The 204,836-nt window shown below is 32.9% G+C and overlaps 16 protein-coding genes, 1 long non-coding RNA gene, 1 other non-coding gene and 2 pseudogenes across 30 annotated transcripts in view; 11 read left to right on the top strand and 9 right to left on the bottom strand.

Annotated features, from left to right (window-relative positions):
- Positions 1-1,643: 1,643 nt before the first annotated feature.
- LOC114384953 (protein DETOXIFICATION 9-like) lies at positions 1,644-5,112 on the top strand. Of its 5 annotated transcripts, XM_028344818.1 has the most exons (8): positions 1,644-2,008; positions 2,960-3,504; positions 3,588-3,674; positions 3,943-3,999; positions 4,099-4,148; positions 4,314-4,337; positions 4,430-4,635; positions 4,828-5,112. In XM_028344818.1, exons 1-8 carry the CDS (start codon positions 1,757-1,759, stop codon positions 4,888-4,890), a joined length of 1,284 nt encoding a protein of 427 aa, XP_028200619.1. In that variant the 5' UTR covers positions 1,644-1,756; the 3' UTR covers positions 4,891-5,112. The 5 variants fall into 5 exon arrangements, with proteins under 5 accessions (XP_028200619.1, XP_028200646.1, XP_028200628.1 ...); XM_028344845.1 differs by having other exon boundaries at positions 1,645-2,008; positions 2,960-3,236; positions 3,933-3,999; positions 4,099-4,337; XM_028344827.1 differs by lacking the exon at positions 4,314-4,337 and having other exon boundaries at positions 1,645-2,008.
- An 11,821-nt stretch (positions 5,113-16,933) lies between these two features.
- LOC114384946 (protein DETOXIFICATION 3-like) lies at positions 16,934-21,441 on the top strand. Its single transcript, XM_028344802.1, has 7 exons — positions 16,934-17,314; positions 18,245-18,789; positions 19,080-19,166; positions 19,259-19,315; positions 19,785-20,023; positions 20,395-20,600; positions 21,210-21,441. The coding sequence occupies exons 1-7, from the start codon at positions 17,069-17,071 to the stop codon at positions 21,258-21,260; spliced, it is 1,431 nt and encodes a 476-aa protein (XP_028200603.1). The 5' UTR covers positions 16,934-17,068; the 3' UTR covers positions 21,261-21,441.
- A 23,168-nt stretch (positions 21,442-44,609) lies between these two features.
- On the bottom strand, positions 44,610-45,431 carry LOC114370711. The gene is made up of 2 exons (XM_028328109.1): positions 44,897-45,431; positions 44,610-44,813 (listed from the first exon to the last, which is right to left on the bottom strand). Exons 1-2 carry the CDS (start codon positions 45,116-45,118, stop codon positions 44,634-44,636), a joined length of 402 nt encoding a protein of 133 aa, XP_028183910.1. The 5' UTR covers positions 45,119-45,431; the 3' UTR covers positions 44,610-44,633.
- Positions 45,432-54,009: 8,578 nt separating this feature from the next.
- LOC114370705 lies at positions 54,010-54,800 on the bottom strand. The gene is made up of 3 exons (XR_003657908.1): positions 54,673-54,800; positions 54,383-54,478; positions 54,010-54,251 (listed from the first exon to the last, which is right to left on the bottom strand). It is a non-coding gene; the product is annotated as an uncharacterized LOC114370705 (long non-coding RNA).
- Positions 54,801-56,519: 1,719 nt separating this feature from the next.
- LOC114370134 (nuclear transcription factor Y subunit C-2-like) lies at positions 56,520-58,572 on the bottom strand. Its single transcript, XM_028327424.1, has 4 exons — positions 58,525-58,572; positions 58,118-58,175; positions 57,600-57,670; positions 56,520-56,878 (listed from the first exon to the last, which is right to left on the bottom strand). Exons 1-4 carry the CDS (start codon positions 58,570-58,572, stop codon positions 56,579-56,581), a joined length of 477 nt encoding a protein of 158 aa, XP_028183225.1. The 3' UTR covers positions 56,520-56,578.
- Positions 58,573-62,634: 4,062 nt separating this feature from the next.
- LOC114384940 lies at positions 62,635-63,321 on the bottom strand. Its single transcript, XM_028344789.1, has one exon. The coding sequence runs from the start codon at positions 63,215-63,217 to the stop codon at positions 62,795-62,797; it is 423 nt and encodes a 140-aa protein (XP_028200590.1). The 5' UTR covers positions 63,218-63,321; the 3' UTR covers positions 62,635-62,794.
- A 5,385-nt stretch (positions 63,322-68,706) lies between these two features.
- On the top strand, positions 68,707-69,249 carry LOC114384931. The gene has a single exon (XM_028344777.1). It carries the CDS (start codon positions 68,776-68,778, stop codon positions 69,187-69,189), a length of 414 nt encoding a protein of 137 aa, XP_028200578.1. The 5' UTR covers positions 68,707-68,775; the 3' UTR covers positions 69,190-69,249.
- Positions 69,250-70,709: 1,460 nt separating this feature from the next.
- LOC114370126 (keratin-associated protein 21-1-like) lies at positions 70,710-71,090 on the top strand. Its single transcript, XM_028327413.1, has one exon. It carries the CDS (start codon positions 70,710-70,712, stop codon positions 71,088-71,090), a length of 381 nt encoding a protein of 126 aa, XP_028183214.1.
- A 482-nt stretch (positions 71,091-71,572) lies between these two features.
- On the bottom strand, positions 71,573-80,592 carry LOC114384896 (lipid phosphate phosphatase 2-like). 6 transcript variants are annotated; one of them, XM_028344741.1, is made up of 10 exons: positions 80,431-80,592; positions 80,146-80,217; positions 78,311-80,032; positions 73,272-73,496; positions 73,088-73,175; positions 72,871-72,980; positions 72,692-72,782; positions 72,310-72,528; positions 72,187-72,214; positions 71,573-72,042 (listed from the first exon to the last, which is right to left on the bottom strand). In XM_028344741.1, the coding sequence occupies exons 2-9, from the start codon at positions 80,215-80,217 to the stop codon at positions 72,189-72,191; spliced, it is 2,553 nt and encodes an 850-aa protein (XP_028200542.1). In that variant the 5' UTR covers positions 80,431-80,592; the 3' UTR covers positions 71,573-72,042; positions 72,187-72,188. The 6 variants fall into 6 exon arrangements, with proteins under 6 accessions (XP_028200542.1, XP_028200526.1, XP_028200551.1 ...); XM_028344725.1 differs by having other exon boundaries at positions 72,187-72,246; positions 72,340-72,528; XM_028344750.1 differs by having other exon boundaries at positions 72,187-72,246; positions 72,340-72,528; positions 80,146-80,204; positions 80,431-80,571.
- Positions 80,593-82,865: 2,273 nt separating this feature from the next.
- Positions 82,866-91,934, top strand: LOC114384880 (RAB11-binding protein RELCH). Of its 2 annotated transcripts, XM_028344715.1 has the most exons (20): positions 82,867-83,191; positions 83,686-83,835; positions 84,521-84,702; positions 85,309-85,416; positions 86,257-86,427; positions 86,509-87,075; positions 87,421-87,495; positions 87,569-87,697; positions 87,776-87,850; positions 87,939-88,148; positions 88,350-88,502; positions 88,604-88,818; positions 89,020-89,137; positions 89,237-89,369; positions 89,439-89,640; positions 89,728-89,833; positions 89,910-90,050; positions 90,148-90,271; positions 90,418-90,534; positions 91,173-91,934. In XM_028344715.1, exons 1-20 carry the CDS (start codon positions 82,993-82,995, stop codon positions 91,550-91,552), a joined length of 3,555 nt encoding a protein of 1,184 aa, XP_028200516.1. In that variant the 5' UTR covers positions 82,867-82,992; the 3' UTR covers positions 91,553-91,934. The 2 variants fall into 2 exon arrangements, with proteins under 2 accessions (XP_028200508.1, XP_028200516.1); XM_028344707.1 differs by having other exon boundaries at positions 82,866-83,191; positions 89,237-89,640.
- A 5,655-nt stretch (positions 91,935-97,589) lies between these two features.
- On the top strand, positions 97,590-98,389 carry LOC114384873 (probable non-specific lipid-transfer protein AKCS9). The gene has a single exon (XM_028344695.1). The coding sequence runs from the start codon at positions 97,647-97,649 to the stop codon at positions 97,932-97,934; it is 288 nt and encodes a 95-aa protein (XP_028200496.1). The 5' UTR covers positions 97,590-97,646; the 3' UTR covers positions 97,935-98,389.
- A 7,177-nt stretch (positions 98,390-105,566) lies between these two features.
- On the top strand, positions 105,567-105,640 carry TRNAV-CAC. The gene has a single exon. It is a non-coding gene; the product is annotated as a tRNA-Val (tRNA).
- A 3,815-nt stretch (positions 105,641-109,455) lies between these two features.
- LOC114384863 (putative glutamine amidotransferase GAT1_2.1) lies at positions 109,456-112,166 on the top strand. The gene is made up of 4 exons (XM_028344684.1): positions 109,456-109,824; positions 110,155-110,885; positions 110,984-111,190; positions 111,637-112,166. Exons 1-4 carry the CDS (start codon positions 109,737-109,739, stop codon positions 111,886-111,888), a joined length of 1,278 nt encoding a protein of 425 aa, XP_028200485.1. The 5' UTR covers positions 109,456-109,736; the 3' UTR covers positions 111,889-112,166.
- A 7,696-nt stretch (positions 112,167-119,862) lies between these two features.
- LOC114384858 (LEAF RUST 10 DISEASE-RESISTANCE LOCUS RECEPTOR-LIKE PROTEIN KINASE-like 1.4) lies at positions 119,863-123,023 on the top strand. Its single transcript, XM_028344672.1, has 4 exons — positions 119,863-120,871; positions 121,312-121,338; positions 121,433-121,759; positions 121,858-123,023. The coding sequence occupies exons 1-4, from the start codon at positions 120,106-120,108 to the stop codon at positions 122,784-122,786; spliced, it is 2,049 nt and encodes a 682-aa protein (XP_028200473.1). The 5' UTR covers positions 119,863-120,105; the 3' UTR covers positions 122,787-123,023.
- A 3,407-nt stretch (positions 123,024-126,430) lies between these two features.
- Positions 126,431-127,436, top strand: LOC114384851. Its single transcript, XM_028344669.1, has 2 exons — positions 126,431-127,051; positions 127,164-127,436. Exon 1 carries the CDS (start codon positions 126,563-126,565, stop codon positions 127,022-127,024), a length of 462 nt encoding a protein of 153 aa, XP_028200470.1. The 5' UTR covers positions 126,431-126,562; the 3' UTR covers positions 127,025-127,051; positions 127,164-127,436.
- Positions 127,437-134,746: 7,310 nt separating this feature from the next.
- Positions 134,747-142,668, bottom strand: LOC114370115 (annotated as a pseudogene).
- Positions 142,669-146,476: 3,808 nt separating this feature from the next.
- On the bottom strand, positions 146,477-149,309 carry LOC114370694 (annotated as a pseudogene).
- Positions 149,310-161,978: 12,669 nt separating this feature from the next.
- Positions 161,979-163,856, top strand: LOC114370685 (bidirectional sugar transporter SWEET9-like). The gene is made up of 6 exons (XM_028328081.1): positions 161,979-162,124; positions 162,447-162,483; positions 162,592-162,802; positions 162,981-163,142; positions 163,234-163,353; positions 163,445-163,856. Exons 1-6 carry the CDS (start codon positions 162,076-162,078, stop codon positions 163,652-163,654), a joined length of 789 nt encoding a protein of 262 aa, XP_028183882.1. The 5' UTR covers positions 161,979-162,075; the 3' UTR covers positions 163,655-163,856.
- Positions 163,857-187,100: 23,244 nt separating this feature from the next.
- Positions 187,101-188,881, bottom strand: LOC114384844 (protein GPR107-like). Its single transcript, XM_028344656.1, has one exon. The coding sequence runs from the start codon at positions 188,711-188,713 to the stop codon at positions 187,388-187,390; it is 1,326 nt and encodes a 441-aa protein (XP_028200457.1). The 5' UTR covers positions 188,714-188,881; the 3' UTR covers positions 187,101-187,387.
- Positions 188,882-199,968: 11,087 nt separating this feature from the next.
- Positions 199,969-204,836, bottom strand: part of LOC114384826 (beta-carotene isomerase D27, chloroplastic-like) — a 7,978-nt gene continuing 3,110 nt past the window's right edge. The window contains exons 2-7 of one of the 3 annotated variants that reach the window (XM_028344628.1): positions 202,059-202,492; positions 201,784-201,876; positions 200,983-201,044; positions 200,580-200,686; positions 200,323-200,418; positions 199,969-200,247 (exon numbers count right to left, since the gene is read on the bottom strand). In XM_028344628.1, coding sequence (XP_028200429.1) covers positions 200,198-200,247; positions 200,323-200,418; positions 200,580-200,686; positions 200,983-201,044; positions 201,784-201,876; positions 202,059-202,463 — 813 coding nt within the window. In that variant the 5' untranslated portion in view covers positions 202,464-202,492 and the 3' untranslated portion in view covers positions 199,969-200,197. Of the gene's footprint in view, positions 200,248-200,322; positions 200,419-200,544; positions 200,687-200,982; positions 201,045-201,783; positions 201,877-202,058; positions 202,493-204,836 lie in introns of those variants that run through there. The other 2 variants (XM_028344635.1, XM_028344645.1) reach the window with 2 other exon arrangements.

Below are 204,836 nucleotides of genomic sequence, written 5' to 3'. Positions count from 1 at the left end.
TGAGTTGTCGCGGAAAGCAGATAAGAGTTGAAATCCTAAGTAAAATAATTTGTTGTGTTTTTTTCATGTCTTGCATGCGTGCAAATCGGTTCACTAAATTATATCACACACAACTGATATGCGTGGTTACATTTGTTAACTATATTAGTTAGGTAGTCCGCATCTTTACTATAATCTTAATTAATACCTCGCTGTTAAAGAATTCATCTGAAACTATATGTCGATTAAAGGTATATATTTTTTGTGAAAAGAAATCTCTCATTGATTTAACAAATATATTTTATTTAAAAAAAGGAAAGATAATCCTCTTTAAAGAAGTGATTGCTCGATCGGTACATCGGAGGCATGCATAACAGCGACATTGACCATTTGACCTCATATCAGGAGCTTAATTTTGATTGCTATGCATGCAGCTAAAGAAGCTATAAGATGTAGGCTGGGTTGTTTTTGCCAACCTTTTTCTAACATGACAAAGTGACAAGAAAACAGAAATCACAGCATGCACCACATGACATGTAAAATTAATGTAAATATTTTGCTAATGTCAAAAGGTCTAGAGTGCAATGCCGCTCCATCTCTCCGTGAATAAAACAGACGATTTCAATTCCAGAAGAGTCACGAACTTGTTTTTGTTTATTTCACAACCAAGGGAATATGGTAAGAAATATATATATATATATATATATATATATATATATATATATATATATATATATATATAAGGTTTAGTTAATTATTTTATTGTAAAAATTATAATTTTATCATATAGGTTGTAGATTTTAGTCATTACTAAAGTAAATGTAAGTGTTTTTTAAGTTAGAGGTTTCGCTTGTTTTAAAGTGAGATGTCATCCTTTTTTTTTTATATAATTTTGCTAAAAAAATTACTTTATTTTGCTTTGTTTTCTATATTTTTATTAAAAAAAAATTGGAACAGGCAATGGAATAAAATAAGGAATCCTATAACCATGATTAATTAATACTTAAAACAAAGGAAAAGACTAGCCAACAACCTTCTAATCTTTGTTTTGCATTCTATGGTCTGGCATGTGATTCTCACATGTCATCATCCTAGCTAGCAATAAACTATAAATTGCCGCACTCCATTTTTTCTTTGCCGTTACATTGTTCATTTTGTTATTAACCTTTTTAATTATTTTATTAGAATTTTCCATCTTCACTTCTGCCTAACCTATATATATATATATATATATATATATATATATATATATATTGAGTCATTTTCAGTAGAATTTTATTATTTATATATATATTTTTATAATATTTTCCTCTTTATATATTATTAATTTTTATCTTGTTAATCATCTTATTTACATTTATATTCATTTATTTTCTGTTTATTTTAAAAAAATTATGTAGATACAATTTTTACCAAGTCAAACTAGAGTTTAACTAGCTAGAATCAGCAGTATGTATTCTCAATTTAAAGAGATTTAAACATTATTCTATCCAATGATGGTTGCGGAAAAATTAAGAAATACATAAATTTTGTTAAAACTAATTAAAATTACGTGACAAAAATAAAGAAATAAGCAGAAATGTACGTGCAAGGGTAGTTGTCGTCAATTTCTATTTGGATTTGTCTTATGATTTGTTTATTTATGGTGGAAAACTTTACTGCTCCTATAGGAAGAACTTTTTCTTGTGATCTTGTTCTATATAACTCGTGTTGTTGATCATCTTGTTGTCTAACATCTGTTTCATGAACGTTGCTTTGCATAGAAAAACTGAGAGAGATGATGGGTAAGGAGGAAGCAACACCGCTTCTAAGAAAGAGTGAGGTGGCACCATTAGAGGATGATGATGCATTTTGTGTAGAGCTTAAAAGGGTAGGCTCCATGGCAGCTCCAATGGTGGCTGCGAATATGTGTCAGTACCTTCTACAAGTTGTGTCACTGATGATGGTGGGACATCTTGGTGTACTTGTCTCCTTCTCTGGGGTTGCAATTGCCACTTCTTTTGCTGAAGTTACAGGCTTTTGTGTTCTTGTAAAGTCTTCTTTCATCTCCTCACTTTTTTTGTTCCATGCACCTGCCTGTATTTGCTTTAGTCCACTTTCTGGTTCTTTAATTAGGAAACTTTCTCTGATTGATTCGGTTATTTAGTTAGTACATAGCACTAACATTCCTGAAGCCAAATATGACTTGCGAAAATTATGATAAAAGACCGTATATTTTGATCGTTAGTTGGTTCACTTTGATTTATCTATTAATGTTGTTAGTTAGTATGCATAAAGTTTCACTTGGAATTAGTACATGGACACTTCATGAAAGCCTTTCAAAGCATATTAAAAGAAAATTTTGATACTTCTTAGTTAACAGGTGCAGGTGATCATGTGATTACTGAGATGATCTAGGATATTGTTTTCCTTGTTTTGAAGATAGGATCCTTTATTCTTCTTCTTCTTTTTTTTTTTTTGAAACAAGTAAATAGTCTATGTGTGTAAAGGATTTTTAAATTGTGATTCAATCACAAGCCGCCATGGTAAATTTGTTAACTTTACAATAAATATCTTAAAAGTCAATCCATAGGATTGAGACACTGGTGTAAGGTTCCAGTGCTGTATTCATGAAACGATCTATTTAGCAAAAGAACCAATGTTCAATTCAATTCCTTCCGTGTGTAAAATTTCCTTAAGCCAACAGTAACCATGCACTAAAGGTGTGATTAATCTTTGGCTCAGAAGGTTAGGGGACATCCCGCCATCTATGATCTAGCACAAAAAAAAAATATTTTTGTTTGGTTTAGCTGATGAAACTTCCTCTTAGTCCAATGTCAAACTTTTGATACAGGATATGCACTAAAGAGTTGAATTGAAAGTACCTTTTATTTAAATTTTTAGTTTAGCTTAAATCACTTTAAATTTGCTTGTACAGTTCTAAATTAATCTCCACCCTGAATTCTTGTTGACTCTGAGTAGATTGCTAAATGGCTTGCAGATGGGAATGGCTGGTGCATTGGAAACTTTATGTGGCCAAACCTATGGTGCAGAAGAATTTTCAGAGATTGGAAACTACACTTTTTGTGCAATTGTGACTTTGCTTTTGGTTTGTCTCCCCATATCTATGCTGTGGATATTCGTGGATAAAATACTATTGTTGTTTGGTCAAGACCCTGAAATTTCTCATGTAGCTCATGAGTACTGCATATACTCCATCCCTGCATTGTATGGCTTTGCTGTTCTTCAATGTCAGATTCGCTACTTCCAGACTCAGAGTATGATCTTTCCCATGGTTTTCAGCTCAATTGCGGTTCTGTGTTTGCATGTTCCTATTTGTTGGGCTTTGGTATTCAAATTAGCCCTAGGACATGTTGGAGCAGCATATGCTATTGGAATTTCATATTGGTTAAATGTCATTGGGCTTGGAATTTATATGAATTTTTCTCCAGCATGTGAGAAAACCAAAATTGTGTTTTCTTTTAATGCTTTATTAAGCATTCCAGAGTTCTGCCAATTTGCTATTCCTTCTGGACTGATGTTTTGGTAATGTATTATGACATTGCACAATTGTTTTTTCAGTTTAGTCATCTCCTAATTGATTTTCTTAATTGTTTCATTGTTCATAGTTTTGAAATGTGGTCGTTTGAGCTACTTACATTATTTGCTGGGCTTTTACCTAATCCACAACTTCAAACCTCAGTTCTTTCTGTCTGGTGAGAGGATTAATTTTTATTAATTATTGAAGAGTAGGGCTGACAACACACTTTATACTATTTGATTAAAATTTATTAGAAATTATAAAATCATGAATGAAAGCTCATTACATAAGTAGTGGGACCTATATAAATTTATGATTTTTAATAAATTTTGACCAATAATAAAGACTATGTTTAAAATAATGTTAGAAAGTATGTTGCTAGCATTTCTCATTATTGAAATAATTTGTGAGGGGTTTTTCTAACATGTTTCAGACTTTTTCAGCCTTAACACAACCACATTGCACTACATCATTCCATATGCTGTTGGAGCTTCTGCAAGGTTTGGTCCAAATTTGTTTCTTCATTTCTATACACAGGATCAATGGCACTGTAGAATTGTCTACTGATAAATCATGATCTTATGAATTTCGCTTTGCAGTACTCGCATTTCGAATGAATTAGGAGCAGGGAATCCAAAGGCAGCTCAAGGTATTGTTCGTGTTATTGTGATTATTGGAATTGTTGATGGGGTTATTGTCAGCATTTTCTTCGTTTGTTGTAGGCATATATTAGGATATGCTTATAGCAACGACAAGGAAGTTGTAGATTATGTTTCAGATATTGTTCCCATTCTTTGTGGGTCTTTTACTGCAGATAGTCTAATAGGAGCTCTTTCTGGTGAGTTTTTATTTGCTGAAATAGTCTATGTTATTCTAGCATCATTAATTGAGCACAAATATTAGCAATAAAATGGATATTCATATGTGCAGGGATTGCAAGAGGTGGAGGATTTCAGCAAATAGGAGCTTATGTGAACCTTGGAGCCTATTATCTTGTGGGAGTTCCTTTAGCATTCTTATTGGGTTTTGTCCTACATTTCAATGCCAAGGGACTATGGATGGGAAGTCTTACAGGATCTGTTCTACAAGTGATTATTCTGACTGTTGTAACAGTGTTAACAGATTGGCAGAAAGAGGTTGGTTTTTACTTTTTTAACAGTGTAACAGTTTTAACTTCTCCATTGTTAATAATTGCACGTGTCATTTGTTTTTTTGCTTTCCTTCTAGTTTTGAGCCCTTTTTGTTGCCTTTGCTTGATGAATCCAATGGATAACAATTGACTGTTAATTAAAGTGGCTCTAAATGATTGTATTTTGTGGTTACTGCAGGCAACAAAAGCAAGGGTGAGAATAGTTGAGAAGTCAATTAAAGCTCATAATGGTTCAGTCTGAAATTTTAAATTTTGCAATTATAGTAGAAGAATAAAAGAGTGGAAGAAAAAGGAAGTAATGACTAATTTTCTGTCAGATTCTGGTTTTGCTATTATTTCTATTTTGGTGAAGTAAACAGATAAAAGTTATTATGTCTATGTATAATGTTGTGGAATGCAAAGTGGTGGGAGCCTCTATGGTTTTGCAGATTCAATGCAATTTAATAGTATCGAGGTGGAAGAAGATGCATGTTTTATAGTCTTGAGTTACAACTTACAACCAAATAAGCTTTGGAAGTAAACGTCTAGGGTGGAGAAGTGACTTAAGTAGTTCATGATGGTCAAATTAACGTGCGTCGTTAGATATAATATTATATAATTCAATGGTTATGATGATTGACTTCTTACCATCTGTATATAATGCAGGATAATTTCTACTATAATTTGTAATTAAATTGCAAATTAGTTGATAATAAGAACCTGAGGGAGTTAGTTAGTAGTGTCACGTGTCATTAGGTAGTTAATAATTCTGTTAGGTTTCCCAATTGGGAAGTTTGTTAGGAGGTAGTTAGTAACAACTTGCTATATATATAGCAAGTAGTAAGTTGTTGTGAAGACTCATTCTTATGTTTGGAAAATCACAATATCCTTGTAATCCTCTGCATTCTTCATCAATAATATCATAATCTTCTTGGTTAGGATTCTCTTCTTCATTTCATTTCTAGTTCTTCAATTTGATCCAAAATCCTAGTATTATATCAATTGGTATCAGCTTGGCACCTTCCAGATTCATCTCGAAATGGTAGAAAACACCAGAAACCAGTCTCTTCTTTGTGAAGCAGAAGAACGTTTGAGCTCGAAGCTGGATGAGAGGTTCTTGCAGCTTGCGGGTTCGTTATGGCAAACGCTATGTGAAGACATGGATGAACTTCTACAACAACAGGCAATGGGGCATTCTCCTTCTTCCAGCGCGGGAATTGCGGCACCCGGGTGAGAAATCTTCTACCTATTCTTGTTATAAATGTCTTGCAAGACTGGATTTCCCTAGGTTTAACGATGGGATTAAGAATTGGTTGGTTCAGTGTGAGACTTTTTTTTGGTGGATAATACTCTAGAAGATTTCAAAGTTAAGTTGGTTGTGGTACATTTTGAGGGAAAAGCATTGCAATGGCACAGTGCTTATGTAAGAACAGTGAGATTCAGAAATTTGCCTTCTTGGAAGGATTATTTCCAAATTTGATTGGATAGATTTGGTGAAGTCTATGAGGATCCTATGGGTGAGCTGATGAGGTTAAGGCAGAAAGGATCCGTGATTAAATTTCATGAACAATTTGATGCAATTGTATCAAGAGTTGAGCTGGCACATCAATTGAGTTGTTTCTTGGGAGGTCTCAAACAGGATGTGCAAATGATGGTGAGGATGTTCCAGCCATATTCAATTCGGAAGGCTTTTTCTTTAGCCAAAATGTATGAATCTGCTATTACTGCTAACCCCCAACAAAAATTATTTTCTAAATCAGCTAAGACCAGTCACTTCTCGAAACCACCCTTGTTGCCTACACCCCCTAACCTTGCTGAAACAGCCCAAAACACAAAGTACAAGAAATCTTATCTCTACCTATATGAGTGAAAGAAGAGCAAAGGGGTTGTGCTATTTCTGTGATGAGCCCTTTACACCAGAGCATAGTTTGACACATAAGAAATTGCATATACATGTTATGGAGGTTGATGATAATTCAGATTCAGAAGGGAAAGATGTTGTGAGTGAGGAGTTGGTTGTCTCTTCAGCTAGTGAACCACTATTATCAGTAAATGCTCTAACTGGAACTACTAGTTTCAGAACAATTCGAGTCACTGGTTATTACAGAAAAAAAACCCCTTCATATCCTCATTGATAGTGGTAGTACACATAACTTCTTGGATGCACATGTGGCCATGAAATTAGGATGTAGAACTGAGGTGATTCCCTCTTTAAATGTAGTTGTGGCTGATGGAAATAAGGTACAGATTTCGAATGTGGTTAAGAGTTTTACATGGGTGATTTAGAATACCAATTTCTCATCTGATATAATGTTGCTGCCCCTAGGCTATTGTGATTTGGTGCTTGGGGTGAAGTGGTTGGTAACTTTGGGTGACATTACTTGGAACTTTGATAAGCTGACTATGGAGTTTGTTACGCAAGGAAGGAGACATGTGCTGAGAGGGGCTTCTAATGCTAAGCTGAAAATAGTGAAGAAGCAATAATTGCATAAGACACTTTCTTTTGGTGTGCATATTTCTATGCTGCAGTTGTGTGAGGGAGAATAAGACTTATTGTTGAATTCACTTACTACTCATGCACCTGCATCTGCCATGCCTACTAGTGTTGCAAAATTGCTATGCAGTTTTGATGATATTTTCCAGGAACCTACCAATCTACCTCCTGTTAGGCCTGTGATCACAATATTCCTCTAGTCTCAGGCGTTGTTCCTGTAAATAAAAGACCATATCGATATGCTAAACACCAAAAAGACATCATTGATGGTCTGCTTAAGGAGTATCTACACTCAGGCATAATACAAAACAATAGTAGTCCCTATTCTAGCCCAGTTGTATTGGTGGGGGAAAAAGATGGCAGCTGGAGGCTTTGTGTGGATTATAGGGAGTTGAATAAGGCTACAATGAAGAATAGATTCCCAATCCCTCTTGTGGATGATCTTCTAGATGCGTTGCATGGTTCCAAGTGGTTCTCTAAGATCTGGCTACAATCAGGTGAGAATGGATGAAAATGATGTGCACAAAACAACATTTAAGACTCATGCAAGTCACTTTGAATACTTGGTTATGCCCTTTGGTTTAACAAATGCACCAGCTACATTTCAAGGTCTTATGAATGTTGTGTTTCAAGAATATTTGAGGAAGTTTCTACTAGTATTTTTTTATGATATTCTGATCTATAGTAAGTCATTAGAAGACCATGTGTCTCACTTACATACTGTCTTTTCTATAATGAGGTCTAATTCATTGTTTGCAAAAAGGTCTAAATGCTACTTTGCTGTAGCTAGAGTGGAATATTTTGGTCATTTCATTTCAGGTGAGGGTGTTGCCACTGATCCAGCAAAAGTTGAAGCAGTTAAAGAGTGGCCTCTGCCCCAATATCTTTGAAGGAGCTAAGGGGATTTCTTGGGCTTGCAGGGTTCTATAAAAGTTTGTGTTTCGATATGGGAGTGTGGCAAAGCCCCTTAATGACATGCTTAAGAAGGATAACTTCTGCTGGACTCAAGAAGCTAAGTTAGCCTTCCAGAAATTGAAGGATCTATTAGTCTCAACACATGTCCTTGCTCTACCTAATTTTGATAAGGAATTTGTAGTAGAAGCAGATGCCTCAAGTACAGGTATTGGAGCTGTCTTGATGCAGGACAATCATCCCATAGCCTTCATCAGTAGGAGCTTGAATGTGCAGCAATGGTCCTTATCCACTTATGAGAAGGGGTTGCTAGCTGTTGTATTTGCAGTGCAAAAGTGGAGACATTATTTGTTACCTAAGAAGTTTGTAATCAAAACCGATCATAGGAGCCTAAAGTATATTTTGGATCAAAGGTTAGCTACAACATTCCAGTAGAAATGGTTAGTAAAACTCATGGAATTTGATTTTTGCATAGAATACAAGCAGGGTCAAGAAAATTTGGTGGTTGATGCATTGTCGCGAGGAAGTTTAGTTGAGTGTAATGTTGTTTTTGTGGTTCAACTTGAATCAGATATGCTCACTAGAATTAAAGCTTCTTGGAAATCTGATCTAGATGTTCAAAAGCTAATTTCTGAGTTGCAAAGTGATTCCAACTCCCATAAACACTTCTCCTGGGTAAGGGGGAATTGAGGAGGAAATGAAGGTTAGTAAGTTGGTAAAGATTTGGAATTAAGGAAAGATATTTTGAAGTGGTTACATTCTTCAGCTTGTGGAGGCCACTCTAGTAGAGATGCAACCTTGAAAAGGGTCAAGGCAGTTGTCTTTTGGAAAGGAATATCCATGGATGTTAAGTTGTTCATTCATCAGTGCATTACTTGTCAAAGGTGCAAATATGACTCTGCTGCATATCCTGGACTGCTGCAACCTTTACCTATACCTGAGCATGTATGGCAACACATTACAATGGATTTCATTGAGGTACTTCCTGACTTAAGGGGTAAACAAGTTATTTTTGTGGTGGTGGATAGACTTAGTAAGGTTGTACACTTCATGGCTCTCCATCATCCTTATTCTGTTGCTGATGTAGTTCAATGTTTCATGGACAATGTCTTTAAACTGCATGGGTTTCCTGACTCTATTACAAGTGACCGGGATCCTATCTTTGTTAGTCGGTTTTGGCAAGAGTTTATGGCTTACCAAGGCATGCAAGTCCAGCTGTCTACTGCCTATCACCCACAAACAGATAGGCAGTCTGAAGTGGTTAATAGGTGCTTGGAAACTTACTTGAGATGTATGTGTTATGACAATCCTAAACAATGGTCTAAGTGGCTTCCCTTAGCTGAGTGGTGGTACAACACAGCCTACCACAGTTCAATTAAAGCCAACCCCTATGAAATAGTGTATGGACAAGCTCCACCTGCCTACCTTCCCTATCTGCCTGGTGAATCTAAGGTTGAATTGGTTGATAGAAGTTTGTAGAAGAGGGAGGAGATGCTTAAATTGGTGAAGTTTCACATGAGAAGGGCTCAAGATAGGATGAAACAACTAGCATATAAGCATAGATCTGACCGGAAGTTGCAGATTGGAGATTTGGTTTATGTAAAGCTACATCCCTATAGACAGGTCTCTATAGCTTTCAGAAGCAATGCTAAATTGACCCCTAAATACTATGGTCCTTATCCTGTTTTGGATCAGATTGGTGTAGTGGCTTACAAAGTTCAACTTTCGCCTAATTCTTTGATCCACAATGTGTTCCATATCTCCCAACTCAAGAAGTTTATAGGGGAGACATCAACATTTGTTAATTGTCCAAATACTGATGAAGAAATCAGTCACAAGGAGCCTGAGGTTATACTCGATAGGATGACAGTAAAAAGAGGCACCAAGGCGGTGACAAAAGGTACTCATCAAGTGGAAACATCAGCTTCCAGAGGATGCCACATGGAAATTTTACTATGATCTAAAGAAAAAGTTTTTAGAATTCAATCCTTGAGGTCAAGGATTTGCTTGAGAGGGAGGAATTGATGCAGGATCATTACTATAATCTATAATTAGATTGCAGATTAGTTGATAATAGGAGGCTGAGGGAGTTAGTTAGTAGTGCCACATGTCATTAGGTAGCTAATTCTGTTAGGTTTTCCAATTGGGAAGTTTGTTAGGAGGTAGTTAGTAACAATTTGCTATATATATAGTAAGTTGTTGTGAAGGCTCATTTTTACGTTTGGAAAATCCCAATATTCTTGTAATCCTCTGCATTCTTCGTCAATAATATCAGAATCTCTTCTTGTTTGGGATTCTCTTCTTCATTTCTAGTTCTTCGATTTGATCCAAAATTCTAGTACTATGTCAGTATATCTTTTTTATAATTAATATTTTATTAAATTGATAAAATTATTTTCCTGTTTTATTCCATGGTGTTGGGGTGTTCCTGTTTCGATTGAAGTTGCGACAACAACTTTGACCTTGTTACACCTCGGCTTCCACGAATTGACAACCGTTTCACCTTCTCCTTCCCTTGATCCACCACCTCCAATGGTGGCACATCATATGAGACAACAAAAACATAAGTTCTCTCGCTGGTTTAAGACAATTAACCAAAATAATTTGTGTGGGATTGAGAACTATGGGTTTGGGTTTGGGTTTGTTGTTCACATAATTGATTTCAAAGGTGTCCCAAAGTGGGAGAAGGAATCAGAGGTCTTTTCTAATGTCAATTTCAATATTTCGTTATAGCAATACCCTTTCAACCATTACGGTAGTTCACTAATAATCATGACTAAAAAGTTGTTACAAAATATTGGCAAAAACACCAAATGGGGGCACTTTTACAAATTATTTACCAAATATGGGCTCTTTTGCAATTATTTACCTGGAGGGTCTATTTTTTTTATTACAAAGCGCCCCCAGACAGGCGCCTCCGCTGTGCACGCGACACGTGGCACAGCAGGTAGCGCCCCTGACGCGGGCGCGTCTGGTAACGCCCAGGGGTCTGGCGCCACTGCTGCAGGCGCTACAGCTAGCGCAGGGCAGCCAGGTGCCTGCCCCCCACACCCCCCAGCCTCTTCCCATACCCCCCAGTCTCTTCTTGTCACACCCCCATTCTCTTCTTCTCACACCCCCAGCCTCTTCCCACACCCCCCACCCCAAAATTGTATATTTTTTAATTTGTTTATCAAAAATTTAAATTTTGTTTCATTTTTGTTATTAGTATTATTTGTTATTTTTTTATATTCCCACACCCCCCACCCCAAAATTTCAATAAGATTATTTTTATACACTCTAAATTGTATATTTTTTAATTTTTTTATAAAAAATTAAATTTTTTTTTATTTTTATTATTAGTATTATTTGTTATTTTTTTATATTCCCACATCCTCCACCCCAAAATTTCAATAAGATTATTTTTTATACACTCTAAATTGTATATTTTTTAATTTGTTTATTATTTGTTTATCAAAAATTAAAATTTTTTTCATTTTTATTATTAGTATTATTTGTTATTTTTTTATATTTTATTATTATCTCTTTTTGAAGTATATATAAGTAAATTTTCAATAAAATACGTTTTCACCTAAAATACATTTTGAAATCCTAAAATGTTTTAAAATGCTTTTTGATTTTGTCATTAAATTACGTTAGAGATCACTTTTGGTTTATGTGTCATTAACATTATGGTTATTTATTTTTATTTATTTTAAAAGCATTGCACAATAATATTGAAATGTTGAAGTGACAATAATATAAATTAACATGAAAAAAAATCATACAAAGTACATGACAATATGAAACACATGGAAAAAAATAATACAAAGTACATGAAAATGTTAAACCATGCGGAAAAAATGTAAACTCATTATTAATCAATCATCACTATGTCTGTGATGCCGCGACGAAGTCCCACATGGCCGGTCCCAATTTCTAGCTACCCTATTAGGATTTCTTCTTCTACGATTAGCCCTTTCATCCACTTGGTCAGCCTCGGCAGAGAAATCATGACGTAAATCGACCCCTAATAAGTCGTCCATGTCGGGTATATCTCCAGGTACATTCCATGGACCAGCAAGTGGGGCATTTGGGGTCGATACTTGACCACTTTGGGTAAATGAAGGAGTTCCCGTTGAAGGAGGAGAGGACCCAAATATGCCTGCAAAACTATACCCTGGTTGAAAATCATGTGAGTATGAATACATCGGCGACATCTGAGATGGTTCTTGGGTGAATGCCGGCGGTGTGTAATACATTCCATGTTGTCGTTCTGGCATCGGAGGCAAACTATACGTTGCTGCATCAACAGTTTCCTGATGTCGCGCTAAGCCTCGAGTCTCCACACTTTGCTGTAGTATATTAAACTGTTGATGTTCAAATTGTGGCTAAGAAGGGGGAGCATCTTCATGTGCCAAGTATCCTATCCTCTTCCTCAGACAAAAGAGTGATCTTCTCGATACATGGCAGTAAATTGTCAAAAGTACAAACCCTTCTCTCAACCAGCGACACCATAAAATGTAGTGTTTCAGCGATTTGACCCTGCATAGAAAATAAATGAATAGTTATTAAAATAATCTTCAATAAGCGCAACATTCTTTTCAAAATTATAATGGACAATGTATACCAATAGTCCTCTTCTTGCATGTTTTGGGTCAACATAAACTTTTGTTTTACGCCTGTACCACCTCATATATTCAGAGTTCAGACTAAGGGTCCCTGTTTGTGGCGGCGTTTGCTCTACTCTCCTTTCATAGCGACTATTCCATTCATTAAGCGCGCGTTGCATTAGTCGCATCCAATTTTTTCCTTCCTTTCCCTTTAATGTCAAGTCATGTATGTTGTTGGGTTGCATTACTGGTCTCGGAATAGGTTGTTGCATTCTAAATTGTCTCATGACTCTATCCGGCTGGTGCCATTCCACTTTTTGAAAACAAATAAGTGGTATGATACATGTCCATAATACAAACCCAAAAAAACAAACTTGACTCAAATTCATTTCCACATGTCCAGCATAAGGAACCCATACAAACTGCATATAAAAGTTAAATTTAATAAATTAATTAAGAAATACAACATCATTTAATAAACAAACATCAAAATTGTTACCTCGTCGCGTTTCATGACATCTAATTTACGACGAAACTCAATTAAATTGTCATTGCCTATGTGATGTAATTCACCTCCCAACCATCTTCACAAAAAATTAAATAACAAAATAAAATGTTACATAGAATAATGATTAACATCAACCAAACATGTTTATTAATAATGAATTCAAAATAGTAAAGGAAAGTATACCTGTAACCAAGTGGCGCGTTTTGTTGTTGTGGAGGAATAACTGAGGGGGCTAACGTTGGGCATCGTTCGCATGCCCATAATTGAAAGAGAGTGAAACTGCCTATTGATTTAGTATTATAGTCTGTTGTGATGCACATCTCTCTATAAAGGTTACCCAAAACAGCAACTCCCCATGCATAACTGCTGCATTCTCTAAGGTCTCTCAGAAACTGCAAATATTTCAAATGCACCCGTTTGCTACTTTTGTCAACAAACATTACCCCTCCTATGAATCGTAAGATCCAAGCACGAACAAATCTTTCAAGGCCTTCTTGGTTACCTGTAAAATCATGAATATTTGCAAAATGAGAAGACAACCAACTCAATTTAATTGAGTTCCCATCAATTGCAGCATCGTCAGGCATGACACCCAATAATTCATGAAACAACTCAAACCAGTCAATATTTGTATTTCCAATTAAAGGTCTTCCATCCACAGGAATACCAAGTAGCACAGAAACATCTTGAAGTGTAATAGTTGCCTCCCCATACTTCAAATGAAATGTATGCGTTTCTGGCCTCCACCTTTCAATAAAAGCATTAACCAATGCTCCATTCACTTTCAACTGCGCCAATTTCATTATCGGGTACAAACCCGAAATTTGTAATAAAGGAATAATTTCTTCGGGCGGTGCTTCTCTATGATTGTACAGTGGTGTGGCTCGTTAGATTTTTAACGTCCTATCATTAGCACCATTCCAAATATGTTGGGATATATGATTTTTTTGCATCCACAATAAATCATCTTCTAATGGTCCAGATGTCACGTCATAATGATGAGAAGATGACGAACTAGCCATATTAAAACTCCTGTATAGAAAGAAAAAAAAATTAATAGTCACACATATCATAAATAATAAATAAAGTCAAGTACGTACGCGTAATTTAAATTTTAGAAACGAACACGTAATTTAAATTTTAGAAACAAACACGTAATTTAAATTTTCTTCACATTGAGGAATTTTTTTACTTAATTTTCAGAAAATATATATATATTTTTTCTCCATTTCAGCAATTTCAAAAAAACACACACACACACACACACACACACACACACACACACACACACACACACACACACACACACACACACACACACACACACACACACACACACACACACACACACACACACACACACACACACACACACACACACACACACACACACACACACACACACACACACACACACACACACACACACACATATATATATATATATATATATATATATATATATATATATATATATATATAATAAAAAATAATTTCTACACATTGAGGAATTTTTTTTCTTCATTTTCAGAAAATATATATATATTTTTTGTCAATTTCAACAATTTCAATAAACATATATATATATATATATATATATATATATATATATAATAAAAAATAATTTCTTCACATTGAGGAATTTTTTTTCTTCATTTTCAGAAAATATATATATATTTTTTGTCAATTTCAGTAATTTCAATAAACATATATATTTATATATATATATATAATAATAATAATAATAAATAATTTCTTCACGTTGAGGAATTTTTTTTCTCAACTTTCAAAAAATATACATATTTTTTTTGTCAATTTCAGCAATTTCAATAAACATATATATATATATATATATATATATATATATATATATATATATATATATAATAAAAAATAATTTCTTCACATTGAGGAATTTTTTTTCTCAACTTTCAAAAAAAATATATATTTTTTCCTCAATTTCACCAATTTCAGAATATATATATATATATATATGTGTGTGTGTGTATATATATATATATATATATATATATATATATATATATATATATATATATATATATATATCTTTCTTTTTTAAATACGTCTAATAACAATATTACAGTAATATTATTATGAATCTTAATTAAATTTATATTCTAAAAATTAAACAACCGTAACAAAAATAAACAATTTGTTATATAATTAAAAAAAAATAACTAAAATAATAAACAAATTAAACTAATAGCAAAAATATATAAAGATAAAGAAAATAAACTTGTTGTGTTGTGAGTTAATACAATTTTCTTGTACACAAGATGACTACCTGCAAAAAAAACATACAAAGGGAGCTTGGGGGAGAAGGAGGGAGTGGGGTGAAGGGGGGGACCAGGAGAGAGTGGGGTGGGGGTGGGGGGGACCGCCCTTTAATGGGCTGGAGGGGGTGGGGGAGAGGGACGCGCCTGGTCCCTAGGCGCCTAGGGTTGCGCCTGCAGCAGGGGCGCCACCAGTCGCGTCCAATCCCAGGGTGCTAGCAGACGCGCCCACGTCAGGGGCACTACCTGCTGCTCTCTCGTGTGCCGTGCCAGCGCCATGTATTGCGTGCACAGCGGAGACGTCTGTCAGGGGGGCGCTTTGTAATAAAATAACAGACCCCCAGATAAATAATTGCAAAAGAGCGCATATTTGATAAATAATTTGTAAAAGTGTCCTCATTTGATGTTTTTACCCAAAATATTAGTTTATTTTAATTAAGTAAGTTTTCAATGAAGCAACTTTGGAATTGACATGGAGGGGAGGTTAGAGTCTCTTTAAGGAAGGTGAGAGAGAGCAAAAGATAAAGACAAAAGGAAAAAGGAAAAGAGAGGAAAAAAAAGGAAGAGACGTTGCCTCGGAAATCACTTCCAACAATGACATGCGTCAAAGATCGATGGCATGAGATGGAACATGGAGGCATGCGTGATAGAGGGCCTATAAAATAATTTTAATAAGTAAAAATTAGATAATAGATTCTAGGTAATGCAACAAAAACTATTGTTTCGGAGTTAACATTGAGGGCATAAAGGTCACAATACAATTTTTTATTAAAGTTATATTCGTCAACATATGTATTTTTTTTTTTAAAATAGGTGACTGGTTAAAAAATTAAAAAACACAAAAACCTATTATAACAGGTTGCAAAACACTAAGTCACTTCTCCACTCTAGAAGTCGTCTTGGAAGTAATGGTAACTATAATGAGGCATTCAATGCGTTGGGCGTATGTTTTATGTTTGACAGAGGGTGGGTGAACTATTGTTTTGCATTTTTTTTTTAGCTTTGGTTATTACAAATACAAATCTTTGTGACATATTTGGAGTGATCACATAAAAAAACAATGGATAACATTTTAAACTACAAGATAAATATCTACACTTAGATTGGAAAAAAAATTTAGAATAAATACTCATTTGTCCCTAAATATACATAATATTGGCGTTACAGAAATTATAATTTGATAATATAGTTGTTATTCTTTTTATATTTTCAGAATTAAAATTTGAATTTTAACCTGTTGAGAATAAATGTATTAATACTTTATCCATTCATAAATAAAAATAATTATTTATAAAAAAAAGTATTATGTAAAGTAAATTCCCTTTTTCTATGATATATTATTATAAAGAAGTGTATTTTTTAATTCTGAGATGAGAAAGAGTCAGAAAACACTCATAAATAAATAGACAGGAATGAATAGCCTCGAATCTGAGCATTGTCAGTTCTGTGTTGCACCAATCCTCTTGTTTAAATGCACATCGGTGCAGAGAAAAAAAAAATGGAAAGAAAATGCCCACGTTGTACACGAAACATCAGTCTCACTAGTGTTATCTTACCACCTTTCTTCACCTTCTCGTATATCCTTGATTTGGCTTTAACCACAGACACACGTGGGAACTCCGAAAGAAAGAAAGAAAGAAATGGAGGAGACATTGTTGCCAAAAGAAAACAAGAGGGTGACCTTAACAAACTCAAAGAGTAGTAGTGGCTTTGTCCAAGAGTTGAAGAATGTGAGTTTGATGGCAGCACCAATGGTGGTGGTCTCAGTGTCACAGTTTTTGCTGCAAGTGGTGTCATTGATGATGGCTGGTCATCTTGGTGAACTCTCCCTTGCAGGGGTTGCATTGGCTACTTCCTTTGCTGATGTCACTGGCTTTAGCATACTTGTATGTTCCCTCCTTTCCCTTCTTATTTTCACATACAACTTACAGACCATTCAAATGCATTTTCCTTCTCTTTTAGCAAATCAACTTTTAGCCATTTTTTTGGTACAGGATATCAACAGATTTACTATAACTAATCTCTGTAAAAAAAATATTTTTTTTAATTATGTTTTTTTCATGATTCAAATAAATAGACTAAGAAAAGAAAATAAATTACATTTTTTATAGGCTAAAATTAATTTTTATATTATTTAATGTTTATAGAAATTTTTTCCTTTAACTTTTCTAAAAACTGAAGGTATAAACCGATTTTTTTTAGTTCATGAAAGAATTTTTTTTTACAAATACTTAATAAAATATTTACCTAAAAATAGTATAAGCCAAGCTCACTTATGAAACATCATCTACGTAGTCTTAAATTATCATCTAAGTAGTTGAGAAAACTCGGTCTCTTAAATAAATTTATGTAATTTGAAGGATTAGTGTTTGACTATCTGCCGAATAATATTCTTAAATCAAAGTAGACAAGCAGTCAAAACTCACTAGTTTCCACTAATTCATGTGATGGATAAAGATTATTTTTTTGCTCGGACTCTGTGATCTATATATATGCTGAAAGAATAAATTAACATCAGCCTCGTGCGTAATTTTATATATTTATAATTTTTTTTGACGAAATACTTTCTTTTATTAAAATTATAAATTTATTACTTTGAAATAGTTATATGTTTTTTTACTAGCTGTATAGCTTATATCTTGATCCGACATATTTTCTAGCTGTCAATGCAATACTGCAATCACACATATTGGAACTTGAGTGTGTTTGTTTGCTTACGATTTGTGGTATTTGGTATGAACTGGGATGCTTAGACAAGTTAGACCATCTCCAATACTGCCTTGGTATTAGTTGATTGAACATGAAATGTAATGCAGATGGGAATGGCTGGTGCTTTGGAAACTCAATGTGGCCAATCATTTGGAGCAGAGCAATTTCATAAGCTTGGAAACTATGTCTTCTGTGCAATACTCTCTCTCATTTTAAGTAGTGTCCCAATATCTATCATATGGATTTTCATGGATAAACTGCTTATTCTTTTGGGGCAAGACCATGCTATTTCACTAATAGCAGGAAACTACTGCATTTGGCTCATTCCTGCACTCTTTGGTTATGCTGTTCTTCAAGCTTTGGTTCGTTATTTTCAGACTCAGAGCTTGATCTTTCCAATGTTGGTAACCTCAGTTGTTGTTTTAGTTTTGCACATACCTATTTGTTGGGTACTAGTGTTTGGACTGGGACTTGGACAAAATGGAGCAGCAATATCCATTGGAATTTCATATTGGCTCAGTGTCATGTTACTTTTAATTTACACAAAGTATTATCCATCATGTCAGAAAACTAAGATAGCCTTAGGTAGCAATGCTTTAAGAAGCATCAAGGAGTTCTTCTTCTTAGCCATCCCATCTGCACTTATGATTTGGTAAGTTTCTAGTTTTACACCTGTATGATTAGAGAAATTATTACATGGTTTAGGACTACCATGGTCCAAGACCACCATATGACATGCAACCGAGTTTTATTAACTCTTTTTTGTTAATTGAAAATCTTGATTATATATCATGTAAAGATTGTCGAGGCCATGAACATGTGGTGGTTCCAAAGTCCAACCCATGTAATAATTTCTTGTATGATTGGGGAGGTCAGTGACTCAATGCTGCTTCTCTTTACTTTTTGTTTGTAACATTTTTCTATCTTAATGGATACATACAGTTTTGAGTGGTGGTCATTTGAGCTGGTAGTAATACTTGCTGGACTTTTACCAAATCCCAAACTTGAAACTTCCGTTCTATCAATCTGGTGTGTTTCTCCGTGATCCAGTTATGTAAATATTTAAAAGTTCATTACCTGATAACTCAGGGATTCATCTGGCTTATGTTTTCCTTGAGCAGCCTTAACATTTGCACCTTGCACTATTTCATTCCATATGGAACCGGTGCTGCAGTAAGGTAAGCTCTATATACACACATTGATGTATTATGTGGGGCTTATGTTGTCGTATGAGGAGTTAATTTTGATCATATCGCTGTATTGGATGGTCCAGATTAGATTTAAGAAAAACAATCTTAACCAAGCATATAATATTATATGGTCAGGATTAAAGTTTTTCATGTTCTCACTAAATACTCCTCATGTTATGTATCTTACTTTTGTGTTTCTTATCTCACCAGGTATCGGTCCAACAACCAACCATAAGTTAGATTTAAAATAAATTTTAAGAGAAATATTTTAATGATAAAATTATATATTAGACGTTTTTATCAACATATATTTCATTTTTTTAATAAATGTGACATTTTTGCTTTATAAAATTAAAAGAAAAAATATTTTTATTGGTGAGCCTAAAGTTTATACTTTAGTTGTTTTACCCGTGAAAAAATCAACCACATTACAAAGCATACTTCTATAATTTTGTAGTACCCGGGTTTCGAATGAATTAGGGGCACGAAGACCACAGGCAGCGCGAGAGGCTGTTTTTGCTGTAATTGTTCTAGCATTCACGGATGCAGTTGTCTTTAGCTCTGTTCTCTTTTGCTTCCGTCATGTGTTGGGATTTGCATTTAGCAATGAGATGGAAGTTGTACATTATGTTGCAAAGATAGTTCCTGTGCTTTGTCTCTCTTTCATGGTGGATGGCTTTCTAGGAGTTTTGTGTGGTAAGCTTTCCACATTGAACGTTATAAATGCCCTATTTGAATGAACTTCTCATTAAGAACTTATAGGATAAAAAAAATTAAAAAGTAAAACAGGTTGAGTTTCTTTTATAAGTTAAAATCAACTTATACTTCTCACCTTTTGAAGAGATATATTAAAAGAGAGTTTCTATCATAGTTAAGTGCATAAATTGATTTAACTTATGAAAAAAGCTAAACTCATTTCTTCTTCTTCTTCTTCGAAAATACATTTTTAAAAGGGAATGACAATCACTTCACTCAATGATAACAACAGCTCTATGGTGAAAGCTAGTAGATATGGTGGCAAATAAACATTAGGTTTGTGGCTCTCAGTTGTGTGTTCAATGAATCAGGAATTGTCAGAGGCAGTGGATGGCAGAAGATAGGGGCAATTACCAATCTTGTAGCATATTATGCCGTGGGAATCCCTGTGTCTCTCTTGTTTGGTTTTGGTCTTAACTTCAATGGTAAAGGCCTTTGGATTGGAATATTAACCGGATCTACACTACAAACAATAATACTGGCTTTGCTGACAGCATTTACAAACTGGGAAAAACAGGTTCTTAATTCTGTGCTTTACCTGTTGTTTTATGTTCTGACTTACTCAAAAAATCAGTAAATAATAATAAGAATTAACATAGAAAAATAATGAATTGATGGAATGAAATGATATCAATTGTCCTTAATTTTTTGTTTTGTTTGAAATGAGATGATCATGAAATGAAATGGAATTCAAACTTATTGGAATGCATGTCACTAATACCCCTTATTTTCTTCTCCTGTTTTGGAGGTATGAGATGAAATAGAATGAAACTAACTTATTGTTAACTAGTTTCTTTACCATTCGGTATATTTCCTAAATAATGAAAAAAAAAATTATTTCATTTCATCATAAAATATTTTTAAACAACATTATTATAATTTTGTTATATTTCATTTCCTAAGTACACTACATCCAATGATCCATTGCATTCCATTTTGTACTACCAATAGACATCAAAACATAGTCTACATTAACTTCTAGGTTTAATGTACAGTTGCAGTATCCTTTATTTTTTCTGCTTCATGGATATTTAGGGAAGATAGCAATAAATCTTATGGAAAGTGTGAGCAGTTCTTATGTTACTAGAAGATTTACAAAGTTTGTTAAACTTGCTATAATTTGCAGGCATCTTTGGCAATTGAGAGATTATCCGAGCCTGATGAGACTGTTTTTTAAGGTCATAACGGGTTAGTTTGCGCTTGAAAATGAAGGAAGAACAAAGGTTTTGTAACCCTGTTAGTGAAATATTTACTGCTTATGAAACCTTGTTTATTTTATTTTGTTATGCGTAAAAATTAAAAACAGATACAACAATTCACGTATTCCTGTTGAAGTAATTAAGCTAGACTCTTTATTGAAACCTTATTTATTAATTGTAGCTTTTCATTTTCATCGGTGTTGTATGTTCGACGCATGCAAAAAAGTGCACCCAGTTAAAATATGATAACAATGTGCTTTTACCAATCAGAGAACAAATAGTTTTTTAGGCTTTTTAATTTCTATTTTTTTTTTCCTAAAAGAGATTGCCAGTAGTAGCTTTTTGGCAGACTACATATAGTTGTGAGTTAATTATATTAGATACCGATGATTTTGTAAAATTACTCATTTTTTCTGCTTTTATTTACTCTTATACTAATTCCTCGACATCTCTTATATATTACATTAATATTCCCCTTAATTTGAAAAAATTACAGCGCCCTCTCTTATAAGAAAAAAACAGAAAGAATTTATATAATTTCATAAAACTTCAAAGAAGATTAGGATAATTTACTCTATAGTTTCTTTTCTGCATTTTTGGTCTGGTACGCAGTTTAAGATCTGGATGGATGGAGATTATACAGTTATGGCTATATATATATATATAGGGGCAACACAGGGTAAAAGTATTAGTCTGAATTGGTGATTGTATATGTGCGACAATATGAGTTATATATGCTATACATTCACACGAAAATTTATATATAAATATAGTCTTAGATTGGGGATTTGAGTATAATTTATTTATGCTTAACTTGTGAATATTAATAATATGGTAGGTAACAAAATTGATCGTAAAATGACTAATGAATGTTTAAAATTTAAAACAATCTATTAACAACATTCCTGTAATAATTTGGTCGCAAAATCATTGTTGACACTGTTGAGTGGGTACGTACAAGAGCAAAATATATGGGTCATTTTATTAGAATAATACTACGTACTGGGGACATGAACTGTGTATGTAGCCATCTTAACAGATGTTCTAGATCGACTAAAGTGAGTCTCCTGACCATAAACAAACCAGCTAGCTGCCTAGCTAGCTTCATACCTGCGACAATTACATATGTATTAAGCTACAAGTGACATTTGGTATACCGAATTAATATTTGAAAATCACCTTGAAGCTAGTCAATGCATACAAAGACCAGTTACAGCATCACCACACCGAAAGCAACAACGAGAACAAGCTAGAACAAGGAAAATCACAACCTCAATCTACATATCTTCTATTTTAATGAGCATGCACCGATCTGCTAACAAATTAAAATTGTAATATTGAATTTCTGCAACAAATTGAAGTACATTATCAAATTACAATATTTAATGGCTAAATAGATTCAATTAAACCTTTTCATTGGTAATGGTAGGCATGATCTTCTTTAAATGCATATGTGATCCCTTTTGTGGTATGAGGTGACAAATATCTTCATCTGAAATATAATTTTATTTGAATTAGATAGAATAATTATATAAATAAAAAAGTTCTTATTTTGATCATATTTAACATAACCGATATGCATGTGGTTCTGTGTACACTTATAAATTAAGCTACAACTATGTGACTAATTACTTGTATAAACAAGGAAAAATAATGAAAGTAATAAAGTAATCAAATTGCAGCAAAGAGATAAATCACATCAACTAATTAATTATACCCCTAGATCGACGATGCTAGCTAGAAACAAAAACAAACAATATAGATGTAAAACTGAATAAGGTTTATTTTTACATGATAATGCTAATGGAGGCATAAGAGAGGGGAGGCAAAATGATGATGACAAGAAGACTAGAGAGCACAAAAGAGTAAGATGCCATTTCCTTTCTTGCATTTCATCATCTGTGCTCTCTATCTTCTGTCAACAGCATCACCAACACTTTCCTCCTCACGAGATATTGATGTAAAACGAAGGATAGATACCATCAAATTAAAATATTAAAAAATGACCCAGAAAACCAATTAAGATGAAAACTCGGAATATGATTGTTTTTGAACTTGAGAGAGGGAAGAAGAGATATAGGTTGTTTTCCTTCTTGCTTGTCTAAAAGGAGGAAGAGACCTCAGAGCTATTTGACACGGAAATATATGTCTCAAATGGCTCTATTTATAGGGGGAAATTAATGCTTATAATGCCTATCCCCTACAAGAATTTATATGTGTGTGTGTGTGTAATGCTATATGAGAAATAATGTGCTGTATATCAGTGTGTTAGCTTGATACGTAAAGAAAGGACAAATGCTATATGAGAAATAATGTTATCCTTGTGGAATGTACTCATCGAGACGTACCGCGCATGCAAGAACAAAGTGTTAAGATCTTACATCCAATGGGAATATGGCCAAAGTAATTTTTATAAGATTTGAGCAACTTTCTTTTTCGACTTATCTTTTGTCATTGAGTTATTAGGTTTGATCCATTTTTAATATAATGTATCAGACTCTTTCTAATTTCAATATTGGGCTAGCTACTTCCACAGTCCGGTTCTACAACACCCATGACTCATTTCTAATATATATAAGGAGTTTTAATTTTGATTTATATGTTTTTGTAAATAGCATGTGGCATATTACTGCAATATTTTCGCATTGTTTCTTTTTTATATATATTATTACTTAGTTAATTTGTAGAACATTAATCAAATAATTTCTTTAAAATATTCGGATCGCAAAATAAAACTCTGGTCAATCTATACGCGTTATAAAGCTTTCCAGAGCCATTGCAAGTTTATTGGAAGACAGGATGTGGATGACGACATAGCACGGGGGAATTTATTTATTGATTTTATTCACTCTCGATCCTTGAGATTAGTGGTACAAGCATCAAAGAATATAGTCCACTTGTACTTTAGTTTAAGTCGTTGCGAAAATTAATTCTCAGCTAAAGTTTTAAATAATTAATAATTGCTTGGAAGAATAAAGAATTATCTTGGTCTCTCCGGATATCTGTCATCTGTCACTCAATTATTACCATCAAATTATACTATATAAGTTGGAGATGTACCTCAAATAGGTCAGATCAATTTGAACCGTAAAATGTTATAGCTATTGATGTATATATAGCAGCGGTTGGCATTATCAGACACAGTTACACACGATCCAAATCTGGCTAATTCAAATAATTTTACGTTTTTAACTAGGTAAGCCAAAAAAATATAATTTTTTAAAGATATTTGATATTATTATTGAATAATGATTATTACGTTGTATAATTACTATTAAAAAATAGTCTTTTAACGACACACCTTTGACGAAGGTTCTAAAAAAACAATCGTCGTATCTAAGACGGTGACAATTTCATAAATATATGATTTTTAAACGAAAATAGTTTTTGTAAAACTATCTTAGAAACTATACCATTCTATGATGGTTTTTCAAAAATCGTCTTAGAATAGTTGTGATTCTAGACGGTTTTGTAAAAACCGTCATAGAAGTGAGTGTTTTTAAATTTTATCTCTTCCTCTACTCTCTTGTTTTTGTCACTCTCCCTCTCTACCTTTTCACTTCGTCTTCCACTTCATCGCCGCCGCCTCCATGGTCATGCCGCTCGTCCCCTCCCCTAGTTTGTAGTGGGTTACTCGCTCGGCCACTCCAACCCGGGAGCCTAGCTCATAATCTGTCTCGATGGAGATGACACCTGGAAGCCATGGGGCCACCTTGAAGCTTGGTGCAAGCCCAACAACTCTAATGCCATCGGCTACCGTTTTGAAGTCCTTCCCGACACCGTTGACCCCGTCACCCTCACCGCCTCCACCATTAGCTCCTAGCACGGCGAAAAATTCACCATCGATGCTACCTCTAGTGTTACTCCTCGAGGTTTGTGATGTTGGTGACACTGGACGGTGAAGGGAAGTGTACACTACTAGAAAATAAGATTTTTACATTGGTTATTTAAGACTTTCAACATCGGTTATTTACTAATGTTGAAAGTACCAATGTTGAAAGTAATATCGTTAACATTGGTTTTTCAAAACCAATATTAACTAATAAATACAATATCGGTTATTTAAATAGCCGATGTTATATGATAAGAATTTTGAAAAAAGAAAATTATAAATTTACATATCAACATCGGTTTTTTAAAAAACCGATGTTAACTGCCACTAACAACATCGGTTATTTAAAAAACCGATGTTGTTAGTTCCAGTTAACATCGGTTATTTAAAAAATCAATGTTGCTAGTTCCAGCTAACATCAGTTTTTTAAATAATCGATGTTGTTAGTGCCAGTTAACATCGGTTTTTTAAATAACCGATGTTGATATGTAAATTTATAATGAGCATCTTTAGCTGCATTATATGTTTATTGTTGTAACTCTAACAACATAACAATTAAGTTATTACTTACAAAGATGGATCAATTTATTATAGTATAATGCATTCAATTTAAAGAGTCATTAGACTTGTAGCTAAGCCTTAACATTTAAAACTAAAGCATAAAACTGATAAAAGAATATAAACTTGAAGGGCAATCAAAGATCTAATTATTCAAACCACTAGGGTCGGCCAAACAGTGGGAGTTATAGTAGTTTGCATGGAATCTTAAGTACAAGCCCCATTACCACCATTATACACCCAAAAATAAAATCTCATATGCATGCAGATAGTCAAATAAACTAGCATTCTATCCAACATGACAATGAGCTTACAAACACATTCATAACAAAATTTTAGTGAACTTACAATTTCTCTTTCATGTGTTCCTTCTGGTGGCATAATATCTTGTATCCATTCAACCTCTGCAACATGATACCTGCATAAAACATTTAAAGAATAAAGCCATATTTCCATGAAAGAAAAACAGTCAGATCAACACCTAGAGAATTCATGAAACACCCAGAGACAACTCACCCATCTTGATCCCAGGAACGGATGATATGAAATCTCCTACGACTTTCAATCTGCATGTAACAACACTTTCTTAAACATTAAATCAAGCTATTATAGATAAAAGAATGCAAATGTTTTAACATAAATTACATTTGAACAAATTAATAAACTGAGAAATTAAGTGTTTCATTGGATTTGTTTCATGATATAAAACTTCACAGCCACTCCAATGAAAGTAATTTATCCAGCCAATGTTTCCTCAAAACCATGTCGTGAATAAATAACATTCTCTTTACACGCAATACATTGTAACATTTCATCAAAAACCAAAACCAGATTCCATGACCATAAAGCATTCCACTTATTCCAGTACTGGGACAAGATTCATCTTGATTAGTGCTTATGCAATAGGGGCCATCTAACTTAACCTTCTGCAATATTCATCTTCAAAAGTATAAATGCAACTCTTCTATTGCATCACCCCTTGACAAACAAACTTTTAGAGAAAGAACCAAAGAAGGAGAAAGCAAAAAAAGAGGATTTGCAATTCCCATCACTTAAGAGAGTAAATGACCAAAAAAGACAAAGTCATCACTTAAGAGAATGAAGCAATTCCCATAATACACTAACCAAAACGAAATCTATTTAGAAAACCACTTAAGAGGATTTGTAGATTCAAACTTAGGGGCTGTCTTAAAAAAAGGGGTATATAACCACTATGTCGCATGTCAACAAACACTGCATATTCTAGATAGACCTAGCCAACAACTCAAGCATGTTAGTCCTTAATCTCTATAATGGTGCGCAGTGAGCAGAATCCTAAAAAAATTACATTAAAATTTTAAAATAAAAAAAAATCAGGGCAAACAAAAATTAAATTAAAGAATAAGCTGAAAAGCTATAAAAAAACAATGCGTAGGCTACATCATAGTTGATGTTAGGAACAAGCCAAATTGCATGATCCAAAATGCAATGAAACAAAAAAAAAAGCTTTAAGGCTTAATAATGATGAAAAAAGTTGGTGTGTGTACAATTTACTTGTTGGTGGCTTGCATCGCTGCATCGTTTCGTGAATCAGACGTTGCGTCTGTCATAGTCATTCTTTCACCAACGCTATTCTCTGTGGTTAGGTTTTGCGTGAATGAAAATGGATAGAAAATTAAATAAATAAATAAATAATTTATTTACGCTCGGCTCCACAGTCCACACTTAAAATATAGATAAATAATGAACCAAATAAAACAACAATGTGTAATACTTTCGATGAGATATTAAAAAACCTTTTTATAATAACAATTGGGGCAATTTTTTGTAAGCACTTTAAAAAAAAACATTTTTTAATAAGAAGATAAAATTTGTTTCTTAAAATAAAGAGGAATTAGAAAAACACAAAAAAATATAAACTAAATTAGTTCAATCAAAATACGAAGAAACTCTAAGCATACAAGACCTATAATCAATAACTACAATTCCTCCAATCCTTTGCTTCCTCTTTTTATTTCCCATGTAATCGCTAAAGTCAAACTAAATCCACAAATGATAACTTAGAAGGTAGTAGTATAAGAATAGCGAACCTAATGATGCCAGTAAATTTTTCTCGAACAGACTTTGGTCCAACACACATAATATCAGCTGAAGCGGACCTAGCCATCACTTTGGTGACCTATCAAAGCAAAATGCAGCAGTTGAAAACAAAGAGCATAATGAAAAGTGTATTAGATGACACGTGGGCATAGCCATAGACATAGATATTATACACGAGCAATGACTACAGATCCAGGCTGTGGAACAGGTCCATGGGCCTTGTGACCAGTTACTTCAACAGTCAGTCTCTGCATATAGTCACTATGATTTCAGTTCAGCTTGCCTCAAATTAAAAAAAAAACAAATAAAGCAGATACGTTGTTCGGTCTCTTTACGTATTGTGTGTGTTGTTTGACTCTTAATCTGTGCAGTGTTGTGTGTATAATTGAGTTGTATTATTTTATTCAATGCATGGAGCAAACTAAAACTTACACGTCGCTCTCTGTGAGTGTGTCCACGTCAGCCCGACATTCCCTCCCTACTTCCTGCAATAAAATAATGCAAAAATGAAAGGATGAAATCACGAGATCAATAATAAGCCGTCTAAAGACTTGGTATGTTTAGATCACAATGTAATTGTTGTTTCAATTTAAACACTGCAATGTAATGTAGCCATGAAGGCCATCATCTTATTCTTAGTGTCCTCCGTCTGTGTCATCTCAAGCATTGCTTCAATCGCTCCTCATTCATACATATTATATTCCTTTCACTTTCTTTCTTCTCAGAACTTCGTTTTCCACTCACTTCCTACTTCAATTCATCTTTAGCCTATCCTAGTTTCCGTGTCTGCCTTGTAAGTCCTAATGGATTCTCATCTTGATGTCAATCATCATACACCCTCACTCATTAATTTATTTTTTAAACGTTAACGGAAAAAAATAAACCATGAATCAAATGAAGCCAATTTTAAAGAAACATGGCTGGTGTACATGTGGTGGATATTTCATACTAATAACATGATAATTCAAAAAATAAATAAATTACTACAATGACTAAACAAGTATATTAAGTGCAGTCTAGTAATTTGTGTGAGAAATGTAGGAAAAAGCTAGTGCTAGCTCTTATAAATATGCTACTGTTAAGGATATTTCTTCCAATTATAGGTCATGTGTACAATACTTTATATGCTTTAAAACTCATTGAACGAGGCATTATACATATTGACTACTTATGCATATGTCCAAGAAATTTTCTATAAGGAGTCAATATGTGCAATTTGGTAAGTTATAAGCACAAGGTTTTCATTATACGAGTTATATGCCATATAGAGGGATGATCTCTTAAATTTAATTAAGCAGCATGGGCAGCAGCAATAACAACAAGAAGAACAAGCTAGCCAAACAACACAATCATATTGCAAGCATTATATATGAAATAAACTCAACTTCTTATCACAATATTATTCCAATAAAGAAATGTCTAACGTGGCTTAAGGGAACTAGAAGGTACTGAAACAAATAAAATTACAAGTAACTCTTCCAATTTGTTAATTGATTAGTACTTACATGCATGTGCTTGCAGGTCCAGTAATGGTTGTCGTCAAGACACAACGCCTCTACCATAGCTGAAAGTTAACTATGATAAACATACAGTACTAGCTAGTAAAAGAAGAAAGAGATTATATAAAGAGCCTGCAATTAATTTGTGATTAGGGCTTACCTTTTTTACTATCTCATCCAACTTGTTTTTGCTCTCTGGTTAAGTTGTATATGTGTCAATATAATTTATAGAAATTAAAGAAATTTTTGAAATCTACATATCACTCAACTTCTCAACATAGCAGCCAAATTTAGAGAAATCAAATTCGTGCCAATTTATGCAACGGGTGTGGTCATGTTCTTCTGCGACTGCTGGTGAACCGTAGCACCAGTCTTGATGCTCCATAGTGTGACGTTCTTCTCCTATAGCGCCAAAGGCTTCTTAAAGGTTTGAAAGTAAGTTCCATTGGGCGACAAAGCCACGACGATGGCTATGGGGACTTCAAAAGCCCAAATCTCTTTGGCGGTTCTGCAATCATAGACGCTAATCAACAAGTTCAATTTTGTCGCCATGAGCTTGGATCCATCGTCACTGAACTTCGCGTTGATGCATTTCACTTTCTGGATGGTCTAGAGAGACAAATCTTCTAGTCCTCGAACTGAGAGAACAAAAATGGAAATCAAAAGTTAGAGAGAAAGAAATTGAATCGAAATATGTTGTGCTGTGGTAGTGAATACCTAATATCTCGAGAGGTGGTGAGTGGTTATTTGATGCCATTGGAAGCGGAAGGACGAAGAAATTGAAAAGCCACAAAGAGAATCTAATAGCAAACCTGGTTCGAGAGACATGGTGACGCGGTGGCGGTGATCAACAAGAGAGTGGCAACAACGGAGAAGTGAAGTTCGAGAGAATGACAGGGTTTCAAAGTGAGCCAACTTCATAGGTTTAGAAATATTAAAAACCAACTAATAGCGGTTTTTAAATAAAATATCTACTCATTTTCTTATTTAATTTTTTATAATTGGTAAAATCATAGATGATAAATTTAATACTACATGTGTGTTCAATGGCCACTTTAAGGTTAATATTCTATCTATATATTTTTTTAATTTCTAACAATTGTTTATTGTTACAATTGATACACTTTATTTTATTTTTATTATTATGTATTATATTTTTATATTTTATAGTATAATAATAATAATCTCTATTTTTAATTTTAGTTTATAGTGATTAAAAATATTTTATTAACTTGTTATATAAAAATCAACTATTTTAATAATTTTTAATTTTTTATATTTTAAAAAATAATTAGCCAATTTGCCAACTTGAGAGAGAGAGAGAGAACCAATTGATACCGAGTATCATACTTAAAGAGACCAACTATATGCACAGAGAACCAATTGGTACCGAGTGTCATACAAATAAAACCATTTTTTTTTTATTTTTGAATGAACTAATATGAAATAATTAATATAAATGTGTGTTATATTTAAATGATAATCATGAAATAATAAAATTAAAATTACAAAATTTATTTTAAAAATTTAGTTTAATTTTTAAATGCTTACCTTTTGAATTTGTTATTGTTTATTAATTATTATATTTTTTAATTAAAATATAATTAATAACTCAATATATGATTTTTAAAAAAATATATAAATAATTAAAGAAAAAGAGTTTATATTAACATTGGTTATTTTAAAACCGATGTTGTAAGTGTCTGGCGACATCGATTTTAAAATAACCAATGTTAAAATCGCACTAAATTGAGTTGTTAACATCGTTATTTTAAAATCGATGTCGTCGAGTACTTACAACATCGGTTTTAAAATAATCAATATTAAAATCGCACTAAATCGAGCTGTTAACATCGGTTATATGAAAACCGATATTGTAAGTGCTTAACGACATCGGTTGTAAAATAACCGATGTTAATAAGACGATGTTAAAACTTATTTTTTTAGTAGTGGTAGCAAGCCAAAAGTGGAGGTTGTGGTGCAACACGGGACTTGCATAGAGGATATTGTGGCTTTCATTGCTCTTGCCACGACCATGGATTTTGAGCATTGATGCTTGCAAGTTGTTCTCTCAGAAGCTTCGAAAGGCAGTACATTCCTCCCTCCCTTTGCTCTCCATAAGGACTGTGTAAATGATTTTAGGATGACCAATGGATCTGAAGCATATCGTTGATGGCTTCAAAGTTCCCCTTTTTTATATCATATTTCATTTATGCACTTCTTAATGTTTAGAAAATGGATCAGTCTAGCTTTGTAAAGTATCACTTTTCCATTTTGCTGACTGCCAACTTGAGTTTGATCATTGAGTAAATTGCTATGTACATACAACAGTTTTAATGTAACTGCCTAATTGGTTATTAATTTCTTATTTTGTACTTGTTTGGAAGGACTTCTAGATTCAATAAACCAAGGTACTCATCTCTTCTACTTGTCTAATTCACAAGACTCTGTAATTGCATGTGATTTTACAGGTCTAAGAAAGCAATGTCATTTCTTGTTGAGTGTACATTTACAGGTTGGTAGTATTAATAGAATTCCCAAGCCCAAACCTATGGTTTAGAAGCCTGTAAAAAATGAAACCAAAAGCAATGGGCAGAATACAGAGAATTCTAATTCTAACTTAGCTGATAGTTCCTCTTCAAGTGATTCATCCGTTAACAGTTTAGAAGGCAAGAGTGAAGAGATGGTAACTGAGCGAAATTTCATTAAATATTGTTATGGATAGTTTCTTATTGTACTCGTGGATATGTGGAAGATGTTTAGAATTTCTATAAAAGGTTGAAAAGATATGTCAGAGATTTGATTGTAATAGAAAACTAGGAACATTATTTAAGGGTGGTTACTTATGAGAAAGAGTGCAAGAGAGATTGTTTTGTAAGGAAGCGTATATGATTGATTGTGTTCTACAGCAAATTTGGCAGTTCCCACCCACGGATGTAAGCTTATTGTTAAATTGTGTGTAATTTGTTTGAGAGTTCTGAATTGTGATGCTTTTTCCTGTTACTAATATTTATGTATGCATGTGCTGAAGAGAATGTGGTATTTTCCAATTAGATTGAAGGGGATGTGGTATTTTCTTCTTTCATTGGTTGCCATGTGATTGTGTGTTTTGGATGACCCATGTGCTAAATCCCTATTATAGTTATGCTTTGTGTATTCTATGGTTTCCTAGTTGTAAGGTATGCAAGCAAGAAAGGATTTTGGAAGAGAAGAGACCCTTATTTAATTTAGTGGTACGTAGTGGAAAGAGTGGTGTTGAACATTCCTTGAGGAGGGTTATCAAGTCTTCTTAGGCCCACAGTTTTAATGAATGTTGACTCTTATACCAAGGTACTTTTACTTCAAGGGATAGATTTGACTCTGAGGATCCTTTTTTATCATCAACTGCTAGATCAATCTTCATTTAATAAAGAACTTGTAGTCTCTAGATTGTGCCTGCCTCATGAAAGGTATAAATATAAATCCTATTATTCTATTATATATATGTGATTGGGTAGAATTTTAAGGTTCACTTGTTCTTTTTGTGTAAGTCTTGAAATTGCAGTCTCAAGATCAAAGGGCCAGGAAACTATGTCACGAAAGCCTTCTCAAAGCCTCAAGGCATGTTTTTTTTTTATTGTTTTGTGTTAATATAAGTGATCTTTGTTGATAATTAAAATGTTATTATGCATGTGATTAATGTGCAAAAGATATTTGTGTCCCATGGACTATATTGTACTACACTGAACTATTATTGGCTTAATGCACTTAACATACATAAACCTACACCCACAAAGGGTAAAATTTCCCAAACATATATTTTCCTAACAATTTTACAATTTTAAATTCAGGCCCTTTTTTTCTTAGTTTGATTTTGTTCATATGAATATTGTAACAAAACCTTGCAAACGATGAGTTTGAGAGCAATTTCATTTTAGCTGTAGTGCCTCTTGGTGAAATTGGGGTGAAGTTTGATGACATAGGTGCTCTTGAAGATGTGAAAAAGTCACTTAATGAACTCATTATTCTTCCAATGAGAAGGCCAGAGCTTTTCTCTCGTGCAAATTTGTTACGCGTAATGTTTTTTGTTTCTCGTATGCATTCTCACTATATCCAAATAGGTTTTGTTTTTTTTCCTTGTTTGTAACCAATTTGAAGAAACTTTTTCGAGCCCTATAAAGGAATATTAATTTTTGGTCCTCCTGACACTGGGAAAATCCTTCTAGCCAAGGCACTTGCAATTGAAGTCAGTGTAAATTTTATCAGCATAGCTGGTTCTCTTCTTGTATACATTGTTTCAGTCATTTAAAGGTATATTGGTTTTTTCTTTTGCATGTGATATCTTATATATATTTGTTTTTTTTTTCTTGATACAGTGGTTTGAAGATTTTGAAAAACTAACCAAAGCACTTTTCTCATTTGCCAACAAGCTTTCTCCTGTCATTGTATTTGTTGATGAAGTGAGCGTTTGAATGCATAAACTTGTTGACATTAATTTTGCTTTTCAAAACATTCATGGTATACTTAAAAAATAATGTATTTTTATTTCTGGTACATTGGAATTTGCAATCTTTTTTATTATATATTTTGAATTTTTAGTATTGTATGTTAAAATGTTAAGTTGTTAGTGTAACAAAAAATTTCAAAATAGGAAGTTCAATAACTACTTCTAGTGGACCTTTAAGGACTAACCTTGTCTCTTCTCTGTGACAAGTGTGACACCCTCTACCCTCACAAATAACGAATAAAAGGAAATAAAATCATGCAGATTTTTTTTAACACATTGACTTTAAATTAATTTCAAAAGATAAAGGGTTCACATTCACTTAATGAAAACATAGTAGAAATTGTTCGAATAAAAACAAAGTTATCCTGGCTCAAAACAAGGTCGTCCATGCTGAATAAATAAAAAAAACTAAAACAAAAAATATAACACAATTATATCATTTACGGAAATTATAACATGCGAAGTAAAATCCTATGCCCCAATGTCACACTTATCAGAGCATGTCTCTATCACAGACTAAGTCTCTCAGTCTCTATCATGGAACTCACCATATGATGGCTCACCTAAAACAAAATGGCAATCTGTCCAAACACAAACACACACCGAGAGTGAGTTATCACATTCATATATAATAAAATATTAGAGCATGTGAAACATATAATACTTAAAGCTGAATTTATATAAATAACATCACTTCACAAAATCACACACATTATTCACACTCATTCGAGTTCACACACTCCGGACAATAACATCAAACCACAATTGTTAACTCAATGAAAGTCAAACACAAGTGTTATGCGACAAATACACTAGACTAGCCTACATGCAATGTGGTACCATTTTTCAGTGAAAAACCTCGTCGGGCGCCTAGGAGCACATGATAGGACATGCCTCACAATGGATAAGTCAGGTCACCCTCACTAAGTGAAATCATAGGGAGACCAGTCAGCGTCACGCTATTTTGTGAGAATGCTCCAACCATGTGGGATCGGCATAGGCTTAAAGGAACACTCAAACCGGATGACCCCCAAGGCCTATACTCCGAAGAGTCCGTCAGGGTCTCTCCCTCCTAATTTAGTCCAACCCAAAAAACATTTGAACACACAGACTCTACCTATGAATTATGCAATGCACACAACTACTCAATTGTTTTCAAAATCTCAACTATATATATATTTTTTAAAAAATATATTAAAACTCACCGCACCTCAAGTAATTAAACTCATCAGGTTCCCACAGTGGATCCCATCACAACTCATCATGCATTAACTCGTCGCCCTTAAAGGGTCTTACAGTTGTGTGATTACATAATTCGTGACTCACAACTCAAAACATACAACATCTCAACAATCATGTAATTCACAATCCATTACGTACCAAATGATTATCACTTACACACAATCTCAATCATAATTTCATAATAAAATAATTTATTGTATCCCATGCATCCTACACATATCATTCAATAGTAACAATTACTTGACAAAACAAAAAAAATATAAATTAAACCGAAATATATTAATTCAACAAAATAAATTAAAAAAAACTTCTACAACAATTAATTTATGAAGTAACAAAAATAATCACTATGAAACAATAATTTCTATAACCTTATTTTGTTTATTCCTATTATTATTATTATTATTATTATTATTATTATTATTATTATTATTATTATTATTATTATTATTATTACACATCACAGTGAAGATGCATACTTGAAATACACTAAGACAAAATAAACACCGTACCAAATCCCTTTTTTATGTTTCTTAATGCTCCAATATATATGTTAAACTATAAGAAATCTCAAACAGCAAAGCAAAAGAGTGCCGCAAGAAATCACGTACAGGGCACTTTCACCAAAAAGCTTAATATCTACTTTATATATATATATATATATATATATATATATATATATATATATATATATATATATATATATATATTAGAAAAATTTATGAAGATTTAAAATTTACACAAAATTAAAATTAGTTTTTATATTAAATAATGATAACCTTAATTATTATTATAATAACAACAAACATACAATTAGTTCTATACTGGATATCACTTAAATTATTGTAATAAAACAATAAACATAATTAATTTTACACAATTTTATACTAATTAATATTAATCATTATTGTAAACCAACAAATAAAATTAATTTTATATAATTTTATACTAAATAACTTTATATATATATATATATATATATATATATATATATATATATATATATGAAAATACCAAAAAAATAAAGGCTCAAGCCCCTGTTGCCCCTGCATCCCTCCCTTATTAGGAAAGACATTCTATTTTAATCTTTTATCAATCATTCAAAGTTCTAACAAAAACCTTTACAAAAGTTGGAGAATTTTGAAGAGTATTATAGTCTCCTAGCTCCTCGGCTTTCTTCCCAAATATGGAATGCATAAAAGCTATTCTCCAAAATGGGATAAATCTAGGTATTGCCTGCCATGTTGCTGACATATAATGTTGCATGCACCATACCAATTATTCCCAAAGCCAAAGGCATGTATGCCCTCAGAGAATTCCAGCTGTATATTATTTAATTTCCCCATTTTCCACAAGAATAAGACAACTTGAGTCCATTACTTTTTGGTCCCATCTTTTTTCCCAGGGTTCTCTTGAATTCTAAATTAATCGCCGGTGCTGCTAGAACATTGCATAAAAAGGGCAGGAATGTTACAACTGGACACTATAAGATATAAGATTTTATCTTAAGTTTATTGATTTTTTTAAAAAACAAAATAGAATGTAAAATTGGAAATAATAAATCTTAATTTCATAAAAAACTTAAAAGTTAGAAGAAAAAAGATTTTCCTATTTTATTTGGTTTTAATTATTTCAATCGGACAAAGAAAATTAAAAGAACACAATTTGTTGGATCTATATTATGACTATCATCCTTACCAGCACTTCTGACAAGTCCACCTACTATGAGCTCAATAATTGAGAGAGATGGAGAGGAAGATTATGATTGAGGTAATGTATACGGTAAACCCATTAAATAAGTGATTTATTGGTAAGTCATAATTTTATCACCATTAGATATAATATAAAATAATGAACAACTTAGATTGTTTACCTATAATTTGAATATCTAGCTTTGGAAAAAGAAACAAAAATAACAAGTTGAAATATTTAATATATTATTAATGATTAATATTAATATTGATTATTCTTCTCAGATATTAAAAAAAATATCATTTTTCTCATATCCTCTACCTCTTTCAAATTGACATCTCACATCCCAATTATTTTTTATATGTTATTTTTCTTTTTTTCACTTTTATTCGATGTAAAACTAAGCTTGTACTCCAATACAATGCACTTCACTTGAAGGTTTAGAAGAGGGTTAAATAATATTGTGGCAGATCCCTTTTCGTTTTTGTTATATTCAGGCTTTCCCTTTGTGGTCGATAATGTGATTGGGAAGCCGAAAATTGGAAAATTGTAGCGTATGTTATTGAGGGATGACAGAAAAATTCCAAATCACACTCTTTTAAAGATACTTACATTTTGTAATTCATCATGCCTAACGGGAGTCTAGAATTAGACCCTGGCAGATAATGGGCATAAACGATGTTTACATTCAAGTTAAATTGTCGAGGGTGTGGCAAGGGAACGAAGAAATGTAATTTGTTTTGGATGTTAGTTGACGAGTTGTTCAATTTTTAAACCAATTTAACATTTTCGAAATTCTTGAACATCTTTTTAAGTGAGATTATGAGAGGTGTTCTTGTCAAAGAAAAGTTCAAAGTAACTGTGTTTATTTGTTCTGTTAAATGAACATGCTAATGATGAAAGGGAGTTGCTACGTTCACCCAATATTATTGTTGGAGCACCTAGCAAATAGTGAAGTGGCGAAACTGCCCTTCAGCAATTCTTCTTTCGGAAGAAGATTTTTTCCAGAAAATTTCCGGAAAGCCTCTTTCCGGAAATTTTCCGGAAGAACCTTCTTCCGGAAGAAGTATTTGTGATTTCCGGAATTACTCAGAAACTACTTCTGGAAGAACGTCATCCGGAATGTTTCCGGAAGAAGCTTCTTCCGGAAGATTTCCATTTTCTTCTGGAAATTTGTTCTTCTTGAAGTAAGTTTTTTTTAAAAAAAATATTTTATTTTGTAATAATTTACTTTTAATGGATAAACTAAATTATAAAATAATTAATATTATTATACATAAATAATTAAATAATTAGTGAACGTAATTATGACTAATATTTATAATTTTTTTTACGCGCATGTAAAATATTAATTTGTGTGACAATTTAGTATAATTTAAACCATAAAAATTAATTAATTCGTAAATTTTATTAAAAATATAAATTATTTATTATGATAACATTTAATTTCTATTACAAAAGTTAATATATAATAAAAAAATGATTATTATTTTATAAAAAAATGAAGAAAAAAGAATTTTCATTTTATAATAATAAGTAAAAATAAAATAATATTTAATGCATATATAATGACGATTTTGCTCTTGTGTAATTTTCTTTAAATTAACGCGTTCACGCTTCTTTTTACTGCGCTTTCTTCTCTGCTTTGTTTCTTCCGTTTTGGTTGCTTGCTGTTGTTTCGGTGGTGGTCCCTTTTGCAGTTTCCATTGGTGGTCCCGTGAAGTACTTGAAGATTTGGTGGTCCCGTGTTCCGTATTTGAAGTTTTGTTAGTGGTTGTTCTTCCTATTTCGTCAGAGGTACGCATTTATGAGTATTTTTTTCGTTTTCCGACTAGTTTTTAGAGAAGAAAAACAGTAGAAACTGTATCCGGAAGAAATTTTAGGCACAGCAGGAGGAAGGTCCGGAATGAGCACTTCCGGAAGACCTTCTTCCGGAAGTTACTAAGGCCTATTCCGGAAGAAGTGCTTCCAGAAGACCTTCTTCCGGAATAGTCCTTAGTAACTTTCGGAAGAACTTTTTCCGGAGGTTACTAAGACCCATTCCGGAAGAAGGTCTTTCGGAAGTGTTTTCCAGAAGCACTTCTTCAAGAATAGGTCTTAGTCACTTCCGGAAGAAGGTCTTTCGGAATGTTAAATTAGCAATTTTTTTTATTTCTGTTTTATAATTATATATATATATATATATATATATATATATATATATATATATATATATATATGTTGTGGATTATTGTTTTAATTAGGTATAATGGTATAATATTAAATGATTTAGGTAACTTAATTGTATAATGGTACAAAAATGTTTTATTAGTTGTTTATTATAGTGATAAGTTTAGTTTAAGTAAATAATGTAGTTATAAATTTAGAATATATTTGTATTAGTTGTTAGTTAATAAGTAGTCAATTTATGGATGTGGTTATATGATAATTTGAATATAGTTGTGTATGATGCATATGTGCTGTTAATATGTTTGTTATTTAAGGTGTAGTAAATTTTTGGATGTGGTTATATGATAATTTGAATGTACATGTGTATGATGCATATGTCCTTAAGATGGACGAAGATCAATGGAGGTATGACTTTGCGATGTCACAAGAAGTTCATATGGATTATGATTATGATAATCAAGAAGAATGTGGGGTGAATGAACCACATGTGGATTGTTCAAATGCTTTTAATACGTCTCAGGTAATCATAGATAATTTGAGTCATTTGGTTGAATTGATGGTTTGTATGAAAATTAATATGTTAGGGTTGCATTGTAGGTATTCGCTACTCGAGATGATGTTTTGCAATGGGCTCGAACAGTTGCCCATGAAAATGGATTTGTTGCAGTGATTATGAGGTCTGACACAGAGACCAATAGCAGAGGAAGAAGTTCATTTGTCTTAATTGGGTGTGAAAGGAGTAGTATGTACAAGTGTAGAAATAAAGAATTTGTTAGAAAAGACACCGGGAGTAGGAAATGTGGTTGTCCCTTCAGGCTTCGTGGGAAACCAGTGCATGGAGGGGAAGGTTGGATGGTGAAGTTGATCTGTGGGATTCACAATCATGAATTGGCGAAGTCCTTAGTTGGACATCCATACGTCGGGCGATTGACTAAGGAAGAAAAGAAAATTATTGCTGATATGACAAAGTCGATGGTGAAACCGAAAAACATCTTGCTAACGTTGAAGGAACACAATGCCGACAGTTGCACCACGATAAACCAAATTTACAATGCAAGAAGTGCATGTCGTTCTTAAATAAGAGGAGCTGATACCGAAATGCAGTATCTGATAAAGCTTCTCGAACGTGATCAATACATTCATTGGCATAGATTGAAGGATGAAGTTGTGGTGCGTGATCTGTTTTGGTGTCACCCAGATGCAGTAAAGTTATGCAATGCATGTCATCTGGTGTTTTTTATAGACAGTACCTACAAAACAAACAGGTACAGACTCTCACTACTTGACTTTGTTGGAGTGACACCAACGGCGATGACATTCTCTGCTGGGTTTGCATATCTGGAGCCTGAGCGTGTTAATAATATTGTATGGGCTTTGGAACGATTTTGAGGCCTATTTTTAAGACACGATCGCCTCCCTCTTGTTATTGTCACTGACAGAGACCTAGCACTGATGAATGCAATGAAAACTGTGTTTCCCGAGTCTACTAATTTGTTGTCCAGGTTTCATATCGATAAGAATGTGAAGACGAAGTGCAAATCTTTAATCGGGGAAAAAAATGCGTGGGACTATGTAATGGATAGCTGGGGTACTTTGGTTGATTGTTCGTCTGAACACGAGTTCCATGAGTCACATCAGAAGTTTCAAGTTGCTTGTTCGCCTTGGCCGATGTTCATTGACTATGTTAACGACACATGGATTATCCCCTACAAGGAAAAATTTATTACAGCATGGACGAATAAGCTCATGCACCTAGGCAACACAACAACAAACAGGTATTAAGAACTGATTTTATTTGTTAGTAACGATTAGTATTAAATGGTATTTAATTGTTGTATATTTTCATGTTTGTTGTGTATTTTAAATGTAGGGTTGAATCAGCTCATTGGGCTCTCAAAAGAGTACTACAAAATAGCGTTGGAGACCTACGTAGTGTTTGGGATGCCATGAACAACATAATCACGCTACAACACGTCGAAATTAAAGCATCCTTTGAAACCAGTACGCATGTGATTGGCCATGTATATAAAAAAACCTTATACAAGAGGTTTCTTGGGATGGTTTCAAGGGATGCTTTAAATCAGATTGCTTCTGCGGTTGACCGTCTACGTTATCTCGGCGACAATCTCTCTTCTTGTGGTTGTGTGATGAGAAGCACGCACGGTCTTTCTTGTGCATGTGAGCTTTCTAGGTATACTGCTGGAATCATCCCATTGGAGTCAGTCCATCTTTTTTGGAGGAGACTTTACTTTTCAGATCGAGGGTTATGTGAGACGAAAGTCACCATCAAGGAAGAGATAGAGATCATATCTAAAAGGTTTGATGAACTTGATGTGGCTGGCAAAGTCACTCTGAAGAGAAAACTTCGAGAAATTGCATACCCTGATCATAACTCTATGTGCCCTCCTCCGTCAAAGGTCAACACTAAAGGTGCACCGAAGAAACCAATGAAAAGAAGTCAAAGATCCACAAAGCGTGATCCGTCTTACTGGGAGTATGTTGATGCTTTTCATTCTGTTCAAAGCAGCAACTCTCCAGTGAAACGAAGTGCATCATGTTCTCAACCGCCTCAGCCAACAAGGATCATCCTGATGTTGGATCAATTTGCGTCATTCTTTCAAGGTTTCATTCGTGACGTTGTGGATGTGAAAGCGGACGGTAACTGTCGATATCGGTCCATTGCCGCTTTATTAGGTATGGGGGAAGATTCGTGGCCGTTAGTGCGTAATGAATTGATTAAAGAACTTGGCAGGTGGTCGCATGAGTACATGAACCTCTTTGGTGGCACAGAGAGATTTGAACAATTAAAGTTGTCTCTACTTGTTGATGGCTTTTCAAAGGTATGTTTTTAGGTTAATTTTTTTTAATAACAATGTTTAAATTACTTACATGTGTATGTTTGGTTCATTCAGGTTAGTGTGGACAAGTGGATGGATATAACGGACATGGGATATGTGATTGCTTCACGGTATAACGTAATCCTTGTATCGTTGTCCCAACAACAAAGCATGACATTTTTCCCTCTTAGAAGTCAACCACCACCTGACTCTTCTGGCCACCGCATCATATGTGTCGGTCACGTGTTTGAAAATCATTTTGTTCAGGTACATTGAATATAGTTAGTATAACAATTATGCAATGACTTCGCTGGTTCGTTTGGCACGGTCAGCGCATGATATAATATTTGTTCATGTACAACAGGTTTATTTGAAAGACCATTGTCCCTTGCCGCCTCCAGCACTGTTGTGGTCAAGCAATTGTTATTCTCAGGCAAAGCAGTGGGCAATTTCATATATTAGTAGAATGCAGCAATACACAAGCTTGATGTCATTCAAAACACACTATGTAGACCTAAATGAAGACTAAACATGCATTGTTTATGTAATTGTATTCATTATGCGATATAATTTGTTGTAACCCGTTACTAACCAATTAATATTATCAAGTACTCGTTTGGTTAAGCAAGGAAATTGTTGGTCCAACAAAAATCATTTACGCGTGCCGCAAACATCATTATGATAATTGACAACACATAATGACATGCATGCGTATTACAGTTTGAGCGCGACAACACATTGGCTGACTTAAGTACACATTGCCGACAACACATTGGCTGACTTGACTACACATTTACGCGTGTCTATTTTTTTGTAAACAAAGTTAAACAATGGCTCGGTCACAACCATCTATATATATGGTATACTAGGCTACTAAATCACACATTATCTTGCTTTCAAATAGTCTCCCAACTGATACACAAACTATGGCATTTTTAGGAGAAACTAGCAGTCAGACGATTGTCAACTCAAGGTTGGCTTTCATTTATCCAAATGGATCGATTATTCACAATGATACTGGGGTTTACTTCCAAACTTCAACTCCGGTGCCCATTCGAGTACCAAATAGGTGTGATTTTGCAAGCCTAATAACCAGAATACACAATACCCTTTAGCTACCCGACAAACAATTTTTGGATGAAATTCACTACCGGAAGCCATTCACCGATACAGGTAACCAAATTCGCTTTGAGTGTATCAAATTGATAAATGATGACGATGTCAACACAATGTTAATGTGCAATGATCAATTTTCTTGTGTTGGTCCGATTGAGTTATTATGCACCATTGGAAGAACACCAGATGGAATAATAAACTTACTTGAACGCACTATGCCTCGTACTCATGACGCGATCCTGTATTACAACGGGAAATGGAACATGCCACCACAGAACAAATTTGTTGGATGCGCGTTCACAGGAAAAAATCCTAAGAAATTTCAAATTCCTTCAACATGTATCATCGATGAACTGAAGAATTTAATCAAGCAAGTTGCACCTAAAGGGATTCCCCCTCTTGGAATTCATGAATCACAAACGGTAAGACGATTGTTTTTCCGCCAACCAGCTCGCTTTGAGTATTCAGATACGGTTATAAAATATGAAATAAATGAGATGATCACCAACGAAGAACTGCTAAAGATGTTAGTACAATCTAACTACTGGAAAAAATATGGACCAATAGAAATTTTAGCTGTCTTTACTAAATATGTTGTGAAAATCGAAGACGAGGTCACTGGGACGTCGCTAAACAAGTGAATGTGATGTTTAATTTTTTGTTTTTTCGTTGATGTAACCTTTATCTGTTTATGGCGTGTTTAATTCCCATAATAAAGTTGAATGTGTTGTTTCAGTGGTCCAAAAAATTAATTGTTAAAAGGGTTGATTTCCTATTTTTTTGGATTTTCAGGCTTTGTTTTGACGTGTTATTTGACGGAACCGGGGAATGGGACTATTTTTTTTGGGTTCTTTGATGTCCAAACATGAGAAATGGCTGCCCTCCATTGTCTCACGGCAATGACACACCCACGCAAAAAAATTCCGAACATGGGTACTTGAACATGAAAAAGGGTCGATTTCCTATTTTTTTGGATTTTCGGGCTTTTTTTTAGGTGTTATTTGACGCAACAGGGAAACGGGACTATTTTTTTTGGGTTTTTTGACGTCCAAACATAAGAAATGGCCGCTCTCCATTGTCTCACGGCAATGGCACACCCACGCAAAAAAATCCCGAACATGGGTACTTGAACATGAAAAAGGGTCGATTTCCTATTTTTTTGAATTTTCGGGCTTTTTTTTAGGTGTTATTTGACGCAACCGGGGAACGGGACTATTTTTTTTGGGTTTTTTGATGTCCAAACATGAGAAATGGCCACCCTCCATTGTCTCACGGCAATGGCACACCCACGCAAAAAAATCCCGAACATGGGTACTTGAACATGAAAAAGGGTCGATTTCCTATTTTTTTGGATTTTCAGGCTTTGTTTTTAGGTGTTATTTGACACAACCGGGGAACGAGACTATTTTTTTTGGGTTCTTTGACGTTCAAGCATAACAAATGGCCACCCTCCATTGTCTCACGGTAATGGCACACCCACGCAAAAAAATACCAAACATGGGTACTTGAACATGAATTTTTTTTAAAGTCATCTTTGTGGTATCTTATATGGCGATTTCATTGTCATGTAATTTTTTTTAATACATAATTATGAATTATGAATAATTTTAAAAACATTTATTTTTTATGTAATTCTTACAAACAAAACTCATGATTTTAGGTTTATTTTTTAAAAAAATAAATTTAAAACACTCGTAAACTTCGCTTAAGGACCACAATCGGAATAATAAACTATATCATAAAATAATAAACTGTGCAAAACACGTCAACTATATTAAACAAAAAACTGTAATAATTACAAATATTCATGTCAACTACAACACAAAAAATAAATACAATGATCAAAAGTCTGTGCGGTGTCTCTGACGAGCCCTGACAGTCACATCAGCACTGGGTCCCCCTCTCGCGATCGTCGGGTAGTCCTGCATAATGTCATATAATTCTGTGCCTGCAGTGACTATCCTAAGGTTGAGCACACGCTCCAACCTCTGTGCAATCGCCTCATATCCCTTGTAATCATCCTGTCAAAGTCATTAAAAGCATTTATTATAAAATTTAAAATAAATAATAACTCATAAAATATTAAACGCGCAAATAATCTTACCACATATGGAGGGGGGTCAAATGCCACTGGAACCTGGGGGCTGGGCGTCTGTATGTAGTCCTCAGGGTCTGCAGCTGGTGCATCCCTCTGCTGGTCAGCTGCTTGGGTCGGTGTCATGAATGGATGAGATATGCGGAAAAACCACTCCATGTAATCCGCAGATACCTGCCCAGGCACTAGACAAAGCTGACCCACAGGTAGTAAGTGATCCGCAAACTGCATCCACCTGTCATCTATCTGATCGTGTGACAATCGTGCACTAACAGGCGGCGGAGGGATGCTCTAGATGTAACCGAACTGGCGTACCACCCTCTCCGGTCAAACTGTGACGACCATAGGACCCCATCTGAGCTGACCCTAGAAATATGAAATCTCCTTAAACGCCCTAACCCCCTCAATGATCCGTGTACGGCAACTAGGACACATCTGTGACAGTCAAACCATCACAACGTGCCCTGTAGGGTGCTCCTGTGATTCCCTTCATGTGCGCCTTCGACGTCAACCACCGAGAAGCACGTGGGGACGTCTCCTGGTATGTATCGTCAGTCACGCACTGGTGCACACTAGGGAAGTGCTCATAGATCCAGCACTACACAATAATTGAGGTTAACATAACATAAAAACATGTTTAAATCATAATCGAACGTAACATATTAAAAAACACAAAATTTACCTGAAGTAGCGTCAAGTACCCCGCAAGCTGTCGGGTGGGGGTCCTACAAGCCTCATCTAACTGGTCATACATATGAACCAGTGCGGCAACTCCCCAAGCATAACCACCACTCTGAGCGAGGTCCCGAAAAGCGTCAAGGTGAACCACATGCACGTATGTTGCACTCTTATTAGCAAAAAGAGTGCAACCGACTAGGTGCAGCAGATAAGCGCGAGCTGCGACAATCCATTGCCGGGCCTGACATCTTGTCTCATAAATGTCTCGAACCCATTTTAGTCGTACATATGCCCCACGTGTGAGTGATGTCTCCGCTCTGGCCTCCTCGGCAGACACCTCCAACAACTCTATCAGCAAAAATCTGGCCTCCTCCATAGAAAGAGCATGGAAACTGTGCAAGGCGCCAGAGATGGGCAAATGAAGAAGTGACGACACATCATCCAATGTGATCGTCAGCTCTCCTACCGGAAGGTGGAAGGTGCTAGTCTCACCGTGCCACCTCTCCACGAATGCGGATATCAGTCCAGGATCGCCAATAGTAACTGAACAATCGATCAGTGGACTTAATCCTGTGGCACCCACCAGGCCTTCAATCTCAAGCACTGGCCTCCCAATCAGTGTCACCTTCCTCCCATGTGACACTAACTTCAAATCAGGACGTTCCTGATTTGAAGTACAAATTATACAATTATTAAAAAAAATTAATGACAAACAAATAAATCAACAATGATAAAAAAATTAACAAATTAAAATACCTGTCCACTCCAAACAGCATGTGCAACGTGGTCCGCAAATGATGTCAGCACTGACGGGTCACGTGGCCCACCAGGGAATCCCTCAGCAGCATCATCAGCATCTGACCCCTCAGCACGATCAGCACACTCTACGTCCGCACGCATCTCAGGTGCCTCCGCAGCCACATCAGGGACATCGTCAGTCATGTCACGTGCATCCGCAATCATCTGATGAACCCGTTGCCTACGGGCTGAGGCAGTAGGCCTACGCCTCTCGGGAACATCAGTTGCATCCTAGTCATCAGGTTTATCTCTGCCTATAAGTCTACCTATGGCACGACCTATACCTCGTGTTCTAGCCATGATCTGCAAATCATGTCGAACACGTATTTTTTTCGGTCAAAATATACACAACTTTCTTTATAAAAATAAAACAAGTTTATTTATAAACAAATAAAACTAATTTAAATCAAATTATTTAAAAACACACACAGCATAATTTAAAAAAAAAATTAAACAACTTCATTTATAAAAATAAACACAACTAATGTAAAAAAAATTAATTAGTAAACATCCACAACTTAATTTAAAAAAAAAAATAAGAAACTTCATTTCTAAAAAAAACACAACTAAATTATTTAATAAACATCCACAAGTTAATTTTTAAAAAAAAAATAAAAAACTTCATTTATAAAAAATAAAAAAACACAACTAATATAAAAATAATTCATTACTAAACATCCACAACTTAATTTTAAAAAAAATTAAACAACTTCATTTATAAAAAAAAATACTTCATCTATAATCAAATAAACAACTTTATTTATAATAAAATAAAAAGATTTATTTATAGACAAAAAAAAAACAACTACTTTCAAAATATATAATTAGTAAACATACACAACTAAAATTATATATACAAATAAAACAATAATGGGAAAAAAATATTTCCAAACATACACAATTTTATTTATACAAATAAACTACTTCATTTATAAAATAATACATAAGTAATTTCAAATTAAATAATTAGTAAAATACTCAACTAAAATGATATAAAAAATAAACTTAAACAATTAACAAAAACAATATTTTTGTAAAAAAAAAAAACTTCCGGAAGAAGGGGTCTTCCGGAAAGTGCTTCTGGAACCACTGAAAGGTCATCCAGAAGAGGTGTTCCGAGAGCTTTCCGGAAGACCTGTTCTTCCGGAAGTCGTTTCATTACTTCCGAAAGAACCCTTCTTACGGAAATCTTCCGGAAGATCTTCTTCCGAAACTTCCGGAAGAACCCCTAACGGGTCTTCTGGAAGGCTCACCGTCACCAACCTTCCGCCATTTTTTCCGGTTTCCTCTACCCTAAGGTTCATCTACCCTAAGGTTCAACTAACCTACCCTAAATGCTACACATACAGTGCATAACAAAAGCAAAGCTAAGAAGAAGGCCACCTACCTCGAATGCAAATGGAAGAGAGAAGCCTCGCGGAGAAGATGAAGGCGGAGAAGCCTCGCGGAGAAGAAGACCACCAAGGAAGCTTGCTTTTGCGGAAGAGAGAAGAGGAAGGAAGCTTTTTCGCGGAAGAGAAGACAGAATGCTTCCAAAAGAGGGAAAAAGCTTTTTATGTTTTTAAATGAAGGGCAAAATTGACCTTTCAATAAATTGTTGGGTGCACCAGCAATATTGTTGAGTGCACCTAGCATATCCCATGATGAAATCACGGATCTCGGACTCAAGAAGAAAACAAAGATAGCAATTTTACCATAATTATTTATCATATATTTTCAGAGATTTATTTGCAATTTTATTTTATTTTAAAATAAATAAACTACCTTCGAAATATGCAGTTGCCTCCTTTAGCATGTAAAATTATAGGTCCGTCGGTGGACCACTCAGTGCGCTTCTTCATCCTATGATTGAAATAACTATCATTAAATTTACGTGGGCTCAAATTTTATTTTTTTGAGGGGAGGGGGTTGTTAATTATACGTGTGCTTGATTAACAAATAATTTCTAGTCTCTCAATGACACTGTTATAGTAGTTCCTAAACTTAAATAATTGACAAATAAAATTTTCAAGTTTAAATTTTGCTAAGAAAGTTAGGCCCTACAGTTGGCTAGGAAGACCTTAACACATTTTTAGCGAAATAGTGATGTATTGCATTATTTGTTACTTTATTATTCGTGTGTCCTGTGACACGTGGATGCATAATAAATAGTAAATACCGACCAAAATGACAATGAAATGTCCAATATTATAATAATAATAATAATAATAAAAAAAAAAAAGGATAATCCAAAAATTATTATCATGTCAGTCTCTAAATCTTACCATTATCATTATAGTTCTCACAATTTGCAACTTACTCTCAAAGTTGCTCGGGGAATTTTTGCTTTATTTTCAAGGAATTGAATGAAGTTGTCTTTTTGTACAACATCCCACTATCCATGTAACAAGCTATGAAGAATATGATCAGTTGATCATCCTTTGTTTCTAATAATTAATAATAGTCTTCTTCATTAACAAGAGATCTGTTGATGGTTTATCCTTCCTTTTTCATAACGTCACAAAGATTGTTTAACCCTTGCATTGTTAGATGCTTAAGCCCCAAAGATTAAGCTTTAATACCAACTTAAATAAACATAAGAAGTAGGGTTGAATTATGTTTATAAATCAAGATAACATTCTTATATTTTGTTTTCTAACTTGGTTTATTCTTAAATCCAATAATGATGTTTAGTCCCTTCACCTAAAGAAGGATTGCTCCATTATATCAATAAAGTTACAAGTATTATTTTCTTATCTTTTGAGACAACAATGTTGATAACTTTTTACACACGGGTTAAATATCAAGTATTTTTGTAACATTAAGTCCCTTTAAGCTTTCTTGCACGAGCAAAAGTTGTTATGATAACTCATTTAGGTGAGAATATGAAAATGAAGTGTACTAACAATTTCTTTACAAAGAATTATATGAAAAGGAGAACTCGCTAAGAAAAATAAGAAAATTGTTTCGTATAGATCATACACACTTGTTCTAATTAATCTTCAACATTCAAGTTTTCTATAAGGATTAAAACATGGATGTGGTTGAAATGTAGGGTGAGACGATTTAATTACTCACTATCAATCAGAGTGGATCAGCTTCCCTGGATTGTGCCTCACAAATTTATCGGGCTAGCCTTAATGCAGGGACATGTTTACTGTATAATCTTTGTATGAACTTTTTGTGCAATGCTGAAGATCAAGGGTACTCATGATTTGAATATTTATATAACTATAATCATGCTTAATAAATAATTAGATTACATGTGGGTATTATAATTGCAATCATAACTAATTTTTAAAATATGAATATAATTGGATATAAATAGTTATTATTTTTGAAATATAAATATATAACTAGTTACGAATAAATTAGTTATATAATCTATTATATAACAAGTTAATATCTAAAAAAAAATTACATAACTAATTATGGACGAATAAAAATAAATTATTTAAAATTAACTATAAATTGGTTATAATAGTTCTATACCTACTTTTATTTAACTAGTTATATAAAATTAGTTTTGCATAAATATTTTTAAAAAATTGAGCATCTCTACTTACCATAATGTGTGTAAGGATATATATATATATATATATATATATATATATATATATATATATATATATATATATATCTGTGTGTGTGTGCCCCACGCATGCCATTCATTGTTATATGTATATGTAAGTTCTCTGTTCCTTTTGAAATAGGACTAGGAAGTGTACGACGAAGCACACGTTGTACGTAAGCAAATACGGATCACGTGGGTTTGTAGTGATCCGCTTTCGAGTTGTCGAGTGAAGATTGCTCCATCTATGAAGAAATGACGTAGGGGGCCTCTCTTATTATGTTATAAAGGGGATACTCTCTTCTCTGATGTGCGCTATATTATTGTGTTCTATTTTTGAAAGAGTTTTTGGGATTAAGCCACGTGGCGATACCCGCGAAAAACGAAAGACTCTTTTTTTTTCGCTTAGAGCTTCCCACGTCTATAAATAGAAGTTGCTTTCTCTATTTGGCAAAGCAAGGGGAGATATGGATCCACCAGTTACCACTTTAACGCTCTTTCAAATTGAGCAAGCAATTATTAATGTAGAGAACGCAAAGCTCCAGCAGGAGCAAACCCTGGCTTACCTATGCTCCTTCTGCTCCTTCAGAGAGCCAAAGAGAAAGCATTGTTGAGCATGCATACTTAATTTTCTATTTGTTTTAATTTAAAATAACATTATGTCACAATTTAAATTATTATCATACTTATAAATATAATTTATGTCTTTTAAATATTTATTTATTATGCACATTAATAATAGTATAATTTTAAATTTTAAAAATATTTAATTATTATGAATTATAATTATAATTATAATTATAACATATAAAAAATATTTATGTTAGTGTAATACAATCTAAAATACCAGTTAAAGCTAAAACTCAGTATATTAATAAAGAACACAAATACATGTATGTTATGCCAATATTTTGCCAATAATAGACTATAGCATATAGGACTACACTTAATAAAAAATGTGATATATCTTTTTTAAATTTGTTAATACTATGTTGTCGCTCAATATAATAAAATATATAATTTTTAATAAAATTATGTGCTCTGCTTTTTTTATGTAATATAAGTTTATGTTTTATAATACTTATATGTAAGAGCCTTATTTTTTTAGTTTGGTTTCAAGTCCATAAAATCTAGGCATACCCATTTCTATGGATAACTAGAATTGAAAATGGGAAATTCCTCTGGACACATGTTGTTTGAAACCGGTTGTTGAACAGGATGGCAATTGAGTTTAAAACTCTTCCTTAAAGAAGGGTCACGCCACGCCTCTTGACTAAATAAAAAGAAGGCCACAAATACTACTTTTGGGCCTGGCTGTAGAACACTGCCAATCACCTTTAGAGGGCAACTACTTCCTGCACCTCCTTTATTGCTTCTTGCACCTGCAATAATAATTAAAGGACAAAACTACCATAGCTTTCTGCACCTCTATCCCTCACCTGCACAACCCTAGCAGTCCAACAAACACAACAGGAATACCAAAAACAAAAGCAATAAGAAAATTTTAAAAACCTTAAAATTTTACAACCCTAACCGTCGTCACACACACACACACAACAGAGATCTTGATTCTAACTCGGTGAGTTGCTTCGTCATTGATCTCTTTGAGAGTTGCTCGCCTCTATTCCTATGACAACATAAACTCCTTCTCCAACGCCGTTTATCAAATGCACGAAAAAAACAAATTAGGCTGCAGAAGTTATGTTTCATATTACAATTTTATCATGTGTTGTTATAACAATAAAAGAAACATGGAGAAGAAGGAAGTACTATCCATTAGCATAGAATAATGAGGATGGAATGAAAAATAAGGTACATGCATATTGCGTATTGCAAAAAGCAAAAGGAAAGGAAAGAATCATCAGAAATCATAGGAATGGGCGGAATTGGGAAGAAATTAAATGCATTGCACCAGCACACATTGCTTCCCAATCAGCCCATTCCCACAAATTCTGATTGCTCCAATCTCCCGTTCCCAGCTCTTCGTATTCACTCTGTGAATTGAATGAGTAGTGATCCACATTAACTCCTTTATATATATGCCTCAGCCACGCTCTTAAAAGTATTGCTTTACTTAAAGTTAAAGGCTCAAAGGCTTCATGTAAGATTCCCCAACACCTAGATAATTAGTGACCTCACACTCACCATCAATATATATTCTGCTTTTTTTTTCATATATATTGTTGTCTAGTGAAATTCTCTTTTATTTTATTTTTTCCATGTGTTGGAGTGATTATTTATTTGCAAATATCAACCCAACTCCTACGTTATACTCTCACATATGACGTAAAAAGTTGAGGAATTTGTTCAAATGCCACGCGAACGAGTGCCAATCAAAGAAAGTGAAGAACCACTTTACCAGGGAACCAATCGGGGATACTTGCGTTGCGTTTTAAAAACGTGGTTCCCAAATTTCTCCACTTTTTACCAATAAAGCGAGAGATGCTTTTGCTCTTTTCTTTTCCGTGAATTTCTTTTTACTTTTCAATTTTCTTTTCCAATTTATTTTGGGCGGTCGAATGTCCCTAATTTGTCCACTTTAGTGCTTTATAAAATTTATTTTGATAGAGTTACTTTTAAACAATTGAATTTGAAAGTGAATTAGCTGTATATTAAAATTAATTTGTGAAGGATATATATATATATATATATTCTATAAAAAATATCTGAACTACATATTTTTTATTAGATGTATGTTTTTAAATAAATAAAAACATGACAATTAATTCTGTAAATTTTAAACAAATAAGCTTTAATGTTAACTAGTATTTTAGTATTTGCAGGATAAATATTTATCATATTTTTTCGAGTGTTTAATTTTAATATATGGTTAGTATAATGGTTTCTACATTGCCAAATAATTAGAAATATGAATTTTAAAGTAATTTTTACAAAAATTAATAATTATATCATACATAAGAATATATGATTGGATAATAATTCAATAAAATTTGCATTCAAATTAAATTTATATTTTAAAAAATTAAAGAGGTCATAATTAAAAAAAATCTAATAATAAACAGTGAGGAAAAAGGAACAGAAGCATTAACAATTAACATAACATTAAAGATAATAAATAAACTAAGATTAGAACAACATATATTAAAAATAAATAAATTAATGAATTAAATATTAGCATTAAAATTTGTGATTGGATGTAATTTGTTCTGTCCCCAAAGTCAATTTGTTACCCCCGACTGGTTCGTTACAAATTTGTTCTTTTGTAAATATCAAAATCAATTATCTTGTCATTGTTATCAAATATCAACCATCAAAATTGCCCAAAAATAGTTCATGATCTGCCATGCTGCAAACAAATTAACATATGTAGCTCGAAATTTCTCGAGGCAAAAATAGGGACATGAATGATTGACGTCGATATATAATTCAAACAGGGACATACGAAGCAACGTAATTGAGGTAAAACACAGCTTTATCAAATAAAAAGTGCAGTCAAAGAAACCAAATTTGTAGACTTTTGTTGTTCATCCTCATTTGATATTTTACTGCCAAACTATAAGAACAATTGTAGCAAAAATATCAATTTACAATGGAAGTCGATCAAAATTAGAAACATCTCAAACAACTTCCGTATGAAATGCTTTCTAAGACTTCATGTGTCTTGGATAAATTTTCTCAGAACAATATGAAGTTTAATTTTAAGCGTAGTGGGTGAACTTAACAGAGCAGGGGCAGCTCGCAGCTAACACAAATGTGTATAAAATGGGAGCAAGCCATGTAAAGTTCATAAGCCAATAAACCAAGCTCACACAAAAGCAACATTAATTACTTTGAGGAGAACACTTTTCTATGACTAGTGTTTTGTCTAAATTGTACAGAATCCAATGCATACTTAATTTTAATTAGCTCCAGTTGAGTCTGAAAATTTCAAAGTAGTTTTCAATTTTTATCTAGTTATATAAATATAATCCATGCAATCTCCAAACCTCAAATATAAACCAGTTAAAATCCCCTACGGTCTAATTTCGTTCATGATAATTGCTAAACTGCGTTATGATGGAGTGAATTATGCAAAGGTTATCACTTATAACAAATCTTGAAAATTAAAATTTGATGCAACCTTTCCAAAAGGGTCTTTGGTAGGCACAGAATATATAGAATGTTAAACACAAAGGTGACCAATTATTTTATGGGCTAAAGTTTTCCAAAATTCCGAACTGAAAAAAGGAGGGGGGTGGGGGTATTATTTGATGGGAATTAATAATAGATGTAAACGGTTGCTCCAGATCCACAAGAGAAGACATAGTTTATTAATTTTGACCACACCATGGCTTCATTCATCCACCCCCGGCAACGGCAAATGCATCCCTACGTTCACTGCAATATGACAAAATATAGATCTTAACATTGTCATGGATATGTGAAACAAAGAAAATAAAGGTTATTTTGTAATTTGGTGTATAAGAAACACTAGGTCCATGATATAGTGTTAACAATGTCCCTCTTACATTGGGTTGAAAATTGTAAGGCAATTGATCTGAAGGCATAAAGGGTGGCTGCATCATGTTTGGTTGAGGAATCAGTTGGTTTCCTGCCTCCAAGTCCTTTGAAGTAAATAAAAGGAGAGTTCATTAATTTCAGTAAATTAGTCAACACATTCAGCGTGTAAGAATAACAATTTTCTCAGACTGGTTTAAATTTAATATATGACAAAAAGTTATGCCACATTTGGACAAAATATGAATTAAATTTTCTTTTCTTTTTATGTTGAATTATATTCAATTTACTTCATACTTACATAGCTCATATTCATCATATCTATATGATTTTCCATAAAACCATCAGTGTAAGGCAAGACGACTTGACTTTCTTCTGTAATGTTTCCAACATTCTCTTCCTACAATAATAAGTATTTTATATCTTAGTGGATGTATCGAGTCATCTGACTAGACCGATCCATTTTGTCACCTCTCTGGTTATGCCACATATGTATAAAATTAAATCCAATTTACTTCATACTTACACTAACCATATTCATCGCAGAATTTTTCATAAAACCAGGATAAGGCAGGGCAACTTGGCTTCCAGCATAGTCTTCCTGCAACAAAAAGTAAGCCTTATATTTTAGCAGGTGAGTTCGGGTGGACCCAACTAGAGTACTAGGCTGACCTATTTTGTCACCTCTAGTTATATGGCACATATGTATAAAATTAAATCCAATCTACTTCATTCTCACATTGTCCATTTGCATCATATTCATAAGATTTCCCATAAAACCAGTAGTGTAAGGCATGGAAGCTTGACTTCCTTCTGCAATGTTTCTAACATTCTCTTCCTGTAATAATAAGTAAGCCCTATATTTTAGTGGACATGTTCAAGTTGGCTCGACTAGACTAACTTATTTTGCCACCTCTAGTTATATGTCATATATGTATAAAATTAAATACAATTTACTTCATACTTACACTGCCCATATTCATCATTGGATTTCCCATAAAACCAGCAGTGCAAGGTAAGGCATCTTGGCTTCCATTTGCAAGGTTTCCAGCATTGTCTTCCTGCAACAATAAGCAAACACTATATTTTAGCGGGTAAGTTCAGGCTAGTCCAACTAGACCAACCAATTTTGTCACCTTTGTTTAGCCACATATGTATAAAATTAAATCCAATCTACTTCATTCTTACAGTGCCCATTTGCATCATATTCATAAGATTTCCCACAAAATCAGCATTGTAAGGCAGGGCAACTTGACTTCCTTCTGCAATGTTTATAGCATTCTCTTCCTGCAATGATAAGTAAAACCTATATTTTACTCGGAAGGTTTAAGCCGACTCAACCAGACCAACTTGTTTTGTCACCTCTAGTTGTGCTACATATGTATAAAATTAAGTCCAATTTATTTCATACGTACATTTCCCATATTCATCATTGGATTTCCCATAAAACCAGCAGTGTAAGGCAAGGCAACTTGGCTTCCATTTGCATTGTATTCCTGCAACAATAAGCAAGCTCCTATATTTTAGTAGGCAATTAAGTTCGCGCTGGCCCAACTAGACTAACCTATTTTGCCACCTTTGGTTATGCCACATATGTATAAAATTAAGTCCAATCTACTTCATTCTTACATTGTCCATATTCATCATATTCATAGGATTTCCCATAAAACCAGAGGTGTAAGGTAAGTTAGCTTGGTTTCCTTCCACAATGTTTCCAGCATTCTCTTCCTGCAATAATAAGTAAGTCCTATATTTTAGTGGGCGGGTTTAGGCCGGCCTGACTAGACCAGTCATTTTTTACACCTCTAATTGTGCCAAATATGTGTATAATTAAATCCAATTTACTTCTTACTTACACTGTCCATCTTCATCATAGGATTTCCCATAAAACCAGCAGTGAAAGACAGAGAAACTTCGTTTTCTTCTGCAATGTTTGCAATATTCTCTTCCTGCAATAATAAGTAAGCCTTATATTTTAACCAACAAGTTTCTTGTAACACACCCAAACACATTTCTTTTAACTATTGGTTAAAATTGTTTGAAAACTAAAATATCACGAGTAAGGCTATGAGACCTAAAAAAATTTATCATTTTAATAAATTTTAATTAATAATTAAAAGTATGTTAAAAATATATTACTAGCAATTATCAAACAGAGTGACAACTAGCACAAGGATAGTTTTATTTAGCTTAATATTGATACACTCTCATAGATGGTAAATTAAGGAAGTCATTGAATGAATGTGGAAGGTGTAACTGGAAACGAAAGAAGAAGAAAAGAATGAAGATACCTTGGCATCAAAAACACTGAAATCGCCGAGGTTGTTTGGAATAATCTCAGTGAGGAAATTCATGGTATCAGTTTGCATGATAACTTTGGCAACGTCACAAGGCTGCACAATACTCTTGTTGTTCTTTTCAGCATGCATCCAAGCACGAAAAGTGAGCTCCTGAATGAAAATCTCACATGCTTTTGACATCAGCATGGGGATTTCAGAACTGATCATCTGCTTAGTAAACATTTCATCATCATGAGTTGCCTACAATGTTTTCTCAGTCACATAATAATTACAACAGTGTTGTTTGAAAATAATAACAATTACACATGATTTTTAAGATGCAATATCAATTAATTTGAAGATCGAACTACACAAGTGGCCTCACCTAATTAATGAAATGTTGGTATAAAAATGTGAAATACTCACTTTGGTAGTGAATGAAACAAGTAAATAGTTTTTTAAATGGTCAAATTGTTGATTGTTTATCTACTGTTTTTATTTTAAAAAATTTGTAAAGAAAATTTGGTATCTAATTTCATGGAAAATGTGAATTAATATAAATCAATCAAAATTCCAATGACACTTAATAGAAGAAAAACTAACATAAAATTAGTAGCTATCCATTTGTTTAAGTAATTATCATTTTCAAAAATTTATTTGTTCTTTTTTATAAAACTATTTTTTAAATTTTTAGATGTATTAATCATTTTTTCTCTACATATTCATACTTAATTATTCTCTCTTCAAACATTAACGAAAACGAAAAATAATTAAGTGGATAAAAAGATAAGAAAATAATAATTTTAAAATACTAATATAAATAATTGATAGATTTAATGTGATTAATTAAATAAATTAATTTTCTTAAAATAAATTAATTGAAATGATGTTGTAATTAAAAATAGAGGGAGTATAAACAAATAAATTAGAAGAGGGGAGGGAAATAAACCTGAACTCCGGGCTCTGATTTCATCATCCTTCTGATTCTAGCTAGCGGCAACTTTTGCTGGCTCTTAAATGCTGCAATTTACGTCATAGAAGAACCCATATATCATTAAAAATAAGAGGTAAAAGAAATGTTAATAAGAGTATGCATATGTGAGTTTATCTAGCAAATTAAATACACTCTTATAGATGGTAAATTAAGGAAGTCTGATTAAAATTTAAATACAAAGAGATAAAAGAAATGTTAATAAGAGTATGCATATGTGAGTTTATCTAGCAAATTAAAAAGCATTCTTTAAAATATATTCTTTGTAACATGATTTATAATATATTATAATTAGTAAATTTTTTAATTAAATAAATCAATTACTTCATAAATAATTTTTTTTATAGAATATGTTGACATTCTAGCTGGATATAGAACTAATATAAAGAAACCTTAAAAATTTTGTTTGGAAGAATATGTTATTGAAAGACAAATCTAATTAAGTTTATCAGGGTCATTTGTTGAAGATAGGAAACCTTCAGCAATTTGAATATTAAGTAACTGCTTCTCCCAGAATGATCGGAGTTTCTCCTCCTGCTATTACATGAAAAAAAATAAAAAATAAAAAAAAGATAAGATTAAGCTTCAACATGTGAAGGAGTAGTACACTCACCAGTGACCCTAATAGGCAACAGCATGAAAAAAAATAAAAAAGAATAAAAATAGCATCTACATATAGCTTCTCGTTGTTAGAAAAACAAAACTTATCCCTTTCAATAATAATAACAATCAGAAAAAAGTATGCACAATTTTGCACAAAAAAATACTATATATGCACATTTAAATTACGTTTAACATTTAAAATTAATACATCAAAATTTATTTTATTCAACTTTAAAGCAAATAAATGTGGATTATTGGAGTTTAAAAAAAACAACTTCACCTCTCTATCTTGATGATTTTGAGGCACCCGATTAGAGACCACCCGCATGGTATTCAGTACTAGATTTGGTGAAAGTGAATTATTATTGAAATAGATTGAAATTAGTTCCTTCTTTAATTTGTCAAGAGTAATTTTTTAAATAAGCGTGAAACTATTTTTCTTATTCCTTTACTAAATTTTTTGTAGGTTTTATATTAATTAATTTGAGAAAACAATGTTAATAACATTTAATGAATTAAGAGATAATTAGTTCAAGTAATACATGATTTATTTTTATTCAACAAAATTTTAGATTTAAATCTTCCATAAATAAAAAAATATAATAACAATTAATCCTTTGACACCTAAAAATACTTAGATGTCTTTGTAAACATATCAATATTAAGATATATATATATATATATATATATATATATATATATATAATAATCATATCACACTTTCCCAATATAGATGAATAGCATTAGACCTAGAACTTTGACTTAACAATGTTCACGGTTAAAATAATAATAATAATAATAATATATAACTATATGAAATACAAAAAAAAAAGTTATATAAGAAAAGAAATAACTTATTAGATGAACAAAGTAATTTTTATATATAGTTTATCAGGGCACAATTTTTTATAGTAATTTAAATAAATTTAAAAAAATGGATTCTCTTCCACCCCTATACATTTAATACAAATAATATGAATATGTAATTGATTTTTAGGTATTAATGTACCTTAAATTTTTACATATCGGGAAATAAAAGTGAGAAAAATATAGAAAAAAAAATATTAGGATTTCATCCACCTCAACATACCTTAATCTTCTTTACTACTCCGGTTAGTTATTCATAATATTAGTGTGAGTGATTAAAATATGTAATCGGAGTTTAAAGGAAACCACTTTACCCTTTTATTTTCTTGTTGATACTATGTGTCGACAAGAAATTTGGTAAAATTGAATTATTATTGTAATCCAATGGTAGAGTGAGATTGTTTGCTTGCTTAATTTATCAAGAAAATAAAAAATTAGTTTTGAGAAAAAAAATGTCAGATGGTTAAAACATGTAATTGAAATTTAAATGAAATTACTTTACCTCTCCATCCTCTTGAAGATATTGAGGTTCGAAAAAGGGGTACCAACTTGGAAATTGGCACAAATTTTTGTGAAATTGAATTGATGTTGAAATTATTGAAATTGTTTGTCGGCTTAATTTGTCATTAAGATAAATGAAAAAATATTTTGAGAAAATAAGCATGGCGATTAAAACACATAATCCAAGTTTAAATGGAATTACTTCACCTCTCTTTCTTCTTGATGAAATTGGAGCATTGGATGAGAAGGCACCGGCATGGGATTTAGCAATGAATTTGACGAAAATAAATTGCAATTGAAATTGTATTCCTGCTTAATTTGTCATTAAAATAAATGAAAAATTATTTTTTGAGAAAATAAGCATGGGTGACTAAAACATGTAATAAGAGTTTAAATCATTTGACCTGTTTTTCTTCTTGATGATTCTGAGTCGTCGAATAAGAGGGTACCAACATGGAATTCTCCAATGAATTTAGTGAAACTGAATTGCTATTGAAATCCATTGATAGATTGTAATTGTTTCCTCCTTAATATGTTAGGAGGCAATTCTTTAAATAGGTGTGAACCTATTTTTCTTGATTCTTTACGAATTCTTTTTTGCATTTTTTATTAATTATATTTGAAAAAAATATTAACTACATTTAATGAATTAACATATAGTTGATTCAATTGGTATATAATTAATATTTTTGAAAAAAAATTTAGATTTGAGTCTTCACATAAAAAATTAATTTTATCATAAAGTTTATAATAATTTATACATATTACTTAATTAACTAAGTTAAACTATTTTAGTTTCATATATTATGGATGTTTCTAAAATTGTTTTTTATAAAAAAATGTCTGCAATTTTTTTTTAAAAGTTAGGTATCGTGAAGAAAAAAAAACAAAATTGCAATAAAATCTTGACATTTAAAAAAGAACATAGACATTAAATGCATGGTAAGTATCATTATCTTTTGATTTGTTGTTTGTTTATATGTCAAAACATTAATGGTATATTTTTTTTTTCTAAGAGTGGAAAAAATGCAAAAGCACCTTGTAATATTATTGTCAAGGCTACAATGACATGTTAAGGTAACCAACAAAAGGTCCATCCTTAAGAATTATTATAGGATAATTTTGAACCACTTGTATAAGGCTAAATTAAATGGAGTTTTACCAAGTTGCAAATACATAACTAGCTCTTTAAGAAATTATTGTACAATAATTTCCAACCACTTGTATAAATCTAAACTGCATGGAGTTATCCACATACATGATTGGCTAAATTTAATATTTTGAAAATTAAACTGTTCATTAATCTTTCTCCCCATGACTATTATATATTAAAAAAAAAAAGTTGGTCGAAGCCACATGTATCCCGAGGATTATGTACTCACCTTTTTTATTTTATAATAATCAATATTGTTTTCTTTCAAAAACCTAAAATAAACAAGTTTTGTACCATCATTTTTTTTTATTTTAACTAAATTTATAACATGTCTATAATGTGTTATTTTTTAGATTGCCCAGGGACCAGGTTATTTTTTCAGTTGAACTAATGAATCCAATCATTGGTAAAATTCCTAAAAAAAAATAGGATTAATCTAAGTTAAAGTGTTTTTAAAAAAATTAGGGAAAATGTAAATTATCTTATTCTAAGATTAGGACATGTTATAAGCATTATAATTTGCAATTTATACTTATTCCTTGTTATTAGATATATAAATATATTAGACTTCACCCAACAGTTTTAAGATTTTAGAAGTGTTGGTCATTGTATAATTGGTATCAAAGTCTCTTTAATTAAATGGCTAAATAAATTATTACCGTTGTTCTAATTCTTGTATTGAAAAAAAAAATGATTTTTTATATGTTAAAAAAATGAATTTTAACACAAGGCAAAAGAGACACACAAATAATTTAAAATGAAGAGGTGAATGGCTAACTGCAAGGAATCCAAAACTATATAGCATGATTTTCTTTTCTTTAATTTCTTCATAATTATTTCTCATTTTCTTTATCAAGTGGAATAAATCAGAGATAAAAAAACAGAAGGGTAAAAATTTAATCCATTAGTTTCATTTTATGCACTGGTCAAATTAAATAATTAAATTGCATCGGACAATAATTGTTCTGACTTCTGAAATTCATTTCAAACGGGATAGGGAGCACCTGGACACATGGAATCAAGCTCAGGAAAAGCATAAAGAAAATGATATTTATATAATAAAATTTTATAACAATTATTATATATTATTTTTTCTGTCTTATTGCTCACATTATACTATTTTTCTTTTTTCGTCTTATTTTCTATAAAATTGTTACAAAAATCTTTCCTAAAAATAAACGAATTATTTTAAATCAAACATGTGAGTCTAGGAATTAGCTCACTTTCACGAGTGGCTACACATGACCATGCACTCACTATCATGATTCATTTACAAGGGTGGCTGCTCAAGTAATTGCTTTGCCCGTGATATCACCATGGACAGCTTGCCTTTTAGAATATGACTTGAATAATTTTGTATACCACATATATAAAGTGAATATAGAAGCTAGTTTTGGTAATTAAAATTAAATTATTTTTAATCATTTATGTAAAATTAAATGATAAGATTAAATTAACTTTTGTGAAAAAATAATTTTGACAATTCACATAAAATTACTTTTAACTTTGACATTCCCTGAGTTAAAAATTATTGTTGATGCATGGCATATCAAGGTGACAAATAACATCAGAGTAGCTAATTTCAATTATTAAGTTTTACAAGAATAGAGAGAATCAAACAAGAACACTTCTTATTGTAAGATAAAATTAAAAGATCGAAAAAGAAAAAAAAACTTAGTATTATATTACAATATATTTATTATGTAAATTATATCTATAAGATGTTATATTAATTTCAAAATATTTACAATTTAATTAATATACATCAAGATTAACATGATACAAAAGAATAACAAGAAGTTAGATTCCTTGGGAAAAAAAACTAGAAGTTAGATATTTGAAGCAACAAATATAAACTATGACAGCAGAGACAAACAAGTGAAAACATATTTTGAAAGCGTATGCGTTTAACAAGAAATAAATTACAATTTCTGGGTGATTCTTCAACATTTTCTGCGGAATCACACGGGAAATTTCGAAAGGAAAATTCGAGAAATCCAAAAAAAAAAAAAAGAAGTAGAAACAATAATTAATGTACAGGATATAGTTCATGAGACGCAACCAAGGCCTTTGAAATCTCAAAAATGAGCCTGGCCTCAAACGCATCACCGGTATAATACTTAGACACTTGATGAGGATCAGCCTTTGGAATCCTTTTGGTACCAAATATGTTGTCCGTGCTCATGGAATTCAACATGAAGTTTGTGTAAGCATTTTTTAGCTTTGCCATCATCTTCAAGGGTGACCTAACCATCCATGTCAATTTTGGAATTGCCTTGATCCTCCATTGCCTACGTGGGCTTCTTCTTCTTGACCTAATCATCTTTGTTTTCTTTCCACCGGTGGTAGCGGTGGCACCGCCATCGCCGTCGAGGCGTTGGTAGCGCCTCCTTCTCAAGTACCTCTTTATGCCACCATAAGTTGGCTTAGGCAATAGTGACTCCGTTTCCATATTGCTTTTGTAAATTAAGCTTGAAGGAGGACGAGAAGGTGAGTTTATTATCTTCTATTATATAGAAGTGATTTGTGTGTTAGGCATTGCACGTTGTGTGAGGATTTAAAGGGATTTATTGGTTTTGAAAAAACAAAGTCAATAAACTACGGTTTGACCCGAAATGTGGTTGTGACCGTGGGAGTCAACATGAACATTGAACATCATAATTTCCTCCTAATATTCTACTAGTTTTTTTGTGAATAAACGATTCATCCGTCTACTGTAATGAACTGACCTTGACCTTGAGACATAATCAACACTACTACTAATCGTCGATTGGAATATTGTGTTAAAAAGTCATTGGTCACATAATTAGTTATCCATTTTATTGATAAAATAACAGTTGAATATAGTATAACCTAATATTAACCTTATTAATAGTAAAATTATGACAATAATGCGTGCAACACAAGGACACACACCGCACACGGGAACGGGATTGCCGATCGTAAGCACGTGGAAATGGAATCAAACTTGGGAAAAGTACTACACTAAGATTATCATATTAAAAAAAAGGCTGCATCTAGAAGTTTGGACTTTGATATATATATATATATATATATATATATATATATATATATATATATATATATTATAGATGTATATCTGATCTGATTACTTATTAATCCACTGCACACGACGTCACCCCCACTTTATTTTTATTTTATTTTTTTTTTTTTTGCAAAGGGGCTTTTCATTAAATCCATACATATTGATGGTGTTTGCTTCTGCAAGTTGACAATTTCTGAAAGTAAGAAAGTTCTTTAGCTTACAAATTGTATACAGTAATAATAGAAATCTGATCGATTCATTGTGACGATTAGAGAAAATAAAACAAAAAATAGAAAGAAAGAAAAAATAAAAGGGGAAAAACTCTTATTTGACTGGGAAGAATATGAGAGAAAAATATAATTATGTACTTATATTTTTCATATTATTTAAAGAATTTTTTTCATAAAAGTAAAAAAGAAAAAGAAATCTCTAATTTATTTTCCTCCTATTTAGGTAAAGTTTTAGACCAAAACGCGACATGAAAATTCCCAATATAATGAAACTTTTTTTTAACCATTGAGTTCTTTGCTTTTTGAGTAGGACTCCAAAGGATCTTCACAAATTTTAGATTCTTGTGGTAGTTATAAGATTAATCCTAAATTTAAAATTTAAAATTTAATCACACTTAAAATTTATTATTGTTTTAAAAATATATTATGTGATAATCAAATCCAAATCTTATCTACAAAATCAACGTATATATTATCAATTAAGTTATTCTCATCAGGTATAAGCTTGGCTTCGTTAATTAATGAAGCTCATTTAAAAACATGATTGTCTCATTCAACGAAGTGGCAAAGGATTAAGGGACTAAGGGGGGTGTTTACTTGTTTTTTTTTTTTATCTGTTTTTATTTCTTATTTTCATTTTTTTTATTTATCTCATGAATCTCTGCATCAAATCAAATTAAATTAATTTTTTTCTTAATTTATTATTCAAAATAGTAATTTCTACTTTCTATTCAAATGTTTAGGTTTCTTCCATGGATATTAATTATCTTTAAATATTAATTTATAAATCAATTGATTTATAGTTACAAATTACACTTATTATATATATATATATATATATATATATATATATATATATATTAATTTCATTTATTAATTTATATATATATATATATATATATATATATATATATATATATATATATATATATCATAGTAATACATTGGCATTAATTTAAAATAATTTTATTTTCGTATTCTTTTAATTGTTTTATCCAGAATTTAGAACTTCTATTTGAAATCCAACTAATTCTCCCCCTACAAACCCATTGGATTATCCCATGTTAATATATATGTCATAATTATCACAATTAATTTTAATTAGAATATATACCACCTGTAGTTATCATGTGAGCTTGAAGAAGAAATCAATTTTATTCCATTTTAAATTTTATTTACAAGGAAAATTAACAAACAAATGGTCTATTTCCATTTAAATAAAGGCGCATTGTATACATAGTTCAAACTAATCATAGATTTTAAAATTATTGTACTTTTTTTATAAAATAGAAGTATTTTTTATTAGACAACATCAATTTTGAGTTAGATAGAATTATTATAGATGATAAAATTTTATCGTTAACTATTTAACGCCTAACTATATATCCAATATTCAAATTCGGAATCTTAATTTGGTTAAGAAAGAATAACTCTAGTTAATTCACGCGCTCAGTGATATTTTAAATTATCTGTTTTAATTTTGAAAAATAATTAAAATGGTATTAAATTATTTTGAATTGACAATGTGTAAAAACAAAATAAATAGTATGATAGTAAATGAATAATTTAATACGAAAATAATTTAAATAAACATTCCACATTAAAGTCAAAATTAATGATCCATTTTAAATTCATCTTCTATTAAATTATAGTTCATCAAAATGTCATAAAAAAGTCAGTAAATTATATTTTTAATTGATACCATTTGCATTAATTAAATAAGTAGATTGACAATAAATGAACACTTTTATATAAAACTAATTAAAAAGGATATTCCATATCAAATGGAAATTACATATTGATCAATAATGATCATTTTAATAACATTTTGATTATTTTCATAAATAAATAAACAAACATTCCATATTTTATTCTATATTTAATTACATTATGGGCCTTTTCATTTTAAAATGAATTATTTACAAAAATATTTTGCATACTAAATATTTCCATAAATAATGTTGTCATGTGTCTCTTACTCGTCTCATTATATATGTCATGATTTTTTGCATTAATTAATCATATGCATTCAACTTGATTTTTTTTTCTTAATTTTTTGTTGAAATAAAAGAGATGTCTACTTTTTATTTCATGAAACATATAACACGAGTGTCTTTCAACTTATTAGATCAGAGGTTAATTTTATTTGTGGTGTGTAATTATTGCTAAACCAAGAGTTTGAGAATGAAACACAAACATTCCCTCTAAATATAGATCATTTTTTGTATGAATGTAGTTGAGACTTACATCAACTCTATGGATGATAAATGCCTACTTTCTGATTAAATATCTAAAAACATCTTTAATGTGGATTTTTGAGCTCAAGAACTCATGTCTACCAAATCTACCACTATTCTTGCTCAAGAGATCTTTATGCTAGAGGTTGGATTCTAGGGGGAAAAAACTCCCACCAACTCCTCCTTTTTAAAAAATATCACTTTTAATGTCATTTGAGAGAAAATAGAGACTTTGTTGTTTTTTTATGTGCAAGAGTAAAATCCAGGAACTTAAATTAAATCCTATCACTTGAATAAAAAAGGACAAAAGTTTTTGCATCCTATTTGATATTATGACCCACAAAAAGTGGTCTAAGAATCCAAAATGGATTCTTCCATTAAAGATACGGTAAGTTTCTTCAATTGTTATTAAATATAATTGAATATTTATAAATTAACTAATTTATAATTACGGCCAATTATGTTAATTATTTCAATTTATATTTAAAATAATATATTTATCTTAATTTAAAATAATTTTACTGTTACTTTTTAAATAATATATATTTCATCCGAAATTCACATTTAAGTCACCACTTAAATTTTGGGTAGATTTAAAGGAAAAAGGGGACGGAAAGCCAATTTGTTTTGTTTTGACTTTTGATACCACAAATATTGTTTTGTTGTTGCCCATGTCGATCAATAATCATAATAACCAATGATTTTCAATTTAATTTAAACTTTGTGAAAAGTCTTATATAATATAAAACTAACCATTTTAAAAAAAGATATTAAAAATATAACTTTCATTCCATAAAATTTCTTCTTAATCATATGTTAATTTAAGTAAAAAATAATAATTTATTTAAACATTTAATACGAAATCCGAAAACTATTAATTTGTAACATAAAATATGATACTCCGGAAAAAAAAACTTTTTACTTGTTTTTCAGAGTAACGTAAGCACTGACATCTACCTCTTTTTCTTTTGTGCACCTCACAATCATGAATCACCTATTTTGTCTTCCGTTAATTTACATAAATACGTCGAGTGGTGTTTTAAATAATATTACTTTTTTTACAGGTTTAAATAATCTTACTACCACTCTAGTTTATTGCAAGTATTAGGAATGACAATTTTCATGCTCTCCGAACATATCGTTCGTACATACAAAATTACAAATATATATCTTCGCTTTCAAAGGCTCAAACTATCTCTAACTGTTTGTCTTTCTAAAAGAGTGGCGTAATCACTGATAGCTATTTCCTTTCTTTAGGATAGTTGAAATTCATCTTTGTGATGACGTATTCAGTATACAAATTAGATTTTTGTGAATAATTCTTTAAATGAACATCTACTAGTAGTTTCAGTATGTTAATAGTACCTTGTCTGGTAGTTTGAGTATGTTTTCCTACTTTAATTTATCACTTTTATTATCCAAAAAAAATTATTACCTGCTAATTAAGATCTGTTAATTATTTAGTAATAAGATAAAACATTATTGAACAAAAGGTTTAAATTCAAATCTACATGCACATTGCCAGTTATTTGCTGGTAAGTTATTTATAATCAAATACAAAATATATATTTATATATATTTTGTGTGTCTTGTTTATAGTTAGCTTTACAAATGTCATTGTATGATAGATGAACATTACATTTCAAGAAAAAAAGTCATCCTAATATAGAAACAAATATTTTTTTTAATAATAACTCTATTAAAAATTTATTTGATCCAATATTATTTAAATAATGATTTATTCTTCGGTTATTTTTTTATAATACTCAATATAACAAATTAAACTGTTTTTAATATCTAATAAGACATATGTAACTAACAAGGTTAAATAGTTTTACATCCAAGTGTAAATGAGCTAAAACTTGTTAATTTTTCATACTCCTGCTACATATTCATAAATGAATTGAAACAATAAATAAAAATTAAGTATTTTCCTTCAGTCGCAAGCCAATTGAATCTAATCAAGTGTACTTCACTTGACTCGGATCTCTATTAAAATCAAATTTAATTAACCACCCAATATTTTGAAATAAAACAGAAACTGAAGATGACCAGAATGAAAATGAAAATGCCTTTGCGTTTTTCTCCTTGGTTGAAAGTCTTAATAAATAATATTCCAACATAATATTTGAAGGAAGCTGGGAAGGAAAATACTGTGTTTGTCATGTTTGTTCACTCACATCACACGCACATCTTTGGTCAAAGCAACACTTTTTTGGCTTTTTTTTTATTATTTCTCTAAAGCAGCCGTTTATATAATATTGAAACAAAATCGTACGTGATCAATATTGATATATGGTCTATGATTTTATTATCTTAATTAATTCAACAACCAACATGTGTAGTTAAGTTTTCCACTACCAATGATTTTATTAAATTAAATGTAATATTTTTAGAGCAAGAACTTCTCACTTATAAATTTGCTCAATGGCTAAGCCAAGTTCAAGCACAATCTATTCACTCCCACTTCCAATTTCAAGGCATTCAAAACAAGGAAATGGAGTCACTATCTCCTATGTCAATCTACGATGGCATAAAGAGCTACCTGAGAAGGCGGCGCTACCGGCGTCTCCACGGAGGCACCACCGTCGTTAGAAGGAAGATGGCGATCATCCGGTTGAGAGGCCCACGTAGGAATTGGAGGGTCAGAGCAATTCCAAGGCTTAGATGGGTGATGAGATCACCATTGAAGATGTTGACAAAGCTCAAGAATGCTTATATGAACTTTATGTTGAGACTGTCAAGGAACGTAGGTGCTATCAACAGTGATAACATCTTTGAAGTGAAACGGATTCCAAAGGCTCGTCAAGTGTATAAGGGTTATTCCAGTGATGAATTTGAGGCTAGGCTCATTTTTGAGATTTCTAAGACATTGGTTGCTTCCTATGAACTTCATCCCATGTACTTGTAGTTGTGTTCTATCTTATTCATGTTATCCTACAACTTCTAATTTTATGTTTTCTTTCTTCTAGTTTGAGATTTTCTTTCATTCAATTGTATACATAGAAATAAGATTCAAACCAAAGTAACTGATCATAAGAAAAAAGAGCAAAATAAAAATAAATAAGAAAAAAATATTAACTGATCATAAGAAAAAAGAGCAAATTCAATTTTCGTCTCTGTTATTTCTTCTTTTCATGTAGATTTCCTTTTGTTTCGGAAGTGGTGGGGGTGGGGGATGGGGACCGTGGGGGATGTGTTCTCAATAAAAATAAAGTTTTATTCTCACTCCCATTATTGTTTAAGTTCACCTCCACAAATTTCAATTTTTTTTAAAAAAAAACATATTCAATAAAAACATTTTTTTGTTTTTCTATATTTTTTATCCGCACGAATTAAATATGATATTATTAATCTATAATAACTTTAGCATATTACTTAACTAGCACAATTATATAAATGGTAAATGTGCATAGTATGGAATCACAACGAATTTAATCTCAAACACATTCAAGATGAAAACAAAAAAAAAATATAACTTTTATGTTGAGTTAAACAAATTATTTTATAAAAGATTAATGATACACAAACTATTTTTTATTTTAAACACCTAATCAATTCTTTTTATTTTTTTTTTCTATCTGTTTCTTCCTATTACATCATAAACTCTACCATACATATCTTTCTCTCTTTCTAGATGTTGAATAACATATTAAATGTTTATCAAACATCTTCTTCTTTTTATTTATAAAATGACCTATATAAATATGAATTTTTTAAGGGTGTATAAATACAACTTAAATAGAGTTTTTCATATACAATAATAATAGTGTAGTACTACACAATACATATTTCTTTTCATCTTAAATATAAGAAAAATATTTTTATTAGTTTCAAATATACAAAAATTTCAACTAACTTTATTTTATTTAATAATACTATATTTAAAATATTCATCATTTAATTGAATTGCTAATTTTAATGATTTTTTCTTATTTTTATATCAAGTTTCAATGAAGAGTTAATTGACAAAAAAAAATATTTTTAAATGAGATTGATACAATTAAATATAATTAATTAACTTTTTTACTTAACATTACATTTCTTCTTCTTATATATTTGAGACCAGTATTTATTACTCATAAAAAGTACTACTAATAATTTTTTTTAAAATAAATAAAAATATCAGAAAAAAATTATACACATTATATGTTTTTTTTTATATAATTATCTAATCACGGCTCATTGTGTATGATAATTTTATTGACTCTTAAAATAATTCAAATAGTTATTTATCATAAAACTAAAGCATAAATATTAAACTAAAAAATATATAAAAGAAATTTGTTTAAAATTTAAGCACAGGAGCACCAAATACATTTATGGGCCCGTGCCATAAGAAGAAAAGTTGATACCCAAACCTGCAGAGTTGACAAATCTTATCCATCCATCAGCACTCAGCAGCCGCAGCAAGTGAGCAAAGCAAAAGTGATGGAAAGCAGAACTAATGCTGACTCTTTCTGGACCTGGAATGCCAACAACGACAACAACCAAAAACAATTCTCAGTTACCAAGTTCCTGGGAAACAACAAACCCCCCAAACCTCAAACATCAGTGTTGGGTCCTGGCTTCGGAGCTGGCATCGGATGCGGCGCCGGAATAGGTTTGGGTTTGGTTGGTGGCTTCGGCTACGGAGGCTGGCCCTTCAACCATATGCACCTCGTTTTTGGTCTCGGAATGGGTTGTGGAGTTGGTGTCGGCTTCGGCTTCGGCCAAGGCATTGGATACGATTTTAATTTCCGGACCCGTAAGTCTAGAAAATCCAAGAAAAATTTCTCAGATCCCCAAAACACAATTGTTATTCAGATATGATCAATTCATAATATTGTATTGTTGCATTTTTCATTTTTTTTCTTCTTCTTTTTACTCTATGCTTAGTTTCTTCATTGGTTGTTGAGTCGTGGAGAAAATTGTCACATTTGATTGTCTGACGGCGCACCATATTTATAATATAAGATGCTTTATTTGATTTGATTTAATCCATGAAATAGCAATCACATGAGCAAAGTCAGCATTTTCTTCTTGGAATCAACGTTTGGAAATTGGAATACCAAGCTGATATTTAACAGTCAAAGAGTAGCTTATGTTTACAACTATTTCTGACTGAAACCATAAATCTTGCTTATGAAAAGCACTTAAGCCGCCATTATTCCACACCTATAAATACTCACAATCATCTTCGCCAACTATGTTTGCTCTCCTTCCAAATTCCAAATATTTAATACATTTGCCTGTCTAAAACTCAAGCATTTCTAATCAAAATAGAACAATCTTACATAATTAATCCAAAAATGTGTTTGAATAAATGGCAATCTTCTAGAGATTTCGTATTTTCTTATGTCAACATATTAACAAAATATTGAAATAACAAAGGTTAATTGTCCCAAACCTCACTCTTACAAACAACTACGCTTCAAAGTTTCCAGAGACACTAGTGACTGAATGGAAACAATTATTCAACAAAATGTGTTAGTTTTATGTACTGGTTAAAATCCTAGGATATGAACTAACATCTGATTTACATTTTACAGTGAGCAAGATCATGAAATGTACAGACTTTATCCCCTCCCAGATTCAACGTCATCAAATGTTGCATTATGATCCCGTGATAAAGTTAACCCCATACACCCATGGAGACCTTGTTCCTCTTGGCTCTCAACCTGAGCCTCTGCTAACAGCTCTTGACCAGAATTTTGAACAGTAGGAACTTGGGTCATACCACGTGATTCTTCCAACATCCTAAAATATGCATAAGGACCCCAGCCTGCACAGAAAAATAATATATCTAGAACATCAAAAGGTTCACACCATACTTCATAACTGGGAAAAAAAACTTATGAACTCGGTTAATTTTTGACAGAAAATTATTTAGAATGAGTCATCTAATAGAATCTGCATTGAAGCAAACCTTCAGAATGATAAGGAGGAGGAAAAAACTGCAAATAGCAAAATGTAGCCACTGTAAGCCCTGGAAGACGAAATATTATGTAGTGAGTCAAGTGGCAACAACAGTGTTAAGTAGTTAACTTACAACTAATTGTGATAGTAAGGATACACCAACCTAAAAGACCTCCAGCAAACACATCCTGCCAGTGGTGCCAGTAGTCGTCAACTCGAGAAATGCCAATAAGTGATGCAAAAAGTAGTGGCATAAAAACAATGCAAAGTTTTGCAACATGACCTTTGCGATCAAATGCTTTTATTTTTCCAGATAAGTACAATGATAAAAAACCCAGACCAGCAAAAGACCCTGCACATAAATTGAAATTATTTAAAACAAACAACTAAAAAGAAATTTGAGTACACATGCTTTGAATGAGCTAAACTAATTCCACCATGCATTATGAGCATGACAAAGCCAGTCTTTTTTGTAGACCTCTGTACAAATAACACATGAACTAAATGCTACATACATGAAGTATGGCCGCTTGGGAAACTCTTATATCCTTCCTTTATGACCTTTTTGTCACCATGACAAATGACATCTCCCCATTTATCATAAACCTAACAACAAGCCATTAATCATTAAGTATGCCCACTGTCAAGAATCAACATAATTGATAAATATGAATTGAACACCTAAAATACATACATCCTTTCCATCTGGAAAACATCGCCAGAAGAAGTCCGGACGAGGTCGACCTACTGCATTTTTTATGGCTTCAGTAAATACTGAGGTTATTAAAATGGAGAACAATAGACCTGTGCCAGCAAACAATTTCCTGTTATTGTCTCCAACAGTGTCGTTTCAACAAATAGAATATGCTTGCTACCAATTAAATAAATGAGGGGTATTTAAAATTTAATACATAGCACAGCATGATGAAGATCATAGACATCTCTCCTTTGAATATAGACAACAACAAAGATCACTATAGGCAATAAACCTGCATAAATCTAACCATAACAAAATAGTAAATGACAAGAATCTTGTTAATGTAATTATCCAAGGAATAAAAAGATCACATACTATAACTGAACCAGTAAACTTACAGGAACCGCCCATACAGGAACTGTATTACTCTTCAGGGGATATTTGAGATCAGTCATCATATCCTTCCCAACAAAGCGATGGAAAGGATGGATAACGTACAGGCCAATAACAATCAACACGAGGAGCAAGAGAATGAGCCAATCATGTTTGTGTGTTCTCGCAACTGCATATCCATGAGAACTCACAGTATGTGAACCAAGTTGGACTTCCCTCGTCCTGAATTCCTACAGCACACAAAAACCACAATTTAGATTAGGAGTTGTCAGGAAAGATGTTCAATTCTTCTTTCACAAACACCTGCAGATGTCCAACTTGTCTACATAACAAAACAATCAAATTCAATAAGAGTCATCCTTTTGAAAATTTTCATTCTTGTTACCATGCTGTATATCTCATACTAATAATACGAGGGTCAAGGGTAATGCAATTAACAACAGACAACCTAGTAGATATGTTTCATCAAAATAATGTGAATAATAGCATTTAAAGAAAATACAGAAGTCCATCAGCTCATGAGCAAGAGAAAAGACAGTATAAATGTATGATGGTGTTAAATGGGGGAATTCCATCTCTATTAAAAATCAATATGCATTTTGCTTAATTCCTATCTCTGTGGCAAGGAGCTCAAATGACATTATGAACAGCCTGATTCAACTATAAACTGGTAATTTACAACAGTTAACTGCTGACAGAAAGCTGTGTAGAGAAGAGACTGTTAAATGCCAGTTATACAGACATATGTGATATGAGAACATGTATTCTTATTCTTAAATGATCATTAAATATTACTTCAATCCCTCCACCTCATTTTATTGTTTAAGAAAATACTTGAAACATATCATGTACTCATAATATCTTCAGAGCCAATATCGTAATGGCCAAGCCTGAAGAATCTCCTTCAGTTATTAAGAAAAATCTTATTAAATTGTATACCTCTTCATTCTTTGTGTCTATCAATGGAAAATTAATGGATGAATAGTGAGCACCAGTAACAGAAGAGATCCCCAGCCTCCTGCCTGATAAATTCTAGGTCACTCCAAAGAAAGCAATATCAGGGACAAATACCATGAAAATACCCTGATTTGCTTTGTCTCTTGAAACTTTTGGCCCCCTTTTTTTTTGTTCATAGACACAACAGATATATGTTAAAGTTAAACAAAGCTGCAAAATGTCCAAATCAGAAACCTGGAAAATCTTATATGTCTAACACATAAACATTTTAAATATTACCGAATTTTTAAATATATTTATTCAGCAGGAATGTCAGCATCTCTGGCTACATGTATGCAAGAGCACTTGTTCATCACAAGAATGTAAACATCAATCAAACACAAAGACCAATAATTTTAGGATTCTGGAAAATCACCACAAAACAAAATCTACAATAGTAATAAAAAACAAATTACACAGCCTGCTTTAGTACAAATGAACCAGAAGGCACAATGCAACTATCTAAAGAGAAAAAAAAGGGATTAAGTGAGGGTGAAGCATTGGTTAACATGAAAGAGATAAGTTCAAGAGTTACGAGCCAAAGACAAGAGAGTTCATTTGTCAAATCAGACGCAATAAATTAAATGAACTGATATGATCCAAAAAACAGCAAGCCAGCATTAGCCTAAATCATTCATGGCCTTCCTATGGTCCAATTCCTAGAAGTTGTAACTGTGACCTTTTTTCCCAGTCTACTACTATAGAATATCTGCCTATGTGTCCAAGGCACTAAGCAGGGCATAGAATTTCCAAAAAAAAAAAACATTAATACCAAATACAAATGATGGGTATGGGCATGGCTGTAATCACAAGTAGAACACACAAATAGTTGACTAAATTAGCATATCTAAATCTACATGTTCTGTTTTGGAAGACAAACATTATGCCACCAACTTAACTTAGAAGCAAAGAACAAGAACATTGTGCGCATTTAACTTGATTTCTGATCAAGAGAAGAAAGGATAAAAGCTCTACAAATATGAATAAAATCCATTACCTTTATCTTGGGAATCAATTAAATGGTTTAAAAACTTCAATTATCATACAGATCCATCCATCAATTCAAAACTTTATTACCATTAATACAGCTTCAAAAGTTTAATTTTTGAGCTTCAAAGCAGTATCCAGAGTTAAAGGAGTAGGTAGTAAAAAAGCGCAGACCTGAAATCGGGTCCTAACAGACTGAAAACGAAAGAAGGGTCTTAAATCCCACCAAGAAGCCATAGTGTGAAGCAAGGAAAACCATTCAAATAAATAGAGACAGAAAGATTGGGAATATCAAATGAGAGCTAGAAAAGAAGTGAAAAGGGAAGGGTTTGCAGAGAATAATAGCAATTTGTGTCTACACGACAAAATATGAAGTGACAGAGAAACTGGGTTAGATAAACTTATACGAATCACATTATACAAATTACTATTCTATGGATGATGTGAAAAAATAAGACAAACAAAGCGAAGGTGGTGGAAATTAAAGCGGCTCCTAAATTATTGCATTTTTTGGTGTTTAGATAAACTTATACGAATCACCCAGGTGTTAAGGACTCTATTTTTGGCATATGGAAACATGTATTTGTCTGTTTATTCGTCAAACTTTCTAACTTTCGAGTATTACTTTAACATAGTACATATACATTTTAAGGAGTTTCTTTTCAAGTCTTAACTGCCTAAAGTTACTTTTATTAATGAAAAAGTTACAATAGAGAGGGGAATGGTTTCCATACATTTACACAGTAACACAGCGATCGTTAGGGCTTCTTAGAGGGAAATTTAGGAAATAAGAACTTATTTTTATGAGTTTCTATTATTAGAGTTTATTCAAGTAACTGTTAAGAGTAGAATTGGATTTTATATAAAAACTGAATTATAAATGTTAAATATTATTTTATTTGTTATAATCAACAAAATAATACTATAGGCAAGGTGGCATCTTCTTATGGTGTCATATCTATGAGGAGGCCACCCAAGTGGCCGACTCATTGGCTAAGTACGGGTTCATCCTTCTTGGTAAATGGTAGTAATAACAGGGTTTTTTTTTATTTTACTCCTTCCTTTATTTTGTTGCAAGATTTAGTCTATGAAGCCTTGATATACTAAAATGACAAATTTTAAAGATGTCATATTTGTGTCGGACACCGATACGGTTTTAATACATGGCCGATACGAATATAAGAAGTATCAATTTTATTTTATGTAGTATTTTAAAAAAAAAAAATACAAGACATTACTTGGATCCAACAGCAATATGGTTTAAGGTGAAGGGAAAACTGAAGCTGTTTTGGGATAAGACTCCACTACAGCTTCAATCATTTTTTAATTTTAAACTTTTAAATTAAGAATTTTGAAATCAGAAAAGCTTAAAAGTAGAGAATACGCGGCATCCCTTCTCTCAAGCAAAACACACAAAAATTCGTGATCCAGCAAGCAGCACGACAAGTGATCATGTGTATAAACAGTAAAATCTAAAATGAGATTGAGTATGCTGTATTCCATAATATAAAAGAAAAGAACTAAAATTATTATAAAAAAAAACACAAGTAACTATCATGTTTGTTTATATGGCTTTTGACCAGGAGGATGCATTTAAGTACAGAACAATATCATTGTTTACTCAGTTCTCCTCCTTAATTTTGGTTAAAAAGTGGCTGAAACCAGTTGTTATGGCTGATGTTGAGGTCAGAGATGCTTGTAGTATGCTGATACCCTGCACCAACATGGTAAAACTAAAGCAATCTAAGGTAATACTACTGCAAATTTAAAGCAAACAAAATAAAAAAATAAAGAGTTGAGTAACAGGAATTTTCATACGGTTTAGTAAATATAAAACACAATCCGATGACATAGGCGTCACAACCAAATCATCAGTTGGCATGCGCATTGTTGGTCCTTTTACAAATCCTTTACTTTTTCCTAACTCAAATATGGGATCAACCAACTCCTCAGTTGTCCATGTTTCATCGCCTCTGTTTACTTTCCTAAATGTGCAAGTTAAATACCATGAAGTAAGTTCTATTTTATAATTGCTGTTGATTCTTTGCTTAGTTTCACAAAAATAATTCTGGAATGGGGGCATGGTAAATTGTGAGTGGCTGAATGCTTAATTTGAATTGTGGAGCAACCACAGGATTAACAAGTTTATTCTTTATTTCCTGTGTTGTCCAATAATCTTCGTCTAAATCAACAATACTCTTATACAACCCATCAACATCAGCTCTAACAACTGGTCTCAGACACTTGTTAACCAAAGTTGCAGGGGAGAACTGAGTAATCAATGATATTATTCTGTACTTAGGATACATCATGGACAAAAGCCATATAATCAACATGATAGTTACTTTTGGTTCTTATGCTTAGTTTTTTTTTTTGTTTTAAGGTGATGAGGTTAAGGCTTGACTTAAAACATTTTACATACACATTGCCTTTAGGATTGAACAAATGGAACAACAAAAGATATCTCACTTTTGATGTAAAAGAAAGAAAATCCTATACTTAGCATTCCAAGTTGAACAAATGGAACTGCTCTTTGCTTTCAAAACACATAATAAAACCCCTTTGTAACATTGAGATGATGGCTCATTGGTATTAAGTTCTTACAAATAGCTAGTTGGATATTTTGGATTCTATATTCTATCCTTCCCTTTTCCTCGAAGGACAAAAAAAAATATTTGCATTCTAAATAGCACCACACATGCACCAATAATCAATTATCAGTTATTTTTTACAATTCCAAAATAAAAATATAAAAATTGTTTTAGTAGTAAAATCCTTTATCGTTGTTATGGATGGGACAATGATGAAAAACACTCGAGCCAGGTGGGAATGATAATATTAAAAGGAAGGGAAGAAGGGACATAGTGAGAACATGGGTTCTGTGATGGGAATTACATGACACTCACTAATAGATATGTTGCCTCACACACACTCTTCCCTGCTTCTAAATTTTAGCAGTGATAAATATCAAGAGCCATAATTATCACTTTTTCTATTTAATTTCACTATGTATCCCTAGTGTTTTTCTTCCCCTAAAAAGCTTTGTCAAATTTGGTATTACCTTCTTTCTCTTCTTAATAGTAAAAGGACTGATATGCCGAGCTGCAGGTGAAGCAGTCTTCTGAAACTTTGCTCCCCTTGCAGGAGTTATAGTGCCATTAAGTTTGATGCTCTTTCTAGACATGGCTCTCTGGAAGTTCTTGGATGAACTCTTCTCGCGTTTTCTTGGCCAATTGTCAAACTCCTCACTACTACTAACTACTCTTCTTGAAAGCATCTTCTCTTTCGTGTAAACCTCCTGTTCTTGCTCCAGTTTTGTTTCTTTGAGTTCTCTTTGAGCTATTTTTGTTTCCATCAGTATTTCCTTCTCGCTGGCCTTGAGAGCTTCAATCCATGCCTCAGCCGCTGCTACTTTTTTATCAGCAATTTCTTGTGCTGAGGCTGCATGATTTGTTAGATACTCATACTCAAATTTTGAGATAGTGATCATGGAACTATGCTGTGTTGTTAAAGCTCTTTCTCTCATGGTGGTCTCAGTAAGAGTTTTCAGCTTCTCTAAGGCTAGAGCTTCTGATGCTTTGGCTACTTCCAGCTCTTGCATGATGCCTTGCAATCTTTCCTCTGTCATGTCTATCTCAAACTCAACTTTTTGAATCTCTTCCTTGCTGGCTGCAACCTCTTGGCTTACATCCTCATTTTCCTTTTTTGCATCTGCTGTTTCTGTCTTCAGCTTTTCAAGAGTATGAGACAGGCTCATGACTATAGATCTCACCTTTTCCTCTGCAGCAGACACAGCTTCTAATTTAGATTTTGCTCTCAAAATCTTGGAATTGAGATTTTGAACTGTTGAGTCCACTTTCCCTTCCTTCTTCTTCAACCGATCTGTCTCAGCAGTGACATGCTTCAACTCATTTCTTATGACATCCATAGAGGCCATAAACTGAAAACCTTCTTCTCTAACCAAAGCTAATTCTTTCCTAGCTGCCTCCAATTCTTCCGTTATAGTTTGTAACACTATAGAGTATTCTGATTCCTCCCCTTTCCTGAAAATTCCTTCCAATTGCTTTACACTCCCATCTCCTTGAACCCTTTTATTCATATCCTTAACTGACTTTAACTCGTTCTGCAAGAAATCAACATCTGATATTGTCACAGCCAATTTCATTTCAAGCTCCTTTGACTCATCAATCTCTTCAATGGCCTCCTTCAACTTTCTCCTCGCAATTTCCAAATTGAATGAAAATTGATTTGCTTCCTTTTCTCTCTGGGCCTCAATATCTGCAAGTTCTTTCGAAGCCTCGATCCTAGCTAGTTCAGCAAGTACTTGCTCCTCATTGGCCTCCTCAATCTCCCTTCTAAGCTCTTCTGCAGTTGTTAAACATGATAACATCTTAGAGTTCGATGCTTCAATTTCCTTCTCTGCCCTGGATTTCTGATCCATCACAGAAGCCACATCAAGCTTAAGCTTGAACAATTCCTTTTTGAGATATTCCAACTCTCTCATGACTTGTGCATACTCATAATTCTCATTTCTCTTTGCAACAACAATTGCCCCGTGTTGGCTCTTCCCCCTCTTCTCTAGGCTTTCTACATCTATCATTTGTGTTTTTGCCTTGTAACTTGACTCCTCAATCATAGAAGAAAGATGTTCTGCTGTCTTCTTCGCATTCGAAAGCTCAGGTTCTGCTTGAGCTGTTACAGATTCTGCAGTCCATTTGCTCTCTTTGTACCTTCCAATATCCCTTCTTGCTCTGTGGAGTTCCCTTGTTCTTGAAGAGGGCTTCTGAGGATATTGAGAGAAAAAAAATAAAGATTTACTAAAAGAATGCCTCAATAGTTCACAAATTTTAAATACACAAGAGAGGGTTGCTTCTGTTATCTGAAAGCTAAACATACCTTATCATCATAGAAGTTAACAGCAGCTTTAACTGATCCAACTCTTTTGCTACCAAGCTCTGCACCATCCATCTGATTTTTCTAAGGTATTAACAAATGTTGCCAATACTATCTATAAGCTTAATTCAGATAATCAGAATTGTTCTTTTTTAGTTTATCCTAAGACATCAGTTTCAATTAAACACCAACATGTAACAAATTCTGTTACCTGAACTAAAACATTATGTGACATGACTTCTAAACAGTGATATATATGAAAACATCACAAAGGAAGCAAGTGCATACCTGGGAGTGTGCTTGATGGCTGGTTAGCTGGTAAAATTAAAAAAAAAAAAGTAAGATTAAAATTGTGATTGAGAATTCTATGCTCAAATGGCCTAAACAAGAACTTATGTAACAAGAAGAGGGAGGGAGTATCGATGACTGGCTGGTATTGGAAGTGGACACATCGCTTCTTGTCCCTTTCTTATTTTTTATAATTTTTTTCCTTACATTCTCAGGTCCCAATTTTTTGATTTTTCAAATATTTCTTGGGACCACATACTTTTCATTTTCACTGGTTTGTCTGTTTCATAGTAGTTGTAAACTTCCTTGCTAGTAAAAAATTGAAAATTGTGCTATCATTAAGACTTGTCCTTCAACACTAGAGCAATTAATTCTATTCGAATATCTCTTCACTCCCTAAATTTCTTTTATAGATTATAAGTATTTCTCTTAATATAAAACTTTTATTTTAAGTATTTAATGCATCAATATACTTAGAACCAAAAACCCAGACTACTAGTTAATTTGAAATAATCTTACATTAATTAATCTATATTTCAATACTATTTAAACTTTTTTAATTATGTTCTTCTATTTTAGAAGTTTGTAATTAAGTTTATAAACTTGAAAATTGTTCTTGATTGTGTTGATTAGAACTAGACTCAAACATACTATTTAAGGAAAAATATATGATTGAAAGAAGAACTTCTATTAAAAATAATCACCCTAAAATTCTTTGATGAAGTACATACTTTATATACCTACCACACGATAAAAAAAAAAATCCAGTAAAAAGCTAGTAAGTATAAGTAATAAAGGGAATGTCAGAAAATGAACATCAGATTTAAATGAATGCTGTCAAAACCATTAACCGCATTGAAGATTAATGAAACGACAATAATCTGCAATAGAAGAGTTTCACTTTTTGTCATAGCTTTAGGCTCTCTCTTGTATCAATCTGTCACATGTTCTAAAGTCGTTTCTAGCTATAAAGGTAATAGCTTTGCCACAAGAAATCATTGGCCCAATTATCGGCCACATCTTCAGATGCAAGACCATCAAACTGGGTCTCTTAAGTGGCTAAAATTAATATTTAAAGATGACCTATCCCAACCAACACGATATGTTACTGGAAAATCTCTTCTTTATACTTGGTGTAAATCATATCATTGTTTTAGTTTTTCGATATACATTGATACTTAAATTCACGTATAATTTTGTATTATTTTACATAAAACTACAATATATCATTTTTTTAATAACTTAGACTATATAAATTATATAGACCAAGTTTATAAACAAAAGTCTCCTGCTAGAATGGAATAATAAAATAAAATAAAAATAATAAAGGACTTAACGTAGTTTAGATAATGACCATTTATTGTTAAGATCGACAAGTTTGTCTTTCTTTTAAGTTTTAACTACTCTATATTGACTTGAACAAAATATACACTACGAGAATACATAACTAATATTTAATATTTTTTATTTAACAAATAAGAGAATTAATGAAGAAATGTGATAAGCCATCACGAGATCCATTTTAATGTTAATTACCCCATTGTGGTCCTTTCTTTGTTTTCATATTGAGAAGAGATATTTCGCAATTGCTATGTTGTTTGAGCTATGTCTCTCCGGTACAAAATTGCTTTGATTTAAACTCATATAGGCCTTCAGATATCAGGCAATCATTCTCGTTAACACTATTATAGACCACATTATAGAGGTTTATGGATCAATATTGTTCAAATGTGTTGGGTTATCAACTTTAGGGATAAAGACTAAAGGATGTTATTTTGCACATTCACTTTTGTTTTCTGTTGCATTTCATTGTATTATGAAAAGTTTTAAATAAGGTCTTTTTTTATTATTGAAAGAGTTATCTAAAATACTATAAAATGAAAAAATAAAATAAATATGATTTGCAAGAACTAAAAATAAAATATAAATATAAATTTGTAAGGATAAAAAACAAAAAACACTAAATTGGTATTTAAACATCTCTTAAATTAAAAATATATTTTTACTTTTTTAAGTGATTTTATTAGACTAAAATAGCCTTTCCATTAATTTTTTGCACTAATGAGATGTGGTAAATGTTCATAGTCATATTATGTATCACCAAGTATGCCACGTGTTTATTTTAGTTTAATCGATAATTTCAAATTCAAGTCTTAAATATATAATTACATTAAATATTAAAAAAATTAATAATTTCTCCCTAATACAAAATACATGTGATATATGACAAGATGACCAACCAAATTAGTGTAACATATGGATGAAAAGATTAACTGAATTTAATAAAAACATTTGAAAATATCAAAGTAAAAACTTTTTAAAATTTAGTAAAATCGAAAGGACGATGAAATCTATTTTTACGCGGGTGTACTGCTTTGGACACAGGAGAGCATGGTATTCAGCAATTTAATCTTATAAAGAAAAAAAGTAAACATGTAAGATGGCACCTAACTAGCTAGCACAGTCTTGAAAGTTGAAACCACGATCTGACTGAGAGTGTTCTCTTCTCTTCTCTTGTCTTGTCTTGAATGAATGGCTTAAGATCAGAGACAGGGAGAGAAAATGGACGTGGAGAGATCTTCGCTGTGCAATTGCGTGGTGAACTTTCTGTTGGAAGAGAACTACCTTCTCACCGCATTCGAGCTTCTTCACGAACTTCTCGACGATGGCCGCGACGACCAGGCCATTCGCCTCAAACAGTTCTTCTCCGATCCCAATCTCTTCCCTCCCGATCTCATCTCTCGCCTCAACTCTCTCCGAGGTACTCTTCTTTCTCTTCACCGTTCCAATTTGTGTTTTCTATTTGGCGCCTCCTTGTACTTCTGCCAACTATATATAATAGGAATGGATATATGAATTGTTCGTATGCCAGTGAATTTTGCCATAACCTTTAGAATTTAAAACGAGGATATGCTTTGTTGATCACAAGATTAAGAAATTCTGAGGGAGATTACAATACGAAATTAAGCCTTTCTCTAGTACTTGGACTCCAATTTAATACTTAGGGTTGTTTATGAGTTATGACATTTAGGTGTGGATTAATGTTATTTATATCGACTGTATTGGCTTCCTAGATATGGGCATTGTTTTTGTCGGTTATGTAATCTATGGGGACTTTAGCTCCATATAGGGAGTAAGAGTAGCTATATAAGAAATATCAAAGTGCAAGGTGGTTTGATTTAGAAGGCATGTATACTGTATCCTATCCTATGCTTGTGATATATTCTCTTCTTTATTTTCATTCTTGCAATGCAGTGGCTGATCCTCAAACTTTGCTGGAAGAGAAAGAAGCAGCAGAAGAAAAGTTAGCTATTAGTGATTATGAATTGCGTTTGGCTCAAGAAGATATCTCAAAACTCAAGAGTGAATTGCAGAAGAAAGCAGAAAATCATAATGAACTAAAGGGTATTTTTCTTGTTTTTTAAGACAATGTTTTTTTTCTCTTGTCAATTTGGCCTTCTATGTCATACATTTTTTACATTAATATGTATGGTTATGTTGAAGGCCTTTACTTATGGCAATTTTTCGGCTTTTTGCCATCTGCCATTAATTACATAATCCAGCATTGAAAGAGTATTCAACTGAGTTACTTAATGGATTGTTTTCATATAGTGTAAGAAACGGTAGTCTACATTCAAAAGATTGTAACATATGACTTGTGAAACAAATGACAGTGGGCTGGTGCAAGCTTTGGAAGAACAAATGAAATTTTCACAAGGCTTAGTGACTTGCAATTCCCCCAAATATTTTTTTCTGTTGCAAATGATACTGCCATACTTCTGAGTATCTGTTCTAGTTTAATCTTGTTTAATATATTCCCAAAATCTAAATATTGTGCAGAATCAAACCCATTTATAGTTTGTTGACACCCACTACCTTTTGGCTAATAATGCAATTTGGTTTTGTAGAAGGATATTTTACATGCTCTGCTCCTGCACTTCTTTCTTTTTCCTCTTTTGGAAATTCTTCTTCTTTTATACTACTTAAAAGTAGTACAGCACTACAGCTTGGAATACTTAAGATTTTCTCCAGTGGTTACTTCTTTATGCCCAATATTGTAATTCTTATGTGCTTCTATTTTTTGATGCAGCTGAAAAGATAAGTGGAGATGTTTCAGTGAATGATGGGCAGCAAATTCAGCAAAAGAAGAATTCTTCCTTCACCGATTTGGGTCCATTAAAAGAAACAGAACGTCGAGATCTTAATTGTGCTGTAAAGGAATATTTGCTTATAGCTGGCTATCGTCTTACTGCAATGACATTTTATGAAGAGGTTGGTACATCTGTATTGGCTTTCGTTCCCCTTTCCTGCCCCCTCTTTCTGTGACTATGCTTTTCCATCATTTGTTTTCTCTCCTTTTTTTTCATGTTATCTTGTTGGAGGTGGGGGGTAGACTCTTTTACTTTTTAAGAAGCCAATGGCTACATTCTTATTTGAAAACAGACTTTGCTGTCAACTCTTCCAGTTTTCGATTTTTTTGTCCTTTACCTTTTTTGGTTTGTGCTTGGGAAATAAAGTAGTTACACTCAGCAGCTGTAGTAGCTTCATGTATGCATCAAGAACCACTCTAATATGAAGAAGACATACATGGAATATATGAATTATATTATGCTATTTTACTTTTTTTATTTTGGGAATGGGATGATGGGACTTGGATAGTATTATCTAAGGTTGTTAAACTCAAGATTTTACTCCGACTTGGGAAGGGGTAATAGAATTGTAAATCATGGAGTTGTAACACGAAGCACAAGATTCTACAAGTTTCATAAAATTCTTACATATGCATATAAATTCATATATATGCCACATCTTATTGGCCTGGGCATTTCTTGTGCTTAATTTTAGCACTATTTTGATCTGCTACAATTGTTGCTATAGGTTACAGACCAGAACTTGGACAGTTGGCACAACACACCTGCATCTGTACCTGATGCCTTACGTCATTATTATTATCAATATCTTTCATCAACTTCAGAGGCTGCTGAGGTGATTTTTTTTTATTTTGATTGTATCAGCATGTTTCTCATTGCATACTACCTAAACTAGTGCTGAGATTGTACTCAAGAAACAAAGGTGCTGAGAAATTGTTTGACTATATGGTTTTGCTCCACATGACTCTGTAAGCTTACACCGTTTTGTGGATTTTACATATTGCACTATGCATTTGTAGGTTTTTATCTGCTTTTCCTTCTGCTATCATTATGTTAGTTTCTGCTGATGATTGATGTTTGAGTGATAGAATTGATATTAGTTTATGGGCTTATCTGTTTAGGTTATATGGGCTTCGTGTACTTATCTTGATGATCAGTCTGAGTTTGGAAACTATAATCCAACCTTCCAAACTTCTCTTTCACAGACATTTTTCTTTATCACATGGTTTCTATATGTTATTTGTCACAAACCAACTATCCCAAAAGCTGTTAGGTCTTCAATGGCACATCGATATCATGGCCATGGTTCTATATTATGTCTAACAATATTTGATTGACGTACGTAACTGCTCAGCTAACTAGTTCATTGGTTTTCAAGTTGAATTGGTCAGTCTATGTAGGTTTTAGAACTACTGAACAGGTTTGAAAATGTTGTATGGCATTATCTTCAAATCTTTCAGCGACGTGGATAGAAACTGAGTTTACTGTGGATTAATACTAACACAGAAAACCTCAGAGAACATTGCTCTGATTGCAAGGCTAATATGGCATTGGTTGTTTTGAATTGATTTTTAGTTGTTATTTTGAAGTTTTAGGTAAATACTTTTACCAAATTAATCCTATAATTTTCATTTCGTATACTGTTTCTGCTGAATCACACATGATGCTAATGCAGGAAAAATTTTCCCTACTTAGAGAAAATGAAACTTTGCTGAATGCAAATAAGAGGCTGAATCAAGAAAAGGAGAACTTGTTGAAGAACAAAGACATGGCGGATGCTCAAATAGTCACATTAACTAAGTCCTTGGATGCAATGCAGAAAGATCTTAAAGACAAAGAAAACCTGGTACTTCCTTCTTATGTTTAAAAGACGCTAACAAACAATATGCATATTTTCAAATTTATGATGTACTAGTTTAATTTTCAGGTGCAAGTTTTGAAGCAATCCTTGGAGCACCAAAGAAAGGAACTCAATGATTGCAGAGCTGAGATCACTTCCCTGAAAGTGCATATTGAAGGGTCTCACTTGGGAAATAATCTGGTTATCAGTGATGTTAATAATGTTCAATCTGAATCTCTTGAAAAATATAAGGAAGAAATGAAGAAATTGCAGATGGAAAATGAATGGTTGAAGGAAAAGAATATAAGATCTCCTGAACCTGGAAATTTTGTTGGTTCTGAAAAGGAAAATTTGCAGATAAATGATAAAGTGATTGAGATTCATGAAGACCAAGGTGCAATCTCTGACCCTATTGATGTGGCTTTGGGTGCTGTACACAATGAAGATGCTCAATCACCAGTTGTTCAAACTCTTGCTCAGTATGCTGATAAACATGAGGATACATTGCCTGAGTTATTTAATCCTGCAAATACAAATAATGCTTTTAAAAATATAAAAAATGTCTCTGAACAAAATGTTGGGCAACAAGCAGAGGATAGCAGCTTGCTTGTAAAATCAGACAGTGTGAATGATGGAGCAATATCTGAGAGGACGGCAAGTTCTTTGTACTCTTGGCTTGAGGAAATCCTTAAACATTATTACTTGTTGGTTTCATATTGGCGTATTGCTTACCTTTTTGAATCAATGAAACTGAAAAAATGATGCTAGTTTTAGTCCAGACATTCTTGTGTTAAAAACGGTGATCTATAAGTACTGTTGCTGATTTTCATTGCCAGTCATATAGCATGTCTGAAAATTATAAAGATAAAAAATTTCTCCCTTCTTTATCCAAAAGAAATGAGAAGAGTCAGAATGACTAAATTTTAACACAAGAGGTCTTTGTCTACATCGTTATGTAATTTTATTATTTTATTCTTATATACCTGTATATTTTAACAGGGGTTAGGAACCATTCAGATACTTGCAGATGCTTTGCCTAAAATTGTTCCCTATGTCTTGATCAACCATCGAGAGGTTTGCTTCTCAATAAATTTATTTATCCTGTTCACTTTCCTATATTGGCTGCATCAGTTTTGTTTGGTTGCAGGAGCTCCTTCCCTTAATAATGTGTGCAATCGAGCGCCACCCAGATAGCAGCACTCGAGATTCTTTGACCCACACATTGTTTAATTTAATAAAGCGACCTGATGAACAACAAAGACGAATAATAATGGATGTGAGTTATCATATTTTCTTAACTTTTTCTAATGAATGGTTTAGAGTGCAGCTTTGAATTTCCCTGTTGTCGTTTCAGGCATGTGTGAACCTTGCAAAGAATGTTGGAGAGATGAGAACAGAAACAGAATTGCTTCCTCAGTGTTGGGAACAAGTATATTCTAGCCTCAATTTTAAACCTTCTCTTTGCCATTCTAATTTTGGAGCAAGGTTTTCAATTTGTTAAATGTTATGATTTTTAGATCAGTCACATGTACGAGGAGCGTAGACTGCTTGTTGCTCAATCATGTGGAGAGCTTGCAGATTTTGTACGGCTGGAGATTCGCAATTCTCTTATTTTGTCTATTGTGCAGCAACTAATAGAAGATTCTGCCAGTGTTGTTCGAGAGGCTGCTGCCCGTAATCTGGCCATGCTTCTTCCACTTTTCCCGAACATGGATAAATATTTCAAGGTCAGCCTCACTATATTTGCTTCGAGGCGAGAAGGTTTCTGACTTGAGACTTGGCTACAATGTAAGCTCTAGAACAGGTTGACAAGACATGGTCTAGGGAATGGAGCCTTTTACCCTTACTATAATATGGCAGCATTTTTCTTAAAAGAATAATAATAAATATTAAGAGTTGCTCCAAGTCATTGTTTTTTCTGTTGACAGGTGGAGGATATGATGTTCCAATTGGTATGTGACCCATCAGGAGTGGTGGTGGAAACTACTCTCAAGGAATTGGTTCCAGCAGTTATTAAGTGGGGGAACAAATTAGATCATGTTTTGAGAGTTTTGCTTTCTCATATTGTAAACTCTGCCCTGGTATTTGTTGTCTTTGTACTGTCACTGCTCCATTGTGATTGAGAATTTCATTCTGACAAATATTTTTTTTTCTAAGTGGAAATTCTTGCCCCATTCTGCAGCGTTGTCCACCTCTTTCTGGGGTTGAAGGATCCATTGAGTCAAATCTCCGTGTCTTGGGTGAAAGAGAGCGCTGGAATATAGATATTCTGTTGAGAATGCTGGCAGAATTGCTTTCTTGGGTGCACCAGAAAGTAATTGAGACATGCCCCTTTTCATCCACCACAGAAACTACCCAAGCTGTGTTATCTACGGCTTTGCTTGAATTGTATGCTAGGTAAGCTTAGCAAGAATGGTTTATGGCAATGACCTTAGTCTTTATGTCACATGCTTCCCTCTGAAACTTGTTGATTCATGTTGCAATCTATATGCATTCCACTGGACATGCATAGCACATTTACATACACTGCTGAATGATAAACTGTTTGACTGCTCTGTCAAAGCTGTTAATGATCTTTAATGGTTTCCATTTTGATAGGGGGCAAGTTGAATGGGGTGCCTTTGAATGGATGCATGTTGAGTGCTTTCCTAATTTGATACAGCTGGCTTGTTTGTTACCTCAGAAAGAAGATAACTTACGAAGTCGAATTTCAAAGGTCACTTGTCTATCAGTTGAAGTTTTTTATTTAATTATTTTATGACTTCTTATCATAGTTTTTTCCTAGCTTTTGCTGACATAAGTCATTTAAATGCAGTTTTTGTTATCTGTTTCTGAAAGTTTTGGGGATTCCTACGTGACATGCATAATGCTTCCAGTATTTTTAATAGCAGTTGGGGATGATGCCGATCTGACATTTTTTCCTACTTCCATCCATTCAAGAATTAAAGGTAATCAATTCTTCAATATTTCTGTGATTTTTTCACATAATTACTTTGTATTTGACTTTTCACTTATAGGTTTGAGACCAAGGTCTGCTGTTGCTGATAGGCTCTCTACAATGTGTGTCCTTCCGCTTCTATTGGCTGGGGTTTTGAGTGCTCCTGGAAAACATGAACAATTAGCAGAATATTTGAGGAAGCTGCTACTAGAAGAAAATTCGATGCAGAATCAATCAACCAAGCACACTCCTGAGATTATTAATGCTATCCGCTTCATTTGGTATGATTAGCATTTAGCATCATAAACATTCTTAAAATATATTGTATTTTTCTCCAATATTCATAATGAGAATTCTTTGTAATGCAGCATATATGAAGAAAACCATGGTATGATATTTAATATACTATGGGAAATGGTTGTCAGCTCTAATGCGAGCATGAAAATAAATGCTGCTAAGTTGCTGAAAGTTATTGTAAGCTTATTGTTTCCTTTTTTTCCGTGTTGCATCTCTTAGATATGCCAAAACTAACACGGGTGTTCATTAATAGGTGCCACACATTGATGCAAAGGTTGCTTCAACTCATGTTTTGCCTGCCCTTGTTACTCTTGGATCTGACCAAAACCTGACTGTAAAGTATGGTAGCATAGATGCATTTGGTGCTGTGGCTCAACACTTCAAAAATGAGATGGTATCTATCTCTAATATTTCTCCCTGTTTTCTGATTAAATTTTGATGCTAATGCAGCTCCACATTTCAAATTGCTGATCAAATAAAATATCTTCCAGATTGTTGACAAGATACGTGTTCAAATGGATGCTTTTCTTGAAGATGGTTCCCATGAAGCTACTATTGCTGTTATTCGTGCATTGGTGGTTGCGGTACCACATACGACAGAAAGACTTAGAGAATATATCCTTAACCTTGTTTCTGAATAAAATATGTTTATAAAAGTTCTTAATGTCTTGACCATTTTGTCTGATTTACTTAGTTATTCGTATTTTCTTGGCTTTCAAGATCTCTAAAATTTTGCTGTTTGTTTCTTTAACTTGACATACATCTTTTGTCCAAGATTTCCCAACTTACAGCTATGCCAAATTCATCAAGTGATTTGATGCGTCGACGAGAACGAGCCAATGCATTTTGTGAGGCAATCCGTGCTCTGGATGCTACAGGTTTACTCATTTAAAACTTATATTAATCTTGTGTCCACAAATCCTATTGTGCTCTTTTTTTTGTTGTTGAAATTATAGTGTTTTAGGTATAGAGATAATAATCTTAAGAGATCATCTCTAAGATAGTCTAAATTATTTCAAGACTATGAGATACTTTTCATATACTACCTCGGTTATTTTGTTTGATGATTTAGCACTTTTTTTGCCTCCATTTTGATTTTCATTTTACAATATCAATGAAGCATGATTTTTTTCTTTCTATTATATCCTTTCCCATTTATTGTGGAATGAGAAAATAAAAAAGAAGTATAGATAGGAGAGAATATAATTAAATATGAAAGACAAGGGATACATTACAAAATTGCATAATAATTTTTACGAAATCTAAAATGCTAACTGTATTTCTTAATTCTTGTGCCAAAACCTTTAAATATGGCTTGTTTAAATGAGTCAAACTTAAGCAGCCTTGTTTTTCTACAAGCCAAGCCTAAACTTATAAGTTCAACTCAACTCATTTACACCCTTAAGCTAGAGTCTAAAATTGCAACATGAGATATAAAAGTCAGTATACGAGTTTTAATTTCCCATGGAGAATTTGTTTTGCTGATTTTTAACATTTCATTTCCGTTCTCTTGTAGATCTTCCTGCAAATAGCGTTCGGGACTTGTTCCTGCCTGCTATACAGAATCTCTTGAAAGACTTGGATGCATTGGATCCAGCACACAAAGAAGCCCTTGAAATTATTATGAAGGAAAGATCAGGAGGAACTTTTGAGTCTTTTAGTAAGGTGATGGGTGCTCATATTGGCCTTCCATCATCAGTGACCAGCTTCTTTGGTGAGAGTGGATTGCTTGGAAAGAAAGAAACCACAGAGCCACCATCAGAAGCAACAGTGTCTCCCAAAGCTGCTGCACCATCACCAGCAGAAGACACAAGATTCAAGCGCATCATGCTGGGAAATTTTAGCGAGATGCTTCGTGGCAAGGCAAAAGCCCCAGAGGAAGGTCAGAACCAATAAGATGCATTTCTGCATGGTAAGATTTTGCTCGTTCAGATACATCTGGTGAAGGTCATTGTTGTGTCGCATATTTACAACAACGAAGACTTGTCCAATAGGTGAGATTGGCCACTGTTGTTTCCCAAATATTATAGACATTTTTTTTTTAAATCATTAGTGATTTTTCATAGATAGAAGAGGAAAGTATAGATAAATATTTCATTGTAGTTTTGTCGTATTTTTGGCGTGTATGATCTATTATCAGGCCTTGTGTCGGGGACAGGAGAGATTTGAATGAGGAGCACGGTAGAATCTGTTAATTGTAAAATGATTTATCGTATGCCCTGCATTTGGTGCTGTATTGACTTTTATGGATCGGGATATTTTAGGACTTAAGAACACAATTGGGGAATCGAGCGATTTAGTGCAGACAAGTCTGTCACTACTTTCTTAAAAGATAATAAACCAACTGATTGAATCAAAAATATTTGGTAAAATTAGTGATTGAAGTGTTTGGTTAGGGGGAAAAGAAAAAAAAATTATAATACCGTAATGAGGATAAAAATAATAAAAAAGGTTTATAAGTTAAAATGGTAAATGTCACATGATTAGCCTTAGAGAAAATGTTAGAAACTGATTGAGGTGACCTGCCTTGAGGTGTCCATATGATCATCCTTTCTACCTCCATGTCCGTATTGATGTTCAGAATTGATAGTTGTTAGAAACTGAACCTTAGCTAAATCTGTCTATAGTCCATGTGCATATTATGGCAGAGCCATTAATTGTGTCTGAGCCAAATAACCCACAACATAACGAAAATATACATAACTGCGGTTGGATAGTTAGAGAGTTTTTACTTTCTCAGAAATTTTATATTGAAAAATTATGATTTTCATATTTGTTATGTAATAAATTAAAAAGATTATCAGAAAATTATAATTATAATTCTTTGGAAATTAATTTTAATTAATTTTCTCGAAAAACATTTTTAAGGGGATTCAAATTTTTTGAATGGAAAAAAGTTTTAATTACATAAAATGATTACATTATCCTTTTCACAATTACAAACAAGATTGTTCTTTATCCAAAAGCTTCTGGCTCTACTATTGTTGCATTGTATTTATGATACATTTTAATTTTTATATTTCTACACTTTCATGTGTTTCTCATTGTCTAAAGTTTTTTATATTTGATATTGTCATTGTTAAGCATTATGTGATATAGATCACTTGTCTTTATTTTTTTATTGGCATACCAATTTTGACAATAGCAGTCAATCATTGACTTCCATAATGTGATTCTATGAATACAAAGCCAAAAAAATAAAATGTCAAAGTTGTTGAGAAGATGATTCAATCATTAAGATGTATTTTCTTTTAATGAAGGGTATATTTATAAAAAAAATATTATATGCCCAAGAAAGTTATAATGTAACCAAATGTGAAAATCTTTATTTCCGAGAAAATATATTAAGACTACTCAAACATATTTTGCACATTTCTTTGAATTCATGATTTCCAATCATCATGTTTCTCACAAATCATGATTCCCATGTATATAAAAATTTTCGAACTACCAAATGCCCCCTAAAGGACACATCAATATGGAAGAACATATTCCCAATGAACTTAATAGTGAAAGTTGGAGAATAACCTCTCATATTCTCCTTTCCCAAAAAATAAAAAAACTTCTAATATTCTTATGGGAATATCACTTTCCATCTCTATTTATGAAAATAAAAATATAGAAAAATATGATAAAAAAGAGAGTTATAATATTTTCAAAAATAAATAATACTCTAAGTGATTTAATTTTTTTAAAAAATAGTATTTGTTTAGGATGGTTGTATTTTTGGGTTTCAAATGCAATTTTAAAAACAAATTTGTGACAAAAATGGAGGTGGAATCGTTTCTAAATCATTTTTGAAACACTTTTACACCCATTCTCAAAACTAAGAAAAAATATTTTGAAATTGGTTTAGTTAAAAAAAAAGCACACATTTCTCACATTTGACCATGGCACTTTTTGTTATCATCACGGTTACCACAATTACTATCACCATCATTGTCATTATCGACACTATCATTGTCGTCACTACCAATATAACCTCCATCATTGTCATCACCTCAACCACTACCATCGTCGTTACCGATATTATCATCATCACCATCACCACCACTATTCGTGTCACTGTCACTATCATTATCATTATCACTACCACCACTATAAGTGCTACCAAATCCACCACCAATGTTGTTGCAACTACCACTTGGTGCCACTATCAACACCACTATCAACTACCATCATCACCGCCACCGGCATCATCATCACTATCGGCATTACTATCACCACCATCAATGTTACCACCATCGTCATTGTACCACCACAATCACTACCAACAATACCACTTTTGTCATCGCCACCACATTCACCACCACATCCTCACCACTTTTTGCCACCATTACCACCATCGACATTGCTACAACCACCACCACTAATACCACATTTGTCATTGTCACCACTAATACCACCGTCACCACCACCACCAACGTTGCCACCATCAACACCACCACCACATTGTCACTATCACCATCATCTACATTGTCACCACCATCAATGCCACCTCTACCACCATTGTCGCTATCACCGCAATTATCACTGATAAGTTGTCATTACTGCTAACATCACCATCATCGTTATTACCACACAAAAATATTCTTAAACTAATTGCCGGTCTAAAAATTTTTGAAACTAAAACTAAAAAGAGTTGCTAATTTTTAAAAAAAAAATCAATACTCAAAACTAAAAACCACCCCAACTAGCCCTTAAACGATGAAAGATGCAATTAAAGAAGTTAACTACAACCAGTCGAGGGTGTGTACTTGCATCCTTCATTTTTTAAAATTCATCAAATTTGTAAATAAAATCTTATATTTTTATATTTTATTTCATTTATATTTATATAATTGAACTCATTGATTTTATTTTTTGTAATTTGCACCTACTAATTTAAGGTCTTGGATCACTGGTTTAACTACTTAGTTGATTTTTAAATTATTTGAATTTTTAAAATAAATCCTTAAACTTAAAAAAGTTTTTAATTAAGTACTTGACGAAACTTATGAGTCTTGTATCAAAATGGTGTATTTTTTTTATAAATTATCAAAATGGGTAGATTTTTTAAAAATTACGAAAAAATGAGTAAATCGTGCTTCCAAAGAATAATATCAACGTTAAGAAATCATTCTTCCAAAGACGATTCACTTTTTAAATTTTTGTTATTTTTCTTTTAAAAATTTGTGGTGGTTAAAAACTAACACAAATTGTTTGTTCTGCTGCCCCACAAAATGTGCCGTATCTTTTTATTTAAATATGTAACAAAAACTAGAAAAGCGAAATCATCTCTGGAACCACGGTACGGTTTATTCGTTTCTGTATTTTTTTTAAATTTACCCATTTTGATAAGTTATGAAAAAATTGTATCATTTCGATACAAAAGCTAGACACTGACAACAGATCGATGATGAAACAAAAGTCATTCACTCAATTAAAAAATTTATATGATCAAGGACTTTTTTTTTTCTTTTAAAATTTGGAAGTTATTTGAATTAAACAATTTAGAAATCAATTAAATAATTTAATCTAAAAAACAATAAATATATAAGAAGAATAAAATACTTGAAATAGTAAATTTAAATCTATAAAAATAGAGAAAACAAAATACAAAACTCAAAATTTTTGTTTATAGTTTTATGATTAAATTATTTTTTCATTCTCTAATTTGATCTGGGCATCAAATTTTGTAGATTTAATTTGATTATCTAATTTTAAAAACATTGAAAAATATGTATTTTTTACAATTTAAAATTACTTAGTAACGATTTTAAGTTATTATAAATTAAATGTCATTTTTTATTATCGTTAATCTAATTTAGATGGTATGATCAAATTAAATCATTTTAAAAAAATAAATTAGAGAATAAAAAACTTATTTAAATCAAAATTATCAGAAAATACATTTGCACACGAATGAAGTTCCACCACAGCACAGGCAGGGCCGTGTCTACCAATTCTAGGTTCTTGGGCAAATTTTATGTTGAGTCTATTATAATATAATTTATGAATCTATTTTTGTTTTATTTTGCCAAAATCTTAATTTTCTTTTCCTATTTTTTAAAAATTTACAATTTTAATTTTTATATTTTTTAATTGAGACATTGTTTTCATTTTTTAAAAAAAATCATCATTTTAGTTCCTATATCTAAATTATTAGTCATGTGACATAATTTTTTTAAAATTATTTAATCACTAATAAGTTTAATTTATTAAAAAAAATAATTAAAAAATATATAGTCAAAGTTTGAAATTATTCACGGAAATTAAAATTATGAATTTTTTTTAAGTTGGGGGACAAAATTTCTCAAATAAAAATTAAAATTATGAATTTTTTAAAATTAAAAGACAAAAAAATTCAATTAAAAAATAAGAAATTAAAATTACTTATTTAAAAAAACAGGAATATGAAAATTATATTTATTATTTTTAATTAAGATTTAATAATCAAATAATTTTAATATCTCATTCTATGATGATTCATTCCATCATTGTCTTAATATTGTTGATATCAAATTGAAAATAAAAATAATTTTAAAAATTTTCTCTTGACAATTATAACAATATTTATGTATATAAATATTTTTAAATTATGTAACTTCACTAATAATGTAAGTACTTATAATATAGTAAAATTTATTATCAAATAAAGTAAAAAATAATAAACCTACACGCAAAAACTAAAACATCAACCACATAAATTTGTGGCTGCCTCATTGGCCTTGCGGCAACACCGCTGGTTAACACAAGTATCGGTATCACTCATGTAGATATATATATATATATATATATATATATATATATATATATATATATATATATATATTCATGCATTTATTGTTATGACTTGTTATATACTTGAATTAGTTGAATACATGCATTTGTACCAACTATGCTGGTTTCCGATAAACCAATGGTTGAATAGTCATGACAAAAACATCTAACAGCTTCGGTGTCTACGCATAGTTCTCCCCTGACAGCGATCACATTAGGCACTACAATTTTTTATATTATTTTTATAATTTTCATAATAAATACTTATTTTTTTAATTAATATTTTTAAAATATTAGTTAACAAAACAGATTACAAACCATATGTTTTTGTTAATTAAAGAGATAAAAAATATATGTTAAATAATGTATTGTTAACCATACTTAGGTGAAGATTTACTTGTTACACTCAATTATATCATCGTATAGTCACACTCTATGTATATGTCTTTCTTTTTTTGTTTTACATTCGTGACACCTAAGTATATTTATTATTTTATGTGACACTAATGTTATAAATAGAGATCTTATATGTGTATTTTGCAATATTCATCATGTGGAAAATTAAACTGAAATAGATTTCATTCTTCATATTCTGTATCCTTCTTCGTCAATTAATTTTTTCTTACCTTTAGGCTTTTATTTATGGTTTCTTATAATAATGAGCTTGTTTTTTACTTTTCTTTTTCTTGAAGTAGTATCTCTAATCACATTTAAGAAACAAAGAACCTCATTAATGAAGAAAATTCAAGACTTAGAAGTTATATTAATTATGTTAAACGTTCCACGAATGCTTTTATTTATATTTTTTTCTTTCTTCATATCACGTTATAAAAACAATTTTATTTTATGCATATTTTTTTTTCTCTCACTAATATTATGGATGTCTATGATACGTTTTTGGTTACTAGTACTACCACGTGGGTAGCTGGTAGGTAACACGACCCTGATTAAACATTTTGGGTGGTCCATTAATTAAGTCCAGATGATAGTAGCCACTAGAGTTAATGCCACAACTTCGCGGTGTTGTTAATTCAAAATAATAATTGCAGCCCAACGCTCGTTCGATAGTGGGGACATTGGCCATTTACTTCCCACCCATAGAAAGCATTATTATTAATTGAAACCAAACCACTAACCAGACCCACTTATTATATATATAAACGTGCCACAATTGCACATTTTCATCACTTATTAATTGTGTTAAGAAATTTAAGTGAGGAGCTAGAGAATGATGATGAAGTCTGCTATGTGTGCAGTGGTGGTTGTAGCACTTCTTCTTCTGGCGGAGGTGGGGCCCATGGCTGAGGCTGTGACATGCACCCCAACAGAGTTGAGTCCGTGTCTTCCAGCAATCACTTCCGGTGCTAAACCTTCCAATGCTTGTTGCACGAAGCTGAAGCAGCAAAAACCATGCTTATGTGGCTACCTCAAAAACGCTAGCTTGAAGCAGTATGTTAACTCTCCTAATGCCCGAAAAACCGTTGCTTCTTGTGGGATTCCCTTTCCAACTTGTTAATTAATTAAGCCTTCTTATAATTAAAGTGTGGGATATATATATATATATAGATAAACAGTTTAATTTATACACACTTTGATCCTACAAAGCATCTTGACACAAGCATTCAATAGGATTTCACCACTTTATCGCAACATTTTAACATGATGCGGTAATAAAGTAAATTCTTGTTGAATATTTGGATAACGATGTTATATACTCATAGTTTGTGTGTATAAATTAAACTTATATTTATTATTTACTCTATATATGTCACTCTACGTTTGTGTGATATATTATACAGTTAAGTATTTAGCTATCTTTGAATATGTTAAGGATGATCATATCAGATAAAGCTCTCTAGAGTTGAATATGACCAGTATACATGTTGTATCCAGGGAATTATATGTGTTAAGAGCTATAAATAAATAAATAAATAAATAATGATGTTCTAGAGTGGCGTATATGTCCTCTCATGTGTCGGCGTTGTTAACAAATTTATAGTTCGTTTGACATGAGTACTCGTTTCACGATTTTACGAGGGTGAACGTACCTTAAAAATATGTTGGAGGAAGGATCATCTTTGTAACTTTTAAGTTAAAAGTAATTTTGAGAGGTTAAAACGGTAATCCAAACACAGGTTTAGTTATAAAAAAATTAATTACATGTTTAACTTTCTTAAAAAAATTAAAAAATTAAAAATTAAATTTATAACATGTCTAGATGAAGGTAATCATCTAGATGCACGTTATAACATACTGTATGTTGTACCAAACAGAGAATTAATATTAGACAGGATTATCAATTTGTTATATAGGAAATAGTAAAACAATAAAGAATATGGAGATAATTACCTTTTTTTACGGTAATGTTTTAACATGTACTAAAAAAATTGTCAAATACGGAGTAACTTTTGTAGCTACATTAAATGACTGTAAAATATTTTCAAAAGACAGCATATAAGCGGTTTAATCCATCAAGAGGGGAAAAAAATCAATTTCATCTAAATAAATAATATTATTTTTTTATATAATTAATCGCTTGGTTGAATAACAATATTGTTAAACTATTAATGTTAAGAAAGTATGAACAAAATATAAATTAAATTAATATGGTCAAAGAATTACCAAACTTATGGATCAAGGTGTAAAATTATTCTAAAAAGTCTTGAGTTCATCACGCCTTCAATTAATAAAAGATATTCATTATTTATATATGATCAAACACGTGGTAATTAATCATCTGATAATATTTAAAGCAAATAAAGTACATCTTAAAACACATGGGTGACAAATCATTTATTTCCAGCTTCACATTGCCTTTGTCATTCATCAAAGGTGTCACTTTGACCCTTTTAATTAAGCGGATGTGAGCTTTGATGATGCAATCTTACCTCACAAAGGCATTGGATAGAAGACTCCAAGTAGATTGGGTCAGAGACCCATGGGAAAACCCTAGGATTCTCATAAGTCTTAGGGTAGATTTCGAGCCCATTGGCTAAGTATGAACTCGTTTATCTTTGTAAATATTAGAATAGGTTTTTCCTTCATTTAGACCTTGTATTTTGACCATTCTAGTAGTATAGGGTTTTAGCCTTGTATTTCGAGGCATTTTGAGTAGTCTTTGTAGTATGAATTTTTTTTGTATTTTCATGTATTTTGTCATGGGGGTGAGCTTAACTATTATAGGGGGTGTGTAGCTAATTAAGCTCTATCTTCTCATCTCAAGGAGGTGAACTTAGCTATTACAGAGGTATGTATAGCTAAGCTCTAGCTTCTTTAGGAATCTTCTTAAGGAAGCTTCTCAAGGAGGTGAGCTTAGTTATGAGAGGGTGTGTATAGCTAAGCTCTAGCTTCTCAAGGAAGTTTTCTCAAAGAAGTTTTCTCAAGAAAGCTTCTCAAGGAAGCTACCTAGTCTATAAATAGAAGCATGTGTAACACTTGTTGTAACTTTGATGAATGAGAGTCTTGTGAGACATAACTCAAAGTTCAACTTCTCTCCCTTTTTCTTCCTTCAATTTCGTGCTCCCCCCTCTCTCTTTCTCTCCCTCTTTCTTTTCCTCCATTGAAGCATCCTCTCCAAGCTTCTTATCCAAGGCTCATCTTGGTGGTGAAGCTCTTTCTTTCATGGCTTATTCCCTAGTGGATGACACCTCCTCTCACATCTTCTCCTTTGTCTTCCACTGCATTTCCATGGTGGAAAATCACCATTAAAGGACCTCATTGAAACTCAAAGATCCAGCCTCCGTAGAAGCCCCACAAGCAAGCTTCCATCAAGTGGTATCAGAGCACAAGAGCTTCAAGTAGGTGCTCCTTAAACCTCTATTAATTTTTTTGCTTTACCTTCTCTTCCATTGTTGTTTCTTCATTTTTCTCCATGTATCTCCTCACATGTCTTGTGCTAAATGTTGTTAATATAATTCTTTAGAGTTTCCACCAATTAAACTTCCTATAGAAGCTAGATTTGATTTTCTATGGTTCAAATTTCTTGTTCTTGTTCTTGAACCATGAATTGTGTTGAGTTTAGGTTCCTTTGAGTTTTGTCTTGTTATTTTTTGTGGCTGAAACATAAACCATAAAATTCTTACAAAAATATTAAAGTAGAAGAAAACCTCAAAAATCTAGAGTGACTTGTTCACCTATTATAATTTTATCATAGAAGTCATGTCTAGTCATGAAACTTGTCATATAAGATTTCTTATGTTGTGCTGAATTTTATTTTCTTGTTTCTTTGTCTAACTCATTTGTTCATGAGTGTATGAAATTCTTTTAGCCTATTATTTGATTTGAGTCAAATCTTTCATGTTAATTAGTCCTTAACATGTTCATGCAAAATTCTTAGAGAGTCTTTGATTGTGAAACTTTTCTTGAACTTTTAGGTTTCCTTATGATTGTGTCTATTGTGAATTCGAGTTTTGGTGATTGAATTGTTGGCTGAAATGTTGATCCTAAGTGAATATTGAACTCCTAAAACTGTGGTAAACAATACTAGTGAGTTCAACACACATAGGAAGGTTGAAAGTAAGTCCAAGGCAATCAATATACCATGCTAAAAAAAATCGCTGGTGCTGGAAGCTTGGACATACAAACTTGTAAAAATTATTGAGAATTGGTTACTTTGAATTTTGAGATGAAATGTTTACTGAATTTTCTAGACATATGGGAAAAATTTATAAAAAAAGAACCAAGTGATTTGGATAAAAGGAAAAAATACTAAAAATCACACAAGTTGGCAGAAAAATCAGTATCCAGGAAAAAAAAGTGAAAGAGAAGTGTGCTTGTTGTTTTGCCTCAAAATTTATTCTATAATTGGTGCCTATGTTATACCAATCTTAGTTCCAAAATTTCAATTGAAAATTACTGTGAAAGCAAGTGCCAAAGCTAGAGGTTTGTTGAGTCTTTTTTTTTAATAGTTTTACTCTACTTTAGAACCATTCTAAGTTTCTCTTTGAGTCCTAGCTTGCTTCTATGTCCTTTTCATTGCTTTAACTGTTGAGTAATCCTTGAAAAATTGTCTTGTTAAAACTCCATCGGCTTAGCTTTCATTTCATTTTTTTTGGTCTTTGGTTATTGCTTGTCTCTTTGTTTCCTTGTTTGTGGGTTGCCATATAGGGAATTGGAAGGAGGATTGGTGCCATCCCTTGAAGAATTTGAGTCAAGAAGAAATGGGTCAACCACTTTAAGAGCTATTAGACTAAGAAACACTCCAAATTGAGTGAATTACCAAAGAGAGAACAAACACCAAAATTGAGGACCGTTTTGTAATTTTGTAATTTGCAATTTACTTACCTTCATTGCTTTCAAGTTTTGTAACAAAAAGGTCTTTCATTGGAAGTGTGTTGGGAGCCTCCAATAGGTTACCAAACTTTCATTTTTGTGTAATAATTTTAGGCAATTTTTCCTTAGGATAGTGAGTGTTTTTGTTGGAAACCTTGAATGTGGTCATCCAAACACTCTTAGGATTCGCCTAGTTTACAATTCTTGCTTGCTTTCATAGCTTATTTTCTTTACCTTCCATTGTCAAACCGCCTAGATAGTTTTCCTTTTACCAATTAGTTTTTTACCTTATCTTTCACACTTCTTTCAGTTTCAACCATAGTTTCTTTTACCTTTTGTTTTCAAACCTCCAACAAGAAATAACTACAACTTAGGAACCAACATGAGTCATCATTCATCTAGTGTTAATGGAGAGGGTACTAGTCATAAAGACCCTTTATTTAGAATCTTAGATGAGTTGAGTTCCCTCAAGTTATGGAAAGAAAAACAAGAGAGAAAAGAAAAAGGAAAAAAAGAGTGGAAGAAATAAGTCAAGATGAAAGAAAGAAAATAAGAGAGGAAGAAAGAAGAAAAATAATGAAAGAAATGAAAAGAGAAAAACATGCCTCCTATAGTAGTCATAACTCTTGCAAGAGCCTAAGTGAAGAACTTCATGACTATTACGAAGGAAGGCATAGGTCACATCTTAGACCTCACTCCCATAGAAGAGAAAAGGAAAGAAAGCCTAAAGAGGCTAACATTAACCTCTCATACTTCCATGGGAAGGACAATGTAGAGGCTAACTTAATTTGGAAAATAAAGGTAGAGCAACAACTTAAAAAGAAGTCTACATCAAAATCTTATGACTCTCACTCTTATCTAAAGAAAGATCAAGGTCAAGGCATCTTAGGGGTGACACCTTCTAAGCCCAAAGATGATAAGGGGAAGACAATAGAAAAGCAAGCCCCTAAGGCTAGTACGCAAGAGAAAACTAGCTCTATAAAGTGCTTTAAATGTCTTGGAAGAGGACACATTACTTCTCAATGCCCCACTACAAAAACCATGATTATGAGGGGCCAAGACATTTATAGTAGCCAAGATAAGGCTACTACTTCACCTTCCTCTAGTGAAAGTGAAAAAGTAAAAGGAGAAGAATCTAGTGAAGAAATCTACCCCCAAGAAGAAGGACAACCATTAGTGGTTAAAGAGAAGTGTAAGGAGGTAAGTGTCTCCTCCAAGAGGTTAGCTAAGAAGGAAACTCATTTTACAATAAAGACAAACATTAAAGAAACTTTTCCTCTTAGACAACCTCCACATTTTCTTTTTTGTAAAAAGGCACTTGCTAGCATTGTCACACCTCTTGGGCTTGAGTTTATTCCTCAAGTAAAGAAGTTGTTGGATGAATGTTTGGTTTGCAAGAGCTTAAATCCTTGTGCTTTGTTGGTGCCCAAAATAGGTATTATTAGGCACCAAGTCCCTAAAATAGGTGGTATGATGAATGTTTTGAGTGGTGCAACCCTCTTTTGTAAAATCACTCGTGCAACTAACATCTTCATGGTGTGTGTATATAGGGACCCATTAGGTAGGTTTGTTCTTATTTTTAGTTTCAATACAAACTTAGGTACTCATATGGGACACCTTAGATTTGTCATACTTTTTGGTAGGAATAATCAATATGAAAATACAGAAAAAGGTATGTTTTATTGCGTTACTTTTCTTAATTTTTCAAATAGTGATCAAGGGGTTCCCATGAACCCTAAGAGAATAAAGGTCATTCCTGAGTGGCCCACTCCACCAAGTATAAGAAAAATTTGGGGCTTCCATGACTTAACAAACTTTTACAAAAGGTTTGTCCCATATTTTTCTATACTTGTAGCATCACTCATTGAGTTGGTGAGAAACCATGTTCCTTCATAGGAAGATGCCCAGGAAATGGGTTTTCAGACCTTACCTTACTTCAACATACCAAACACCACTAATACATATGTTTTTGTTCTTTTTACAGGTGTTGAAGGAAGGAGCCCAGAGTATAAAGAACCTCAAGATTTGAGGTCAAATCCTCTCCAAGGTGGAGGGAATGATGCAATCTTACCCTGCAAAGGCATTGGATAGAAGACTCCAAGTAGATTGGACCAGAGATCCAAGGGAAGGCCCTAGGGTTCTCATGAGCCTTAAGGTAGATTTCGAGTCCATGGGCTAAGTATGAACCCGCTTATATTTGTAAATATTAGAATAGGTTTTTCCTTTGTTTGAGCCTTGTATTTTGACCATTCTAGTAGTATAGGGTTTTAGCCTTGTATTTCGAGGCATTTTGAGTAGTCTTTGTAGTAGAGATTTTTTTTTTGTATTTTCATGTATTTTGTCATGGGGGTGAGCTTAGCTATTATAGGGGGTGTGTAGCTAAACTCTAGCTTTTCATCTCATGGAGGTGAACTTAACTATTAGAGAGGTATGTATAGCTAAGCTCTAACTTCTTTAGGAATCTTCTTAAGGAAGCTTCTCAAGGAGGTGAGCTTAGTTATGAGAGGGGTGTGTGTAGCTAAGCTCTAGCTTCTCAAGGAAGTTTTCTCAAGAAAGCTTCTCAAGGAAGCTACATAGTCTATAAATAGAAGCATGTGTAACACTTGTTGTAACTTTGATGAATGAGAGTCTTGTGAGACACAACTCAAAGTTCAACTTCTCTCCCTCTTTCTTCCTTCAATCTCGTGCTCCCCCCTCTCTCTTTCTCTCCCTCTTTCTTTTCCTCCATTGAAGCATCCTCTCCAAGCTTCTTATCCAAGGCTCATCTTGGTGGTGAAGCTCTTTCTTTCATGGCTTATTTCCTAGTGGATGACACCTCCTCTCACCTCTTCTCCTTTGTCTTCCACTGCATTTCCATGGTGGAAAATCACCATTAAAGGACCTCATTGAAGCTCAAAGATCCAGTCTCTGTAGAAGCCCCACAAGCAAGCTTCCATCATTTGAGGTGGCAAAACAGGTCACCATGTATTACTAATAATCCACAAAAATATTTTTTTATATAAAGTTATAATTAATATAAAATTATAATTACGTAAAATATATTGTTTATAAAAAAATTATATCAAAATTATATAATGGATTTCTAGTTATAAACTTTAAATTATAATTTGAGTAGAGACTTCTGACTTATAATTTTGGCTTAAATCATAATTTAAAAATTTCTATCTAAAATTCAAACTGAGTATAAGTAGTTATGTAGTTATGATAGGCAAGAACGAGATATCCAATCCAAGTATACCCTTCAATTGTTTTTTTGTATTGAATAGTAGATTAAAAAAATTACTATAACTAGAATATGATGTGATTGTAAATATTTTTTACATTAGTAGTCAGTTGATTATAAATTTTTGCACAATTAAAAATTATTATTCTTAAGAATTTATAATTTCTAGCTACTTCCAATAAGCAGCTTGAATTGATCCAAAAATATATCCAAAGTTTGTAACATTTTGTTAATATATTTGTAGCTACTTCTCTTGTATCATTTCCAATCTATCGTACAATAAAATATGAATAGTCTATTTTCAAAATATACAATTTTAGGATGATAGCAGTAAGAGAAAATTTTGAATTATTCCTCAGAAGTTATCTCAAAGGCTTTTAGACACCATAGTTGTTCGAGTTCACAATAGACTAGACTATTAGACAATACATCATATCTAGCTATTTATTTAATTAGTAGCAGATTAGCATATTCTAACCAAACACAATTACATGCCTGAAAATCCAATAACTAAAGTCTCACAATACAATCAACAATTTTCCCAATTGTGAAGCAGGAGGGGTCTCATGGAAGAGAAAATTTCAGGACCACAATATACGAAAATATGATTTGTATATTAATTGTTTTACGGCAACTGCATACAAGACTCCATCTGTCTGGGTGGTGTAGTTGGTTATCACGCTAGTCTCACACACTAGAGGTCCCCGGTTCGAACCCGGGCTCAGACATTTCTTTTAAAATGTATTTTGTATGACCTTGTTCCCATCATCTAATATCAAGATGAGGAGTATAATAATAAACCTTTTATTATTAGTTATTAGACATTATAAAATTTTATATTTTTTTATAAATTTCAATTAATAATAAAGATTTTGTTAAAAAAATATGCATTAGATAAGTATATTGCTAACATTTCTTTTTGAAGATTGATTGTTTGTCTTTGAAGTTTGGGTAAAAGAAGGTGAAGAATCTCAAGTTTGTATTGTAGCTTTTTTTTTAATACTTTTGAATTATTATTGGTTAAAGTATTTAAAATATCAAATAAAATTGAGTAAATTTAAAATTAATAGAAAAAATAATTTAACCTTTTATTTATTTTTTATCTCTTTCTTAAATACTATTTATTTTCTCTTTAACCCAAAAAAGAGGAGTTTATTAAGTGTTGAAGGATCCTTCATAAAACACAGTTTCTATTTGTTATAAGGTTCAATCATAGGAAGAAACTTCATCGTGCCCAACTCCGATCACCTTCATATTTATGTTAGTGCTAGACTTACTAATTTTCTTCTGGTGCAGCTTAACTGATTTTCTTTTATTTGAGAAAATATTTACAAAAAGACTTTAAAAATAAAATTCAATTTTTTATCTCTTATCTTATTCGATCTTGTCTTTATACTAACAAAAAAAAAATTATACTGATAGACAATTTTGTTTATATAGTATTGCTGTTATATATCAAATGTGTAAGTATGTGTATAATACATTATATTGCTGCCGTTTTTTTTTTTTTTTAAAAAAACATCACATTGTTGTTATAAACTCAAAATACCTATACGCTTATGTTTAATTTCTACTAAGCAGAAATTGTGCTAATACAAAGAATCTTAATGTTTATATAATACCCTTTTGTCTATTAATTTTTTTTTAAAATGCATTATTAAAAATACTATTAATTTCATTCAATAATTTTTCATAAAGTATTAGAAATACGTGGCTCGCTAATAAGTGTTTCAAGAACACTAGTTAAGTAGTCATTGATATAATTTTTTTTTATCGAGTTTAATAATTATGCAATGAGTTAAAAATTTTGTACATTGTCAAATAATAAAAAAAATTCATTGATATAACTATTAAAATAATTATTAAAATCAGCAAATTTATCATACATAATAATTTATAATTTAATGATAGTATAAAATTATTTTATATTGGTGTATTTTATTTTATTATTAATTATTTATTGGAAATCCCATTTTGAATATATTAAAATTACTGTGGAGTACATAAATAAGATTTTTAAACAAAATTTCCACTTTTAATTTCTTAAGTAGTTTCAAAACATTTGCTTTTAAAAAATACTATTACTATAATGACACCGCACTCTCTAATCTTCTTGAATTATGTAAACAGTATTATTATTTTCATTATCATTATTATATCATCACTTACAAATCAGTCTTTAATTAATTAGAAACTTTTATATGAAATTAATTGCTAATTGGATGAAGTTATTGCGTAGGCAGTGACAAATCAAAAGGTATCCTATTCCGATTAATTTGCACTTGCCAACGTATCCTCGGTGTTTTCCCACTCTTAATTGCATATATATATATAGTGTTCAATGCTCAAATTGCAATAAATAAAGCAAATACTAAAAAAGGGAAATTTTATTTGAATCTAACAAAACTGGATAAGTTCAAACAAAACTTCATTTGTCTCCATAATAGTATTAAGGGATTTTCTTCTAATCCCGGAAGAAAATCTTCACCAACACGTTTTGAAATATTTCAGAATTATTTATCTACGTAAGAATTCTCAATCCGTATTAATCATATAAATTATAAATTTGTATAATCTAATTTTTTTTAAAATAAAAATATTTTAAATATTTTTAAATAAATTTAGTTATAATTTTTATAATATTTATATAAATATTATTATATTAAGTAGATTGTCAAATAATAAAAAAATTTCATTGATATAACTATTAAAATAATTATTAAAATCAGCAAATTTATCATACATAATAATTTATAATTTAATGATTGTATAAAATTATTTTATATTGGTGTATTTTATTTTATTATTAATTATTTATTGGAAATCCCATTTTGAATATATTAAAATTACTGTGGAGTACATAAATAAGATTTTTAAACAAAATCTTATTGATCTATTTTTGATCTTATTATATTAATTTTGATTTAATAATATTATATATATATATATAAATTTTAAATAAAAATTATAAGTTTAATAAAAATTTATATATATATAAAAAATTAATTATTAAATCAAAATTAATTATCACAATGTAAATTTATATATATTTAAAATTTTAGTATTATATATAATAATATTAATTATTTTATAATTTAATTAACTTATTAACGTTAGAATGTTAACACCAAAGTCACATGTTTCTAACCTACATGAAATATTATTAATTGCGCATATATGCCCATCCAACGTTTGCAATATTGTATGCCCCCCTCTCCCCTTTACTCTACTCAGTACTCATTCATTATTGTCACAGGATGATAAAAATCAAATTATTTTGTTTTTAAGGTTTATATTCAACTATTCTTCTTTTTATTTATTGATATCCAAGTTTTTTTCTTTAACCTTGACTGTTAGCATACAATATTTATTTTGTATCTTTCTATTGACATTTACAATGCCATCCATTATTAGGTTTGGAATAGACTAAACTCCTTTACCATTAAATTGTTCTTCATTATTTTTTTTAAAAATAATTTTTTAAATTATCAACTCACACAACATATGACCATGGACTATTAATAATATTTTATATAATATATGGGATGAATTATTAATCATGCAGAATAGTATGATATGTTTTTTACGATATAAATATATACACGCGCGAGGCCAATATTGTTTTGATTAGTATACATATATTAATACCGATAACAAATGTCATTAACAAATCAAATCCAATTAATTAATAGCCGGCACCACCCTGTGAAACAGGTTAATTATGAATTTAGATTCTCTAATTAATAAATAAAAAATATATACAAAAAATGAACGAAATCAATAGAATAGATGATATCTGGGAAAGGGCCGGAGTATCTTTTTTTCTCTTTTTTTTTTTTATAGAAATCTTTTTTTCTCTTTTACAAGGTGATAAAATGATTAAATTAATATGTTTGGATCATGATCTGTAAACTAATTAGGAGTGATTTGATATGTTTGCTCTTGTCTTAGTTTGAGTACTCCTTGTGCTGAAACTAAGTCTTTTAATATATTTTAATCTTTTTCCCTTTAAAAAATATTAGGAGTGATTTGAATTATTTTTAATTTTTTATTTTATAGAAAACATTTTTTATTAAAAATTATTTATTATGCATTCATATTTTCCATGTAATAAATTTTTTTCCTTAATGAATATTTTCTTTTAAATACTGAAAATCAATTTTTAAGAATGAGTTGACAAAGTCATGAAAATTAATTTCGTATGTAATTAATACCATACATATTTATGCTTATCTCTTATATTTTTATCAGTATCTGTTTATATATATATATGCACAGCTTAATTAAGAATACATCCCAAACAAAATAATTAAGAGTTAAATATATATATATGATTAATGTAAGTAAATAATTATTATAAAAATTAACAACCTAATCTTAAACTTATAAAAAAACTTATCATAAACAATTTTCTTGAAAATTAAACCGAGGATCCATTTTCGCATCATCAAATGCACAGCATCCGAAGTTAAATATTTTTGTGTATAACCTTTTCAAAAGCAATAAAACGAAAACGAAAACGAAACTGTAAGCTATGAAAACGTGGATCATACGCGGAGCCACGAAAATGTTTGCTAGTTTTTCTGTGTCTCTGCGACTCCAACGTTGTTTGGCTCAATATATATCCCTTTGCAGCTCTCGCTAGGTTGCTGTAATTCACAAAACCCAGGACGGGCTTCCATCATTGCTCACCAATCAATCCCGTATTAATTAATCCTTATCCATCATAATTTATAAATAGTGCCCAAAAAGCCTCATCTCATTCTCAACCTACACAAATACAATACACGCATAGTTTTTCTTCAAATCTCCCCACATACAACAATGTCCACCGATCTCTCTGTCATTCTCCCTCGTGTTCTCATTGTCTCTAGACGAAGCGTTCGCAAAAACAAGTTCGTTGATTTCGTTGGTATGTTATGTTTCCTCCTTTTCTTTCATCTCTTCATTCAAATTTACTTCTAGCGCAATAGTGCAAATATGCTATTGGAAGTGGTAAAAAAACTTTAGTCTTTTAACCGAGTCAAATGATGTCATATAAATAACATTGCCAAAACTTTAGTCTCTAACAAAATCGAATCATGTTATGTGATCTATTTATTCAATCTCACATGAGGGAATAAAACTTTGTTATTGTTGTTGTAGTGCAAATATGTAATTCCTTAATTATTTTCCAATCATGTGCGTGAAATTAACATGGCCCTTTTGATAGAACGTGTTATTATGTGATTTTTTTTTTCAGGTGAATATCACCTAGATCTTATAGTAGGGTATGGCGCGGTGCCCGTGATTGTTCCTCGTGTTTCCGGGGTGCACATGTTGTTGGATAGCTTTGAGCCAATCCACGGCGTGCTTCTGTGTGAAGGTGAAGACATTGATCCTTCTTGGTACGAACAAGATATCGCGGGTCTTTCACAAGAGGAATTGGAAGAGATTAAAAGGCTTCATGCAAGTGACACGGCCATTGACAAAGAGAAAGACTCAATTGAGTTGAGTCTCGCCAAGCTATGTCTCGAGAGGAACATTCCCTACTTGGGAATTTGCAGGGGCTCACAGATTCTTAATGTTGCATGTGGGGGTACCCTTTACCAGGACATAGGGAAAGAGCTTTCAATTAAGTGTCTCGATAGCCAAAGGGTTATGCACATAAACTATGACGATTATGATGGGCATAGGCACGATGTGGAAGTGGTTGAAAACACCCCTTTGCATCATTGGTTTAAGGATTCTTTGGAAGAAGGAAAAATGAATATTTGTGTTAATAGCTATCACCATCAAGGGGTCAAGAGATTGGCACAACGTTTTGTGCCAATGGTCTTTGCACCTGATGGCTTGATTGAAGGGTTTTATGACCCAGATGCTTATAATCCAGAGGAGGGTAAGTTCATTATGGGATTGCAGTTTCACCCTGAGCGTATGAGGAAGCCTGATTCGGATGAGTTTGATTACCCAGGATGCCCCTTTGCTTATAAGGTTAGAAAATATATATGGTTTCTTTAGAGATCTATTTTAATGTTATTTATACATTGGCAATTTGAGTTGACATTTGTAATTTTGTGGAAACTCTGCAGGAATTTGTAAAAGCAGTTGTTGCTCATCAGAAGAAGCTGAACAGCTTAACATCCGTACAAAAGCCTATTAAGCTTAATAAGGAAATGGAAATCAAAAGGAAGATTATTGTGCGTAGTTTCTCACTTGCCAAAAACCTATACATTGCTGGCCGTGGAACTAATTCCCCCAAAGAGACTGAACTCGAAGCTGGAGCAGAATTTCTTGAGGTACTAACTTGCACAACTAGGAAACTTAAACTAATTTGACAATTTTTCATATTTGTTTAGAATAGGGACAAAACTTAGATATAAAGCTAATTCTAATTGAAGAATATTATTAAAAGTACTTCAGTTTTGTTCTTTATTTAAGTTTTGTCATTAGAGTAATATTTTTTGACACTTCAACTAATAGGAGATAAGGATAAGCAAAAACATAACATCATGTTGTATTCTGTGCTATCAAATTTGAATAAGGCATACAGTTGTAACAGCTCAAATTATCCCTTAACTTTATCTTGTTTATTAGCATCCTTAATATAAACACTTTATTGGCAGCTTCTTTTTCTCTCTTAGCATGTGGTGTACATGCATCATTTTCCTTTGTTTAAGGAACACAACACGACGTTATCAATTTTTTTTTCTTTCTCTGTATTGATTTATGTATAAATTTGCAGTCCAACACAGCCTTGAGTGTGCAACAAGAGAATAGGTTAAAGCAAATGGGTGCAACGGTTAGGAATGCAGGCTCCTACATAGAGAGACTGAAGCTAAACGAGGAAAGAGAAAAAATGGCAAGAAATGTGATGGCGAAAATGACCGTGGAACAGTTGTCTGATCTCTTGTCTTTCTATCACACTATGGGACAAATTTGTTCAGAAGTATTGGATATTAAGATACATGGCCTTGTCAATGACTTAGGTTCATGATTTTGTTCCTTAATTTCTTGGCCTTTGGTTGACTATGCAACGTTTGTTTGTTGGTAGTTAGATGCATGTGCTCCTTTGTGGGACTCAGTGATTGTTAGGGGAAAGGGCTCTCTGTTTGTTCCTTTTGTTTGAGTCTGTTACTAAATTCCTTACGACTTGGGTATATCAATCACCTGTGTAAAGAACAGATAACCACTGGCTTTTGGAAAAAGTTTCAAAAGGCAAATGTTAATCCGTGCAGTGATTAAGGAAATAAAATTGATTTTTTTATAATGCTATTACTGTATATTATTGTAATTTTTAATATAATTTTAGTGTAATTTCTATAATTTTTTAATTAATTTTTTAACTAATATCCTAAAAATATTGGTTAGTAGAATTCTTAATGCTTCATTTATTGTATGATTTTTAATATTATTCAAATTATTTTGATTAATATATAACATTTTTTATTCAATTTAGTCTTACGCATCTAGAAATCTTATAAAAAGGTTGAAAATTTTCTTCTTCCTTTATAATTATTTAAATATCTAACTTTTTAATAAACAGTATTTTTAAAAATAATTATTATTTTTACAGATAAAATTAAAACTAATTTTTATATTAAATGATCATAATCTTAATTGTTATTATAATAATAAAAAACATATATTTAGTTTTATACAATTTTATACTGATTATCACTTTAGTCATTATAATAAAGTAACATTAACATTAATATATATATATATATATATATATATATATATATATATATATATATGAAAAGTTCTAAAAGAGAGGGGAAGAGGGTGTCTAGATCATGTTGTTATATTCAATTTGTTGGTATGAAGTATTTTTTTTAATTTTAATTAATTTTTATCGGAAAATTTTGTTAGCTAATCACCTTTGGTAGATCTTTTCTCTCAAGTCTCAATTCTCACCTATATTTTTTTCATTCAAATAACTCAAACTTAAAATATTACTTAAAGAAAAATCAAATTAAGTATCATTTAAATTAATAGAAACAAATACTTTAAGTTTATTATCTTAATTTTTTTATTTGTAAGAATCAGAGATGATATCAAAAATATATTCTATCCAATCAATTTAGTTATCCATATTTAGTATATCATCATAGAAAGTTACATATTAATATATTATAGTAAATTAAAAATCCGTTCAATGTGAACTTATAAATGTAACGTATAACTAAAAACTAACAATTAAAACAGTATTATTTTTTAATCACATATTACATGTTATTTTAAATAAAAAAGTATGAAATAAAATAACAATTTCAATGTTTATAAAAATAATATAGAAAAAATTTATTTCATAATTATATATATTTTAGAAAACTTTTGGAACCTTTGTACGTAATCATAGACCATGTGCCTAATTTAACCATACTTAATAAATAATTAGATTACAAGTAGAAATTATAATTATAACTGGTTATTATTTTTAAAATATGAGTATATAATTAGTTATATAATCAATTATATAATGAGTTATATCTAAAATTAATTACATAACTAATTATGGACGAACAAAAATAAGTTGTTTGGAATATTTATTTTTATAAAACAGTTATAATTTTATAACCAAAATGAATTTAGCACAGTATTGAATATGTATTTCTTACATGTACTTACACGAATTTGATTTACTTTGGCACCCTTTTCCTTTCAAAAATAAATTATATCTTTATAACTATTATTGTTTTTTAAATATAGAAATAAATTATTTGAAATACTCCTAACTATAAAATTAGTTATAATTTTTTTACCTACTTTTATATAATTAGTTATAATTATTTTTTTAAAACTATTTTTTAGTATTATACATGTAACGTGACACCTTTAGACAAGTCACAAGCATTCCTAAGCATGTACGTTAGCTAGGGTTTCCTACAAACACGTTGATGTTTCATGCATTGAGGGTGGACGGAGGCTAGGGTGCGAAAGTAAAACTTATTAGGCACCATAAACAAGTTTATTTTTACACTTTTCATCATTTATTTTCCATTATACCCTTTCTCTTCCTTCCTTTCTCTTGTTTCTCCCCCTTCCTCTTATCATCTCTGCAAAATCTTAAGGTTAAGAACAAAATCACGACGCTTAATTCAACAACTATGATCTCAATACTACAATTATACAAGGTTTCAATACAGCAAATGCTCATTTCCCATTCCATTGCAGCCACTCCCAAAACACTACAACAGCAACACAACTACCGTCTCCATGAATAGCAATAACAAACCCTCAACCACAAACCAAAATAGCAAACCATGCAAACAACAATGTGAATAGAAACATAATCTCATTGGGGACCTGCAACCGTGAGTAGAGTTTGTGTGTGTCGTAATCGAAGGTGACCCATTGCCGTCACACACAACGATGCCCCTCTTCTAAACATGCATATTCTCATTTTTCTCCTTTTGGTCTGATCTCACCCCTCACTTGTGCACAAATTTATTTACTCATAGTTGTGCGGTCAAATTAAGAAACTCCTCTTCCCAGCGGCGGCAAGCATCAACCTCCTCAATGAATTGTTGTTGTGTGTTTTTTTTTGGAAGAGGGGGGGGGGGGGGGGGATGGTGAGAGCAGATGAGATTTGCAACAATAAAAGACTAAAAAAGAGGAAGAAAACGAAAAAGGTAAATTTGCGGCAAAGTTGAAAGGTGAACGAAGAAGAACAAAAGAGAAAGGGAAGAAAGAGAAAGAGAAAGAGAGAAGACAAAAAGGGTAAATTAGGAAAAGTAAGAAAAAAGAAAATAAATGAAATAAAAAAGAAAGAAAAGTTTGAACCATTGATTTAAAATCAACTAAATCTAACGGTTGTGAAATGATCGTGATAACTTTTTCCCAATACAATAATCTACAATGTCACGCTCTTTTATTATTGCTCTCCCAATATACAACCGACTCCTTTTACTTTTGAGTGTGTTGGTGGTAAAAATATTTATTAAGGTTTAGGCTTATAAGTCTTTTTTTGATTTATATGGTGTTCAACTTCTTTTCTTTTACTCGATGTGAGACTTCACCTCACATTGTAGTTGCATCACCGCTCCACCCACGGGATATGCTGCCAGATATCAATTGTTGGGTAATTGAGGGGAGAAAACACCGAAAAGATTTACACCAATGAGTCATGTGCAACCATATGAGGGAACCTGACACTACACTTTAGTTCAAAGCTTAAAACTTGTTTTCTCCTCACTTATATGGTGCTCAATTTTTTCATTTCTTCTCGATGTGAGATTTTACCTCACACATATACTCCAACATCTACTGCACTCCCTTAACTTCAACTTGTTTGTACGAGGCGCCTTGCAAGATTGTGGTGATTCCCTTTTGTCAAAACTACAAAACTTCACTTGAATCTCAAAATGGAATCAGCCAAGCGTTACAAGGCGGTTTTGAGATTGAATGGATGGGGAATTATGAGGAGTGCGAGAAATGTTCTGGTTCCGGTGGAGAGTGTGGAGTCGCTGATGGTAAATTCCAATGTTTCTGCAAGGATGGATGCAAAGGTATGCTTCCTAGCTAGCTTGTTCATTGCTCGGACTCTCTTGTGTCTATTAATTCAATTTCTAGTTTAGTTAGTAAACTTGGTTTCTTTTTTAGTATTCAAGAAGCCGTGTTATATTATAACAACAAAAGAAAGCGTTTTTCTAATTAACAATGACATGAGAAAAAGGTCGAATATTTTATATCTCTAAACCGCCTTTATGGATCACTTTAACCTTTGCAAGGGAAGGACGGATAGTGTGGCTTCAGTGGAGAATAATTCCCCAAAGCTAGATGGAGCTATGAGAGAATCCTTAAGAAAATAAAGTTGCACACATCAACTATAGTTTTTTATATAATAATAAATGTTTGATCCAATAAATGATATCAAAGTAAGATCACGAGTTCAATCTTCTTCTCGGTGACACTATATACTAACAAATATTGTACATCCTGACCATCAATTACAGTTTTTAGTTTAGTGGTAAAGCGTATCATCTAACATGGAACAAAATTGGTGTGTTAGATATTTTAGTGCAGATTATTTTGCTTGTCAATAGCGTGGTTTAACTGTTACATTGATTCTTCCCCAAAACACCTTAGTTAGCACTTGAAGAAGACCGGGTCAGCAATTGCTTGCTTGCAACAAAAAAAAAAAAAAAACAAAAGCTATGATAATATTTTGACTTATGGAATACGTACAACATATCAAACTCCTGACAAGTTCTCCTGTTGACCATTTTAAAAGTAGTTTTTCTCCAAACCATCAGGTTTATTCTCATGCTAAAGTCACGCTCACACCTCATACTATCATCCTCATGTTTTCACACATATGCAGCAGGTCCAAATTAAACATCATTAATTCTTTGATTTAGATTATGTGGCCTGAGTTTTGGAACCATTAGTAACATAGAAACTTCTTTTGCTTAAAATCCTAGGAACTGAGTCTCGTATATATATATTTTTTTACTTTCATTATTGGTTAAAACGTGCCACACCTTTTTTTGACTTTAATGTGTTCATGTTTCACGACTAAGATTCAGTTGTTTAGAGTAGTTAGACATTAGTAGCCTGAGCTGTTAGACACAGGGCACCAACCCATAAATTTTCTTTAAGAATAGATTAATAGGTGACCTAAATTTACATTTGCATCAAATCAATAGTACTGATGCACTTCAAAACTCATGTTAACCTCAATTGTAATCTCCCTCTTCCATTTATCTATTCCAGTGTCAAATCCTCTGTCTCTCTTCTCTACCAAGCTATTATTCTGAGGATGCAACTTCTTCTACAAGGCATCCTTTTCTCATTCTTGGTCATAACCATCATCCTAAACCAGATTCCAACATCTTGTGCTGATGATGATGTGCAATATCTGAAATGCGGTTCTCCTTTTCATTGTGCAAATCTCAAAAACCTGAGTTATCCTTTCTGGGGATTCAGTAGACCCCTATACTGTGGCCACCCTGCGTTTAAGCTACAATGCACAGATGAAGTAGCAACGGTTACCATTATGTCAGAGAGTTAGAGAGTTCTTGAAGTCAATGACTCTTATCATGGACCCAAACTTGTAAGAACTGACTACTGGAACAATACTTGTCCCACTAGCCTCAGGAACATCGCCATAGGTTGCACTTTCTTCGATTATGGTTCAGATTCTCAGAACCTGACTCTCTACTATGATTGTTCTTCCTCTCCATTTCCTCAACCAGATAGCTTTTCCTCTCAGTTTAATTGCAGTGTAAACGAAACTCAAATGATTAACTATTTTGTGACGGAGAGCATGCTTGAAAATGCTGGGTCAAGTGAAATACTGGGAACATACAAATCTAGAGTAGTTAGTTATGAAAGTTTGAATTTGGTCACAGCTTCCGTAATCAATTTCAAGAGTCTTGATATATTATGGTTCGCAATCAGATATTCAAGTCAAAAGTTCTGGAAGTTTGTTCAAATTTTGGAGTCAGAAGCTGAAGTTCTAGAAACAAATTCAACCGTGGAAAATCTTAAGGCCGCTCTTGAAAATGGTTTTGGCGTGGAGTGGGAAGCAAACAATAGTTTGTGTGGTGAATGCCAAAACTCTGGTGGGCATTGTGGTTATGACCCAATCTCAAGTGAATTCGCTTGCCATTGTAGCGATAGATCTTTTCCATCTACATGTAAATCAGGTGAGTAACAGTAACCTTATGTAAACATCTTGAGTTTTCTTGTCATTCAGAGAAGTGTATCTGATATAGAGTCACGGAAGCCTTTTAAAAACTTACCCTTCAGCTGTCCAGAATCACAAGAACTATATCTCCTTACGCAGTTACGTCCCTATCTGTATTTTCAGCTATTAAACATGATGGGGGGAAGGTGAGAAATAACTCCCTTGTTGCGAATAGGATCGGCAATAACAATACAACTAGAACAACAAGGTCTACACGGAAATCTCCCTTGATGATTTCCTTCAAAGTTTCTTTTGGTCTCCCTCTTCTCCTTTTCACCAAACTAAAAATCATGCAATTCTTTTTTATAATTGGCACTTCTTGTGACCTTCTTTGTACAAGCTCAAACCATCTTTCTGTCATCTAGGATTGGAAATAAGAATAATAATGACAAAGTTTTGTTAGGAACATGTAGATGTGAATGCTTCTTCTAGCTGTAAATTAAAATATCATTCTTTTGATTTTCCCCTTTTTTTGTTTACCTAGTCAATGACTTCCTAGCAGCATTACTGCGTCACCTTTCTTGGAAAATATCGCAGATGGATCGGTAGATATTAGGTAGGAATAAGTAGCATTCAGAAGTGTTCACACATTCATCTTTCTTAAAAATATTTGTTGCCTTCTTTGACTGCAATTAGACTTGACTTCTTTATGGGGTCCAGTTACTCTTATATCTTGTCTGTTCAATAATGCATATTCGTCTAGAAAACTGATCAATAGACAATAGACTGCTTAAAATTCTTGAGTTGCCATTTTAAGTTCAAATCTAGGGATGATTCTCCAGATTTGGAATTTTAGTTAGTTAGATTTAGACCCTATATAACCCTGGATTGAACAGAAACCAATTTCCAAGATTTTGGCAGTTCTTTATCAAATATCTATAAATAATTATTGCTTCCGGACTTTGGATCTCTATTTCTGTTTGCTAATGCAAAATATCTACAAATTCCCATTTGTGGGTTCAAACCCCAAATTACAAAATGTGACAAGATGTCACCTCCTAGTGTTGTAGAACTAGAAAACCTGGGTTTGTCTGATAGTTTTGGAGGATTTCAAAGCAGAACATTTTTTAACACAGCCAACAAAAAGGAGTTCGACATATCAAAACAATTTCAGGCAAAAACATGAGATTTGGGTATGGCGTTAAATATTGCCTTATCTTGTTACAAGTCTTATCTATCTACCATGAAATTATATAAGTCAATAAGTTTTAGTTACGAGTCTTATCTATACAAAATTTTGGGTATAGCATTAAATGTTGTTTCACGTGTTTGATTTAACTTATTTAATTTTTAAGAAATAATTACTTAAATTGACTAATCTTTTAAGAAACTTAAAAAAAAAGTCATTATTTCCCTTAAAATAAGTTGCGTCAGACATGTTTGGCTTCTATAAGAAAACTCATGCAAATTAGGGTAGTAAAGAAGGTTGAATTCGCTTACCAAAGCCTCTTGTTCATAGAAATTAATATTACTTAGCTACTTGCTCAGCAAGGCAAGACTCTTCATTATTTTTCCGAAACGTGTAATGGGTTAAGAAATAGGTGATTCATGGTTGGGAACTACAAGTAAAAGACATGCTTAAACAAATAAGACAGATGGAAATATCTTGACTGGTGACAAATCCGGAGAAGATCATCACCGTTGAAATGGTCTTGGCTGGGAAACTCAACCATTAATCATATTATGAAATAATTGCATGAAGCTCCCTCCTAAATCATTAAAGTAACTACACTCTTTCATCCATTTCCAGCGAATAAAAACATTAAGATCGATAATATATATATATATATATATATATATATATATATATATATATATATATATATATATTAAAAACTAACATGTTCACATTCTGCAACTACACTCACCTGCCATGGCATTTAAATATATGTTTTGAGACATCATGTTATTAGATTATGCCACCGCATTTGACTCTTTTAACTAATATATTCCAATGTATGAACCATACAAGCAGTTCATCCATCTGAACCAACCAGCCAAAACGTCCAAATTAAACCTTATGTATGTACCATTGATTAAGACCTTTCAGTCATAGTTCTAGATTTTGAACAGCCACCATTCAGCCAAACTATACGAGAGTATTTATATTTTGACCATAAAACAACATCCCTTCAATTTTATATACGCATCACTCACGATCATCCTCATTTCCCAACAAAATAATTTCCATTCCGCAACTATTTAATTGTATTTTAAAGGTACAAAAACAAGAAAAAGAAAATACGCATCAATTACTCGGCTGCTATTGCCAGAACTCTCAGGCTATAATTTTCTTTTTCACTCCTCGTCAAAGTCCAAGTCAAATAAACTCAACTTCATGTTCTATTTTCACACCTCGTCAAAGTCCAAGTCAAATAAACTCAACTTCATGCTCTATTTTCCTCTTCTTTTATTTTCTTTTTCTCCGTTCGTTCAAGCCATGCATAGAGCCATAGTTCACACTATAACCAACAACATTTTTATGGCCTAAACCTCAGGCAAACGAACAACCAAACTATGTTGTCCCTCTCCTCCACTACCACCATCATCACAGCCACCATCCTCGTCTTCTATCTCCACCATACGACGTCATTACCACCCCATGCACAACTCTCTACCTGCCACGTGACCTCCTTCAACTGCGGCACCATCACCAACCTTTCCTACCCTTTCACCGGCGGTGACCGCCCCTCCTTCTGTGGGCCACCACAGTTCCATTTGAACTGCCAAAACGGTATCGTTCCCGAGTTGATCATCTCATCAGTGAGTTACCGAGTCATTCATGTAAACTCGGAGGCTCACACTCTCAACTTAGCAAGACTAGACCTTTGGAACGAGACATGCACCAATGTGTACGTTAACTCAACTTTTGATGGCCCCACATTCAGCTACGGTTCGGGGAACCAGAACCTCACTTTGTTTTACGAGTGCGAAGCCTCTTCACGGATCACCGAAACGCCAGAAAATTTGTTTCACTGTTGGAGTAACGGGGATAAGAATAACTCTTATTCTTTGGTTGGTCCGTTTCCTTTGGACCCTATTCTTGAGGTTGTTGAATGCGATGAACATGTTAAAGTGCCAATTCTTATAGAGCTGGCAGATAGGCTCGTGAAAAACCGGTCTTTGCTTGGGGAGGTTTTGATGAAGGGGTTTAATGTGAACTATATGAATCCTTATGAGACTGAGTGTTTTGAGTGCCTTGCTTCTGGTGGCGTGTGTGGGTTTGACTCTGATAACGATGAACCCATTTGTATTTGTGGGGATCAGTTGTGTGCAACTCCAGGTATTGCAGCTTTTTCTTTTGGTTAATTATTATCTATTTAAGTCCTATGTTTTTTTTTAGAGTCTTCTTTCTCAGTTAGTATACACTTTTTACACTTTTCTCTATCTCTCTTGATACCCTTTTCACCAAACATGTCATTTGGGCTTTGATAGAGAACTAGTTAATTTACACTAGTATGAATCAGGTGACCTCAAAAGAGTGTGAAACACTCATTTCTCATTAGAAAATCCAATTATTAATTATCACTTAATTTGTAGTTATAATTGCAAGTTCAGTACTCATCGATCCAATCGGTTAAGGGAGAAAATAGCTTGATATTAGCTTCCTATTAATATCTGGAACTGAGACTTATTGACTACGTACCTTTTTCTTTTCATCCCTCTTGTGTCCTTATCTGATTCCTTGTTTTGACATCTTTTTTGTTTGGAACATTATTGCAGGTAGCAGCAAAGTAGCTGTTGCAATAGGTAACTTTCTTTTCGTTAATTTTTTGATACATACTTGAATACTTTCATTTCGTTAATAAATTTTACTAATGTCTATCATTGATATTGTTGTCAGGCGCTAGTGTAGGAGCAGTTGGAGCCCTTGTTGTCATTCTTGGATGTGTGTACTTTGTGTTGCAAAGAAGGAGAAAAATTGCTTATAATAAACAAAGAAGCAGCATGGACCTCTTCATGCCTCCTTCAAGCGGAGACACTTTTGCATCTACAACTAACACGTCTCAAAGTCTATCTTCTTACCAATCCTCCAACACTGACCCAATGCCGCCGAGGAGTAACTACTTTGGAGTCCAGGTCTTTACCTATGAGGAACTAGAGGAAGCTACCAAAAACTTTGACTCTTCTAAAGAACTTGGTGAGGGAGGTTTTGGCACTGTCTACAAAGGTAACAAGATATATAACTTCCTGTGTACTAAATTCTCACAATTTCCCTTTGGTTAATTTGATCTGTTTTTATTGATCAATCTTGTGTTTGTTAATCAGGTGAACTCAAAGATGGACGTGTAGTTGCAGTGAAACGCCACTATGAAAGCAACTCTAGACGTATTGAGCAGTTCATGAATGAAGTCCAGATTCTAGCCCGGTTAAGGCACAAGAGCCTGGTGACACTCTTTGGATGCACCCATAGACATAGCAGAGAGCTTCTCCTTGTTTATGAATTCATACCCAACGGAACAGTGGCTGATCATCTTCAAGGAAGAAGCACAAAATCAACTAATTTACTCCCTTGGCCTATAAGATTGAACATTGCAGTTGAAACAGCTGAGGCTCTAGCCTATCTACATGCAAAGGGTGTCATACACCGCGATGTTAAAACCAACAACATTCTCCTGGATGATAACTTCCGCGTCAAGGTTGCTGATTTTGGTCTCTCAAGGGATTTCCCAAACCATGTCACTCATGTGTCAACAGCTCCACAGGGAACACCTGGTTATGTTGACCCTGAGTATTATCAGAGCTACCAGCTCACTGATAAGAGTGATGTTTATAGCTTTGGAGTGGTCTTAGTTGAGCTGATATCATCATTGCAAGCTGTGGACATCAATAGGAATCGCAGTGATGTGAACTTGGCAAACATGGCTATCAATAAAATTCAGAACCAGGAACTGCTTGAGTTTGTTGATCCTTATCTTGGGTTTGAGAGGGATTATGCTATTAGGAGGATGACAACAGGAGTGGCAGAATTGGCCTTTAGGTGTTTGCAGCAGGAAAGAGAGATCAGACCCTCCATGAATGAGGTGGTGGAGATCTTGAGAGGAATCAATAGTAGTGATGGGCTTGGCGCACGGGAAGAGACAAAAGTATTGGAAGTTAGGACAGATGAAGCTATACTTCTGAAGGTTTCCCCGGTTTCACCAGATTCCGTTGTTGATAAATGGGTTAGCGGTTCCTCTGTATCTAATTCCTCATAGCTTCTAAGATTTCCTTTTCTTTTGGTGAAGAACAAGATTAGATAGTGAAACTACTGTACTAGTGTTAATGAGCTAGTTTAGAAGTCATAGCCTTCACATCTATTTCCACTAAAACCTTATGTTTAAACTTTTATTTGCGGCTTGTATGTTATGATGTGAAATATAGTACTATTTATCAGAAGGTGAATTCACTGTTGATTCAAAAATGCAATACCCACAGGGGAGAGAAAAATAATACATATATTTGTGGTGTAAATACTCTTCTATGTTAGTTGCTTTGATGATGTGCTTTTGAGAAGAGGTTTGTTATTCATCTCATACAATATTTTATACAACAATATTTTTCTGTATTTATCTTTCTCTATTGTATCATTTATTGTAAGAATTGTTATACATATAACATTTTTCTTTTGAAAATATACATATATATATATACATACATATATATATATATATATATGTATGTATATATATATATGTATATATATATATGTATATTATGCGACTGCTTAATTAAACTTTCTGTTATAATTAAAGGGATTGAAGTTACTGATAGGAATAAAAATAGTTAAGTGAGTAGGTACATGATAACTGCTGAATTTCCCTTATCTTACTACAGCCAAGGGAGATGCTAAGAAGAGCAGTTTAACCTATGCACTGCCAGAGAGTTCTTAATCAAGATTGAGAAGAATCAGAACAACATTGACTGGTAGGTTCGGTTTCTGTATAATGCATATCCACATACATGTGTAGTGGAGAACGTGTAGGCCATTTTATTCAGTTGGTCTTGTTCTAATTACCAAACAAAGCAGGGGCTCTTGTTAAATATTTATTAGATTATTCGGTTAGAGTAGTCCATACATATGTGAGTATGGTCTGTTGGATTTGGATTACTCGCGTTATTCTTTCATGTTGTCTCATGTTGCCATAGACAAAGACACAATAATTAGTTCAATAGACTCTACACAAATAATAATAGCATGCATATGCATCTGTTACTGTAATTAGTTTTTGTATCTTTCTTATATCGAGAGAAAACATGAGGGACCTTTATGTTTCCTCCCACAACTCATGAGAAAAATATTAATAAGAACGGATATTAATAAACAAATAATAGTAAGTTCTATTGTAATTATTTGAGAAATATTTGTTATATATTCTTTTTAATATTTTTTTTTGTTATTTAGTAAAATTTCTGTTATTACATGTCCTTCGCTTAATAAGAATAAAAAATGTTAAAGTTTGCCAAAAAGTGTGTAGTTAATATTTCTTTTCTTTTTCTAGCTGTATATTTTTTCTCATAAAATGTCATAAACAGAATTAATAAAATAATACAATAAGACTGAATATTGTTATTTTAATGTAAATGAACTTTTCATTAGTTGTATCTATAATAAGCAATATGTTTATATACACCAGATGAATAATCTAATCATCTTTCCTCTTCACCATATATAATGTCTTGTTAATCTAATCTAGGTAACCAAATGTCTAAAGTCTTTTTTTCCAAAATACCTATCCATGATGGCATCATTAACACTTCTCTTAGCCATATATATAGTTAAATATTTGTAAAGAAAGAAAGGTCCAGGTAGTATACATCTTAATAAAAGAGTATTTAAATTCGGACATCAACCTGATAACTATGATGAAATATTATAAGTTTTTGCAGTGCTCAATGAATCATTGGACTGGACTGGACCACTCACTGAATAAATTTCACTTGGGTCCACCGGTCCACAGTCCAGTGCTTTTGAAGGCTTACTTTACCGTGTTTTTCCGGGCAATACCTTTGCTTCAGACTTCTGAGGCTAAATTAACCAGAAACAACATAAGATAACTGCACTTGACCTGCAGAATGTTTAATGTCATTGTGATAATATAAATTCCAGTGTAATACGTTAGTATCATAACAAAATGCACAAAACAGACAACTTCTTTTTTATATATTTGGTTTAGCCAATTTAAATAAATAATTGGAGCAATACTTTTACCAATCTCAACCTAGCTCATAACTTAATGTTCCTTATTCTAAAGTTTGATATAATAAATTTTGAACTGTGGACGTAACTAAGATATATGTTTAAAATAATTATAATCATGGATTTACATTAGACTATATGCTTTTGATTAGAAAGTGAGGAAATGAATTTTCTGACACCAAAGAAATACGAACTTATACTATCAACATGCACGCAGCCATCGTTTAATTATCTTAACTTTAGAAGAAATATTGCCTAAAAAATATGATGTAAAGATACTGTATGACAAGTTCTTCTGATTGTTTTAAACTGTGTTAAGAAAATCGAATCAAGCCAGCCGGTCGAACAAAAAAAATCGATAAACTAATTAGGTGATTGGTTCAAGTAAAATACAAAATTGACCTGAAGAAAAGTCTATCAAAAAAAGACAAAAAACGGGTTTATATCATGTCAATGAAAATGCTTAGTACAATAACATTATGTTAACTTTTTAAATTATTTTAAATATATATATTTGTTATTATTAACAAATACAGTATTAATGTTCATATAATTAAAACTTTGACTTAAGTATTATAACATGTTTAATTTGTGTGAATAATATATCAATGCGTATTATAATGCATACAAAGAAAGGTATAATTGCACCCTAAGTAGCCAATCTTCCATAGCTTGTTATATTGGAAATTGGTAACCCGACGTCAAACTTGTACTTTAATCTATTAGACTTTTGCTATTTGGAATGCATTAATTGATTCATGCGTATATTTCTTCGGAGGCTGCCTGCCAACGAAATTGAATCTTCTGGACCATGCTCGTTAGTTGTATTTAATATAGGTTTAGATCATCTAATTTTTTTAGTATTGTATTATTTTCATAAGATTTTTGAGTCATTTATTATTATAAATCTTAACTCATTTCTCATTTGATCACAGTTTTTCCATTTATTACAAAACTAGGATTAGGGCATGCATCTTCTTTTATCACTGGCCATCTATACAAATACTAACATTATTATCACTATTATCATCAAAGTTATTATCATTATGTTGTCATCTCAACAACCACTTTTCTTATCATTATTATCATCATCCTTATAAAAATTACAATTATCATTATTATCATCACTAATACAATTGTATCACCATAATTATCTTTATTATCACCATTGTGTTGTAACAACCATAAACATCATCTTTTTCTTCTTCTTTCTTTCTTCCAAAATGATGCACTTCATTTGAAATGTATCTCAAAATCTTTTATCTACAAATATAATTTTTAAATAAAAAGTAATTGTATTCATTTGATTTTAAAATGAATTTAATTTTTTTACATTTCAAATATAATAAATATGTTATTAATTAATTAATTAAAAATCATTATTGTTATAAATTTAAAAATAATCATCATAAAATTCAATAAATTTAACTTATACATCAATTTGCTTAAAAAACATATTTTTTTATATATTTTTAATACATACTACTTACTCTTTTTTAGTCATTGTGTGAAATATTTTTAATGCATATGTTATACTGTCAGAATAAATTTAAACGATTTTGAATTAAAACTTAAGAAAAAGCTATTAAATAAAAGTTGAAAAAAAGAGAAGGATAAAAAAAGGAGGCAATAGGGAAATAGCATAGTAGTGTTGTCAAGTAGTAGTAGAATTTAGGGGCGAAGAAAAAAGGCAGCTTTTATATTCCCCCGATAAAGTCCTCTTGCCTTCCTAATTCCTAAATCCAATCAATCATATTCTCTCTCTCTTCTCTCAGATCTCACTCTCTCTCCTCAATGCCCACTCTCCACAAATTCAAGTTCCTCGCCACCCAATGCGCCGTCGCCGGCAGCCCCACCCGCAGCCCTACCACCAGCCCCATCATCCACCTCCGCCGCCGCAAGACCCTACGCATGTTCCTCGCCCGCCGCCGCTTCCGTCCCCCGCCGCAAGATCCGCCTCCCCTCCCCGACTCCGAGGCCCGCGTCCGCCACAAGCTCAAGGACCTCTTCGTCTCATCGCCACCGCCTCCTCCCCTCAAGGACGAAAAAACAATCTTCCACCATCAGCAGCAGCAACAACAACAACAACAAGATCAGCACGAAGAATTCCTCCCTAACTCCGCCGTCAGCGTCCGGTTCCGCGCCGGATCTCCCTTCCGGCGCGGCGCCTCCGCTCTCCGGCCGGTATCGTCGGTCTTCCGCTACCGGTTACTGAGAAGAGCGTGGCGACCCGTGCTTGTCACCATCCCTGAGTAGTAGATTTTTCTCTCTACTGTTATAACTGTACGGATGACTTCAATTCCCAATTTTTATTTTTTATTTATTTCATTTTTCTCGGACATATAATAATGGTAATAATAGCTGCTAACTTGCGCGGTGTGCGTTTCCGGTAAAGCTGTGAAAGTAATCAATGCAACTAACGATTGCCGCGTTCTGCAACGAAACGGTTATGATGCGACGTCGTATTATCAAATTTCGTACTTTTCGTCTTCGGTGGATATTATTCTTTCGGAATCATGGAAATTATTAACGAATTATAATTAGTGTGTTTGAACACGATATATTTAACGTGGATTTTTCACGTTTATTTGTAATTTTTTTATAGCGAAAACACTTGCTTATGTAAAACAGTATGAAAATACGGAATGATATTATATTAAAATTTTCAGTCTGGAGTTAGAAATTACTATAACTTTCGCATCGCTCACCAATTCGACGTGATTTTCTTACGTTTTATTGTATTTTCAAACGCTCGAATAATAAGGAAATATTATGGTACTTGTGTGTTTGTTTATTATGATGGATCAAGAGGAAGAGGGATGAGAGATAAGTGGTTGTGAGAAAAAGATTATGATGCTTTCCTACAAGTCTGTCTCTATTTGCAGTTTCGCTTGTGTTACGTTGCTGCTCAGTGATGGATTCTTATTAATTATCGACCTTCTATTTTTGTCCTGTCCCAACCGGATCCAAAGACGTTTTGTTGTCACATTTAAGCAATGCTTTATTGGGGGTGTTGTTACTTACAGAATGTCAAAAAATAATACTAATATTTTCCTAATGTAGCAAAATGATAATGTTGGTTTTGGTTTTAGTTTAATGAAATATAAACCTGTTCAATATGTTCTTTATAGTCTACTTAAAAAGGTAATAATAATACATGCATTATATTAGTATCAAGTCATCACTGAACTAAATTTTGCAAGGATAATGAACATTCCTTTGTACTTGCGTATGGTTTATACTCTTGATAAGGTAGGCCCGTGTACGTGTTGAGTTGATTCAATGCGTAGCGTGTGTTCTGTAACAGGTGTACTTTTTAGAACTTTAGTTAATTAATTAATCGGGTTCTTAAATAATGATGTTGAGCACAATGCGGGCAAGTAATGATGCTAGTTAGATATTTGAGATCCAAGAAGTGTTAAGGGCTTAATTGGATGCGAATAAGTTAGTAAATAGATCTGCGTCTGCCTATTATCGTCGTTTTTATATACTTTAATTGGTAGTTTATCATTTGTCTTTGTTTCAAAGGGACTTGAGACCCATGGAAAATGACAATCTTATACACCCTTCAGAGTTTAGTATTTGTTCAAGCCTTGGAGGAATCTAGGTGTCTCTCTAAGACCAAATGTTCAGCAATTTTGTTTGCATTATATCTTGTTGAAGTCACCTCATTGCATACTAGTATCTCATTAAGTATCTAATCAGGCCCACCATGCGCATTATTGAGGGCATTCTATAGGCTTTTTTTAATACACTTTAAGGGGATGTCAAATAATTTTAAACATCACGACGAAGATCAAATACAAGAAGGGAACAAGATGCTTAATTAATTAGGGTATACTCATTTTTCGTCTTGTATTACAGAATAGAGACATAAAAATCTTTCGGCTTATTGTTGCCAACCCTATATGAATAGAGTATTAATGAGTTCGCTTCAAGTTGTTATTTGTTACTAATAATCTTTTCAAGCTGAAAATGAATATATAACTCACTAAAAAAATTCCTCATACGAATTTGACTTAATAAAACTAACTAAAGGTGGATAGAAATTAGAAAGTGACTAATTATTTCTAGATAACTATAATTTAATGTCTTGTTGGTTGTTGTTTTTCCTATTTGCAGAAAGTGATATGTGTAAATTGGTTTATTGCTTTGCCTTCAAGCCTACTGGTGGTGTGAAATTCTTTTTGACACGTTAGGAGGAATCTCTCTCCCTTCTCGACTAGCTAATGGCAACAAAATCTAATGCCAAAAAAAAAAAAAAACTTCTGGTGCTAAATACGTTTGACTCAAATGTTTCTTTCGCAACAAAATTGAGTTTTAAGAATTTTATAGTTTGTAATAAAAACACGTTGCAAAAGAAAGAACAACATATATTGTCATTACTAATCACCAACGTACGTCACATTCGAATTTGAATGAAAAAATTACATCGGACTATGGTATTTAGACGTAAATTTAATAGGTATTTAGAAAAATTATTCATTGAGTATTAGCATATTGAGTGACAATGTAATAGTTGAGTGTTCAAATTCTCAACCAACCACAACCATTTATAATTTTACTAAATAAGGTTAGGATTGCCTAATTATTATTTTCTTTCATTTATTTATTAAAAAAATGTCTTTATAAAATAACTTAAAAGGCAATACTTATTTTAAGAAAAAATATTTTAACCTATCGGTATTTGCCCTAATAGCATGTGTTATATTGTGCTTTGGGGTGTAGTCATGTAATGATGTACTTTATACCTTCAGTCAAATATATATAGCCGAAAGCAGCTGTTAACGGAAAGCAAATGGTCATCGCATGGAATGCTAATATGTATAGTGTATGGAGGAGGCTATTTTTAGATTTTTTTTTTTTGCTGAAGTGGGGCAATTTTTAGATGACACGAGGAGAAATATTTAATGAAATTCAAAGGAATTTTCAAATTAATTATCGTGTGGAAAAAAAATAAAACAGTGCATAATCAATGTAATTCAGTCTAACCGAAATTATTGCTCACAGCTAAACTAAAAAATGGCATACCATAATTGATTGATATCGAAAAGCTATGTTTCACTCTTCGTATTCCACTTGAGTTGATCAATTAATCTCTTACTTTCTTTCTAGTTGTTACAACTCATAATTACTTTTTACCTAATTCTTTGACGAAACTCATCACAGTGGAATACCAGGGTCTGTCTTATTAATTGATTGCTCACTCGTTACTAGTTTCCCCGCCACCTATGGTTGTTACGTACCATAAGGCAGCATTCGATTTACTATTCATCTCTTTTTTGCATTGCCTATATTATATAGGCAACGACAATAACATGTGGAGGGAAGAGCTGTTTCCATAAGAAAATCTGCATGCAAAAAATAGATAACGATATTGATGATAGGAAATTAATGAATTATTATTATTATTGCTAAATTAGTATTTTAGTTCTATAATTTCATTTAACTGCGTTTTGCTTTGATACTTTAATATCATCTTTATACTTTCCAACAACTTTATCCTTCTTATCATCTGTTAACTGAAAAGATAAAAAAAAAGATAGAAAGGAATAATTTTAAAATTAAATAAGATATAAATAATGATAATTAAGGAAAATTATGAAAGCTTAATTTGAACTGGTTTAATTATTTAAAAATAATTATACACATTTATATCTGGATAGAATCAGTAAAAAAATATCTGGATAGAATAACATCAATATGTATAAATAGAAAACAAATTTAGAGGTAATAACGATGTAAAATTAATATATAACATATGTCTCAATGATTGTTAATAAATTTTACCTTTGTCTTTAAAAAAAATATAGCATATGTCTCGGTGTCAATTCTTATATAACAGTATTTGATTATTTGGTCCTCTAGAAAAAATAGTATTTGGTAAAATTATCAAAGCGATGAAAAAGTTTGTTTCAAAGGTGTGACTCTCAAATAGATGACTCTCAATTAGTCAACAAATGTTTTTTATATTTGTGGGACTAAAATCAAATATCAGTTGTGAGTTTTTTTTTTTTTTTAAGTCAACAACGTTGTGTTTTCGATTTCAATGTACGAGACAAGTCAAAATTTCGGTCCTGTTGTGATCACTAATCAAGATTTTAATTAGTGTGTAAATTATTCAATTCAAATTGTGAAACCTAAATCGGAATATGAAGGTAGCTTTATAATTATAAAGACTTGCAAATAAATCATTGAAAACGATAATTGAATGCAAAATCCAACACTTCTAACCAGAGTCTGAATAAATGCATTGTGAAAGTTTTTTTATGAATAGCTTTTATCTTTAATAATTTTTTAAAAAATATTAAAAAGAAAATATATATCTATTATATTAAAATACATTTAACATATTTTAAGCAATTAAAATTATTATTTTTCATGAAATTAAAATTATTTAATAAAGTAGCTAAATGCCTAAATGCTAGTTAAAATACTTAATTATTAGTAGCCCATGAGTCATGACCTTAGGGGATATAAATCCTACATCTCTCAAGTTGTACCCTGTACTTCCAAACACGTTTAAAAAGACTATAATACCCTAACACCTATCTTAGATTAATCGCAATCCTAAAACTCGTCATAACACCTCCCTCACAAGCATACTCACGTCACGACGACACCTCCTTCACTTGCGACGATTGTGACCTCATCCTCCACATCGCACCACCTCCTTCACCCTCCCGCAACAACAATGACCATGTCCTCCATTGTGCAAACCAACACACCCTTCTCACGACGCCACTCCACCACCTTCCCCCTCCTTCCTTTGTGCATCACCATCTATGGTTTTGCATGAGTTTCAAGTGTAGGGAGGGACATCTATTGTGGAACAGTAAATCCGAAATGACCATTTTGGAATTGAATTTTTGGCTTATGGAAAGACTATTTTGGAATAGTTTTCGATCACTTTATTTTAGAATGATTATTCCGGAAGGTCATTTTTATCTTCCAGAAAAATTTTGAAATAATTTTGGAATACTTATTTTTTTTATTCCTTAATAACTATTCTAGAAAGTAATTTTTATCTTCTGGAATAGTTTTGTATCATATTCCAAAATGGTCATTTTGAAAGATCTTTTTACTTTTCAGAATGACCATTTCACAATAGAAATAAATGCTCTAAAACTATTCTAAAAGGTAATTTACCTTTTAGAATGATCATTCCAAAAAAAGAGTTCCTTGTGAAAGGGCTATTTTTGTCCACACACATAAAAGGGGAGGTGCAAGATACAAGTTGAAAGGTGCAGAATTAAAATGTCCGACCTTAGATTGTGGCTCCATCTAGCAAGCCCAAGTACATAAGATGGAGTTAACCAAGAGTGCTACTAGGTGCACCCAGCATTATTGTTGGTGCACTCAGCACTAACCATGAAAAGACAGAAATACCCCTTACGGATCAAGTTTATTCGTAAGTTAATTTTTAAGACTTACAGATCAACTTGATCCGTAAGTTTTTTACAGATCAACTTGATCCGTAAGTCTTAAAAATCAACTTACGGATCAACTTGATCCGTAAAGGGAGAAATTAGCAGGAACAGTTTTGTCATTTTCAAAGAATGCTGGATGCACCAGCAATAATGCTAGGTGCACCTAGCAACACTCGTTAACCAAGCTTCTGCAAGGGCATTGTACATTTGTACTTTTTTTACTAGTCTAACTTGTCATGTTGAATAAGAGATTGCTAACAAGAATATAATTTTGATATACTATCATTATAACGATTTTTACACTTTCGTTAATTAGAAATTATTCTCAATTTCACTTTTAAAATTAGAAAAATATGAACAACATACTTTTTAATATACTACTCTTTTAAGCATACGGTTTATTATTAACTGAAATTTATTAAAATTTACAAAAAAATTTTAGTCTCACACTTTATTTAACGTTATAATTTTGAATAAATTTTAACTAATTATCAAAACTGTAAGAACAGGAGTGTCCTAAGATTTTATGTATAAAAAAATTGAAGCAACAATATCTTTAAAATTAACCCATGATCCAACACGCTAGAGCACTGCTACTAACAGAACCATTAAATATTAAATTTGCAACAGTGATGTTGCATGTCTTGGTTCACACGATTTGCCGTTTACAGACTTTGCATCACAACTCATACCAATCGATACAACTAATTCCGAAGCAGAAAACCATGGGTGTTAGTGGCCAGTTTCCCAAACATGAACATATCTAAAGGCTTCCATCGTTTCCTTTTGCATAATTTGTCCTCATTTCTTCAATCAAATCTTCAAAAGCTAGCTTTGATAGATGGTGATTTGTGAGTATTTAGAAAAGTACTAAGCTCATCAACAATAATCTCTCCCTTCATAACTAAAATCCTGCATATAACCAAGATATGGTAAGTAAGCATTTTTTTTTGTTATTATTGCAAGACATGTCAATCTTGTGAGTTGGTAATTGATCGTGATTCGTGATTCATGATTATGGACAGCCACAACAGTAGATAGTGATTTAACACTTCCATTCTTTGAACATTTCACACCGAATTCATACGTTCAAAAAATACATACTAATGAGATTAAAGAAACAATGTTTATTGTGCTACTTTAATGTTCATGAAACATTTTCCTTTAGGGAAAAAAAAGTCCAAGTTGATGAAAAGTAATAAACTATTAAGTGCTCCGAATGAGACAAGACAAGACCCATAACTCATCAAAATTCAAGGGTTTACTTTTCTGACAAACAAAGAAGTAGTGGCATTGACCATTTAGCCACAATATGAGCCTAAACTGTCATCTTATTTTATGGACCATGGTACTTTGCCCACATATTACATCTGCTTTTATTTAATAATAATGTAAAGTTTCAATCATGTTACATAATTCATGTACCCGTTGAGTTTGCAAGCAACATCTGACTCCACAAATTGCTGTGTACTTCGTAGACCTAAACACTTGCAAAGCCTGCACTGCTTCTGGAGAGAGAACTTCTGATGCTGATTCTCTGCCATGTAAAATTCAGATAGATACTAATGGTGTGATTTTTGTCACAATTCTCTTATTGCATTGGTACATATACCAAAGTAAGTAATGATGGTGTGGTTCATTTTACAATATAGTGAGAACTCAAGTATGAACACGTGCACATTTTCCGTGTTGCCGTCTTGAATAAAATATGCAATGTGAAAAGTTTTCATTCATACAGCAGAATGCATTTGTTTCTGATACAAATATGGCTTACAAAACAGAGGAAAAGTTACTTGTACCTAATAGCTTCGTCTGCCCAACTTAATTACAAAGCTTAACTCATTGTACTTTAGTCTGAAAACACATTAACTACCGCATAAATAATAATATAAAAATGAATACATCAGAAATTTCAATGGCTTTAACAAGTTATATACAATACATGTTCGTAATATTAGTAATGTGTCCTTCATCTTATGCAGCTTCTTAAGTGTATGCTAGAGGTAGTCAAGTTTCTCTGTTATAAATGTTATAGAACATTTCACGGAAGGAACAACCTTGTAGAAGTATTTTTGAACTTCTACATGCAAGTTATGCCTCTTCAAAGGATTCAGCTTCAACTTACAGAAAGATGATAGTGGCTGAACATGAGTGAAAAGCGCTTCACTCTCATGAAGCATAAACACTTGATTTCTGCAAAAGGAAAAAAATAAATTTGCACAATATACTCTGCTCAAACTTCCAGATTATTGCAATTTCCTACATGCAGAACTATTGTTTCAAAGTTTTCCAGATCCATACAACAGGTGCTGCTTTGATTCTCTGGAAAGGAAGTTCACATATAACCAATTAATTAAATAAGGGACAGTTTGGACTTTGGACAACTGACTCAAACAATTTTTTTCACAAAACTACAGTGGAAAGCTTACTTGCAAAACATGTTGTGCTTACTATAATGCTTGTCAAATTTCTCATGTCTTGTCTTTTGTCAACAAGCAGAAAACTAGAGAGAAGTTGTAGCATGATAAATGTCTTAGACATGTATGCATTAATTTTCAAATTCTCTCAGCGCAATTTCCTTTTCCTGCTGCAGGTCTTCCTAAAATTGCAAAAAGAATCTCAGTTATACAGTACAACAAATAAAGTGATCACATTGAAGTCTAAGTTTTCTAGTCAAATGAAAAAGACACCTTGACATATTTGTTATTTGTCAATATTGTTATACATGAATGCCAGTTTCAAGCACAGAATGTAGGGATTTACCTGTTTTACCTCTAACTTGGAGATTGCCTGCTCTCTCTGACGAGCAAAAAACTTCAGCGACTGAAACAATATTAAGCAAATCAGTCTTGAATGGAAAATGAAACTTGATCAGTGAAAAATAGAAATAAAGGAATTGGATATGAATTTCCCAAAAGAACTAGGAGAACAATGGATGCAAAAGAAAGCAGTCACTTACTCCAATTCTCTGCATTTCAAGAGATCTACGCAAAGCTTCTCTCTTGGTTAGAAGATTTTTTGCTAACTTTCTTGAAGGCCGTTTATAGTTTTTTCCACGGTAGACAATAACAGCATGGCCCTCTTTCAGTTTATCAACTGAAACTAAAATTCCACCACTTTCTGTCTCCAATAATTTTGCAGTGTTGATTACTTGACTGAATAGTTTCTGCATTGTAATGACTGTAACATTCTAATCTTTCGTAAATAAATTTAAAAAGTTTTTTAGTAAATAAATAAATAAATAAATAAATATAGAGCAAATAATAGGCTTAGTACCCTAGGTATAAATAGCTATGTTAAGTCTGGTGCCTCCTCTTCCCCTCATTTTCGTTTTTCTCTTTTCTCCACTCAAAACTCTTTCTTTTTCTCGCAGTCCACCAAACCTATCTTAGAAAAACAACGATCTCGGACTCATTTACCGTTGGATCATCGTGAAATTCTAGCAGCGCGTTCGCAATCCAATTCCAAACATTCTCACCGTTGGGAATTTTAGAATCATGTCTGAGCTTAGAGGAAAACCCTTCGCATTGTAGCCTTTTATTTTCCCGCAAAAACCCAAAACTGTCTTGGTAAAACTATGATCCCGGTTTCGTTAACCGTTGGATTTTCATGAAATTTGGGTATGTTGTTCGAAATTCAAATTTTCACACTTTTATCGTTGGGATTTAAGAAATAATATTCGTGGGGGGAGAAAAAGAAATCGCTTGAATACAATACAAGTGGAGGCTTCAATCTCTTCTCTGTCTCTCTGACGTTATAGAATTCTATCGGAGCAGTCGGAAGAAAAACTGGAGGAATCTTAGGGAACCGCTAGAGATGTCGCTATCGTTGTCAGAAGACACATGAGTCCGCTTAGAGGTAAGGGATGAGTTATTCACAATTGGGGGTTAGTGAGAACATGTGTAGGGATCCTTAGAGAACTAAATTTGGGTTTATTTTGGGATGTTTATTGAATTATAATTTTCTCTTTATGATTATAAATACAATATTATTGTGTTCTATGTACCAATTGATGTCCTGATGAGAATTGATTGATAAATTTTAGTGCTCTTGATGTCTTTGTGTTTGACCCATGATTTTGATACAATTGTGCGAAACTATTTCAGAGGTTTTACATTTCATGTTGTGATAAAATCTTTTGTATAAATTGTCATGTTAAGGTTATGAACTGATGATTCAAACTGTGAGTATGTGATAAATTGAACATGTGACGGATGATGAAATACATGTGTATTGAGATGAGATGTGTGTATTAAGTTGTGAACTATGAACTGTGCAATCACACAATTGTAAGACTCTTTAAGGGCGATGAGTATTGCGATGGGATCCACTGTGGGAATCTGACGAGTTAAAATGATTTTGAAAACAATTGAGTAAATGTGTGTATTGCATAGTTCATAGGTAAAGTGTATATGATTCATGAGGTGTGATAAAATGTTATATTGAGATTATACCATTGTGATTGGGATTAAGTGTATGTGATAAATTGAGTATGTATATGATTGAGATATATATGTGCATTGAGTTGTGAAATATGAATTGTACAATCACGCGATCATAAGTCCCTTCAAGGGCGACGAGTTGATGCTAAGTCCCTTTTTGGGCGACAAGTTAATGTTAAGTCTCTTTAAGGGCGACGAGTTAATGATAAGACCCTTAAAGGGCGACAAGTTAAAATTATTTTGAAAACAATTGAGGAGTCGTGTGTTTTGTACAGTTCATAGATAGAGTCTGTGTGCTAAAATATTTTCTGGGTTGGACCTGAATCTGGAGGGAGAGGCCCTGACGGACTCTTCGGAGTGTAGGCTCTGGGGTCACACGGTTTGAGTGCTCCTTTAAGCCTATGTTGATCCCATATGGTTGGAGCATTCTCGCAAAACACTGTGACCCTGACTGGTCTCCCTATGATATTACCTAGTGAGAGTGACTTGACTTGCTAGTGTGTGGTTTGTCTTGTCATGTACTCCTAGGCGCCTGACGAGGTTTTTCACTGACATGGTACCACATTGTATATAGGCTTGAGTCTTAGCATAACTGTTTCATGCGCTTGCTAATTGTTTATTATGAAATTGATGTGTTATTATGTCTTGATCAGAACGTGTGATTCTTGTGTAATGTGATTGATGATTGAAAAGTGTGATTGATGGATGAAAAGTGAACTTTGAATGACAAAGTGGTGGAATTACGTGAATTACATGTAAGTAAGTTTTATTTGGTTTATATGATATGTATATCTAGCTGTCTTGTTTCTCTATTAGTTAGGAATGTGATAACTCACTCTCTGTGTGTTGTTTGTGTTTGGATCCTGTGATGATCTTGAACTTTGTGTTCGGGGGAGCAGATGACTAGGTGAATTGCTTTAAGGAACATTATGCTGAAGGACATCGAGACACAATGCTCTGATAGAATGTGACAGTGGGACATAAGTTTTTATATTAATTGCATGATGTTAGTCTATTTTATTTTATTTCACTGATCTAATAAAATATCTATGTAAATTTTGACGGCCTTATTTTGAGCCGAATATGTTTTAATAAGTTTTAATGGATAATAGTGAAGTGAATGTGAACCTTTTACCCGTGTGAATTTGGTTACCGATATTTTTATATATTTCGTTTATTTATATATATATATGTCGGGGTAGAGGGTGTCACAATGACCTTCACTACTTCTCTGTGTTTCCAATGCTGATGTAGGCCTTCCAATACACCGGCAAAGATTCCACGCCTGCCTGCATTCATTTGTCAATGTAAATTCTTAGGATCAAGAAAAAGACAATGCAGCTTTTCCAACTAAAAGAGATATCAGTGAGTATTTGAAAACTGAAACTCACTTATACTGCAACCAACCATTGTTGGGTATTTGAAATATAATTTATTATCCAAGTGATTTATAAAATTATTGTTGATTTTGACTCAGTGGAGGATGGGGGGTTAATGACGAAGATAATATTTTACAGAGGAATTCTGAATGACAAGGCTTTCCTCTTCAGTTGAATGTTATGCGAAGCATCCTTATATATAGACTCTTAATAGACTATGTGGGGACTATTTCCTATGCTATGGGTGCAAATTCCTAGATCCATGAGTGGAACACTCACGTACATGAATATGCAATTCCCTAAGTTCATAAATCTACTATTTTCTAAGTACATAAAAGACAGTTATTTCCAACAATTATCATATACAAAGAAACTACCTAACAGAATTTCATCAATGTATAAGTTTTGTAACTGAACGCAACTCTCCTATAAGTTATAACCATGACATTGGTAATGGACTAGGCATAAGTCAACCTCGAAACCTAGCTTAAGAGGAGAGGATTGGCTCACCCAAGACTAAACATTTGCCATAGCCTCTAATACCATATTAGAAATGCACAAAGCCTAATTCAACCCAAAAACCTAGCATAGGGGGAGGGGGGAGGGGGGTTACCTAAGCCTTATTATAAGGAGTACTTTGACCACATTCCCCCTAATTGAGGTGGAACATCTTAACAATTGGATTACTCAGCAATAAATGATAGCTAAAACAACAACAAAAAAAGTCATACAGATTTTGATGGAGAGAGTATGTAAACCCAATTAAAACTGGAGAAGTGGAATTTCTTTACCAAGCAGTAAGGAACTTTTCATCTTCAATCCTATCTTTCGAAAACATTCTCTCTCTTCATCTGTCATTATTTCCAAGTCAATATCCTGCTCACTAGGTGTCCATGCAGCATTTAACTTTGATAATTCCCTCTCTGATCTCTCTATTTTCTTGTTAAGCTGCAAAATCCATACAATTAAAAGAGAGTATCAATATAAGATAATTGACAAATGCAAAAGGAAAACTTCAATTAGCCAAAGCTTACAATGAATGCTCTGCGCTGTTCCTCCTTCAATTCCCTCTCCACTCTACATATTTCTGCTTCCAGTTGAATGTTCAAATCTTTGTTTACATTTTTTGTCTCCTCAAGCTTTGTTTGGATTTTCCTAAATTTTGTTAAAGTTCCACTTGTACTAGTGTCTTGTGTCACTTCACCAATGGGAGAAAAGGCTTGAATTGCTTTCATCCGTGCAACTTCTTCGTGATGTTGGCAACTTTTAAGCTCCAATTCTCTCTTTTCCACCAAAGATGCAACTCTTCTTGGAAGGAAATCATTTCCCCTATAGAGTAATATGTAAAACTTGTTGCGCAACAACAAAACTCCTCCAGTGAGACACTGCATTAAATACACTAAAGTTATTTACACCTGTTTTTGGATACATAAACCAAAGCTGGTACAAGAACTAATATACAAGCTACAAAAGAGCAGCCCAAGTGGCCAAGTCCAGCAGTCTCCCATGACTATTAAACATAGAGCATATTTGCAAGATAATCTGGAAAAACATTGTTGGTGCAACATGTGATTTTTGCTTCCAATAGCCATTTTGAAATCTTTCCCAGTCATTCTAAATTTAATTATTATAGTAGGCCTTGCCGTTGTAGTAATTTACATGTCATTCCCGGAGTAGGCTACATTTCAAGTGAGGACAAACAAAGTGACAAGTTCTTCCCCAAAAAGTGACTCTGTACAATCATTTAACAGTCTCCAAGTCAACGCAGCATGAAAAAGTCAAGTTCAGATACATAATATTGTTGATGAAACCTACACCTAAGGTCTAGGATGTCTTGCATCTCACATATGTGGAACAATTAAATTTATATCAAACTTGCCTTCAGTTCAGTGGCCATCATTTCATTGTCAATATTTGGAATTCCATACTTGATAGCAATTTTTGCTATAAGACTCTTCTCCCACAACTTTAAGATAGCAGCAGCTAATCCCTTGAGTCCTTTGTTCCTTCCTTCATAATACAGAGATAAAAAATGATTTAATTAACTTCAAGCATAAAACTTGTACAAAAGTATTTTTGCTCAACATTTGTTAATTGTAGCTAATGTTAAATTACAACTAATTAATTAAGAATTTCTTTATTGAAGTTAATGATCAGATTCATCATTCTTGAAGCAATTACTTTTTGGTATGGATACTGCTTGACTATGTATATGTATTGGACAAATATTGCATAAAAGAATCAACTGCTTCAGGTATGCTATTTGGCTTTCTAAATCGATACTGATGAGATCATAAGCTTAAGACGTAAGAACTATCACAAATTGAGGCAACTGACTATTATTGAGTAGTGAGCACTGAATTGTATATGAAGTTATTTCGATTAAACCTGACCAACAAACTCTTTGTACGTAGTCTCTACTCTCCAGATATAAAATATTAGTCATAAAAACTAAACATGGTTGTTCATGCTTGTAAAGACATGTTTATGTCAATAAATTGTTGACTATAACCCACCTATAAGCTAGTATGTAGTACAAAACCATGCTTATCGATATTATATTACAATTCATTATAATTGAGGAAAGAAGGATAACAAAATCCAAAACCTGATGTAATAAATAGTCTTGCTCAATTATGGATAGGAAAAATTCACAACATAAATTAATAAAAGAGATCTAATGAAATAAATCTAGAAGATGATGGTGATGATGATGATAGTAAAAAACAAAGATAAATATATATTTTGTTAAGCTGGTTTAAAATGGTAATTCTTTTGTATAAATTGCAGCTATTTAGGAAAAACAACAAAATAAATATGTAGTCTCAGCCTAAAAATGATATTGAAGGATTGCAGGAAGCAGGAGAGTACCAAGGACAAAATGAGTTGGTAAAGGTTGAGCAAGCTTCCTGAAGTATGTTAGTTCATAAGCAGTTTGTTTAGCACTAGAATGAGGTGGACAAAGCCTAAATGGAGGCTGAAATCTAGGAACCTCTACAGGAAGTAAGTCGGCATCTACTGGAAGTGGCTTGTGCATCCACCAATCAATGAAACGAGGGCGTAAGCCATCCAACAATCTATTAGTTTCCCTCTCTTACAGTGACCCATTGACCAGTTGACAATTCACATCTTGGATGCCAGTTGATATAGAATCCTTATGATCAGCATTCCAACTCAGCATCTTACTGGAACTGTTGTTGGATACAACCCAGCAAATATCACCTTTGGTAGCTAATTCCACCCTATTCATTTCAAAACGATTTGTTCTTAGACTAGGAGAACCTTTAGTGGTCAACTGATGATTGCATCCTCGGTAAACCACAAGAAAATCCTTCTTACTCAAAACAACCAAGCCTCCTGTCTTTGTCTATTCATACGGGAAATGAACACTAATGTAGTCACCAGATAACATGGAAGGATAACATGAAACAAATATAGAACATAACAAAAATAATCATCTACAAATCAAAAAAGTTTGATTAACATTAGAACATTCACACAACTAATTCATATATAGCAGCATATATGCATTATATAGCAGTAACAGAACACTCAATATTAGATATCAATAATTACTCAGTTACACCAGCTCATATCAACTTTCAATATTGAACATCTATAAACATACATGCAAATTTGAATCCTTAGCTAAAATTTGGAAATTTTATCAAACGAAGACATATGTTTCACAAGCCAAAACACATTACAGAAAAAGTGTTTTCAACATCAACAAATAGAACTAGATGGTCAGCGGGTATGAAATATGCATATTTTAGACACACAACATGGCCTTCTATAACCCATCTTTCGATCATCTACAACACACTTACAATCTAACATAATGATTCACACATCCATTAATATAACAATTGCAATGCAAGCAGTTTAACAAAATTCTACTTGAAGAAGAAAAGGGACAAACCAAAACCTCAACAATTTCTCGAGCTCTATCCATGTTCCGGCACAAAGGGATATCAAATTTAGTCATGGCAAGCTCATTTCTCCTCCAAGTCCTTTTAATTTGATCCACAACATCTTGTGTAACTCTAGCTTTCTTAACCTTGATCCACGTTCTCATTCTTTCAGCTTCATTCCTCAACTTTCGAAGCAGCACCTTATCAAGAGTCAACTCCGCAGCAGTGACAACCTTTTCCCTTTTCACTTTCACAAAACCAAACTTCTCATCCTTCTCCCATGGCATTCTCCCCCTTAGTTCTAACCTCATCATTTTCCTTCAAATTTTTCAAATATCCTCCAAAGTTTTCAACATTGAGGGAACCAACTCGAGTCTCATATGAATTCTGAGTCTTGTGAAGCTTTTCAACCCTCTCCACAATCTTCTTCATTGCCCTCTTCCCTCTTACCTCCTTTCCCATCAAAGCTTTATCAGAAAGTTCATGTTTTTCCGGCTTGAACTTCTTGGATTTGGGGTTGGAGAGGTGAAAGAGCTCGTGGGGTTGGAGAAGAAGAGGACCCTTCTTCATCCATGGAGGAATGGGGGCTTTGATGGGAACATCAGAAGGTGAAGTTGAAGTGTGTTGATGATTATGGCCATTGTTGGAGTTTGGGGGCAGAGAAGAGGAAATGTGAAAGCGAGAATATGAATATGAATTTGTAGATAGAGAAGGATGAAAGGAAAGAAAGAGCATGATTGTTGCTGCTACCTAGAAACACCATACGAATACGATGATGATTCATGAAGCTTAGCAACCCAACGTTGAGATATTCACCAATATTCTAGTTATTTTGTTTTTTTCCTCCTTTTTATTTATTTTAAAATAATTAAACTTTATATTTGAATTTTAGCTACAATAATTTAGACACATATAATTCTCGTTACTTAAGCAAGTGAATGTTATAAATTTCGTCATATAATTCTTAAAGAAAACTTAAATAGACACATATTATATTCATTATAATAAAGTATGTTTTTTAAATTATATTATTATAACTTTTTATAAACATTTATCTCTATAATTTATATAAATATATTTATGTAAAATTTTATCTCTTGTGATATGTTAAAAGTAATACATATTAAGTAAGTTCTAAAAAAATTATGGATAAAATGTAATATGTGTCTATTTACTGAAAAAAATAGGAAATTTAATAAAATAATAAATTACACCAACACTCTTTCAAAAAAAAATTATTGATTGTACATAGTATTTCTCTTTTTTTATTCTTGTATTAAACCCTTAATTAATGTTACGTAAGAATTGACATGTAAGCTCAGATCGCATCTTCTCCAATGTTTTAGTCTTACTGTTCTTTTCATGTCCTCGTTCCTTCTTAAGATTTTTCCACCAAATGGACATGTGATTTGCAAGCTTCACAATAACAATTTTTACTTTTTACTCCTCAAACGCTCCTTTGTACTCAAACACTTGTTTCAACAGTTTATAGTCAATTTAAAAATTCATTGAGTTGGAGTTTACCTTTTAGATTTTGGAATCTCCATTTTGATGTCACTACTTTGATTTACTTTGGGGGTGAAACAATTACTAGCGAAAGAATAATCATTACTAGAATCATTATTCTCTAGACATCTTTTTTGTTCTTCTATTTGGGCTTATTGGATTTTAATAGTGGTTTGTAATTGTTGGATTCACTACTACAAAATATACATTTAAGATCGTTATTTTAATATCGATTTTTTATAAAATCGATATTAACAAAAATGCAGTGACAAAACTGTAAATAATGTGACTTCGTTAACATCGGTTTTTCGAAAAATCGATGTTAACATGACTGAGTTAACATCGGTTTTTAGTAAAAAAATGACGTTAAAACTTACATTTAAAAGTATTTGAAGTGCCTCTACGAGTCATATTTTCTCTCGCGCGCACTCTTCCTCGCATTCTTGTTTGTTCGTCTCCTCTCGATTCGCCTCCTCGCCTGTTCTCCTCCTCTCACCTCTTCGCCTCTCTACTGTGTTTGCTCTGTTAGTAGGTAAGTTCGTTAACGCATCCTCTTCCTCGCATTCCAATGTTCTGTCATCACCACCTTAGTCGTGTTTCGTCTTCTCCACACCTCGCGACAAATAAGCCCTATTTGGTTTCGAGAAGACAAAACGCGAGTGAGGTGGTGACGGCATCGCAACGCGTTTGCTTTATGTATGAAAATATGCTTTCTGAAATTGATAATGGTGTAAATGTTAGTGTTGTTGTTATTGTGATTCTCTAATGAAGCTTGTGTTCGTAACCTATGGTAGTGTGTTGTTTGTTTTTTTTTTTTTTTGCTTGGTTTGCGGTTATTACCATGGAAGTTAAATTATACATGTGTTTTTAAGCTATGGTAGTGCATCCTGTTGTATATACCTGTGGCCTTCTAGGTCATGTATATGGTAGTAACTTCATGTACACACTACTAGAAAATAGGTTTTGGTTGCACAATTTTGTTTTTGGTTTGCATGGTTCTGTGTGTATGTGCTTGTTAATGGGACTTTGTGCTGGTGTGAGAATTCTGCCACAGCCTTAGGCCCCCAAAATAGGAATATCATATTGGTATGTCAAATGTATCATGCATATTAATGTCATGTTTATATTGTAAATGGAGTTTGGAAACCATGGATGAACATCAAGAAAAATGGAAGGAAATGACTAACATAATGATGAAGATTAACAAAGAATCAGATGAAATATTCAACACTATTCATGTTATTGATCAGGTTATAAATTATTTCAAGACTATTCTACAATAAATATGACTTGATATATAACAGTACTTTTGCTTATATTAATTTATTTGTTAAATGTAGTCTTACGATGAAATGAGTAGGTCATTTGCTATAAGATGGAAAGATAAACCAGAGCCTACGTGGCATCTGCTACATTCTAGTGGCAACATGCACTCTGTCACATATAACCAAGATTTGGTGAGCCCAGTTCTACTTGCTGGATGGATGAAACTTAGAGAGTTCTATGGGCTCACTGGAAATCATTAGGTCACCTTGACCTACTATGGATAGAGTGTTTTCCTCCTCACCATCTTCTAAAGTAGCTATAAACCAAAAGCTTTCTCTAAATGACACTCCTTGTACCACAAAGTTCCTAACTCAGTCACTTTTAAAGTCTTACTCACTGAGTACAAAGTGACTTGCAGCAGTTTGGTAAGTAATTAAGCACTCCTTTCTGTATGTCAAATTTTGATATCATATAGTTATCTAATATGAATTTTCTTTGCATTTCAAGATGTGTCGAGTACCATGTACTCATTTATGAAAGTTGCAAAATTCACTCATCTAAACTTGGAAGGGAAAGAATGTAGAATAGTTTATAATTATCATATGAAGCCCGCAAAAATTGGAAATGGATAGAGGACTTTTGCACAGATGCAACTTATATTTGAGTTCTCAGATGCAACTTTTAACTTTGTTTTATTCTGGCTTTGTTTGTAATTAAAGTATATTACTACTCTAATATATTATCAATTTGTAAATTTTTGTTTGTAATATGTTATTTTGTTTATGAATGTTTATAACTACCCTTGGTGCATGATATATTGATATACTTTGTTTATAACTTTTGGTGCATGGCTGATTTATGCATTTTTATACAACTTTGAACGATAAGTTGTGATCTAAATTAATTACTACAGGTTTCTAATTAAAAAAACAAATATGATATTTAAAATTAAATCATAAAACAACATCAGTTTTTAGGAAAACCGATGTTGTTTTCTTCTTACCACCATCGGTTATTCAAAAAACCGATGTTGTTTTTTGCTATAATAACATCGGTTTTAAACAACCGATGTTAATGTTTATAAATTAACATCAGTAGATTCAACATCGGTTAATAACCGATGTTAAAAGTCCTTAATAATCGATGTTAATAGCATATTTTCAAGTAGTGATTTGATGTTTTTTCTTCCATCACAACAAATCCATGGATGCCTATGTCTTGGAGGCATTTAAAAAAAAATTAAAGGTGGAAAATAAGGATTAAAAGTCGTTAAGGGTGTTTCCATACATAAAGAAATAATATGTTAATGTGGAAATTAGTATTGAAGTGTCCAATTAGTGACTTGTTATTCATTCCTTGTTAAAGATGCCAATGTGGCATTCCTGATGGCCCAAAAAAAGAATTTGACATCCATTTTTTTATTACTTGATGTAAATGACAAAGAGAGGAGTCATATTTATGCTAATTTTACAAGGTTATTTTCATTGAACAAATTAAACAAAGAAATACATGAAAAAACGAATATAAGAGTTACAAAACAATCTCTTTATTGATATTTAATATAATTTTTGTGCTTACATGCAATTAATGGTGACATTCATGATTTTTCACCACTAACACATTGAATATTCTCTAATTTATTACCACCATTTGATGAGCAGGAGAGAAACATTGAGATTATGCTATAGATGCCATGATCTTAAAGTTTTAAGCAATAAAAATAAAATATGTTGTTAGACAATGGATGTCATCAATGCTAGTCTACAACTCATCACATTATCTTATCAATATATTCCTTGTTGGGGTCACAAAGAGTCCCAAAAATCCAATCCATCCATATGGTGTAGTGGCATAATTATGGCGATATGTGGTGTGATGAATGGTGTGATAGCCAACACCCATAATAGGCCACACATTGCCATGAATACAATCATGAATGTTTGTAGTCCAAATGGCCTCAATGAATATGATTAGTAAGTGAGAAGTGAAATGGATTGGGACAATAAATAGAGCAAAGGTATGTAGTAATGCATGAAGTATTCCATCAAGAGGGTGAAACACCAAACCTATAATACACAAAAAAATTAGTCATCCCTTCATCATGGTAAGTGAAAATGATAACCTCAGACAAAAATGTCAACATATAAGAATTTGAAAAATAAAATAAGACTTAAATATGTTTTTTCTACCTAACATATACTCATTTTTTAGATTGCTATTTATCTTAAAAAATTATTTTTCTACTTGATGTTTTCAATTTTTTTGGCTTTGATACCTGTCGTTTGTATTTGTCTGTTAAGTGATAATGTGACAGACAAAATGTCACGTCATCACGGGCACATCATTGATATATCAACCAATGACATGTTTTTTTTTTGTTTTTTTTTAATTGTTGTTGTTAGTGTCGGCTAAGCTGACTCTAACTTTAGATCTGTAGTTGGCACATCAAAGTTGGAAACTGAAATCTCGCATGTCTTTGAGTGCATAACATTCATGATAAAAAAAAAAGAAAGAAAATTGATTCATGAGTGCATAAATACTAATATAAATACTATGTGGTGTGATTCCTTATGTGATGTTGTCAAACATAAGAAAATTTTGTTACCTTAGTTAATAATCTCATATATGAGGTTAACGTCTGCCAAGGCAACACCAACAATAAAAAAAGTTTGTTATTAGTTGACGTGACAACAATATGGCAATCATGATGTGACATTTTGTCTATCTCGTCATCACTTAACGAAAAGACATTAACAATAGATACCAAAACAAAAAAACTTAAAACGTCAAGTAGCAAAATAAAAAAAATTGGATAAGTAACAATCTAAAAATGAGTATATCTCAAGTAGGAAGAACATAGTTAAATCATAAAACAACACATGACATAATGATATAGAATAACATGTAACACATATTTTATCTTAAATAATAATATTTTGATGCCAAAATAAGAAAAATGTGATGAACTCATCCCTATATTGGCAAAAACAAGTCAAATGTATTATGTACTCATCAGCAAATAGGGATATATTGTTCTATTTGTTGTAGATGTGATGAGTAGAAAGAAGATGTTTGTAAAGTGATTTTATGTCATCGAGCCCTTTATGCACCCAATGCCAAACTCCACAATAATAAGGTAAATTGTTACATATACAAGGTAATCAACAATATGATATTAGTCTTCGGAAACATTTTGTCCAACCCGTTTTTTTAATATAGTCTGAAATAGATGGAAGTAAAGTGTGCTAAGGCAAAGCTTTCATTGAAAAAAAAAACTTAAATATATTTTTAGTTTCTATAATTTAGTATTTTTTTTTTTACTTTTCGTCCTTACAAAATTATTTTTTTATTTAGTCATTAGAAATTATGTTTGTTTTGTTTTTAGTCCTTCGGATACTTTAGACAATGTTATTTTTCATGGTTCAAAGTGTTATGTAAAGTACCTTAAGGACTAAAAACAAAACAAACATCATTTGTAAGGACTAAAAAACAAAATAATTTTGTAAGGATGAAAAATAAAAAGTACTAAATTGTATTTAAACTTTGCAAAAAAAAAAATGTTTCAAAAGAGGGAATGACATCTGCAATGGATCAAAGATTTCAATATATCAACAAAGTATGGTCACAAAACATTTATATTTACATAAATACATAAACCACAAGAGACACATAAAAAATAAAAGTGTATGTAGATATATTATATGAAATTTTATATTTTTTATTTTAAATATTGTATGGAAAATGGTAAAAAAAAATCATTATGATTAATATGAAAATAATATGTCATTTTCAGAATTATTAGTAAAAACAAAAATAAAATCATTAAGCTTTTCCTAAAATTAAATTAATACACCCTTGAGCATACTTGGAAAAAAAAATTGATTTGCTTTGTAAATTAAAATTGTCAATGAAAACTCAAAGAAGAGGTTCATGTCGCTCCCTAAGATATACATATATATCAAGAGGTAACTTCGGTCAAGACACACAAATATCAAATTAATTAGGTTAAGTTATTTTTTTCTTTAATTTATTTAGTAGGTTTAATTTGGTCTTATTTTCCTTCCATTTGCTTTGAACACTTTAAAAAATGATACCAAATTTAATTTAAAATGGAATCAAATTAGATCGATTCTAAAAAATAAAGAACCTAATTGAAAGTTTTAAAAATTAAAAAATTAAATTAAATGAATAAATAGATTAAGAGATAAAAAAATAATTTAACCAATAGTATTCAAGCTAATAGTATACTAATAGTATCCAAGCTACTTATATGTAGCTAATGAAAGGAAATCCATTAGGAACAAACATACATATATGCAAAAAATATGTAAAATAGGTGCACAATTTAGAGTAAAAAGTAATAATAGGTGATTAGAAAATGGTACAATCAAAGCATACATATTCACCTTGAGGGATATAGATTGGTTCCTCTTCCAATAGTAAACATAGAAGCACCATAAGTACCCAGATGTCTAGTAGAGAAAGAGTCCTCAAATGTAATTGCATAGCCATGTTTGGCAAAAGTGGGGGAGTGGGACCCACAACTTGTCTGGCAGGAGGCTCCCAAGCATAATGTGATTGTACAAGTTAGAGTCACCCATCAAGAGTTGTAGATAAGTCCATGGAAATGGCCAAGCCACCCATAATTCTCAAACAATTGCACAAAGATGAAGATCTTGTAGATATATGCAAAGAAAGAAAGAATAATGGAAAATCTCTGATCATTTTTTTATGAATTATATATATATGTGTGTGTGTGCGCGCGCGCATCCAAAGCTATATGTTTCCCCTATTGGAATTGTGAAAAAAATTGTAACAGGATTGAAAAAAATAAAAGCAACACTACATAAATGAGATTGCGCAACTTGAACACAATTTACAAGCAAAGTGACAGTGAAGAGTTAAGATATTGAAAACTATTGAACATGCACTGGATCATAATTTTGAATTCACTACATCTTTAATTTTTAAGACATTTTTTTTACGTTATTATAATGTGCCTATAAATAATCTTCCGACCACCCAAAGTCGTGTGAAAAGAATCAACTGAATGTCTTATTTTACATATATCACGTGTTTGAGACCTAAACTCTTTACAAACTGCCAAACATTTACTACATCTTTAAATTTTAAGATATTTGTTTATTTTATTTTAAACATATTACAATAACACTATATCTACTAATTACATGTATACTTTTTTTTTTTATTCTAGAGAAAATCTCATAACTTTTACCTTCTTATTCCAGATGAAACCCTTGCACCACAAATGGTGTTAAATCAGTCAATTTTAGGGGTCATGCCATGCACATGATTGTTGAATATTCTTTTTTCTCGAAAACACCCTTATAGAGTTCGAATAAGTTGGTTGTTTTGCGAAGGAAATGAGATTCGGTGCTGATACCAGTGGCATAAAAAACCATGAAACACAATTAACTCACACGGTGAAAACAAATGAGAAATGAGGAAGGGGGGGTTAAAGACGAGGCATCCAAGCGGTGGGGTTAATTAATGCTTTAATTTAAAGATTCACTTATTTGGTACCCCTATTTGTTACAGAAGATGACTTGGAAAGGTTGATTTGTCTACAGTGTTGCTCGAAGAAGCGAATGAGAATCACCATTTTTGGGCTCTTGCTTCAAAAGTTCCATTAGATGATCTGGAGAAATAAAAGGAAGGGGTTGCAAAACAAGAGGAAAGGTGGCGTTGCCACCGGAGGAGGATTAAAAGATTTAATAGTAAAAGGGAATAACTAGGGGCAAATTTGGAAATGTAGATAAAAAAGAAAAAATAAAATAAAATAACAACATTTTTTGCTGTCTGACATAGTGTCAAAAAAATGTCTAAAAAATGAGAAAATATATATGTAATTAGAATAAAATTAAGAGATTGTCATTATAATTTACTTTTTTTAGATAATTTATTTTATTTTTCTATTGCATAATGGATATGTCTATAAATAAGCTTATTGGACTACCTAAAGTAATGTTAAAAAATAAAGTAAAGAATAAATATGTGTTTTTGTTTTTGAATGTGAAGAAAATGTTTCATTGTACTAAAATATTAGTAAGCTTACAATGAACTAATTTTTCCAATGACCTCAAGTTTCATTTTATTTTAAAGTGAAATATAATTTAATTTTCATCTTTCCTTTTTTTTCTTATCGTTACAAGCATAATATTACAATAAACACTTAAAAAATTAGGGAAACAAACATAATTTAGAAAAAACATAATAATAAACATAAGTTAGAACAAATATATTAATAAATATAATATTAATTAATAAGCATAATCTATCTGTTGCTCTGTAATTTTTATTATGATAATATTAGGTAATGACAAAATCAAATTGAGTCTAATTTTTTTTGTAAGGATTAACTTAATGATTGTACTTTTTTTTTTGAGTCTCATTAGAATAATGTATTATCACATTAAAAGTTTTAGAACAACAGACACATTATGCTTATTAATCAATATTATGTTTATTATTATGTTTGTTGTAACTTATGCTTACTTCCCTATTTTTTTGAGTATTTATTGTAATGTTATGCTTACAACAATAAAAAAGGGTAAAGATGAAAATTAAATTATATTTTACCCTTAAATGAAATGAAATTTGGGATTTGACAAATTAATCCAATGGAAACTTAGTGACATTTTAGTTAAATGAAAACTTATTGACATTTTGGTCCAGTTTATTCAACAGTCATGTTGACAATCATTTTTGTGACATTTTCGTTTCTCTATGTCATGTAGGTTCTTTCATTAACAGTAACGGATAAAAGTTAATAGATAGATGAATTTATTGTATTTTTTTCATTTTCAAGAACTAAAATTTAAATTTTTATATTTTGGAAATGAATTTGTTAGCGCTCTACATATTTAGGGACGAAAATGACTATTTACCCTAAATTAAATGTCTTATTTTATACATATCGTGTGTGGGACCTAGATTTTTTTCGAAATTGTCAAGCATTCAGTACATCATTAATTTTTAAGACATTTTATTTTATTGGCCAATAAATGTATATATTAGTAGGCATGTTGGACTACGAACAATCATGTTAAATTAATCAATTGAATGTCCTATTTTACATATATCGCGTATGTAGGACCTATATTATTCTTTATAGTGATATTTTCTATCTAACAAGAATTTTAGTCATCAATCACATTCTCTACCTTCCTTAATAACTATTGCAGAGTGTTAAAATATTTTTCTTTTTTCTCCTTTATTTTATACAAATAAATATGTGACAATGGTTTTGTATGTTTGGTTTGTGATGATATATAGAAAACTTTTGGTGGTCTTAACTTTTACTAACTCCTCTTATATTGTAAGTAAAGTAATTAACTAGGGATTACCATAGTTATGATTTAATTTATCATACCTCAAGGAAGAATATGCATTACATTGTTCATAAGAGGATTTTAACTCAATTTAATGCTTAAAAATGATATGAAAAATACAATTTTGTTAATAAAATTAAAAAGAATACTTAGAGACTATACTACTCGTCTCTAATACATTAAAATTTTGAAATTCATAATTCAAAACGATTTCAAAGATAGATTCGGCTACCATATATTTGACGTGGAACATTTTCATCTAAAATTTCCATCTCTAATACTATTTAACCAACAAAGACAAAATCAGACACAAAATAATATAGAAATGGATATATCAGTCTCTAAGCAATGTCTCTATAACAAAATTTTCATTTCACCTCTGCATGACATTAATATCTATTTTCGTCTCTATTGTTCTTCGTCTCTAAATTTTATCAGTATATCAATTATTCTAGTAATAGGATCTTACATTATTGTGAGGATCCTCTTGATTATTCAACATGTAGCTTTTATTTAAATAAAACTTACAAATCCTTATTTTTACTCAAAATTAGGAGTTTAAGATATATTTAGTATAGATGATTAGTTGAAAGGTTTAGATACCAAATTTGAGTAGAAATTTGAAGATTTTGTAAGAAATGAGGTTAGAAGCTTAAATTTTAGATTTTTAAATTTTGGATGGAATATGATAATATTTATGTAAATGAAATATGAGAGTTTGATTGATGATATTTGAATCAAAGAAAATTTAAAATAATTTAACTAATTCAATTCCTAAAGATTTCAAATTAAAAAAAATGAAGATTTTGGAATTTAGTAAGAAAGAAACTTACGAAAAAACTTAATTATAGTAATTAAAAGTGTTTCGAAGATTAAATTTGAACAACAAATTGTTGAAAGACTAATATTGTCCATAGTTATGTATATACATATAGTCTATAGATGATTAACAATGCGATTAAGTCATCATAATATTTCTTCATTTTTTTGGGTACCAAATGTTGGGTTTTTTGAGCTCCCTTCCTATGAGGAGTAAATGCTCAAATGAGAATGCCCATTTTGTTTCACTTATTTAAGTGGAAAGGGGCTAGATTAAAAAGAGAGAGATACTCATTTGAGAGAAAAAAAAATAGTTACAAAACATTGAGAGAGAAAGGAGAGGGATAATCATTGTGATTTTCGTATACCCATTAGAGAGCATTTTTTAGATTGCAACTGTGAATTCATTCACCGTTGGATTGAGATGATTTTTGGATAGTGGATTGCACACACGTGATAATTGAAATTGTTCGATTGGATCGTAAAAAAGATATCTAGATAGAGATATAAATGTTTCGTATTCTTTACTTTATATTTTAGGATTTCATCTTCTTGTCTCTATTGTACCAATTGAGGGTCTGTTTTGATTTGACTATTTTGTAGCATATTTCAGTGCACTTGTTGGAGACTCTCTTGTATCTCTATTGATTATTATGGAGTTATTTCTTTGGTTTGGACGGCCCGTGGTTTTTACCTTTGCATTGAGGGATTTTTCACGTTAAACAAATTGTGTCTCTTGTGTGTGGTTTTTCTTAATTTCTATTTTGTGATCTATATTTTATTGGTACTCTTCACAGGTTCTTGCAAGTTTGGGGAAATTTATTTCCACTGCCTATTACTCTGTTATTAAGTTTGTTATTGTGTTGGCCTGTTTTCCCCATCAGAGTGGTATCAAAGCTCTTTGGTTAAAGGACTCTTTTTCTACTTGCTTGAATGATGGAGGCACATATGAATATGGTATCCTTAAAGGGATTTTTTTCTACTTGCTTCTAAATCAGGGAGCAACAAATTGTATCTATTGAAGAACTTTTTTGAATTGAAGTACAAGGATGAAACTCAATTTACTGAGCACTTAAGTGAATTTCAAGGACCTTGTGATTAGTTGTCAGCCATAGGTATCAACTTTGATGATGATGTGTTGGGATTGTTCTTATTAATAACTCTACCTGACTCGTGGGAGACATTTCAGGTTTCCATGATTAGTGCTGCCCCCAATGGTGTTGTTCCTTTGCAAATGGCAAAGACTAGTGCTATTAATGAAGAGATGAGAAGAAAGACGCAAGGTACTTCTTCTTAGTCAGAGGTGCTTGTTACTGAAAATAAGGGAAGAAGCCAGAAGAAGATGATGAAGGGTGATAGAGACGAGAGTAGGAGCAAGTCTAGGTCTCGATACAAGAATGTTGAGTGTCATTATTGTCACAAAACGAGCATATCCAGAGGAGTTGTTTCCTATGGAAGAAGGAAAGTAAAGACAAGAAGGGTAAGCAAAAAGAGAAGAATCATGATGATAACCGTGTGACTACTGCTACTAGTGATGATCTTGTTATTTTTCATGGCCCAAATTTGATTAATCTTGTATCTGATGAGAGCATGTGGATAATTGATAATGGTGCTACACTGCATGTTACAGTCAGGAAGGAGTTCTTCACATCTTACATTCCAGGTGATTTTGGAGTCTTGAAGATGGGTAATAATGGCGTGTCAAAGGTGATTGGTGTTGGTGATGTTTGTTTGCAAACCAACATGGGAATGCATTAGCTACTTAGAGGAATGAAACATGTTCCAGATGTCCGCTTTAATTTGATCTCTGTGCAGGTACTTGACGATGCTGGTTATGATAGCCACTTTGGTTCTGAAAAGTGGAAACTTACCAAGGGTAACTTGGATGTGGCCGAGGGGAAGAAAATTTCAAATTTGTATTGGACAAAAGCTTTGGTTGCTAGAGATAGTGTGAATGCTATGGATATGGAGACATCTTTGTGGCATCGAAGGCTTAGTCATATCAGCGAAAAAGGGCTAAATTGTTTAGCCAAGAAGGATATGCTTCCAGGATTGAAGAATACAGACTTAGAGAAATGTTCTCATTGCATGGTTGGTAAGCAAACCAACTTTAATTTGATCTCTGTGCAGATACTTGATGATGCTGGTTATGATAACCACTTTGGTTCTGGAAAGTGGAAACTCACCAAGGGTAACCTGGTTGTGGCCAAAGGGGAGAAAATTTCAAAGTTGTATTGGACGAAAGCTTTGGTTGCTAAAGATAGTGTGAATGCTATGGATATGGAGGCATCTTTGTGACACCAAAGGCTTAGTCATATCAAAGAAAAAGGGCTGAATTGTTTAGCCAAGAAGGATATGCTTCCAGGATTGAAGAATGCAGACTTAGAGAAATGTTCTCATTGCATGGTTGGTAAGAAAACCAGAGTATCATTCAAGAATCATCCCCCCTCAAAAAAATTTTTAAGTTGCTTGAATTGGTGCATTCAAATATTTGTGGCCCTTTGAAGGTGAAACCCTTTAGTGGTGCACTTTATTTTGTTACCTTCATTGGTGAATGTTCTAGGAAACTTTGGGTCTATGCTTTGAAGACAAAAGACCAAGTTCTTGAAAAATTCAAGGAGTTTCATGTCCTAGTTGAGAGGCAGTCAGACAAGAAGTCAAAACGCATTCGTACTGACAATGATGGTGAGTATTGTGGACCATTTGATGTCTATTGCAAGCTGCATGGTATTGCTCATGATAAAACTCCTCCTAAAACTCCTAAATTGAATGGTTTGGCGGAGAGGATGAACATGACATTGATTGAGAGAGTGAGATGTATGCTCTCTAAAGCAAAGTTACCCAAGCATTTCTAGGGTAAGGCACTGTACACGGTGGTGCATGTTATCAATCTTAGTCCAGCTGTTGCTTTGAATAGTGAAAGGCCGAACAAAATTTGGTTTGGCAAGAATGTGAAGTATGATCACTTAAGAGTTTTTGGCTGCAAGGCTTTTGTGCATGTTCCAAAGGATGAGAGATCCAAGTTGGATGCAAAGTCAAGGTAGTGTATCTTCATTGGTTATGGTGAGAATGAATTTGGTTACAGGTTCTATGATCCTATTGAGAAGAAGCTTGTTAGAAGTCATGATGTGAAATTCATGAACGACCAAACCATTGAAAACATTGATAAGGTGGAGAAGTCTACATCCAAGGAAGACAATGGTGTCGCTGATTTTGAACCAATTCAATCGCCTATTCATAATCTGAATATTGATGTTCCAAATGATGTTGGTGTCCAACAACCTGGAGATGAGCTAGATGTTCCTGCTACTGATGATGAAGAGGAGCATGACATGTCACAAGATGAAAATCTTGGTGATGCTACTGAATCACCTCAAGTTCAACTTAGGAGGTCCAACAGGGAGAAACAACCTTCTAGAAGGTATTCTCCTAATGAGTATGTGATCCTAATAGATGATGCAGAACCTGGGTGCTTTAGAGAGATCATGGAAAGTGAAAAAAAGAGAAAGTGGCTGGATGCAATGAAGTTTGAAGCTTGTTGTGATATCGTCGATTTGATGGTTACCTCCACATAGTTGTGAGGGGGGAGATTTGTTGGGTTTTTTGAGCTCCCTTCTTATGCGGAGTAAATGCCCAAATGAGAATGTCCATTTTGTCTCACTTATTTAAGTGAAGAGGGTCAGATTAGAGAGAGAGACTCATTTGAGAGGGAAAAACATTATAATTTTCGCATACCCACGAGAGAGTGTTTTTCATATTGCAACTGGGGATTCGTTCACTGATGGATCAGGCTGATTTTTGGACAACATGTTCTACATATGTGATACTTTAAATTTTTTGGTTGGATCGTCAAAAAGATATCTCGGGAGAAAGATAAGTGTTTCACATTCTCTACTCTCTACTTTGGGGTTTCATCTTCTTGTCTCTATTGTATCAATTGAGGGTCTGTTTTGATTTGGCTGTTTGTAGCAAGTTTCAGTGCACTTGTTGGAGACTTTTTTATATCATTATTGATTATAGTAAAGTTATTTCTTTGGTCTGGACGACCTGTGGTTTTTACCCTTGCATTGAGGGGTTTTTCACGTTAAACAAATTGTGTCTCTTGTGTGTGATTTTTCTTAATTTCTATTTTGCGCTCTATATTTTATTGGTGTTCCTAACAAGTTCTTGCAAGTTTGGGAAAATTTATTTCCATTGCCTATTACTCAGTTATTGAATTTGTTATTGTGTTGACTTCTTTTTCCATCACCAAAGGGATGCGAGGCTACAATATTGCCACTGCCACACAAATGACAGAAATTGGCAGCAAATACGATCATTTCACATGGATATGATTCAAAGTAAAAGCCCAAGCTAGCTATGACACCTTTAGTAAAACTTTACGTGAACACTATATGAAGATTATTGTACTTACTAAGTCACTAAGTTGTTTAAATTGGAAAATTCGCTAATAAGAAGGTATGGTCTAAAAAACCAAAAAATCAAGTTGTTTTTGCTGTACGTAATTAAAGCCTGTAAACGTTACAAATTAGAAATATATGAAGAGATGAGACGAGTTAAATGATTAACAGGAGAAAGATAGTGGATTTGATTTTCTTTCCTAACAAAACTAACATTCTAACAATCTAAAATTTACTGATAATGAACATAAAGATTAGACATATCTGAGTATAGTTATGCAAATTAATTGTGGAGCATTGAACACATCAGAGTAGAGAATTATCTTCACCCTATAAATTAGTTTTTAAAGTTGAGTTAGATTTAGATTCAAATTCTAAGACTACACATGTAAGTTTTTTTTATTATAAAATTAAGGTGACTATCACTAACATCCCAACTATATTGATACTCTACTTATCATCACTGTAGCCATCCCAAATATCATTACAAATAGAAAAGAACGAAGTCTACAAAATGGGGCCGGGACTAAGCCTAAACTCATCAGAGCAACTATAAAAACCTGTAGTACGTTGGGAAGAACGTTTTAGTTAAGGAGGATTGCGTCCTTGACAAAAAACCAAACAGAGTTCTACCAGGTAAAACTATCTCGGGAGAATACTCCAAAATTCGCTAACGAATGCGCAGAAACATTTCCTTCCCTATATACATGTTCACTTTTTGTAAAGATAATCATATAATCTTACACATGTGAGTAGATTAAAAGCAATTGGAGAAAGCGAAGAAACCACAAACCATAAAATATGGTAGCTAAATCTATAAAAGTTTATGAAAAAAATAAATATAACTAATACTATTATTATAACGAAAGCTCGTTAGAGTGAATTTATTGTGTAAATTAAATTAACATTTTATCATTGAAATTTAAAAATTAAGAAAAAAGACATAAAATCCCGATCCGAAGTACTAAAAGCCTATGAATTTAAAGAGCACTTATAAAAGACTTACATCTTCATAAAATGAGTGAAAAAATGCTATCTAAAATGTTATAAGAACAAAAAATAAAATAAATATAATTTATAATAACTAAAAGAAAAACATAATTTTGCAACAAAAAACAAAAAGGTACTAAATTGACTAAAAAAAGCATTTAAATCTTAATTTTAAAATAAATAATTTAAATTGAGATATAATTAAGTTTACTAATTTTAACTGTTAATAATTCCTTTCAAAACAATTGTTGAACTTATTTAAGAAATATAAATAAAAGATGATAGATCGAAAGAGACAAATTATTAAGAAGATCATCAATTATACAAATAAAGATAAAAAGAAATAGTTTATAATAATTGAGACACATTATTTTAACTAATTGTAAGAGTTTTATGAAATGCATATCCAAAAGAAAGAAAATAGAAATATTAAGAATGTAAAATTAAAAATTATAAATAAAATAAAAGTCTCATTTTTCTTTTTATGGTGTGCATTATAATTAATTAAAAAAGATAAAGAAGAGAAATGATGACTTTTAAACTAATTTATTTTATTTTTATTTTTTCTTTCATTCTTTTCTCTTCTGTGGTTTCTTTTCTCTATCTCACACACAGTTTAACTAAATAATGAATAGAAAACCCTATCAAAATTGTGTGAGTTTACAAAAGAAAAGCACAATATATTCCACAAGAGCCCCACTTCTACAGTCATGCTCTTATATATGCTGATAATGTATTTGATCTTCCATATTTCTCTCATTATATTCGTATATATGTCAACTAAAATCAATATATCTTTTTTTTTTTGTATGGATTAGGAAACTGAAGAAAGCAAGTATGAAAAGCCTATAATTAGTTTATTACAGAGGAAGATACGTATGAGAATTGTACGTAGTGTCTTGTAAACACCGAAGAAAAAGAAGGCAATCATGATTCATGAACGAACAATGTTGTGTGTATAAGTGTGCATGCTAAAGTGGCCAAGGACAGATGGCTGAATATTGTGCTAAAAACAACCAAGGCAGTTTGGAACGCCGTAAAGCTGCGACCACCCCATTAACGCAAGTATATGTTAACTACCAACGGGTGTGCTTGTTTTAATATATCTTATACGTAATACGTGCCTTTATTCAGTGAATGGATTCTGACAATTTGTTTCATGTGTGACATGTTTGGCAGCAGCACGAGTGATGCTCAGGAGTATGCTTCGTCACGTCAAGGTATATCATGTGGTCTATGCTCAATGCTTTTCATTTCTTGATCGATGTTGATAATGATCATCGGTATCCTTCCACGTTTACCACCACAAAAGCCGATAGCATATATAATAAGGAAAAGGATAAAAAGCAATATTAACTGGATGAAATTGTTGTTGCCCTTACCTTAGCCATTCCTTTGGTGCCACGTGCATGGATTGGCCAGTTGCTTCCATGTGTTGTTCAATTATAAAATAGAATAAAATTAGGATCATCAAATCGTTTAGTTTAGTTAATTGAATAATCTTCATGAATTATTATAAATTTTTTAATATTCAAGTTCTTATTACGTATTAATAAAAATTAAAATAAAATTTGTTTATAAAAATATATTAAATTGATCTTTAAATTAAACTTCAAGTATTTTTTATCTTTATATTTTTTCCTAATAGTTTTATGTGTTAATTAACTACATTAACCGATGATATAAAAATTTATGAAATTTATTACATTATTAAGAAGTTTGATGAAATAATCATATCTAATTTTTTTAGTAAATTGTGTTTTTAGGCCTCATATATTTAAAATATTTTATGACGTTAAACTACTTGAAGAGAAATAAAAAAACATAATTTATATTAAAAAAATACACTCTTGTTAGACTCCTTAATGGTGTGTAATAAGTTAGCCAATTGATATCATTGTTACTTCCTTAGTTAACCTTATTATTGGACAAAAAAGACTAAAACTGTTAACAAGAGAAAAAATATATTAAAAAAATGCTAAAAAAATTATTTAGAGACTAAAAGTGAAATTAAAAAAAATAGGAACTAAAAACATAATAAATCCTTTAAAATACTAGTCTAAATTCCTATGAAAACATTTTTTTTAATTTTTATATTTACTCAAAATACATAATTTTTGGTGGAAGATTAAACTAATATTGCTTTTTTATGAATTAAAAATAATATTTGAAATATTTTAAGGGTTCACCAATATAAAGAGTACGTTATCAATATTTTTCATATTGCCAATTTCCTTTGACATTGATCCATATTTATCATAAAAAAATCATCATCCACATATCACATATGTATGTAGGTTTCACACAACTTAATTTTAAGGATTACTACCAGCCAAAACAGAATAAACAAAATTCAAAAGAGAAGTACGGATTTTTGTTTAGTCGATGATAACTTTTTATTGATAAACAAAATTAAAGACAAAGTATAGATAAAAAATATTTGAAAATAATATTAAAAAAAATAAGCGAAAAGCAAAATATCTTGACACACCATATGATGAATGGAAGTGCATCCTGAAATGATCAAATAATTGTTTGGTAGGATTAGAAATAGCCAAACATTTGGGAACGCCCTAAGAACGAAGTCGATCTATAATAGCCGTGGTAGGAATGTTAGTGGTGTCGCTTTTACTTTGGTTTTGGGAGTAATTTTATTGATGTTTTGACAAAACGAATGGCCTTGGTGGGAACGTCAGGTCATGTCCCCTGCTTGGGATGCCACCTTAGGCCTTAGCCTTGCTACATATTAGTAGTCAACAAAATTAAGCGATCTTTAAAGCACCATCCATATATATATATGTATCGAAAGTTCTTGTAATGAACAACAATGTTTATAATATATTCTACAGAATAATACATATGCACAAAGTTTTTACGTTTTACATTTCAACATTTACGATTTGGTCTACAGAATACTACATATGCACAGAGCAGAAGGAATAAACTTTCAAAATAGTAATCTAAATAAGCAAGAGTCTAAAAGTTCACTATATCCTTACGATTTAGTTGCTTGGGTCCCTTGCGTTTTGTCTTTCAATTTGTTATTAGAATAATCATTTTAAAATATAACTTTTGGATTAGTAATCTAAATAATCAGTGTAATTTACTCGAAAACATATATAGCACATTACACCATGAATGAACTTGCCCCCAACTCACTAATTACTTGGAATAAAGTATAAGCACTATTTGGGCTTTTTTGTCATCATATATGGACCACTACATTAAAACCACAAATTCATTTGTCCCTTTTCAGAGGTAAAACATTTAGTCCATATTGTCTTGTTATTGCATGAAATTGTGCCACAAAATGGATAAAGATATAAAGGCAACTTTATTATGTCTTAATCCTTAACTATTATCAATCATGTAGCAGTTGTGAATACTCTATGTATAAACAAAAAAGAGTAATATTTTCAAGTTGCACACAAATTAGTTAATACCTAAGCTTTCATTTCTGGTTATTAACCACTAAAACTTCAATTATGTGGCTGATAATTCATCATTGCTCTTAAAAGGAGGAGTTTTGCGGGTATGACGAGAAAAATATAAGACACCTGAGATGAGGATGTTAGAAGTTACCAACCTGATATTTGGTTGGTTTTTTTATTAATAAATTGTTAGTGCTCTTAAAAGTGGGAATTCTAAGGGGGTGTACACGTGTCGGACAATGTAGAAGTTATCCATCATATATATATGGAAGCTGGCAAGCTTGGTTGAAGTACACATTGTTCTACTCATACCTCAAAAAAGGCAAAGCTTATTCCCCCAAGACTTAGCTAGCACTAGCAAACACCTCTATATCTAAAATGGTTTCAATTTCTGATCATGAACTGGTTTTGATCTTTGGTCTCCTAGGTATTGATTAGACTTATAAGTTATTGTACAACTCTCATTCCAACCGTTTGACAGCATCATTTTAAACTTTGATGTCATCATGAAAATAATTCATATTTATTTTGTCTGTTTCATTCCAACTGACCTAGCAAAAATGATAGGTATCCATCTTTGATTTGTAACTTTTCCATACAGTCTCATTAAGGTTTTTTATCACACAATTGAGTGTAATGCATGGAACAACAGTAACTTCCAATTTTACCTGCTGCTTCTATTTTTTCAAATTTATTCTTTTTTTGTCTTGATCCCTCACTGATGCTCTCTGTTCTCTTCCTTTCTATAGGTAACATTGTGTCATTCATGGTGTTCTTAGCACCCTTGTAAGTCCTGTCTCAAACCATAATACTATCATATATAATTTGGCATGAATGCCACTCATTTACACCTTGAAATGCTTAAAAGCTTGTATCCATTTCTTTCTCTCGCAGGCCAACCTTCTATACAATTTACAAGAAGAAATCATCAGAAGGATTTCAATCAATTCCATATGCGGTTGCACTTCTTAGCGCACTGTTGCTTCTATATTATGGCTTCATAAAGACCAATGCTACTTTGATTATCACCATCAACTGTATTGGATGTGTTATAGAAGTTTCATACCTAACAATGTACATTATATATGCTCCCAGGAAACAGAAGGTGGAACCAACATGACAATCTTTCCTTCTCAACTCTTTTCCATTTTGCTCTAGATAACGATATTTAAAGTAACTGCACAAATTTGTTCATTTTGAAACTAGCTTTATTACTGTTAAGAGAGTTGTAAACTGTAACTTGGTAAGCTTATTACCTTATAAATGTTTGATGGATATTTCAGATATCCACTTTGGTAATGATACTCATTGCCGACATTGGAGGTTTTGGCTTAACCATGTTAATCACCACCTTTGCTGTGAAGGGCATTAACCGTGTCCATGCTGTGGGATGGATTTGTGCCATTTTTAACATTGCAGTGTTTGCTGCTCCCTTAAGCATAATGGTACATTCTATATTCAATTATTCACATAATATAGATCTTGCATAGTTTGATATGCAATCTGAAATATGTAAAATCTGTACATTAATTGCAGAGGAGGGTCATAAAAACCAAAAGTGTAGAGTTCATGCCATTTTCATTGTCCTTATTTCTTACGCTCTGCGCCACCATGTGGTTTTTCTATGGTTTCTTCGACAAGGATGACTTCATTATGGTGAGGAATAACACTTCTATATCTATTACTCATTCTACTCATTTTCTCTTGAAAGCAAACTGATTAGTGTTTTGTTTTGTGGTATTATCAGTTTCCAAATGTGTTAGGATTTATTTTTGGCATCTCTCAAATGATTTTATACATGATATACAAGAATTCTAAGAAGAATGGAGAAACCAATTGTACAGAGCAGCAAGAAAGTGAGGGCACAGTGAACTCCAAACAGCACAGCTGCGATGGAAATAAACTCGATTTTCCTTCACTGGTGGAAATGAAAGAGAATCAACTCAATCAAGTTTGATGTTATGTTGATAAGTGTCTAAGTTCTAGCGTTTGATGGAGGACTATATATAGGCTTAGGATGAATGTTGAATAACTAATGTCTCGTATCTAATTATACATACTGTTGTAATAACAACTGTTGCCACTTGGCATGCATTGACTATATAATAGACTAATGATCATAGTTCTGGTTAAAGTATATGGTTTGGTTCCGAGTGAAATGCAAAAAGTTCTACTTCTACATGTTTAAAGCAGCACTAAATGCTCAATTAATAATGACAAATAGTATTTTGAAAAAATAGTATAGAGCATGGAAAAACTTGGTAATGCATGCTTGAAAGATTTTATTGTGGCAATCTTTTGGGTTTGTTTTACACTTTAGAAAGTAGAACGTGTAAACAGCAATTCTGGTTGTGGTTTGTGTAAATCTATTAATTTCATTAGCTCTCACTCAGTACATACAACGTAACTTTAGGCTTCTTTCACACTCTCCTTAACCTCATAATTGAGTGAAAAAAATAAGTGGTAGGATTTAAGTTCAGGATTTTTTCATTCAGTATTACAAAATCTTCATGTGAGAAACCAAGATTGCAGTTAGACTGAAACTAAAGTTGGCATGTTATTATTTCTTGAAAAAGAAATAATCATCCCAAGTGCTAAAGTCAGCATAATGCCACATGATAAAAAATGGCACATCATCAATATCATGTCAACAATAGTGGCATAACAATAATTATGTTAGAGGACTGAAAATGAAAAAAAAAATTCAAGGAGTAAAAAAAATTCAGAACTTACATGAACTACAAATAAAAAAAAAGAAAAATTACGTGAACTAAAAATAAATTAATAAAAAATATTTTTGTCTACAAATATATCACATAAAGTTGTGCATATTTCTGTTTTCATATATTTGTGTTGCCAAAAAAAGAATGATGGCATAAAGAGAAAAGTCTCATCTCCTTTCCAAAATACTTAAACGTATATCCTAATTAGTCAAAGTATCCACCACATGATTAGAATCACTTAGCATACATGCATGTGACAAAGTCTAATTGTTTTTTACTAACACTATTATTTCTAGAATCTTAGATGGATGTATTTGTGCATGGAATAAGCATAATTCTACCATGAATAGGTGGATCATATATAAGGTAGATTTGATCAAGGGATCAATGCTGAGTTTAAAAAATTATGTTGTATCTCCACCTAAATGCCCATCAAGTCAACGTGAAGGGTTGTAAATGGTTAGGTGAATAGTTGAGATATTAGTCATGGGGGACATCAAGGTCAAGATTAAGGTATTTGACATAGGTTGGTAAGGGAACATATAGTCCATCAAGATTTCAAGTTTCATTTGGATAAAGGTCAACCCCCTTGAGGTGAAAATCACTAACATGCAACATCATATATATGTAAATAAGGGGACAATAACAAGCTAATATGAAAATTAGACTAAACATTGGTCATTTTCTATATGATGCATGAAGCCATTATGGAGAACATGCATAACTTTAAGGATACTCTGATAGACATAAATCTTTTAATTAGTTCATTCTTACTTATTTTATTTTATATTAATTTTAAATTAAATTTACACATGATATTTAAGACTTAAATATTTGTTTGTGTCTACAAATATGTTACTTTTTCATTTTTAGTCCTTGTAAGTTATGTTTTTCTTTTCCTTTTTAGTTCATGTAATATCTATTTTTTTTTTCATTTTTAGTTCCTCTAATGTTATTGTTGACGTGACAATGATTGGTTAGAGTGACAATGCCACGTCACTTTTCGTTTGTCATGTCAACGATAATTATCAAAAATACTTAAGTGAGACTTGTGGATTTAGGCAATTACCTCATCTTTTCTCTTACTTAGGACTTTGTTTATGTCTTTTTGATGTAAATTGTAAATATGTAGTTTGTTTTCTTTAGCTTGTTATTTTGTTAGATTGCATATGTTTATTGATGGAATATTTTGTAAGATATTGAATTGGATTGAATTTCATTTTTTGGAGCAAGGTTTAACGAAAGCTTGAAGTGAAAATTTTAGCTCAAATGAGCTTAAATTGGATTTTGAGGACCCAAATTGAAGTTCCTTTTTGGAGAAGATGAAAAAGAAAGTTGCAAAGGAAAATTAGCTTTAGTAAAACAACTTTTAGCTTAAGTTGAATTTAAACAAAGGTGCAGAACTGCATAATTGTAGTATCTGTTTAAGCTCGAAGTTTTTGGCTTGAGCAAACACTCACTTAAGTGTAGATTTTTTGGGTCTATATAAATAGTTTCTCTCGTTCATTTTGAGAAGGACGCTTTCTCATTTTGTAAAAACATCTCCTTCACTAAAGTTCTTCTCCAGCTCTCTTCTTTCATTGTTCTTCTATCTTTCTTGCTTTTGGATGTTATTCATGGAGATGAGTAGCTAAACCCTTTGTTGTTGGAGTTAGATTGTATCTAAACAATATGCTCTCATGTATTTCTTTTGAAATAGTCTTATATATTCATCTTATTCTTCAATGTTAGTTTTTTAATCTTATGCTTCATGCTTGTTATGGATTGACCACTCATAGCTTGATTTCTTGGATGAGATTGCTATTGGAAAATACTTTCTTTATCTTGAACTGTGGCAAAATGTTCATTAAACCTCAGAGATAGAAATAGGATGAGGGGTAATGGTGATCATTGGGTCATTGAGCTTAAGCAAGTGTCTTTGTTAAATGTACAAATGATTGACATTTAATTGAGGAACTTAAGTCTTTTCACCTAAAGAATTAAGGATTAGAATACCGTTTTTGAATTGTTACTGATATTAGCATTGAATTACAAGTTGAATATCATGTTTTAGCGTAAAAAGAGTTTGGTTCGGTGATATCTAACCCCGACAACCTTTGTCATCTGAAATTCATATTGTTTTATTGTGTGTTTATAAAAAATTCCAAAAATATCATAACTTATAGTGTTTGCTTTATTTTTATTGTTGAATGTTATGCTCAAATCATCATTATTTATTTGTTAGTTTAGTTAGTAAAGACTTGTGATATTAGTTACATATTGTACGAGTCTTTGTGGGAACGATAATTCTTATTTATCAAATACTATTTAACGACTAGGTACATTTGACAACCTCTCAACAGTCAACTATTTTTTAAGAGGAGTTGGCACGGCATAAACATAAACTTAAATTGAAAATGCATCAATATGCCAAGACACTGACAAAACTAAAATCGAAAAATAAATTTACTGGGAACAAAAATGAAATAACCCTAACTTCAATGTACTAATTTGATATTTAAGCCTATCTTAAATTAAAATGTACAAGTATATCTGGACATACCATGATGAGTGGAAGTGAATCCTAAAGTGACCAAATAATTGTGCGGTAAGACTAAAATCAGCCAAACAATTGGGAAACCCCCGAGAACAAAGCCTTGATGTACGTACCACCTTGGCCTTGCAACATTAACATATTATTAGTCAACTAGTCGAATCACAACGAAGGATGAAAACCACTAACCCACACCGGGACGGGACCCATGAGGACATGATTTTCAATCACAACCCCAAAAGCCCGGAATGCCAGTTCTGAGCAAATAATCTAACATAGAGATCTCAGGACTCCTACGGTATTAATTAGTCAACTAGTAGAAACATAAAGAAGGCTGAAAACCACTAACACCCTTGTGAGAATCACAATTGAAGGACATGCAAAAGTCTGACCATTGACCAAATAATATAGCATACACTTTGAGAATCATAATTTAAGGACAAAGTTACTACGTAGATGGACTGTACGAATTCAACAAGTAGAGACTCAACATTCGTATTGGCTGAAAACCACTAACCCTTGTAAGAATCACAATTTTAAGAACGTGCAAAACTCTGACCGAATAATCTAGCATACACTTAACATAGAGGAATCCTATTTATTTAAAGCACCACCCATGCTTTCTAATAAATGACAATATATATGATTGATTTAACCTTCTTCGTATTGAAAGTTCTTGTAATGAATTTTTGGTGTGGAAGTTCTTGTGATGAATAACAATGCTCTTAATATATATTTCACAAAATAATACATATATATGTAAAAAGTTCTTATGTTTTACATTTCAACATTTACCAAACGGGACTTCCAGGGAAAGGAAATCTACATTTCATCGTAGAAACAAAAAAGGGAGGAATGAACTTTCAAAATATACTAGTCTAAATAAGCAAGGATATAAAAGATACGATTTGTACTAGATGCTTGGGTCCTTTGCCTTTTGAGTCTTTCAATTTTTATTAGAATAATCATTTTAAAATACTATTATAACTTTTGGAGCAGTTCATTTTGTTTATGTTTCTCGGCCTCGGGAGCTAAAACTTTAAACAGGAAGAATTAAAAACATATATACCAATTACCACATCCCACCTTGCATGAACTTGCCCCAAATCAACTAATTACTAGGCATAGAGTAGAAGCACTATTGGGGCTATTTTGTCATTATATATGGAACACAATAATATTATATTTATAATCATAAAGAGAAAATTATAATTCAATAAACATCACAAAATAAACTCAAATTTAATTCTCTAAGAATCCTTACACATGTTCATTCTAATCCCCAATAGCGATAAACTCATCCCTTACCTCTAAGCGGACTCACGTGTCTTCAGCCAGCGATAGTAACATCTATAGCGGTTCCCTGAGATTCATTCAGTTATTCTTCCGACTGCTCCGATAGAATTCCCAAATATCAGAGAGACGGAGAAGAGATTGAAACCTCCACTTGTACGGTCTTCATGAGATTTTTTTTTTCTCCCTGCACAAATATTATCTCGAAAATCCCAACGGTGGAAGTGTGAGCAATTGAATTTTGAACAACATATCCAAATTTCATGAAAATCCAACGGTTAAAGAAATCGGGATCGTAGTTTTACCGAGACAGTTTTGGGTTTCTACGGGAAATTGAAATGCTACACTGCGAAGTGTTTTCCTCTAAGTTCAGATATGATTTTGAAATTCCCAACGGTGAGAATGTTCAAAATTGGGTTGCTAACATGATACTCAAATGTTACAACGATCCAACGGTGAACGAGTCCGAGATTGTCGTTTTTCTGAGACTGGGCTGTGGGAAAAAGAAAGGGTTTTGAGAGGAGAAGGGGAAAAACGAAAATGAGGCCAAAAAGAGGCACATGACTTAACATAACTATTTATACCTAGGGTATTCATCCTATTATTTGCTCTATATTTATTTATTTATTTATTTTATAAAAACAAAATCTATTTTATTTTCTATCAAACAAATAAATGAAATATCCTTTTTATTTTCTCTCAAATCATTATTTTAATTAATAATTATATCTCCTTATTTATTTATTTATAAAATCTCATCATTTTTCTAAAACTCTATTTATTTATAAATAAAAATTCTTTTTAATCTAGATTACAAAAATTGGGATGTTACAGGTGTTAATTAAGATTTGCGTTAAATTAGTTATTATGGGTGACATAAGCAACATATTAGCCTTTTTATTAATCATAATCAAAACAGACTAGTGTCACAGAATCCATCTCTGCCATGAATGGAAAGAGAATTGGAAGAGGAAGCTAAAGAGAAAAGAAAATAGAGGAAAATCAAATTAGCATAGAATGAGAATTAGCTTACAAAAGTGTTGACTATTACAGTTCATATAGTTTGTTACAAGAGTAACTAACTTGTAAGTAACGTGTAAGTAACTAAACTAACTAAGCTAACTCTAATTACAATGTGATCAACCTGAATGAGCCATGATCAAAATGATATCTATGCTAATATAGTGAAGAGAAATATAAATTTGATAATAATGGCAAAAAAGATTTGTCTAAACTACAGGAGCTCACTTAAAAAGGGTTTTTTTGATCAATATGTATACTCTCTCTCCAATAAATTCCTACAATACACTACTTTAATTTTTTTCCAATCTACACTTGTTTTGTATACAGGTTGGAAGTTAGGTTTGACTACCCCGACTTCCGTGTTTGAGTTTTTTTTTTAATTTAAATTATTAAAAAATATAAATAATATATTATATAAAAAAATTTAATTGGTTTTAAAATTATTTTTTAAGAGTTGATTAAATTAATTTTTTTAATAAGAAAATGATATTATTAAATATAATTATTTTTTTATATTATTTAATTTATTTAAGACATTTTTTAGGTGAATATTTTTTTTGAATCTGAATTTTGTCTAGTAATATATTTATTTTAGTAAAAAATTAAATTTTTTAATATAATTATTTTATTAAATATAATTTGTTTGTTTATGTCATTAGATTTAATTAAAAATGATAATATTTTTTGTGTAACAATTTATTTATAGAAGAACATTATACTACATTATCAATAAAATATTTGAACAATCACATTTGGCTAAGGAAAAACGTAAGATGAAGATATGTTAGGACAATTGTTTCTGTTATGGTCATGTTGTCAACAAATTTCACATTTTTTTCTACTTTCCTGTTCATTTCCGTCTTCGTCTATCTCAATAGGAATCCAAGTTGAAACGGGACAACCCTTTGCAGTTCTCTTTCTCCTTGGATCAAGACCCCACTGATCTCTTTCATATTCTTGCCACATTGATTCGTGTGGCAGTAAACCAAAGGAGTTTTCGTAGACGTAGCTTTCTCTTTTCCCGCAGAAACCCATAACAGTCTTAGTAAAACTACGATCCTAGTTTCTTTAACCATTGGATTTTCATAAAATTTGGATATGTTGTTCGAAATTCAATTGCGCACACTTTCATCGTTGGGATTTGCGAGATAATATTCTTGGATGGAGAAAAAGGAATCGCATGAAGATAGTATAAGTGGAGGCTTCAATATCTTCTCCGTCTCTCTGACGTTTGAGAATTCTATCGGGACAGTCAGAGGAATAACTGGAGGAATCTCAGGGAACCGCTAGAGATGCTGCTATTGCTGGCTAAAGACACGTGAGCCCGCTCAGAGGTAAGGGATGAGTTATTCACAATTGGAGATTATTGAGAACATGTGTAGGGATCCTTAGAGATATCAATTGGAATGAGTTTTGGGGTGTTTTTGTAATTTTCATTTTATCCTTATAATTATTACAGTGAATTATATATGTTTGACAGACCAATTGTTGGGAAATTGATATGCTATTGTGTTGAGCGTGAACCCTATAAATCGAGCATTTTACTAATTAATATGAATTGATGAAATAAAGTAAAGAAAAATTTAGAGAGAGATATTGATTTTGTATTTTTTCTTTTTCTTGCTTTTTAGGTTTTTATATATAATTTTAAAAAAATTAATATCATAATTGAAATTGACCAAAGTGTTCATATAATTATTTTAGAATTTGTGCATTGAAAGCTTACTTTGAAATTTGTGATTCAATATGATGTATGCTAGTTTATATATATAAAGGTAGTTATTTATATTAATAATTTATGTAAATAATATTGTAGAGTGTTATAGTATGATTCCAAAAATTATTAAGTGTTGGAGTTTGAGAATATTATGGTTAAATTTGATGAACATGTGTATGCTGTACCTTATGAATATCATTAGGAATGTTATGAGATGGTTGATGTGATATTATGATATATTAAAGTGTGGACATGATATTCGATTGTGAATAAGTGGATGTGTTTAACACTTGATGTTACATTAATTATATTGTGAGCTATGAATTATACAATAACCCGACCAGTGTTTATGCGCAATGTTAAAGAGAAAGTGTAGGTTTCTTTTAAATTGTAGCGCAATTGTGTTAAACATGTTTGAAACATGAGTGTGAGGTCGTGGTATTGTATAATTCATGAGCAGTGCTTATAAATGAAATATGTGATGAATTGTGGAATAATATGTTGCCTTGAGATTATAATATTGTTATTGAGATGGAATAAAAGTGTAAAATAGAACAGGTGTTAAATTGTGAGATGCGTGAAAACAAGTGATGGTGGATTGTGACATTATGAGATGTAAAATTGTGAATGAGTTTTGGTCGTGAATAAGTGTGTGATTAACTCTTGATATGACATTATTGGTGTTGTAAACTGTGAATTGTACAATAACCCGACCAATGTTATCTTGAGAAAAGTGTAAATGCGCAGTGTTAAAGAGAAAGTGTAGGTTTCCTATTTAGGAACCAGTGTTAAATTGTAATGCAATATGTTGTACGTGTTTAACACACGAGTGTGAGGTCGTGGATATTGTATAATTCACGAGCTGTGTCTATGTGCTAAAATGATTTTAGGGGTTGGACCTGAATCAGGAGAGAAAGGCCCTGACGGACTCTTCGGAGTGTAGGCGTTGGGGGTCACCGGGTTTGAGTGTTCCTTTAAGCCTATGCTGATCCCATATGATTGGAGCATTCTCGCAAAACATCATGACCCTGACTGGTCTCCCTATGATCTTACTTAGTGAGAGTGACCTGACAAACCCATTGTGTGGTGTGTCTTGTTATGTACTCCTAAGCGCCCCAGGGTGGTTTTTCACTGACATGGTACCACATTGCATATAGGCTTGAGTCTTAGCATAACTATCTCATGCGCTTGCTAATTGTTTATTATGAAATTGATGTGTTATTATGTCTTGATCAGAGCGTGTGATTCTTGTGTAATGTGATTGATGATTGAAAAGTGTGATTGATGGAAAGTGAACTGTGAATGACAAGGTGGTGGAATTACGTGAATTACGTGTAAGTTTTATTTGGTTTATATGATATGTATATCTAGTTGTCTTGTTTCTCTATTAGTTAGGAATGTGATAACTCACTCCCCGTGTGTTGTTTGTGTTTGGATCCTGTGATGATCTTGAACTTTGTGTTCAGGGGAGCAGATGACTAGGTGAATTGCTTTAAGGAACATTATGCTGAAGGACGTCGAGACACAACACTCTGATAGGATGTGATAGTGGGACATAAGTTTTTATATTAATTGCATGATGTTAGTCTATTTTATTTTATTTCATTTCACTGATTTAACAAAATATCTATGTAAATTTTGATGGCCTTATTTTGAGCCGAATATATTTTAATAAGTTTTAATTGATAAAAGTGAAGTGAATGTGAACCTTTTACCCGTGTGAATTTGGTTACCGATATTTTTATATATTTTGTTTATTTATATATATGTCGGGGTAGAGGATGTCACATTAGATGGAGAGATGAAGCTTTCGTATTTGTTCTTCTAAGAACATCATAGATAGGGCTAGTGAAAGAAAGAATATAATCAACCTTATCCCACCATTTATCATCCAACAAAGTATCTTTCACAAATTTAGCCTTTGCAACATCATCTTCCTTATAAGAAGATCATCGGTCATTAATGACCATCTCTTGGAGTCCTTTCTTCAATTGCTTGAATCTCTTGAGCATTACAATAATGGAGGAAAATCTTGTTGGAGCAATGGATAGCAATTTCAATGAATTGAAAATTGATAGTCTCATAGAGTGACTCATGACAAAGTTTTTCACAAACATTGCATCATCCTCAATTTGGGTGATCCAAGAACATTCTTCATAAACAACATTGTTTTTTGTGTATCCTTGGCTACACATATGTTCTTCAAAGCAAGATTTAATGTATGGACAACACATGGAGTCCAATAGATGAAAGGAAACTTAGCCTCAATTATTAAACCTGCTGCTTTACAAACGACTGCATTATCTATCACTATTTGCACAACATTTGAGTGCCCAACCTCCATAATTACCTCCCTCATATGTTTGGTAATGAAATCCTTGTCTTTGATCTCATTTGAACAATCGATGGCCTTTAAAAACATAGGTCCACTCTTTGTGACAACCATGAAATTAATAAGAGATCTTCTTTGCAGGTCACTCCATCCATCACTAACAATGCTCACACCCTTTTGGCTCCATACATTTTTAATTGGTTGCAACAAATTCTCCACATGTCTTCTCTTATTTTTGAAGTAATGTTGTCCTTAATTTATTATAACCTGAAGGTTGGTAACCACTGATATGATTGTTGGCAGCATAGGCAAATGCCTTCCTGTAATGAGGATTTCTTGCTAAATGAAAAGGCAACCCCGAAGAGTAAAACATCCTAGCAATTTCATGATCAAGTGTCTCTTTAGCTTGCAAATTAAAGGCATTTTCTACAGTTGATGTCTTTCTCTTTTTTGGATCAACACCAAGAGTGTTTGTATCCATTTGGTGTTGAATAGAAACCGGAGGCAATGACACAAATTTTGTTTTTGACCTCTCCACCCTCAATGTAGCCTCATTGTCTATCTTCTTCAAATCTATAAGTTTGGCAATTGTTATCTTTTGACAACTCTAACTCCCTTTCCAGTCATCTTCAACAAGTGTGCCCTCACTCTAGTGTAGGACCCATTAAAGGTAAAATCACAAATATTGCATTTTATCTCATAATTTCCACCAACACCTACACTTTTTATCTTTGTAACATAGGTCCATAAAGGTTTGGTATCATCATCTTGTTCTTTAGCTTGACTATGACTAGAAGCACTCATCTCTACAGCAATTTAAAAATAATTAAAAATGAATGTAAACAATTTCTAAGTAAAAAAACAAACAACAAAAAGCAATTTCTAATCAATGTTGTTCTTATCTTACTGGCCATGTTGTAGCTTAATTTTATTCAAAACAGGACTATTCAAAATAATTTTAGTTTTTGTAAATTATTTGTTTTATTTTTTATTTTTTAAACAATTTAGATACTTTTTTAGCTAATAATTTTTTTAAGAATAAATAGGAAAATAAAGAAACATTCAAATTCATAGACATGTGTGAAATGCTTATGAACTGAAACATTCAAAATTTGAATTTACAAAAAAAAGTTAATGTAAAGGTGATCTATTACAATTTTTCCCTCTGCAATATATATGTTGTTATTTCTTTAATTACTTAGCAAATAATCTTTTTAAGAATAAATAGAAAAATAAAGAAAATTACAAGAAAGGTAATTTTTTAATGGCATCTGCAGAAGAATGTTACCACAAGATTTACAAAAAAATATAAAAAAATTCTTTTTATATTTTTGTAACAACACAAAGAAAGAGAAAGAGTCAGTGGATAAAATAGAGAAACAGTCAGCGGATAACAAAGAAAGAAAGAGAAATTTTATTTTTACAATAAAATAAAGAATAAATGGTGTTGGGGTACATGCAGCCAGCGGATAACAATTAACAACACAAAGAAAGAGCCAATGGATAACAACACAAAAAGAGAAAGAGAGAGAATGTGTAAAAAGTTTAAATGCATTTGAACAAATGTGGAACCACACTAAACACGGACAAATTAGAGGCAAGGGACCCAAGGCACATCAACCCTTCAAAGGCAGCGAGAAAAATTAGAGAAGAAATAGGGAGCAAGGGCCTACCTGCACGGGGAAGGAAATGGAGGCGACGCGTGTAGCAATGGAGGCACTTGCGGGAACAGCAAGGAGAAGACGTAGAAGAGTTGTTCTTTTGGTAAGCATTTTTTAAATAAATAATAAAAATACCTAAGGCTTGTTGGGTCGCGTCGCGCGTGTCCTACTGTTCAATCATGTCTGGTGACAATGGAAGCAACGGACAACGCGTCGCACCGGAGTCGTACCCGCATGCGTGTCTGGTGCGAGTCCGACGCGGGACATGCCGGTGAAGTGTCACATCCGTGCTTCTTAGCTATAGGGTAGTATCGGTGTCAGATACAATGTGAATGGCAAGCTCACGATGCACCGCAAATCATTGAGACCCTTTTCTCCAATCGGTTATGTCAATTATAGGCCCCATTTTTTTGCAGTATCTTCCTCTGGCATTGTATCCTGGGTCATCATTAAAGTCTAAGAAGCTTATGGTTGAGTTCATGAGATAGTCATATATGGTTCTGAAGCCAAATAACGGAATCCAAGATTCTGAAAGCAGAACAAAACGTTGATTGGATAAGTCCATCAGTGCATTTGCTAGAAGACCTTTTCCAGCATCCATCAATGATGGTGCGCCCCAGACCACTAGTTTTCGTTGACAGGAAACATTGATTCACTCATAATCATTTAATTTCATCCATTGACAATGTTTATGCACAAGCACAACCTATCAAAGCTCATGATGCATTAAAGTAATAATAAAGTTTTTTTGGGCTAAAGTTATTTTAATATTACCTCAAGGTTTTAATCAATAGTTAGTTCCAACCTAAAAAAGTTTAACCTATCATCCCACAATTAAAAATCATAATTTTTAAAAATTTGCATTTAAAAGTCAACTAACTTAGTGAAACTCTCCACCATCTTTTGTTAGTCATCGGCTCGTTAGGTATAGACAAAGACTTCCCTTTTTAGCTTTTCGCCTTGGGTATGGTCTGGTCCTTCCAAGTGTTTTGCATTCCTTTTTTCTCAAATCTATATAATTGTAGATGGATCTGTTTGTAGTTGTAGACATGGTTTTCAAACTCTCGAGTTAACTCGCTAACTCTTACTAGTTTACTTACCTTCTGTGAATTGACTCTTGAATAAAATTTGTTTTTAGTAGACTCTGACTAAACTCTATAAATTCTAAGTAAATTCGTTAGACTCTCGAGTTTACTATCAAGTCAACGAGTCAGTAAATAAAAAAATTAGACCAAAATATAAATCATTTTGGGTTGTTTTGTGTCTGTTTTGTGTGTTCAACATACCTTCATTTATTGTATTATTCTCCAATTCCGAGCATTCTCACTGTTGGGAATTTCGATATTATGTCCGAGCTAAGAGAAATACCCCTCACATTGTAGCATTTTCCTTTCCCGCAGAAACCCAGAGTTGTCTCAGAAAAACTGCGATCCCAATTTCGTTAACCGTTGGATTTTCATGAAATTTGGATATGTTGTTCGAAATTCAGTTTAGCACGCTTTCACCGATGGGATTTGCGAGATAATATTATTAGAGGGAGAAAAATAAATCGCATGATGACAGTACAAGTGGAGACTTCAATCCCTTCTTTGTCTCTTTGACGTTTAGGAATTCTATCGGAACAGTTAGAGGAAAAAAATTGGAGGAATCTTAGGGAACCGCTAGAGATGCTGCTATCGCTGGCTGAAGACACGTGAGCCCGCTTAGAGGTAAGGGATGAATTATTCACAATAGGGAATTAGTGAGGACATGTGTAGGGATCCTTAGAGATATCAATTGGAATGAGTTTTGGGGTGTTTTTGCAATTTTCATTTTATCCTTATAATTATTACAATGAATTATATATGTTTGACAGACCAATTTTTGTGAAATTGATATGCTATTGTGTTGAGTGTGAACCCTATAAATCGAGTACTTTTTTCTAATTAATATGAATTGATGAAATAAAGTAAGGAGAAATTTAGAGAGAGATATTGATTTTGTATTTTCTGTTTTTCTTGTTATTTAGGTTTTTATATATAATTTTAAAAAATTAATATCATAATTGAAACTGACCAAAGTGTTCATATAATTATTTAGAATTTGTGCATTGAAAGCTTACTTTGAAATTTGTGATTCAATATGATGTATGCTAGTTTATAGATATAGAGGTAGTTATTTATATTAATAATTTATGTAAATAATATTGTAGAGTGTTATAGTATGATTTCAAAAATTATTAAGTGTTGGAGTTTGAGAATATTATGGTTAAATTTGATGAACATGTGTATGTTGTACCTTATAAATATCATTGGGAATGTTATGAGATGGTTGATGTGATGATATGAGATGTTAAAGTGTGGACATGATATTCGATTGTGAATAAGTGGATGTGTTAACACTTGATGTTACATTAATTATATCGTGAGCTATGAATTATACAATAACCCGACCAGTGTTTATGCATAGTGTTAAAGAGAAAGTGTAGGTTTCTAGTTAGGGACCAGTGTTAAATTGTAGCACAATTGTGTTAAACATGTTTGAAACATGAGTGTGAGGTCGTGGTATTGTATAATTCATGAGCAGTGCTTATAAATGAAATATGTGATGAATTGTGGGATAATATGTTGCCTTGAGGTTATAATATTGTTATTAAGATTGAGTAAAAGTGTAAAGTAGAAAAGATGTTGAATTGTGAGATACGTGAAAACATGTGATGGTGGATTGTGACATTATGAGATATGAAATTGTGAATGAGTTTTGGTTGTGAATAAGTGTGTGATTAATTCTTGATATGACATTATTTGTGTTGTAAGCTGTGAATTGTACAATAATCCGACCAGTGTTATCTTGAGAAAAGTGTAAATGCGCAGTGTTAAAGAGAAAGTGTAGGTTTCCTATTTAGGAACCAGTGTTAAAGAGAAAGTATAGGTTCCTATTTAGGAACCAGTGTTAAATTGTAGCGCAATATGTTGTACGTGTTTAAGACACGAGTGTGAGGTCGTGGGTATTGTATAATTCACTAGCAGTGTCTGTGTGCTAAAATGATTTTAGGGGTTGGACCTAAATCAAGAGGGAGAGACCCTGACTGACTCTTCGGAGTGTAGGCCTTGGGGGTCATCGGGTTTGAGTGCTCCTTTAAGCCTATGCTGATTCCATATGGTTGGAACATTCTCGCAAAACATCGTGACCCTGACTGGTCTCCCTATGATCTTACTTAGTGAGAGTGACCTGACAAACCCATTGTGTGGTGTGTCTTGTTATGTACTCCTAAGCGCCCTAGGGTGGTTTTTCACTGACATGGTACCACATAGCATATAGGCTTGAGTCTTAGCATAACTATCTCATGCGCTTGGTAATTGTTCATTATGAAATTGATGTGTTATTATAGTGATGAAATAATGTGAGATATGCTAAGTAAATTGTATTTGGCTACTATATGTTGTTTTGTTTCTCTCTAGTAGTTAGGAATGTGATAACTCACTCCCGGTTTGATATTTGTGTTTGGATCTTGTGATGATCTTGAACCTTGTGTTCGGGGGAGCAGATAGCTAGGTGAGGTGCTTAAAGGAATCTTGTGCCAAGGGACGTCGGGACACAATGCTTTGATAGGATGTGACAGTGGGGCATAAGTTTTATATTAATTGCATAATGTTAGTCTATTTTATTTTATCTCACTGATTTAACAAAATATTTTTGTAAATTTTGACGGCCTTGTTTCGAGCTGAATATATTTTTAATAAGTTTTAATTGATAATAATGAAGTGAATGTGAACCTTTTACCCGTGTGAATTTGGTTACCGATATTTTTTATATATTTTATTTATTTATATGTCGGGGTAGAGGGTGTCACATCAACGGTGATTTTTAATATGGTTTTGGGTATGGACTATCAACTAATAACTATCTGGTCATTCTTGTGTCAACACCCTAATGAAGCTGCTGCAATGTTGTTGTTCTTCTTCAAAACTTATTCGTGGGACCTACACTATGTTGATATTTCGTATAAGGATTTAAGTTATAAATTTAGATCTAGGTCTCTATTGGACGAGACTCTTCATTGGTTTGTCTTTTCTGAGGATAGGAATGTTCCTGTCATTATTGCTTTTGATCTCATAGATTGGGGTTTCTTCGAGATTCCCCTCTTTGATGAGTTTACTTTGGAAAAAATATGAAGTTTACTGTTTAAGGGTATTGGGAGAATATCTCATTGTCTCTTGCTTGGTCCAAGGCCTTAAAACGGCTGAAACATGGGTGATGAAATAATATAATGTGTCGTCATCTTGGACTAAGTCCATTATTGTACATACTCATGACATTCCTTACACTCACAGTCAAAGTTCCTTTGACAATCATATTTCCCTATATGCATCACTAAAGATGGTGGAATTTTTTTTTATCAAATATCACGACAAGATAAGAGAAACTCAATGACAAAGGAGAGTTGCTTGAGGAACTCACTAATGGTAGATATGAATAGTTATTTTGTGTTAATCTACACACTGCTATGTATAGAGAGTGTCTATTGTCTATCCCCAGTGTCATTGAAGAAACAAGTGAAGATGATTAATAGTAACAGACAAGAAAAATTCAGGGTATGCATGTTCTTCAATCTCTTTCACCATTATATTCTTATTCATATTGCATTATGGGAAATGAAAAATTTTATGCAGAATGTGTGGTATGTTAAAGAAATATGAGGTTTAGTGGTTGTTCTTACCAAAATTTGAAACCATGACACGTTAGGGTGGACATGGTTGAGTAAGGTCCCGAACTCCACACGTCGGCTGGGAGAGGTGCCTTTGACAAGAAGGGAGACCTGCAAAACAAAGGACTCTGACACTCAAGTAAAAATATGTGTAAGGAGAGTAAAGCAAGTAATGCTTAAGTATAACTCGAATGAGCGAAAGAGAGACAAAAAGGCACAAACTTGTTGTCGTGTGATGAGTGTGTGAGTAAGTCGTGTAGAGTGGTTCGATGGAACTTGTATTTATAGTAGTTCGAGCGTGGTTGCTGGTCCTTGTTTGTATGGGCTGTTGTAGTCTTGTAGATAATTCCTGACTTATAGATAATAGTCGAGAGCTTAAAGATAAACATTTGAATTATAGATAAAGATAGAAGATAATCATACCTTATAGATAATGTGACATTATAGATAATTTAATACCTGCGAATAGATAAAATATTCAAACACATTTGAATATTAGTTAGATTAGAGATAACATGTTTGTTGGGGAGCCTAGTTACTAAGGGTCAGGCGTCCGCACTCCTATAGCAGGGCTGACGTGGAGGGTGGGCATGTGTCTCTAGGTGTCACGTGGGATGCCACATAGATTTTGTGGGCCCTTGACAGTACATAATCCCCAAGCTCTAAGCTGGCTTGCGGGCGAAAGAGGTTATCCAGTGTCGAAGTAGATTGTCCCGTGTCGAGGAAGTTTGTTTGATTCATCAGAGAGGGTGAGGACCTCGTGCCAAACTAATGTGGGCACTTATCGCCCTCACGGAAGGGCACAACCTTCTGTTGATGCCAGGGAGCCAGTCCCGGTTACTATGATCCCCCTCTCTTTTATTCTGCTTCTTGGGGTGCAAGGAGAGCCAATGACAATAAAGATATGAGGTCATCTCCCTGCGCATAACCTAGTATGAATGTTGGGTTGTCATCGTCGATCCCAGCCGTTCCTGGCTAGGACTGGGTGAGGGAAGACGTGTTGAAGTACAAGTCCTATCTGACTTTGACGGCGAGTGTCATTGCGCTTCAACGCTAAGTGATGCTGGTGAACCCTGAGGACATTTGCAAGCTGGTCATTCAAGCTTGCAGGAGTGATGACTTCCCGATTTTTAGGGCGGCGCCTAGCCATCCGCCCTTGTTCTTTATGTATAGATGTTTGTTTGAGGTCTTGGGTGTCATTTTGCCCTTGACCGCATTTCAGTGTTCTCTGCCGGAGCACTTGAATGTGGCCCCTTCCTAGCTTCACCTGAACAGTTGGCCAATAGTGTGGACTTTTTAAATTTTGTGTCCTTTCTTCAACATCCGGCCTAGTGTGTCGATCTTCTTGTTTTTCTTTCAAATAAAATTATTTTATAAGATCGGATGGGTCTCCTTGAACAATGTGTCCAAGAAGCTGTTTTAGTTTGACTCAAACGTCTTTCACTATTTCAAGGATCGCTTCTTTAAGGTTCTAGTTACTAATGTCGTGGCTGATGGAATGCCACTCGTGCTCAATAGGGATGGGTTTTTTTTGGCCAACATTGGTTGGGATTATTTTTTGGCTGATGTCATCCAAAGTTTTTCTGGCCAACATCAGTCGAGATTATTTTTTGGTCGACATTAACTAGGGTTTTTTTTTGCAATCTCTATCGAGATTATTTTTTGGTCGACATCAATTAGGTTTTTCGACTGACATCGACCAGGGTTTTTTTTATCGACATCAGACAAGAACTTTTTTTCTAGTGTTGGCTAGGATTTTTTGGCCGACATCGGCAAAAAAACCTAGCTAACGTCAGCCAAAATATTCCCCCAATTGACATCGATAAAAAACACCCTAGTTGATGTCAACAAAAAGTATCTCTAGCCAATGCCAGCCAAAAGAAATAATCATGGTCAATGTTGACCAACAAACTCTAGCTGACGCCAACAAAAAAATAGTTTCAACCAGAGTCAGTATAAAAACCTAGCCAGTGTTGACCAAAATATAGTATCGACTGATGTTGGCCAAAATATCAATGACATCAGCCAAAAAAACCTTACCAATGTCGACCAAAAAAACCCTAACCAACATTGGAAAAAAAAACCAGTCATGGTCAATACTGATTGAAAACCCCTAGTCGATGTTGGCCAAAAAATATTACTGACCGACATTGACTAAAAACCCTAGCCAACCTCAACCATAAAATAATCCTACCTAAGATTGACCAAAAACATCCTTGACCAACGTCGACCGAAAATGAACTAACTGACGTCAGCCGAAAAAGAGTCTTGGTTGACGTCATTCTAAAAATGTCTGAGCCGATGTCAGCCCAAATTGCCCTAGTTGAGGTAGGGTGAAAATACCCTAACCAAGATCGATTGAAAATAGTATTGACCAAGGTTGGTTGAAAATAGCTCTTAAATGGATAGGTGGTAAATTTCACTTTTTAGCGTTTAATTACTAAAATTTGTAAAAAATAAAATAAAATCTTTATAACATTTAAGTGGATATAAATTGGATATGACCAAATTCATATCCACTTAAATGGATTGAATCTTGAATCCAAATTATTATTTTTTTTTAAAAAAGTGGTTATAGATTTAAGACCCAATCCATTTAAGTAGATATATATAAATTGCATATGGGTTAGATTCTTCAAAATCCAATCCATACTCACCCCTAATTGTTAGTATGTTACGTCTTGCCCTTGCGGGATTCTTTTTCCATTCAGTTTCAAGGAAAAATAAAATCATGAAAGCTAATTCAATTGATGCCCTTTTTTGATACAAAATTCCATACTTACAGCGAAAAAAATAAAATCCCTAAATTTCATAATTAGGGTTCATGCATAATTGGGAGAAAATAAATCTTTCTTAAATAATCATAAATTTCATAATCCATGTTCTGATACCATGTGTAAATCTTAAGTGTTTCCGAGATTAAAAATTATAGGAAACCAATAAGATCTTGAAATATATGATTCTCACAAATAATAGATAAACACTATGTACATTTCTCCATAATAAAACTTCTCTTCGTTACGCTTTGATTCCTTAAAAGAGAAGAAAAATAAAATTTTGCTCCTTTGATTATTCTTTCTGTCTTTCTACGTTGGTGGTGGCTAGGGTTTTGAGATAACATTTTATTTCAGGAAGAAAACCTTATTTCACATGAGTGGGTATTAACCCTTTTTTAACCACTACTCTCATCAAATAATTATTATTTTTGAAAACTATTACAATTTAACCTAATTACAATTTAACCCTTAATTATTAATTATTTATTTATTAGTTCTTACATAAGTCACATGTCTCTCACATGAGACATTAATTCTTAAAATTGCTTCACATGTTTTGTTCACTTGTAAGTTGGCTAATAGGATATGGAAACATTGTCTCAATTAGGTTTAATGTTGTTAAATATGCAAGATGGAAGGTGGTATGGAGTGCGGTGGTTTGAGGAATATGGAACGCACATAACAAATGTGTGTTTAGAGATGGTGATGCTGAATTTGACAAAATCATACAGGATATAACATATACAGCCTGGTCATGGTTGAAAGTTAAAGATTCTTCCTTCAACATATCATATACACGGTGGGAGGTAAATACTGGAGCATGTCTTCTTATGGATAAGGGCGTGTCAAACATAATGGTGAAGTGATAGGGGGAGCTGGGAATGTGATTCTTTGCACTGGTGCTAATTTGCAGGCTTTTAGTTATAGTTGTGGTGTACATAAGAGAACACTTATTACCTTGTCTCTTATAAGAATCGAGCCTAAGTTTTTGGTCCATTTATGTTGCTAGGCGTTAGGAGACAGAGTGTCTTTATGAGCCTAGGCATGTAAAACGTGGGTGACTATCATATTCTTGGATATAGGCTATTTGTTGGCTGTCAATTAAATAGGATATATCCAGGGAAATATGATTTTTGTATTATGGATTGATCTCTTGGTTTTTGCGGGTTGCTTGGTTCTCATGTATATATATAATTATACATTTATTGCTAATAAAAATAAAAAAACTCCAAACACATTTTAGTGATATATGGTGTTTATTTTCTTTGATTTTCTTCAAAGTTGTACTAAAACTTTCATGGGATTTTTGTTTATGGTTCCTATTTTGACACCTCTTGGGTAAGGTTATGAAAAGATGCATTTAAACAAATCTTGTAAAACATTGGAAAACACCAGCAGGTTGAATTGGGTTTTAATATTGTTTGAGTGTAATTTTTTTTTAAAAAAAAAATTATCGATTGGGGTTATTTTTAAGTTATTATCTATTTTGGAGTAACTCATAACACCACACTTCTGTGTTACGACTTTTTTTATTATTATTTTTAATTGAAGTCGTAAATTTTTTATGATTTTAATTTTTTTAGATTTACGATTTTGATGAAATGTCGTAAATGTCTTTTCTTAACTTTTCTACATCAATTTTTTAAAAAAAAAATGTAAACACTTTTTTTGAGTTAATTTTTAAAAAAATTGTACATATTTATTTATTTATTTATTTCATAAATAAATGTTTTTTCACTTTTTATTTTTATTTAATATTTTGTATATATTTTTTATATGATTTTATTTAATATTTTATATATTTTTTGAATATTGTCTTATTTAATATATTTTATATATTTTTTAATTTGATATACTTAATATTTTTTATATTTAATGTTTATATTTTTTTTATTAATATTAAGGAATTTTATTTATTTTGTAAATGAAAAAAATAATACAGAATACTTAAATATAAAAAGACTAAAGAAATACATAAAAAGATAACATAATACATTAATATAAGTTAACTAAAATTTAAATGAAAATATTAAAAAAATTTGTTACTAATATTAACTTATAATTTATTAAATAATATTAATTTTATTGTACAAATGAATTTAATATTAGAAATAGAAAATAATTTAGTAATAAAAGTTGTTAAAATAAAAATAATAAAATACATTAATATAAAATGAATAATACAAATTAAAGAGAAACATAAAAAGTAAAAATAATATTAATCGTTACTAAATTAATGCATTGTGTTTCTTTTTAATTTGTATTGTTTATTTTATATTAATATATTATATCATTTTCCATTATTTGATTTAAGTATTCTGCATTATTTTTTTCATTTACAAAACAAATCAAATTCTTTAACATTAGTAAGAAAAAACATTAAATATTAAATATGAAAAATATATTAAATAAAACCATATACAAAATATTAAATAAAATTAAAAAAATAGGAAAAAACTATTTATTAAATAATTAAGTAAAAAAATATTTTCAATTTAAAAAAAATCAACTTAAAAAAATACTTACAATTTTAAAAAAAATTAACGTAAAAAAGTAAAAAAGAAAAGAAGACATTTACAACATCAAAGTCGTAAATGTAAAAAACAAAATATTATAATTTTAAAGTTATAAAATAAAAAATAGCTAAAATCCTAACAAAATTTACGATTTCAATTAAAAATAAGAAGAAGAAAAATTATAATAAATGTTATGACTGTTGACACATAAATCATAATAAATATTACGACTTATTCCAAAATAGATAATAATTCAAGAATACTCCTTAATTGATAAGTTGGGAAAAAAACTACATCAAACAGTGTTAGAGTCGGTTGAATTGTTTCAAAACAATTAATGCAAATCTTTTAGAAAGCCTCTGTGTGATCTTTTTATAAGATGATGTAAAGCAATTAAGACAAGCTTAGGTTAAAAACTCATCCAAACTCTTTTGTAAAACAAGCATCAAAGCAAGTTTGATACACAATATTAAAATAGTCTTCGTCCTTACAAAGATCTTTTTAACTAATTGAAATTCTTTAAAAAATTTGATTAATTCAGTTAATGACATCTTGTATTGTTCTTCACACTTATACTTTTAAATTAATCATCTCTTTATCCACTTAGCTGATTAACGATTAACTAAGAAATAAGTGGCTTAATGAAGCTACTAAGTTAAGCTTCTGGATTATTTTAATTCAAAGACGTTGATTTCGTAAAGGATAAACATCATTGTATACTACCATACATGGGATCCATAATTGGGACTTACAACTCCAACGACTCTCAATTCACTTATCACATTAAAATAATGCCTAAAGCAAAAATGATCTCTGATCCAAGTCGGATGAGAAAAAACAGAATTGTTAGAATGAGTTAAAAGTCTAACTCAACTTTACAAAATCAACTTATAAAATAAGAATTATTTTCATTATTTTAGTCTCATCATATCACTATTCGTGCGAGATCTCCAACAAGAATCCATACAAAGATGCCAAGATGGAGCAATCTAATCAGCAAGATAGTACCCATGCACTTCAAGTTCAATAAAACAAAATCCAAATCAAAATATTTGGACTCTTTGCCATCTATACAGTTGTAAACCGAGAAATATAAAGAAATATATAAACCACTCCTAATAGATCATCTAAGATTCTCTTTAGAATATAATCATCCTATCATGAGAAGTTTCTTCGATATTCTAAGATTTATCCACGGGAGAAAGTTTAATAAGCTTTAAACCTGAGAAAATTAGGTGACTCATGGGACTGGAGCTAGAGCCAAACTTCATCTAGGACAAAAACAAGGCCAGGCAGGGGATTGAGTGCTAGATTTCATTCGAGACAAAGGCAATGGCCATACTGCATTTTGGACAAAAAGACAGGACAACATAGAAAACCAATGATAATACCAAAAAGAGAGCAAAGCTGAAAATTTAACAAGAACATAAAAATGCTGGAAGAACAAACACCAACAGCATTGACCAAGGGAAAGGCGGTTGAGTCAGTCAAATGGGTCAGAAGACAATTAGACCCAAAAGACAGCCAAACATCTTTCGAAAGGGCATGAACCCGGACCAATGAGGCCGGGGGTCATCATATTGGCCACATCACGGTAAGCAAAAGAGCCAGCAGGAGAAAAGAGAAGAACTTCACAGTGTGAAAATTAGATTCACAAATGAATAGCGATGGGAGGATGATATAGAAGGCCCAGAAAGATAAAAATAAAATAGACTGCGAATGAGATTCCTTTTTGGAATATAACTATGAATAATATTCTATCATTTCTATGTTGTTAAATGAGGCACCGCCACCAACATAGTTATTTCTTGTATCAGAGCGTTGGATTGATAATCCTTCAACACTTATACGGAGTATGAAACTATAAATGTATTGACACTGCTAAATATCCAAATAAAAAAACTTTGCCAACTCAGACACGCACTAGCAATAAGTGGTGTTTTAGGAATCTAGTATGAGTATAGAGGTTAGTAATTACTAATATTCTATTACCACTAATTTTCTAGTTGAACTTGAAGCAAATTCAGAATTCCAATGGTAACAGTTGGATTAATGTTTGCCAACTCAAATACTAATTACTATTCCAATGCAACTTTGCAGCAACAGAAGTTCCAAGTTGGAAGATAAGTATAACAAAAGCATTCATGACAAAAAATATTTGCAAGGTATCGGTATCAATACTTAGACGTAATATATGTTCATAGCACTACACAAGGGTTTAGGATATTATAACACTAATTAAAAAAACTGGCATGAGTCCAGAACACAAAATATAGCGCAATGATTTATGAATAATGACTATACCCATAACATTTAAGATGAAAATTTCTACTGGCTGTTGAGATGAAACCTGAGCATTGCTGAGCATGGAACCAACTTGTTCAAAACCTAACTAGGAAAAAAGCTTAATTTTGTATTTTGAAAGAAGTTACAATTCAAATTCATCTTCAAGCTTCAAGGCCTCTGCAGCAGCCTCTTCCTCTTCATCATCGATGACAAAATAAGGATTGTGAGCCTCAGGCTTGAACTTGTAGCCAGTAAAGACATAGAAAGCAAGTGTGGCCAACTCAGCAGCAACAACACTGGTCCAAGAATAGCGATAGGAGGTAATAGTCTCCAAGGCATAAACGACAACCCTGGTGAAGTAAATGTAACAGATAACGACGACATAGTAGTGCCGGAAGAGAGTAAGCTTCATCAAATTAACAGCAGCCTTGCCGTCGGTCCTAGCGGCCTCACGGAGGTTCTTGATGGACCAGACAATGGGGAAGAGCACAGCGCAACAACAGACGACATCAACAAGGAGGAAGATCTGCTTCCAGGTAACCCAGTCATGGCCAAAGGGCCCACTCTCGTCAATAACGACCTGAGCAATGTTGGCAATGACTTGAAGGGGGATGACAATGATGAGAACCTTCTTTTCCTTATCCTGAAGGAAGGGTTTGAGGAAGGACCAGCCAGTGCCAATCAAGACAATTAGAGTGAAGAGCGAAATGCCCTTGAGGAAGCTGAAAATGTAGAAGACGATATCCCAACCGTGGGCGCTTCCGGTGCGCTTGATGTAGGATTTGTCCTCGGCCTCGCACAAGAGATTCAAGGCCTTAAAGATGACCACGCCCAGCATGAAGTAATGGATGCGGAAGGCGGTTTGGCGCTTCTTGTAGAGGACGCTGATCCAGAGAGCAGCCAGAGCGAAATACACCAACGAGAAGAGCAAATAAACCCTAGGAAGGATGGTTCTGCCCGCAGAGAGGTAATCGCGGACGTTGCTATTCCCTTCTAGGTTGTACATGGCAGATTTAACGTCCATTGTCACCTTGAGTTGCTGCCAGTGGCAGTTGGCGAAGACGAGGTTGTACTGATCGGCGTCGGTTTCCTCTTTGTAGAGCGTGCTGAAAGAGTCCTTGCCGTTTAGAGAATTGAAGGAATAGACGGACTTGACCAGATCGGATTGAAGGGCGCACCGAATCTCACCGTCCTCGAGTTGCTGGAGGACATGAAGCCAGGAATCGAGGGTGCAGAGAAAGAAGCCGACCTTCGAGAGGTCCAAATTGGAATTGGAGAGTGAGATTTTGGAAACGCTGAGCTCAAGGCGACCCTTGTGGGTGAATCCAAACTGATCGAAGGGGATGATGCGGCGATCGTCGTTTCGGATCTCGGAGAAGCGGATCTCGGAGAGCGACGAGGGGAAGAGCGCCACTAAGAGGATGAGGAAGAGGAAGAAGGAGCAACGTGAACACCCCATCTTCATCATCACCGTCGGCGTTTTCGGCTTCAGATAGATCAGATCAGATCAGATCTGTGCGTGTCTGAGCGACCGACTTGCTATTGCTGATAGCGTAAACTAGTCGGCAGGTAATGTAATGTAATGTTTAATGTAAATCAACAACAGACCAAACAGTTCGTCAACTTGAAATTGTCAGGACACCGGTAAAGTTATAGTTAGCGTTTACTAATTAAAGAAACATAATATGGTCAAAATGGATTTTTAAAATACTTTCGTCTAAAAATAATGACATAAACACTCATCAAATGTATAATGGGGAATTTTATTTTTGTTAAACTTGATCAAAATAGACACCATAATTATATCATTGAAAATTTATGAATAACATAACCCCCCCTTTTTTTAGAGGAGAATAACATCACTTAGCATTTACAATCTTAAATTATTTTATGAGATTTTTAATAATTAATTCCTATTAGGAAAGGGATGAAGAGTTTTTAAAGGTGACTAAATTTTACATCAAAGATTAATTTTATAGTCTATTCAAAGGACCGAAATTTGTGGGACCAAGGATTAATCTAGTGTGAACTCTAATCTATTTAGGTTGTTTGATTTAGTTTCTTTTATGCCTGAATGTGTGAGAGCCATGTATAATAGGTTAGAATCCATTTCAATATTCTCTTCATAGGTTTCTAAGCAAGATCCATGGTTTAAAACATGTTAGGATTAAATCTGGCCAAAAATATTTTTAAAAAATCATTAGTTTTTAATACAAAAAACAAAATAGTTAATTACCAAAACATATTAATTGATTATCTCAAGGCTCTGTTTTTCATAACTGCCTAAGGTTCGTAAATAATCAATTTTCCACTTTTAAGATAATCCATTGTTTGGCCCTAAAGCAAAATACATGTTTTTGCAGTTAATTGACTAGATGAAAAATAATCAATTATATTTATCTTTGTGATACCTAGGTGATTTTGTGAACAAAATAATTTATTATCCTTAGTAAACAATTGATTATCTATGTTTGAGGTCTATAAAAACAAAATTTTTGAAGAAACTTTTTTTGTATGTGACACTTGTTTTTCACATTTCACTCAGAATTTTCAAAGAGAGTACTCAGAGATCTTGTGTGTCATCATCCTCTAGATTCATTGGTTGCAAAATCATGTTCTTATCTTGAAGAGCCAATGAATCTTATTTCATGGAACCATGATGTAAAGCTGAAATGTTATAGTATAAGTGTATCATTTTCATATCTTTCACTAATCAATCATGTGAATTCTTTCCTATTTCTTTGCATTTAGTTGTGTTCTAGAGTAGGTTTCTCAAGGGTTTTAGATTGTGTAGTAGGTTTCTACACAAATGTTAGTGTAGACTTGAAGAGGTGAGAAAACTCTATAGAGACTTACAAAGGTGAGAATATTGGGTTGAGAAGTATCTAGGAGAGGCTAAGAAATGATATTGTGAAATCCCGAGGAGCCTTAAGGTGAAAGGATAACCTTAGTAGTCGGTATTTGTCTTAGTGACAAATCCTATAGATGTAGGGACTTGATGTAGCTCAAGGTTTGTAGGGGAACTAATAGATATTATTTGTGTTGTATCCTCTTTACAAACTTCTCATATTTACATGCATGCTTCATATTATATTGATAGGTGAAAGATATTGTTTTAAACTAACTAGCATAACTTAGTTAACTTATTAAAAAAAGTTTTTCATATAGTTTTCAAACTTTAGATGCAACAATAAGATTTTTAACGAATTTAGATATCAAAATTTGTGAATAGAGCAAAATCTTAGAATTCAAAAAACAGGTTTGAGAAGCAACTTCTCATAAAATAAAACTTGGTATTAAGAGAACCTAACGTATATAATTAAGGTAAGAAGAAAAATCTATTTTTTTGCTAGAATGATAAAGTTATCCCTTAAAATTTGAAATTATCTATAATTTGAGGAAAGATAAGATACAATCATATATTTTCCTATTTACATTATCTTATAAGAAAAATTGAGATCTTATCATCCAATTTCATATCTATAAAAGGGGATCATTTTAGGTAAACAAACTTTAATCTAATTTAGATTCATATACTTGCATACCTCTGTAACATCCCATTTTTCGTAAATAAATTAAAAATAATTTTTAGTAAAAATAAATAAATAAATAAATAAAAATAATGCTTTGAAATATATATATATTTGGTTTATTCATTTGATAAGAAATAAAATAGTGTTCTTTTTTATAAAATAATAAAAATAAATAAATAGAGTAAATAATAAGTTGTGAGTACCCTAGGTATAAATGATGATATGTTAGTTCATAGGACCGACGATGTCTCCTCTTTCCCTCATTTTCGTTTTTCTCTCTTCTTCTCCCAAAGCCCTCTCTTTTTCCTGCAGACCACCAAACCTGTCTCAAAAAAATGACGATCTCGAATACATTCACCGTTGGATCGTCGTAAAATTTAAGCACCAGGTCTGAAACTCATTTCCAAGAATTCTTACCGTTGGGAATTACGGAAAGATGTCGGAGCTGAGAGAAATATTGTTCGCATCGTGACATTTTTTTTCTCGCAGAAACCCAGAGCTGTTTCGGTAAAACTATGATCCCGGATTCTTTAACCGTTGGATTTTCACAAAATGTTTATATGTTGTTCGAAATTCAATTGTGCACACCTTTACCGTTGGGATTTACGAGATAATATTCGGGGAGGGAGAAAAAGGAATGGCATGAAGGCAGTACAAATACAGGCTACAATCCGTTCTCATTCTCTCTAACGTTTGGGAACCCTATTAGAGCAACTAGAGGAAAAAATTGAGAAATCTTAGGAACTTGTTAGAGATGCCGCTATCGCTGTCATAAGACACGTGAGCCCGCTTAGAGGTAAGGGATGAGTTTATCACAATTAGGGATTAGAATGAACATGTATAGAGATCCTTAGAGGATTAAATTGGAGTTTATTTTGGGATGTTTATTGACTTATAATTTTTGCTTTATGGTTATAAATACAATATTATTGTATTTTATGTACCAATTGATGTTCTAATAAGAATTGATTGATAAGCTTGAGTGCTCTTGATATTTTTGTGTTTTGACCCATGATTTTGATACAATTGTGTAAAATTATTTGAGGGGTTTTATTCCCCATATTGTGATAATTTGAACCTGTGATTAATGGTGAATGTGTATTGAGATGTTGAGATGTGAGCTATGGACTATGCAATCACACAATTGTAAGACCATTTAAGGGCGACGAGTATTGTGATGAGATCCACTGTGGGAACCCGACAATTAAAATGATTTTGAAAACAATTGAGTAGTTGTGTGTATTGCATGGTTCATAGGTAAAGTGTATGTGATTCATGAAGTGTGTTTAGCACTTGATATGACAATAATTGTAATGTGAGCTGTGAATTATACAATAACCCGACCAATGTTGATGCGTAGTGTTAAAGAAAAAGTATAGGTTTCCTATTTAGGAACTAATGTTAAATTATAGCGCAATGTGTTAAACGTGTTTGAAACACGAGTGTGAGGTCGTGAGTATTGTATAATTCATGAGTAGTTCTTATAAATGAAATATGTGATGAATTGTGGAATAACATGTTGGCTTGAGATTATGATATTGTTATTGAGATTAAGTATAAGTGTAAAGTTGAACATGTGTTAATTTGTGAGATACGTGTAAACATGTAATGGTGGATTGTGACACTATGAGATGTGAAATTGTGAATGAGTTTTGGTTGTGAATAAGTGTGTGGTTAACACTTAATGAAACATTACTTGTGTTGTAAGCTGTGAATTGTACAATAATTCGACCAGTGTTGATGCGCAGTGTTAAAGAGAAAGTGTAGGTTTCCTATTTAGGAACCAGTGTTAAAGAGAAAATGTAGGTTTCCTATTTAGGAACCAGTGTTAAAGAGAAAATGTAGGTTTCCTATTCAGGAACCAGCGTTAAATTGTGGCGCAATTGTGTTTAACGTGTTTAAAACACGAGTGTGAGGTCGTGTGTATTGTATAATTCATGAGCAGTGTCTACATGCAAAAATGATTTTAGGGGTTGGACCTGAATCAGGAGGGAGAGGTCCTGACGGACTCTTCGGAGTGTAGGCCTTGGGGGTCACCCGGTTTGAGTGTTCCTTTAAGCCTATGTTGATCCCATATGATTGGAGCATTCTCGCAAAACACTGTGACCCTGACTGATCTCCATATGATTTTATTTAGTGAGAGTAATCTGACATACCCATTGTGTGGTGTCTCTTGTTATGTACTTCTAAGCGCCCTAGGGTGGTTTTTCACTGACATGGTACCACATTGCATATAGGCTTGAGTCTTAGCATAACTGTTGCATAACGCCTGCTAATTGTTCATTATGAAATTGATGTGTTATTATGTCTTGATCGGATTATGTGATTCATGTGTAATGTGATTGATGATTGAAAAGTGAATTTGAAATGACAAAGTGGTGAAATTACGTGAATTATGTTTAATCAAGTGGTATCTCATTTATATGATATGTATATTTAGTTGTCTTGTTTCTCTATTAGCTAGGAATGTGATAACTCACTCCCCGTGTGTTGTTTGTGTTTGGATCCTGTGATGACTTGAACTTTGTGTTCGGGGGAGCAGATGACTAGGTGAATTGCTTTAAGGAACCTTGTGCGGAAGGATGTTGTGACACAACGCTCTAATAGGATGTGACATTGGGGTATAGAGTTTTATATTAATTGTATGAAATCTTAGACGACCTTGTTTGAGCTAAAATGACTTGATTATTTATTTGGACAAGTTTGAATATGATGTAGAAGAAAGTGAATGTGAGTTTTTTTCCCCTTTGAAAGACTTGTTTCTAAAAATGTTTTAAAAATACTTTTAATTAATATTTGAATTTTTATTCCTTTATTAGTATATATGTAAGGGGTAAAGGGTGTCACAACCTCCATGCCTCTAATTTAAGCGTCAGAGTGTCTTTATAGATACATCTCACCATCGTTCGTAGAGGAGCTCAAGGTCCTTTTTGAGAAGGTTCTGCCAAAGCTAGTAAGAACAATATGTATCTTATTACTATTTTTATTCCTAACTATGAAAGATGATTCCTTGCTCCTAACTAAATTTTGATATCCTTGTCAAAGCTTAAGGAGAAAATTTCAAAAGTTGCTTTTATTTATGTAGAAAAGATCCTTAGTTAGATAAGTATCATTATTTAACTCTCTTTTAATGAGCTTCCAAATCACTTTAGGATAATCCAAACCACATGCTCAGACATGTTGAATTTAGCATAATTTTGCACCATCGTGTAAGGGCATTCTTCCTCATGGAAAGGGTGTGCTTTATCCCTTCAAGGACATCTGATGGCACTTTATGAATAATGGTTCCTATATTCGAGGCCAGGAAATACCTCCAGAAGGAAAGGTTAGAAGATAGTATTTTTAGTGAAAATTCTTGTCCCATTTTCATTAATAACACACATATAAAGACTTACATTAGCTAATAGGATAAGGACAACAACAACAAAATAATGAAAATGAAACAAGCATAACAGAATCATAACAAAATGGTTAGGCACTAGGGGACAACCACTAACATGTATTGATCCACTACACTACTAACAAAATTTTGGTGATGATCTAATAGCATCTAGTGAATAAACTCTTCCCACCTTTGTGGCCTTTTGATAATTCTTTTGGGCATGTGATTAGCCTCTGATTCAGGGTTACTATCATTCCCTATTGCTTCGAGAATCACCTTGTCCTCAAGGTGGTAACTGGCTTGTAACTCAGTCCAATTTTCCCAAATTGAATCTTCTAGTGGCAAGCCCAACCATTAGACAAGGACGCACAACTGAGGTGGGTCTGAATTGTCCCATTTATGGTCCAAGATAGTGAGAGGCTCGATAATGGGCTGATTATCCAAATCTGTTGGTGGTAATGACTAGTCTGAGGCCATAGGACCGCTGTGCGGCTTCAACAACAAGCAATGAAACATAGGGTGGATCTTCGCGGAAGCAGGGAGAGCCAATTTGTACGCTACTAGGCCAACCCTTTCTATGACCTGATATGGTCCATAGTAGCACTTGCCTAACTTTTGATAGTTATTGCCAGCCAAAGAAGTTTGCCGGTATGGTCGTAGTTTCACGTAGACCCAATCATCAACGTGGAAGGAGATGTCCCAGCGGTGGCTACCGACAGAACTCTTCATTTTTTCCTGGGTGTGCTCAATTTTTCTCTTGAGGTGTATGAACATATCTTGTCGAGAAGTAAGAAGGAAATCGATTGTCTCCATAGATGAGGAGCCTGATATATAATTGGGAATACTCGCTGATGGTTTCCCATAGGTGACCTCGTATGGCAATAAGTTGGTGGTGGAATGGCATGAGGTGTTGTAACACCATTCAACAAGACATGAAAACTTTCCCCACTAGAAAGGTTTCTAGTGCACGAAGCTGCCCAGGTATTGTTACACCACGCGGTTAAGCATCTTGGGCTGGCCGTCACTTTGGGGTGATAGGTCATGCTCATGCGCAATTTAGTGTCGTTGAGCTTGAATAGCTCGCACCAGAAGCGGCTCATGAAGATGGGATCTCTGTCAGAGATCAAGCTCTTAGGAAATCCATGGAGCTTGCAAACGATCTCAATGAAAAGTTGGGCCACCTTATGTGATGTGAAGTGAATGGGAAGCATGCCAAAGTGAGCACTTTCAAAAAATGATCTACAATTGTCAAGATAACAGTGGCGCCCTGGTAATTGGGAAGTCCAGTGATAAAATCGAGGGCCATGTCCTCCCAAGGGCTCGGCGGAGGAGGAATTGGTTGAAGTAAACCTGCTGGCCTTTGTGGGATGTATTTGGTTTGCTGGCAATCTAAACATTGTGTGATGTACTGCCGGATGTCTTGTTTCATGCCTATCCAGAAGAAGTTCTACTGAATTCGACTCAAGGTTTTTGCCAAACCCATGTGGCCACCTAGAGGGGACTTATGATATTCCTTTAGCAATAATGGAGTGAATGAGCTTCATTTGTTTAGCCAAATGTGTCCTTTGTAGAGAAGAAGATCGTCCCTGATTTTGAATTCAGGGTGGTTCTATGGCTCAATACAGACAACATTGAGTAAGGAGATTGATTCCTCCATTTGGAACAGCTCGTGTTTGAGGTCATCAAGGAACTGAAAATGAGGCACATTCATAATCCATAAAGCCTCTGGTGATGGTTCGCGAATGCGCGAAAGGGCATCAGCCACGACATTGCTATGCCCTGCCTTGTATTGGATGGTATAATCATACCCCAATAACTTGGCGATGTAAATATGCTGCTCTGGTGTCTGAATGGGTTGGGTCATTAATTTGCGCAAACTCTTGTGGTCTGTCAAGATGACAAAAGAGTGACCCAATTGATACTAGTGCTAACGCTTCACAGCGATCGTAATCGCGTGTAACTCGCAAATATAGGTGGAAGAACGCAACAACTTTGGGCAAAATTGCTTGCTAAAGTAAGCAATTGGATGACCCATTTGCATTAACACAAAACCTATTCCCATATTGGAAGCGTCTGTCTCCTGAACGAACGAAATATTGAAATCAGGGAAGGATAGTACCGGTGCCTGAGTCATCGCCTTTTGAGGGTATCAAAGGCCGTTTGAGCATCAGGGGACCATGAAAACTGATCCTTGCACAAAAGTTGGGTCAATGGATAAGCGAGTTGGGCATAATTCTTGAAAAAATGGCGGTAGAAGCTCGTAAGGCCTAAGAATCCGCATAATGACTTGGTTATCATGGGGATGGACCAATCCAGCATGGCTTGTATCTTTGACGGTTCTGGCTCAACATCGTTCGTCAAAACGATGTGCCCCAAGTAATCGATACTGTGTTGGCCAAACACGCATTTGGAGAGCTTAAGGTTGAACTCCCCTTGTTGTAGAGTGTGCAAAACTTGGTCCAAGTGGTCGAGGTGTTCATCGAAGTTGTGGCTATATACTAATATGTCGTCGAAGAAGACGTGGATGAATTTTCGTATGAACGGTCGAATTAGGTCATTCATCGTGGCTTGGAATGTGGAAGGGGCATTGCATAACCTGAATGGCATAACCACATACTCATAGTGTCCTTGATGAGTACAAAATGTGGTTTCAGGAATGTCGGATTCCACCATTCGAATCTGATGGAAACCTTGTGCAAGGTCCATCTTTGAGAACCAAGTGGCGTGACCCAGATCATCCAAGAGGTCATCAATGGTAGGGAGAGGAAATCGGTCCTTGATAGTAATTGTGTTCAAAGCATGGTAGTCAACACAGAATCACCATGATTCATCTTTCTTTTTAACGAGCAACACTAGCGACGAGTATGGACTATGACTTGGGTGAATCAGGTGGCGATGAAGCATGTCCTCAACCTGGTTTCCTATTTCCTGCTTTTGAAAGGAAGGATACCGGTATGACCTTACGTTTACTGGTTAGGTGTTGGGTGTGAGGTTAATGGTGTGGCCGTTGGTTCGCGGTGGAGGTAAGCGAGTGGGTGGCCGAAAAAGGGAAGAATATTTGTCAAGGAAGTGACGGAATTTAGGTGGAAGGGGGGTGGTGTCAATGGTGATTGGGCTGGTGGTGTCGTGGAGCTGGAGATAAAAAAGGGCTGCCACCCGAGATGTGTCCAGGAGGCGCTTGACCTGGCCGTTGGTCACCTCTGTTGGGCCAGGTCCTGAATAGCCTTGTAATGTGATGGGCTGGTCTTTCCACACAAAGGACATGGTGAGGTGTGAATAGTTTGTAGTAACTGGGCCTAGAAGTTTAAGCCATGCTACCCCAAACACCATGTTGGCACCCCCTAGAGCCATGACATACAGGTCCAAATGAAAATTGAAGGCCTTGAATCAAAACGAGCACATGCTTGCAAACTTGGTCACACCCAATCTCACTGCCATTGCCAACCATGACTGTGAGGCGAGGAGTGGGTTGAGCCGCTAAATTCATAAAGCAAACCATTTGATCTTGGACAAAATTATGGGTATTGGCCCCATTGACGAGGATCACGACCTCGTGGCCGTGACGGTGCCCGTGACGCGCAAAGTAGCCGAAGCTGGGTGGCTCGAAAGGGCGTGAAGACTTAGTTGAGTCGTGTGTGGATCTTCATGTGGGTTGGAAGAATCACTCTGGTCTAGGCTTGGTGAATCAGAATCGACAAGGTCCTCATTTTCAAAGGCAACGAGGAGGAAAAAATTTGCACGACATTTATGGTTAGGGCCATAGTGTTCGTCGCAATTATAGCACAACCCTTTCTCACAGTGCAACGCCATTTTGGCCGGGGTAAGCTTTTTGAAAGTTGTTTTTGGTGGGGCTGGAAGGAGAGGAAGGAGTTGTGGTGGGGGCAGAGACAAAATGGGAGATGGCAAAAGGGAAGGGGAGGGGTGACGGAGAGAATGACGGTGAAAGTCATTGAACTTGTCCTACTGCAACTTGGAAAGGGTGGCGGCCTACACTAGGGACAACAGTTGAAGGGAGAGGACCTCCCAGCGAATGTCCGTAGACATATTGGAAATAAAGCAGCTAAGGAGGAGTGGCAGAGGGAGGCCGACGACACGATTGGCCAAGGCTTCAAACTCGGAAAGGTAGGCATTAATTGAGCCCTGTTGAGTGAGTTTGAAGAGTGTGTCGCGGGGATTTTCGTAGAAGGAGGGCACAAAACACATCTCCAAGGCTTGAAGAAAACCAGACCAAGAAGGCAGTTGGTCGTTGTAGAACATCCATTGAAACCAGTTGAGGATTGGCCCGTCGAGGTAGAAGGAGGCTACCTGGAGTCGTTCGTTATCAGGGGTACCATGGTAGTAAAAAATTTGACTAATCTTGAATATCCAAAGACATGGCATCAGTCCCGTCGAAGTGAGGAACCTCAAGGTTCATACGAGGAGGTGGGGGCCACAATGAACAAATAGGTGAAGTTGTTTCCAGGGTGTGAAGACGAGAAATAACCTCGTCCAATTTGGAGTGGAGGAAGCTCTGGGTGAAGGTGAGTGCACTCTAGTTCTGAGTCAAGAGGGTCACAACCTCCTGAAGGCGAGACAAGGAGTGAGAACGTGTATTATCGGCCATGGGAAGGGATCAATGAAAGCACCAAATGATGGTGCTCTATGAATAATGGTTCCTATATTTGAGGCAAGGAAATACCTCCAGAAGGAAAGGTTAGAAGATAGTGTTTTTAATTTGCAAATTCTTGTCTCCTTTTCATTGATAACACACTATATATAGACTTACATTAGCTAATAGGATAAGGACAACAACAACAGAATAATGAAAACGAAACAAGCATAATGGAATCATAACAGAATGGTTAGGCACTAGGGGACAACCAATAATAAATACCACTAACAAATACTACTAACAAAAATTTTGTGATGATTTGACATCATTTACTGAATAAACTCTTCCCACCTTTGTGGCCTTTTGATAATTCTTTTGGGCATGCAATTAGCCTTTGATTCAGGTTTGCTATCAACATCCGATAAAATAGGAAAGGGTGTGCTCCAAATTCTAAGCAAACCTCCAAACTCTAGCACAACCACACTCTATTTGATTGTGCTTCATCATTTTTAGCAATTGTGAAGCATGATCGTGCTCCTTGATCTGAAGCACAAAACTTTACTTTTTTTAGTGAGAAAGTTCTTGAAATCCTTACTTTTTCAAACAAGTCCATCTTCCTCTTCAATTTTATGAGAAACAAAAGAAAAGTAGGTGAGGTGTTTTAATACGTAAAACAAGACAAATTGCTCCCCAAAACCCCTATTAAGCATACACAATTATTGTTTACCAAATGCTCAATTATTCACATTACAATACATATTTTAAGTTAGATGTATGGAGATAAATTTGAGCTGTACAATCTGTATTTAACAGTTGCAATGAATCAAATGCCTGAATGTGGGAATTCCTTTACTACAGGGAATCCCGATCCCCTAAACTGGAGGTTGTTCGGGACCAATAAGTGGCCAAGTCTAGTAGAGACGATTCTCTAACATGATAGACTGTGTTTATACTATATCTTTAAGTGGTTATTGTGTGCCTCAATTTAAGTCAATCCTCATTTAAGAACAACTTTTTCTCCTTATTTGCACGAACTCAAGAATGTGGGAGACACATCCTAAACAAGCATTGTAGAGGAAAGAAACATTTTCCTTGATTACTGTTGAAGATATTTTTCTTTTAAATAATCCCAAATTTTAGTAGAAAAAAGAGTGCAATATAGATGTTTAATTAACTAATATAGCCACGTAGTTTGGGTGTTAGTTTTGGCAAAAAAATTGTACAATCTAGCAATACTGATATTTGACACTATAATTACAAATTTACATGAAGTATTTGTAGACAATGCCCTCTCATTTGTGAATGTAATGACTCTATGAAAGAAGTAAAAGCCTAACAAGGCTGGTATAATTACACGCGTGAAAAATGAAATTTTCTGAAGCTAGACCGGTAAGAGCACCTCAGGTCGAAATAGAAGCTTACTAGACACTAGAAAGGAATGCCTTCTCATGCCTGTAGTTTATGACACACACTAGAGCTTGGTTTTGCCATAGAACCTGAAAGTGTTATTACCTTGTTAAAATATGAAAATCTTTTATTTGATTCATTGAACACCCGGGAATCATACTCACATATATTCGCATAACAAGCTTGTTTTGAAACAGGGTCTTCTTCAAATGTAGGTGGGGCTTGGCCATACACCATATCACAACTCATGTCTTCAAAATCTATGATTAAGTTCAGATACACGTGAATAAAAGTTTAAAATGATCTGAATTATTTTTTAAATTAAAAAATAATAATAATCCAATAATATTTTTTGGGAAGTTATATATGTAATCAAGAATGTAAACCTTAAATTTTGGCTAGTAATAGCAAGAAGACATACTAGGAGTCATTGTTAACGGAAGTCCAAATTCATTAGTGAAAAAATCTTGGGTAGGAATCTTGCACATATTGACACACATTCCAACACAGCCACTATTCTCCAGGTACCTTCACAAGAATAAATATCAAGGAAACAATGGAAAAATGGTGAAATTGTTACAACGGCCTTAATTAATGCAAGAAGTAAATTTCAAAATAAATACTAGCTATTAATCGTCCTTTTTCAGGTCTCCCAGCCTCAATTGATTGCTGTCATTCATACAAAGATGAATTTATTTTTATTTTTGGTTGATATAAAGGGGTTCAAGACCCCAAAGATGAATCTAATATATACATGTTTGAATTGAAATACAGATGACTTTGCGCAAATGTTCAATTACCAATCTCAAAGACATGAAATCTACCTGCACTTCTTTATATGCACGCCACTTTTTTGCTTCACTCCATTTATCTCTACTTCCATAACCTAGTGCATCTCAAGAATCTAAATATCAATGACAATACTAAGTAATATAGCAGAAAATTAAGGGTAAACAACCAATAACTCCATTAATATTTCAGCCATTTTCCGATCATCATAGATAAAGTTTATTAGACAACAAATCCTATTATGTTTGAGTAAGAATGAAAAACGTTTAATTTTATTCGCTGACATCCCATACTAACCTGGAAAGCGTGTATGTTCAAAAAAGAATGTTAAGTTACTTGCAAGCTGTCTTTGTTTACTTCCAATTGTACATAAAAGGCATTAAGATTTAATTGTAGAGAATTTTACATTTGAACCAAACTTCAGGGGCTTTGTTACAAAATAACTTTTATGTATGAGACTTGAAAATGGCTTGGAATACATAGGAGGTTAGATGCAATTTACTCTTAACATCTTGTGATCCAGTTCTGCAAATCTAAAAACTTGCACAAAATGGAAGCATTTGGGCAATATCACATCACACGGAAATTTAGCTATGCATGATAGAATCACTAGATAATCTGAAATGTTGTTCATTTGACTGCAGTATGTTACTGAAAAGGTTCGAAAAACTGTTTCTGGATGTCTTTGTATAATCAACAATTTAGCACATAAATTTATACAGTTTGATTTTTTCTTGGCAAACATTGCAAGTATTTTGCTTCCCTGGAGGATGCAATGTAATGTGGCGCAAAACAAGTAAAGCAATTATAAACTACATTGACAAATATAAAATTACCTCAGATGGCCCAACTAACCAGTCGAAGAAAGGCACTGTCAAAGCAGCATTAAACTCTGCAGCCCATTTTGTTGGCGGAAATAATTTCCGGAACTGCAATAACATAGCTAATTCAATTCAATACATGCGGTAAGAGACTCAAATTGCACACATACAGGCCCAAGAGCAGGCATCTATATATTATATGTTCACAAGTTAGCCGTCAACTCATCTTTATCATTTTCACTATTAAGTATTTAAAAGCAGGGAAGCAACAGTGAAAATGAACCATCCACCTGGGCAGGCGCACCTGGAGGAAGCATAGACAGGAGAACCTCCCGAACCACTTGTTGTTGCTGGATACGAGACCTACGCTGCATTACTCTCCTTGATACATCCACGAAACTCTCATAGTCATAACCCCAATCCCACCAACCCTTATTCTCTCTGGCTTTTCCTGCTGGTGCTGGTGGATCAGCAAATTTCTCCATCTTACGCGCAAAGAGAGTCATGAAGGCCTTCTCAAAAATGCCATCATTGTACCGTGTCTTTTGTCCTAAAGGAGCAGGTTCACCAGATGGCTCAGCTATCCCACACCGAATTCTGATGACTCCAGCTGCTCTTCCACCACGTGATGATGGGCGTTGGCATTGGGGTTGGGCAGGACTTGCCTGCACACCCTGCAAGCTCAGAGCTACCATCAATTCCCACTGCCGAGTTTCTGAATTAACTAACACACAATAACGTATCAAAAATCCCAGTCCCTTCCTTTTATATATAACTGCTCCATATAGAGGAATAAGTTTGTAACTTTTATTTATCAATTTGATATTAGTTTACAGTGATATATATACAAGTGAATAGCCCTAATATGTAGTGAATCAAGCTACCAATCTCCTAATAATTCTCAACAAATCAGAATTGGAAATAACAGATTTGCACAGATTTGCACGGCTAAATAATTAAAGGAATTGAAAACTAATTATTATGATTGATATCCTCCCGCAAGTTGTATAATCTGGATGAGAGATGCAACTTGGACAGTAGCGATTCGAACCGAGGGCGAAGCAGAGGCTTTGTTAGAATATTAGCAAGTTGATCATCGGTAGACACAAAAGACACTCGAAACTTGCCATGTTGAACATGTTCTCGGACAAAGTGGTAGGCTAAGGCTATATGTTTCATCCGAGAGTGGAAGACAGGATTAGCACTGAGATTTGTGGCACCAAGATTGTCACAGTATATGACTGGATTGGCAGTGGGCATGTGACCAAGTTCTGTGAACAAGGAAAGAACCCATAATAGTTCACTAGCCGTGTCAGCCAAGGCTTTGTATTCTGCTTCAGTTGATGATCGAGCAACAGAACGTTGTTTGCGGGAGCTCTAGGAGATAGGAGTGTTACCGAGATACAACAAGTAACCAGTGGTTGAAACATAATCATCCTTGTCACCAGCCCAATCAGCATCCGAGTAGGCATGAAAGGTCAAAAGAACAGTCGCTGAGATGAAGACTCCTTTGTCACAAGAGCCCGCCAAATATCGGAGCACTCGTTTGAGTGCAGACCAATGCGTCGTTCTTGGATTTTGCATGAACTGTGCGAGTTTGTTAGTGCTGAAGGCGATGTCTGGACGTGTAAGACTCAAGTATTGAAGGCTTCCAACCAGTGTGCGGTACTCCTTTGGAGAGGGTAGGAGATCACCAGAATCCTTAAGTAATTGAACACTCGCTGACAAAGGAGTGGATGCTGGTTTTGTATTTGTCATGCCTGATTTATGTAGCAGATCAATGATATATTTCCTTTGTGAAAGAAACATTCCTGCAGCGGAAGGAATTACTTCGACACCCAAGAAATAACTGAGACGTCCAAGATCTTTTAACGAAAACCGAGCAGCAAGTGTGGCAATGAGTTTGGACAGCTCTGCAGATGAATTTCCAGTCATAATTATATCATCAACATATACTAATAAGTAAAGTGTAACCTCTGGTTTTTTGTAGATGAAAAGAGATGCATCTGCAGTGGAATTGACAAAACCAAGGGAGAGCAGGAATACGCGAAGCTCCGTATACCAGGCGCGGGGTGCTTGCTTCAACCCATAGAGTGCCTTTTTGAGGCGACAAACATGATCAGGAAAGTTTTTGTTGACAAAACCAGGTGGTTGTATCATGAAGACTTCCTCCTTAAGTGTCCCTTGAAGAAATGCATTGTTGACATCAAGCTGACGTATGGGCCACCCTTGACGAACTGCAAGAGTTAGGACAATGCGAATGGTCACCAGTTTAACAACGGGGCTAAAAGTTTCTGTATAGTCCCAACCAAAGTGTTGGTGAAACCCTTTGACGACTAACCGAGCCTTGTAACGATCAATTGATCCGTCTGGATTTCGTTTGATTCGAAATACCCATTTACAACCAACCAAATTTTGATCAGAGGACCGACTGACAAGATCCCAAGTGTTGTTGTGGTGTAAGGCATCAAATTCGGCTTGCATGGCTGAGCGCCAATCAGGGTCGCGAAGGGCCTGGGTGATGGTGTTGGGTTCAATGGGAGAGGAGGCTTGGACATGGAGATTAAGCTTTTGGATGGGTTTGATAATGTTGTTTTTAGACCGAGTGATGATCCCACCTCCATTTGGGTTGACAATGGTTTGGGGTGGTGGAGCAGAGAGTTGCGGGGATGATTGTGAGGTTGGAGGAGGAGATTGAGTGGGGTTTGTGGGTTCGGTGGAGGACTGGGCCATATATGGGGAGTTGGTGATGGATGGGGAGGAAAACAACAGCAGAGTTGGTTTGTTGGGTAAGTTTAGAGACAGAGATTATTTTTTGTTTCATGGAAGGAACACACAAAGCATTAGACAAGGATAAATCATTAAGTAAAAGTGTTCCAGAATGAGTGATGTTTAAACCTGAACCATTACCCATAAACAGTGAGTCAGGACCAGTGTACGGATGATGAAGCGCCAGATTATCGAGATCATTGGTTACGTGATGTGTCGCTCCACTGTCAAACAGAAAATCATGTTGCGATGGGCCGGCAGTTGCAGTATTGACCTGAACCTGTCCAGTGTGAGCCGGA

This window comes from Glycine soja, chromosome 2 (assembly GCF_004193775.1).
Source record: "Glycine soja cultivar W05 chromosome 2, ASM419377v2, whole genome shotgun sequence".
NCBI classification, from domain to species: Eukaryota; Viridiplantae; Streptophyta; class Magnoliopsida; order Fabales; family Fabaceae; genus Glycine; species Glycine soja.
Note: the sequence above shows the minus strand (reverse complement) of the source record. Positions and strands in the feature narration are given on the sequence as shown.

What these genes read in the sequence shown, in the direction of transcription:
- LOC114370711 (XM_028328109.1), bottom strand. Translation starts at nt 45,118, where the DNA reads ATGCAGTTTGCGGATCACTTACTACCTGTGGGTCAGCTTTGTCTAGTG. An exon ending in TTGACCCCCCTCCATATGTG is followed by an intron (nt 44,814 to 44,896) that starts GTAAGATTATTT and finishes TGACTTTGACAG; the next exon opens with GATGATTACAAGGGATATGA.
- LOC114370685 (XM_028328081.1), top strand. Translation starts at nt 162,076, where the DNA reads ATGGTTTCAATTTCTGATCATGAACTGGTTTTGATCTTTGGTCTCCTA. An exon ending in CTGCTCCCTTAAGCATAATG is followed by an intron (nt 163,143 to 163,233) that starts GTACATTCTATA and finishes CATTAATTGCAG; the next exon opens with AGGAGGGTCATAAAAACCAA. An exon ending in ACAAGGATGACTTCATTATG is followed by an intron (nt 163,354 to 163,444) that starts GTGAGGAATAAC and finishes TGGTATTATCAG; the next exon opens with TTTCCAAATGTGTTAGGATT.
- LOC114384851 (XM_028344669.1), top strand. Translation starts at nt 126,563, where the DNA reads ATGCCCACTCTCCACAAATTCAAGTTCCTCGCCACCCAATGCGCCGTC.
- LOC114384931 (XM_028344777.1), top strand. Translation starts at nt 68,776, where the DNA reads ATGGAGTCACTATCTCCTATGTCAATCTACGATGGCATAAAGAGCTAC.
- LOC114384896 (XM_028344725.1), bottom strand. Translation starts at nt 80,217, where the DNA reads ATGGATGGTGCAGAGCTTGGTAGCAAAAGAGTTGGATCAGTTAAAGCT. An exon ending in CTATTAAGAAGAGAAAGAAG is followed by an intron (nt 73,497 to 78,310) that starts GTAATACCAAAT and finishes TGTGTGCTGTAG; the next exon opens with GAATTCAGGACGAGGGAAGT. An exon ending in GTTTTCCAGATGGAAAGGAT is followed by an intron (nt 72,783 to 72,870) that starts GTATGTATTTTA and finishes GCTTGTTGTTAG; the next exon opens with GTTTATGATAAATGGGGAGA.
- LOC114370126 (XM_028327413.1), top strand. Translation starts at nt 70,710, where the DNA reads ATGGAAAGCAGAACTAATGCTGACTCTTTCTGGACCTGGAATGCCAAC.
- LOC114384880 (XM_028344707.1), top strand. Translation starts at nt 82,993, where the DNA reads ATGGACGTGGAGAGATCTTCGCTGTGCAATTGCGTGGTGAACTTTCTG. An exon ending in CAACTTCAGAGGCTGCTGAG is followed by an intron (nt 85,417 to 86,256) that starts GTGATTTTTTTT and finishes ATGCTAATGCAG; the next exon opens with GAAAAATTTTCCCTACTTAG. An exon ending in ACATGGATAAATATTTCAAG is followed by an intron (nt 88,149 to 88,349) that starts GTCAGCCTCACT and finishes TTCTGTTGACAG; the next exon opens with GTGGAGGATATGATGTTCCA.
- LOC114384953 (XM_028344810.1), top strand. Translation starts at nt 1,757, where the DNA reads ATGATGGGTAAGGAGGAAGCAACACCGCTTCTAAGAAAGAGTGAGGTG. An exon ending in GCTGTTGGAGCTTCTGCAAG is followed by an intron (nt 4,000 to 4,098) that starts GTTTGGTCCAAA and finishes TTCGCTTTGCAG; the next exon opens with TACTCGCATTTCGAATGAAT. An exon ending in TAACAGATTGGCAGAAAGAG is followed by an intron (nt 4,636 to 4,827) that starts GTTGGTTTTTAC and finishes TGGTTACTGCAG; the next exon opens with GCAACAAAAGCAAGGGTGAG.
- LOC114384858 (XM_028344672.1), top strand. Translation starts at nt 120,106, where the DNA reads ATGTTGTCCCTCTCCTCCACTACCACCATCATCACAGCCACCATCCTC. An exon ending in CAAAGTAGCTGTTGCAATAG is followed by an intron (nt 121,339 to 121,432) that starts GTAACTTTCTTT and finishes TATTGTTGTCAG; the next exon opens with GCGCTAGTGTAGGAGCAGTT. An exon ending in TTTTGGCACTGTCTACAAAG is followed by an intron (nt 121,760 to 121,857) that starts GTAACAAGATAT and finishes TTTGTTAATCAG; the next exon opens with GTGAACTCAAAGATGGACGT.
- LOC114370134 (XM_028327424.1), bottom strand. Translation starts at nt 58,572, where the DNA reads ATGCGGGTGGTCTCTAATCGGGTGCCTCAAAATCATCAAGATAGAGAG. An exon ending in TAATATTCAAATTGCTGAAG is followed by an intron (nt 57,671 to 58,117) that starts GTTTCCTATCTT and finishes CGTAAATTGCAG; the next exon opens with CATTTAAGAGCCAGCAAAAG. An exon ending in AATCAGAGCCCGGAGTTCAG is followed by an intron (nt 56,879 to 57,599) that starts GTTTATTTCCCT and finishes TTTACTAAGCAG; the next exon opens with ATGATCAGTTCTGAAATCCC.
- LOC114384873 (XM_028344695.1), top strand. Translation starts at nt 97,647, where the DNA reads ATGATGATGAAGTCTGCTATGTGTGCAGTGGTGGTTGTAGCACTTCTT.
- LOC114384940 (XM_028344789.1), bottom strand. Translation starts at nt 63,217, where the DNA reads ATGGAAACGGAGTCACTATTGCCTAAGCCAACTTATGGTGGCATAAAG.
- LOC114384844 (XM_028344656.1), bottom strand. Translation starts at nt 188,713, where the DNA reads ATGATGAAGATGGGGTGTTCACGTTGCTCCTTCTTCCTCTTCCTCATC.
- LOC114384863 (XM_028344684.1), top strand. Translation starts at nt 109,737, where the DNA reads ATGTCCACCGATCTCTCTGTCATTCTCCCTCGTGTTCTCATTGTCTCT. An exon ending in GATGCCCCTTTGCTTATAAG is followed by an intron (nt 110,886 to 110,983) that starts GTTAGAAAATAT and finishes GAAACTCTGCAG; the next exon opens with GAATTTGTAAAAGCAGTTGT. An exon ending in CTGGAGCAGAATTTCTTGAG is followed by an intron (nt 111,191 to 111,636) that starts GTACTAACTTGC and finishes ATAAATTTGCAG; the next exon opens with TCCAACACAGCCTTGAGTGT.
- LOC114384946 (XM_028344802.1), top strand. Translation starts at nt 17,069, where the DNA reads ATGGAGGAGACATTGTTGCCAAAAGAAAACAAGAGGGTGACCTTAACA. An exon ending in TCACTGGCTTTAGCATACTT is followed by an intron (nt 17,315 to 18,244) that starts GTATGTTCCCTC and finishes AATGTAATGCAG; the next exon opens with ATGGGAATGGCTGGTGCTTT. An exon ending in CCATCTGCACTTATGATTTG is followed by an intron (nt 18,790 to 19,079) that starts GTAAGTTTCTAG and finishes GGATACATACAG; the next exon opens with TTTTGAGTGGTGGTCATTTG.